Source organism: Mus musculus, chromosome 8 (genome assembly GCF_000001635.26).
Source record: "Mus musculus strain C57BL/6J chromosome 8, GRCm38.p6 C57BL/6J".
NCBI classification, from domain to species: domain Eukaryota; kingdom Metazoa; phylum Chordata; class Mammalia; order Rodentia; family Muridae; genus Mus; species Mus musculus.
The window spans coordinates 13,510,992-13,797,474 of NC_000074.6; the positions used below are offsets into that span (position 1 = coordinate 13,510,992).

Sequence of the window (286,483 nt, forward strand, 5' to 3'; positions counted from 1 at the left end):
ACACACACACACACACACCCCATCAGGTAAGATCAGACTGACCAGAACTGACCTCATCCTGGTGACAAGAGACAGATAAACCACAAGACAGATAGTCAGCACAATGTCTTTAGAGAAAACTGCTGAGAGAAAGAAAGGGCAGGACATTTTCTGAATCAAAACAGCACTGGGTGGGCGTGCTGATGCCTGCTTCTGACTCCAGCAGCTGCGGGCCTGATACAGGAGAACAGGTTTGAGGCCAGTCTGTGCTTCATGACAAGACTCCATCTCAGAGCCAACAACAAACACCAAGCAACCTGTGCCAGTCTTTCCAAAGAAAACTGAGTCCAAGGGGTCATGGGGAAATGGTTCTTTCTTACACATGGTCACCTGACACTGTCTTCTAATGTTGGTTCCTGCATGTATTCTGTTTGTGATGTTTCAGACACAGACGTGTTTTAGGAAGTTTCATACCAAATCCCTCAAGCTTGAGATGTGGGGCTGGTGAGATGGTTCATCAGGTAAGGGCACTTGTCACCCAAGACTGACACTTGGGTTCAATCCCCAGAACCCGCTGACACCTCCTGTAAGGTGTCCTTTCGCCCTTACATGTACAGCTTGGCATGTGAGCTCATGCACACACACACACACACACACACACACACACACACACACACACACGCATACACACAGGCAGGCACACACAGAGGCAGGCACACACATGCTCTGTCTAAATAAATAGATTGATAAATGTTAAAACTTTTTTAAAAAAGAAAGATAGAGGGGCAGTGGTGGCGCACGTCTTTAATCCCAGCACTTGGGAGGCAGAGGCAGGCGGATTTCTGAGTTCGAGGCAAGCCTGGTCTATAAAGTGAGTTCCAGGACAGCCAGGACTACACAGAGAAACCCTGTCTCAAAAAAACAAAAAAAACACAAAAACAAAAAACCAAAAAAAAAAAAAAAGAAAGAAAGAAAGAAAGAAAGAAAGAAAGAAAGAAAGAAAGAAAGAAAGGTAGGTAGGTAGGTAGGTAGGTAGATAGATAGATAGATAGATAGATAGATAGATAGATAGATAGATAGAGGTGTAAAAGCAAAGAGCCAGGAATTGCTCCTGGCTGAACAGAGACGTTCTGATGGCAGACATTTGTCCTTTCACTACCAAACAATTGAAACACTGGTTCCCAAGAAGTTGGGATTTCCCCAGGAATCTCCTGCTGGGAGAAGGGAATGCTTGAAGTCAGGTGCCAGCTGGAGTGTGAGCTGGTCCTCAGGATGAGGCTTCGCAGCAAGCTTCTGAGGACTTGTCAGACTACACAGGCGAGAACAGAGCCGAGACAATAATGGACTGGTTATGAGCAGGACCGCACTGTGACTAAAACTACACACACTGCTTGCCTTCTTTTAGCCTATGTCTCACAACAGCACCCCAAAGGTAGCCTTAGAGGGTACAGGGAGCCACTGGGGCTCTTTATGTGGTCTTTTTCCCAATGTGGCCAATTTGAATCACCCACCTTCCTTGATTTTCCCTATCACTGCTTGTTTAATTGATGTATTGAGGGTGGGGCTGAGCCTGGCTTGATAGAGCTGCCTAGTAGGCTCTTGAACATCCTCTGAGGCTGGACCCCAGGAGAAGACAGCCAAGCTTGCTGTGTTCCTGTTCAGTGTTGATAGGAAACCCAGGGTCTGGAGTCCCAGGAATGTTGACAAAGAGCCCAAAGCTCTTCTCTGGAATCCATGCTTAAACATGGAGCCTCGTGAGGGAATGAGACAGCTTGAGCCACCTGTGGTGGTGAGTCTGTGGTCCTTTGGTGAGTCTGACATGTCTCCTGCTCTTGGAACACTCAGGCCCCATCTGCCTAGCGCTTACGAGCCATCTGCTCCATATAAAAATGTCACTCTCCACGTGATGCCTATGTGGGCCCAGGGACTAAGTAGGATGAGGAAATTCCTCTTGACCTGGAGGAAAGGGTTGGAGAATGCGCATGTCTGTATACAACTGTGAGATATGTTCATGATATACGCCACAGTCACTTCCTTCTGGTGCCTCCTGGTGCCTGCTGAGTCTGGAACCTGGCCAACATTCAACAAATATTTATTGAATATTTACTGAATGAAAGAAGCACACCCCTCCAACAGCCCACATTTATTATCTTCCAACTCAGAAGCAAATGTACTTTTTGTATGGTCATAAGGACCTGTGTCTGATGTCCTACTAGTCACATAGAACTAGAGTCTGGCTACATGTGCCTATAGTCCTTATACTGGGGATGAAGGAGGCAGGAGGATCCCTACAGGGCATGCTGTCTAGCCTAGTCCACAAGCTCCAGGTCCAGTCAGAGAGTCTCAAAACCTAAGGTGGAGGACAGTCGAGGAAGACTCCAATGTCAGCCTCTGGTCCCCACATCTATATATACATATGATATTACATTCTTAGTCATCTTTGGATACACGTAGCCCATAGTACAAGGGCTAGACATGACTGGTAGAGGCTCGGGCATGACTCTAGTGGTTCCCATTTCTAGAGGTGCTGCATGCTTAGCACAGGCATAGGTGGTCTGTCTGTCTGTCTGTCTGTCTGTCTGTCTGTCTGTGTCTCAGAAGGACCTGTGCTTACTTGGGGTCTTTTGAAGTCTTTAGACAACCTACATCTCAGTTCCTCATCCAGCCATCTCTGCAAGGACCTTTCCATGCTATAGTGTGACAACCAGGTTCCAGGGCTAGGGGGCACATTGGGACCATGCTGTCTGTTGACACTCTGGAAGCAGACACAACTCTATGATGCAAGGGCAGACACTATTGATTGCTCCTCCAGGACAGTTTACTGGGATTCTGTTGTATATGTAGCACGTGTTTCAAAACCAAGCCCATCCAAGCCATTAGCTATGCCAGCCATAGAAAGCATAAAATGAGAAAACCTGAACATGTATGTTCACATGCACGCAGAACACAAATGTTTAGGTACTGGTTGGCTAGCCTCTGTTTCTGCTCTGGTCTTGGGGAGCTCTAGGCTCAAGGTCACACAGGGCAGTCCCTTCTTTCAGGGATGTGTGGGTAGTGGAAGATGGTGCCAACTCCAGCATCCAGAGGATCGACTCACTGAATAGTGTAATCATGCTGGCTTCTCCCTCCTGTCTCTCTAGCCCAGGCAGCACCCTCCCTCCCTTCTGTGTGTGGGTAGGGAACTGAGATGAACTGGCTTTAGCTGGATTAAGGGCCTATTTAATTCTTGTTGTGTCCTGATCAGGACATGAGGACAGGATGGGGAAATGCATCAAGTGTTTCTCACCTTGCCCCTGTTCAGACAACCCTAATACCTCATATCATGTTAGCTCTAGAGCTGCCAAAGTGTCCTTTATAACGATTTCCTTTATGAACGAATCCTTTATCCTGAAATCCTGTGGGTCGCATGAATGATTTCTTTCTTTCTTTTTCTTCAAGACAGGGTTCCTCTGAGTAGCCCTGGCAGGCCTGGAACTCATTCTGTAGACCAGGCTGACCTCGAACCCACAGAGATCCACCTGCCTCTGCTTCCCAAGTGCTGGGATTAAAGGCATGCACCACCACTGCCTGGTAGGAATGATTTCTCACAAGACAAACTTGTATTATAAGATAAGGTCACCCCTCTTTGGTACCTGCCCACACTCTCATGCCTTCTGGAGTGTTATTTTAAAATTTTGAGATACAATGAATATAGCTCACTTGTTAAGAGCAGATCTATAGGCAAAAAAAGTGATGTACTAATTTTCCTCAGCATGGCCCTCATTCCAACATTACAGGTATGGATATCTTTGTTTCTCTCTGTTTCTGTCTGTCTGTCTGTCTGTTTCCTTCCCTTTCATTCATATTTTAATCCTGTATTTATTTTGAAATTTTAATACATGAGATGAAAATACACAACAAGAGTTTTGTGTTCACCAAAGTGGATAAACTGGTTGTCCTCACATTAATGACCAAGTAGGTTTTCTTTCAATGATTTATTTTTTATTCACTTCACATCCATATTACAGCCCCTTTCCTCTTCTCCTCCCAGACCTACCCACACAAATCCCTCTCCCCATTATCCCTTCCCCCTCTCTTCAAAAAAAAGGGAAGTCCCCCCCACCCCAGGTACCTCTGGGATATCTGGTCTCCCCAGGAGAAAGCACACTCTCTTCCACTGATGCCCACCCAGGCAGTCCGGGTAGGGGAACGGTATTCAGTGTCAGGCACTAGAGTCGGGCACCAGCATGAAGAGCAAGCTGCACATCTGCTGAAAATGTGTAGGGGGTCTAGGTCCAGCCCTGCAGGCTCTTTTGATTACTGAATAGTTTATCATTTAATATTTTGCCTTGAGTCCTCAGTGCTTACTGCAGACACATCTGAGGTCGAGTGAGACATCGCTCCAGGTCACACAGCTTAGAATGACAGAGTTCAGATATACCTGGTGTCTCTCCCATCCCTGCTATAAACCACCTGTGTAAGTCAGGCTCACAGAGACTGAGAGCTCCTCACTCAGGCTGAGAGCCTACAACACAGGCGTGCTACGGGTCCGCCTCAGGTTACCCAACACAAAAAGATCTTTGGTCTCAGTCAGTGTGGCCCAGCCACAGAAGTGGTTTTTATAACACTGTGCTAGAAAAGTGAGCACAGCCTCTCACCTGCCCAGAGCTGTCTTCATGTGGCACGGCCGTAACTCTAAGGGCCTTCCATTCATTCCAGGAGAATGAGAAGACTGTGTGGAGGGAAACTGTCTTAGAGAAATTAGTTTCCAAAGAGCAGTTCTGGTAGTTTGTAGCAGTGAGGAGCATTAGAGTGAGTGACAACCAAGTCGAGCCCTGAGAAGCATGGGAAGAACATGTGAGCACCTGTCCTGCATCCAGCCACAGTGGTGAGATGCTGGCCTGCGAGGTGGGCTACCAGGCATCGAGCCGAGGGTCACCTGGTGATGGTGATGATGGCATAGGCTGAAGGAGGCTGCGGTTTCTCCTCCATAGCCTACAGTTAGACTCTTGCCAAGGTTCTGTTTTCCCTCAAGCCAAGCCATGGTTTTGATGCTCTAAGTTGTTGTCAACAAACCCAAGGCTGCAGCTCATCAGCGAGGCCTTGGACTCTTGTTCCAAACCCTAAAGGCTCTAGAGTAAGAACAGTTAATTGGATCTAAGCCTCAGCAAAGCAGCAATGACTGCTTTATCAGAACCACCCAGGCACTTGCTGGAGGAAGATGAAAGCCACTCCAGTCAGATCCGCAACACAGGCCAAGCACGGCTCGGCTCCCAAGCGCTTTCTTGGCAGCCAGCCCTTGGATCAGAATCTGACCTGGTAGGAGGGAAACCACTCACCCACCAACCAGGTGGCCCCTCCTTGCCCTCCTCACCCACCCCTTTCCCTTCCTATAGAACCTGTGGGGTTATCTCTCCAGACGAGTGTGCTCAGCACCCCCCCCCCAACCCGGAAGCAATAAATGACTGAGAATGAGGCCCAAGCTTCACTGGGGCCTACTTTCCTTTAGGGCCTGTTTCCCACTCCATGTGGCCCGGAGAGAAGCAAACCCTAAGTGAGCACGCACTGCGATGTCCCACAGCAGGACGGAGCTGTCCTGCAGGAGTCAAGGGTCCCCACGACCCCCCTCCCCCCCCCCAGCAGACTCCCAGAACCTCCTTCACTCTGACTAAGACTCTAGGAGCTGATGTAGTATGACCACGGAGTCAGACCTCTTCTATCTCCACTCTCTCAAACCCTGGGGAACAGGTGCCCCTCAAACCACGGGAGGAACCACAGAACCTACCTCAACCCATCTTCTTCTTAGCCACATCTTAGGAGCTTTCCCACTGTTCTACAAAACACGGAAACAAACTTCTTCCTCAAACACTAACCAAATAAAAATGCCCCTGTGTCGAATACATTCCACCAACTAGGAGGCCGCGCTGGTGTGAGGTCACAGTCCAGCAGACCACAGTCTCTGGGACGTTTCTCTTAGGGCTTTGCTCTGGGAACAGAGCTAGAGGAAGGAATGTAAAGTGTGGAAAACATCTTAATGCTCCCAAACATTCACTTCCAACCTGGTATTTTTTTTTTCTTTTTAATCACAGTGAAAAATGTTAACAATCTCAACATCCAGCAGGAGGTAAATGGCTGTGGAAAACTCTCCAGTCCACACTTATCTACCCCTGTGTATGGCTACAGGGTCTGTGCAACAGCTCTGTTCTCAGAAATATCAAGTTGTATGTATGACATGTAAGAACAATGGTTTTAATGATGATATAAAGCTCTCAGAGACAGCATGTCATAAATTACATTCGTGATTTTCCCTGGGTGGTAGGGGTCTGGTGACTCCCTGCCTCTCCCTTCCCCAATCTCCTCTGCTGAGTATATTGTAATGGAAAATTCCAAAGAGCCTTGGCTTTAGCCAGCACATTATTTTCTGCTTCTGTCTGTGTGGTTTCTACCCTCCTGATACCTCATTGCCTGCGTACTCCCTCTTTGTCCTGAACATTCCTGAACAAATGAGTTGCTCTACAGCCTTGGAGCCCACAGTGCCTGACTGGGCTGCAGGACTTTGGCTGGTCAGAGTAGTGAGGCATCTTACTTGTACATACTCACACAGTTGAAGAAAGGGGCGGAAGTGCTCACACCACGGTAGAACCAGGCTGTCAGAACATGGGTAATCTTTTTGACCTCTACCCATGGGATTCGTGGAAACAGTGTGCGTCCTTTCCAAATACCTCCACTGGCCCGGTCACACTCCCTCCTAAGATAAGTGTGTTGCAAGCAAAGTTTTCAGGATTTCCAAGCATAAGTTGGCACAGTGGGTAAGCTGGGATATGTTCACAATCCAGATACAACTTCCAAGTCCTTACAGGCTGCGTGGAAATGAATTACCCAACAGTTACTTCCAGAAAGTTCTCTGACCATTAGGGGGTCCTGGCACCCATGTGGCTGGCATGTGCACAGCAGTCCACCCAGAGGAGCTCTGCAGGGAACCCGCCCTCTTGGCATTGGTTTACCAGAGCTGGAGATGTTAAGAGAAGAAAGCAGCCACAGATATAGGGATAATCTCGGTGGGGTTTTTTGAATTAGAAATGTTCTCCATAGGCTTATACAGTTGGGCACACAGTCCCCAGTTGGTGGTACTGTTTGAGAAGGTTACTAAACCCTTAGGAGGTGGAGCCTTGCTGGAGGAAGTGCATCACTAGGGGTGGGCTTTAGGGTTTTATAGTTTGGACTTACTTCCTGTTCTTCCTTGCTTTCTCTCTCCTTCCCATGTGTGCATGAAAGGAGATCACTCTATTCCTGACAGCCATGTCAACACTTCCCACTACAGGGGGCTATCTTCCCTTAGGAACTGTAAACCAAAATAAACACCTTTCTTCCTCAACGTGCTTTTTGTCTGGCCATTCTATTGCATCAGCGGGAAAGTAACTGATACAGGTGCTAAACATCTGGGAAATTGTCCCTCGGAGATATGTGATGGTTTGTCATCCATCTATGTTATAGCCCAGTGGATATTTCAAGGCAAGTCAACCAACCTGGCTGTTCCTCAAAACAGCACCAACTACTCTGTGGAGTAGATGGACAATAGTGTCCTCTCCTCTCCTCTCCTCTCCTCTCCTCTCCTCTCCTCTCCTCTCCTCTCCTCTCCTCTCCTCTCCTCTCCTCTCCTCTCCTCTCCTCTCCTCTCTTCTGTCAGCCCACTCTGCCTAAAGAGTTCCTGTATCTAGCTCTCTCCCAGGCCCATTTCCCAGGAGAGTTCAAGAGTCCTTTAGGCAGCACAGAGCCCTGAATCACTTTAGCTAAGCTCAAAGCATAGCAAAGGGAGAGGCATCAGTGGGCACAGGGTGGGTATGGCTGCTGAGAGTTCTGCTAGCCTGCCACTCAAGCAACCTCAGGGAGAGTCTCATGCAGCTGCCTGGATATGCAGACCACACATATATTGGTAAGGGGGTTTGTTAAAGTGTCTGCTCCCAAGCCTGACAAGATGAGTGTGATACCCCACATTTGTATAATGGAAGGAAAGATCTGACTCTTTCAAGTTCTCTTCCACACATGATAAAAGCAAATAGAGAATTAACCTGTAAAAGTTGCCTTCACAGAGACAATATCCTTTTATACAGATATTTCAAAGAAGATTGTCACAACAGCAATGAACTGCTTAAGGCCTAAGCAGATACGACAAGGACAGCCTTTCTCAGTGGTCATGATAGACTGAGAAGCAACTCCTGAAAGTTATTCTCTCTCTGACTTCCAGATGAACACACACATCTATGCCCCCCCTCACACACCACACATGCATGCACACATACACATTATATATATATATATATATACACACACACGTATAACATACCTCTGTGTATGTGTTTCTCTCTTACACATACACATACACACACCTCTCACGTACCACACAGACACAAAACCAAACATACCACACACATAATCTCTCTCTTTTTCTCTTAGAAACATACCTCTCTCTGTATGTGTTTCTCTCTCATACATACATACACACCTCTCTCACATACCACACCACACACACACACACACAACTACCAAACAAAATCCTCCATGCACCCCATCACAGTAACACTGAGACAACAGGAGAAATGATCTTTTAAAAGAAGCTTAAGGATCCAGACACTATCTTCTTCTGTGAGGCAAGACAGAAGTGGCGTTTCTAAGGAGAGCATCGGAGCAGAGCTCAGAGCTGTGAACACAGCACAGGCTGTGTGCTCAAGTGTGGATCTCTGCAGTGTCTCCCACACATCCCTCCGGTGTGCTGCTGCCGAGCTTTTACATGACGATTGTCTAGCTATATTTAACCATGTGATTAATCTCTCTTCAGTAGACTGACATCTCAACTCGAATTGTGTTTGGTGTCACCTATGGAAAGGTACAGACCGGTTTCACTGTTTCGATGCACACCGCCAAGGTGAACTAGAAACTGTTAGGAAGTCTGTGTGTGCTGCCCAGAGCAACTTATCTGTGGGTTGCAACTTCTCCAGATGACACGTCACAGAGAGATCACAAATGCGGGTATTGTTGGCCACTGGAGGAAGGAAAGACTGGTGTTTATCCAGGCAGTCCTCAATTTCAAAGCACAGGCAGACTGCACTTAGAATTGAGAGATGTTTGTGAATTCTTGCTAAAACAGATGAAGCACATCTACAGAATTGGGGGGAAAGATGCCCCCACTCTTCCTATGGTCTTGGAGCCCACAGTACCTGATTGGGCTTCAGGACTCTGGCTGGGAATGGGAGGAAGTCAGACGCTTTAGATACCCTAAACTGGGGAGGGGAAATTGAAAAGAATCTGGATTTACACAGAAAAAAAAGAAAGTAGAGAGAGAGAAAGTAGAGGGAGAGGGAGAGGGAGAGGGAGAGGGAGAGGGAGAGGAAGGAAGGAAGGAAAAAGGAAAGAAAGAAAGAAAGAAAGAAAGAAAGAAAGAAAGAAAGAAAGAAAGAAAGAGGGAGGCGAGAAAAACATAAATACTTCAACAGTGACCAAGGTGGAGAACTTGACATTCTACAGTTTTGGAATTGTTTGGGTGCTGGGGATCAAAGTACACCTGGAAAATGCTGAGTTAGCAGTCTACCCCGAGCCAGCCCCTACACAGCTCACCAGCAACCCTACCACCCTGTCCAGGGCCCTCAGGTAGCTGTGCTGGACCTGATTAGTTTCTGCTTCCCTCTCTGCCCGCTTTCCTCGGTCTGTAGCCGAGCTGAGGGCTCAGTAGGAGCCACAGTGTCATTCCCAATCAGTGCTCTGTGTGCTTGCATCGATTTTCAAATACAGCTGCTATGAGAGACACTTGGTGGAGCTAAACTGGCAAACTGTCTCCCAGTGCAATAAAACTAAAGGTATGCAGGAATATGACAAAGATGGAAGAAACACGAAGATTCCAGAGGATGTGGCATTTGCGTCACCGTAAAAGCATCCAAGGACTGCTTCAACCTAAGGACAGATAAATCAACCCTGCAGTCACAAGGGCTGAGTTTCAGAATTCAGACAGAATCTATACTTTTGCCAGGCAGAGAGGCAAACGTGCCATCGAAAAGAATTCACAGAGCCGGTCTCCCAAGCATAGTGAGTCAACCTACATATTCCACTATTACTTACTAAGTTATAATGAAACCTTTAGATTCACAGGTTATCATTGTTGATTCCCTGCCAGACTTCACTTTTCACTTAGGTAACTAAATATTCAACTCACACACAGACTCCTAAGAATGTGGCAGTATGGTTCTCCACATCGATACAGTGTTTCTCCTGTCCTCAGACCTGTTGGGCTCTTCCTTCTGCTTAAGGTAACAATATTAGCTACTTAAAAAAAAATACTGTATCCAAAGAACTGATAAATCTGAGTACAGAGGTCTAAGTGTTTTGGATGGACAGACACTGGGGTCAGGGTGCCTGAGGGAGGCTGAGCCCTGGCGTCTGAGGGTCTTGCAGAGTTTTGCCTAAGGAAAGGGATCCGTTGCCTCTGTGACTCTCCTATAGATGCTCTTCCCGAGTCCTTCCTCTTCCCAGCCACTGAGGTTGGTCTGCAATGCTTGAGAGAGACCTTTCCACACACTCTCTTTGTGCCTTGCCCCCACTTTATCTTAAAGTTTAAAATAATGTTGCAATGCACGGGGCAAAGTCAGCCAGAGAGAATTTCCAGGCAGAGCAGCTGTCACCACACAGGGATTTATGGCTTTTCTCTGGATGTTCTGCCAGAAGAGGTGGATAAAGCTGGAACGTCGGGCACATTTAAGCCGGTTTCCCACCACGTTCCAAGAGCAAAAACAAGTTTCCTTTTACTATTACATAAAGTCACAGGTAACATTTTTCAGGTTAAGTCACAAAATTTCAATCTGCTTTCAGTATTAGCAACCAACAAAAGTCCTTCCAGTTTTCTTCTCTGACCATCTCCTATGGTGAATGGCTTGCCGTGTTTCTAACATTGATCTGGTTTAGCCATCTTAAGATGAACGTGCATTGGTCTGGTGGACTACTCTCCCACTACGTGGCTGAACACTGCTTGATATTATTTCGTGTAGAAATTTCTTTTTTAGTTTTTAATGAGAGGATCTTGATATGTAGCTGACACTGGCTTGACCTTTCAATTCTCCTGCCTCAGGCTTCAGAAACCCATCATTTTGTAGTCCCAGAGACCAGATGAGCAAAAAATCAAGGAATTGGCCCCCTCTGTGGGCTGATGTTGAAGATCTGCCCTTCTCGGTCCCAGCATTTCTCAGCTGCATTTTTCTTGTCTTTTTAGGTCAGGACTTGCCTTACTTCAGGGTGGACACTGTTAATTCCATTATCTGCAAGGAATTTATTCCCAAACAGAGTCACACTCAAAGGAGATGAGGGCTTTAGCCAGCCATAATAGTAGTGCAATGCCAAGAGGACCAGGATGAGGGGCAGGGTAGCAAGGAGGTACAGTCACTGGGTAGCAGTCACTGGTAGAAGTGATGGGATTCTGTGGACTTCCCTCCATCCAAGAGAGATGCCACTGTGACTCCTCTTTGCAGAGGCAAGAGAAGCAGGGAGAGAAACCAAGCCAGAGGCTCAGAATCTGCTTCTCTCTCCTCACGAAGCAGAATCCTCTCAGAGACCAGTAGTCTCCAGATGGAATGAGGGACAGTGGCAGAGATGACGGTCATCCACGTCCATGACTTAATATTCTCTCTGAACATGACAAAGCTCTATGACTCCCATTTCTATGGCAGTATTGGCCTCATGCTGGAGCTAAAGCAATTGGTAGGTACCCAGGGGCAGAGAGTTGAATGTCTATGGGTAGAAGAAGGTGATTCTGGGTCCTCAAGGCTGAAGTAGGCTGTGCAGGTGCAGGACCAACAGGGTTTGTGGGGCTTGTGTAGGAGGATGCTTGTCCTGGATTATTGAGAACTTTGGTGAGGAGGAGCATGGGGCTGGAGAGATGGCTCAGTGGTAAAATCATGAGTTGCTCTTGCTGAGGGGTACCAATTGTAAGGCTGATTACAAATGCTTGCAACTCCAACTCCAGAGTATCTAAAGCCTCTAAGTTCCTCAGGATGAACACCAGACAGACAGACAGACAGGCAGGCAGGCACGCAGGCAGGCACGCACACACGCACATCTAAAACAGATTTTCAGAGACAACAAGCAGAATACCAAGCAACAGAGGAAAACTCCTAAGTGTGGCCAGCCAGCCTGGAGATCTACCACATGATTCCCATCCTCCTATCAGTGTGGCCCTTGGATCATGAAATAAGCCCCATGGCGACGTTTCTACTTACCTGCAGATCCTGCCTCCTCTTTCTGCTTTCCAGGGCTCAGGGGCTGGCAAAGGGATTCCCTTCACATTCTCTGTGTGCTCCTGGGGACTGTACTCTTTGCATCGCCCCTCCTCCAGGGGATGACTTGTGCTGTCTTCCAGGTGTACTATGGGACTTGGTTGTGTGGTGATGTCCTTTTTCCTGGATTGTGCTCCAAACTCGGACTGACACACAGGAACTTTAGTAGCTTTGGTGTCTACAATGTGCCATCCATCTTCTGTGGCAAATCCATTGTCTGTCAAGCACAAGGACACTGGGGTCAGATGTAGCATGGGGCATCCAATGGGAAGCCAGACACATGGGACCTAGCTTTATAGTCTGACCTGAGCCCTAGGAAGGTGGCACTGAATTTCTCAAACATTCCACTTGGTGTTGTAGATGCTGTTAAGGAGTGCAACATTTCTCCTACATGCACCGTCTGCACTTTTTCACATGGTAGAGATGGGGCCCCATGCCTCTCGTGATAAAGATATTTATTTCCCCGTGGGAGGTCCATTCTCCCAACCTCACTTACTGAGTTATTATTAGAAGGCCCCCACCTTTAAATACAATGAAAACAAGAGTCAGGACTTTTGTCTGTTATGTGGATGGATGAAGTTCAGCCAAAGAAACAAGCATCCAAAATAGTTCTCCGCTCCTGTTCAACCAGCGGTTCCTGGTACAGTTTTAAGTCATTGCTTCTTACAACTAGACTGACAGCGACACTCGCTCTGAGAGCACTGTTCTCTGTTATACAGCTGCCCCCTCCATCCCCTTGAGCACTGCATGCAGGCACTGAGCACACACTGTGGCAGTACAGTGAGCAGAGCAGACAATGTGCCCTGTATTTGCAAAACCTTTGTTGCTGCTTATGGTCTTGTGATGCCCAGACAGTACAGAAACCGACATTACGACTTAAACTGTGTCGCCGCTGGCTCTGCCCTGTGTGAAAAGATCTGCTGTATAAATCTCTTCCTTACACACACACACACACACACACACACACACACACACACACACAGTCTTAAGCTGGGCTTAGAGACTTCCTCAAGGCTCTTATAGGATCTGTATGTAATTTCAGCCTTCATTCTCCAGCAAGGCCTCCGTGTGTTATCTGACTTGCCCTGGCTGTCAGTAGCTGGCTCTCCACAAGTAGTTATTAGCTTTGAGAAACAAAAGTGCTCTTTCATAGTGGCATATGACTTGCTCTGCCATCCAGGGGAAGATTGGTCTGCAGGCTGGTGGGATCCCCTTCTTAGGTCCTTTTCTATACTAAATCTTTCACCAGTGAAATCTGACATCTTTATTTGACACCTCGATGCAGAGCTTCATAGAGGGAACATGTCACCCACACTGCTGTGTGCTATGCAGTCTTGGGTGTCAGGGCAACTGAGACAAGTGACCTGATGCTCTGTCTGAGCTTCCCACTTGCTTACCCAGCTCTACGGAGTGAGATGTCAGAGCAATCCACTGTCTAAGCAATGACAATAATGGGATTGACTTCAGGACCCTGTGTGGGCAAACGGCCCACTTACTGTTGGCATCTTGTACTTTGTCTCTAGAGCAGAGGGTCAGGCTACAAAACTGGGTGTCACCATGGGCTGGCAGCATAGTCACCCTGCAAGCTTTCAGGTTCCTTCTTCTCCTGCCCAGGGGGCACTGTGGTATGCTCAGTACTTAGGAATGCTGGCCTTGGGCTCAGAGGGGAGAGATCTCAGAGCAAGGGCTAGGCTAGGAGTTACTACCTGACAAGACTGCACCAGGGTTGGCTCAGACAGTACAGGAAGGTGTGCTGGGGGCAGAGAACCTAGAACTGTGTGCTGGATGGGCCTTTTCTCTAAGGATAGCTCCTGATTCAATGCGTCGTTAGTTCTTGGCTTCACGTAGAACAGTAGGAGCCCAACTCACCAAGCAATATTAAAAATATTAAACAGTGCTTTCATTCATTAGAGGTGCCTTAGTCTAGGTAACTTAGAAACAAGGGAAACTTATTGCACACAGTTCTGAAGACACAAAACCCAATGAATATAATCAACAGATCTGGTATCTGCTGAGCCATTTTCCTTTTAATGCTACCTGCTGAGTGTCATCAAGCAGAGGGACAAAGGGCTCCCTAGGAATAAGCAGGGCCCTCAAGACCTAGTTAACTCTGAATGCCGACTTCAACATCACTATGAATTCAGGAAGACACAGACTTTTAGAGCAAAGCAGGTAACTCACACATCCCGCTTTACGATAACTGTGAAGGGTTCCCGGAGGATGGATGGATAGGTAGATAGATAGATAGATAGATAGATAGATAGATAGATAGATAGATACATACATACATACATACATACATACATACATACATACATACAGAACCGGGAGCCCAGACGCGGCAAACACCAGGGCTACGAGGGCACAGAGGCCATGTAAGAGCGATTGATTCAATAGCTTAGGGACAACTGGATAGCCATTTGCAAAAGGATGGATTTAGAATCCTCTCATTTCATATAAAAGTTAACTCAAAGTGGATCCAAACATAAAACTCAGGGACCCAAATATAAAAGCCCTCTGTGATGGTTTGTATATTCTTGGACCAAGGAGTGGCACCATTTGGAGGTGTGGCCTTGTTGGAATAGGTGTGACCTGGTTGGAGTAGGTGTGTCACTGTGGGTGTGGACTTAAGACTCTCACTCCAGTTGCCTGGAAGTCAGTCTTCCACTAGCAGCCTTTGGATGAAGATGTAGAACTCTCAGCTCTGCCTGCACCATGACAGCCTGGATGCTGTCATGCTCCCACCTTGATGATAATGGACTAAACCTCTGAACCTCTAAACTATCCCCAGTTAAATGTTGTTTTTTATAAGACTTGCCTTGGTCATGGTATCTGTTCACAGCAGTAAAACCATAACTAAGACACCCCCAGACTATAAAACTCTCAGAAGAGAATAAGGATAAACATACATAACATTGGGTTTTTGATGGAACCTTAGATCTGATCCCAAAAGGCAAACACATTGAAAATACGTACATCGGGTTGCATCAAACTCAGACTTCTGTGCATTGATGGAATTATTAAGAAGAAAAGAACCACAGAATGGAAGGAAATACTTGTAAAACTTCTATCTGATAAGGGTTGAGCATCAAAAATGTATAAACCAGGTATGGATATAGCTCAGTAGTGAAATATTTATCCAGAATGTGTGAGGCCCCGGATTGAGTCCTCAGTAACACACACATGTGGACATAGACACACAGACAGACATGGGGATATACACACACAGCTGGACACACACACATACATACACACAGACATGGGCACACAGACACACATGGACACAGACACACAGACACACATGGACACAGACACACATGGACACAGACACACAGATACACATTAGGACACAGACAGACAGACAGACAGACATGGACACACAAACACACGCATGAACACACAGACACACACACACACACACATGGACACACAGATACAGACACACTGACATATACACAGACACACACATGTACGTACACCTTTATTACTGTGATGAAATATCTGACACACACAATGCAAGGCAGGGTCCTTTTGGCTCACAGTTGCAGGGGACATCCATCACCAGCACAGTAGTTATCAGAGTGGGAAGTGACAGTCACATTACATCCAGTCAGGATGCAGAGAGAAATGAACCCTGGCTACTCTGGCTGCTCTTGAGGTTTGTGTTATAGGTGATTCTATATCCTTTCAAGTTGGCTATTAGTATTAATCAGTACTATACATTTCTATGATATATATATACATATACATGTACATGTATACATATACACACGAATACACATTATTCTTACATAAAAGACAAAACTCAATGCAGAAATAGATAACAGATTTAAACAGACATTCCTCTGAAGAGCTACACATGTCCAACGGGAATGTGGAGAGATGTTCAGTGACGTTTGTCATTAGAATAACAATCTGGGCCACAGAGAAACACTGCCCCTTGTCAAGGAGATGGCTGTGGCTTTCCTTTCAGCATGACAGGTGAGGGCCTGAGATCCAGATGCCCTCGTACTCTGTGCTAGCAGAAGTGCAATGTGGTACAGCTGCCAGGCCCACAAAACCAAATATAAAATTATCGTCAAACCCAGCAATTTGACTCCCATGCATATACCCAAAAGAAATGGAAACATATCCTGAAGAGACTTAGATACTATGTTCACAACTGCACTACTGACCAGGGGAGGGGATATCACAAGTACCCAGCAACAGAGGAATGGGTAGAGATAATGTTATACTGTACTAGAAATATTACTCACCCATGAAGAAGACCGGAGGTCTGATGCACAGAACTGTAATGAGTCATGAGAGCTCTGCGCTCACTGAGAGAAGCCACATATGAGCTTGTGCGCTACACTGTTCCTTTGTTGTGGAATGTCTAGAGTGGCTGTGGTGGTTTGATAAGAACAGCCCCCATGAGCTCATATGTTTGGATGCTTGGCCAGCAGAGAGTGAGTGGTACTATTTGAAAGGATTAGAAGGCTCGACTTTGTTGAAGTAGGTGTGGCCTTGTTGGAGGAAGCTTGTCACTGTTCATGGGCTTTGAGGGTTTGAGTGCCAAACCAGGCCCAGTGTGTCTGTCCACCTGTCCGTCTGTCCGTCTGTCCATCTGTCTGTCTGTCTGTCTGTCTCTTCCTGCTGCCTGTAGACCCAGCTCTTTCTCCAGCACCATGTCTGCCTGCATGCCATATGCTACCCACCATGACGATAATGGACTGACCCTCTGAAACCATAAGCCAAGCCCAATGGAACGCTTTATAAGAGTTGCCTTGGTCATGGTGTCTCTTCACAGCAATAGAACAGTGGCTGGGACAGAAGTCCGGTCCATAGACATAGAAGAAGGGTAATAATTGCCAGGGAAGTGAACGGAGGCTGCATACTTGTGAGACATGTGGCGCCTTTCTGGAGTGATGAAAATGTTTTGAAACTCTAGGAAGGATGTGGTGGTGCTTCGAGGTGCCCTTGTAGAAGGATGCTAGGCAACACGACTGTCACCTCAGTACTAGTAAGTACTGGGAAATCAGGGTGTTTAATGAGTGACTACTGCAGATAAAAGTCACCGAGACAGCCAGTGGCTCTCCAGCCCCCGATGTGTGTGCTCTTGTTCTTTTCTATGGAGGGGATCTTATGACTGCCAGAGAAGTGTAGCAGCTCACCCTTCCCATTCATCCCAGACACTCTGCAAGGAGCCCACGTCTCAGAGCCTTCAGCCTTCCTGTTTGCCTCTACTGCAAAATGATGCTTGCGGGGAGAAAAAAATCCATAGCTCCACTTGCTGGCAGAGGAGAGTACCACCCTGGTGGGCCTTACACTGCAAGAAAACATCAATTCTTGGAAGGGACCCTTGGTTTCTGCACTGAGGCTGGAATAGTGCAATCTTTTTGTCACTGAGCCCTCAGTGGGACAACGGCTGGACATCTCGCTTTGGGCACACTGTGTGGCTGTCCCACAACACTGACATTACAAGTACCTCACTCACTCGGCCCCTCCTCCTGCCCTGTCAAGGCCTGTGGGTCTTCCTCAGAGATCTATCCCTCACTTCATGGTTGCTGCTTCACTGCAGAGACCTCCTATCCCCAGTCTGCCCAGTGTTTCCCTATCACTGGGTGGATGGCCTGAGCCATCCACATGCCCCCTGCTTCAGGATAGTTGAGCTGCATAGTTCATAATCATGACTCAGGGATTGTTGTATCTAAATCTGACAGAGTTCGCAGCTCCTCGGCCAGGTGCAGATCACCTCACTAGCGGCTTGGGGGCAGTCTACCTCACAGTGCAGACTCACTAGGTCCCCTCTGTACTTTCCCACTGTAGACCTCCAGCTTTTTGAGACCCCAGGACCCCTTCCAGTTGAGCACACATGCTCCTATCCCTAACAAGGGCCGTCTGTCCACGTGAGTGATACAAACTTGGGCCCATTTCTGCTGGTGAAGGAATGTGCCACAGACTCAGCGGTGGCCCACAAAGCCCAGGGAGATTCCTGGAAGAGAAACTCTGTGTTCCTCCAGATTTAGAGACATGTGTAGCCAGGGTGTTTAAAAGGAAAGTGGAATTTTTGTTTTTCCTTGGAAGTGACGGTTATTTATCTTGTCAATTCCAGAACACGTGAGGCACGGGGTTCTGGTCTGACTGCCTCCAAGTCTGAGATTCTGTTGTCTGGGAAGACAACTGCATTCCTGAGATGTGGGGCTGTCAAGAGGGCTGTTTTAATGGGCTCTGTGGAGGCCCTGTGGCCAGGAAGAATGTTCTTGTGGGTACAGCCTGGTCTGCCAGAGGAGTGGGCTGGACCCGCTCACACTGGGACCTCAGCCCCGCACAGGGGAGAAGCTTCACCCGTGGTCTCATCCACTCATAGCCTAGCTGGAGCCTTCCTGGACCCTGAATGTGAGCCAGCTCGTGGATGGACAGAGGGAAGTGGAGCTCGGGCGTCAGGGAGACGTAACCTGAGCCTGAGAGGAGGCGAGGCCTCAGCACTCCTTGGACAGCAGCTGGCCCAGCATCTACAGAGCCAGTTCTCCACACACCTGGGTGGCTTCACCAAGGCTGGGAGAAGTGAGCCCACGGCAGGCACCTATAGGCTAGAAGTCTCCCTATCCATGGACATGAAAAGTGCTCTCAGGTCATGTGCAAACACTTTTGTGTTCCTGGCATGGGGGAACCGTTCTCTTTGTTCTGTTTCTTGCAGGCGGCTTTGTCCCTTTCCAAGGGTTTCACACTCTCAGTGCCCACGAGGGCCTGTCTCCAATCTTGTTGACACTGGTTGTGTTGACATCAAGTGCTCTGTTCTGGTCACTGTGTCCCTCTGCCTGGCCCAGCGTGGGGCCTACTGTGCTCTTGGTTAGGCAGAGACTCAGAGCTAAGGCTTCGGAGGCTGGGATTTAAGCCAAGGCTGGAGGGAGCCAAGCCCTGAATATCCTCGCCAGAATCCACAGGATCCAACTACCAGGCACCCAGCCAAGAGAGGGGTTATATCTGCCACAGACTTGAGGAGAAGCTCCTGTCCCACACATGGAGCCCCTGAAGCCACCCTCTGTCCTGTCCTCTATCGCCTCAGATGCTGAGGGTAATGAGAAGTGAGGACCTTAAGGTCCTGGGTGTCTGATTGGTGGTAAGAGGCTTGGGGAGAATGCTATTCCCACCTGTACACCGAGCCCCAGGGATGCCCCACTCCCACAGATGACTGGGGAACCATCATGGTCAACTACTCAACCCCCACTATCCCAGGATGCTGAGTCTTAGAGATTCCTCCACAAGCTCATGGCTTCCTGAGCCAGGGGATAGGAAAGGCATGGTGAGATTGCCACAAGGCCTTGCTTGCAGGAGTGCTCTGGCCTGCTTGAATCCTGTCTTTGTTCCTCAGCCTATTGGCAGAGAGTGGACATGTGGGGGCTGAAGCAGCCCTCTGCATTGCAGGTTATTGAGAGCTAGTGTGTAATAGTATGGCACATATGCACTGCCATTTACGACGACTCTGCTCTAAGTGGTAGCTGCATCCCAATGGTCCCTAACCAAGCCCCTGGGGGGCTCAGCCAAGGCATCTTCTTCTCATGTCACCAGAGCCCTTAGCATCCTGACTTTCTCTCTGGGAAGCTGAGTTCCATGCAGAGCCTTCCCTCCTTATCCCTGGGTTGCTGGCTAACAGAAAATCATGACTGGTTCTGAGATAGCCCTGGGGCCATCCTAGATGTCCCCTGCATGAGCTCCTGTGGCCATGCTGGATGTACAAGTAGAGTGTTGGGCTACAGTGGAGTCCCAGGCTCAGGAGGCAGTGTTCTGGCTTTATGCCATATCCGTTTATCTGCCACCCAGGCTGGGCTTCAGTCACTAAAGCTGCCATGTGACACAGCCTCCTGGCCTGATAAATCATAGGGTAGAGGAAGGAAACCTCCTGGGGAATCTGGCGTGCAGCCCAGGCTCAGGAGCAGAGGTCCTGGGCTTCTGCTTCCGCTCCATGGCCCATTCTTAAATGTGTCACTGGCCATGAGTCGGCTGGCTGCCAGACCTCTGTAATGTTACATAAAACATGAAAGGCTCGCCCCTTAGGCCAGACAGATGAGCAAGAGGCACTGTTTCTAAGTCCTTTCCTTGGAATTCCTAACATATTGTCCAAGCAGACCTGAAATGTCCTGGCCTCTATCTAAAGATGCCCATGTCTGAGGGCTCAGTGTCTCTGGATGTTCCTAAAGCTTGCATTCCTCTTGGATTCAGTGGTGCTGGGGTTCAGGATGCTATTTATTCTCAAAGTAGAAGCCACCAAGGTCTACCTCAAAGGAGACCTCAAAGGTGGCTGTGGTTGTAAGTTTTGACAACAGGCTGTCACCGTGAGGATGATCATGTCCCCCAGAAGCAATGAGGGCATACCAGTTAACCAGGTGGCAGTGTCAGAAGCAGAGAGGGTCCTGTGCATTGGCGTCTGGGAGAAGCTGGTTACAGACCAGAAGGAAGGATGATCGTGAGTGTCCAGGGCTAGGAATGGATGACTTCATCCCTGCTGGTTGGGGTACTGGGGAACGAGGGCTGCAGCATTCACGTGCTCATGCATACATTTATCTAACATCTCTAAGATGTTTCTGCACAGTTGACAGGCTCCCTGGATAGAGACACAGATGTGGTTAGACTCCAGGTTTCCTCTGGTCCTTCTCAGAGGCAAACTCAACTCCTGGCTTACCCTGGGCTCCTTAGCCTGGTCTAGACGGCTGAGATAAATGAACCACAGCATACTCCCTCTTTGTCTGGCTTCTTCGCTTGGCGTCATGCCCATGAAAGCTCTCAGTGGTCCCTGGAAAGCTTTCCAGTGGGTGGAGATGACATTTTCCTCTCCCCAGTTTGTCGACTCTTCAGTGAGACAAGATGTGGCTTTGAATCCATGGAGATGGGTGTGAGAGAAACGAGTAGATGGAATAGGTACCTGCCTCACTGGGGAATCCTCCAGCTGCTGTACAAGCCGCTCCTGCAGCCTTTAAAGTTCTGGCCAGTTACCCCTGCTTTCATTCTTCCTGCACGTTATACAAAAGAGAATGGGAGTTCGCATGCCTAGCAGACTATATCTCAGGGTCCCCACTGGTCCTAAGTTTAAACACATCTAAGTAGTGCCACTGTTCCTCAGAGCCCATGCCCCCTGGTGATGATTCTCTGCTTGCTGACCTCAGTCCTCTCATTAGAATCTGTCGTCTGTCATGCATTTTAGCGCCGTTTCTATCTCTGTTCATGTATTTTGGGCATGCAGTGGAGCATCTGTATTTCAGATGTACCTAAAGGGTATGTCTTGTGCATAGATGCATAGCCACGGTCAAGATCACGAATGCACTGGTTACCCCAAAGCTTTCTCCCTTCCTACCCCACTCCCATGAGAGTGTTTGTCTTCCCAGCAGTGCATTTTACGCTTTGGGATCTGATACAAGTGGGGAGACACTTTTATTGCCCATTACTTGTTTATGTAGCATGGTTACTTTGAATTTTTCCCAATGATGGCCAATGGTATTTTTTTGTGAGTCTCTTAGACTTTGTTCACCTCCTATGCTTTGAAGGGCATCTAGGTTGCTCCTGGGTCGTGCAATTGCAGAAAGATAAGCTATTTCAAACATTTGTATTCCAACTGTTGCCTAACATACAGAGAAAAGGAATGAGTGGATTGGAGAAGAGTTCATATCTACTTTGTTTAAAAACAAACAAACAAACAAACAGACAGACAGACAACCCTGGCAAGTCATTCTCAATTGGTTTTTATTGCTTTATGTACTGGCCAAGAGTCTCTGAAAGGTATATGCTCCATAGCATAGTCGGCCCTCAGAGTGGCCATTCTCATGGGTTGTAGGCCTACCTTAAACTTATTTTAATTGTCATTCACACAGACCCTACACCTGCTGGGCTCCTCTGCAGCCTTTGGCAATACTGACTTATTCTTCACAGCTATAACTGATCATCTCAGGAGTATTATGTGATCCAGTGTGTGACCGGGTTTGCCTCATCATGATTCTCTGAAGGTTCCAAGTCCTGCCCTATGTCCTTTTATTGTCAGGAGTGTCTTTTAGTGCTGGTGCACTGCCCACGAGTGGGGCCAGTGCCAGGTGCTTCGGTTATAAAGAATAGAGCCTCTGGGAGCATGTAAATAAAGCCTTATTTCCTGAAGATGAATGCCTCCGCTGCTCTTGCTAGGTCGTAAAGTAAGTGCATATTTATATATGCGCACTGGCCAGTCAGACAGAATGGAGCAGGGCATGGGCTCGAAACAAAGGAAAACATCTCGCAATTTTTCTTTAAAAATCATTTTGCAAACAAATAGGTCACGCATATTTGGTAGATCATTTTCCTCTTCCCCTCCCCCCCATGCCTGCTTTTAGATAAGTTCTCCCAATGTCCTCTAGGCTGGCCTCTAACCCAAGAGTCTCTCATGCCCGACTTCTGAGTAGCTAGAATTGCAGGCCTATCACCAGGCTCCTTTTCTTGGTAAACTAACTTTCGAGAGGGAGCAAAAATAATTCAACTGGAAAGAAAAAAAAAGGTCTTTCCAACAGTTAGATTCAGATTTTACTTTTAAGACGCTGGCTTTCATCTAATGCAGCATATACAAAGGAAACTCAAAATGGGTTATAAAGCAAAATATAAATTCTAAGACTGTACAAATTATATAAGGAAACAAAGGATAAGACCTTTTACTTGGAGTGGTAGAAGATTACTAGTGCACAAACCCCGTGAGACTAGGTTGGATTTCATTATGTCTTAGGGTTTTACTGCTATGAACAGACACCATGACCAAGGCAACTCTTATAAAGAACAGCATTTAATTGGGGTTGGCTTAGAGGTTCTAAGGTTCAGTCCACCATCATCATCATTGCTGGAAGCATGGCAGCGTCAGGCAGGCATGGCACTGGGGGAGCTGAGAGTTCTGCATCTTGTTACAAAGGCAAATAGTAGAAGACTGGTTCCCTAGGTGGCTAGGAGGAGGGTCTCGTTGTCCACCCCTACAATGACACACTTCCTTCAACAAGGCTGCACCTCCTTCAACAGGGCCACACCTCCTAACAGTGCCACTTCCTGGGCCAAGCATATACAAAGCACCACACATTACAACTAAAATCTTCTCTTTACAAATCGCCAAGAAAAAGAAAAGTCTCATCGCCGTGGAAGCAAACCTGCAGCATAGGCACCCGCTGGAACCAGCATGAACAAGGATCTCCTGTTTGCTCACACTTGAGCAGATGCCCGTTTAGGAAGACACAAGGATGCTCTACATGCTCAGAAAGAGATGTGCGGTGCCATCACTGCCAACAGAACCACCCAGCTAAGCAACGCCCATTATTCTAGGTCTGGGACGTAGCAACAGGTGCCTCAGATGCAACTTGCTCTGGAAAACTAGCTGTATCATAAGAAGTTAAGCATAGCTGCTCTATGCCTGATATTTTTTAACACCTATGATTGCCCCAAAGGAACAAAACATTACCCCTCCCCACTCCCACCCCCGTTGATGGCAGGATGTGTACGCAAGTCTCTCTGCCTGAGACAGTCAATATCGTGAATTACCAAATGGCCACCATTTAGGGATCTGTGCACAAATGGTAGTATATGGCTCAAGGCAATGTCAGGAAATGTAAAGATGCATGTACTATCATAAAAGAGCCCCAGAATCTCTGTGATGTGCACAAGAGGCCACACCATAGAGAGACCACGGCCAAGGCTCTTCTCATGTGGGATTCCTAACCTGTGAGTCCTTCACTGATACCAGGACAGAAGCCATCCTCCAGGGAGGGGTAGAGAGAGGGAGCTATGGCTAGAGGGAATGAATTAAGCTATTATGGCAAGAAGGCGTCTGCTTAGAGCAGACCTTCTGGGCAAGGCTCATGGACCAGAGTAGACTACAGAGCAGACCTTAAATGAAGTACCGTGTCAACTCCAGAGACCAAGAGAAAACATCCCACCAGAGTCAGGGTGATTGATAAAGAGGCAACATCTACCTGATTCTGCAAGAAAAGCAGCCCTGGAGTGACCTCTCATGGTCTGTTCTGTGTCCTCAGCCCTCAAAGGCCGGTTGATCCACCACTCATAGGAAACTTCCTATTTGCTTGAAGGAGGAATTCCTGATTGGAGCCTCAGAGCTGAGCCCATGATACCTTCAAACCACATTTGCTACAGTTTTGTCTCTCAAAGTAGTGACCAAGTATCCAAAGCCATGCAAGTGTGCTCCTAACATACATGTGGTTAATACTATTTTCCCATTCATTCATTTTATATAATTATTTCAGTGTATTAAAAAAAGCACAGATTGGGCTGGGCGTGGTGGCGCATGCCTTTAATCCCAGCACTTGGGAGGCAGAGGCAGGAGGATTTCTGAATTCGAGACCAGCCTGGTCTACAGAGTCAGTTCCAGAATAGCCAGGGCTACACAGAGAAACCCTGTCTCAACCCCACCCCAAAAAAAAACAATAAAAAGCACAAATTACTGCTTCATAATTAGATCATCTAATTGCAATCCATTCATGTCTGTTTTTTTTTTTTTTTTTGTTTCTTATAAGTCATCTGGGGAGACCAAAGTATCTCCTGATCTGCCGAAGACTGATTTCAAACCTGTGGCCTGTGCTCCACAACTTATTCTGCCAGTTGTGTTAATGACCAGCTAGCTTCCTATTTTCCTCCCTCCCCTCTCCCTACCTTGCCCCTCAATAGTCCAAGCAGGCCTTGAACTTATTATGTAGCCTATACTGACCTCAAAATTGTGGCAATTCTTTTCTTTTAGCCTCCTTGAGATTACAGGAGTGCTCCATCAAGCCTGGAGATGCAGAGAAATGAGAGCGTGGGCTTAGTTTTAGACTGGAGAGTCTGGCCCTGGTGCGTCTCTGTGATGGGGGCACTTGGAGCATTGTGTCCTGTTAGTTCAGGGTTCTTTGGAGCTGTTGTTCACTTTGAATCATTTCAATAACTGTCATTTAATGACTGTCTTTGTCTTTTGGTTTATTCTGAGTCACTGGGGTACTGTTGAACTATTTGGGCATTGCAATGTTGATGTGATTGGCTTTGTCAATTTAGAAGTTTGTTTTTTGAACAATTTTGTAGTGTGTTGATCTATTTGGTCATCTTGCATGGCAGGGACAGTTGAATCGTGTTAGTCTTTGGGTGCACTGTTGGACTACAGGGGTTTGGTTCAACCTTTGAGACAAAAACAAGGGTTTTGAGGGATCTCTGCTGTGACTTGTGTGACATGGAAAATATTGTCTTCACTGACTTGATGCATTAAGGTTTCAGAAGGACTACAAAGGGCTTAAGAGACAAAGGTGATGGTTCTGGAGGGTACCACCATCATAATATCGGGTGTCTTCCTCTTTATAATGTCCACATATGATGTGTACTCTTTCCTCAGTTAATATGTCTATGTTCTTGGGCTTTCTTAATATGATTTTAAGATGCTGATGTGTGCTAACAGTGTTGAGTTCTGCTTGATCATTCAGAAAGAACTGTGTGACATGGTTTCCTGTCCCTGGAACAGAGCCAACAGCGTGTGGGCCTTCACGAGTGCTGTTTTCTAGGTGTAAGGCTTGTTTATATATTTTACTCTATGTTCCTCCTTCGGGGGAATGTCCTTTCTGCCAAAGCTAATGACTCCATGATAATCAGAGACAGCATGAGTCAAGGAGGCAAGGGTGTGCCTATATCCTTAGCAATAATGGTAAATGTTATGATATTCAGGACAGCCCTTAAGGCTATGGGAAAGAACTCTGAAAACATGAGTTAAAAAATACATTATTTTTGCAAAATATAAGGATGCAATATGAATTATATGAGGGGCTTCATGGACCTATAAAAACAATTAGCTGCACCATGAGCCAGCTTGTTAGAAAGATACAAAGGCAGGCAGATTTCTGACTTCAAGGTCAGCCTGGGACTGGGACAGAGCATGGTTGGAATGTTAATCTCAGTACAGAATCCCACCCAGTTAAATTTATTGTTTGTGCTTACAAAGGCAGGCAGATCTCTGAATTCATTTGTCATGTTGAAAAAAAAATAGTGTGCTTGCTGTCTTTGAATAATCAAGGGGCTAAGGTCATAGAATGCTGAGTCGTGGTATTGTCAAGAGGAAACCTGGAGTAAATGATTGAATTGATAAATAACTGAGCTTTTGATCTGTATGAGATGAGCTAGCAAAGAGTGTTAACAGTTCTTTAGACGTATTTTCTAGCAAGAGCTGAGCTGTCTGGAGATCTCTGGAGAGCAAGCACAGCTCTTTTAAAATTTTTCATAGTTCTTTTAGAATTTTTCTAACAGGATATCTGACCTTGGTTGGAAATTCCACGAATTACTTAGAGAGCTAACACAGCTCTTTTAGAATTTTTTTTTCTAGCAGCTATATAGAGAAAACTGCTTGGAGAGCTAACAGCTTTAAGGTTGTGTTTTTGTTTTTTTTCCTAGAAAAATCCAACAATTTTTTTTCTAGCAGCTTTTCTGACTTTGGTCGGAAAACTTATGAGCTACCCAGAGAGCTTCTAGAGTAGAGAGAGCCGTCTCATGCAGAGAGCTGTCCCGAGCAGACAACAGAGCCAAAAGCTATCTACAGTAAGCTGTCCAGGGAGCCCTCTCGAGCAGACTATGAGGCTGTCAGCTTGCACCGACAATTTGAGTTCTTTCTGCCCTTCTTCAGGACTCCTGACCAAGCTGAGGCTGGGCTTTGGCATCACAGCCCTGACAAACCCCATTCAGTTTATAGAGCGGCACTCTTTCTACTCCCAGGGACAAGGGATTTGCCAGTTTCTACTACATCAGCAGCACCAGAAAGATGGTACCATTCACCTGTCTGCCCAAGTTCACAGCCAGATTCCATTTTCAAAATGGTGTCATAAGCTGTGTGTAAACTGGGAGTCTCTTGGAGAAAGGAACAATTTGAAAAAGTGTTTTACAAAGCATAAAGATACTTTGAGCAGGGCACAAATCTCAGCAATCTTTCTGTTGAGTCTAATCTCTGCAGCCAGAGTGGAAATTGACTCCCACAGATTTCACAGTGTTGACAACTCATCAGACCACTTTGAAGGAGACTGGAGCTCAGACAGTGAGAGCTCAAGGATGGCCAGCGTTATGCTTACCCTTCCTGCCCTCTGTGTGTACAGCTCAGGCTGGAGCTCTGATGGACTTGGGACCACCAGACCTCTTCGTTCCTCTTTCCAATAGAATCACATTGAGTACATCTCTTTTATGGTTTTATGATGACTTGTTTCTTAAATTGGTTTGTTGAGGATGGGTCACTGAATCTAACTTGTTAGAGATGCTAGGTTGTGTCCCTAACCACTCTGATTACAATGGTAGATCACTGGGGACATTTTGGTTTTCTGATCTGTCACCAACTCCTAGAAACTACACCCTCTTTGGTCTCCAGGAAGGCTCTGTTTTGTTTTTTGGTATAACAGGAATCCACGTTCCAACTGGCATCCTGCTTCAGCCTTACCTTGACTCTTCCAAGCTTAGAGAAGTGGGACCCAGTTCTGTCTGAGAAGCCATTTTCAGGATCAAGTACACCAGCCTGCAGAGAGGCCCTTTGTCCTAGACTTTTTTTTTTTTTTTTTTTTTTAATGAGCAACTTGGCTGTGGCCTGCTTAACCAAAAATGCTTGGCCTCTCTACCCCCTGCTGCGAGAGGCTGGCCCAGGGATCCAGAATTGGGCAGCTGCATGAGGCTTGGCTGTGCTTGGGCTGAGAGAGTCCGCCAGCCCCTCAGCTCCAGCTCCCCGCTCTCGGTGAGTTTCAGATCGTCTCTCTGAGGACCCATGAAGCCAAGTCTTTTCCCACATTGGAGCCATGCTGGATGCTGCTGGCAACAGCACTTCAGACTTCCTTGTCTCCATGGCAATGACTGTTTGGGTAAACCATGTCCAAGCGCTCCTCCAGCTGGCAGGATGAGAGCTTTCTCCTGGAAGCCTTCATGTTTACATACCCTTGCTTCCCTCTGCTCCTGGTCACCAGCCTGCAGCACCAAGCACAGCAGAGGCAGCTCCTGTAGCTTGTATGAGAAGTAGTCACCGAGTACCTGCTAAAAAAAACTACTTTATGATCGGGTGTCAAACCTCACACCTGTAATCTTAGTGTGGCGTGGAAAAGGGTAGGCAGGAAAATCCACACTTCAGGGTTGGCCCAGATTGTACAGGCCCCAGATCCATCTTAACACTCCTCCTCCCCCCAACACACACATGCATACACACACACACACACACACACACACACACACACACACACACACCACAACATATACCCTCCACACACATATACACACATACCATCCACACACACTGCATATACCTTGCATACACCAAACACAACACACACACTATCATATACCACCCACACACATATACACACACATACACACACATGCCCCGCATACTCCATCCACACACACCACATATGCCATGCATACACACACACATCCCATATCATACACCCCATACATATGTCATACATATGCCACACATACACAGACCATCCACACACACTGCATATGTCCTCCCCACCTTCTTCCAGCAAGTGAAACCCTGGCTTAGAATCCAGAATTGAGCAGTACTGAGCTGCAAATGACAAGGATTCCATCAAATTCATGGTCCTGTAGTGCTAGACAGAAGGCCACTCATTCACACCAGACTCACTGTGATGGTCTGAATGTGAAAGCCTTGAATATATATAAATGCTTAGTCTACAGGCAGTGGAAATGTGTGAGAAGGATTCAGAGGTATGGCTTTGTGGGAGAAGGTGTGTCACTGGGTGTGTCATAGGCTTTGAGATCTTGCTGGATCTCTCCCCCTTTCTGCCTGCTACCTGTAGATCAATATGTAAAGCTGTACTGCTCCAGCGCCATGCCTGTCTGCTTCCCCATGATACTCATAGGCTAACCCTCTCAAACTGTTAGCAAGCCCCCAACTAAATGTGGGGTTTCTTGTTTTTTAAGGAGTTGCTTCTATCACTGTGTCTAGAGTGTGAAAGATCGGTACAGCTTAGGAGCCCAAAAGATACAATTTATGACTCAGTGCTCAGCCCAGTTTTGAGTTTGCTGATAGCCACCAGAGTCCAGCCCCCTTGGCTGTGAGGGAGAGCTCGCACAGTCTCAAGTGTGCCAGGCATGCTGCTGCGCCCTGTACTCAAGATTTCTTGTTCCGGATCTCAGCCTCCTACATTAGGCTCACTGTGTTTTAGTGGCTAACAAGGCACTACTCATTTTGGGCCTATGTGAGGGCTTCTATTTTTTTCTTTGCTCTCCTTTTTTGAGACAGTTATGATCCTGAAACTCCCGAGCCTCTTGTCTCCACCTCCAATGTGCAGAGATTTCAGAGCTGTGCCATCTTGCTTGGCCTCCAGGGTCAGTCTGGCTATTCCAAATCCAGCACTGATGGGGGCTATGGTTTGTGAATTCTGTCTCACAAGTCAGTCATTTCTTCTTGAATGATTGTGAAACTCCATGAAGCTCAGGGTCCAGGTTCTAGTTGCTGACATGTCCCCCAACATGTACCCAGAATCACTGAAGGGCCTGAAAGATGATTGACTGCTCATGGGCAGGCCAACCACGCATAGGAAATGGACATATACCTACAAGATACACTCACTCAGGCTTCATAGACACACACACATGTGTATGTGTGCATGCATGTTTAACAGTAATAAAGATTAAGAGGCTATGATTAAGGCAGAGGGGCATGAGACAAATTAGAAGAGAAGGAAGGGGAAATAAAGTATATGAAATTCTCAAAAATGATACATTTTTTGAAAAGAGACCACAAAGTTTCTGAGGAGGAGAGGTGGGGCAGGTCTGGAAGGAGTTAGGAAGAGGACTGGAGTTAAATGTGACCAAAATACATTGTATTCAATTTTCAAAGAAGTAACAAAAAGCCCCTTTAAAAATAAAGGCGAGATCTGGACAGACAGAAGCATGGGGAGTTTATAGAAAGCTGTTAGGTAAAGGAAGTACCGCGCGATAGCACACAAAGCTCGTATGTGTGAGCTTCTCAAGAGACACCACCCTCAAAGTTGGCGAAGGGATTTAAGTGAGCTCATGGTCTACCCTGTGGGATCACAGCTGACCAGGAAACCTGAAATCTGGATGGTTTCATGGGAAGCTAAGATGGTTTTTATTGTAAAGAGAAGTTTATTGTTCTGTGAAATTCCCAGAAAATATCTGAGAAAGGAATAGGCCAAACTCAGACACACGGGTCTTAAGGCTCGTTGGTATTTTGACATGCTCATTCAAAAACATCTCTCTAAAAAGAAAGGTTCTATGTCAGCAGTCTTCAGAGTAAATAGCATCTGAATTAGGATTCCCGATTCTCAGATGGTAGGAGGCCTGGGGCTCCCTTCCTTCCCATATATCCTTAATGTCTCTTCCTGTCCTACCTCAGTCTGGTATGTGCATCAGAGACAGAGGGAAAACCCTCCAATGCCCTGGGCTTCCGCTCCTTACGGCTCCCACTGGTTGCCATGGCTCATTCAAATCTGTTTGTCTGGCTCAGTCTTGTGTCCCTGACACTCACCAGGGTTTCTGTACCCTCCAGGTCTCCAGCTGGGTTCACTAACAGCTTTTCTAAGCACTTGCAGTATCTGTCCTTGGGTGTGTCTGTTCCCGGTGTCTGCCTCTAATGAACCTCGTGAAACCATGCCCTATTTAATCTGTTTTATATACTCTGTGGCATATATACATGTCATACTGTGTAATGTGTGCCTACATATGCCTTATTTTGTCATATGTGTGTGAGCATTGCTAGTTAAGATTGCAATAAAAGATCCTTTGATTGCCAATGACCATGGTACTGAGGGCAATCAGAATTACTTGGTGTGATGGTTAAACACACATTTGAGATCTCAAATGTCCTGCAAGAGAGGTCCCTGAGCTTCCCTGGGGAGGACTAGCTTATGTCAATGGAGGTGGGTGGCACCATTCTGTGCCTGGGATCCCGGACAGTTTAAGGTGAGAAAGAGTCAAGCGGTACCCAATCACATGTGATGTGCCCGGCAGCTCCATGTTCCTGCTGCCTCAGCTTCCTACCATGATAGAGTGTATACCTGAACAGTGAGCCAGAATAAAACCTTTCTCCCTCCTCCATTTTCCCAGATTGTCTTATCACAGTGACAAGAAAAGAAACTAAGACACTTGGAAAATTGCACCCTCCTCCAAGAAACTGAGTTTGCAGGTTTATTTTGATTCAGTTTCTGACATTGTGAGAAAACACAAACTTAGCCATTTGTGCTCTGGCATAGTGCATTCGTCTGTTTCTGGAAGCCACAGCTCTTTGCTGGAGATGACAAACTACCATAGTTCCTCTCCACCTCATATCTCCTGTGTCCAGCACACACCAAAAATCTCTCCCTGATCTGTCCTTTGGTCCAATATAAAACTCATGGGGATGGTCTATATAGCAGGCAATTTCCACAGAACTCAGTTTGGAAAGCCTGAGAGGGGCAGGGCAGAGCACTGCCAAGGAGCACCTTGTGTCTTTTCCGGGGACCTGCAGAACCCAACCCTTCACCAACACAGTGAAAGAATGGTATAGAGATTAGACTGTGGTCTGCCCCAAGTTTCTCCACAGCATATAAAACCGCTGTTTCTTCAGGCTGTGTCTTACCCTGTGTCGTAGTTAGGGTTACTTTTGCTGTGATGAAACACCATGGCCAAAAGCAAGTTAGGGAGGAAATGACTTATTTGGTGTACCCTTCCACATCACTGTTTACCAAGAACTCAAGTAGGGCAGGAACCTGAAGACAGGAGCTGATTGCTGGCTCGTTCCCCCTGGTTTTCACAGTTTGCTTTCTTATAGAACCCAGGACAACCAGTCCAGAGGTGACAGTGCCCACAATAGATGGGCCCCCCTTTAATAACTAATTAAGAAAATGCTGGATCTTATGAAGGCATTTTCTCAATTGAGTTTTCTCCCTTCTAATGACTCTAGCTTGTGTCATGTTGACATAAAACTAGCCAGCACAGCTGACCCTTTGTCAGCTACACACACATACACACACACACACTTACGTTACTATCAAGCCACAATTTTCCTTTCTTACTGATCTTCAAGATCTCACGTTAATAGATTCACAATATAAAACATTCTACATTTTAAAAGTCTGTTGATCTTTTAAAATCCTAACACTTAAAAATTTAGTCTCATTCCAACTCTAGCAGAAACTCCTTCAAACCCACAGGCCACTTCTGCTGGGGCAGCAGGTGGACTGACTGCAGGTCCCTCACCTCTTATTCTGTTCCTGCAAATCCAATCCCATATTCTCATCCGCAGCTCTGTGGCCAAACACCTGCTGAGGTCTCCCTTTCCTCTCGGCCCCTATCGCCAATGGTTAGAAAGATCTGCTCCACCTTCCTTCCTTCCAGTCTCATCCGTAGTTCTACAACAGAACACCTGATGCAGCCACCCAACCTTACCCTACACCCACATTCCTGTGGACCCCACGGATCTTCCCCTCCTAACCTTCCTCCCGAGATCCCCTGGCTCATTGCTTTATACCAGCTCCCAGCTCCAGCAGGTGCCCCCTGCTAACCCACAGGACACTCCATCCAGAGAACAAGGCAGGCTACTCCAGATCTTCACCTCTCCTCTGTTCCTCCAGATACCCTGGCCCCATCCCCATCTCTGTGTAGACCTGGAGGGACCTCACGTCACTCTCTACCCCCATTTCAAGGAGACTAAATAAGCAGATCCTGGGAGAACACTGCTCTCCTCTGACCTGTGACCCCTGGAGCCTGTCCTTACTCCTAAGTGTCAACCCCCAGCCCAGGAAACACATTTTACTCAAAACCCCCAGTGGCAGCACCAATCAGGTCCACAGAAGATGTCCTACTGGGCAACACACAGCAACCATACTCTAATAATAGAAAACAGAAACCAAGAAACAAAACACACACCCAACAAAGACAAAACCAGATACTAGCACCTAGAACTATCATCCTCCCAATTTCAGATGCCTAGACATCAGCAAAAACCATAACCAATAACAGCCAGGACAAAATGTCTCCTCTAGAGACAAACAGCCCTACTACAGCAGGCCATCAGTATCCCACCATACCCGAAGCACAATTAAAACTGCCACTGTCAACATAAGATGTTCTTAAGGAGGAAATGAATAAAAATAAAAAAATTAAAAATCCACAACACAGAGTAGAAGAAAATGAATAAAACGATTCAAGACCCGAAAATGGAAAAAGAATCAATAAAGAAGACCAACCCAAGCTGAGGGAAATTTGGAAATGAATAATTTAGGAACTTGAACAGGAACTACAGAGGCAGTCATCACTAACAGAATACAAGAAGAGATGGAAGAGACAATCTCAGGCATTGAGGACACAATAAAAGTAACTGATACCCTGGTCAAAGAAAATGTTAAATCTAAACAACTGACACAAAACATCCAGGAACTCTGGGACAGTATGATAAGACCAAATTTAAGAATAATAGGAATAGAGGAGGAAGGAAAACCTAGATCAAAGGCTCAGAAAATATTTTCAACAAAATCATAGAAGAAAATTTCCCTAACTAAAAGAAGAGATGCCTATCAAAGGTACAAAAAGCTTACAGAACACCAAATAGATTGGACCAGTAAAGAAAGTCCTCTTGGCACATAATAATCAAAACACATAGAATAAAGAAAGAATACTAAAAGCTGGAAGAAGAAGAAAAAAGACCAAGTAAATGCAGACCTACTAGAATTACACCTGACCATAAATGGAGACCCTAAAAGCCAGAAGGCCTGAACAGATGTGCTGTAGACACTAGAGGCCACAGTACCAGGTGAAACTAATCTGCCCAGCAAAACTTTCACTCACCATAGATAGAGGTGGGTGGGGGAAAGACCTCCCTAAGGAAAGGTGCTGGAAGAAAACTCCAACCTAAAGAGGTTAACTACACCCAAGGAAACACAAGGAATAAATAATTCCAGACTAAACACACACACACACACACACACACACACACACACATACACACACACACAAACATCATATACACTACCACCACTACCACCACCACCACCAGGAACCAACAATCATTTGGTCATTGACCTATCTCTTAATACCAATGTTCTCAATTCCACAGTAAAAACAGAGAGACGAACAGAATGGATGGGAAAACAGGACCCATTATTCTGCTGCATACAAGAAACACATCTCAACACCAAGGACAGACATCAATCACCTCAGGGAAAGGGGTTGGAAAAAGATACTCCAAGCAAATAGACTAACAAGAAACTAGTGAGGCCATTTTAATATTTAACAAAATAGACTTCAAACCAAAACTATTAAGAAGAGACAGGGAAGGAAAAATCCAAGAGGATATTTCAATTCTTAACATCTATATCCCACACAAGAAACACTCCTACAACTACTACAGATTAAATCATATATTGACCCTTACATGCTGATAGTGGGAGACTTCCATACCCAATTCTTACCAATATACAGGTCATCCAGACAAAAACTAAACAGAGAAATAGTGGAGCTAATAGATGTTATGAAATGGACCTAAAATATTTACAGGACATCTTACCCAAATACAAAAGGATATACCTTCCTCTCTGTACCTCATGGAACTTTCTCCAAAACTGACCACATACTCCAACACAGAGCAAGTCTCAACAGATAAAAGAAAGTCAGTATCACACCCTGCATCCTATCTGACCACCATGGATTAACGCTGGGTATTGACAACAGAAGCAACAGAAAGTTTACAAACTCGTGGAAACCGAACAGCTCTCTACTGAATGAAAAATGGGTCAAGACAGAAGTGAAGAAATTAAAGACTTTCTAGAGTTGAGCAAAAAATGAATTTACTACGCACCCAAACTATGGAGCACAAGGAAGAATAGTCCTAAGAGGCAGGTTCATACGACATCATCAAAATGAGCAAGAGGGAGGAACCAGACCTAAGAGGCAGGTTCACACCACAGCATTAATGACCAGGAGGAAAGAAGCAGAACACTGTTACAAAGCAAGCCCAACCCCCCAAAGTGTAAATAAAAATGCCCAATATATCTGGGATTCACTTATAATCTTCCAGGCTTCTCCAATGGGCTTGGGTCACTTCTCTGGCTCTGCCCTCTGCAGCATACCTGGCTTGTTTTCTAGGCTCGAGCCGGCTCCACTCCACCACTGCTGCTGTCTTGGTGGTTGTCCTACGATACTGGCATCTCCAAAATGCTGGGGTCTTCTGCTGCAACTGGGCTCTGCTTTCACCAACAGCCTCTCTTAGGTTCATGGTGCCAAGCCTCAACTTCTCTTCATGACCTTTTAATTCTGGAGCTTTGACACGGAGACACCACCTACTCCAGTGCCCATTGTGGCCTTTCACGATGCCAAGCCTCAGCTGTTCTCCATGACCTCTTTAGCCCTTCAAAGCCAGTACCGTCTGGGTGACTCTTATGCTACCAAGTCTAGCTGCCAGCACAAGATGCAACCTTGGCTGACTCTGGAGCACAACTTCTGTGTGCTGATGTTGTATAAACACTTCCCAGAAGATTGCACCTCGGTGATGCTGGTCTCTTCTTAATCTCTGGCAATTTCTTGGCTTCAGCTGACCAACATCTTTTTGTCTCAGCAAAATACTCCACTATCCTGGTACCAACTTATCTTATGGATACTATTGCTATGATAAAACACCATGACCAAAAGTTAGAGAGCTTGAACAAGTTTCTCTGGCTTACACTTCCACACTGTAGTCCATTATTGAAGGTGCAGGACAGAAACTCAAGCAGGGATGGAACCTGGAGGAAGGAGCTGATGCAGAGGCCATGGAGGGGTGCTGCTTACTGGCTTGCTTCTCATGGCTTGCTGGGCCTGATTTCTTATAGAACCCGGAACCACCAGCTCAGGGATGGCCCCACCCACGATGGGCTGGACTCTCCCCAATCAATCACTAAGAAAATGGCTCACAGCTGAATCTCAAGGCAGCATTTTCTCAATTGGTTCCCTGCTTTCCCGTGACTCCAGATTGTGTCAAGTTGACCCAAAACTAGCCAGCACTCCCGAGACTCCATTTGCAGTACAAACGAAGAGTCAGGTTGTCTCTGCCCCTGGTTTAGCATTTAAGACCACCTGTCCCTTACCTCTGAGAGGCATCGTCTCATAACTCGTTTAAAATTTAAAAAGACACTGAATAAACTCATCAAATTGGCACTGTAGAAGTAAACACATGTATTAAAATCATACCAACTCAATGGGCCCGTAGTAGACACCTTAAGTCAGCAACGCATCAGTGGGAGGGTCACCTGCTTGTCACCTGCGCATTCTGTAAAAGAACTGAGAGGACTTGAGTGCCTAACAGTCTCAGGAGCTGAATTCATCTCTGCCTGCTCACCACAGCTGGTATGGAATACTCAACTCACCTTGTTTCCTCATTGTCTGGAGCCAGTTCTATACTTTGTATCCATGGCTTCCGGTTCCACACCTGGTCAGGCAGCTAAACTCTGCTCCAGAAGTTTGCTTCAACCCCAGTGCCCTCAACAGACCTCCACCCGGTGTGTCACAATCTAATCCTGCAGAGACTCTGCAGCTGCCTAAGACAAACCTCCTCACCCGCCGGTTCAACAAATCTCTATCTTCAGAAATATTTACGATGCATAACAGTAGCAAAATTATAGTTATTTAGTAGCAACGAAAATAAGCTTATGGTTAAGAGTCACCACAACATGTGGAACTGTATTAAAGGGTCACAGCGTTAGGAAATTTGAGACCTCTCAGTGAGGATTCTTTTAGCTGCTTGAGCTCTTAACACTTGGTAGCCTGTGACCTACACTTCTACATGATAGCGATATGTTCAGTGAGTGATATGTAATGTGTAATTTGAAGGTATTTGTAAGTAAGATTGGAATAAGGTCTGGAAAGATGGCTCAGCCATTAGAAACGCATAGAGAGGATCCTTGCAGAGGAGTTGAGTTCTGTCGCCAACACCCATGTCAGTGGCTTTCTTTAGATCCCCTGTCCTATATCCATGATGTTAATTTTAATAAACTTCTTGCCCAAAAGAACATTCCATGTCAGGGTGTCCCAATCTCAAAACTGAGATCTTTCACTGTGTTCCTGGGGTAGCACACTCATGGCAAACAGAGAGTTCAGGGGACCCCCTTCCTGGAGGACAGTGCCACCTAGAGTCTATAGCTGCTGGGCTCCCTGCTCTCCATCTGCCAGCCGGAGGTTGTGGGACCAAGGAAGGACCTAGTATCCCTTGACCCCCATGCATGCATGGAGTGACGTCCTTGTCGGTTCACCCTGCTCACTGTGGCCATCCTGTCAGTGGATGTTTGGCCTAAAACACTAATCATGTTCTTGGCTGCAGACATTCAAGGTGTTTCCCAGTCAGAGTGTCTGAGCTGCAGACTGGGGTGGGGGGGGGGGGTGGGGGAGACGGAACAGCATTTCACAAAGCCAGCTGTGAGACACATCCCTCCATATCTGGAAAGAAAAATTACCTTCTCCTGGTTACTTGGGAAACTACAAGCCATACTAAGCAGATGCTGAGCCAGGCTAACGTAAGGACCTGCAGAGTCGTGACCCTCAAGCCCTGGCGGGTACCCTGCAGGGTGGTGAGTTCTGCGGCTCGGGCTTCCTCTAACTCCTGTCCATTCTAGGTCTAACTAGCATTTCAGGTCCCCTTTTTGTTCCTGGAATCTGTGACTGTTCCCACCTCAGGCAGGAAACTTGGCAGCAAACTCGGGAGGATCAGCCAGCCAGTCCTCAGAGGACCCGAGTGGGAGGCGAGGCAGGCAGGCTTGTGGAGAGAGCAGCTCTGGGAGAGCTGCATGCAGGCATGTCTCAGCATGCCTGGGCCTGCCCCACAACCTGGTTCTGCAGAGCCGCTGACTGGGGACTTTCCCTGAGGCGGCTCTCAATCCGGAGGCTCCCCTCTTTCCCAGGGACAGACAGACACGGGACTTGGGGAACTTTGTTGCCAAGTTGCCTGGATGCCGGGGGTGGGGTAGGAGACGAAGGTGGAAGACTGAGCTCACAGTCAGACTGACCAGATATGGAACTGTGTTGTGAAGTGGCTCAACCTTGAGAGCTTGGTGTTTCCCCAGGGACTTATGCCCTCTCATCCACCCTCAGACAGCCTGGGGCTATGCCGAGGCTGAACTCTTTAGCCTCAGGCTAGTTGAGGCCACAGATAGGAACCCGAAGGATGGCACTGTTAGCCCTAGAAAATGAGCTGGTAGAGTAGACAGGGACTCCCTGGGAACAGATGCGTTGGGTTGGGAGGGGCACTAGTTTCATGGGCGAGGTTTCTTTGGAAGCAAGGGTTCTTGAATGTGGGATGGAGGCCCTTGGAGAAGGAAGTCTTCCCCATCATGGGCGCTGAGAGAAGAGCTAGATCTTTCCCCAGGACTGGATGGGTTATGAGAGGGGCCCAAGTTGTCTTGAAAGATCATCAACTCAGGAGAAGGGGTGGGGAGAGCCTGTCGGTACCCCGTGAGGATGTATCTCCACCCCAGTGCTGCTCAATCTCTGGGCTCTGCCTCAGCTTCCTGTCCTCTCCCTGTGCCTCAGTTTCTCCATCTGTAAAGCAGGGGTCACCCTTGAAGATGCCTTAAGCTTTGTTAGACCCAAACAAGATGGCTGAAACTGGGGGCTCCTTCACTGAGACAGCTTGTCTTAACCTTATAGAACATTTGCTCGCCCCTGGGGAGGCTCCTGATGCCACAGGTCACTTTTGTCAGCTGCGGTCACAGGGTGCTGAGCTCTGAAAATGTCCCCCAAAGCTAAGCTCACACAGGGAAGATGCTGAGAAAGTTGTTGGAATTCAGATAAGACCCACCTACTGGAGCCTCAGTGCACCCCTAACTCCCTAGCAAACTCCCCAGGTGTCCCTACCCAGGAGAATGATGGGTGCCATTCTTATTTCCCATGAAGCTTACAGGTTGCCAGACTCCAGGACATCAAATGGACCATACTAGGCTACACCTTTTCATGTCCCTAAAGTTGCATGCTCTTTCCGGCTATGCAAGACTCCTCGCCACTTCAGCCTCACAGTAGGGAGTAACACAGTCTGACTGCCTGGGAACTTCCCATTCCTCTACACCTGTAAGAGGGGACCGCCCAGACTCCGCCTCATGGGCTAGAGTGCTTATTAGAGCCCATCTGTCTATCAAAGCAGCCACCCATGATACTATGTCTGTAGATGCACCAGTTAACTCTTCTAAGCAACTTCCTGCCACAAAGGACGAGCTGCCCAGTGGCCCTAGGACTTTCTCAGCCTTTCAAACGTGAGCCTGAATTCCATCAGGACCATCCTGGAACCTGGACCCAGCTTGGGTTCTCTGCAGGCACATATCCTGAACTCCCGTCAGTTATGAACCCAATAGGACGTTGCTCTGGGTGGGGGAGGCAGCAGACCCTCTCACCCCATCCTAAGCCTTCTTGTGACCATGGCAACCCCAGAAGCCCATGAAGGTCAAGCTTCAGCCACCCCACCCTCCATTCAGTGGACTCACTATGGCTACCATGTCCTTGATGAGTCCAGGTACTTAGGCCTCAGATGTTTGAGGAATTGTTTTGCTTTGATTGGTGTTATGTGGGGTCACATGGAAAGGTGATTGAGGGGTCACATGGGAAGGTGACTGGGGAGTTCACCTACCCAAGCATCCTGAGAGAACTAGGCTTCCAGTAGAGGTACTAAGGAGGACTGTGGCCCAGGACCTGAGGTCTAAGGATGTGGGTGCAGGGAGGACCAGTTCTGAGGTGACTTTGTCCCCTCTCCTCTCCAGCTGTGGCCTGGAAGTTGTCTACATACGACATTGTAACTCCAGCGATGTGTTCATATTGTGTTGTTTCCTTTAGTGAACAATTAGCTGGCTCTTAAGTTCTGTGATAGCCAGGAAGCGGGAGTGCCTGCTGGTCCTGAAGAGTTGGTTCCTAGGGCTGAAAGCAGAGTTGTTTGGAGAATCTGAACCACCAGAGGGCACCATCAGACAGGCGAAAGTGGCCACTGCTCAGTCCTGGTGTTTGGACCAATAAGCCTATGGGGGCAGCAGCAATGTGGGTGGAGGATAGAGGGGAATTGTGGGAAGGCTGGCTGGCTGCCAAAGTGTGTACTCTGCAGAAGTGAAGGAAGAGACTGGTGCAGAGCACAGGGCACCCTCCCCTCTGCCTCTCAGCTCCCTCAGTCTCCTGTCTTCATGTCTTAACTAAACTTGCCTAATACTTACCCAAAGTCCATTTTTTACGAAACTCTTTGTAGATAAAATAAGTAGTATCAAAGTAGTCTGTTCCACTGTAGGCAGGGCCCATGGGGACACCAACTTGGTCCCTGTGCTACCCGATCTCCTCAGGGGCAATGTGGACGGGACACGTAACACAATCTACTCGTGACCTGAGCAGAGGTCCCTGTTCCCGCTCTCTGCAGTGACCATCTGCTGGAAGATGAATTCACCGTCGTCTGTCACCTTACCTGTGATTGGCCTTGGATTGGAAGAGGGTCTCTTGCCTTGGGTATCCGTTGGGTGCTGTCACTCTGGCCCTGCCCATGGCGGGGATCATGGAGCCATTCCAGGCCTAGGCTGTCTTCCTTTAGTCCCCAGAGAGCTCTACTAGCGGCTGAGTCAGAGGGGTCTTGTCCTGAGATGACTGATGGTTCTATTAGGGTCAAGCTTGTGTTAGTGCTCTGGCTGGAATGATTGGGCCCAAAGACGATGGGGTCTTTGGGGTCTGAGTCACTGAAGCTCCTGGAAAACACCAGGTAGTGGGATGGAGAACCCTAGAAACTGGGTTGTCAGCCCTCCCCGAATTCCAACATTACTTGGATCTGGGGAGCCAAGCAGCTGTGCTGGATCATAATGGTAGGCATCCTTCAACAGCCTCTGGCCATTGTAAGCAGTAACAAGAAAGCCCACTGGTGAATGGGCCTAGTGTCTTTGGTTGCCCATGGACATGTGGACATAAGGCAGGCACCCTTTGTCCCTCAAGCTCCAGGTCTGTTTTATCCTTCCAGTAAAATTGGCTGCTGCCTAAGTATAACTGAGCTCCTGCCCTGACCCCGAGTCCTCAGCACATAGATGATCACCTCCTTCTTCCTGGGTGCTGAGCTGCCAAGTGCTCTGAGCAGCTCCTGCCCGGACCTCTTTTTCTGAGACATGGTTTCTCTGTGTATCCCAGGTTGTCCTGGAACTCACTCTGTAGACCAGGCTGGCCTTGACTCAGAAATCCTCCTGCCTCTGCCTCCCAAGTGCTGGGATTAAAGGCGTGCACCACCACTGCCCGGCTCAGACCCCTTCTTTGATGGGGCAAATAATGCTCAGAAGCCGTAGGCTCTGAGACTGTGCACAGAGAGATAGGTGCATAGAGACAGGAGAGTGTGAGCTAGCTCTCAGGCACGTGGGAATGCTCAGAACCAAAACCCCAAATATTTCTTCAATCTGATATCAGTCCCTGGAACTGGAAGATGCTGGGACCCTTGACAAAGACTCGCAGAAGCAATCATATTGCTGAGATTTAACCTAAGGGTTCTCCTACCCAGGTGCCTGGCTGTGGCCAACACAGAACTGCTATCCAGACACACCCACCAAAGACAGACAGGTAGACAGACTCATGCTGATGGCAAGAGTCTAAAAGCAATGGCCAAGGCCTCCTCTTCCATCCTGACAGAGGGGCCAACCAGCTGTTTGTCCTCAAGTGACCTTGGGTACCCGTCTTGTTGTTGGCATCTGGAGAATGGACCTGATTCAAAACCACATAGTGGGCCCAAAGCATTGCCTCAGTTTACCATATAGACCCACTCAGAGGCCCATCTGGGCCCATTATTGCCAGCGAATGGGGAAAGAATTACCCTTTGAGCTAGGGGTCTAGGTGGAAATTGATGGATGGGCCTCCCTCCCCCCTCTACCTAGAGTGTGGCCTCCCTGGAAAGGAAGTCCTTCAAGACTCTCACTCTGAGAGTCTGCAGCTCTAGAAATCTTCTATAGCTAAATGACCTCAACTCTCACCCTATTCTCCATGTGTCCCAAAGGAAACGGAAGAGACACATACAAAGTACTCGTCTGTGGCCTGTGACCTCTGACCTTTGACTTCCAGGTATCTCATGCTCTGTGTGCCTATGTGTATATGTGACCCCATACATTTATGTGCTATGTAAGGGGTGTGTGCACTAGGAATATACATGCAAGTGTGAATATGTGTGCACTCTATTATACATATGAATGTACAATGTGTGGGCATATGTGTGTGGTATGTGTATGAGGATCTGAGGAGCACAGCCCCACATACTCACATGGCTGTGTACATGTGTGCTCTATGTACATGGGAACATACCTGTATGAATGTTGAGCATATGAGAGTTCTCTGGAACATGTCTCATGAGAGGGAAGCTAGGCCCACCCTTAGGATGAAGTAGATAGAGGCCACATGCGTTGCAACTGATGGACTGTGGCAGTGTCTCTCATCCAACTGGTTAAAAAAGTGAGAAGTGTCCCATCTACCTTCTGCTCCCACATTGCTGTCCTGGCTCCTAACTCTGTGCATCAGTTTTAAGCAGGGTCCCCAGGGAACTTGAGCTCCCTGTCTGCAGGTCAAAATGTCTAGATATTCCAGAGGCCCTGACACCCTGGCACCTCTCCCTCAGGACCATGGCTGTGGTGACTGCCAAGAAAGAAGGTGGTTCTAGCACCAGGTTGGGAAGACAGCTGTGACTGGCGCTGACAGGCCCTTCCCCAACTTGTCAGGGCTTGGGGTTTGTTACAGGAGGCCTCAAGCACTGACTGAACAACATCCCTGGAACCATGTTATCCTTGCACGTTTAACCTGTTTCTCTGTTAGGGATGCTGGGTAAATGAGAAGACCGGGCATTATATCACACCTTCCTACACTCAGTGAAGGGCCGACTTCTCTGGGCTGGGAGCACATGACCACAGTCAGATCCAAAGGTAGGAGTCCCCGTGATGAGGGTCATATGGGAATGCTGGACTTAGCTTTCTCCAGCGACAAGCACAGAGGGTGACCAGGCTGCTGGGCATCCCTGGAACTTACCCTACAGGGACCTTGCCACCCACCTTCCTCAGAGCATTGTGTTCCACTATGTATTTGGGCCAACTGCTGCTTCTAGGTATTGTTTTCAGGACCTGCAGGCTAGGACTGGGGCATACCAACATTACCCACTATTACTGACAGGAGTCTGTCATAGTCACCCCCCTGCCTCTACAAACAGCATCTCATCATGCCTCTGGTAGCCAAGAGCACACCTGGATGGTGCTCATGCCCCCTGAGCATCCTCAGGATACAACAGACTAGGGATCTATCTCTGCTTCATGGCATCACTGGCCTTCCTCTCAGCTATGACTAATCTTACAAGATGCAAATGGGAACCCCAGGGAACGGGTCAGAGGGGATCTGGAGTGAGCACATGACCCCTGGAGCCCTAGCTGCGCAGAGCCCCACCCTTCTTTGCCCTCCAGGCCTCCACTACCTTCTCCAAAGCACTGGAGTTTTCCTTTGCCTTCTTCTTTGTGTGGTACGGGATGCAGCATACCCAGCTGGTCCTTATCCTGGAGGTCAAAAGCATGAGGAAGTAAGAACCCACTCCCTGCCCTGTAATGTGCCAACCTCCTAGCTAGCAGCCCCCACCCCAGGCTCTCCAGATTGCTCTCTCAAACCCCATAGCTCCCACTCTACCAAGTCCCAGGGACATGATGTTTATGCGCCACCCCCCCTTCCCTTTCCCCACGCCCCAGTCAACTTGTGTCATTCAGACCAGATTTCACAGCTAGCTACTGATTTTTGTCCTTTGGGTACCTAGGTCCTCCTATCCTCTGGCTAAAGGGACTCTTTTTTTTTTTTTTTTGGTTTTTCGAGACAGGGTTTCTCTGTATAGCCCTGGCTTGTGATCTAGAAGGCACCCGCTAGCCTGCACAAACCCAGCCTGGGTCTGAGGATGAGATCAACAATTGTCCCACCCAGCAGTGTCTTGGTTCTATAAGGTTGGCTTAGGGGTGATTCTGAAACTCCTCCCCTTTCCTGCTCACGGTGTCAGTTCCTTGGAGACCACATGTCAGTTTTACACATCCAGTCTAAGAGAGGCAACATACTAACAAAGCCACTAATTCTGAAAGGTGGGAATTTGAGCAGCTGCTATTGTGTTCTTTGTATTTCTCTGTGTTGTAGTTCTCTGTGTTGTTAGAAATGAAGTAAACTGTATTCATGGTCCAGAGGCAGGCGAGTCCTTGGAACCCAATGCCCTTCTTTGTGGCTAATGGCTCTGGAACTCAGGGAGTCTTGAAGCTTTGCTGGTCCACCAGTGTGCAAAGCCTTGGAGGGCTAAACCCAGCTGTGAAGGGCTGTCCTCTCCCTGATGGCATCTATGGGTGCAGGGCCTTTCCAACCCAGGTTTCTCTAGCTCAACCCCAAGCTGGAGACCCTGACGCCACAACCTTTCCCTTCTCCTTCTCGGTTGCTTTGCTGGCGGATGGGATGACGAGTTGTAGTTTGGTGGTGGAGTGAAATGTGGCTCCTGGTAAATGTGTCCCCCAGCTCTGAGAAAGATTACTGTGCTGTTCCTTGTTCTTTAGCCTCTCTGACCCCCCCCCCGAATCACTTGGCTTATGCATGGTTTCGGGGGGTGGAGGGAAGGCAGGAGGCACGGTGCTGCCACCATAGGAGTTGGTGGTGGGGATGTCACTCTGGATAAGCACCCCCATTCATTCATTTATTCAAGTAGGGCCGGCCCTCCACAATACTTACTCATCTTCAGACAAGTCTCCTATGTTGGGGAGCCTCTTCTCTTCTTTGATGGCACAGGTGATGACCTGGGGAGGCAGCACAACAACCTAGGGAGCCCACCCAAGAGACAGAGGCCAGGCCCTGGGACCCTCAATGTCCTGCCAAACTATACTCTGTTGAGTGGGAATTTGCCCATCAGGGACCCTGGCTCCTTATGTGACACTCCATGGCCCCTGGGGTAGGATGGGGGAACCTGGCTGGCCCCTTGGTCTAGCTCTTCTGCTGGTTGACCTTTCCGGAGTCCTTAGAACTCAGGGCCTCATAGAGCAGTAGCCTCAGAGATTTAATGGCCAGGGTTTCTTTCTTTCTTTCTTTCTTTCTTTCTTTCTTTCTTTCTTTCTTTCTTTCTTTCTTTTTTTTTTTTGGTGTGTGTGTGATTCAAAACCTAAAGGTATAGCAGGTGTAAACTGGAAAATAACCAACCCTCAGGCACCCTTCAAACTTGTCAACAGAGATGCTCAGGAATCACCCAAAAAGACTTCTGCTCATTACAGCAGAGAAGCAGAGGAAGAGACACCAAATAACTATGTTGGCAAGCCACTGAGAAAACCTCATCATTTTATGGATGATGGTGGTGATGATGGTGATGTAGACATTATTATAGATAATAATAATGGCAGTGATATTGGTGATGATGGTGATGGTGATGATGATGTGGTGGTGGTGATAGTGATAGTAAGGACAGAGATATTGGTGATGGTGGTGGTGGTGTTGATGGTGACAATGATAATGAGCATGAAAATATGGTGACAGACATAAAAATGCAATCGTCGTTACAGTAGTGATAATATTAATGTTAATGGTGGCCCCCACCAGTGGTGATGGCGGTGATGATGGTGATGTAGAGAGATGGTGAGACAGCAGTGTTGTGATCATGGTAATGATATCGGTGACACTTAGTTCCAAGCTCGCAAAACTGTGACCTTGGAACACAGTTTTGCGAGCTTTAGGAAACAACCCTAAGATGCTGCAGTTACTATGGTTTGCATTCCGTGATGGAGCATCGAGCACAAGAGGGTCTGAGTGGTTTGAGCAGTCACTGACAAAGCCATACACTTCCTATTCTCCCAGCTCCAAGTGCACCATTTCCTCCCCACAGCACAATTCCTACAGATGCTCTGGGTACTCAAGGGCACAGGGTGATGCTAAAGGGAGGGAGACAGAGATAGAGAGAGACAGAGACAGAGACAGACAGACACAGAGACATACAGAGAGACAGAGAGGGATAAAGACAGGGAGACAGAGACATACAGAGAGAGTCAGAGAGACGGAGACACACAGAAAGACAGAGAGATAGAGACAGAGACAGATAGTGACAGGAACAGACACACACACAAAGACAGAGGCAGAGACAGACACGTACAGACAGACACACAGACAGACACAGAGAGACAAAGATTGAGACAGAGAGACAGAGACATACAGACAGACAGGGACAGACACAGAGGCAGACACAGACAGACAGACAGACACACAGAGACAGAGAAAGAGAGAGAGAGAGAACATAGGTGTTCTCATTCTATTCCCAAAGGCCGTTCCTCAGCACCAGCACCATGGAGGGTCCCTGGAATGCCTGGCCTTGGATCTCTCCTCCCGCTTCATCATGTGTCAGTTATGTCCCAGCCCACAGTGCAGACACTTTCCCAGTGGGTAGTTTGGATTTCTGGGCTGAAGGGTTTTGCCTGTACCTCCTCCTCAGTATGGTCTCCCAGGTCGATCTCCACAAACACAGATGGTTTCTAAGGATGGAAGTGATAATTTATGAGTGAGCTTGACAGAATGCAGCCTTGTAGACATCTGGGCCTGAGTGGTTCCACTAGATTCTGGTGATTACAGAGGCCCCATGGTAACAGACAGCAAAGTGTCCAGAGGGTTAGCTCTGGGCAGAAGAGGGGGGAGTATGCCCTTCTGCCTCATTGCTACCTATTGGAAACAAGTTACTGATATTCCAAGGGGTTTCTTCCTTCTTGACTTTGGTTGTTAGGGCCTTCAGGTGACAAGGTACCTGAGACCTGGGGACCTCTCCTCATCCCTGATCTACTGGGAGCACATGGGTCACCTCCATACTCTTGTCTAGAGCCACATTCACTGACATGAGATCTACTCCACAAGATGGGATGATCCAACAGCTCAGGACATGCCACCTTGTTCTCTGTTTGGCACTTTGGCTGGCCCAGAATCTTACCAAGGACTATCTTTTGTAAAGTCCTGGTGAAGAATGGGTGCTACTGCCACCTTTCCATGTGACACGGGTTGGGAAAGAGGAGAAAGCTACCTTCCTTCATGAAGGTCACTGCGAGATTTATGATTCAGTATGATGTATGGAAGATGCACCTCAGTGGCCAAGGTCAGGTGTGTCTTCAGTCACCACACCTGGGTTTGGGTCTCTGGGTGGGCTAAGCTCAACTGGAAGGTGGAATCTTTTCAATCCACACCGTTAGTGACTTCATTGTTTGGCAAGCTAGGGCAGGATGTTGCAGGATCAGGCAAATCCAGTCCAGAGCTTGGTCCCTCAACCCCTTACCAGCTCAGTTGGACAGCACAGCACCTGCTTAGATGGCTTTATGGGCTAAGCCTACAGTGTGCTCATAGCCCACTGGAATTTGTCTACAGATAGACTTAAATATCTTAACTCCTGTAGCTAAAGTAAGCAGCTCTTGCCTGCTTTTCTAGAAGGTGATCCAGCTTCGTGGACTCAGAATGCTGCTCCTGTAAACCCAAGAAGACACCAATAGCTAAGTAGAGGGACACCTCACAGGATGGCAGACAGAGTGGGTGGACCACCAAGGCCTGACCTCAGCCGCAGAGATACATCGTCCTTTGCAGGCATCGTCCTGCTCCCCTGTGGCACTGGCCTCTGAGTCACTCTTCTCTGGGTCCATTTTTGCACACTTGAGGTCCATTTTTTCCACCTCATCCTGGCTCCCTTTCTTCCTGTCGTCCTCTAGGCTCACCCGACTGGAGGTAAGTGTGATAGGGGCGTCAAAGAAGCAGTGTAGAATAAGTGTCAGGACAGGAGTCACTTGCTGTCTTCCTGGCTCCTCCCCTAATGCTAGGAGTGGGGTATACCCATGGGCCCTTTGGAGGCAAAAAGAAAGACCCTCCTATTCCCTCTAACGATTCATCTTGTCTGGAGACACCAGCCCCACTCCCTCCAGGTAGAGACTTTAGTTAGGGCACCAGTGAATGGATCCATGCCTGTCACTCATGACCACCTTAGTAGCTCCCAACCCCGTGTGTTTTGTTGAGTGTGGTTTGGGGGACTGGAGTAGGAACGGGGAACACAGCTGCCTCCTCACAGCTACAGTTCCCAAAGGGAAGACTCAAGATAGCTGCTGGCCTTTGACATATTTGGGGTTACATTACCCAAAGTCCCTGTCCTTTATCTGAGTCTAGAGGGATGCCGTAGGCCTATGTGACATGTTGGTACCCAGTTCCAGCAACCAATGACACCTTCAGTGGCTTCTTAGTCGCCAACATCCTTCTACCTCAAGATTTCCTAGTCTAGTACCTTTCACTGGTACTGGATCATGGGAAGTCATTTATAAACAAGTGGTCTGGCCTGTTCCTGGTCCACAGTGAATGGACTTTGAGAACTGAGGAAAGCCCTTGGGTTCCATGATTTTTAAGCCCTCTAGAGGGCAGATGGTGGGAAGTATTGAGGGATGGCCCCTGTGTTAGGTGGCCAGACATCTTGTTCTAGCTGACCAATACCGAGGCTGGTTATGCACCCTCCCTGCTCAGCAAGGAGATCTCGATGGGCCCAGCTGACATGAGACAGGGTGCAGATTCCTTTCTGGGAGAGGCACATGGAGATATTTGTTGAGATACTACCACCAAGTCAGCTCGATGGCAGACAAGGACCAGCCAGAAGGGCTGCCTAGGAAGTGAAGAATGCTATCTGCGGTTTAGAGACACACTACGGTGGCTTCTGCTTTTATGACAAGTCTCTTGGATAAAGAGGCTTCTCAACCCTACCAACCATCCCTTTATTCAAAGGATTCAGTTTCCTTTGGGTCCCTCCACCCCCACCTAAGTCCTAACCCCCAGTGGAGGGCTCCAAGCCCACTCCCCACACCCCAATTGTCACATTTCAGAAGAAGGCCGCTTCCACTTACTAGGTGCCGTCATCCGTGTCACTTCTTGGGTCTTTGCCTTGGTCCTCAGAGTCTGAGGAGCAAGGGCAGTTGGTTAATATGTGAGTATTCTAAACATGATACGACGGCTCCTGCATCTAGGACTTCCCACAGTTTGCTATCTCACAGGCTCACTGTCCTGCCTGGTTCTCCTCGGGGCAGGCTCAAGGCCAGCCTGAGACTAACAGCCATAGCTAGCAAGACTTCCCTTTCTCATCTTTGTTGGCTCCTTTGGCCATGCTCCAAGGATACGTCTATTCCTTCTGCCCCAACACCTTCCATGACCGAGCTTGCACTCTGAGCCCACTTCATGCATTGTTGTAAAAGCACAACCTCCATTGCTTTCTTAGTATATGTTTGTGACCCAGCCCAGGCATCCCTGGCCTCCTGGGACACACTCACAGGCCTGCAAATGTCCTTATCTCAGTGTGGATTATTGAAGAGGCAGAACAGGAGATAAGAAGGGACCTTCCCAAGATGGCCACTGGCTGGAAATGGGATGACTTGTTCAGGAACATCCTGACCCCCATGCCTCACAGCGCTGAGGCCCATCATTGGGGTGATCTTGATTATCCTCTATCCTATCAGGCAGGAGGTACCTTGAATGTGCTCAAGGCTGAGGGGACCCTAACAAGCTGACATGAATTCCCTAGCTTCAGAGCAATAACTGTAGGGAGCTGTGCCAGGTGATCCTGGTTTTGGGGGGTGGGGGCAGGGAGGGCGCTAGTTGGCTGTGAGCTCTTCCAACTTGGCGTACTCCTTCTGCATGTAACTTCCTCCCCCAAACTTCCAGGGACCTGGCAGTTCAGCATAGTGTTCAATGGGAAGAGTTGTGCACAGATAACGTCTTTGAGGCTATATTCTGGGCTCTCCCCCAGAGTTGCCGTCTGGGCCAGACCTCAGCTGGAATTACCTGTTCCCCACAGTGGCTTTGTGACTCAGACAGAAATTCCAAAGTGCTAGAGAAGAGTTCTTATAGATCAAGCCCAGAGCGTGAGTTGGAGGGCTCCCTTACAGAGCTGGCTGGCCCTTTCCTGGGGGTTAACTTGCAGGCTAGTTGAGGGAAGTACAGGACAAACTTCCTCACCAGTTGATCCTCTTAGTCTTTCCATCCATTTCAAACCTCACCCCAATCTCCCATGCCTTCTCTCATAGAGATGCCGGCTGCTTAGCCACCTGCCTCCTTTCCAGAAAGGAGCCTGTCCCTTCTTGTACTTAGCACACCTGGCCTTGGTCTGTACCCTGTGTCCCTTTCTCAGGAGATCCCGTGCTTGTCTCTGCATTGTCTGAAGTGCTGTACTCAGAGTTGTTGACATCTGTGGATGTCCCAACAGTGAGAAGCAGAAGGCTGAGGCCTTCTGGCCAGGGCTGAGGGATGTTACACAGCTCTGCACTGTAATTCAGACCTTGGCAGTTCTCACATGCCCCAGGGAGAAAAAAGGGTAGGTTTCAGTTCAATCCCAGCCTCAGATAACAGTCTAGAGGGTCAAATAATGAAGGTGCCTGATAGGAGGTCTGCTGGTGACTTATTTTCAGAAGATTTAAAAATGGACGGGGAGGGTTGGAGAAACGGTGCTCAATGTAATTCCAAAGGTCTCAATTTTGATTTCCAAAACGCACATGGGACTCAAGTCTAATTCCAATGCCAGGGGATCCAAGGCCCTCTTTTGGTCTCTGCAGCACTGCATGTCCATAGTGTACATACACACGTGCAGGCAAAACACCCATATGTAAGATAAAAGGACTGGAAGCTCCCCACACTCCCAGAAACATGTACACATGTGACTGTGTTCCAGAAGACGCTAACTATTAGGAGACTCTTCCAGCCCTGATCTTTCTTATTAAGAAAAGCCCCAAGCAAAGAGCGGTCAAAAGAAAGGCAGGGTTTCCATTGCTTGGTGCAGTTCTGGAGTTGGAAACCAGCTACCTTCTCCTAATGGCAATGTGTCTTGCATGATACACCTACTGCCCATGTCCAGATGTCCACAAACTGTACTTTCTTAAGGCTGGGCCAGGTCTGCCTGCCCTCCCAGTCCTCCAGGAGGGAGCCACCCCTTACCTAGCTCCTTGCGTAGCAGCTTCCTGATGCAGACTGGTGGATCCCCCTTCTGGTGCAAGCCACCCACACTCCTGCTCCTCTGGAGTTCCGCCCCGTCACTGGCGGCCTTGAGGTATGCAGGGGTTATTCCTGAGGGCAGGGCGCCAGGCCCAGGCCGGTGCTTCCTGTGCGCGGCGGGGTCCTTCTCCATCCTGACCCAGAGGGAAGGAGGGCGTCACCAGCACAGCCTCAGACCAAAGGCATCTCTGCCAGCCTCTCCCTGCCTCTCTGCCAGCAAAGTGGTCCAGCGCGATCTCACTCACTGTTGCTATGACGCTGCTGTGACATCACAAGATAGAGCTGGATGGTTGTTGAGGGCTGTCCCAGAGGTCATGCTGGCTCTAGGTTTTTTGGTTTGGTTTTTTTTTTTTTTTTTTTTTTTTTTTTTGAGTTTGGCAGTTTGCTATCTGCCACTTTCCTGTACTTCGGTATTCTTTAACAGCGAGGGGCTTCTAGATGGCAGTGTCTCACAAATGTGTGCTCCTGAAGCCAGTGCTCTCTCCCATTTGAGAATCTTCCTGTTTCTATGGGCGTGAGGATGGCAGGAAGCAGAGTCAGGAAAATAAATGGCCCTGGGGCAGTGTGATCTGGTTTACATTCAGGCCCGTGGGTCAAAACTTACCACTGAGAGCAGGGCTTGGTGGGAGACATTTTGATGACTTACACAGACAGAGAAACCTGCCCACACAGGACCTCGACCTCAGTTGGGAACATGTCTCCCAGCTGAAGGCTAGAAATCAAGGAGGGGCAGGGATGTCTCCCCTGCAGCCTCTCCCAGGGTCTACAGATGTCATCTTCATGGACTATCCCCCCAATCTGTTTCTTCAGCTCCTCTATGACAGCAAACACAGTGGATTGGGGCTCCCCCCTGGTGCCAACATAGCATACAACTCTCCCCTGAGGGGATAGACATTTGCTTTACAGCTAAATACAAGTGACCACTGCCTCAGAGCACATTCAAACGAACACAAACTCAGTGTTCCAACCTACTAACCGTTGGACAAATTTTTTTCTTTTAAATTATGAGTATGTGTATGTCTGCGTGTGGATATGTGTTATGTGGATACGTGTTAGGGATTGGTCTGGTGCTGCTGTGTATTCAAATGCTAAATACTGGCTCCCAAGACCTGGTTGTGCCCAGTGAGCAGATCCTTATGTATACCAGTGATGCTATGAAAACCTTGCTCCCCAATTTAAAACCACTGGCTAAATAAAGGTGGCTATAGCCAGTTACTGGGGAGAATATGAAAGATGCGGTTTCAGACACTGGGCTGGGGGTTGCAGGTGGGGACCACGAGGAGGAGAAAGAGGGTGGATGAAGAGGGAACCGGAGACTCCCATTACATGTGATGGAGCAGGATCAGGTGCCCAAATGAAACGCACCCCCACCCCACCCCCAACCCCAGGTCAGACTTCTGGACCAGAAGTAACTGAGGTGGGATTCGAACAGCCAATTTTTGCTTTGGAGGAGAGCAGCTGAGAACAATACAGGCAGCCACGTGAAGTTAGAAAGGATTGCTGCATTAGATTAGCAGATAAAAATAAAAATAACTCCATGCAGAAAAAAGAAGGTATGTTATGTTGGGAGATTTTACATTTGTTCCATAGGAAAAGAAAAGCTATGGAGTCCTTCCAAATTGTTAAAGATCAATAAAGATCAGATACGACTGGAGAAGAGTCAAACCGCAAGTATTGGGGGAGTGCAGCTGGGAAATTAAGTATAATAATCTATAGAAATATAGATTAGGGGTAATTCCCCAATAATTGTACAAGACAGAATGAAATAATCCATAGGACTCTGCCTCGGTTATTGGGGGGGGGACTGGCTGTGTCATATTAATAACTATAGTTTCTTAAACTCGATTCTAGTTATGCGCGCATGTGAGTGCAGGTGCTGGCGTGGCCCAGAAGAGGGTGCTGGATCTCCCGGATGTGCAGACAGTCACGAGGCATCCGATTTGAGCGTGGGGAACTAAACTCTAATAGCAAGATGTGCTCTTAGCACTGAAGTATCTCCAGCCCATGAAGTTTTTATATTAGCAGGACAAAGGAAGTCAGGAACAAAAGCACTTTTCAAATACACTGTTGGACATTGTAAAAAGATGTCTACAGAAAGGCAGAGAATCTCGGCTCTGGGCTGCAGATGCTGTCCCAAGGCATTCGTAGCCCTTTGGTTGGGTGAAACTAGAGTTTTGTTAATACATTCCAAAAGGTTGCTCCAGTTAGCCACAGGCTGTGAGGTTGGCAAGGAATGGCTATTAAGGTGGCTAAAGAGAGCTCAAGAGGAATTGTAATCAGGCTCCAGACCTGCAACATTCTAACCCCTCCATAATCACTGATGTTTTTATTAGTTATAGCCTGGGAAGGCTCAGAGCAAGGTGTTGGTCCATCCAGGGCCCCCTGTTTATAGTTCTCTCTATTGGCCAAGTATCACATATCGTTTATTAAGTATTATGAATGTCCGGTGGCTACAGGGAAGACTTCCTAGGGCCTGATGTGGGGATGGCTTGAGCAGTTGGTAAAGCTGTTAAGGAAGAAACTCCTGGATCATATTATTAAAATCTACTAGCCATCATGACTAAGATCTGATGCTTTCTTTAAAAGAATCGTCTGTATTTGACATAATGGGACATCTAATAATAGCATATCTAAAATGAAAATAACCCAGAACATTATCTCAGAGTGAAGGTACCACTGAGGAAAATGGGCCCTTTAAACAAACAATTTCCTAGATTGACTCTATGTTTCTCCTACAGCTATTTATACTCTATGGACTCTTTTTTTTTTGTACTTGGAATATTTAGATTATTATCTCATAATTTTAGTTTTTCTTCCAGCCAGACTTACAGCGCTAATCTGCTGTGTGGCATGGTCAGCTCTAATTCTTAAGAAAAACTAGTCTCTCACCAGGTCCTCTGGGTATCTATTAGCTTTCAGTTTAGTGTTTTTATGGGCCTCTTGAACATATGAATGAGAGGGTCTGTGACTCTTTTCTCTTCGGGTTCTTTTCCTTCTGTGGTTTGCCTTATCCAACTTTGATGTGACGGTTTCTGTTTATTATATCTCATTTTGTAATGCTTGGCTTTTACCTCTTAGAAGCCTGTTCTTTTCTAATGAGAGACAGAAAGGGAATGGATCCGGAGGGGAGGGGAGAGGGGAGGGAACTGGAGGAGCAGAGGGAGGGGAAACCGAAATCAGGATACATTAAGAAAAATCTTTTGTTTTGTTTTTTGTTCTGAGGCAAATTTTCTCTGTGTAGCACTAGCTGTCCTGGGACTTGCTCTGTAGACCAGTCTGTCCTAGAACTCACAGAGATCCGCCTGCCTCTGCCTCCCAAGTGCTGGTATTAAAGGCGTGTGTCATGCCTGGCCAAAAATCTATTTTTAATAAAAGGGGAAAACGTGGTTTCAATATCTAAATTATCATAATTCTCACCTGTGGATACTATTACATTGGCATCCTACCAGATTTACCTTGGAAAGGTAAATGAAAAATCACATTACAGAAGAGATTTCATAATGTAATATTCCTTTAAATTTTCTCTTAACAAGATTTTCTTTTCCTGGGGCAGAAGAGATGGCTCAGAGGTTAAGAGCAACTGGCTTCTCTTCCAGAGGTCCTGAGTTCAATTCCCAGCACCAACATGGTGGCTCACAACCATCTGTAATGGGATGTGATATCCTCCTCTGTCATACAGGGCATGGATGCAAATAAAATACACACAGGCACTCAAAATACATACATAAACAGATAAAAACTTAAAAAAAAACTTTTCCCATGGACCAAATATTATTTGTAACAGTGGTTTAAAAAAAACTCTAATAATAGTTTCATCTTAAGTGCAAATGTTTCCTTATTGAAGTATTTAAGGTATCCTACAGAAACAACAACAACAACAAAAATGGCCCAATATAAATTGTAATTAGGCTCTGGCCTTGCAACATTCTAACCTAGCCACACGCATAGAGTCTTAACGGTTCATCCGCCTCACAGATGTTCAGTGTAGGCTGCTGTTCTTTCTGGAAACTTGGATTCACACTGGTGACCTTATTTCAGTTTTATAACTGCCCAAGACCCCCTTCTCAAATATGGCGTGCCTGAGGTTTCTGGTGTGATGCCGTTAGCAGATTGGTGCTAGGGCACAACTTGAACTAACACAGCTGAACAGAAGAACCCTGGTGGTCCATTCTCTGTATCTCCTCCCCACAGGGACTGGTCTGTTCCTAGCATCACAGTTCTTAACTGATGAGACAAGTGTGAACCTTCCTACTCTCAATGATCCCAGGCCTGACTAGGCGTGCTGGAGTGTGAGTCGGACCTTAGCTGGGCATACTCTAGAGTAAACTTGAGTCTTAACTAGGCATGCCTGGGTGTGATTGGAGCCCTGAGTGGGTATGTTCCAGTGTGAGCTGATCTCAGATTAGGTGTGCTGGAATATGAGGTCAACCCTCTGTCTTAGTATTGTCCAATTGTTTATGTTTTGTTTATTATTTGTTTGTTTGTTGTTTTGCTTCCAGATGCCTGTGGTCAGGGCAGCAGACATCCCATACTCCATTCCTGGGAGTTCCCTGTCAGACAAGAGGCCAAGGAGTAGGGTCATATCTTCCTTGGTCCACTCCATACTCCTCTGTGGCCAGTGGAGACCAACCAGTGACCCAAGCCAGCTTCACCCTGTCCTGGGAAGCACCTGGCCTGAGTTCTTGGCCCCAGAAAGTCCCCAGAGAAAAACTCATTGCTCTCAAAGCCAAACTCCAGACTTTTCTTTTAATGGGCCTGACTCCCATTTAACCCATTGGAATTAAAAAGGGAAAGAAAAGAGTGAAAACCAAAGGAGAAGAGAGGAGAGGGGGGTGAGGTGTTCCACCGTATCCTTCATCCTAGCGCGGGGTTTCCATGCCATGCTTCCAGGAACGCCACCTGTCTGGTCTGACATTGATGCCAACCACCTTTATCTGCCACCCTACCTGTAGGGAACCTCCTCTACATTGCTCCCCTCTGGGAATCCAAACCACTCCACAGAAAGAATAAAACATCTGCTTTAATTGCCCATTAAAATACATTGCAAATCGTTAGTATCTTATAAACAGAAACATTAAGTTACAAATCCAAGTTAAAAAGAAGTTCAGTACAAGGGGCCTGCTGTGTCCAAACTGACTTTTGTTTCCATCCTCTGCTACTATGGGTTCTAGATACAGATTAAACCTCCCAACAAGAATGAAGAGAAAAGGGTACCAGAATGTGTGGTTGTGTCCTTCAGCAACATCTGCCCATAGAGTGCCCCTCTCTCAGCCTCTGGAAATGCAGTTTGGCATAAGGCTCCAGCAGTACTGTGGGGGCTAAGCTGGTACAGTCTGTCTTGTCTGTTTCAGGACCCTCCCACCCCAATCAAAAGTGGTTCCAGACATTGGCATGTGTGGCCTGTTGGGCTCACAGAGACACAGGCATGTGGAATACCACGTTTGGCCTTTATTGCTGCCGGTGCAGGCTCCATCTCAGAGCTATGTCCCCGAGGACCCTTTGGCTTTGTGAGAAATCAAATACTGTTCCCTTTGGATTTCCCTGGGTCACCCCCCTAATGCACATAGATGCTGGTATTCCACACTGCCTTATATCAAAATGCTATTTAAAAACAGTCCTTTAAAAACATTAAGAAAGACAGCTTGAAAAATGCACAGCCTTTAAAAATCTTTCCCAGACTTTCATCGAGGCAGCAAGCCTGTGGATTCTAGTTTGAAACCTTATCCAACATCCAGACCTGTGTTTGAACTGAGGGGTGATGGTCACCCAGAGAAGACTGGGCTCACAGCCCTCCCTCTCCAGGGACTCTAAGAAAAGGACCCCCATGTCCTCTAAGATAAAGGAGTTTCTGTACCATCCTGTCCATCCCAGCCACAAAAATGACCCTTTAGCCAGGAACAAACCAACATAAGCTCAGGAGAAAGGCTGCCTGCCTGCTGGCTGCCAGGGAATACTGCTTCTCACGTTTCAGACAGGGATTCCGTGGAACGAACGGCAGGATTGCGTGTACGTCTAAGGCTAGGGCCAGACTGCTACATGTGTACGGAGCCACAGAGACCAGCAGGCAAGGGACAAGAGTGCACACTGAAGAAGGTGCGCCCTGGCATGAACGAACCAGGCGTGCCTTTGTGAAGGGGGACCGGGCTGCGAGGGAACAGGTTTAGACAAAGTCCATACTTCCCTAATATTTAACAGATCCCTGGATCCCCATACAACTGAAGGAGTAGAAAGACAGATGAGCATACATTCCAGGATGGCTCAGACCACCTGTGCTGGCAGCTAAGGGGAGTGCACAGCCCAGGCAACAGTTCCTGCCGGGGAAGAGCATGCTTGACTCGTGGTGGCCCCACCAGCTTGGTAGGACCCGTGTGAACGGGTGAACATGTTTCCTCTCCATGTATGCCTTCTGCCTTCTTTTATCTGCTTTTTCCCCCTGGTGTGGGTCAACAGCGCTGATCTGGGAGGTGCTGTGACCTTAAATGGAATGGGTGGAGATCTCAGACTGCTGCCGGATGTAGTTCTGGAAGCTCTTGTCTCCAATAGGGTGCTCCCTGGAGAGCGAGCAGAGAGGAGAAAATGAGGTCCTGTTCCTGACACCCCAACAACCACTGTACTTTTAATTGTCTTTGTGTTGTCTGTCACTGTGCTGCCCATTCATCATAAAAACACATGGAAAGTGCAGATCCACAAAGAACAGTGAGCGCCAACTCCAAGGAAGCACTCACTGTGACTCAGGGTTCTCCTGCGGATGGTATGTCACGTGTGTACATGTCATGTGTGTGTGTGTGTGTGTGTGTGTGTGTATGGAGCACATTTAGAACATACACACTATACATACATACATACATACATACATACATACATACATACATATGGGCTGTGGGTTCTAACTATGTGTGGCACGTGCACACAGACATATGCACATGTTAGTGTGGACATATGTGGGCTGTGTACACACATGCATACTGCATGAAGTATGCATCACTTGCAAGATGTGGGCATGTGTTCTGAGAGGGCATGGCTTTGTCTTCCTGTGTGCTGGTAGATGCTCTATGCTGGGACAGGGCCCAAAGCATTGTGGGTGCTTGGTAGCTGTTGTTCCATGGTGAGTACACACCCCATCTCCCGCCATGAGAAGCGGAATGAAGCCCCTCACTATTCTCAGCCTGTGAGTTTTGCACCGGGAGGCTGACATGCATGTTTAATACGATCAGAGCAATGTTTTCAGAAGGTAAATGTGGGCCACCACGGGTGTGTCCAAAGGGATCGATCGGGAAGCATGATGAGACTGGCTGGGATCCAGTGCAGGTAAGTCAGAGTTAGCACCATCTGCAGATGCTAACCCTTGCCCTGTGAGTATATGGGGATAGTCAGGACGAGGGCCATGGCCATCTCTAATACAGTTGGGATTGGATCCTCTTATTGTTTCTGAGCATCAGCTGAGGGCATATAGGCTTCTGAGCTCCCTGTGGGTCACCCACATGTACTTTGGGAGAAGTCCCTGAGCAGTCCTTGGGTGGACATAGTACCACACCACCTGCTGAATGTGGGTCAGGAGCTGTCTCAGCCTTTATGGACCTGAGCTTCATCTCCAACTCTTCAGCTGTAAAGCTTGACCCACCTGGGGCCACATGACCAGAGCGGGAGAAGCGGGATGTCCCAATCTGGCTTGAGTCCTCTAGCTACACCTCTCCTACCTCAACCAGAAACAAGAATGTGCTCGGCTTAGTGACCCAGCATTCAGAGCCCCCGGTGGCTGGAAGAGGTGGCAAAGGATGTGTGTGATGGCAGATGGGTGGCCCCAGGCTCCTTCTAAGGCCCTAAACTGGGCTGCTGGTGGGATGGAGCTAGCTCCCTGCACACCACAGAGCTGGGTACCTGCTCTGCAGCAGACAAAAGGCTAAGGCAAGCCAGGCCTCTGAACTCCATGGGACCCCAGGACCCTCCCAAATGAGGTGGACGCTCACTGAAGGTCCCGATCTCTAGATCAACCCCAGTGGCTAGGGAGCACCCCAACACTCACTGGCTCCCGTATCTCGTCTTCTTGAACTTGTCTCTCCTGTACTGTGCGTGCTCCTGCTCAAGGGTCCCCACCCCAGCGATGACCTGCTTCAGCGTCTTGTACGTCTCCTGGGGGTCGTCGATGACGAACGTTGAGTACTCCTCCTGCTCAGGGCCGTCATACACAGACTTGCTGCCGCAGGCCTCTGCCACGCAAGGGGTATGCGTAGAGGGGAGTGTCAGTACGGGGTGTAGCTCAGGATTCCGCTGTCCCTAGCCATGCCACGTCTCTGCATTCCCTCCCCAAAAAAGCTTTTTCTTCCCCTCAGAAAAGAAAGGGGCCACTTCGGGAGTCAAACACTGTCCAGCCTGGAGGACTTCGGGGTGAGCTGTATAGTCAAGGTCTCTCCAGTTTATGTTCTGAGACCTCATACCCCAAGCCTCAGTATGGTCTTCAGCCGGTCATGGCGTGAGCTTCACATTCATGACCCGGTGTGCCCACCAGTCAAGCCAAGAGAGGTGTCCACACCCACACATGGGGCTCAGCTCTCTGAGGGGCAGGGGCTGTCGGGATGAACTTCCATTCTGCATGTCTACAGAGCCTGACACATGCCACTCACCAGAGGCTTCTGGCCAGAACACGTCAGCTCTGAGGGCAGCAGGAGAGAAGGCGTGTCGAGCAGTGGCCAAGGATCTCTGTTCTCTACTGTTCTCATCTTCTCCCCAGACTGCCTTCCTAATCACCCCCACTGCAGCCATGTTATGGCTTCTGGCCATCAACAAGGACTACCCAGGCACCAGAGCTGCCCTTACTCACCTGACCCTGAATATCTGAGTTGGTATGCTATTCTGCCTCATTGTCCAAGGCTAGGCAGTGCCCAGGCTAAGGTACCCAGGCCCTACCTACAGTTTTGCATATGCCATGGAATGAAAGCTTGTTTCCCTTCAAAGTTATATGTTCAAGTCTTTGCTTATTTGGTTAGCTTGGTTTTTTGAGTTAGAGCAGTGGTTCTCAGCCTTCCTAATGCTATGACCCTTTAGTACGGTTCCTCACGTTGTGGTGAGCCCCCACACACCAAAAAATTATTTTCATTGCTAATTCATAACTAATTTTTTGTAATTTTGCTGCTGTTATGAATCATAATGTAAATGTTTCTGTCTTCTGGTGGTCTTAGGGATCCCTTGTGAAAGGGCTGTTGGACCCCCAAGGGGATCTCAGCCCACAGGTTGGGAACTGCCAAGCTAAAGTTTTGTTGTATAGCCGCGATTGGCTTCCACTCAGTATGTAAATCAGGATGACCTTGAACTTTCGGAGGTCATTCTGCTTCTTGTCTGTAGAGTTCTTGGATTACAGGCACGTGTCACATGTGTGGCTTGTATACAGAAGTCTTAACTCCTAAGTTCAGTATTAGGGGGTGGTCCAATCACGAGGGCAGAGCCCTTGTGGAAGAGACTAGTCCCTCTGTAAAAAGGAACTTCTTCCAGACCTTTGGGCATAGTGGGAAGTCAGTCTGCAATCAGACCTGTCTTCCCAGAACTAGTAGTGTGATGACTGGATTCCAGATGTCCCAGCCTCCAGAGCAATAAGAAGGAGGTCTCTGTCACCATGACCATGAACAACCAGTTTATGGCAGTCCAAAGCAACCAAGGCAGAAGACACAAAAGATGAGAGCTGCCCTAGAGCTACCCAAGTGCATGAGCAGTTTTGGACCCGCCCAGAAGGGGCTGGCAACTGCTGGGAACATTGCTGGACAGGCAAGGCAGTTCTGGTGAGGGGAGAGCAGCAGCAGGGCCATGCTGCTATAACACCGAGAAATCGATAGTCGAAGCCATTCTGCTCAGGTCTCACACAGAGACTAAGGAGTTACAGACAGAGAGAGGAGGCGATCTTAATGTGACAAAGAACTCGGCTGAACTGGGCTTGTGATCTGTTCCGTGCAAGACAGAACTCGCTCATGACATGGATATTCAGCCAAGGAGGTTTCTCAGTGAAGAGGCGTTGGAGGAGCAGGCTGCTCCTGACTGCGAAAGCGGGGAAGAGGGAAGTAGGTCAACGGAGCTGTTAAACAAAAAGGACCTGGGAAATGCCTGGCTTTCCCATCCTGTGTGTGGAAGGAAGAGCACACCAAGGGGCTGGCCAACCCCCACCCAGCAAGATCAGGGTGGTGCTGGCTACAGACTCACCTCCTTAGCTCAACAGAGTCTGGGGGGCAAAGCAGGGCTCACTCAACAGAAATTGCCAGCAGTGACTAAGGGAACAGTGGACAGGGTAGAAGGAAGGCAGGCTGCATGACAGCTTGGGCCCTACAGGACTGGATCAGAGAGGCACTGGCTATTGCTATACATGTTTCTCAAAACAGGGATGGACGACTTGAAAGGCAAATCAGAGAGGAGCAAGGCTGCCCTCAACTCCGAGAGGTCAGCCCTTAAGCCAGCCATCAGATTCAGAATCCCTGACTGCATTATTAAATTGATTCTGACCCAGGAGAGAAAAAGAAAAAAACTGGTATAAATGAGAACAAATCAACTAAGGGAATGGAGCCTGCTTGGAGTGGGGCAGCATTAGTTGTCAACTGGACACAGTCTAAAGTCATCTGGGATGAGACTATCAATGAGCTATTATGTAGACCAGGTTGACGTGTACCTGTGTGTGTGTGTGTGTGTGTATGTGTGTGAATACCATGTTTACAGTAACTAAGGTAGGAAGACCCACCCACTATGGGCGGCACCATTCCCTATGCAGGAGATTTTGAATGCATGGGAACGTGGGTTCAGCACTGGTGTGAATACACTGATTCACTGCTCTCTGCTGTGGCTGTAACGTGACTAGCTGTTCTAAGTTCCCACTGCTTTGATTTTCTGCAATAATGGGCTGTAACTTGGAACTCTGAGCTAAATAAACATTTTCTTCCTTAAGATGCTTTGCCAAGCAGGGTGGTGGTGGCACACGCCTTTAATCCCAGCACTTGGGAGGCAGAGGCAGGCGGATTTCTGAGTTCGAGGCCAGCCTGGTTTACAAAGTGAGTTCCAGGACAGCCAGGGCTATACATAGAAACCCTGTCTCGAAAAACAAACAAACTAAAAGAAAAAGATGCTTTTGCCAGGATGTTCTGTGGGCACCAGGGAAGGAAACCAAGGCATTTATGAAGCCAAGTGTTCAGGGAGCTGTGTGTCTGCAGACTTTAGCAAGGCCACCAGCATGGCTACACAGTGACTGAGATGCAATCTGTAGAAAATGAGCAGCCGGACACATGCTTTTACTGACCAACCCTCTGAGAACGAGAACGAGAACGAGGTGCTGGTCCACATTCAGAGCTCTGACTCAGGTGAACGTGACATTTGGAGACATGATGAGGGCAAGTCTCAGAGAGCCTGGCTGACTGCTGTATGCAGGAAGACTACGAGACACACAGCCAGTGTCTGCTCTGGTCTCTGTTGCTGACCCAAGTGGAATGAAGTGACAGTTGGTAGGATTCACCTTTGATGTTCTGTATGAGATGCTGGTACCAGGTACCGAAGTCACCCCAGTCAATCCCCGGATCTGATGGGTGTGTGCGTATGTGTGTATGCGTGCATACATTTTTTGTGCTTTTTCTTTTTTAATCCTGTATTTATTTATTTATTTACCTACCTACTGTTTGCTTTCTAAAGAGAAAGAGAGAAAGAAAAAAGGAGTGGAAATGGATGGGGGGCAGGAACTGAGAGGAGGTTTTTGTTTAAATAAAACAAAAGCAAATTGTCTACCAATACAATGACAGCACCAGGACAGCACTAAGTCATGAGGCAGAAGCCTGTAAGCTTCACAGCCTCTGACCTTCACAGGGCGTGGTGCTAGATGAAGTGAGAGCCAAGGTTTCAGTCACAGCACTAGATGGGCCCTTACTCTTAGGCCAATCCCTTACAGTCAAGAAGAATGAGAATATGAGAACAGTTCTCTTCTATTTTTTCCATCCATCCACTTTCCGGTCAATCCACATGTCTACCTGCTTACCTGTTTATAGATAGGTATCTGTCTATTCCACTGACCATCAGCATTATCCATTTAGCCATATGTCTAGCTACCTGTACGTCCATCTATCAGCTATTTACTCATCTGTCCATCTATCTACTCATCAATTTGTCCTTTCATCTGTTCATTTATCCATCTACCTGTACATCTGCCCATCTGTCTATCTATGATTCCATTCATCCAACCAACCAACCAACCAACCAACCAACCAACCAACCAACCAACCAACCAAACCAACCAACCAAACTCACCAACCAAACCAACTAAGCAACCCAACCAACCAGACAAATCAACCAACCAACCCAAACAAACAAATCAATCAACCAACCAACCCAACCAACCAACCAACCCAATCAATCAATCAATCAATCAATCAACCCAACCCAACCAACCAAACCCAACAACCCAACAACCAACCCAACCAAATCAACCAAAATAAACAACACACCCAACCAACCAACCAGCCAGCCAAACTAAGCAATCAACCAACCAAACTCACCAACCAAGCCAACTAATCAACCCAAGCAAACAAACAAATCAACCAACCAACCCAACCGACCAACCAACCAAACCAACTAAGCAACCCAAGCAAACAAACAAATCAACCAACCAACCAACAGCTGTTGGCATCTCCTCTGCACTGGGCTCTGGTGCAGATAAACCATCTTTTGTTCAGACAGTCACAGCATATAGCAAACAGTTTTGAGGCAGCTGTACTTGCAGTGATGGAGGCAAAGCTCAGACTGTTGAGCGGCAGAGGCTGGGAAAATGCACAGGGAGAGCAGGCACCAGTCAGGCTGAGGAGGGCAGGCTTCCCAGGTTGAGGGAGGATGGGGACCCGGGGACAGGAATGGAGCTCCACAGTGCAGGGGAGCCCCAGGCTATGCAGCATCTCTAGAAGTATCAGGAAGGCGCCTACGCACAGGTGTAATCACCCTCAGTACTCTCTGAGACCTCTGCAGAGGCCCCATCCTCTCCAAGGCTCTTACCCTGCATCAGTCACTGTTGTTGGAGCTGCCCACAGCTGGCTATGTTTACTGAGTCACTGAGCGGCCTTAGGCCATGGCCGCACGCATCCTCACGGTAGGTGCTGTGAATGCCAGGCTTGCTGGGCATGAAGATGTGAAAGGTATGTATATGAAGAATATGAGTCCATGCTGTGTTCAAGAACCCAGGCAGGGTGGGCACATGCAGGTGCCCTATGCTGTCTGTGCAGATGTGTGCACGTGCCTGCTACGCTGTCTGTGTAGATGTGTGCACGTGCCTGCTACGCTGTCTGTGTATCCCCAAGGCTAGTCGACATGGGGTGGTGCCGGGAGAGCAGATGTGGCTGGGCTCCCGTGTGGGCACTGGCATGAGGTCTGTGGAGATCCACCCCCATCCCGTGTACCAGTGCTCCTGGGCCAGAGCAGGAGAAAGAGAAGGACCTTGGCAGGCCCAGTTCTTGGCTTTACTGGACATTTTCAGTGGTGCACGGGGCCCATCACATAATCCCTAAGGACAGATGGGAGACTCTGGGGTGGGTGAGTGGTTCACTTTCTTTGGTGGGTTCTGTAACTTTCTCTGAGTTACAGCCCTCAAACCCTGCTCAGGTGACATCCAATTCATCCTGCCTAGATTGTTTGCTTTAATTCTATAAAGAAATTAAATCTAAAGGGTGGCAAAGTAACAGATACTTGAAACAACATGCACTATGCCTGTATCACAAGCTGCTAGGCATGTGGCATATTCACATGTGCCCACACAGTTGTGTGTGTATCCACATGTGTGCACACACATGTAACACATGTGCGTACACACACACACCCCTCTCTGGAGAGCACAAGAGAATGAAATCTTTTGGTTGTGTAGATGCCATTGAGAAAGGCTAAAGAATTTGGAAGTTCACAGTTTGCATGTTAAATTCTATCTGAAAATGTTATAATGTCCCACAGCCAGACTATTCTCATGCCAATTGCTCCTAAAACCATGCCAAGCTCCAGGGTCCTTAAGTGGCTTAACAGACACCCACAGGCACCAAGGAACCCCAGAGGCTCCCGAGGGACACTGCTGTGGTGACTGACACCCCCACTTCCAACTCCCCACAGTGGGTGCCCAGGGCCCATCCTCACCCTGCATCTTTTCCAGCTTGCCCATGTACAGGTTAAAGAGAGAGTAGATGCGCTCTGTTTCACGGTCCCCATCAATGTCCAGCTGGATGTTGGCCGGGAGCCCACTGTCCAAAGACAGCAGAGACAAAACGGTGAATGTTCTCTTAAACACTGGTTTTATGTTGGGGGGGGGGGACTTTGAACTCATTAGTGATATGGGAAAGGGTCTTTTGGGGGCACATGGGGTAGGAATGACCCAGAATAGCCTCACAATGAGTCTATGAATCCTCTCATCCTTGAAGGTCTGGCTCCTGTCACAGACTAAAGAGGGAACCCTTGATCCCTTCCCTGGAGGGTTCTGGAAATACAGGGCCACACACACAGATCTGAGATTCTGAGAAGAGGCCCTCCTGGGACCTGGGCTCTATACTAATGAAGCTGGATATAATGGTGTCAAGGCTCTGGGAGGGTTAAATGGCAGCCTGAGGGTGGGTGGCCCTGAGTAGTCCTCCACTTCAGGCTTGTCATATGAGGCTGGCAGTGCCTCTTCTATGTGCACAGGCCACGTAAGAGTCAAACAAGGGGCACTGCCAATCTTCATGGCAGGAGGCCACCTACAGGGCCAGGAAGGCAATGGCCTGCCCCAGTTTCCAAGAAGGGGATATATGCTGTGGTCCAAGCAGAGAAACCGGGCGGAGGCATCTGTGAGCTGAGCATCTTCTCAGGGATGCACAAGCCATTCATGTTCTTGGTAGAAGAGACAGAGAACCCTGCCCCATCTTCAGACCCTCCACACAAGCCTACCGCTCCTGAAGACATCTCTGTCCCAGGCAGGACTTAGTAACCTTGAAGGCTTGTAGCTCCCACCAGCCTAGGCAGAGCCTTTTGGAAGACCACACCAAGGGCTCCCTGCAGAACAGCTCTGTGCCCGTGGTTTCTCAGTAGGTGTTTGTTGCATCTTAGTACCTAACCTGACTCGCCTGATGCAGTGCAAAAGCCAACTGCTGGGCCTGCATAAACAGGGTTGTGGAGCCGTGGACCTACCCAGTGCAGGGAGTGCAGCCAGCAGCCGTGTCTGAGGAGGCCCTGCAGCAGAGCCAGTGGCCGTTCAGGTAGGCCGACGGGTGGAAGACGGTGAGCCGCTTCTGGTTGCACTGGCTCACTTTGGTGAGGATGTCGATCCAGTCCTTGGCCTCCACACAGTTGTTGGCCTGGATGTACAGGGCACGCTCTGGCTGGATGACCTGGAACATCTGGGCACACAGGATGGGTCAGGAGCTATTAGTCCAGCTGGTGCCAAGCTGTTTGCCTAGCTTCTGGTAGGTTCTACCACTGGGCCAGATAGAGAAGGAGGTGGGGTGTATGAGTGCCCAGGTGGCAGAGTCCCCAGGGCCTAGATATGCAGGGTGGCGGGGGAGGGTACATCTCCAACAGGAGGAGTCAGAGTCGGAGGAGGAACCACCTGTCAGGTTGGAAGGGGCCATCACTCACGTTTTTCATTCGGAAGGACTCCTCCTCTAGCCTCTCCACAGCCAAGATGTTCTCGATGGGGATGTTGCAGAGTGGCTGATCACCTACAGCAAAGAAGGTGTGAGAGCCGGGCTCAGATGTACTCAGATGCACGCCCCAGGTGTGAGGCTCCCCAAGGCCCAGCGGTGACTGTCCTTCTCAAAGGCTGGGAAGATAGGAAGACCTTGGATGCGGGGCTGGGGTAGGCATGGGGCTCTCAGAGCACAGCATGTACACAAAGGCAGGACCTTGGAACCTTGGGACTATTTAACATTAATATTTAACTGGTGACAGTGTCTCACTCACTCGGGCCCACAGGAACATGGCCCACACCATCTCCAGCACTGGGGCACACCATCCAGTTTAGACCTAGGGCATGGCAGAGCCATTTAGCACTCTCCCTGTCACTGAAACCTGGGACTCTGTTGATCCGATAAGGTACAACGAGGCCAGGCTAAGTAGCATCTCCCCTAGGCCTTCCCTTCTTTTCTTTATTGAATCACCACTTTGGGGCTCTGAAGGAGCAAGATAGACTCAAGAAGGGTGCTGGGGCTGCGAAGCTACAGACAGTTGAGGAGATAAAAGGGGCGGAGGGTCTGTGGTACCACGTCAGCTCGGTACCCTCTGGTTCTATGGGGAGGGGGCAGAGCAGAGGCCTGAGGCTGAGTCTCTCTTAGGTCTCACCTGCTACCCAGGCTCCTGTGACAGTCGGCCTGCACTGTTAATTGGCAGAGCCTCCCAGCTTTACTGGGCCCTGAGGGAGGGAATGGAAAACCTCTTTACCTTTGCTTTTCTGGTAGGTGAACTCGTGGTTCGTCAGGCGAAACCACCTCTTCTTGAAATTCTTCATTCCAAACCGTTTCCTTCCCTGGGCCCGCTTGATCATGAACCTGACACAAGGGGCACACGGCGCTTACTGAGTGTTCTCAGGTCAGGGCCCGCGCTACCTCCAGACGCACGCACGGTCATAACAATCCTCTGTCCTCACGAGCCACGGGTGGGCAGTGGTACTAGAACCCTGTCACTTTACTTCCTAGTGCTAAGATGGAAGATGAAGGGCTCACGATCTTGGTTTTTTTGAGCAGTTTTACCTTGTACTAGTACTTTCTTAGAAAACACAACGTTCTTCAACCCGTAAACATAAGGGGTTTGTATAGAATTTGTGAACACTGCATCATGTGGAATGTTGGACTTTACTGGAGAGAGGAAGAGGTGTGTGTGGCCCTAGGCAGCTGTATGGAGAAGATCCTGTGGATTCCTTGGTAATGGATTCACATAAATCTTCATGCTCAGTTTTTTGACCCAAGTACCACCTGCCGCAGTGACTTTTTCTAAGGCCACCCGTTTTCCCTATGAGGTGGAAGAGGCAGTCGTCATTCCTGGTGGTTAGAGATCAGCTGAGGCTGCAGTCAGGCCCTCTGGCCTCACCTAAGCAGGGCTGACTTAGCCCAGGGAACATGATGAAATGGGCAGAGCTGACCTCACGGCTCTGTGTTGGCAGGTAACGGACGGAGGAGTGCCGTGGCAGAGGTGGGAGTGAATCTCTCTAATCACGGCATGGCACAGTTACCACTGCACACGGATGTAGATGCTGCTGCAGCTAACCGTGTAGGGCAGCATTCGGCCTGAGGATGTGACCCTCAAGAGGAACAGGCAGTGCTTCCGTCTTGGGTAAAAGTCTAAGACTTCAGCCTGACAGTGCGTTGGCAGAGCTGGAGAGGGCGCACCTCTCCCGCAACCGCCAGTTACCCTGCAAGTTTGTTACCGCCGGCATGAGGTTTGTAAGCCGTTTACACACTGTGCTAAGTTAAGAACTATGAGACAAACCTGGTGCTTTGAGGTTGTGAATGAAATGCATATCACATGGTGTCATGAATGTATTGTTGAATACCTGATTAAAGTAGAAGGTGATTAAAAAGGAATAGATGCAGGTAGGGCAGCCTAATGGTTACCTACGGATGGCCCAAGCTTGAGCCAAAGAGACACAAAGGGACGTGGACCTAGCCAAACAGTCTCAACTAGGGACTGGGATCTGGGGTGTCGGGGAGGGCTCATGGGAAGCAGGCATGTCTGTCAGAGTTGATGCAAACAAGGGCAGGATGCAATCCCCAGGCCCCTCAGGCAGGACTATGGGGTGGAAGGGGCCGGGGGGGGGGCATGGAGAAGGAAGTACACAAGAACACAACAATCTCAACTGTCAACTCCTTACCCTTCTTTAAGCAGGATGGGCTGCTCTATGCTCTTGGGGTCCCTTCTCCCCGAGGATGAGATCAAATCCAGAAACTGAGGTAGGAGGAGATCAGATCATTAGAAGAGGAAACGTGTGGGCAGTGTCTGTTGCTGCGGAGCCCTAGCTGGGATGCATAGACTGCCCCTGAACCCAGTGGAGAGATCTGGGGATGTGAGTCCTAGGAGAGCTGGGGCGGGGGGTGAGGGTGGGGGGTGTTGCTCTTGTCTCTAGTATATTAGCCCAGTCCACCCCTCCAGGTCTTGTCCATCTGCTGTGACCTTGTTGGGACTGTCACCAGGAGCCACAAGTGTGCTAGGGAGGCTACTAGAGCTTCGTGGGCCTAAGGCAGGTTCTATTGGTACATCCTGAGGTCCTGATGGGAGGGAGGTGTTAGCCCATCTGGAACCCCACTAGCTCCGCTGGCCTGGCTGAGGTCCCCAGCTTTGGTGTGTGACCGCTCCATTCCTTGTATTCCCTCCATCAGTTGAAGGCCACCCTAAGCTTCTACCCTTTCCCTGTCCGGGACTTTTATGACTTCCAAGAGAGAAGTTGTTTGCTTCTGACCGGCAGAGCAAAAGCCAAGCCCAGGGTCCTGAAGGGTCTCTCTCTCTCTACTGCGTCGGGGCTCGGGCAGCACACATGGGCATTAAACACACAGGCAACGTGAGACCTGTGCTGGCAAGTTTTGGTCAACCTGACACAACCTGGACACATCTGGGAAGGGGAGACTCTGAGTTGAGACACTGCCTCCATCAGATTCACCAGTAGGCGTGTTTGTAGGACACTTTCCTGACTATGACTGGCGTGGGAGGGGACAGCCCACAGTAGGCGATGCCAACCCGGGCAGGTGGTTTCGGATGGTGTAAGAAAGCAAGCGGAGCAAGCTATGAAAAATGAGCCAGCCAATAGCATTCCCCTCAGTGATGGACAGTGATGTAGAAGTGTCAGACAAATAACCCCACCCCCACCCCAAGTTGGTTGTGGTTAATTTTTATCACGGCAACAGAAAGTAACTTAATAGAAGGCCTTCGGCACAAAAAACTGAGGATGAGCCTCCATATTAGACTCTGAAGAGAGTCAATGGTGAATTTTAGGGCTGGCATACCAGCCTCAGTTAAAGTGGCCAGACAGGTCCTGGGAATGACCATGGAGAGGGTGTGGGAAACTCTCTGTGTCTATAAGAGGGTGACACTTACATTTTTTACAGCATCTGCATACTTCTGCTCATTGAAGAATTCATAGAATGTCGCCATGTACGACTCCTTAAAACTGGCCTAAAAGGAAATGGATCAACTGCTGAGAGCCACCAGCACCGATGCTCACGGCCCAGATCACAGGTCACCTGCTGGCGTTCACCAGCACTAATGCTCATGGCCCAGATCTGAAAGCTGTAACAGTGACAGGTGTGGCAATTCCAGATCACATGGGTGAGCGCATGCAGCCCCACCTAGAGGCTTCAACATGCAGCAGGGATGCTAAAACACCAGCCGTAGAGATTGCTAGGGAGTCTACGTTGAAGCCTCTGGCACAAAGCACATCTTTACACGCCTACTGACACCTGGGAACTGGGTTAATGGGCCAGCTACAAATAGCTACAGATGTGGTCACGAAGCCTGGTGCTGTGGGCATGGATCAAAGCTAAGGTAAGTCTGGAAGAACGGGAGTTCAGGGCAGACCAGAGACCTCAGCACCAACCTTGTCTGGGGCACAAGGTGAAGGGGAATGGAGGCTTATGACCAAAGGGGTCAGAGGGCATCTGCTGCTGTTCGAGATACAAAGGCTGCATATGGATGAAGGGCAGCTGCAGACCCTTCCTGGGTCTATGTCTTCAGCCCCAACATCCCAGGACAGCCAGGTCAATATCATACGCCTGGCCTACTATGGCTAAAGGTCCTGGGACAAAGCTGAGGCGGCTCTGCTACCTTGTCCGTTCAAAGAGTGGGATGAGCCTGCTCCGATCACCATGGCCGGTGAGCCTCCCCACAGTGACTGGTAAGGGCAGTCACATGGCTAAAGAGAGTCACATGACTCTGTCCTGGCAGCAGGACATGCTGGACCATTTAGTTTTGCAATGGAGAGATGGAGACACAGGTTTTAATTATCTTCGCTATCCTCTTAACTGTAATGAACATACCCTCCCCTGTATGCAAAACATTTCATTTATGGCTTCTACAGAGAGGGAAAAAAACCCCAAACCCAAACACCCCAGCAGTCATAAAGAGAGTATGATGAGTGTAGGCTTACAGACTTGGACTTGGACAAGCTGCCGAGGGTCTGGATCGTCTTTGAGATAAGTGTCAGGGTTCTAGAAGTCTGTGGATCCTGAAGAGACAGGACGAGAGAGATGTGGTTTTGTTCTGTAGAAGAGCAACTGTTAATCCCGGAATAAGGTAATACACTGAATGGCACTGTCTAAAACCTACCATGGCGTGGAATATATGCACCAGTAAAGATTTGAGAAGATCAGTGCTGCCTGGGGCCTGATTCATCAAGACCCCAGGTTCCTAGTATTGCTAGCTGAGAATCTCTGCCTGATATGACAAGGGTTCTCTCAAAATTAGAGCAGTCCTGCAGATCACTATAGGCCTAGCTGGGGGCCCACAAACCTTGCTAAGGATGTCTGCAGCTTTGCTGTGGCTTGGAGGGTGTGGTGGTTTGAATACACTTGGCCCAGGGAGTGGCACTATTAGGAGGAAGTGGCCTTGTTGGAGGAAGTGTGTCACTGTGTGTGTCCTATGCTCAAGCCCCACCCAGTGCTGAAGAGACCCTCTTCCTGGCTGCCTAAGGAAGACAGTCTTGTCCTGGCTGTCTCAGCTCCTTCTCCAGCACCATGTCATGCTTCATGCTTCCCACTGTGATGACAACGGACTGAACCTCTGAAACTGTTAGCCAGTGTCAACTAAATGTTTCCTTTATGAGAGCTGCCTTGGTCATGGTGTGCCTTCATAGCACTGGAACACTAACTAAGACAGAGGGTTTAACTTAAACCAAAGAAAGCTCCAGCAGGTCTTGTTGTGAGGCCCTAGCAGGGGGCTATTCTCCTACATCTTGCCTCGGCCAGGCACTTATCCATTGCTCTGTTAGAAGTCTATGCCCTGCCCAGACAGGGCTTAGCTATGGCATGTGCACCTAAGTAGACGGGGGTGCGGGGGACACTAATAGAGAGCATCAGGTAAGACCCTGGGCAGACATGAATTATTATATAAAACGATATTAAATGGAGGTTGGAGAGACATTTAGTTGGTAAAGTGTCATACAAGCGTGAGTTTGATCCCCAGCACCCATGTGAGAAGTGGAACACAGTAGTGTGCACTTGTATTGAAGGGGTGGAGACAGACAGGGCCCTGCAGCTCACTGGCTAGTCGGTCAAGCCTAACTGGCGAGCTCCAGATCCCAGTGAGGGACTGTGCCTCAAAAACAAGACAGCTGGGGCATGAAGAAAGAGATCCGAGTTTGACTGTGCATCCCTCCACCAAGATATACCTACACGTACAGAAATGCACAATAAGATAAAGTAGTGTTGATTTTTCCATCAGAGTGAAGCCCAGCCCAGCCTCTCTCCCACTCACAGAAGCATAGCTGCTGAGGGAGGACCAGTTGGCTGAGGGGAACTTACTACTTAAGGACTGGCTGGTTGAGGTGGGCTGCCTAGATGACAAGGACTGGCTGTCTGGCTTACAGGACAACTCACTTACCGTGTGGTGGGGTGTCAGCTGGAAAAGGTTTGGGGACAGGATGGCAGGGGCGAAGAACCTGAGGAAGATGAAGCTGCTCACGGCCGTGTACCTCACATCCAAGTCATCTGAAGCAGACAGGGGACAGTTTCAGTAGGGAAAGAAGCATGGCATATGGGTTCTCATCTTGCTTGACAATTCTCAAGGGCCCCATAGACTTGGCTGAGACTCTATCTCTGTATCTCTTCTGTATCTCCTGATCTCTCTCCTCAGTCCATACATCTCTGTGTTCGGTCACCCCTCTGTCTCTGTATCTTTGTCTATCTCTTTGCCCATTTCTCTGTCTCCTGATCTGGTAATCTCATTATGTCACAAGAGGACACAGTCAGGCAGCTGAAGGTCATAGGTGCAACCTCACTCACCAAGGCCTCCTGAAGATCACTGCTGGGTGGTCTGCTCCCATATGGAGATGATAACTTTTTTGTTTTGGAAACCCCTCCCCCAACCCCCAGCCTTCAGAGGCCTGCGATCTCAGAGCTTTGGGGTCTGCAGGACATCTGAAGATTCCTGTCTCCCAGAGGCTGAACCTGGGAGCAAGGTGCTCTGGCCTGAGACACCTAGCTCCAGCCTGTGTGGCGTAGTCATGGGGGCTCTTTGCTCAGAGTGGTAGGTGTGGGGCCTAGAGAGGTGTAGGTGGGGCAGGAGTTAGGATAGGAAAGGTACTGGGGTATGGGGTTGGAGGTAGTGGGGGCAGCCTGAGAGGTCTGGTCTGGTCTGTATAGGACAGGCTAAGAACTCTGGGGAATATCTTGGTGTGGAGGGAGGCTACCATGAGGATAGGGTGTTGGGGGAGGTAAGGCATTCAGTTTAAGGGGGGGCTGTGGGGAGGGCATCTCAGCTTCTCCAGGAGCCAGCACGAGGAACAGGTTGAAGAAGAGGGTCCCCAGGAAACCTCTTCCCAGATCCCTGACACTTGAAGTTCTTGGTAAGGGAAAGGCCCCCAGGGGGTTGGTCTTCTTAGCAAGGCAGTAACTTAGAATTCATGACCCCATCGAGAAAACATACAAAGGCAGTTAGTTCTGGGAGGCCATGTTTACACTGGGGGATTCTGAGCCAAGATGGTGGGCGTGGCTGAGCTCATTCCCTAGCTCAGCCCACCCCTTAGCTCAGCCAGGCTGGCTCACCTTGGAAGCGCTTGGCAGCCGCCTCCCGCAAGGAGAAAAAGATGTCACACATGACGGTGGGGCAGCTCACCCCGGACTTGGTGATGACAGTGAAGATGCGATCCACATACTGCCTCAGGCTCTCCTGCAAGAGTGGGACAGTTAGACCCCGTGTCTCCCCAAGGCAGAGACAGCCTTGGCCATGCCTCGGGATAGCGGAGCCCAGCCCTCCATGATGCTTGCAAACACCCTCTCTGTGAAAGATCCACATCAGGTGAGTAGAGTGACCCATCCCCTGGGTTCTCTTGCCCAGCGTCAGTGAATGTAGACTGAACTTCACTAGGACCCAAGGAACCTGCACTTCTGTTTGAAAGCATGAACCCAGTAAAGTCTGGTCTGTAAGAACTCCTAAGAGGACATTAACACATGACAGTCTCTCAGGCAGCCTGACACACTTCATATGAAGACGCTTGCTTGTCCCAAGCTGAGATGTGGCGGAGTTCATGGGCTGGGGCTGGGCCCTTGGGAGACAGTGGGAGCTGTAAGAACTTCTAAGAGGCAAGTGAGAGCAGCAGTGGAGGACAGGTAGGAACAGGGCATCCGATGACAACGGTTCTGTGAGCTCAACACTGGACTCACAGCCAAGAGTCAGGTAAGCGGCTTAGGGCCCAACTATCCCCACCCTGACTGGGATCTTCAAACAGTGTCCACACGGCCATGAGCAGAACCCCCATCGGGTGACCGGCCTTGGGAAGTGCCCCAGAACAAAGCAGGTGCCTTACCATGTTGTTCTCGAGGTTTTCGCCGTCTTTCAGTTTCACAGGGTCGATCTCACAGGACTTGTGGCTCTGGCAGATCTGGAAGAGCGTTAAGAGGTGCTGCACGAGGCGGCCAGATGGAGCCGTGGATGGCTTCCCGAGGAAGCTGGCCCTCCTGGAGGCAGCTTCCACAATGGTTGCTGGACAGCTACAGGCATGGGGAAGTATCGCTAGACTTGGGCTGGGCTGCAGCTGCCTTAAGGACCATTCTTGACCCCACAGAGCCCCCACGTGATCCCAGAGTCCCGTGAGGTCCCACAGAATGGACAGTTGCTCCTACATGAATTGCTGGGAGGGACCAGTGAAGCACAGAGGCAAGGCCAGGAAGCACAGCCCTCCCTCTGTCCTAGCCAGGCAGTGGGCATTGCCCCAGGGCCGCAGCACTTGGTTTACTGGTGAAGAGATGCCTCAGAGGTTTAGGAACATTCCTCCTCTCGAGTGCTGCAAGGGTTCTGCTCATAGGTGAATCACTATTCTAGTTTACATTTTCACACAAAGTAAAGAACCTGCTTTTCACAACCCACCTTACTGGAAAGGCATCCAACAAAAGTCATGTGAGGGGTGGAGTTATGAGAAGGGAGTTTGGATATAAAAGACACTATGTCTACCCATCTATATATAATCTATCTATCCATCTACATATGATCTATCAATCATCTCTATGTATCTATCCATCATCTATATCTATCCTATCATCATCTGTCAATCATCTCTATCTATCAATCATCTCTATCTATCTCTATATTATCTATCATCTATATTTACCTATCCATTATCTATCATCTATCAATCATCTATATCTATCTGTCTCTATATTATCTATCTATCCATCTATCACCTATACCTATCTATTCATCTATATATTATCTATTATATATCAATCATCTATATTTATCTATCTCTACATTATCTAATCATCTCTTATCTATTCATCTATATATTATCTATCATCTATCAGTCATCTCTATCTATCAATCATCTATATCCATCCTTCCATCAATCTATTCATATCCATCATCTACATCCATAAATCCATTCGAAGGCAGAGAGGATTCTGGGATACATACAGCATGTCCTCTATGAGAGCTAATGAGGTCCCTGTGGATAGCTCTGTCTCATATAGAAGCCCCGATCACCATGCTGAAGTGACCAGGGCTATCTCACCTCCTCAATGGTGGGCTTCAGGGTCACATGGAGATAGTGCATGCCTGCCAGCTTCATCGTCTCATCTATGCACTTGGATGTCAGTGAGTTTCCTCGGAAGATGGTATTGGGGTCCCTGGAAAACAGCAATGGGGTGATATCTGCCTTGTCACGGCACGAAGGGAGCAAAGTCTCCTGAGTGGGGCCACTGAGTGGGTCATGGATGCTGGCTGGCAGGGGCTCTGTGGGAAATGCTCTATCTCAACAGTTCTTCTGCTACTGATGTGCAGAGCTGGATGGACCAGCAAAAGCCCCAGACTGCAAAGCCAGGTCATCACTGGCTGCTGATCAGCACAGCCCCTTCACTCTGGTTCCTTCCTTATCAAGGGCATCTTGGGATAAACCTTGCTATTCCGGGGGGCAGGGGAAGAACATCCAGTAGTGGGGATCTCCAGGGAAACTTGGAGCTCACCAGGGATGACAGAACTGGTCCTTGAAGCCTGGGACCCAGTCTACCCCCTCCCCACCCTTTCTGGATCTTTCCAGAAATGCTACCTTCTGAGAGGACCAATAAGGAAATCTGTTAAAGAGGGTCAGAGACCTGTTTGGCTCCTGAAGAGCCTGACACCCTCACTTCCTACCAATGCTGTGCACAGATGCAGTTTAGGATGGCTACTTTTGAAGTCTAACCACTGGGTACCCAGGGGCCCAGCTTCCCATCCAGGATATAGACAGGTGGGGGGCAGCAGAGTCAAGTGGAAGGTACAAAGAATGGGAGTGGATCTCTGTATGAGGCTGGGGTACAGGGAAAGCAGCATGGAGGTAGGAGGAGCGTGAGGTGGATGGGGCATGAGGTGGGAGGGGCATGAGCTGGGAGGAACAGGAGGTGGGAGGAGCAGGAGGTGGAAGGGGGCATGAGGTGGGAGGAGCATGACGTAGAAGGGGCATGGGGTAGGAGGAACATGGGGTGGGAGGAGCATGGAGTGGGAGGGACATGGGATGAGCATGAGGTAGAAGGGGCTTGAGGTGAGAAGAGCAGGAGGTGGGAGGGGTCCGAGGGGGAGGGGCGTGAAGGGGTGGGGCAGCAGGGCGAACTCACTGGGTCCTCTTCACCTCTGCGCTAGCGATGGCACTGATGAAGGGCACTACCCTGCCATAGTGCAGCAGGAGCCGTACCAGCGGGATGGCTGCCTCTTGCTTGTCTCTGCACACCTCACCCAGGATGTGAGCTGCTGAGGCTGAGACAGGCTGGGCAGAGGGGCAGGATGAGCAGTGAGCACATGATGTGGTACCCACCCTCAGCAGGCTGTGTCCCATCCACAGGCTAGCACCTGGTGACTCCAGACCTTCACCCTATGGTCACATACATGACAGCACAGGGAGGCCAACCTGTAGAGGGACTCACCCCTTCCGTGGGTTCCTTTCCATCTACTAAATAACCCATGGCTCTTTGCCGAGAAACTCACACCTATGAAAATCTGTGTTAACACCCCTAGTGCAGAGGTTCTCAACCTTCCTAACACTATAAGCATTCAATACAGGTCCTCAAGTTGTGGTGATTCCCCCACAACCATAAAATTATTTTCGTTGCTACTCCGTCTAACTGTAATTTTGCTACTGTTACGAACTGTAAGTATCTGATATATAGGATATCTGTTATGCGACCCCTGTGAAAAGGTCATTTGATCCTTAAGGGGTCACGACCCACAGGTCGAGAACCACTGCTCTAGCGTGCCCTTGCCAGTGCAAGTGTGGCACAAGCGCACTCCCACCAAATCCCCAATCCAGCAGGGCACTAGAGTTGGAACAGTCTGAGTAGGCCAGGCTCCTGCAGCTATAACTGGAGAGGGCTAAGTGTCACATGCACAGCAAAATGGGCACAGGCACACCCAGACATTGGAAACAGGGTGGCAAAGGCTCAGTATGCTTCGCATAGGCAGAACCTGACAGGTGGCATACAGAGTAGGTCTGTGGAGCGGAGTTTGGGCCAGTAAATACGGCTAACACACACCTCCACATCTGCAGACTTCAGTAACAGGTCACGCAGTGGGCTGTAGTACTCAGAGGAGAAGACATGGTCTTCTGTATAAACGACATTTAACCTCAGAGACCCCAAGTCATCTGGCTTCAGGCTCTTATTGCCGTTGTCTCGGGGCTGGAGGAAGTACCTGGGAAGGAAGGACGTGGGTCAGCAGGTAAGGGCAGGGTCCTCCCAGGGAGGCCCAGTGCCCTGCCCCTAGACAGCTTCTGCTGTCACCAATGGGTCTCAGGCAGAAAGACGAGGCTCCATGGCCATTCTCCAGGATATTATGGGGGCATGGCCACTGGAGCGTTTCCTGTAGAAGAACCATAGACATACAGGCTGAGCGGAAGCTGAAGCAGGAGGGATGAGGGAGGGACTGGGAAAGAGAGGAGCTGCTAGGAGAAGATAAGGCCGGGAGGCCAAGACCTCTGTAGTCAGCATTCTCAGAGGATAGCGCTCCCATACCATGGCGTTGCTCAGAACAAATGGGGACCATTTTCACACAAGTGTGGTTCTCACAAGAGAAACCTGGGTTGTGCTGGTCTGTATCACTGCAGTACATTCTGATCACCCCCTCTCCCTCCCCCCTCTATCTCTCTGTCTCTCTCTCTCTCTCTCTCTGTCTCTCTGTTCCTGGCCAGGCGGCTTGTCATTGGCTGAGGTGGAGCCCTGTGTCCTAGAACCTGGCCATGGAACTAGCAAGGGAACTTTGTAGAATTAGAAGTCAATTTCCTGGGACAGGAGTCTACGTTAGTGCCCTCAGAGTAACCCTTGGCATGGGACACAGGACAACAGGACACCGGACAACAGGACACTGGGACCCATGTGCTTCACATCTTTAAAGAAACAAACATGGGATACAGTGAAGATGCAGAGTGTCTGGAGGAACCAGAAATAAAGTCATGAGAAGGAAGAAGAAAGCAAGCTTTATGAGAATCTTGGCAGACTCCAAAACAAGAGAAAGTTTGTCTGAAGAGCTATAAAGACCCACAACACCTCACAAACCGGCCCTGAGCAGGGACCCTGGACAGTGAGGAAGACCATCCCCAGCAAAGCATCCACTTAGACGGCTGACACGCTCTCCCAGAAGAGGCCCAAAGCTGCTCCAAGTTCTAAAACTTGCTTTTAACCCTTCTTATGCCCTTCCCTTCAGTATGGTCAGCTCTGTCTGCTGAGTGTTACCCACTGTAAGAGCAGAAGCTGGTCAGCAAGCCAAGCAAAGTAGGAGCAGGCAGTGGTCGGTTAGGGTCAAAGATTGGCGTGGCACAGGGTCCTCTGCGCAACTACCCTGCCCTCCCCGCCTTGTACCTTGGATTGCACACTTACCAGGCTTCATAAGAGCTCGAGTGTCGCAGAATCTTGAGAGGAAGCCTCAGTTCCCCGAGAAACTCATCCCCAAACTTCAGGTTGCTGGCGTTCCAGAGGTCAACTCTGAAAGAGACCAGCAAGTGACATTCAGTTCTCCCCAAGCAAGGTCACCTGGTGGGCAGGGGCAGAGGGACCCTGCTTCCCAGTGCGGGCAGGCAGCAAAGGCCTCCTGTTCTCAGAGTGTGCCAGTGAAGGCTTTCACTGAGAGCAGGTGAACCGGGATGCAGTATGGAGCAGAGGTTTTGATTCTCAGTGCAAGGCACTAGCAGTGGGCAGATAGGATTCCTGAGTCTGGGAGCCAGTGGGGACCCCCCCCCAGCTCAGTCTGTAGGAGGGAACTACTGAGGGTCACTACCTATGACAGAGCCAAATAGCTGTTCCATTCTTGGTTATGACCTGGGTCCTTTCACCTAGCAGTAACCCAAGGTCCCTAAGCAAGCATCAGATATTTGCTAAGGCCTTGGCTCTGCCCTAGATGTTCCTGTGGGCCCAGCACACAGAGTAATAGAGATGTCACAGGCCTGAGCAGTTGCCCACAAGACAAAATAGCAAGCCAGGGCAGATGCTATACCTAAGACACCCGATAGTCCTTCTTTGAAAACTTAAGAGCCCTCCCTTTGTCTCTAACAACCACTAGACTGTAGGGTGTGAACTATGATCAAGGTCTACCCTCTGGAGGGCCTGCAGCTGGGCCACAAGCTACACAGTCTGCAGCCATGGCAGCATCCATTGCTTCTGGGGAAAATGGGTCACTCAGGGATCCTCTTTCCCCAAGAGAATTCTCCTTATTCTCTCAGATTAGGGGTTGAAAACCTGCACTGGAATATCAGCTGGTTGGGCGCATGGTATCCGCCCCCACTAATGGCTCAGTTCACAAACAAGGTTCACAGCCAGAGAGCTGAAAGTCTCATAAGGTTCTACCATGCCTTGGCTATTAGGGCACTGCTATGGAAAAGGACGTTGTAGAAGACTGAGCTGTCCTTCAGTCATCTTTGCCAGTCTTTAAGAGCACACCCGCATGGCCGCTGGCTTCGCTGAAGATATGTATGTGTGAACCCACCCCCTATGATGAAGGGTCCTGCTGGCAAGCTTGATCATGTACGCCCAGCATGTTCCCCCAAATAACTTAGATGGATCTAGGAATCCACAGGGGGAGGATGTGGTGCATACCAACCTTGACAGAAGACTTGGTTTCTATAGCAACAGGGCATGAAGACCCACACAGGACCCATACAGGACCCAAAAGCAATCAGTAACATCAGAGGAGATGGCTCTGCGGGGGTAACCAAAGCCTCAGGGACTCATGTGAGACTCTTCTCAGAAAACAGTCTGGAGGATTGATTCTGCTGGGTGGCAGCAGAGTTTCCCATAGGGCAGTGCGGAGGAGGAGGGGGAGGAGGGAAGGAGGGGGAGGAGGGAGAGGAGGGGAAGGAGAGGGAGAAGGAGGAGAAGGAGGAGAGGGAGAGGGAGGAGGAGGAGAAGGAGTGGACGAAGGGGGAGGAGGAGGAGAAGGAGAAGAGAGAGGAGGAGGAAGGGAAGGAGGAGAGGGAGGAGGAGGATCGCCTTGTCCCATGGCTGTTTCTAAAACTAATCCTAGACCTTTGCAGGTAGCAAGTACAGGGGGTGTAAAAACTAGGACTGGAATGAGACCCCCAGGCGGCTGTTGCTGTGATGTGCCGGGGCAATCTCCATAGTTTGGAACCCGTTTAAGTGACTGACCTTCACTGCTTGGATGCTATCACTTTCTGTAAGACACTCACCGGATTTCAAGTTTGTCCACGTCCTCTTCCTCAAAGTCAAAGTGGGACTTTTTGCTGTAGCTGCAGGGTCTGGTCACCTGCAGTCAGATGGGAACGAGTGACGTCAGACTCCTCGGCCAGGCAGCTGGGAGCACACAGCCTGGCATCCCAGTCCGGGAAGGACCGTACCCCTTGCCCACCCCTGAGAATCGGAGCTGAGAGTTTCTAGACTGGAAAGTTGCCCCAAGGCCATACTGAGCTGCGGCAGAGGCTGGTTTCTCAGGAGAAGGCAGGAACCTGTGAGTGGAGGTAGCTTCTTCCATCTCTAAACTGTTCATGACCCTGCAGGCCCCAAGGCTTCTTGTCCTAATGTCACGCGGCAGGAAGCTAGATATACAGGGCAGTAACCTAGGCTCTTAAGAGTTTCCTTTATACTCTCAAAAAAATATGGACAATGCAACCCCCCGTCCCCCACCGTCCTACAACAGTGCTCAGTTCACTGTGGTGGTCCAACCTGTCTTCCAACCTCAGCAAGACGTTCTGGGGAGTTTACACTCTGCGACAGGTTGGAAATATAACACCCTTTACAGCTGACAGTTCAGATTGTCAAGCACCTGGAACACAACAGGCAGAGGAGGCCTGATGACCTCTCATGTTTGCCCCACGCACAAAGCTCGATTCCTAGCACCATATTAACACATCGTGATGACTGAGGCCCGTGACCACAGCATCCAGGAGGTGGAGGCAGGGGGATCATAAGTTCAGAGTCTCCTCAGCTACACAGTGAGTTCAAAGCCAGCCTGACTTACACAGAGAACTTATCTAGAATTAGTAATGACAATAATAATCAGGGCTGGATCTGGAATTCGGGCTACGAGTAACGGCCAAGGGGATGGCTCTGCTTTGACCATTTAGTGTGCGATGCTGCCTCGCACAGCATCCTTCGCAAGGAGCGGAGGGAAGCTTTCTGCTCAAAGCTCTACTCTCGAACTGACACTAACATTCCTTAACCACGAGCTTTAATTTACTAGATGATGAACAAACACCAAAGCCACTTGCCTCCCTCCTGAACACTACCCCTAAATGTCTCGACTGCTCCTCTCAGAAACACCCATCGGATGCAGTGGTCTTCCTACACCAACCTGTCCTGGTACCAATCTGCCCCTACCTCCCCCGCGTCTCCTCTCTCAAGATGTCAGCATGGCCCACAGTGACTCTCAGAGAAGCATGTCCTATCTCAGCCTTGGATATCCCTGAAGTGTCACCTCCCCAGGCAGGCTCCGGGCTTCCAACCACCCTCTCTCCCCAGCAAGGAGGACCCTAAGGGAAGCCTAGGAGAAAACTGATGGGGAAGCTACTTCCTCCTAACATGCACTCTATGAGGGGCTACACAGTCGGTCAGGCAGTTAACTTTCCTCCCATGCCCCCCCAAATCTGTCTCCAGCTTAAGTCAAACAGTGATTTCAAGCCCTGCTAAGTCTTGTAAGCTGGGTGTAGCTGCTGAGTCACAGGACGGAAAGATTGACAGCAGCAACAGCAGCACCTGGAGTCTGAAATGGGAGGGGCAGGGGCCCCGCCTGCCTTTGGCAGTCTTATAGGTGCCCACGACGTGGTTCTCAAGCTTCTCCAAGACACTGAGTTAATCCTATGTGCTGGAGCTCATGTCTCTAGCAAGTAAATTGGCCACACACAGCGCCAAAATGCAGGGTCTCACACGGTAGGTACACGGTAGAAATGAGGTTGCCACCAGAGCAGATATGGTTTTAGAAGAGTCTGCCCTCGCTCCTACCATACCCTAACAGCCCAGTGGAGGTACTTCAGGGGCCTCAGACAAGGACAGACACTGCTGGCTTTGATTTTCAAAACCTACTAAACTGATATTTTCTGACCGCAAGTTCATGCATAGCGGGAGAGCCTGCGGTTGGAGTGAGCGCCCACTGCCTTGTCCCGCTCTGTGAGCTCTCCGACTGCCTGTATGGAAAGGGTTTCCTAGCCACACAGTGGTGGAGTACTACTCCCCACCACTGCTCCCCGCACCCCTCAGGCCGTAGACCTGCCTTCAGGCCTCTTGCTCCCTGCTTCCACCTAGCCTCCATTACAGAGGAGTTCATGGGATTGGCTCTGAAGATTGTCCACTGTTCTGACTCCTAACTTGATCCCACAGCACCCTTGATTATGCAGAATTACAGAGTCCCCATGGCTCTGACAGGACCAGTCTCAGGTCAGGAGCCCCACTCAGGCTACTCAGGAACCCACACTTGAGAAGCCCCACCCTCTGCAGCACTATAGCAGGCCTCCATGCCACCGAAGCTGTGTGGCTTTTTTTTAAAAAATCTATTAACTGTGTTTTTGTATCTGTGCAGTGTGTGTGTATGTGTGTAGGTCAAAAGTTGCTGTAGGATGTCTTTCCTCAACTGATCCTCACTGTTATTTTTGAGACAGGGTTTCTTTTCACTGATTTGGCTAGCCAATGAATATCAAGGACCCACCTGTCTCCTCACCCTAAGAACTAGAATCACAGGCGTGCACGCCCATACCTGGATTTTTAGTGGGTTTTGGGGACCTGAACTCAGGTCTCTATGTTTGCTTGTCCAATACTTTACTGACTGGGGCACCCCCCACCCCCCCACCCCCGGCATCCCACACTTCTTAAAAATTAAGGTCTAGCTATTTAACATCCCTTAATCTAAAAGTGGCTATGTAGACCAGTCTGTCTTTAAACTTGTGGCGATTTTTCTGAGTGCAAGGGAGTTACAGAGTTGGACCAGCATGTTATGGACAGATCACCATAACATGAGGCTATGAGCCACCTCCATCTTTCCCTTTCCCTCCTCCTGTGTGGTAGGCTCTGAAGGTGGGAACCGAGGCTTTGCTTGTCTCCCCAACCCCCCCAAACCTGGTGCTGAAGCACAAACAACAGGCACCAAGGCTGAGAGGAGCCTCCAGCCTCACCCTTCTTGACTCGCCCGCTCTGGTTCCGAGAGGCCCCAGGGTGCTCTGGGCTGAATCACTTCCCCTTTTTTTGCTCAAACCCTCACGTTTCCGGAGAAACGAACCTCGCCCTGCTTGGGGAAGCTGTGGTGAAGCACAAGCCTCAAAGCCAAACAACCCAACCCTGTGTCCTGGTAACTGTGACTCGGCCATTCCATCTGCCTCTTCTGACTGGAGCCAGATGGCTCAGGAAGAGACACTTGGCTTTGGTCTCCTGAGACTGAGGGAATCTCTAAGGGAACCAAATGCCATCCAGATCCGAGGCTCCCTGGGCTGGGCCAGGACAGCACCCGAGACACAGTCATGTGACTTGCTCCGGGTCTCTGCTGAGGCTCAAGGTTCTTCCCACCGAAGCACCGACCTCAAAATAAAACACCTCGTCAAACTGGGGGTTGTTGGTTTTCTTCTTCACCTTCGTTTTCTTTGCTTCAGACCTGTAGTGAAGAAAGGAAGGATTGGTTGGGAGAAAGAAAAAAAAATGGCCGTCAGCTCCAGATGGGTTTGAAACCAAGCTGTCAAGCATACAGTTGTTTACCACCTTTATTTATCTCGCAAGTATTGTCTCTCTCCACTCCCAGATGGTATGTAAAGCAGGGACCTTTTCTGAGCCCAAAATACCCAGTACAAGGCTCACAAAGGCTTTCCGGGAAACAAAGACAGTTTACAGCAATAAACCTATAAATCTATAAAACACATCCTACTTCAAAGTATACCTGCCCTCCCGTTAAAAAAGGTGCCAACCTCTTGGCTCCAGGGCTTTACCCCGCCCCCACCCCCCAGCCCCCATAACCCAGAACTGAAACTGGCAGGGCAGGGCATCAAAGGGACAACTTGCCTGAAGGGTCCGGCCAGCGTCACTGTGGCGTAAGGGTCACACTGCCCGTTCACAATGGGGAGACCCTGGCACTCGAAGATGCTGAGACACAGAAGACAGTGGTCAGGGAAAGGATGTGCCAAGCCAGTACTTACCGGGCCAGGTGTGCTATAGCCTGGCAAGTTCTGGCAAGAATGTGGATCAGCAGTTACCAAATGCTGCCGAAGGACAGGGGTCCAAGCAGGTGGCCTTCATCAAACTACGTCTTAGGGTATCGAGCCCTCTGGCTACCACCATCACAGCCTCTCCAAAGCACCTAGGTGACAGACAGCTAAGTACCAGCGTGTCACCCAGGGCCAGCACTGCCCTCTGCTGCTCAGAGGCCTGCACTCATAACTCCTTCATGGGTCCCCTCTTGCCTCCTGGGAGTGCAAGCTCTCAGCCTGGAATCCCACAACTGCCTATAGGCAGGAGATCTACAGTGACGGATCACGGTTGTCTATGTATTTTGACACCAGTATTTGCCTACACCGGCCTGTGAGTTCCGTATCTAGGCTTTCGGCTGACTCTTGGTTTTTAGTTCCCGTCTCCATTGATACTGGCCTTTGAGGCAGATGTTAGCCTCTGTGAAGTTTAGGAGGCTAGAAGAACACTAAGGGTTCCCTGGCTCCGGAGCTGGTGAACTAGCCAAGAGTGGGTGCTGGGGATGAAACGCTGGTCCTCTGCAAGAGCAGCAGATGCTCTTAACCACCAAGCCTTCTGCAGCCCAAATCTGGGATCCTTGAGATCCAGAAGCCATGTTTATCTGGCTTAGAATCAGGGATAGCCCCACACTGTGCACTTGTCTAAGTCCAACTTTTCAGGAATCAAGGTTCACGAACACAGGGCATGTTGCGTGGAAAATTAAATGGTAATCCATGCTACCGCCGTCATGGCACTGGCAGAAAAGTATCTTTCTCCTGCCTCCCATCTTCCTCTCTCCCACCCAGAAGTCCCGCCTCTGTCCCGCCCAGTGATTGGTCCCTTGAAATCTTTACTCATTAGGGGAAGGTTCTGCCACAAGGACATATCTGTGTGAATGAGAATAATAAGAAAACGTCCACCAAGTCTCCAGTCCCGAAAGGAAGAATTGGAAACCCAGTAAGTCCCCAAATCTTGAGTTTAAAGTACAAGAACTGTGGCGTTGTGTGTTTAATAGTCATGGGCTTTGCTCTTCAACTGAACCCTCAAGATGTGCCTTCGCTGAGTTGGTGCGGGGATGTTGAGTTATGGCACCATATTACCAGTGAGGAGCTCAACAGGGAAACACAGTATACGGAGATGTCTCGGAAGGTGGCATCTACACTAATTCCTGACCAAGCCTACGTGGGCAGCTTGGGTCCCACTGCTGCACTGAGGGGTGGGGTTGCTAACCTTCCCTTTTCATCTTTACTGGACAGCTGAAGGCGGCTAGGTGTGTCCAGTGGCCACGGCAGGATTAGTCTCTGACCCCCTTTTCTCAGGATCACTCTCCTATATCTTTATTGCAAACAGACTTTTTCTCTTGGCTGAGGCCTCCTTACAGCTCCTGAAACACAGCCACCACACTCAGGGTAGCGAGATGAAGGCTCAGCCAGTAGCCAGCCGGTTGTCAGTTTCACTGTGGGGTGTTCCTCTGTATTAGGACACAGCACAAGGCCTTAACTGTGGTGGACAAGTCTCTGTTCTTTGTAAGTTGCCTGGCCTCGGGTATTTTGTTACAGTAACAGAAAAACATGGTGGCATTCTTAATCACCAGAGCTCACTTCTACTTGCCCAACCACATGGAAGACTCTCCAAGACACAGCTTGAGTCCCTCGTGGAGGGAGAGGGGGCGCCTCTGAGACCTGAAAGCCATCTTGTTATAGTGGAGTAGCACTTGATAGAAGGAGAGGAAGCAATGAATCTGTCTTGTATATTTAGGGGCATGATATGAAAGGGCAGGTCTCAACTTGGTGTACAGTGCCAGGGTGGAGCCGACCTGAAGTCTGAATGCAAAGTGGAATGTGTCTATCTACATTCCCCTGGAGCCACAGATAGCTATAGAGCCTGCTACCCTTATAGAGGTGCTGCCGAGTGCTCTGCTGCTAAGTCCAGGGATTAACTCTAGCTAGGAGTGACCTCATGTGTCCATACCCACCCACGTGACCTCACTGTTGTTGCTCCAGTCCCCCTGCATGTCTGCTCATTTCTATTTCTAGCTCTGGAAAGCAGGGCCCCCTTCTCAGCTGAAGTGTGGTATGAAGTATGAAGTATTAGTAGGAAGTACGATTGAGTAAGTCAGGCTACCTGCAGGAGCTGCACATCACGCCCGGGGTGGGTAAGCATCAGCTCCAGGGGGGCAGGAGGGATGAGAGAGGCCACCTCTGGAGAAACGCAGTATGTCCTCAGTTCCCCAGGTGACTTACCGTGCAGCGAGTTTGTGGCAGACGACACCAGTGTCCGTAATGACCTCACTTAGTCTCAGCTCCAGGTGGACCTTGCCCTGTAAGGCACAAGGATGGTGTCACAAGCAGACAAGGATTGTGGGAAATCTGTGGCCCTTCAAGTGGCTGGTACTTGTGCCAGAAGGTGCCAGACCTAGAAACTCAGACTTGGAGAGGTAATGGGCTTAAAAGCATAAAAAAAGGACATGTGGACACGCAGACATGTGGCCCCTAGGAATGCTACGAATGCATATGTCCAGGGCATGTTATAGTGAGACCCAGCAGGAAAGACTCTCCCAAGAGGGCTGCGATCTCCATGGGGAGGCCAGAGCATTCAAGTCTCATTCTCCATGAAGTTAATTTTCATGAATGCTTCTAGAAGGGTGACAGGTAGCTGGCAACCCCAACCTCCTTTGTTTATCTCTACACAGTCACACCATGAGGATGAAGAGGGAAAGGCATCAGGAGAGTAGGCCCTGCTCCTTAGCAGTATCCACGTGGGATGTAGGACCTCCCGTGAGATGTGGGACCTCCCGTGGGTTAAGTGCACACAAATGTTAATCCAAGATGCCTGTCATTAGAGAAGGGGAGGCTAAACCAGAAAGTCTCCACGGCCTCTTGCGTAGCTACACTTGGGTGGTTTGCTTTCTGTGACTGCGGGTGTGAAATCCCCACATGAAATGCTTTCAGGAGTGTGAAGATCACACCAACATTCTCACATGTGAGAGGATCACACCTTTGGGCTCCTGAGCCTTCAAACAAGGCCTTGCCTAGGAGAGCCCAAAACTGATACCTTAGTTCACAGTAAAGACATCATACCTGTCTGTCACTGTGAGCTAGACTTTCACCTTATCAAGTGTCATTCTGTGGGGAGCCCCTCAGGGACTCCTCAGTGACCTCAGTTAGGTGTAGCATCCCTTCAAAGACAGTCATGAACTATTACCCTACTAATAGAGAGAGTAGCTACACTTGGGTGGTTTGCTTTCTGTGACTGTGAAATCCCCACATGAAATGCTTTCAGGAGTGTGAGGATCACACCAACACTCTCACATGTGAGAGGATCACACCCACGCTCTCCCGTGTCTTCCTTCTGAAAGCCTTTCCCTTAACCTTTGTGCTTAATTCTATATTCAAATATCTTCATTAAATCCCAGCGCTAGTTCATACTAGCCAGTCCTGAAACGAAATCCTCTTTTGCATCGACGCCACAAATCCTGATTTGACTTGAACTGAGGTCTCTAAATGTCTAGGGACACTCTTTCAGGCTTCTGAGGTGACAGTGAGTTCTGGATCTCCTGCCTTTGCCACCCCAAAATGCTGACATAAGGCGTCTGGGTTGTCTTGGTCAGTTTGACACAAAGTTAGAGAACTACCATTGAGAAATGTCGCCACAGGACTGGGCTGTAGGCAAGCCTATGGAGCATTTTCTTCATCATTGATTGATGGAGGAGGGCCCAGCCCACTGTGGGTCATGCCATCCCTGGGTCTGGCTGTCCCCGACTGTCCCAAGAAAACAGGCTAAGCAAACCATGAAGTGCAAAGAAGTAAGCGGCATCCCTCCATGGCCTCTGAACTGGCTCCTGCCTCCAGGTTCCTGTCCTGGGTGATGAACTGCACATGGTAAGGTAGAATAAACCTATTCCTCCCCAAGTTGCTTTCTGCCATGGCATTTAATCAAAATAATAGGAACCGTAACTAAGACAGAAGGACCATGAAGGTGGGTACCAGCTCTCCCCACGCCGTGTCCCTGCCCTCGGCTGTTTAGTGATGAGGAAACCTCCAAACACTAAGAGGCACAATATCGAGTGAGTTTTGTAGCTCCATATTCCATGACTGTTGGAGCTTGCCGGGTGCTGCAGTGGCCATCCCCGGCCCCTGAAGTTGGCCTTACCACCAGCAGGCCATTTTTAGGACCCAGCTGTGAGCTGTTCAGATGGATGGAGCTCATTTCATCTTTTAGCCTCTGAAAGGCAGAAGCACTGGGGTGAGGTAGATGACCCCACCTCCCACAGCTGATGGCAGCTGCCTTCCTGTTTCCTGTTTTTCCCACACACTAGCGGTGCCCCCAAGACTCAGCACAAACACTCCTCACTAGGGCGGCTCCCACCTCAGTGAGCAGCGGCTTCCGTTTCTAGAGGTCTGGGAGAGGCCAGGAGGAGGTGAAACAGCCGCCACCGCCATGACCCCTCTGCACCATGAAGGTGCTCTAGGCAAGCCTGTGGCCAGAAGTCTCTCTGGTTCTAGCCCTGCACATGATGGGCGTTGCCTATGGGGAGAGGTGTCAGGGTGGAGGCTGGGAGGGGCCTCTTGCCCTGTGGTCAGGTGGTGCACAGCAACCCATCAGGTTTACACCTGTGTTTCAGCCCTCAGAGTCATACTTTCTGTTCCCAGGTCCCATATCTTGGTTCAGTTAGCTCCTACAGCACAGGGTCAGGTGCCTTCCGTCTCTTCAAGACCTGCTGAAGGACAGACAGGTGGCTCCGAATTCACTCTGATCCGAGAGAGAAACATTATTTCATGGCCTGGAAAGGAAGTGCCACAAGTCTTCCCTCCAGCCTTGAGATGAATATCAAGAATGTCCGAGAACAGAGGCGGTGACAGGTGGCCCGGTTCCACTGTATGAGGTCCTGAGAGGAGCTAATCGGAGTTCCTAGACCTTGTCACACAGCAGGGACTACCCTACTGAGTTCGCTGGGGACAAGGGAAGTACCTTCAGCATCATTCATCAGATACATGGGGGGAAAACCAGAGTCCACTCTCAGCACTCACGGGACGGACTAGAAACTGGTAACCAAAAGAAACCCTCCAAATACACGAAGATTACGACTTCCAAATATCACTCTGGTTAGAGAAGTCTTAAGGCAAATTTAAAAGTATTTTTAAATAAATGAAAATGAAAGTACAGCTTAGCAGGATTCGTGGGATGCATGTTCTGGGAAGGAGAAAGACCCGGAATCAGTAAATTAGGACAGAGTTATCCTCCGAAAGCAGAAATAACCAAACACACACACACACACACACACACACACACACACACCAAAAACAGCAAAATCTGAAAAGCAGGAAGTGAGAGGAAATCAAAACCCCAAACAGATCCGCTGAAGAGATCGTTGAAGCGATAGACCTGTAGTCAGGTTACCCAAACAAAAAGAGAAAGACGCAACTTCCCAAGACCTCAGTGAGGGTGTGTCCAACCTGAGCATGCAAAGGAACGCCGCCTGTGCAGCAAGCGGGTTGTGGCCCACTTAACACCGAGGGTGTGTACTTTGGGAAACAATGACTGCCAACGCTGTTATGAAGGGGGCTGTCAAGGCTCCAGGAAGATGGACACAGCTCAGATCTCTGCTTAGTGTCCCCAAAAACTTAACTGGTAACAAAATTTCGAATGTATTGCTGCCTCATGAAACTGAGAGGACTCCTGGCCAGGTCATCATGAGAGGGTGGCTCCTTAAGGGACACTCCCCTCTAAACCATCCCTACCAGCCTGAGTGGTCACTAGGCCAAGGCAGGGAGAAATGTGGAGATGGCTCTAGGTGAGATTTGTGTAGCCAAGACCGGATGAGGCACGCACAAAACAAACAAACAAACAAACAAACAAAAGCAAACAAACCCAGAGGCAGGACTGGGCCAGGGAAGGAAGTCAACACTTTTCTCAGCTCCCATGCTTTCAAAAACCCCAGAGAAAAAAGTGGCCCTTGACCATGGGCAACCACTGGCAACCTTTTATATGATCTGACACTAAAGACACACTCCCAAACACTCTGGGAGAGGTGGCATGCCCACCCCTTCTCTGACCAAGATGGTATTTGCCTGTATGAATGGCAGATCTAGGGTGACATACCATATGTCCTGAATACATTACATGTCCATAACCAGTTCAGAAACACAGATATGGGGTGTTGCAGTAGGGGAGGGGCCAGTGCCATCCTTCTCCATACCATTCAGAACCAGAGGATGCTGGAGGCTGTGGGGCGCCACGCCAGCTGCAGCCCCTGCCTTCCTGACAGGGCCATCCCCGTAGCTGACGAGTCTCTGTGAAGGGAGCAGCAGAAGTGGCTGGTTCTATATAATAAAGCGGCTCATCAAAGACCTCTGAACAGCGTTGGTTCCAGAAGGAAGCAAGACATTTAGCTGTCTTTTTCTCCACTTCTAGTGACACATGGTTTCTCTTGTGGGCCCCGTTCCCTCTGCTGTAATGTGTGATTCCTTCCCACAAATTACAAAACAGGTGGATCCAAGAACCCAAATGCCACTCTCTCTGCCCTTCTAGAAACTGTAAATGTGACATTTTCAAAACAAGCCACAGCTGCGGAGCAAAGATGGCGGTTACCATTTAAAGGTCAGGCTAAGGGGAGGTGCCGCCTCCCTATCTCGGCCACTGTGAATGAAGTTCTAGTGTCACACTCACCAGAGAGGGACCGAGTCCTACAGAGACCTACTTATCCCTCAGCCCAGCAACAGCAGCGAAGACTTATTTTTTTTTAATTATTTTTTTTTGAGATTTATTTCTTTTTACGTATGTGGGGATTCTGCCTGCATGCACTACTGTGTGTCACGTGCATGCAGTGCCTGCGGTAGCCAGAAGAGGGCGTTAAATCTCCTGGAACTGGAGTTATAGTTGGCTGAGGACTACCAAGGGGATGCTGGGCTTTCTTTAATTATTGCTCCATTTCTCCAGCCTTTTCAATTGCCTTTCAGGATCCTAGGTCTCAGACGACTAGAGGGCTGAGGTCAAGATCTATTTTCACTGACATACACGCCAAGCTTCAAGGAAAAATTGAGCTGCCCCAATGATGCCTTAGTCACCTTCCAGCATTGAGAAGAAATCCCCCTCCAGACATGAGATTGACATATGCATCTATACCGATAGCTTTGTGGTGATAAAATGGTTCTGAATCTTGATTGTAGTAGCTGTGATACAAATGTGTACAAGGGCTAAAGTTGCAAAGACATCTACTAGCCCAGCAGTATCAATAACTCACATGGTTAACAGGTATGTAAAATGTGGTTCAGGCCCCCAGCCTAAGGAAGGCAGGGATCCTGACACAGTACAACATTCATGGACCTGTGATGTAACACTCGTCTAACGAGACCGTCCCAAGAGATGAACTCACCTGAGTTCTAAGCAAAGTCGCTGCCTACCCACCCACCCACGCCCTCACTCCTGGCCCAGTGGAGTGGTAGATTCTGAGCCTGGGAACCTGGGTTTAATGGGTTGAAAGAGATCTGGAGAAGGGTAATGGCAAAGAACACAGGAATGCCCACGATGGCACTGAGCTGTACTTAGCAATGGTTAGAGTGGCAAGGTTTATGAGACACTAAAATCCCTGAACAGTGTGTGCATGAACTGCATGCGTGTGCATGTGTGTGTGCATGTGTGTATGCATGTGTGTGCGTGCATGTATGTGTACATGCATGTGTGTGTGTATTCTTGTGCATGTGTGTGCACATGCGCATACAGATGCTTGTGTACCTGTGTGTGCATGTGTGTGTATGTATATGTACATGTATGTGTGTGCTTGCGTGTGCATGCGTGCTTGTGCGTACACTGGTGAGATCAGACAGAATAAGTACACAGTCATGTGACCTGTACCAGCCACGCCTGGGTGCTCACAAATGTTATCCCTCTGAACCGGTAAGCCAGCCCCAATCAAATGTTGTCCTTTATAAGACTTGCCTTGGTCATGGTGTCTGTTCACATCAGTGAAAACCTAACTAAGACAGTTAGAAAGGCCAGGCTAGGGGGGCTTTAGACGGGGAAAAAGATAACATCCAAACTTCCTGGCAATATTCCTGTGGACTTCTGTTTGCAGCGTCCTGTGAACCTGCAGCCATTTAAAAATTCAATGCCTAATAAACAGCAAAGACTTGTTAATGAACTCTAACTCGAGGAAGACTACGCCTGGAAGGGATCTTGCAGCTCTGTGCAGGTGCTGAGCTGACCTTGGCCTTGGGAATCTAAGGAGGAATAAGGCTGAAACTCCTGGCAATGGAGAAGCTTCCTGAGCCAGGGAGGGAAGGGGGACTGTTGCCTTCAGAAAAGGCTCTCCTTTCCTGCCGGAGAACCATGATTGCTTCCGTAGGTGATCGCTGCATTACTTAGCTCCCACGGCACAAGTGGGCCCTTGGGAGGCTGGGTCAATGAATTGGAAATTACATGTGTCCCTCCGTGAGTGAAATTTCTGCATGCTCATTTGCACCGTGGCCATGAGATTCTACTCAGTGCCTCACTTTCTCTTGTGCTGATCTCACTGCCAACTCTACGGGTGGATGACCTTTGGCCTTGACACCCTTGCCCTGTGCTTAGAAAAGCCAGACTGAGGAAGAGAACCTTGAGGATGTGGGGCAGGCAGACTAGCCTCGTCTGTAGTCTTGGAGTCCTAGGACACAAGGATGCACAGCTCAGAGCTTCCCCCGTTAACTGTTAGTAAATTCTTTCTGCTGAGTTCTTTCCTACAACCCGGCTCTTTACAGTATGTCTGTTTCATGGACTTTCCCCAGACTCTATCTACTCAGGATAAAACCAGCATAAACCTCCATATCCCACAATGCACCTAGCACTGCTAGGCTACATGTAAGTCTCCATGGCCTACAAAACCTCTACTTTATACAGATGAGGCTTGCAGAGGCTGACCAACTACCCATGTTACTCCTGAACAGGGGAGCTGAATTCTGTGACCCAGCTCCCAGCCATAACATGGACATAGCAGGCAAAGTGAAAGGTCATTGCAGCTGTCCTTTATCTAAAACCAGGGCTCATGACAAGGGCCACAGTCATAAACAGGTTTGCACCCTGGGCATGTGACACCTGCCATCCCCTCTTACAGGCAATTTTAAGAGTGGCCATGCTAAGGTCAGTGTGATGGTTTATATATGCTTGGTCCAGGAAGTGGCACTATTAGAGGTGTGGCCTTGTTGAGGTGGGTGTGTCACTGTGGGTGTGGGCTTAAGACCCTCATCCTAGCTGCCTGGAAGTCTGTCTTCCACTAGCAGCCTTCAGATGAAGATGTAGAACTCTCAGCTCCTCCTGCACTGTGCCTGCCTGGATGCTGCCCTGCTCCCCTGCACTCCCCCTCCCCATGATAATGGACTGAACCTCTGAACCTTTAAGCCAGCCCCAATCAAATGTTGTCCTTTATAAGACTAGCCTTGGTTATGGTGTCTGTTTACAGCAGTAAAAACCTAACTAAGACAGTTAGAAAAGCCAGGTTAGGAGGTTTTATGCTGCTCATCAAGGGACAGCCATGCCAGGCCTACCTACCTAAGTGCGCATGATCTCTCTATTTCCGTAAGCCGGGTGCTCCGTCCCAGAGGACACACTATGCAGGCACGCCATGGGGTGGTTGGCAGTTCTGTGGCTCAGCTACTCTCTCCAGGAATAGCAGCACTGAGCATGCTACCCAAGTTTACGATTTGCTCTTTGCCGCTTCTTTCCCCCACCTTCTGTATTTTAAAGTTGCTTCCATCTGCCTGACAACGCACACCAGCAGCCAGAGCAACAAACATGACCGAGGAACAGGGCTGCAGAGCTCAGCCACAGAGGTGAAGACGCAGCCTGCTGGCTCCTCTCCATCTCAGGCCCACAGCCTGAGCTTATCTTACCCCAACCCAACCCACGTGCAAATCTCACCTGCACCTCTGAGTCTGCGTCCACGTGCTGCAGCTGGAACCATGTGTCCCTGTTGTGGTACCTCTGCAAGTCTTCCTTCTGGATGGCCACCTTGCCTGGAACACAGGAAGAGAGCAAAGGTCATGGAGGGGAAACCCACAAGAGGTCAAGGGGGCTGGAGCCCCACTCCTTAGTAAGGTTAGACTCGGAGCCTCCAAGCTGCAGAGCGCACTTCACACTGGCTTTGGTCAAGGCTGCAGACTTGCCTGTTCACATAACAGCACTTCCTGCAAGCTATACGGCAGAAGAACCAGTTTTTACAGATAAGCACTCTTCCACCTCGCCTGTACTTAAGTTGCTGCAGCAGGCTGACTATAAGAGAAAGGGGCCAGTCTATTTTCAGCCATTACTGGCCTGTCAGGCTCCCACACAGCAGGTCTGGCTGTCTACCACCTCTGCTGCCACCCTTTCCACAAAATGTAGATGGGAGCAAAACACTACATAGGTTTATGATAATGTGGTAGGAATGTGTGCCTTCTAATAAAAGCTACTGAATGGGACGCAAATGTGCAATCTTTCACTTATATGTCATGTGGCATATGTACGCGTGGCAAGTGGCCATGCACATGTGCCTGAAGGACAGTGGCTGCCACAGGGGCCCTCTTTCCCTCCCCCACCTGGTGGGTGTTCCTTTGATTTTTCCACTATAGGGTCCTGAGGCCTCTGACCGCTGAAGACAGCTACTGTGTGGCTCTTGCAAAACAGACCTTTGTCCCACAGTGGGAGGTGGTTTTTTTTTTTTTTTTTTTTTTTTGTCTCTAGTGAATTATCCCACATGAAACAAAAGTTTCATAAGATCGAGCTTATGTCTGTGGAGAAGGATAACAAAATCCTGCGGCTCTGGGCTCGGCTCTCTCTGGACAGCAGGCTAACCTCTGAAGCTCGAGGCTGGGAGACCTATCTATGTCCTTGCTACCCTGTGCTTCCGGGGCTGACGCCGGCATAGGGGGTGCTGGCCTTTGCAGAATACTCATCCTGACTCCCATTCCTTAGACATCGCTACTAGCATTTGTTTTTGAAGTCCTTCACTCAACTTTTACAAGACTCAAAACATTCAGAAGGAAGAAACATCAAAGCGGCATCTCCCTTCTAAGGTCCAGTATCTCCTGGGGTCCAGCATCTCCCTCCTGGGGTCCAGCATCTCCCTCCTGGCGCCTAGCATCTCCCTCCTGGGGTCCAGCATCTCCCTCCTGGGGTCCAGCATCTCCCTCCTGGGGTCCAGCATCTCCCTCCTGGGGCCCAGCATCTCCCTCCTGGGGTCCAGCATCTCCCTCCTGGGACCCAGCATCTCCCTCCTGGGGTCCAGCATCTCCCTCCTGGCGCCTAGCATCTCCCTCCTAGGGTCCAGCATCTCCCTCCTGGGGCCTAGCATCTCCCTCCTAGGATCCAGCATCTCCCTCCTGGGGTCAGCATCTCCCTCCTGGGGTCAGCATCTCCCTCCTGGGGCCCAGCATCTCCCTCCTGGGGTCAGCATCTCCCTCCTGGGGCCCAGCATCTCCCTCCTGGTGTCCAGCATCTCCCTCCTGGGGTCCAGCATCTCCCTCCTGGGGCCCAGCATCTCCCTCCTGGGACCCAGCATCTCCCTCCTGGTGTCCAGCATCTCCCTCCTGGGGTCCAGCATCTCCCTCCTGGGGCCCAGCATCTCCCTCCTGGGACCCAGCATCTCCCTCCTGGTGTCCAGCATCTCCCTCCTGGGGTCCAGCATCTCCCTCCTGGGGTCAGCATCTCCCTCCTGGGGTCAGCATCTCCCTCCTGGGGTCAGCATCTCCCTCCTGGGACCCAGCATCTCCCTCCTGGGGCCCAGCATCTCCCTCCTGGGGCCCAGCATCTCCCTCCTGGGGTCCAGCATCTCCCTCCTGGGGTCAGCATCTCCCTCCTGGGGTCAGCATCTCCCTCCTGGGGTCAGCATCTCCCTCCTGGGGTCAGCATCTCCCTCCTGGGGTCAGCATCTCCCTCCTGGGGTCAGCATCTCCCTCCTGGAGTCAGCATCTCCCTCCTGGGGTCAGCATCTCCCTCAGACAGTGAGGAAGATTACACGTGGAATTCTAGCTGCACCACACAGTTCTATAACTGTTTTCCTCGAATGACGACATAAGTATGTCTCACAAAGTAGCTCCACTGGGAAAGTCCACAGTGAGAGGAAACATCGGCGCATGCATGAGTTGCTCTATCTTGGAGATGGGGAGGAGCCTTAGTTGGATCTGCGCTTTCTGAAGCTCGGGTCACAAGGCTCGTGTGTATCATGATCTGAGCTCACCGTCCTCCCTAAACTGCCACACTTCCTCCCCAGTGCCTGGGTCAGCAGTGTGGGCGCCAGGTGCTCTGGTTCATCTGGGACCTTTTAACAAAATGCTCGAAGTGAGGACTTCTGTGTCAAGAAGCTGGTGTGAGTTCTGTGGCTGGGAGGGGTCAAGGAGCCTGATGCTTCTGTCTGACAACACAGAAGAGAAGGTGACGTCATGCAGATGTGCAAACCCATGGGGAGAACTAGTCCATTTCACAGCTGGGAGAACAAGAAGAAGCTGTTAAAGCCCTCTCCCCCCATGTGGAAGCTGGATGCCAGGAGGGAAATGCTGGGCCCCAGGAGGGAGATGCTGGACCCCAGGAGGGAGATGCTGGACCCCAGGAGGGAGATGCTGGACCCCAGGAGGGAGATGCTGGACCCCAGGAGGGAGATGCTGGACCCTAGGAGGGAAATGCTGGGCCCCAGGAGGGAGATGCTGGGCCCCAGGAGGGAGATGCTGGGCCCCAGGAGGGAGATGCTGGACCCCAGGAGGGAGATGCTGGACCCTAGGAGGGAAATGCTGGACCCCAGGAGGAGAGGCTACCATTCATCCATTCATGCATCGTCTGCTAGGCCTGGCCAGTGCCCCTGTGCTCCTGTGAGACACTTGGGGTCTTGCCTCCTCAAACAGAGTCTATTACCCTCTTCTTTAGAAGCTTCTACTGAAAGTGACTCAGTTTGGACTCCTAGAACACACATATCCGGGTCTTCAGGCCCTTTCCTCCTTGATAAGAGAAACCTGTCACCTAGAGGTCCCCATTTCTCAGGGCCTGAAAGCAAGAGGCCATCAGGTCAGCCAGTGGGTGTAGCGAGGGCTGACAGATGCCTCACAGAGTGTCTGAGGTCCTGACAGTATCTATAATACCTCAGAGAGCACCCAAGGACCCAAGCCAGCAGCGCTACATCCTGAGAGAAAAACCCCACCCCAAGACCTCAGAGGGAAACCGAACACTTCAAACACCAGATCTAAGAAGGACTCTCATGTCTAAGAAGGTACCGCAAACCCAAGAGTAGCATCAGATCCTGGGAAGCCCTCTAGCACCCCGAGAGAGCCCCAAATCTTCAAGAGAGCACCCCTCTCAAGAAGGGACTGGAGCTTGGCGGTGGCCAACCAAGGTCTGTCAGAAAGAACTGGCTTCTGGGGTGTCAGCATTCCACACAGAGAAGGGCAAACTCCCCACTGTCTGCTGGACTCAGGACCTAGAGCCCTGTGCCAGGTGGAAGCCATGAGTAAGGAGGGGATTGATTAGTTCAAAATGGCTGACAGCAGCCACAGCACAGTGAAGGTACAGTGTCCCCAGGAAACAAACAGATGAAGCCCAGTCAACTGCACTGTCATCAAGAGTCGAGTTCAGAGCAGACCTTCCCAGGCTGTGCCTGAGTATCAGCTGGTCCAGGGGAGCCCTGGGAAGGTCACAAACTACAAGCCAACTGCCAGCAGAAGAGCCCTGGCCCAAAGCTCTCAGGAGACTACAGGACCCGGCCCTGAGGATGACTAAACTTCATGGCTCATACTTAGAAAGGCAGATGGCTCCATGAGGAGTTGCCCGACAGGGAGTTTTCACACACAGTGCCTGCCCACCTAGAGAAAAACCACCTGCCCTGGTTTCTCCCTTGTAAAACACCTGGATTAACACATTTCACTCATTCTTGGAAACCATGACCTAATCTTCCCTTGGCATGTTGGGATGCACATGGCTTGTTGGAGCTGAGGGACAGTCAGTTTTTCTCCAGGTGACACTGAAATCGTGGGGGAGAGACTGCTGGCGGTGGCAGATTTGGGGTTTTCCTGTCCATTGCTAACAGAAGCCTCAGCTGGCTCAGGCATATGAAACAAGCAGAGAAGAGCAGGCCCTCCTGCTACCCTGGTTCAGTCTTCCACCAGCTGCCACTCTACCTAACGAAAGATATAACCGGGTAGGGATGTAACTCAGTTGGCAGAGTGAGTGCTGACCATGCACAGGGCCCCAGAGTACATCTCTGACATCGCATAAACCATGCACAACAGTATGTACTATCTTATCAGTGTCTGCACTTGGGAGGTGAAGGTAGAAAGGCCAGAAGTTCAAGTTCACCACGGTAAGTCTGAGGTGGTTGTTTCATGAGACCTTGTCCAGGAAAAAGAAAAGAAAATGAGGTGCCAACCCAAAACCCACAGGCCTAGAAATGTCCTACACAGACGGTGCTCAGGGTGCTGGAGGGTACTGTGGGTCATGGCTGAACTGGCCTACGCAGGAGAGGGAACAATAAGGAAAGCCTACAGCAGAGACCAGGAAACACTCCCTACACAGACACACAGAGATCTGTGTGGGAGGAGGAGGGAAGAAGAGTATAGTTTTCTTGAGGGTGCTCAGGAAAGGGAGGTAGAGCCTGGCCACCCATAATTTTTGCAAGAACAAGGTCAAGACAGTCTGCAAACTGGGGTCCTCTAATGTCTCCCTAATAGTTCACGTCTATTTTCTATTTGTGATGGTGCAATGCAATTGGTGAAAAAACTGGAATTCTCCAGCTGATTTTCAAAGTGAAAATTTAGCCCCAAAGCTGACTCAGCTCCCCCATCCCCACAGCGGCTTAGGGCTTGGCCCCGGGCACCCCTAATAACAGTCAACTAGTGGTGGCTCACACCCTGAAGCCCCCAGAAGGCAGATATACAAAGCTTTGAGCATCATGGCCCCTTTAGACAGAGACTGATCAGGACTCAGGGCTTTTTGTGTCATGTTCCCCTCACATGGACTCCTGTTGTCAGTACAGAAATAGGCTATTCCGGATCCAGTTACACACAACCAAGTCCACTCAATTTCTTTACCCCATGTCACATCCATGAATATTGTTAGTTGGGCATAAATAAAAAATCAGATGCTCAAACTATGTCATGCCAATATGGACAAGCAACTAGTCAAGTTGACAAGGACAGGTTGGGATGCAGGATACTGAGTTCTAGGGTTGATCCCAATTGATACCATCTGGTAGTCACAGTGACAGTCTTCACAGTGACAGTCTGACTGTCCAGAAGAATTTGCAGAGCACCATGCTTCCCTACCCCTGAAGGAAGATACAGGAGGCCACGGACACCAAACGAACACTGAGACAATCCACTCAAAGAAAATTCAGAGAAACAAGATGGGAAACAAAAGCTGCACACTAGCGATTGCGACCACACAACATAAACTCTGTGGGTGAGAAAAAGTCTGGAAGGACGGAGTCTTTGAGGGCTGGTACCATCTAGGACCCTGCGAACCAAACTCACCGGCCTGGTTGATAATGAGGACTCATTAAATGCTTGCAAAATGCATAAAGAAACTAACGAACGACACAGATGTCCAAACAAGTAGGACGTGCTGTGCTGGAGAACTACAGGTGCGCCTGGCTTCTCTATTTTACACTTTCTTTGTGTGCTTAAATTAAACCTATACATAAGTTTCTCCATATGCACAGATTTATTCATATGTTTATACGTTCCTTCAGTGCACTGACCATATTATGCCAAGCAAGCACCCAAGGAATGAATACAATATACAGATCCTTGTCTACAGACATCTTACAGACAATGGGATCCAGACACACACAGAGGAGTAACCCCGATATCAGATGTGGAGGCGCTCTAGGGACAATGAGGCAGAGAAGGGCCTATAGTCTCCAGAGAAACAGCAGAGAGAGGAGGAAGAGTGTGTGGGGGTAGGTGTGAGAAATGAGCCGAGGTCTGCGTGCAGAGTGAGCGTGAGCTGCCTGTGAGCAGACGATGAGGTTGGGAATGAAGAGCAAGCCGAAAACTGGCGTAAGAAGTGGGCGTCGTGTGGGTGCAAGGGAGTAAGGGGTCGGGTGTGAGGAAAGAGATGACAAACAGGAGAGAAATATGTATGAAGCTAGATGTGAAAGGCAGGTTGAGATCTGTGTGAAGCGTGAGGTGAGTGTGAGGAAAGGTGTGAGAGACAAGTATGAGGGAAGGATGAAGCTGTGGAATAAAGGGGGCATGAGGAGGGTGAGGCAAGATGTGATGAGTAAGGTGAGGGGAGCGGAAAGAGTGAAGGCCGAGGCACAGGTGCTGATGGAGCCAAGGTCTGTGTGAGGGCTGAGGTGCAGTGCAGTGAAGGCAAGGTCTGTGTGAGGGCTGAGGCACAGGGTGGTGATAGCAAGGTCTGTGTGAGGCCTGAGGCGCAGTGCAGTGAAGGCAAGGTTTGTGTGAGGGCTGAGGCACAGGCACTGATGGAGGGAAGGTCTGTGTGAGGGCTGAGGCGCAGGGTGGTGATGGCTGGTATTAAGGGTGCATGTCGAGGTCGAGTGAGATGAAGTGTGAAGTAAAGTGAGGAATGATTTGAGGCTGGGGAGATGACATATGGGAGATGTGAAAAATAGCTGTGCAGATGTGAGGAGTGTCTGTGAGGTTGAGTGTGAGCAGTGTGTGAGGTCAGAGTCAAGTAGTGAGGTGAGACAGGCAAGGAGCTAATGTGGGGCGTTAAGGGATGAAGGGAAGCCAGAATGAAAAGTGAAGCAAGGTGAGGTCCAAGAGGGGGCGGGGCGGGGGGGGGAGGAGGATGCAGAGGGGGTGTGCCTGGAGTGACAGGAAAGCATAAGGAGAAAGTGGGGTGGGGTGTGAGGGTCATGTGAGAGGCGAGGTTAAGTGGAGTGAAAAGCAAGTAGGAGATACATGGGGTGCTTTGAATGAGAATGGCCCTTACGAGCACATATGTTTTGAGGGCTTGGTCCCCAGTTAGTAGAACTGTTTGGGAAGGATTAGGGGTGTGGCCTTGTTGGAGAATGTATGTCACTGGGGGTGAGCTTTGAGGTTCAAAGAGCCCACACCAGGCCCATTCTTAGTTCCCTCCCCTTTTCTCTCTCTGCCTGCAACTTCTGAATAAAATATAAGCTCCCAGCTACTGCTCCAGTGCCCTGCCTGCCTACTGCCATGCTTCCCGCCACGGTGATAATGGACTAACCCTCTGAAACTGCAAACCGGCCCCCAATTAAATGCTCGCCTTGAGCATGGTGTCTCCTCATAGCAATACAACAGCGACGAAGACAAGGTTTGACACAACAGTGGCAAGGTTTGAAGACTATGGGGTGTGAGGTTGAGTAAGAGAAGCGTGAAGTCATATGTGGGGCCTCAGGGAAGATGGGCACAGGGGATGAGGTAAAATGGGTTTGTCCATGGCAAGAAGCAAGATAGGGTGGGCATGTAGGAATGGGTCAGGTAGGGCATGAGGTTGAGGCTAGATGGGATGGAAGGGTGAGGCATGGTAGAGGAAGGTGGGTCTTGTGTGAGACTTAGGGTGAAGTGGTGGTGACAGTTGGCATGAGATAGGTGACAGGGTGAAGGATGAGGAGTAAGGGTGTGGTCAGATGTGGTGATAAAGCAAGGTTCTGTTCCGTCTCCAGTTCTACTGACACGCTCCCAATTGAGACTCTGGCTCAAAGGTCCAGGGCTCCCCATCTATCCAGGCTCAGTGTCCTCTTGGCTTCAGCAGTATTATCTTCTGCATCCCTGTGACTTGTTCATCTCAACCACTAGGGACCTCAGACAACACAGAGGGAGTCAGTCACTTCCTACCTTGAACAATGTAGGTCAGGCAGCAGTGGCCCCCTCTGCCCACCTGTAGTGGGTGAACTCTGGTACCACACCATCCCCGTTCTCCTACTTTGGATAATCTTGGGTTCACCAAAATAGTGACTACCCTTTGGCCTGGTCTGTCACCTAGACTCCTCACACAACTACTGTCTAGGGAGAGTATCAGGGTTACTACCTTCTTGAAGCCATGGGGAAAACAAGGCTCAGAGAAATAAAGGGTTGATGTGGACTTCAAACATGTCTGACTGGCCTCAAACCCTCCCGCCGGCCCTTTCTTATCCCTACTACTATGCTGGAGTTAGGGATGAGTGCGGCCTAGAGATAGTGAAGAAGGAAGGTTTGCAGCCCATACTGCCCTGTGGTACCTGGGAAGGAGCTCTTGAAATCTGTCTAGGGACGTTTCGGGACACACTGCATGGTAGCCTTAAGGTGATGCTCAGAGGCCCTGATCAATGTGATCTGGATATGAGATTCCAGTGTTACGGTCGTCTGCATACCAGGTCATTATTTGCACATCGTTCTGCATTATCGGGTCAAAAGGACAATTCGTGAGGCTACAACCATCAGGCCAGGCCACACTGGCAAGCCTCCAACTTGGTCCCATCAAGAGTGACTCAGAGCCATATATGGTCCTGTCCAGGAAGGCTTCAAATTAAGCGCTAATCTCCTAGTCCTTAGGGCAGCAGGACAGTGTTTAGGGGAGATTTGTCATTTCTCCCAGGACGAGACCCTGCTTGTGAAAGGAAGAAAATGTCCATTTAAGTACCTACCATTTTAAGTACCTACCTATGATGGAGTCCCTTCGGAAAACATCTCTATCAAAAATGTAAAAGGACAGGTGGCGGAAACTCCGAGGGATTTCACAGTAAAAGTCCTCTCCGTAAAAGGGGCTAGACAAACAAACAAAATGCACATGGTTAGAGTGTATTCGGCTGAGTCCCTCAAAGGCTGACCCGCCCAGGGGATCGACTTGAACAAATCAGAGAGCTCAATGCAGGGGCTGGGGGTGGGGGAACACTGGTCGGTAACAATCTCTAGCGCATGGGTCCACATGTAAAGCCAACCCCAAGACTGTTACAGCGACCTGACTGTAGCTGAGAGTTGGGGGTGGTACTCAGTGATGCATCAAAAGGAAAAACACACTGAGGTTCAGACACGCTCCTTTCCCCCACAAACCTGCCTGCCCTTGGTTCCTGTATGGGGGACCCAGCCCCGTAGCTGACTCCCACTGTTCCCAAGGCTCATTAGCCCCCTCGTGAGTCACCCCACAGCTGTGGCAGCCCTGCAAATGGAAACTTAAAAATAAACCGACATTCTAATTAAAGGGGCAGAAAGCCAGAGGGCTTTGTCACTAAACAAACTTCCCATTGTTCTGGGCTAGGAAAAACTTGCTCACGACACTAGGAAGAGGACACCAGACACGGGGAAGTGCTTAGGAAACCCATGGATGACTTCAGCATACACACACACACACACACACACACACACGCCTAACTTGAAATTAAATGCGATTCCAAATCCATGCTCTGCCGTGGCTGAGCTCCAACATGGGAAGGGTTACTGTTCAAGAGGGTACCAAAGCAGTGTGCCACTGTCAGGGAAGGCGGCAGGAGAGCACACGCAGGGAGGACCATTGGCACCCACGTACCTACCACCTGCTCACCACTGCATACAAAATGAACTCAGAACACATCACACACCAAACCTAATGGCTAGAACTACAAGCTTCTCCCAAGTCCACAGGGACAAAGCTGTGACTTGGACCTAGGTAGAGATTTCTTAGCTATGATATCAGAAACAAGACTGCTTTAAAAAAAAAAAAAACTTGGTTAACCCAGACCATCAAAATGTAAAACATGAATTTAAGATGCCTGTGCTAGGACTGGACAGATGGCTCCAGGTTTAGAAGTTTCTGCTGTTCTTCCAGAGTGTCAGCTCTCAGTAGCTACACTGGGCAGCTCACAACTGCCTATGAGTCCAGCTCCAGAGGATCCAACACCCTTTTTTGGTCTCTTCGGGCACCTGCATGCACACGCACTCGCGCGCACACACAATAGATAAATAAAAATAAGTCTTTGAAAACTTTGCACTTTAAAATATGTCTTGGGTATAAAGCCTAAGAAGAAGGAAGACCAAAATGTGGATGCTTCACTGCTTCTTAGAAGGGGGAACAAAATACTCACAGGAGGAAATATGGAGACAAAGTGTGGAGCAGAGACTGAAGGAAAGGCCATCCTGAGACTGCCTGCCTCACCTGGGGATCCATCTCATATACAGCCACCAAACCCAGATGCTATCGTGGAAGCCGGGAAGTGCTTGCTGATGGAGCTCTGCCAGGGGTAGATGCTCAAAGGCAACCATTGGACTGAGCTCGGGGGTCCCCAGTGGAGGAGTTGGAGAAGGGACTGAAGGAGCTGAGGGGATTTGCAGTCTCATGGAGGGAGCAATGGTATCAACAGACCAGACCCCCCCCCCAAAGCTCCCGGGGACTGGACCACCAACCAAAGAAGACACATAGAGGAACCCATGGCTCTGGCCGAATATGTGGCAGAGGATGGCCTTGTTGGTCATCAGTGGGAGGAGAGGCCCTTGGACCTGAGGGTGTTCGATGCCCCAGTGTAGGGGAATGCCAGGGTAGGAAGACAGGAGGGAGGGAGTGAGTGGGTGGGTGAGTGGGTGAACACTCTCATAGAGGCAGGGGAAGGGGGGATGGGATAGGAGGGTTCCAAAGGGGAGACCTGGAAAGGAGAAAACATTTGAAATGCAAATAAAGAAAAATATCCAATAAAAATAAAATAAAATAAAATAAAATAAAATACATAGGAGAGTAGAAATGAGATCCTACAGAAGAAAATATGTGTAACTCGGTTGTTGGACGATGGACTTGTATCCACAATAGGAACACTGCATGTCACTTAAGCCAAATGGCCAAGAAACATACAAAAAGTGACAAGCACCATTAGCTGTCATGATCTGAATGTGTGGCGTCTCCCCACAGGTGCTTGTGTTTGAACACTTGATTCCCAGTTGGCGGGCGGTGCTACTTTGAGACTATTTCCTAGCTAGCAAAAGTGGGTTCCTGAAGGCGGGCCTTGGAGTGATGCCTCTCTTTAGTTGTGGACTGGGCTCTCTGCTTCTTGATCTGCAGGATGGTGAGAAACGGCGACTCCTTCTATCTGTATTCTGTCACAGTGACGAGACCGTGGTGGGAAAATGCAAATTCAAGCAGGAGGTGCAGGTGAGCCTTCCAGCCTGGCCTCTGGGTGGGACGGCATTGCTTGGTCCACAAGCCTGGGCTCAGAGGAGCTCAGCACACCTGCCTTCTCAGGCCAGGGCTGTGGACACGAGTCTCCATTTGTAAGTAGCACTACAGTATAACCTGCCAGAAAGTTACATAAGAAACTGCCTCTTTGCGATAAAACCAAAATCCTCAAAGTGAAAATCTAAGAGACTGACGTTGCTTTGAGCGTTTCGGGTAGCGAGAAGTATTAAAGACAACAAGCGATGTCATTGTATGGTAGCAGGGTGCCCAAGTACTTCCGCCCAGAGTTTCTTAGGTTAACAATGCTTTATAAGGAAATTGTACTCAGCCCCCGCATTCATGTGAGCCTTTGGTTCTCCTGTGTGTGCCAGACACAAATACCAGGAAGCAAGGCCCTGTGTGAATCTCCACTCCTCAGCCTCCGTGCTCATGAGACTTAACTCTTGAAACCACTGCAGAAGGAACCTCCAGGTCAGGAGGCCGAGTGTGCTGTTGTACACTCGCGTGCGTGTATGGGTGTGTGTGTGTGTGTGTGTGTGTGTGTGTTTGCATAAGTGAGAGCAATCCTATGTGTGTACCTCTGGGTGTAGTGTGCATGCACGTGCCTGTGGGTGCAGGTGTGTGTGTGTGGGTGTTACAACAACAGACATGTGCTTGTGGACACAGATGTGTGCAGACGTGTATGAGTACACACGAATACGTATGAATGCATGTGTGCCTTCTTACATGTGACTACCTACTTGTACTCTGGGCGCGGCTGGGTGTCTACCTACATGCATCTATGAGCCCATGAAGTACATGCAGGAGCCACAGACTTGCATGTCTCCCCACAATGCACTGCCCTTGTAGTGTGAAGTGAGGCCTGTCTGCCTCCACATGAAGTCACAGATGCTGGAAAATGATGGGATTAAAAAAAAAAAGACACCTCTTTATTTCTGTCTATGAACGTTCCGAGATGTGTCACTGTGGAAATGGCCCATGTTTCATAGGCTTAGGTCCAATAACAGAAAAACTATCATCCATCCAGAAACTCAAAGAATGGTGCACAGAGTAAGAACAAGCCCAGACAGTCACTTGGTCACCCACTAGAAAACCTTCACAGCCACAAGAGCCACTACATGGCTTTGTTTAATAGCCAATTGTAAAACATTCGTCTGTCTGTCTGTCTTGTTTGTAAGTATGAAATAGCTCCTCTGCATACACCCCAGGCATTGATGCTGAAGTGACTATTTGGGTTAAGACTCTTGAATATCTAATTCCCCAGATCATCAGACATTTTTGTCCCTTTCAGGGGGCCTGTGGGGAAGTCCTCTGAGACCGACCTGCAGTGCAATCCTTGGTCACAGCCAATCTTGCCACATCTAAGGTCCCATTGTAACCCACCTACTGCGAGGTTCAGAAGACCTGTTACTTAGCTCCCCATGACAAGAGCAAATCTCTGAGATGACCAATTTACAAAGAGAAAGGGGTTATTTTGGCTGAGGGTTTTGCAGATTCCAGTCCATGATTGTTTGGCCCGTTGTCCTGGGGTGATGTGAGACACATCACGGCAGGGGCATGTGACAGAGCAAACGTTTACTTCATGTCAGGAAAGCAAACAGGAGAAACAGAAAAGAACCTGGGTCACACTGTTTACACTGGGCTTCTCACATGGGGCTGCTAACACTGAGATGCTCACACTGGGCTGCTAACACTGAGATGCTCACACTGGGCTGCTCATACTGGGCTGCTCACACTGGGCTGTTCACACTGAGCTGCTCAACATTGGGCTGTTCACACTTGGCTGTTTATACTTGGCTGCTCAACATTGGGCTGTTCACACTTGGCTGCTCACACTTGGCTGTTCACACTAGGCAGCTCACACTTGGCTGCTCACACTGGGCTGCTCACACTGAGATGCTCACACTGGGCTGTTCATACTAGGCTGCTCACACTGGGCATGCTTGCAATGACCTAAGGATGCCCAGTAGGCCCAATACAGTGAGCATTTTGTCTCACATCTTTCTGTAATTTTTTTCTAGTAAGGACAATTATCACAAATGTTTTTCTTCTCTTATTTCATGCAATATGTTTTTAGTTTGGGTGGGATTTTGATTGTTTGTATGGGACAGGGTCTTACAATGTAGCCCAGGTTGGCCTGGAGCTCACTTTGTAGCCACAGATCGGGGCCTGAATTCACAGTGATCCTCCTGCCTTAGTTTTCTGAGCATTACGATTATAGGTGTGTGCTACCATGCTTGGTGTTCTCCTATTCTATATAACTTTTAAAGTTATATTTACTTCCTGTGAGGTGGGACAATGGGAGGTGAGGGAAGGATTTTGCTAACCAAGGGACCTACTGTGTGCAGGCTAATTCTTATGAACCTGAATCAAAAAGTAAACACACACAGAGAGAGAGAGAGAGAGAGAGAGAGAGAGAGAGAGAGAGAGAGAGAGAATGTAAGTCCATATCTGAGGGGAATGGAGCCCACAGAGAATGGAGAGGTATTCATGCTGCAGAGCCTGGAGGGAGGGGCTCTTTGCTGAGCAGCTGCCCATGGAGCTTTGAGGTTTGAGTACTGCTGAAGGGAAGAGACCAAGGTAGGTTGACCTAGCAGAGCTGGTGTTTGTTTTCACAGGAGGCAAGGGTTTCAAAGAGAGACAGATCCCACATCCTGAATATAATACACTCGGCTTTCTTTCTTTAAAGACAGTTTGGGCTGGGTTTTGCTTTAACATTTATTTTTTTGTATGTTCATGTATATGCATATGTGTATGTACATGTATATGTATATGTGTATGTACATGTATATGCATATGTGCATGTATATGCATATGTGTATGTACATGTATATGTGTGTGTACATGTATATGCATATGTGCACGAATATGTACATGTGTATGTGCACATGTATGTACATGTATATGTGCATATGTGTACGTGTATATGTGTATGTACATGTATATGTACATGTGCACATATGTGCATGTGTATATGTGTCATGGTGAGCATATGGAGATTAATGGACAACCTGGAGTCAGTCTAGGAATCAAACTTAGGTCATCAAGCTTGGTGGTCAGCACTTTTACTCCCTCCCTACTCACAGTTCACTCAGGGTTTTAGACCCATGACTTCTTTGTGAAGAATAAGAAAGGAAACCAAAACCAGCAAGCCTCCCCACTCCCTATCACCCTGCCCTGTGGTCTCAGCCCAGTGAGAACCCAGCAGGAGTGGCTTTCACTGAACATGGAGGCTTGCAGAGCAATAGGGACCCCGATCTGTGGCTAACAAGCACCTTCAAGGCACAAGCAAATGCTGTAGATACAAGAGTTTCTCAGGTCCAAGGGACGGCAAGACGTGGGGGTGAGTGGGGCAAGTTGCAGTGAGTTGCTCATTCCCTGGGGTATGTATGGCAGAATTCCCGCTCATGCCTGGCCACTGGGGCAGGGCAATGAGGTAGATGAGACTCCAGGGCCAGTGAGTCAGCTCTTAGAAACACAGTGCTCACAGTGATATCTAGCCATGGTACTGCTGTGAGCATTACTAAGTAGACCCAGGCCCTGAGCCACATCTAATCATTAGGACTGCTATAAACCAGTGTTGCTATCCACATGCCAGACGGGAAATATAAACGAGGGAGAGTAAATGGGAAAATAAATACACATATAAATGGGAAACATAAATGCAGCCAACTGCCCACCTCCTTTGCGTCCCAGCCTGGCAATGTATTCACAAACTGGACTCCCAGCCACTCTCTTGTGCAACAATCAACTTGAGATTTCCAAAACATCTGGATTGAGTGTTCCTGGAACTCCATGTACTGCAGACTCATTCCTATTATGAAGTATTAAGAGGAATGCAATCTAACTATGGTGTTTAGACGCGGGGCCTTTTGGCTATGATCAGGAATGGATAAAAAATGATGGGTATTGTGACTTTTGCCTGTAATCCCTGCTACTTGGGGGGTTATTGGTACCAGGCCAACCTGGGCTACATAGCAAGGCATTGACAAAAGGTTGGAAGGTTGGAAGGAAGGAAGGAAGGAAGGAAGGAAGGAAGGAAGGAAGGAAGGTAGGTAGATAAGGCCACGATAGAGCCCTGGCTAGAGGCACAGACCACACACATGGATTCCCACATATACACCACACACCATTTGTCCCACCATGACACCTCTGCTGCCTAGGGATACTACCCACTCTTTATAGTCCACCCCAGGTAGGTCAGATAGTCTGTAAAAGCAACTGACATGCTGCTAACATTAGGTCTCAAGTGGTTCCAGTTGTTACATGTGACCTGTGGCCACCAGACTCAACAGAGAACGTAGAAGCCATGGGCACACAGGAGAGCCCACTGCCTTGTCCCTTCAGGTGAGCACCTGAGAAAACGCTCAGGCTCATCTGTGGAGCAGGAAACGGAGGCTCGCTTGGGCTACTGGTGGGATGAGCTGTGCTTTAGAAGTGGCCCAACACCACAACCCTGCCTCATCTCCAGAAACAGAGAACCAGTGGGCATGAGCTTACCAGCTATAAATCCTGCAGTAAGTTTCCTGTCACAGAGCGTGGCCCTCCATTCTTTGGTCTTTGCCAAAGGTGGTGTGAGACCTGCACCAGCGCTCTCCTCAGCGAGTGCTGGATATCTCTGAGAGAAACACAGAGGCCTCTGCATGTAGCATGCCACAGTCACCGGGCACAAGAAAGGTGGCCCAGTCTCAGCTCTGGCTGAGAGGCAGGTCACAGTGTGGGTAGCAGGGACTCTAGGCTGAATGATAGGGACTGGAGCCAAACTAGGCCAGATGCAACCCTCAGGCCTCACAGGTCAGCAAACCCTCTCTTCAAAGTCAGCAGTTAGCCAGGAAAGCATTTTGGGGGGGTGACAAATTGATTCACGATATGCAAATTTATGTGCAAATTCGTAGAATTTCCCATGTTTCACTCCTTTATATACTCTAAATTTGGGGGCACTTCTGAAAACAGGAGACATTCTTAGGAACAAATATTTCCTTCCATTTTTAATAAACATTAAAAACTATCATTTTTTAAATGAGAAATAAAGATAAATTAAAAATAAAATTTTAAAAAGGATGAAAATCTACTGAGGCTACATTGTTACAAACATGTAAATAAAGAAAATATCTAATAAAAAATTTTCTTTCTAAGGCCTGGACTATTATGGTAGTGCATGCTTTTAATCTTAGCACTCAGGAGGTAGAGGCAGGTGAACACCATATGAGGAGTCCCCACAGCTGAGAGGCCTGGGGAGCCAGACAGCGTGAGGCATAAGGTGACAGTGACAGGACCACCTTTTGGAAAAGTGACTGCGGAGATGGCTGGACAAGCCTCCAAAGCCACAGAGTTGCGATTTTAAAACACTGAGTGATGATATGGAATGCTGTCAATTACATATGTCAATAAAACTACTTTTAGAACAAAAATACAGCCACATGTCAGAAAACTGGAAGCTAGAATTAACATTCTGGGGTAAGCCCTCCTAGAACACTTTGCCTTAAATATATTCAGACAAAACATGGAAATGGTTACAGGTGGGTCTTAAAGGGAAAGTAGGAACTCCGTCCACATTCTGACACAGCTCGCTTTTCCTTAGCACCCAATTTTCCTTAGCCTATAGCCAGTTTCAGGAGAAGCAAACACACCGCCAGTGGCCAAGTGTCCCCTGGCCACCGACACAACCACCAGACTCCCTTACCACTAGCTTTCCCCAACGTTCACAACAAGAAGCAGTGCCGCAGTGGCACTAAGTGGATCTGCATGGCTCGTCTGTCCCTACAGAACTGTTCTGACGTGGATTGTTGGTGCAGGATGCTCTAAAGCTCTGGAGGCCGAGAGCATGAGCTGGCTCGCACCTCACGAAGCCTGCTCACCCCAACCCAGTTAAGAGTCTGCTCACACAGGAGTGTGGCTCTGACCCTGTGCACATTCATCTCCGAACATTGAAAATAAATCTGCTCAATTGATAGCAGTTAAAAAGAAATGAAGAGACTATTTAGTTTAAAATGTTTAAGTTACAGATGCATTTGAGATGCTTCTGTGGATTTATGAGTGGCTAATGTGAGATGCTCCACCCCCAGCTCTGAACAGCTTCATCAGCAGGACCTCTTATGTCCGGAGCCATGGCTGCCCCAACTGTAATTACGTAGTGCCTATGACAGAGACCTGCAGGAGTGCTCCCAGCAAGGACCTCCGGGTGAGGCAGAGACACCCAGGCTGTGATGAGCTGTTGCATGCTAAGTTTCCTCCTGGGTCAGATGTTAAGGACCAGGCTAGGAGCAGGAAGAACTAAGCATGCAGCCCCAGGACCGATCCACCCTGTGCACTGGATTCTCCCATCAATGGGAGTCGGCTTGTGTCCCTTCCTGGGCATCAGAGTTTAAAACAGATTTTCAAAAGAAAAAGGAAGCAGGCTAAACCCGGGGAAGGATGGTCTTCTAGCACCCCCTCCCACAGCCTCCCCATGGACAAAGCCTCCTTTCTGTGTCCCTCAAAGGGGCCCACAGTGAGAGTGCTTCCCTTCCCAGGCACTGCTTAGCCACAGTTGTGTCCACACAGGCTGCCTTTGTCCAGGCCACAGCCAGTGGCAGGAGAGGCATGGACTGCAAGCCAGGAAGCCCCCATTCCAGCCCAAGGGCTCCAGAAACCTCTTTCCCAATAAAGAAAAGACCCGCAGGGAAGGGCTGGGCCCCTCTCTCTTCTCTTGCTGTTTGACAAGAAGAAATTAATCTAGCCGGCAACTTCTGCCCCGAGGCCACCAGAATGATAGACACACTGTCTTTTTTACCTCATCAAAAAGGATGAAGCCAGAGGCTCAAAGGAGTTTCACAGAATCAAGGAATTTTCATCAAGAAAAAGAAAAACTGACAAGGGGCCATTATTTCTCAGTGCGGCCTCTGGCAGGAACCCTCTGAAAACTCCTCCTCTCCCTAATTTCTCCTTCCCCGCTTTCCCCACCCTCCTCCATGAGCCCTCTGAATCTTTTCTCTCACAGGCCCCCCCAGCCTCCCCCTCCCTCTCCCCATGCCCATAGGACTGGGCACAGGGCGCACAGAAGCCTCGCCCGGGACCTGCAGAGAAACCACCAAGTCCTCCTTGAGTCATTTCCCGACATCGATGCCGCCCCACCCCATCCCAGCTGTTTGCTGCTTGCCGTGTGCACCTCGTGACAAGCGACACTGGTCATGTGAAATGATAGAGCTGGGTCCCCAGTGCCCTGCCTGGAGCAAGTTCCTGGACCTATTTCCCAACCTCTGATGGGGAGCTTGGGATGGGGACTTGAGAGGAGGGGCAGGACTGTGAGGGAGAGTAAAGGAATCAGTGTCTCCACAGGCCTGGCCTTCATGTCCCAGTCTGAGGAGGCCAGTCTCCAAGAGGACCTAGGGCAGAAGCCATGTGACTCTCAGGCTCTAAGCTGGTGGTAGCCCCAAGGGCTGGAAACAGCTCCCTATGAAGACTCCAGGCTGTGTTCAGCTATGGAATAGGCACTGGGCTAATCACTAATTAAAAGCTACATTAAACTTTCATTAAAGCCAACAGTATATCCAATGTCCCCAGCTGCGGGGCACAGAAGGGTCCTGTGAGGGCAGCAGTCAGTTCCAGGAAGACCTGAGGTAACAGAGGGGCTCAGGTCTGAGGGAAGCCTCTCTGTTTCCCCCCAGATCTACCTCTTAAGTCCCCTGAACTGGGATTCTTAAAGCTCCTGGGAACTGGCATCAAAGGTGCCAGGATGACAGGGAATTCACTGGTGCTGAGCCTGACAAACTGGGGAACTGCTACCAGAACAGTCCAGAGAGAAAGGGGAGCGGGAGCGCCAGAGACAGAACACCAACTACGATGTCATCCAGTAAGAAATGGAAAACCCTCACTGGGGGTTCTCAGACCATTCACACATCCGCAGAGGATTCTGGGAACAGAGTGACCCTGAGGTCAGGTCATGGTGCTTTTCTATACCAGGCTAACTTCCTGCCTGGCGCCTATCACCCCAGGGTTTTGGCAGGAAGCCTGCAGCACACTGGCTGCAGGGTACCTACGCGTAGTCAAGACACGGGGCTGGGATTGTTTATCTTGAAACTCTGGCACACAGATCTGCTCATTTTCAAACTAAACACAGACCTGGTGAGAAGAACAGATGGGGTGGCTCACGACTCATGGCGTGAGGCCGGAGGATGGGAAATGTGAGCTGGGTTCCTGCCCGGACCTGTCTTCTAGGACCGGGAAGCACGTGCCATCTGTGTCACCTGCAGTCTTGGGCATCAGGCAGGTATTGGGATAAAGCAAGCCTCTTGTTCCCATGCCTCTTTTTTCTTAGACTCCCCTGGTGCCCGCATAAGCCACAAGTCCATGGGAACTTGATGCTGTCACAACACGATTCCTAGGAAAACCCACAAAGTCAGACACCAGGCCAGCTGTGGGACTGAAATGCTTCAAGCCAATGACATAAGGAGCGGACAAGGGCATAGGAGGGAACTGCAGTCCTTGGAGATGCTCTCCACAGTTTTCCAAAGAACAGGGGTGCCCAGTACAGAGAAAGGGGATCAGTGTTGGGTCCATCTCCCCACAGTTCCTCCCTGCAGCTTCCTGGGGACCAGGAGGTCCCCATCAGCGACACATGCTGATCAGTGACACATGCTGATCAGTGAGTGACACATGCTGTTGAGCCTCAACATGGCCTGGATGACTAGAAAGAGGAGTGTGGGAGCTGCTCAGAGAGTTTGTGACTCAGAAACAAACTGATGTTCCCAGTCAGCTGCTGTCCACGGTGCAGAAGGAACCCCACATTTTGACACAGGTGTGCTCCTGGCTAGGAAAATGTGCCTACAGGAGTTGGGGACAAACTAGCCAAAAGTGTTGTAGATTGGGTGGCCACACCCACATGGGAATGCACAGTGGCCTTCTGAGGTGTTAAAGGCCCACCCTGGGCCTGGAGAAGTCCCTTGGGATCATTATAAAGGCAGGGAATTCTTAGGCTCTGTCTAAAAGACCCAAGAACTTCCAAGTGGGCCAGACCCTTGGAGACACGGCACAGCCAAAACTGTGGAAAGGCACCAGCCGTTTCATGGCTCTCACGAATAATTAATTGGCTTTTTAAAGAGAGTAACTCCCATCAGGACACCACAGACCTAAACCATTTCAAGATCAAGAAAACAGTCACTTCCTTAACACAGGATAGTGTTTATGTGCACAACCCTTCTCCACAATCGAGAAGACCCAGAAGCGGGAAGGCACGGCCGGCAAAGGCCTTCCTACGCCGGGTGCAACCCTGCCTCCCGCTCTCCAGAGTCTCCATGAGCATCTGCTGTTACTGCCACCAAGACTCCTGGCGTCTGCCACAGATCCCTGCTACTCAGTAGCCTTTCTTAACTCCCTGGCACCCCACCGTGTACACCTCACCCCTACAGCCAGAGCTGCTGGCACTATAGCTACAACTGTAACTGCCCTGAGTGGCTACTGCTCCCAGCCAGTGCTTCCAGCTGTAGACCAACTGCAGGAAGGTACCCCTCCTGGCGGAATTTTCTTGTGGCTTTGAGGGGGCTCGAACTTTTGAAATGGCTGTTCTGTGTGACAGCAACGCACTCCTTTACTGCTCCGACAGTAACTCCCTCTACAAGCCCGTCCTTCCTTCTAGTTATTTCTTTCTGGTGCAGAGCATTCTGGGAATTTTCAAAGTGGCAGCCCTGAGCTGCCTTCAGATATGGCCCTGGACTGCTCTTCAGCCATCCAGACTTGGGTCCTGAGCACTTAAGTAAATGAGAGGGGAGGTAGGGGGTATTCTCATGGGGAAGACTTGCCCGGGTCAGGAGGGAGGAGGGTTGTGTGGTGGTCTGCGTAAGAATGGCTCCCACGGGCTCAAAAGTTTGAGTGCTTAATCGCCAGCCAGCGAGTGAAGCTGTTTGAGAAGGATTAAGAGGTGTGGCCTCCTTAGAGGAAATGTGTCACTGGGTTTTGAGGTTTCAAAAGCACCCCTCCCTCTTCCTCTCCTCCTCCCCTCCCCCCCTCCCCCTCTCTCCCCCTCTGCCTGCTGCCTGTGGATCAGGATGTAAGTTCTCAGGTAGTACTACAGCCATGCCTTTTGACTTCCCACTATGATAGTAATGGACAAACCCTCTGAAACTATAAATGCTTTCTGTTAGAGGAGTCGCCTTGGTCACGGTGTCTCTTCCTTCACAGCAATAAAACAGTAACTAAGACCTTTTGTTTTCAGGCTTAGGAGCACCTCTTCCAGGTGGGACATAACCTTCGACAATGTCACTCTCATGAGGGAGGGCTTGGAGGGGGCGTGCAGCGGGGTGTCGGCATCACTGGCTCAGTAGTGTGAGCATGAACTGATGGTTCTGCGGCTCGCCCCAGCCCTGCCAGGCTGTGTGTGCACAGTCAGAACACTCTTCCATGTGTTCCTGTTCAGACTTGCAGTTATGTGAGTCTTCAGTTCCCACAACAACGCTGCTGCCAAATCTATATCTAATCTACAGGGTGATGCTGATGCTGGAGGGCGCTGGGAAGCCATGAAGGATCTGTTCCTTCAGATGGATGCCAGGAAAACTGCTCGTTGGTCTGTGGGGCAGCAGCCATGCTATAGGAAGGGCGGGAGCTAGCTATAGGCTCTCAGTCTGGACCCGTGGGCCCTACTTGCTCTGCTCCCGCTATGCTATTCAGCATCATCTCAGTTGCCACTGGATCTGCCCCTCCTCCCATCTCAACATCAGCTGCTGGGTCCCGCCCCATCCAACAAGGCCACGCCAGAACCTGAGTAGTACTGAGGCCTTTCAGGTCTGGCTGCTGGGTACCCCAGTGAGCTGGGCCCCCACTTCTCTAAACTGCTTGCACTTCCCATTTCCTCCTATTTCAAACTTCAGTTTCCTTTACAGCGATGTCTACAAGCAACTTAATTCATTCACCAAATTGTCCATTGAGGTTGTCACACTATTCATTCCTACAGCTGCTACTTAAAAAAAAAATGTCCTTCCTAGCCTTCTGTCCTCCAGCAGTGTGTTTCCATCTGTCACCCTGACTCTGTAGTTTTATCACTCCAGCCATCCCTTCACACACACACACACACACACACACACACACACACACACACACACACGCAAGCAGGCTTTCTTTGTACACCTGGCCCCCTTAGCTCACACTCCTTGGAACTTTATTTAGGGAAGTTCTTTCAGACTGACAGAGATGACTGGTTTTGATTTGGTGGGCACATCATTGCCCACCTAGATCACATGACTGTGGCTTTCAGACCACAGATGGGGACACAGCATCAGGTCGAGCAGCACCTGCTACGGCTCACTTCTTCCGAAAGCTACTGTCATACATACGTGACCCAGCGCGGGGCTTCGGGTGCCAGTCTGAAGGCCTGCTAATGTAAGGAGGACTGCTTGGCTACACGTGAAGTAGCCACACAGACCCACACCTGAAGCTCCTGTCAGTCCTGCCTGTGCTCTCTTCTGGGACTACCAATCTGAACAACAAATAAAGAGACAGGAGCCACCCCTTAGCTGGCATATTCCATCAGCAGCCTAAAGCAGGATGGGAAGGGAAAAGAGCCCCTCACCCCAGAGTCTGACTGAAGTCTCTCACTAGATGAGAATCAAAAGTTCCAGGATCATTAGAACTTTGCAAAACGAGAGACAATATTTCTTTCTTATAGAGGTATCTAAAATAAGAACATTTGCATAGCGACTAACTTTGAGTAGAAAGGGCACCACCCAGTAAATTTACCAGTGAATTGGGACTGTAGGGGCACACAGTCACATTAAAAATCTTATCAGGAAAACAGGGTACAAGGACTTACTGGATACATCAGACCATGGAAGGATGCAACCCCCTCCCACGAAGGTGAGAACGCCAAGCATGGTGGTAACCCCAGGAGCAATCACCTGACTCCTGATGCACATCAAGCACTGAGAGACTTTCTAATCTTCCCAGGAACTCTGTCTTGGCTTGATCACCACTGGTGATATGGCCTACTAGAACTGCTGTCTGTCTGTCCACCTGTCTGGACCTGCACAGTCCATCTGTCCCCACATGCACTCCCTTCTTGTCACCTCATTCCTGAGGCTCAAATCTGATCTTGCAGCCTGACTCTCCTACAGCCCTCTGAGCTTCACCCTGGCTTGTTATTATACCAATAAAGAGTTATTTTTACTTTTTATCAGTTTCACTGTTCTCAAGACTTTTGAAATCCCATGAGCTCTGCTGCAGTGTAGATACATATGTGCATACATACGTGTATGCATGCATACCTACATATTTATATATGCTGAGTGATTTTTAATGAGTAATCTGAGAGTTATTATTAGTTATTGAGATTATAATAAAAGAATCTGTGTTCACCTCTATCAGGGCTAAATGGAACTATAGAGTAAATTGTTGTCACCAAAACCTGTCTGAATTTATTACTTTTCTTACATTGTATACATCCCTGAAGTAGCATCTTCAGGACACAACCTTTTGAGATGCGACTGTAGAAGCCACCAAAAACACACATTGCAAAGCCACTCTGACACAACTCTCTTGAGAAGCCTACACTACAAGTAGGAACATGTTACCCTTTCCCCGAGTGTGTCTCTGTCAACGTCAGTACTGACACATAAGTTAAAATCCCCTTCTTTCTACGAAGTTCTAATCCTGCTTCATACTGATTCACCTGAGAATTCTACGACAAAGTCTAAAGTTTCTCCTTGACCCACGTAGAAGTCTCCGAAAAAAGTAGCGCACTGTTTCCAGCCCCTACCCAACTGCTACTGACACCTAAGGTAGGGAATCAACTAAGAAAACAAGTCGGAACCAGAAAGATGGCTGGGGGTGGGGTGGGGGGGAGGCGGGGGCAGGAAAGGACTTTCCCCAAACCTCACCATTTGAGTTCAAAACTGGGACCCACAGAGTGGAAGGGGAAAACCAGTCCCCACAAGTTGTCCTCTGACCACCATTCATTCCTGAGCTTTGACAAGTGCACCCCTCCCCCAGTATGCATATGTAATTAAACAAAAAGAGCCCAGACAAGAGCTTACTAAAGCTGTCTGTAGGGAAAGAGTGCCTGCAAGGGGTCATCAGTGTGGGGTGGCCCACACCTGAGATGCTTATCAGAAGGATTCTTAGTCAGCAGTTCAAGAGGGCAGCAGATCTAGTGCTCACTGTAAATAGGACCCTGACCTACGGCTGGTCTCCATACCCACTGCCCCGATTTGGTGCTTCCCACACCCGAAGCACCACATCTAGGCTCCAAATCAGAAACAATGACTCCTGTTTCTAAACCTGCCAGTGTCTGGCAAGCAGCTATGCTTTGCCTATCACAGGGGTCCCAGGCGGTGGACATCCTTCCTGCTGACTTCCCCACACTGCCATGGTCCCCAGGGTATATTGATGGGCTTCTACCAGTACAGTGCTCAAACAAGAACATGCTCAGGTAGCCACAGGTGACGGGAGGGTAACACAACACCATTTTTCTAGAGAAAAAAAATTACCATCCCAGCATCAATTTCACCGACCTCACAAGCATTCTTCAGCAGACTTGTCTCCTGACAATATTTTTCAGGGTTTATTTTTGTTTTTTCTTTACAAAAAAAATCTAAAGTGTGCATAAATAACAACACAAACAGCTGTAACCACGGGACCTCGGCAGGGTGGCTTCAAGGCAGACAGAATGGATACGCCATCCACCTCCCTTGGGGCAGGCAACATTAGTGGTTTTCCAAAAATTCAACTCATTAAGTCATCAGGACACGCTGTTTGCTGCCACTAGGCAAGGATATAATTCGGCTGCTAAAAATGCTCTTAAAAATCAGAGCAGTGTTTTGAGACCACACAACCCATAATTCTAAACCCAAAAGGTGGAGTCCCTGGCTCCAGATTGTCTCCTTTGATCTTGAAGAACCGCAAGGGAGGCTGGCACGCCTGCCTTGATGATATTCTTGGCTCCCTTACTACCTCCAACAGTTAGTACCCAGCCTCCTTGCTATTTCTACGCTCACGCTCAGATCACTGCTAAGGGCTCTACAGTGTCACTTCCTGTCCCCACATGCTCCTAGACACAGCCCAGACTCTCCTTAGACTGGGAGCTTGTTGTCAAAGCAAGGACTGAGCCCCAGGATGCTGGGGCAGATATCCACACTAACTATTCATGCTAAAGGCAAAAGCTCTTGTCCTAGACCTCAAACTCATTCTCCTTGGCTGACCCTCCCTTGCTCAGAATGTGCCAATAAAGGCTTTCTGGACCTGTGTCCTCGGTTAACAGCTCTGTGTACCAAGCAGAGGAAGCTTTAACATATCTCCTCTCTTAAAATCCTCACTTGAATTCCTAATGCAGACCGTTTAAAAACTGAGAACTTTGCAGATATGAATGTTTGGCCTACGTAGATGTAGTGCACACCTAGCTCCCGCAGAGGCCAGAAAAGGGGGCCATTCCCTGTAACTGAAGGTGAGGATGGTGGTGAGCCACTTTGGGGGTATGAAACCCAGGCCCTCTGCAGAAACATCGACCGCTCCTCACTGCTTAGTCATCTCTCCAGCCTCATTTGCAGGCTTTCCCAAGAAGTTCTTCTCAGGTCTGGGGGGTGGGTGGGGGGGGGAAGATGTGGGTTCAAGAGTTTCTCATACTTCAGTGCCCTGGAGAGCAGGAACATCAGGCCAGAGATGCCTACTATAGCCCGAATCCAGTGGGTACTTCTTCACATGAAAACCTCACATGGGCAGCCTGGCACTCAGAATCAAATAAATAAATAAATAAATGTAAAAATCAAATAAGTAAGAATCTAATAAAAAGGAGAAGTGGACATTACCAGAGTGACTTCTCGACAATTTTGGTCCGGAAAACCTCCTCCTGGTCCAGGTTCACAGTGCAGTAGCAGTCCCTCATCTTGTTTGGCCCCGGGTAGGAAGGAAGATTCTTGGCTTCACCTAAAGAGTCAATGAGACACGGATCAGCTTAGCACAGATTGCTCAACATATATATATATGTATGTGTATATGTATATATATGTGTGTGACACACACACACACACACACACACATATGTAGTCACATATATCGTCAAGCTACCACACAACAGTCAGCGCCGCCATCACCCGTCACTTCACAAGCAGACCTGTGCCTTCACCTTGCACACTCACTCGCTCTTCGTGTGGTTTGGTCTTCTGAAAAGTCAAAACATTGTTTAGAATCACGTTTGTCACACATCTATCTTCCTCTAGAGCAAATGAGGAGAACGTACCACCCCAAGTCTGCTTTTCCCCTTGGTGTATCCAGGCACCACTGAGGAACAAGAATCCCTGTCTTAGGATGGAAGACTGTTGTGTGTGTGTTTTCCCACATTGGTCCCTTCCATTTATAAAAACGTTAATCAAGGTAAAAGACCCACAGAGTGCAGTGCCGTAGCCATCTCAAAGTATAGAAAATAGGGTAAGCGTGGTCACACCACTGTGCGCCAACGCCTCCACCCACCATGGTCCCCTTTATCTCATGTTGGACATCTTCCCCTTTCAGCAGGGCCTGCCACGCCTCCCTCCTGTGTCTCCTGCACCTCCCAGCTCCCAACATTCTACTTCCTGTCTGTGTTGCTGAGGCTCTGTGTCTCTGACAGCTCTAGCAGCTGCCCCTGTGAAACTATGAGTATCTTCTGTGACTACCTTACTTCACTTAGCCTGCTGTGACACAGATGCAGAATGTCCCCAAAGACTCATATAGGACACAGGGTTGGTCCCTGGGGTGGCACTACCGGGAAACAGTGTAGCCTTTAGGGATGGGGGCTTTGGATAGGTTTTGAGATTGTGCCCTCGAAGGGTTGTGGGACTCTGGTCTGCCCTCTCTCTTTTGCTTCCTGGCCATGAGATGAGCAGTAAATGTCACCAGTGTCATGGCCATGTCCCCAGATACCTAAAGCCACGGATCCACGCCGTCTCAACCTGTAATCTCCAAGACTGCAGAGCAATTTATGATTTTCTTTCTTTCAAGGCTAAATACCAACCCATGTTTGCACTTAAAAAATTTTATCCATTCGTGTGTTAAGTGGCTTTTTATGTTTAATTGTTTCATTATGGCCAAGATAGCAGTAACCACAAGGACTCATTTTTCATTCACAAAATTAAACTATAAACTCCAACTATGATTTGCCAGTTGGGAAAAAGTCTAGAAGGAGAAGCCTGCTATGGCCCCTGCTTCCCTACCATGGGCCCTTCTTCCTCTGAGAAGCCCTACAAAAGTTCTGAATGTGTTTGGAGATTGCAGGAGATTCTGAGGCAGCCAGTGCCAGCATGCACTGCAGAACATTCTTGTCATCCTGCAGCTCTCAGCCCACAGATAAGTCTAGGCGGTTTTCCAAACACACCCATTAGTTCTTGGGCCAGAAGCACAGAACAGCTCTGGACATGGCGCAGCCCAAGGGTGAACGACACGAGTAGCAGCTTCCATCCTAGACACTGGCACCCATCTAAGCGCAGTCAGGTGAAGAAATACCTCTGAAATTCCCTTGCCTTCTAAAAGGGAATTTCCCTTGTCTGAGTCGTGCTGGTTCTAAAGGAACCTGGCACCAGATGTCCACGTACAGCAGTTCACTGGAATAGAGAGAGGCAGGACACCATTCCATCACATCAACATAAGAGAAGAAGGGAAGTTGAAGATTCAGTTTCCAAGGTTCTACTGTTGCATAGCAATTTCTTATAAGTTTAAAGCTTCCATCCTGGAAAGATGCTCCTCAAGACTCAGGAAATAAACAACTCACAAGTCTCAGGAAGTCCCTGAAACTTACCAGAATTACACAGTCCCTACCAAGTCTCCCAAGATTATTTAAATAGCCAGGTCTGCTTAAAAGAGGCTCTCCCAGTTGTTGAACTGCCAGTCCTGCAAAAATCTTCAGGTTTCTAGCTTTTGTGAGTTGTCGCCCATGCTTGGGTGGGTTTTGTTGACTCAGCTGCTTTGAGTTGTTCCTGCTCTTGTACATAACTCCTCATCTATACTCCTGTAAGTAACCCCAGTAAACTTAAGCTGGATTTTGGTGATATCAGTGCCAGTTAGCTATTAGATGAGTAAATATTTGTTCATGTCTTCCCTGGAGCAGTGCTAAAAACAGCCAGCAAAACATGAAGTTACACACTGGCACCTTTCAATACCACTTTATGTTGGTATTGACAAGCAACACAATCAGCTAAGCCACCGCAAAGCTCTACACTCAAGGCTGAGTCAGACAGCACCAGTCTTATTCTCCTCAAATACAATCAGGCACATATGCTCAGCTTTTCTGAGAAAAAGAATTCAACTAGAAATATACCAACTTACAAACTGGTCAACTAAAAAGTCCATAGAGCATCTAGCTCACTTTTAAACTTTTCATTAAGGTTGTTCTCCTGAGACATGGAATGAAGAAGGTTAGCAAGAGTTTTTTCTAACAAGCAATATTTTTTTATATTGCATTTTCTTTCTGATGACCTATATCAATACATGTTATCTCTTGGAGCTGCCCACAAGTCTTAACATGCATGAAGCTGTTTCAACAGTGGGTGGATAGAGTCTATTTGGTGCCTCAGTTACCTCTTCCCCGAGAAGACAAGACACTGTGCTCTAAATCTGACCAGTTCAAAGATCTTGGAGTTTTTTCATGTGGGGCTGTGGGGGAGCTTCACTCTAGTAGGTGAATGCTCTACCACTAACCTCCATTCCTAGCTTTTTTTTTTTTTTTTTTTGAGATAGAGTCTTGCTAAGTAAGTTGTGCATGCTGGCCTTGAGTTTGTGGTCATCCACTTTAGCCTCTTGAGTATCTTGGATTCCAGTTCTTCACCACCAAGCCCAGTGGACCCTGGAGTTAAAGGCCCAGTATGGAATCAATTATGGACAATAGTGGTTCAGAGAAAAAAACATAAGGAATATTTCTTGCAGCCACCCTCACCCTAGAAACACAGCTTTCCCAGAATGTCCACTTCTTCATGGGTAGACTCAAGACATGGCCAACATGCTTGAGGTAAAGCTGAGCCCAGCCTCCACACTTCAGGAGACCAAGCTCTGCTGGTTTCCCAAGACATGGCAGCCTTAGACTACATACATCGTCCATGGGGCCCACAAGGAATTCACAGGCAAGAACAAGGTTCACAGCTTCTACGCTGAGCTAAGCTACAGGTACCCTTCTGAGTCTACAGTACCTTCTTCATCTCCTCCCAAACCGCATAGGTTTCTTTTCTTTTCTAAAAGATTGGCGTATATTTGTTGTGCATGGCATTGGTTTTCATAAAGACAATTTATATGTATATAAATTATATGTATTAATTTATATGTATATGATATTCATCCCAGTTTTACCCTTTCTCCTTAGTGCCCCCTTCTGCTCTTCCCATTAGTCTTATTTAATCTCTCAGTCTACCTTATGTTTTCATATCACACACACACACACACACACACATTCACACACACACACACTCTCTCTCTCTCTCACATACACACACACAGAATCCTTGAAGGGCCAGGCGTGGTGGCACAAGCCTTTAGTTTCAGCACCCACCTAGCATTCAGGAGGCAGCAATCTCTGTAAGTACAAGGCCAGCCAGGTCAGCATAGCTACAGGACAGCTGAAACTACACAGTCTACCTGGTCTCAGATTAAAAATAAAGTAAAATAAAATATACTGTTAGGACCCACAAATAAGAGAAAACGTGGTAGTTGTGGAGGTTTGGATAAGAATGACCCCACAGGCTCAGAGACTTGAATGCTCATTTATCAGGGAGTGGCACTGTTTGAAAGGATTAGGCGATGTGTCCTTGTTGGAAGAAGTGTGTCACTCGGGGCAGGATTTGAGGTCTCAAAAGCTCAAGCCAGGCCCTGGCTCTCTCTCTCTCCTGCTGCCCATGGGTCTGATGTAGAAATCTCAGCTACTTCTGCCTGCATGACACCATGCTTCCCACCATGATGGTAATGGACTGAACCTCCGACTCTGTAAGCCAGCCCCAATCAAATGTTTTCCTTTATAGGAGTTGCTGTGGTCATCGTGTCAGCAACAGAACACTAAGACAGCATCCATCTTTCTGTCTGTCTTACTTAATATGAAGGTCTCCACCTTCCAGCACCTGATGGAAGTTCACTCTTCTTTATGGCTGAATAAAATCCCACTGTGCATGCATGCAATCTCTTTATCCATTCACTGCTGATGGAGCTTCAGGCTGAGCTCATGACTTGACAGTTAAGGACAGTGCTGCAATGAACCTGGATGTGAGCAGAGCATCCCTGCAGTGTGACCCATGATCCTTTAGTTAAATGCTCAGGAGTGGGACAGCTGCGTCACAGGATGGTTCTCATTTTAGTTTAGTTGTGGAGTTTGTTGGGGAAACTCCACAAAACCTGGACAAACCTTTATGCCCATCACCAGTGATAAGGGTACCTTTCCCTCTGTGTCCAGGACAGAATTTGTTTGTCTGAGTGACAGGCAGTCTGACTGTGGTAGAGTGAAGTATCAATGTGGTTTTGGTTTGTTTCCCTGATGGCTGGGAAACTCTTCATGTTTACTAGTCATTAGTACTGGGCGGTTTGAGAGCCGTGTTCTCACTTCATTAGCCCATAAGTTTGCTGGACTGTTCGGTTTTCTGGTGTGTGTTTTTAATTCGTTATACATCCTAAATATTAATCTTTTATCAGAACTTGATCCTATGGAGATTTTTATTTTCTATTCTGATAGCTGACTCTTCTTTTGATAATTTTTTGCTGTGCAGATGCTCTTTAATTTCACACAACTCCATTTATCAATTTTTGGCATTACTTAACAAGCCATCGTAGTCCTTCTCAGGAAGTCTCTGGCTATGCCTGTATCTTAAAGTGGTTTCCTATAACAGCTATAGATTTTGAGTTCTTATGTTATCACCTTTGGCCCATTTGGGGTTAATTTTTTTTTAACAGATTGAGAGATCTACCTTCATTCTTCTATACTTAGAGATTCCCAGTTTTCCTGGCACGGTTGGTGAAGAGCTGTCTTTTTTATAATATATGTCTTTGGCACCTTTGCCAAAAATGTACATAGCTGGAGCTATGTACGTTTATGTCTGTGAACTTGAGTACAGTTTTTTTCTAGTTCTGGTTAATATTGTCATTGGGAATTTTAAGAGAGTTTTAACTGTGTGTGTGTGTGTGTGTGTGTGTGTGTGTGTGTTTACACACATGTGGCTGAACGCATCTGTGTGCACAAATGTAGTGGCCAGAAGAAGGTATCTTATTCTCTCAGAGCTGGAGGCGTAGGCATGTAAGGGACAGCCATGGGTGATAGGATCTGACCTTTGGTCCCCCATCATCAAACAGCAAATCTCTGAACTGCTGAGTCAGCTTCCCAGCCCCTCGCTGGCATTTCAATGGGGATTGAATTGAGTCTATAGGTTCCTTTTGGCAATACAGCCATTCTTCACAATGTTAATTCTGCTAATCCATGAGCACGGGAGGCCAACCCTTGTATCTTGTGTCTTCTTCAACTCTGTTCATTAGTGTCTTTAAGGGTTTTGTTGTAAAGACCTTTTACCTGTGGTCAAGTTCATCCCTTGGCATTTGTAATCCTTTCCCAATCTTTTGATGGCCTTTTTGTCTTATTGACAGTGTCTTTTGCCTTACAGAAGCTTTGCAATTTTATGAAGTCCCATTTGTCAATTCTTGATCTTACAGCACAAGCCATTGCTGTTCTGTTTAGGATTTTTTTTTCCCTGTGCCCATATCTTCGAGGCTTTCCCCCACTTTCTCCTCTATTAATTTCAGTGTCTCTGGTCTTATGTGGAGGTCTTTGATCCACTTAGACTTGAGCTTTGTACAAGGAGATAAGAATGGATCAATTCTCATTCTTCTACATGATAACTGCCAGCTGTGCCAGCACCATTTGTTGAAAATGCTGTATTTTTTTTCCACTGGATGGTTTTACCTCCCTTGTCAAAGATCAAGTGACCATAGGTGTGGGGATTCATTTCTGGGTCTTCAATTCTATTCCATTGATCTACCTGTCTGTCACTGTACCAGTACCATGCGGTTTTTATCACAATTGCTCTGTAGTACAGCTTGAGGTCAGGCATGGTGATTCCCCCAGAGGTTCTTTTATTGTTGAGAATAGTTTTTGCTCTCCTAGATTTTTTGTTATTCCAGATGAATTTGCAAATTGCCCTTTCTAACTCAGTGAAAAATTGAGTTGGAATTTTGAGGAGGATTGCATTGAATTTGTAGATTGCTTTAGGCAGGATAGCCATTTTTACTATATTAATCCTGCCAATCCATGAGCATGGGAGATCTTTCCATCTTCTGAGATCTTCTTCAATTTCTTTCTTCAGAGACTTGAAGTTCTTGTCATACAGATCTTTCACTCCCTTAGTTAGAGTCACACCAAGGTATTTTATATTATTTGTGACTATTGTGAAGGATGTTGTTTCCCTAATTTCTTTCTCAGCCTGTTTATCCTTTGTGTAGAGAAGGGCCACTGATTTGTTTAATTTTATATCCAGCTACTGCGTTGAAGCTGTTTATCAGGTTTAGGAGTTCTCTGCACCCGTACATTCTTGATATGAAGCCCACTTGAACATGGTGAGTGATACCTTGAATATATAGGCAAATTCAGTATGGAAGGATTTATTGTCTGCATTGGCGTCCCCCGGAGAGACTGGCCTATTGCTTTATTTGTTACTGTCCAGTGTGGTATCAGTGTAAGACCAGCTTCATAAAAGCGAGTTCAGCAGAGTGAGTCCCCTGTCTGCCTTATGGGATAGTTTGAAGAGCACTGATGTCAGCGCCTCTTTAGCAATGCTGCAATTCAGCTGAGACTCTTTAGGGCCTAGGGTTTTATCACTCGGGAGTCTTTTTTAAAGGTTGTGTAGGGGGGGTGGCTGGGGGGGGGTGTTTTGCCTGCGCGTATTTCTATGTATCACATGTGTGTATACCCCTGGAGGCCTGAGGTGGGCGTTGGATTGTTTGATCCCCTGGGACTGGAGCTGTAGATGGTTGTGAGCTACACTGGGGTACTGGGAGCCCAAGCAAACCCAGGTCTTCCAGAAGAGTGGCCAGTGCTCTCAGCAACTGAAGCATCTCTCGGGCCCCGAATGCCTTTTTAACACTGTCAACTTTACTGCTTGTCATATATCCACTATGGTTTGTTTTTGCTGTTGTTTTTGGCTTAAATTTGGTAGGTAATATGTGCCTAGAAACTTATCAGTTTTGAGTTAGATTTTTTTCAGTTTATTAGCGTGTAGGCTTACAAAATATGCCCTGATAATCCTCTGAAATTCATTGACGGGCTTTTTTCTTTTTTTGCAGTGTCTCCGTTCTCACACCCCACCTCTCCCCACTCTTATCCATCCTTTGCAAAACCCTCTCTCCATTGCATCGTTTCTTCTGTCCATTTCCATTTTGTTCATTTCTGTCCTGATCTTGAGTATTTCTTTCCATGGGTGGTCGTAGGTTTGACTGTTGCTTTTCTAAGACCCTCGAGCCTGTGCATCTTATCGGACACACTGCACCCATGATGCTGTGCGCTCATTTCATTCTGGAAATATAGACCGCCCCCCTCCACCCCTTATTTCTTCAATAATGACTTGTTGTTCAATGGTATGGTTTTCAAGACCCATGAGTCTGTCCTGTAGTTTCTCTTGCTGCTGATTCCAAGGTTTTATTCGCTGTGACCACAGAGAACACAAGCAATAACTTCAGGGTTTTTGTCTTTATTAATCCTTGCTATGTGTTGTAAAATGTGGTCCATTTTACAGAAAATTCCACAGGCTGCTGAGAAAAATGTGTGTGTTGTAGCATTTGCATAGAATATTCTGTGGACAGCCAGCAGGTATATTTTATCCTTTTTTGGTTTTCTTTTGTGGCAGGGTCTTGCTATATAGCCCCAGCTACCTTGGAACTCACCCTGTGGAGGGAGCTGAGCTTGAGCTCATAGAAATCCACCTGCCTCTGTCGCCAAAGTGCTAGGATTAAAGAGGTGCACCCCCACACCTGGCCCCTACTTCATTTTTTTAATATTATTAAACTCTAATGTCTCTTCATTGAGTGTGTGCATTCGTGTGTGTATGTGTGTGTGTGTTTGTGCTTGTCCATGTCTGTGTGCTTGCATGTGCATGTGTGTGCTTGTTTGTGCATGCATATCCGTGTGTGTGTGTGTGTGTGTGTGTGTGTGTGTGTGCGCGCGCGCGCGCACTGTTAGGAAGAGCAGATTACTGAAGTCCACCACTATTACTGCATAGAGGTCAATCTCTGCCTGAAGATGGTATGTAACACTCACACGTGGACTGCTACAGTCCCTGGGAATGAATAAGCCAGAGATGGCTGAGGTGTAGCTGTCCTAATAGGTGGGTGACAGTGGCAAGGCACAGGTCCCATTCGAGGAGCCACCTAAGTAACCATGCTCACCGTTGCGGCTCCAGGAACCACATCTCCAAGCCTTGCTCTGTGCCGTGGGATTTCCAAGACTCTGAAAACACACTGCCCGAAGTACAGCTTGAAAACCAGTAAGATAGACTAGTTGGACTAACCCAAGTCTGAGTTTGAGGAACTGGGAAGGACTGGGCGGAATGCTGTTCCCTGCCCCCCCCCCCCAGTCTCCTCTAAACTGAGGAGGGTGGGAAAGGCCACCTGGAACCCAGGCTCTCTGCCAACTAGAGTCTCTGAATCAAAAATTGGGCCTTGGAGTTTACATCTGTCAAGATCGTGTATTTTAACAACACTGAAGTGTTTTTCTGAAAAGAAGGCTTTCGCAATTAAAATTTTCTATTCTTGGAACCTGTTTTTACTGCCTTGTTATTCTAGGGAGTCCGGACTTCTAAATCACATTACACACTCCGTGAGCATGCTGAGCTAGACAGCTCGGGAACCACAAGCCTCCAACACAGAGCCGGCCCTTGGGAAGAGGCCCACGCCACATCCCCGATCCTTCCAGTTCCACAAAGGCCAGGAAGCTCTTGACAGTGAGAAAAGCGAGCACAGAATAAGACTGTTGTGTGGAAATAAGGAGGCTGAGAATTGCAAAGAGAAAGAAAAATTACATCTACCCATCCCTAGCTTGTGGGAATAGCATTCCAGTGGGCTTCTGGGAAATGTGGTATAACATACTTTTCTGATTTTATTTAAAAATGAAATGCACCAACTCTCCATGAGGGATTTGCCAGACATCTTATGTAGGTGATATTAAATAATGAATCAGACACAGTAATGATGAGTCTTCCGTGAAGACTTTCAAAAGATGCAGAAATGACGCCCGATTTTGTACCCCATTAAGAACAGCTACAGCATGGCTAAACTACAAGTTCCCAGACAAGATTTCTCAGCAGAAGAGATGGGTACTAATCAAGGGGGATTAACTCTGGGTTGTTCCATCCTTCCACCCATGCTTAGAAGAATCCTGATAAACGCGTCCTTGGAGCCTCATCTCTCTGCTGGGCTCTGAGAACATCGGTGGGAGGAGCTTCCAAGTCAGCAGTGAGCTGTGGAACAGGCCCCTCCCACCATTGCAGCAAAGGACTTTCCCTGCAGGTTTGTGCCTTGGAGGCGCTGCCCATCCATCTCTTCTACTTATTGGTCTCTCTCTTGAAGCCTGAATCCCAGTGACATGACCGGGCCTCAGCTGGTCTTTGCGTTCTGACTCCTGAGCAGCACGTGGGAGACTAGTACGGAGACGCTCAAACCCTTGAGATGTGGAAAGGGAAGCCCTGTGGGAGTTCGTCAGGGAACTAGTGTGGCTGCTTCTAACTTTTTGAGATACAAAGTAAATGAGAGGAGCAATCTTACAAGCCAGGGAACATAAACTAATCTAATAGTGATGAATATTCACAAAAGAAGAGAATACTCCATGGGCACATCATCAGCAGACTGACACGCCCACGAATGGTCCACATCCCACCATGCTGCTAGGTCCCCTCTGCAGCTCTACTGCCTTGTCCCCATGGCGGACCTCTGGTTGCCATGAAGCTGAGGTTGGACTGTTAAGCACACAAAACTGCTTCTCAACATGAGTGTCATGGAGTGTGTTAGCCTTCAAATTGTATCCATCAAACCTTTTCCAGCCTCATGCTGGTAACAGTGACACTTCCCTCATCTGTCAATGTCCCAAGTGGCTTGGTGGGTCGAAGTATTAAATCCTGAAATTTTTTATATAAATTTCACATGTATGCATGGGAATCTATATCTATATATCTATACATATTAGAATACAAGTATTGCTAGTCACAATGTGACAGCTTCAGATATCAGATCTCGTTCACACCCACATTTTCCCCATAATTTTCTAAGCCCAGACTATAAACTAACCTGCCACCAAAGAGTCTAATGTACCCACCCTCAAGCTGCCACTGGGCCCAAGTCAGGAAGGCAAGATACACTCCAAGTGCACACAACGGTGGCAACAGGTGAAGCATCCAGGGAAAGACAGTTGGGTATTTGCCACACTCCCTCTGCGTGCAACATATTCCATTCGAGACTATACTGCAGATCTTAAACAGAACTGTGTATGTCAGCACATCAAGAACTTTCTTTAGATCCTGGTGTGGCAGGAGGTGCCATGGCAGGTTAGACCAGTTACCTGTGTGCACGTCTTAATGTGTGCCAGGACCTGCCTGGGAACTGAGGCGGGAGCTACACAACAAAGACCAATGGGGTAAGAATTACGTGGGCCACTGTGGAAGCAGACACGGGGACCCACAGAACGCAGGCACGCTGCTCCACTATCTTCTGTCTGATTTATGATGGAGGACGACGGGGCAGCTCCACCGTTAACCAGTCACTGTACTGAACGCACAGGAGCCTCTTTCAAAGCTGCCCTTTAGTGAAGGATAGACCACCCCTGAAGGGTCAATGCCTTGTTCTGCCACCAACTTCCCAGAGGATTAGAATACCGGCTTCTCCAGTAACACACCGTCAGCTGCCAACCTTCAGGCCCCCAGATATGTGGAGGTATTGCTCATATTCACAGCTGCCCTAAACTACAGCCCCAGGTAGAGATGCCGGGACAGGGCTCTCTCCAGCTGTCTGCACATGTCAACACAATAGCCGTATATCACATCCTGTCTAGCCCTCAGGGGCCATCTACACCACAGCAGCCACAGATGGGACCTGCTCATTCAGCTCTATAGGCTCAAACTGGAACGATGGGGGAGCCTGTCCTGACCCTGGACCCATGACTGTTGTCACGATGACTCTGCTCCCTCCCAACTCCTGCATTTGCTGAATAAAAATGAAGGAACATAAACACCTACAGGCTTTCATTGGATTCTGGTCTCATTACACCTCTGCTTAGCACCCCCACCAGCCATCCCCACCCCCACCATCCACCCACTGACTCCCAACAGCCACACCTCCAAACACCTACCAGTCACCACCATGACCACCACCAGCCATCTCCATCCCCACCATCCACCCTACCCGCTAACAGCCATCTCCCACCAGCTATCCCCCACCAGCCATCCCCCCAGCCCTCACCAGTCACCACCATGACAACCACCAGCCATCTCCACCCTCCCACCAGCCACCTCATCCCCTACCAGACACCCACAGGCCACCACCAGCCATTCCCACCCCGCACCAGCCACTACCACCAGCCACCCCCCAGTCCCCACCAGTCACCAGCATGACCACCACCAGCCATCCATACCCCCGCCAGCACCCACCAGCCATCCCCACCCCCACCAGCCACAGTACACAGTAGTTAGGTCCCAGGTGTCATTGGCTTCCAACACAGTCCGAAAGGTGCAGCCACAGCGGGTCTTTGATGATGTTCTCTGGGTAAGGCTGTGATCAGCTCACTGGGCACTAGGGACCTGCATTATATACCGAGAATGAGCAAGCCAATCTGAGCTCCTGGGTTGCTGACCTCTAGCTGAATAAAACCCCCAAAGTAGATCCGGGTACATTTTAAATAGTATTTAAGATTAGGTGTCACTATCATTGTGCTACACTTAGGAAGTGTCACACTGCTATGGACACACAGGGCATACCTAGGACAGGGCTGCAAAGCATCTGCTGCTGCTGAGTCGTGTGATGCCTTGCTATCCAAAGCCCATGTGGGTACCCACGGTGTCCAGCCACGCTGAGCTCCAGCTACCGCCTCCACCCTCGGGCCCAGCCCAGCTAAGTGGCTCCTCTCACAGCCCTCAACCCATGCCACCTCTAAGGTCATTCTCTTGAGTCACCCTAAACTGCTCCTTCCCTCTCAGAGCTTAACCCCTTGAAGGAAGGGAGTCCCTATAGCCAGACACTCCAGAGTTCAGGAACAGGAGGCTAAGTGACTCTGTATCTGTGGGTTCCTAACCCATCTGAGTCTCTGTGCTGTTACACTGCTCCTTAAATCAGCGAATAAAAAGCAAAGCAGGAAGGAGGCCCGGACATCACCAGGGACTGTCACTCAAAGGCTGGGAAGCTGCAGCTCTCGCAGCCAGGGGCAGTCAGACCTGGAATGCAGGCCCTTCCTGTCTCCCAGGCTCCTGTTGCAATTACACTTTGGTCTTAGTCACTCACGGCACAGCCATTTCTAGAGAGTTGTCACTAAGCCAGTGGGGTGGGAAGCTCCGGGTAGCTGTGAAGGAAGGAAATAAAAGGAAACAGAGGGGGCTGGAGGATGGCGAGGCTAAAAAAGGAATGGTGTGGGGAGGCTAAGGCCAGCGCTCTCTCTCTCTCTCTCTCTCTCCAGAAGCTCCCAAAAGCCCCTGGGAGGTGTGCCCAGGAAGGCCATCTGAATAAAACCTGCTTTCCTGGGGAAGCCTGTGGCCCCTTCAAAAATGACCTGAGGGCAGGGAGGTGACAGGAGGTGTCAGAATAATGCAGACCAAGGGCAAGTGCCAAGTGAAAGGAGAACTCTCTCCTTGTCTCCTTGTGCAGGGACCAATAGAGAAACACCTGCCTGCTTGAGAGAAAGCAGAATTGGGGGGGGGGGCAGGATGCCAGCCAATTCTAAGGCTCCCCAGCACGGCAGGCTGCAGCAGCTAACTGTTCTCTGAGGTGAGGTGTGAGGGACACATTTTGTATATCTCTTGTCTTGGGTGTTTGGTTTTTTGTTTTGTTTTGTTTTGTTTTGTTTTGTTTTGTTTTTTAAATTTTAACAGCTCTACTGAGACAACATTTCAACACTGCACAGCACACAACTGACTAGTTCCCAGGAGAGCAGCAGAGTTACGCAAGTGTCACCAAAGCCAATGTGAGAACATTCTTGTCCCCTGGAGGAGGCCAGTCCTGCTGTCCCTTCCCCTTCTGTCCCTCCAGCCCGGAACCCTACACCATGTGGTGACATTTCTTCTCAGGGTTCATTTACATTTTAGTGGCTCCTGACTGGGAGCGGCTTCTCTGGGTGATATCCTACTGTGAATGGACCATGGTGACGGTGACAGTGATGGTGATGGGTGTTGGAGTTGGAGCAGCATCCATGCTTTCATTGCACCAGAATGAGGGGAAGGAAACACTCAGTGGGGTCCAAGATTAAACCAAGTGCAGCCACAACCTGCACCCTCAACCAACGGAGCCAACTCCTGCCTCTTCAACAGCCCAGCCTCCCTGCCATTTCTGAGCAAATCTCCTCCAAGCTGTCTGCTGGCTCCCTGCTGAGAGAGAGAAGGAAGCCAGCTGCCATCTTCACTGTCAGAGTGGGCACTTTGCTCAAACTGAGTCCCTGCTTTCTTTCAAAGTCAACTATTACATATCTTGATCCCCATCTACAACATCAGCTTCATCCATCCGTCTGTCTTCTGAGAACCAGGTGTCATGCTCTACTCTGGGTCAGGGGTCCCTGGAATCCATGGTAAATCACAAACATGTGGGCTAGAGAGATGGCTCGTTGGTTAATAGCACCGGCTGCTCTTCCAAAAGACCCAGGTTCGATTCTCAGCACACACAAGGCCACTTACACAACTGACTGTGCTCCACAGGCTCTGACAGCCTCTTCTGGCCTCTAAGGGCAGCAGGAGTGCACGCAATGCACAGATACACGTGCAGGCAAAAACACCTGTACACAAAAAGTATTGACATTTTTTTAAACCCAAGTGTCACTCTGGGGTGTGGTCCGAGTCACTCACTACATTTCTGGCCAGCCACTGCCATCCATCCACCCGACTTCGTCACTGCCCACCCCCTTTCTGAGTTGTTTCCCCAGCGTCTACCGCATCCAGGGTGGAGACTGGGACCCCCACCACCCACAGGTCCTGGCTTGGGGCTCCCGTTTGCTAGCTTCACACTGTTTGAATTCCAGTTTTACACTGGCTTCCTTTTATACTCCTGCATACAATGTTCCATTACAGGGCTCTTTAAAAGCACCAAGTGGCTCGCATCTCTGTAAGCACTTGCAGCAGAGAGCCCGTGAGGGGTCTGAGGCTTAACCTTCTCCAGTAAAGGGCACTTTGGTTATTTTCTATCTTCTGCTGTTACCAAAAAAGCAGTAATTAAATAGACCTCTATAGATTCCATTTCTGTGTGATAAATTCCTAGAATTAAAATCTGATGCAAAATTCATTTAAATGACCACATTGCTAGACAGATAAAAGCACCAGTTTCCCATGGCCTCTCTATGGTGTCCATTTATGGTATATGTCTGTTTATTACAAAGAGATTTTTTTTGAAGATCTCTAACCCTATGCCATTAATTCAAAAGTTAAAGCCATTTCCTGGTAAGCAATCTAAACTACTTATACATAACACTTCTCCCCAACTCGCTCTTCTTCCCCCTTAGGACAAGGGACAGGTACAGACAGGGACTGCATTCAAATTGTCTAATGGGATCCCTGAAGCCATAGTTTAGGGACATCTACATCAGACTCATTATCAAAATCTCCATTTCCCCAGCGTCTTGTGGACCTTACTTCTAATTTACTGAAGTTCCTAGGTGTATGTCAACCTAGGCAACCTTCCTGGGCTATGAGGTCACTAGAGCCCTCCCTGACCTGACAGCCATCTCTGGAGGAACCACAGATCTCAGACAAGATGTCACAGAGATGTAGCAAGAGCTCCTCCTCCATGTGCAGTGTTGATTTTGAGTCAAGGAGCCGATCTGGGAGACACTGCATTTGGGGAACCAGCCACGAGGCACTGAGACTAAGACAAATTAGAAGCCCTTACCTCCCCAAGGCAGTACAGAGCATTGTCAAAGCACTGTTAATAGTATATTTTATAGTGTGTGTACATATGTATTACATATTCTATTGTATACTATATGTACTATATATACACATATACATGTATAGTATAAATATACAAATGCATATATACATATAACATATAATGCATACACATGTATGCATATAGTATATAATATATAAAATGTATATATACATATAATACATAATGCATGTACACATATATGCACACATATATAGTATATAAGGTATAACATGTATATATACATATAGTATATAAAACATATATACCTACATGTGCACATATATAGTATATAATATACATATATGTGCATATATAGTATATAATATATAATGTATATATACATATATGCATATATAATTATATAGTAGTTTATATTGTAAGCATTCCCTTTGATTAAAAATTTGTCATCATCCCCCCCGCCCCCCTTCCCTGGGACAGCATTTCTCTGTGTAGCCCTAGCTGTCCTGGAATTATGTAGTCCAGGCTGGCCTCAAACTCAAAATTAGAAGGCACAAGGTTCGCCTGCCTCTATCTCCAGAGTGTTGGGAGCTAAAGGTCCCAATATCGGAAGCCTGTGCAAGACTCCGTGCACACAGGCTACAGATCCCACTTGCCTGTGGCTGATCCCTGTCTGGCCTGCCCTCATTGCCGACAAATGCCAAGCCATAAAAATGGTACCAAAGGCCAGCCCTGGGCCAGCTTCTCATCCACCTGACTACTCTCTACCAACAACCAGCTCATTGCAAACAGTGCCAGGACCACCAGTCCTGACCTGGGGACAAGGGCTTCCTCCTGTGACAAGCCTGCTTCACTTGGAGGTCATTCACCCTCTAATTTTGGGGAACTCTTTTCTCCTCTTTCTCCTTTCCACACCATTAGCTGAAGGAGTCCTGGACTGGATGTGTCGAGAAGATTTAGCAAAACCTTTTCCCGTCTTCTAATCATCAGAACCTGGCCTCAATTCAGCTGATACAAAAACAAAACAAAACAAAAACAATGACAACAACAACAACAACAAAAAACAACAACAACAACAAAAAACAAAAAAAAAAGGGAAAGAAAAGAAAAATCTAGAACCAATGTTAAATGGATGGCTTCTATTTGATCATAAGCCTCTGACAAGAAGGGAAAACTATTTAAATATTTACTGGCAAATGACAAAATGTCCCAGCGCCACAACTAGAATGCTCTCTTATGGAATTAGATGTCAGTCACATACTGCTCAGGTTTAAGGGGCCCTGAGGACTGCTCCAGCCAAAGCCAGGTTTTTTTCATGGAACACAAGGCAGTCTGGCTTCTCAGGCATCCTGTGGGTACTCTAGGCTATCTTGGACACTTCCTGGGAGACTTCTGAGCACAGAGAGGACACAGTGTAATGCCAAACTCCTGTACAGCAAGAGACAGCATGCATGTGTAACCTTGGTGAAGACACAGGGGTAGCTACTCAGTCACACTGTACCAGCGACATGCTTCATCTGCAGAGAGGGGGAGGCCATGCTCTCATTAAGGGCCAATAAAATTCCTCCTTCCCTTCCCTCCCCCTCCCTTCCTGTCCCTATCCCCACTTCCCTGCTGTCAGCAGACAGAGGCAAGAATAGTCAGACAATTATCTCCCCTCCCCTCCCCTGTCTCTCCTCTCCTCCCTTCCCTGATGTCAACAGACTGAGGCAGGAATAGTCAGACAAACGGCTCTGGTGACAAAGAAGGACCTAGTTGTCACAATCCCAAGAAGCCCTATAATCTTTGAAACTCAGAACAATTGTCCCCCATACACACAGGGTATGTCCGCATAGCTGCCCCCACTCTGGGCATTCAACCTCAGCCTCGCCCTGCCCCCAACGCACAGAAAGCAGTGGTAAGTGAAGAAGAGCCAACGGCACTGGTGTCTGGGAACAACAACCTCACACAGTACAAAGGCTACATAGGAAGGCTACCCACAGCAGGAGAGCAGTGACTGTCAAGTCACATGCCTGGCAGAAGCTTAGTATATGTGCTTGTTTGGTACTGTGGATAGAAGCCAGGGCCTTGCACAAACTTAGCAGTGTTCTATCACAGCGCTACACTCCTAGCCCTAGAGTTCAATTGTAAACAGTTTTGCAACTCAACAAAGGAAGCCAGAGACAGACAGACAGACAGACAGAAAGACAGAGACAGAGAGAGAGAGAGAGAGAGAGAGAGAGAGAGAGAGAGAGAGAGAGACCCAAGGACCTAAACAAATACTTCCTCAAAGAAACAGAAAATGTCAATGTCATTAGTCATTACAAAATCTCAACCCAAAACCACAAGCTATCACACTTCACACAGGGCACAAAGGGCAGCTACAGTTTAAAAGAGAAAAACAGAACAAACAAACAAGCAAAGCAGAGAATGGGGAGAAACTGAACACGGAGTATTGTTGCTGCGACAAAAGGAGACAAAGTTGCAGTAGACAATGGTCCCACAGGGCCTCAGTTACACGAGTACCAACCCTGGACCACGGATAGAGGACAGAGAGAGGGGGCAGGGAGGGAGAGGAAGGAGAGAAGAGGGAGGGTGAGAGGGAGGGATGGAGGAATAAGGAAAGAAATGAATGGGATGGGGAGAGAGAAGAGAGCGGAGAGAGAAGGAAGGAAGGGGGAGGGAGAGAGAAGAAGGGTTATAAGTGCTGAACCGAAATTGTGGCTATGCTTAGCCACAATACCCAGCAGGTGGGAATGGCCCACGTTCCTATGGAGGCAGGAGTTGACAAACCACAGTCAGTCACCTGGACAGGCATGCATGATGCTTCCGAAAATGACAGGGTGTTCTGGGAGTGAATTTTTAAAAGATTAACTAGATATCCATAGCGGCACATCGCAGCAGATGATTAGTGGAAACTGTACACTTTAAGATGAATGGGTTACTGCCGCAGTTTTCTGAATTCTATGTTGTGGGCCATTTGCAAAAAATTTTTTATAGTTTTATTTTGTATGCATGTGTAGGTGGGCGGATGTGTGTGTACATACACATGGAGGCCAGAGATCCATCCTGAGTGTCGTTCCTCAGGAGCCATCTGGCTTATTTTTGAGACAGGATCTCTCTCTCCCTGGGGCTCACCAACTTAGCTAGGCTGCTGACCAGAGACCCAGGAATCTATCTGTCTCCATCTCCACAGTGCTAGGGATAAAAGCGTGAGCCACCATGTCCAGCTTTTTGATGTGGGTTCTGGGGTTCGAACTTGGGTCCTAATACTCCCAAGGCAGACACTTTGCTAACTAAGCTATCTCCCTGACCTCGTGTGAAATGCAGTTACCTCCATATGGACAGTGGCCGCCACCCACACTCGATTTCATACTCCCTGTACCTGTTCACACTCTATCCCTCATCTTTGTAAGGAGCCAGAAAGTGAAGAAAGAAGCAGGTCTTTGGGAGTTTATTTTTAGCTTTATTATTCTCTCACCTACCCAGTGGAATCTGACAGACATTTGGTAAGCTCGGCTCAAGGACACTCCCATACATTCACAGTACTCCAGCTGGGATGGACACCACCTCTAATACCCTCACCTCACCTACCCCCCCCCCACCCCACCACCTCCCAGCTCAGCACATACATTGCAGGATTCTAGAGCCTCCCTTTGCCTCTTCTTACAGGCATGGAAATAAAGTATGAGGCACACACAGGCTTCTCTTCATCTCCAATGATAATAAGCTGAACTAAATTGGCAAGAAGCCCTCATCTGCTTTGGTGAGTCAGTCATGAAGCCAAGTAAATATTACTTTGTATTTCCTGAGTCCTCATGAGTGCACACACACACACACACACACACACACACACACACACACACACACTCACACTGACCCCGCCACCGTGGACCTCAGAAGGTATCTGTGCTGGTTAGTTTCATGTTAACCTGACATGGGCCGGAGCCATGTGAGAGGAAGGAACCTTCCATCAAGAAAACGCCTCCATGAGCTCAGGCTGTAGGCAGGCATGTAGGGCATTCTCTTAATTACTGACGGATGGGGACGCGCCCGGTCTACTGTGGGTGGTGACACCCCTGGGCTGGTGGTCCTGGGCTCTATAAAAAAGAAGTCTGAGCAAGCCATAGGGAGCGAACCAGTAAGCAGCATCCCTCCACGGCCTCTGTGTCAGCTCCTGCCTCCAGCATCCCGCCCTGCTTAAGTTCCTGCCCTACTTGCTTTTGACACTGAACTATGACACAGAACTGTGAGCCAAGCAAACCCTTTCCTTCCCAAGATGACTCCTTCTGGTCACAGTTTCAGCAGAGCAATGGTCAGCCAAAGACAGGAGCTAGTTTGAGATTTATTTATTTTCAATTATGTTTTACCGAGATGTAATTCACTAGGATACAATTCTCCCTTGTCAAGTCTGTACCTTTGACTGTGTCACAGAGCAGCAGAGCCTCACTGTGTGAGAGGCCTCATCATCTGAGAGAGCAGAAATCAGCACTACTCCTTCCTGTCTGTGGGGTTACCAATACCACGGATGCTTCACATAAATGGACAAATGTATTCCCTTTGTAGCCAACTTCTCTAACAGTACTGTGTTTCTAGGCCCTGCCGTGCATTGCCCTGTGTCGGGCTTCACTCCACTGCTGCCAGAGTCACGGCAGCAGAGAACACAGAGTAGACTCAGGAGAAAGCACCATGAGCAACACTTCCCACCAAGAACCCCTGGCATGTCTCCTGAGCGCCCAGACTTCCTCCCCAACCCCCTTGAGAGTCTCAGGTCCGAAGGGTACCCAGCCATTCTATTTTACTCATGGATGCCAGATCAGGGTCATCCTCCTGCCTCCAGTGACATCTATGAATTGTTCTCCCTACTCAGCGTCACCTGCTTCTTGCCAGACACTTGACATGGCTTGCTGCCGGACACCTAGCTCCCAGAATGCACCCCACATGTCTCTGATAGGACTCTCCTTCGTTACCATGTAGCTGTTCCCAGACAGAAAAACACTCACAGGAAGAAATCTTCCCAGTAAACCCACATCCAAGTCCTCACCGACTCAGATGAGGGCCCACCACCCTCCTGGTGTCTCAGTCAAACTTAATCCCAGCCAACATGGAAGCCCCAACTGCCACGTGGCCATCTGTGCCCAGCTGATCCGGCTCCTCCCTGGACTCTCCTGCACATGCTAGGCTCTGCGGCTCACACACCTCTGGACACCCCCTTCCCTCTTGCTGATACCTACAACCTCCCCACCCCTGGGTTCTCGTCTGCAGGCTTCCCAGAGCAGCCTTGGTCTCCAAGCTCCCTCGGCAATGCGGTTGTCACCTCTGTCTCAGTCTCACTGCTCCTGCACAGAACAGCTGTATCTCTAGGCACTGACATCACTTCCCGGGACCAAGCATTTCTGATCACACGCCCACCAGAACAGCCCCAGAGCCAATCAGTAGCTGTTTAAGGGTCAAAGTCCTGAATGACCTTACAGGTCAAGTCCTGAGTGACCTTAGGGGTCAAAGTCCTGAATGACCTTAGGTTTTTCCTTCCTGCTTCAGTTACCTGAGCAATAAAATCCGGATGTAGGTTACAGAACAACTCTCAGCAACCCACTAGCTGAGCCCCACACCGGACACCACTGCTGTAACTGCCCAGTCTCCCCATCCCAGGGCGAGTCTGGGGAAGCAGAGCCAATCAGTACAAAGCCACTGCCCCAACACAGCACAGCTGCAGCCCACTACAACCCGCTCCTACCTCTATATACAGCTCAGCCACTCCTCCATGTTCACACACAAGCCAACTCCACTTGACCAAAGCACTGTTGACCAAAGCAAATTTCCAAGGTTTTTGTTTTTAAACTCTCTTAACAAAATCTGGCAGGTTTCTATATTGTTCCGTGCATTAGAAGGAGCAAGGGTTATCAGGCTGGAGACCAGACACACATACCTGAGCATGGTTTCTCTTTAGTTTGTTAGAATAAGGTAGGTATTGAGAAGAGTCGGAGGATACGCATACATCTTAACTCTGGTTTAATCTTCTTGTTAGATTCCCCAACACCCCTCCAAGTGTGCGTGAGTGTGAGTGTGAGTGTGAGTGTGTGTGTGTGTGTGTGTGTGTGTGTGCGCGTACATCTGTGCGTGTTTGTGTGTGCAAGTGCGAGAGTATGTGCTCATTTGAGCACGCGTGCACACATGCTTGTGAAGACACATGGCCAACCTCAGTTGTTGCTGCTCAGGAGCCATCGCTGGGACCTGGGGTCTACTGATTAGGCTAATGTGGCTGACTAGTGATCCCCAGGGATCTCCTCGTCTCTGCCTCCCCAGAGCTGGAATCAGAAGCACAAGGCGCCATGCTCAACTTCATACAAGGGCTCTGAGAACTGAACTTGTGTCCTAATGCTTACATGACCAGTCTTCTACAGACGGTGCTCTCTGCCCAACCTTCCCATCAAGCATTGTCCCTTCTCTCTCAGCCTTCCCATACTGAATTTTCTCCTCCCAGATAGGGGCTCATGTATCCCAGGCTGCCTTGGAACTGACTGGGGATGGCCTTGAACTCCGGGTATTCCTGCCTCGGTCTCCCAGAGCTCAGACTGCAGTCAGGAACCACCACACATGGTTTATGTAATGCTAGGGTTAGAACACACAGCTTCAAACATGCTAGCAATTCCCCTTACCAACTAGGCTTACTCCCCAAGCCCAGACCATCCATCTCTAGAGGACTGGAGATCAGCCCGGGGTCAGGCTTCTCCCTGGCCCTGCTCCTTCTGGCCCTTGGAGAGGGCATGGCTTTCTGCATCCTGTAACATGCTATTTTCTACACTGAACATGATCATTTACAATTTGGTGTACTACTGCTAAAGAATAGAGTCAGAATATTATCTTGCTTCTACATGGGCTCTTAAACGTGTACTCTTTGAAGGCTGAGAAGAAACCAGCCAGTGTTGGGAGAAAACAAGGAGGGAGCTGGAGCCAGAGCTTGCTTTTCTGCACACTTCAGCTTGGCAGACTCTGGCCCCGGGGCCAGCTCTGAGACTGCTGAGTGGGGAGGTGTTTCCTCACCTTGTCCCCCGATAATGTTCTAGTCTCTGGGAAACAAGTTGGGGGCTAGAGCTGCCCAGCAGTCATTGACCCTGTGATGGAGCTGAACCTGCAGGCATCCAGCAGCATGAAAATCCAGGCTCCAGAGAGCTCTGGGCAAAGGGCTCCTCACCTGCGGCTGCTTCTGTGCTATTTGACTCTCAGCCTTCACCAGTTCCTATGATCCACCAAGCGAGCCCAGTGCTGCCCAAGGTTGACAGGTCCAGCCGGAACCTCATCAGAATAGGATCTGTGAGTTCTCATCAGAACCATGCTCAAACTTTTCCCCCGCCCCCGCCAGGGCCCCTCTTCTCAGGAAAGCCCCAAGCAGCCTGCACTGGTTCTGGATGGTACAGAGAGCCATCTCTCTGGGGTTCTGGGACAAGATGAGGACTTGCGGCAGATATGGTCCCAAAGGAAGCTGAGGCTGGAGGGAAGACACATGGCCAATCTGTTCTATAAAAAGCCACTGGGTTTTTTCCCCTCCCATATATTCCAACCACAGCCCAACCCCCCCCCCTCCACTCCTCCCAGCTCCCCACCTCCCCTCTCCCCCAGATCCGCTCCTCCTCCATTTCCCTTCAGAAAAGAGCAGCCCTTCCGGGGATATCAACAAACACAGCATAAGAAGATACAATAAGACTAGGCACAAACCCTCATCAAGGCTGGACGAGGCAACCCAGTTGGGGGAGGAGAAGGGTCCGATGGACAGGCAAAAGAGTCAGAGATACTCCCAACTCCCACGTTAGGAGTCCTACAGACACCCAAGCTGAACAACCATAGCATGCATGCAGAAAACCTAGCCCAGGCCCACGCAGGCTCTGTGATCACCACTTCAGTAAGAGCCACCCACTGTTTCGATGGGGTTTCAGACATTAGGAGACAAGGGTAGAAGACCATCCCAGAAGAACACACACGTGAAATACAATCTGGGAAAGAAAACCAACGTTCTAATTGTATGTTTCCTCCTACTCCAAAATCATCAGCAAGACTTCAGAAGGGGCAGGGCTGGTTCAAGCTTGGATTTGTGGTTCCCCACAAAGGACAGAGAACGAGGCAGTTCCCACTCGCTCTGTAATCACTTTGGGCGCGCCGCCTGAGCCCACTCTGTGCTGATGACTGGGCCAAGCAAGGAAACCCAGTGATGTTGGACAGAGGCCACAGGCCATGGCCTCCTAGAAGGCAGGGATGCTGTATCATCCACATTGAAAATTCAAGAAAGAACTGCACTTAACCTCCTGAGAGGCTCACACTACCACTGGTCAGATCCAGCCCAATGCATGTTGGTGTGTGTCCAAAATTAAATCTTACAAAAACGATTTTCCTGTATTTCAAAACTTTTAATTACATGTCAATGTAATTATTCAATATATATTTTAAAGATACATATGTAAGTACCACATAGGCCTCCGTACAGAATCTCCTTTACCTAGCCCTACACCTAGATGACCAAGCAGATCATACAGTGTGGACACTTGTGGCTCTGAACACTTTCTCTCTGAGCATACAACCATACAAGGCACAAATGTATTTATGGATGGACGGGAAGGGTGCTCTGAGCTTTTACTAAAGTCAGTTGTTTGTCTGTTTTCAGATAGGGTCTCCCTATATATCCTTAGCTGGCTCACAACTCACTATGTAGACCAGGCTAGCCTTGAATTCATAGGATTTAGCCTGTCTCTATCTCCCCCGTGCTGGGATTAATGGCATGCCGCACCATGCCCAGCCTACTTTTACTGAAGTTTTATCACACTGTGCTAAACTAGCTAAACTAGCTTCCCACCCTCTGCTATACTGAGAAGGCTACCCCCATGGTCCTAGCTATGGACTAACAATCCACTTTAAGGCACGGGGCTGACATAAGGCATGGCATGACTTGTCCAGAGACAGTACGTGACCTGTCCACCTGGCTTTTGGTCTTGCTGTTCCTCCCATCTCTCCAGAGGCTCCTACCTCACGCTGTGCTGGAAACCGCTGTCTACAAACCTGCCGATACTGGGGACCAGTATCACTACTGATCTCCTTACAGCGTCCCTCTCCACATAGACATACAGGAGCTCACACACAGATGCAGTGCAACCCTGGGCCAGAGTTCATATGCTCACTAGCTTGAGCCCTCAAAAGGCGGGGCGTCTGAGGAGAGAAAGCCCTTGGCTCCCTGCTGTAACTACAGCTCCCTGCTTGTTTGCGAAGTGTGGGTGGGCAAGATGACAGGCAGCACCGTTTGCATTTTGTGTTCCCTTGGGCCTTGGTGCTATTTTGTAGAGGTGTCTGCTGCTTGTGGGTAAGGGTCTATTCCAATCTGCAGCTACCAGCATCTTGTCATGCAGACAATTAAATTCTTACATGCAGTCCTCTCAGCAACCATGGGGATTGGTCCCAGTATCCCTCCAAAGATGGATGCTCAAGTCCCTTAAAGAAAATGGTGCCGTATTTATATGTAGCGTATGCATGTCTTCATCTGCATGTTAAATCTCCCTGGGTGACTTACTATATTAGCTGTGTAAGTGCTATCTATGGAAGTGATTGTCTTACTGCACTGCCTATGGAACAACAAGAGTCGAGTCTCTGTGTGTTCAGTAGAAGCACATTTTTTTTCAATTTTTTTTTATTCCAAGCTGATAAGACTCCTGAGTGACAGCTCAGCTTCCTAGTTTGCTCGCCTGTTAATAAACTTTCTCCCGCGTTTCTGGGGCTATTCAGGACACTCTGGTGGCTTGCCAATTTTATTGTTTTTTTTTTTTTCCCTACAATGTAACCTTTAATAATATAGAAAAGTTCATACAGTGTGAGTGAGCTAGAATGTAATTCCTCTTTTAAGGTAACTAGGTAATGAAGCCACCCTTTATTAAGCCCACCCCAATCTCTCAGGTAATTAAAATACCTTCTTGACCATCAAGGGGATTCTGAACCCTCTGTGGTATATTCCTGCATGAATTCCTGCCCATCAGGAAGCCTGACCCCTATGTCCAACGTGAAAAACTGACCACAGGTACATCCCAAGACAGTGTGCAAAACACAAAGTCCACCTGGTTCCTTGCAACTGTGTCACCTTTCAGAGCTTCTGGCTATAAGACCCAACTTCCAATCAGAATCAGCACGAGCCCAAACAATTGGACTGGCAAGATGGCTCCATGGTTAATAACGCTGGCTCTTCCAGAGGGCCAGGTTGATTCTCAGCACCCACAATGTGATTAACAACTGTCTATAACTCTAGTTCCTGCATATCTGATATTTTCTCCTGGCCTCGAAGGGCAATGTATTCACGTGGTGCACAGACATTGCATGCACAGGAAATGAAAACAAAATCTTTTTTTTAAAAAAGGTTCTCAATATTTTTTTAACGTTTAAACAGAGCTAATAATCAAGATTTAGAGTGTTCTTCACTTCACTGCAATTTAAAGTAATCGCGTCTACCTAACTGCGCACTGCTTGATTAAAGAAGGGTCCCGCAGCCCACGGGTGGCCATTTTCTCTAGCTCTGCGCCAACAGAACCATTTCGCCCTGAATCTTGCTCCCTGGGGTTTCATCTTCATCTCCTCCTTCTGGAAATGATTCTCTCCCCGACACCGGTTCTATTTTTAGCTCGCAGAACCAGAGCCTTCACCCAGTGGAGACTCATTTACTGTCCAACCAGCAAGTGACCTTAATCTTCTGTGAATTACAATCAACTGGACAGGAAATCCCCAGCTCGGACGTCCACCAGTCCATCTAAGAAACGACCTCCTGGGGCTCCAGGCCTGACTAAGGACCCCAAATCCCACCAAGCCCAGGCAAAAAGAAAGGCAGAGGGCGGAGAAGTCAGTATGTGTAAGGAGACAGTGCCATGGTTACATGGGGCTCACAGCGGCAGACACCGTGCTCTGTCAAAGGTGTCCCGGTGTAGAAGGGTTTTCCTGCATCTTGCCTGTTGCATAGGCTTTGGAATCTGACCTTCTCACCTGTCAACCTGCTGGAGGAGAGGTGGTGTGTGTCTTCTCTCCCTCCTCCTCCCCACACCCAGTGTGAGGCTCTGGACGGTTTCCTTGGCATTCTGTTATATACCTTTTCAGGTGGGCTCCGGGCCCCATTTTAAAGAACATCTCTCCCTTCCACCCCCCATCACCATCCGTAGCACCCAGTCAGCTCAGAAGATAAAAAGCCTATGATAGAAGCAGCAAAAGCCAGTATAAGCCAGTCGATGTTAACAGGTCTCAGCAATGTAGGCTGGGTCAGTGGCCATTGCAGAAGGGCTCACATTACAGTTGTCCTTTCTGACAGGACCATTCTGGGTCCTTGGAAACAGAGGTCTGTATTGTCGAAGGACCCTCATCCCAAGATAGAAGACCAAACTCAGAACAGATAGGAGCTGCTCCAAGCCTCAGTTTTCCCAACAGTAAAGTAGACCAACTCTGATTGCTTGCTTGCTTGCTTGCTTGCTTGCTTGCTTGCTTGCTTGCATGCTTGCTTGCTTGCATGCTTGCTTGCTTGCTTGCTTGCTTGCTTGCTTGCTTGCTTGCTTGCTTAGGTCTTCAGGGACATACTGTGCATGAAATGAACAACCTTGCCGCCCTCCACTTTCCAACTACAGTTAGCAGACTTCCAACAATGTAGGTTTGCAAGACAGGAATGGGCTATGCATCCCTCCGGCCAGCACCAGAGTCAAGGGTCACTTCAAGACTATCTCCTTTTACATTTCAGCTCTTGGGCAACACAGAGGCACCTTGTGCTCAGGATGGCCTTCCTGCAAAGCTCTGGTCCTCTGGGCTCTAAACAATGACTACCCAGTATAACAGGGCAATGTCCCAGGGTGGCAAAGCCAGGAGCCTAGGCAGATATCCCCCAACCCAATACAAAATAATGGACTCAGGGTATTGGGGTACCAAGGTACAGACGTTCTGGGTCACAAAGACCTCCCCTACATCCAACTCCAACTGTGGTAACCTTAAGTTAAGTCGGAATCCCAAGAGTTTCCCAACGAAGCAACATTAGTAAAACTCTAGGTTCCAGGACAAAGGATGTCTTCACTCTGACAAACAGGCTCCCAGGTTCTCAAGACTTTGGCTTGGTGATGGTGCAGTGTGGTTTGATGCTCAGCCCATACCTAACACCGTGAGCTCTCTCAAAGCCTAGAGCTAGAGTAGCCAAAGAGGCTTTATTTGGGGGGAGAGGTGTCATAAGCAGAAGGAACACTCCAATAGTAGCAGGAGCCTTTCCTTCCTTTACCTACCTGGCCCAGGATCAGAGACATCAACAGAGGTTTGAAAACTCAATTTTAGTCAGTGTTCCACACACTTGCCATCCAAGGCAGAGAATAACACAATAAAACCAGCAGACACCAGGCTGGCTTACAAATTCCAATTTCACCTTCCTATGGCTAGGAGGATGTAGGGATACAGGCAACTAGGCTGATGACCCAAACGGCTCTTAGGGCCCGCAGCCAGGGTGACAAAGTAAGAAACGAACTGAAGGATGCAACAATTTCTTACTCATCCCTTGCCCACCACAAAACAAAGCCAAACCCTGGCAGGTCCTTGTCTGAACAGTAACAGGGCCTTAGATCTCTGCAAGTACCTTCCTGGCCACATGCAAGGTCAGCATGTGGCTAGGTCACACATGCGTTGATAAGAGGGTCTTCCCTCAACACAAGCTGGGAACATCATATATGCTTAACTTGAAAATGCACAAGACATCCTCTGTAAGTGGAGCTCAAACCACCCAGTGAACACACCCACAAACAATGCCCGGTCCCCCAAAAGAACGTGTTATTTTTACTAGGCACAAGGCACCCCAGTGTGGAACTACAGCTCTATGCTTTTTTAACTTTGCTTTTCTGCCTTCCCCTAAACTTTCTACAGTGATCATGCAAACCTCACCCACCACTGTGGCCCCATATACATACCTAGAAGTCCAGCAAAGACCTAGAGCAACAGTTGCCTAGGGTGATATAAGCAGGGTAGGACTGAGGGAGGACTCAGGGTAGAACCTGAGGAAAGAGAAGAGAGACACACTTTGCTTCTCCCCACTTCCCCCTCCCACCTGATCCCTCATCAGCTTTCCAAAAGTTCTCAACGGAAGTCGACCCAGCCCAGCTCAGGGATATGGTGAGTTGATTCTGCTCTGGGGCTGTTTGGGGGTCTCCGGGGCTGTTTGGGGGTCTCCGGTAGTTCTGATGTTAGGCAAGGGGACTTGAGTCCTCTCTGAGGTTGCTATCATGGCACCCTCACAGGGACATCCCTGCATGACTCTACCTGCTTTGTAAGCCTTCAAGACAGCAAGCAACACGCGCAGCATAAGGCGAGGAGAGGCGAGGCCAAGCGGAGTACGTTGTCTAGCACTGGCCCTGCCCGGGAACCACCAGCTCACTCCAGTACTAAAGAGGAACAGTCCTCTCTGGGAAGGCCTGAGCTTGCTTTGCAATAACTCTATCTCACAATCATCCGTGTCTCACAAGCTGAGCTCTGCTAAGCACACTCGTCTCAGGAGCCATGTGACTTACCCCTAAAAGGTGAAAGCAAAGAAGTGGGTGGTGGCTTCACATACCACATACCGGTGACGTGGCAAGGAGCTTACACCGTAGTAGCAAAGAGTTTATACCAGGGCTTCCCACCTCTTAACCAGACTAAAATAAACGGCTTCGCCTCCTACTAGCCCAAGAATCTTCATGCTTCTGGCTCACAACTTTTCTGCAGCAAGAACTCCAGCCGACACACTTCACAGAATTGTTTGCCCCCAGAAGCAGGTTCTGGTTTTTCCCTAATCCTTTGATTTTCCAAGTTTTGCTTTCACGGCATAGCTAAGGGCAACCGGGTCCCAAAGCTTATAGAACAGGGCATGGAACCTTCCCTTAAAAAGTTTAGACTCTGAGAGAGAGCAGAGGCCTATGTCAGGACAGGGTACAAGCCCTTAAGCCAGACTCTCATGATCACAAGACACTGAGCGGCCTCCCGTGGCTGTGGTCTAAATGTGAACCGAGGAAAAACATTCCTTCTATAACCGGAAATATTAGTGAGTCAAGAAAAAGAAACGACCTGAATTGAACATGAAAGCAGAAACCAGTGGCCCAGATCCTGGAGAATCGGGGGCTGAGCAGCATGGAGTCCAGGGCCCCCACTCTCAGGTCACAGGCTGCCCTACATCTAGATTCTAGTGCTGGGGTTGGCAAGATAGACAGAAGCCCCAAGTCAAGTACTGTCTTTGCCAAGGCAACATAAAAATGGCTTTTTTCATTTGTTTGTGTATGTGTGTGGAGGTTAAACATTCGTGTGTGTGTGTGTGTGTGTGTGTGTGTGTGTGTGTGTGTGAGAGAGAGAGAGAGAGAGAGAGAGAGAGAGAGAATGGGTACGCCTAATCATGTATGTGCATGCATGTGGAGGACTAAAGTCAACACCAGGCATCTTCCTCAGTCCCTGCCACATCATGTCATGAGACGGTGTCTCTCACTGAACCTGGAACCCATCAGTGAGCCCCAGAGGTCCTCCTTCAGCCAGCACCAGGATGGCAGATGTGGCCTACTGTGCCCGGACGTTATCTTTTTAAATTAAAAATAGATTTTTTTTCATACAATATACGCTGATCATGGTTTCCCCTCCCAACTCCTCCCAGATCCTCCCCAGTTCCTCATCCATCCAAATCCATAGCCCTTCCCCCTCCCTCCCTCTCTCTCACTGAAGTACAAAGGGGCACCTACAATCATAATAAGGTAAATTAACAGGAAACAAGACAGGAGAAAAGTCAAAGAAAAAGCACTCGGTATATACGTGGACATTGACACACACACACACACACACACACACACTCACTCACACCCATGCAAACTAAATAGGGAACCATACATAGTAGATAAGCAAAAGATCTCTAAGGTAAAAAGAAAAAGGCAACGTTCAGACAAAGCACTGTGAGACAAACAAAAATAAAAACAAAATAACAACAAAATTCCTCCAAAATTACCATCAAGTTTGTTTGGTGTCTGGGTATGGGGTCTGCCTTTAAGTGCGGTTTATGCACTGTATACTCAATAGGACTCCATTGGGGAAAACGAATTCTTCCTTTGTGAGTAGTTATCAATTGGTGGTCGCTTCTGGATTGTGGGTGGGGCTTGTGCCTACCTCTCCTCTCAGCTCTAGGACCCCATCGGGCTTGGTCTTGTGCAGGCCCTGTGCGTGCTACCATGGCCTCTGTGTGTTCGTGTGTGTGTGTGTGTGTGTGTGCGCGCGCGCGTGTGCGTGCCCTGGTGTGTGCAGAAGGCCTTGTTTCCTTGATGTCCTCCATCCTCAATGGCTCTTTCCACCGTCTCTTCCACGGGGTTCCCTGAGCTGTGAGCAGAGGGATTCTATGGAGACATCCCATGTAGGACTGAGTATCCCAAGGTCTCCTGCTCTCTTGTGTCCAGATTTCCCCCCGGGTGCTAAGCTCCAGCCCTTATCCTTGCATGGCAGGCACTTATTATTTTTTTAAAGATTTATTTATTATATGTAAGTACACTGTAGCTGTCTTCAGAAATCCCAGAAGAGGGCATCAGATCTCATTACGGATGGTTGTGAGCCACCATGTGGTTGCTGGGATTTGAACTCAGGACCTTTGGAAGAGCAATCAGTGCTCTTAACTGCTGAGCCATTTCTCCAGCCCCGACAGGCACTTTTTTGACTGAGCCATCTCTCCAGACATGGCTTTTAGAGTTCAAAAATAACCTTATCAAAAAGACAGTTCAGAGCATCTGAAAATTACATACAACCCAAATGTCAGTGTCCATAAATAAGGTTCCACAGACATCGTCACCCTTCCCCGGTGACATACTGTCTGCTTACATGGTGATACAGCAGCAAGGTTGAGGAGCCACAGGCTCCAAGTGTCCCAGTCCCCAGCCCACACAGATAGTGCTTGCAATGGTTGCTCAGCCATGGGAGGGTCTATACAGAAGCATTACCACTTGAATTCAACACATCCGCGTCTGTCTCATGCTTGCTGGAGAGTGGGGGACCACCTGAGGAGGAGTTTTTCATCCATATGGATGAAATTCTAGCCCAGACTAGGACCTGCACAGGGGGATCAAGCCACAAGCCAAGAGTATGTATCCACCATGCATACAGACACCATCATTGTTAGGGCTGCAAGAACCACCAAGACTAGCACCTGCTGATGCCATCCACCACTGGACCACAAACTGAGCTATACTAGCTGATGCTTTCACAGAGGAAATGCCACCTCCCACCCACAGGGCATCCAGCCTCTCAGAGTACCACGCCAATGCAACCCCGGCAGGCACTGCCTTTTATCCCAAATAACTTCTAACTGCATAGCTCCTCCAAACACCTTAACTGTAGCAAGTCGGCCATCAGGGACAAGCTACAGATGTGTTTCTAGAGGGTCACTGAGCCACTGGGGGTCATTCCAATGCAAATCGGAATAGCAGGTCTCTTTTGTAGGTGTTACAGGAAAAGTGTCGATCTCTCCTCGTACTCCAAAAAGAAATGAGAGATGAAGGGTGCCCAGGGTAAGACAGAAGACTGGAGGGGGCATAGGGATGCCATGAAGCCCTAAGAGCACCAAGTGGCCAGGTTATGGTAACAGCTGACCCAGTACAACAGTGGGGCAGCCTGACAAGGATACTGGGCCCTACTATCTAGCAGACAGGAGTCAGAATACAAGCGATGCTTTTTGTGTTCTCTTTTATTGTCTGAGTATTCTGTCTGCACATCAGAAGAGAGCATCAGACCCCTTTAGAGATGGTTGTCAGCTACCATGTGGGTGCTGGGAACAGGACTTCCTGAAGAGCAGCCAGTGCACTTATCCACTAAGCCATCTCACCAGCCCCATGAATGATTCTTGGTGGTCACTCATCCTAAAGCCATCACCTCCATGACCTCAGGCTCCTCCCTCCACTGCGTTCTCCCACAAGGCTGTTCACTCCACTTTCAGGAAGCACTGGCACCCACGCATGGAGACTCGGGCCGGAGGGCTCCTGCACAGGCTCCAGCCACAGGCAGACACCCTGGGAAGCGAGCATGCCAGCAACGGTGTCCCTGTAAGCTGCTGCTCATAAAGAAAAGGAGATACTAATGCAGCGCAGAGCACTGCGCGCTGCTGTGTGTTTCTCTCCCTGATGACCAAGCTGCTCCTGAGAGTAAGAGAAGCCGAGGGGAAAAATAAAGAGAGAGAGAGACCCAGGCCCAGCTTAGAAAAATAGTTGATGTCAGATACCCACAAGCTCATTAAACACCATAAACCCTTAACCTGCATTTCCAGGCTCCAAGTGGACACTGAACCCAGCTCCCTGAGTGGGTGAGACACCCCTTGACTTCAGCGACCTGACTGGTGTGTAGCACTATTAGAAAGGCAAACCACTAACTTATCTGTGGTGCTTAAAACGAACTTCCTTTAGCCATGTGCTTTCTATTCTGGATTTCCTGAAGTTTCCTTTATTAGACTGGAGTCCAAAGCTATCTTGGAAAGAGCTAAGGGACATATGGGTTTTACGCATTTGAGGGTAAGAGGGAAGGGGCCAGGGCTCAGCACTTCCCAGCTCTGACAGCCCGCATGAACACCACCCATTAAAAACTGGCCATTTGCTTGCTAAGACCGTGATGAACCCAGACCTTATTTTACCCTGAAAAATATAATAGTTTATTCTTGTGGCCTTTAAGCCACATGGAACGCACTGCCTCCCATGCCCCACCCCCGTGTCAGTTTCTTAGCAGCCCTACTTCCAAAATCATCAATGACAAAATGACCCAGTTTGCCCCGGAGAGTTAGGAACACAAGTCAGGGAGGTTCCTGGAATTTCTGGAGTTGAAGTGTTATGAGCAGGTCACCCAGTCTTTGTGGGCAGCTACAGGCCTGGGCAAGAAAGACAAGTTCCAGGGACAGGCTGCTACGTGGTGCACAGAGCCAAGGTCTGGCAAACTCCAAATCTCCTCAGATCCCCTGAAGCCTTCATGTAGGTGGCCAAGGCACTGTGTTCCTGTCTGTGGGCACTGAGGTATCTGTTGCCTTTGTGCCCCTGTGGAGGAGTGTTACTGGGTATCCTGGTTGAGCCATCGAAGTAAGCCTTGCTGGGTGCAAGACTGCCAAAGCGAGAAAGCAGGCAAGCGCCTCAGTGCAGCACCAGGATCTGGTGCTGAAAGCTGGCTTTGCCTTCCACAAAGGCTATATGGCATGCAGGGTCTGCTCTATGCTAGGCTCAATTTGAGAACACTCTCAAATTCTGCAAAATAAACTGTGTCCCATGCCCCTCGCCTTACAGAGAGGTTGACTTTGCTCCATTCTGGAGGTTCCTGCTGCACTCTGGGTGTGTGTTAGCACACCATGGATGGATCATGTGAAGAAGCAGAGCTGTTTGCCTCCTAGCCGAGAATGGCCAAGAAGAGGCCAATGCTCAGGGCGCCAGCATCCTCCGTGCCCTACTCGCTAAAGATCTGTCCCCCTGGAGCATCAACCTAGATATCATGCCTCTGATACACAGGCCTTCAGGGACAGTCTTACCATAGCACACTGCATCTGTTGGTGTGACGGCCTACATAATAGAGATGGCAACAGGCTAGTCCAGGAAATCAATCTAAAGGCATGCTAAGTGGCTGTGTGCTACCTGCTACACGCACTCAAGTGCTTCCCTCAGCTTCAGTATCCCGGGCCACCTGTTTCCTCACCAGTGTCCAGGAGTCCAGTCACAGCTACTGGGAAAGCAGCCTTGATGCACAACTCCACCCCCTGCCTCTGCACTGCAACAGACACTGCACATAGATACAAGGCCACATTGAGGTTAGCACTTCATGGAAGGTCAGAGCACACCATGGAAGACATCTGAACAAGGTCAGCTAATGTAGGACACAGAGGATTTGCATGGCAGACGGGACAGGTTCTGGTTTTGGGGGAGGGGGACTCACAAATCCCTAACCCTCCCACCCCAAGCCCACTCACCAAGAAAACTCTGTACTCTTAGGAAGCTTTTCCCCTGGTTACCCACAGCCCAGGCCTCGGCTCACCCATAGTCCTGTGACCCTGAGCAGACACTGGCCCTCACCAACCCCCACATGGCTCCTGGGTGAGATAAGAAACCAGAAGAGAGCAATGACAACATCGGGCTCAGCTTATTCTGTGCCCACACGGAAGTGGCACTTCGCAAACTATCCAGTCCGCAATGCTACTAGGAAGGAGCACTTAGGATTCTCATTGTGTGACATTAAGCCAAGGCACAGAAAGCTCAAGTCACATGCAAAGGTCGGCATCCAGCTGGAACACGTCACACACCTCTCTCACTTGGGTCCACACCCCAAGACTGCAAAGCGTCAGTTACATAGCACACAGATTTGGAGTCTTTTCTCCAGCACGATGTGCAGAGAGACCTTCGCTCCCTGCTCCCAAAATATGACTGACAGTAATGTGATACTCCACTTCCTGAGGAGGACTGGAGTCAGATACATTCCTGGTGCTCACCAGACATCCAACAATGTCCCCATACCAGTCTTCTCCCATCATGCTGTTCACCTCAGGACCCCGGCCCCTATGGATGCCCATGTAACAATCGAGTTCCAGCCATCGCCAAGTGAAAATTGGTGGGTAAAATTCCCAGATAAAACCCCTGCATCCGAGAAAGACTTTCCCCTCATTATGTGCTCCCTTCCAGACTCGCTGGGGTGGTACTCAGCAGAGACACAGAGGCCCGCACCAATTTTGTTGTGCATTAGGTCGAACTGCTCCTGGGGTGGGAATAAGGCGACAGGTGCTAAAGGACAAGCATACACAAGACACCAAAACATCCCTCTCCTCTGGGTTTTCAGTCTGACCTGATGGAAGCCATAGCTTTCTCAGCCATGTGCAGCAAAGCTGGGGCTAACAGGACACCTTAGAGCCAGCAGGTAAGAATGACAGGGCCCTATGGCGACATCAGCTTATGACCAGCGAGGCAAAGGTCCTAGGGAAACCCCATGGTAGGCATACATTTTTGCAACCTACTTTTAATAAGGAAGGGTTTAGCCTCTCCTCTAGCCCACCACCCAGCAGAGGTAGTGGAAGAGAAACGTTATTAGGATATGGGGGAAGTGGACCTGTTCAGCAATAGTTCTCTGGGGGGTGAGCTTAATCTTCTTGGGCAGCAGTTCAGTCCTTGAGCAAACACCAAATACGACTTAACAGCTCTAGGTAGGCAGACACCAAGCATGAATCTACAGCTGCCGCCCAGTCCTGTCAGCAAGCAAACACCAGGCAGATGTAGTTCAATCCTGAAGAAACTGCCAGGCTTGCCAACCGGCCTAAGGTGAGGCCTCAGAAGCACCAAGCTGCAACAGGAACCTCGCACGCAGTGCTTCTCTTAATGGCAGCGTTACCACCAGTTGAGCTCAACAATGCTATGTAAGGCGAACCAATGCATGTGTGTCTTTAGCGAAGAATATTGGGGTGGAGCACACCAAATCTCCGTGCTCTTCTCCCTGTGCCGATGGGTCATATTTATACTCCTTCATCAAGTGTCCTTTCACATGTTTGCAATATCCAAATATCTTTCACCTGTGTCTGCTTCAGGAAAACACTCTTTCCCATGTTTGCTGTAGCAGGACATCCTTTCACCTATGTGCCCCAGCAAAACATCATTTGACATAACTAACTTTCCAAAGACACTAGAAGTTTCCACTTCACCCCCCCGGCCCCCCCGTGCCCTCTTGGTCTCCCTCTGAACCCTCTTTGATGTCCACTCTGGAAGAAGGGCTGCCCTACACTCTTCCTTTGCCCTGATGGCAAGGGCCATGCACACTAAGGAGGCATCTTAGCGGGAATCAGAGCTCAAACCGTGATGCTTGTGGGTAGCCTCCTGATGATGTCAGAACCTTCCCAGGCAACACCTGCCCTGCATTCCCTAGGTAGCCAGGCAGTCTGAAACGCACCAGAATCCAAACATAGAAAGCTACAACTGTAACCGTGCTCATCCTATTCACAAGCCAGAGCAGCTGATCTGCCTCTAGACCCTGCTCAGCCCATCAGTTTCCAGACCCTCTCGGCCTATCAGCAACAGAACCACAGCAAACTGTTCTTACATCCACAACACCACTAGGGGCAGGGTAGCTACAGAGATGCTGTAGTCCAGCCCTGAGGTGGGTGGCCTCCATGGAGTGGGAGCTGGGACTGGGAGGGCAGGGTGAGCTACACTACTGAGAGTGACAGCCACAAGAAATAAGCAAGGGGTGTTTGACTCGGGGCATGAGACCCTGTGGGCATCCTCTGCCTGCCGAACCCTCCTGACATGCTCCTCTAGTCCTCTGGAGAAAATTATGGGGCCCAGAAAGGAGGAAAAACTCTCCCTACAGAAGTCATGAGAGATACTTCATGAACAAAAATTTGAATCAAGACACTAGGCAAAAACAGTGAAATTTTTTTCCTTCTTTCCATGTGACCCTTCATTTCCAGTCAGGACACGCATAAACACATTCTTGGGTTCCAATACTGAGCAGCTCTCTCCAAACACTGAACGCAGGGCTGCCCGGAGCAGGAAGTGATGAAGAGCAAAAGGAATGTCACAGATTCCAGACGGATGGGACCAGCTGGGGAGCGCGGCGGCCACACTAATGTCTCAGATGTTGCCTGCGGGACTCCTCAAGGGAACTGCTGCAGCAGAATTACAGCCCAGAAATAGCCAGGGGCCTGTGCGTCCAGCACAGCTCAAAGAGGCCGGGTGTCCAGGCTGGGCCTTCATTCATCTTCTGTTAAGAGTCCACCTGAAACAACCTATGGGTAGAAACTGTCCACGCGCCACCCAAAATGACTGTCAAAACCCAGCGCTCTGCAGGCAACCATTTCCTGCTCCTCACCAAGAGGCTATGGCTCGTATCTGCCTGGGATCCCTGGACATGGCTTACCTCCTGAAGTTCTGCTCGTGGCATCCTTCACCGAGCTAAGGATTCAGGTTTGCCCTACAGTTACTCGAGTCTCACTAGGGCTTCCTGAGCACGCTGCTTAGAAGACTGGGTCTTGGCTCCTGCCCGCCAAAGACCATATAAGAGAACAGAAGCCAACAGGAGGAATCCAAAACAAAAAAACCCACTAAGCTGTGGGCCTAGAAACGTGAGTGTGCCACACAAATATAAAATATGTAAAATCCCAAAACAATTGTGGGAAAAGATCTTACAGTGTGGGCAGTGGAAGAACTGGCAGGTGCATCCAAACATGAGAGCCATAGTATGGGAGGCAAGCTCTATCTAGGAAGGGCTCTCAGCCCCACCCGCAGGTGGAAAAGCCCCGCCCATCGCAGGTGACAGGAAAAATAAAGGACTGTGTGAAAATCAGGACTACTTTAAACTCTGCAAATGTCACAGTGCCAGGATGGACTCACTCTTGTTGTTAGGAATCCTGGGGGAAAAGTATAAACCAACATAAAGCAGACTGAGTGTCCCAACCCTCAATACAATTAATACACCGTGCATACTGGGGCATGCGGGTCTGCCCTACAGGTGGCCACACACACACACACACACACACATGCATATGTAAATGGGTCCTAACTATATCATTAGATGACACCCCAAAATGGCCCTTGGGCTAACCTGGACGCTGGTCTCGTGAATACAGATCAGTTCTCCGTCCCCACCTCCCACCTCATTGGTGTCAAGTGTCAGGAGACACAAGCCCAGGGGCACGGTTCCAGCCACTAGGACTCCACTTTACAGGGTGGAGGAAGTGCCCCATTGTGTGTTCCCAGGTCAACAACCTCACTGATCTGATGGTCAAGAGACAGCCTTGACACTCGGGAATGGATATCTTCACTGTCCCTTCTGGCTGGAGGCTGGCAGCCTGCTTCCTTCTTCCCGTACCCCAGTCTAGGTCCCGGCTCAAGGGATGTGAAACACAACCGCGTTCTCTCTTCAGGGAGCCGGCTAAGGCTGCTGCACAGATGAAAATCTGTTACAGACTCTGAACTGGAGATAAGCCATGGGGACAAGAGGTGGCGTCCTCTCCAGGCTATGTGGTGGCTGTGCTTTCCCAGGATTGCATCCTGCAGCAGTCTGCCTGCATGGAGGGCTTCAGGCCAGCTCAGCAAGATTCCCCAAGGAGGCTAAGTATGCCATGTGCAGCTCTGAGGGTCTGGAATTCCCCAGCCCGGCCCTCACCCCAAAGGCCGTGGGAAAACCAGCCCCTCCGCGGCGTTCATCCCATCCTCGAGACAAAAGTCCAGGCTGACCAGGGCCTTCGGGGCCTACCCGGATGAATTTTCCGGAAGCACCGCATGTTCCTGGACTAACGCTAAAAGCCCTGTGCCCCAGTCTGACCCCAGCCTTGGAAAATCCCAAGTTAGCCAGAGCCAAAACAGAGCAGATGCCCAGAGAGACTCGGGTCTTTGGGACTGAGGTACCTCCTCTCCCTGAACTGAACTGTGCGCTCCACCCGCTCTCCGCTTGCCAAAGCCATGCTTTCTTCTCCAGATGGGTTTTCCTGGCACGGGGCAGGCGGAGAGAGTGGGTAAGAGGGTAAGATCAAGCACCCTGGAAGCCAAGGCTGAGAAGAGAGACATCTCTTAGTGGTCATGTTCTGTGATGTTGGTCTGAAGCTTTCCACTGGACAAGACATTGCTTGGCCAGGGCAGGATTTGCAAATGGTCACCCCAGACATCGACTCCTCGGCTCTCTCTCTCTCTCTCTCTCTCTCTCTCTCTCTCTCTCTCTCTCTCTCTCTGCTCCATGCCACCTGCTGACACCAGTATTGGTCACAGTGGAGACTATTCTCCATGGACTAGCCCCATGAAGGCTGCTGACAAAAGGTACTGGGAAGGAAGGGCATGCCCCTGGGAGGCTATCCACTCTTGTTTGCAGGGCAAGTTCACAGGGTTCACTCCTTGCCAATCATGAAGACTCCCAGACCCTGTAAAGCAGATACTTAGCATTGAACAACTGAGTGGAAGGCGCTCTGGCTTCTCTGGGCCTTGGATAAGACGGGAGAAACACCTGTCAGGACCACAACCATCCTCCGTGTGTATCCGTGTGCTCTCAGCTCCTCAAAGCTCTAAGGGCAGTGGCTGCTACTGGGGCACTGCCATGGCGGGCCTGGCATTGGAGCAAACCCCAAGAGTTGACTCGGGGACAGGAGAGCCTTGCTCTGAACTGCTTTGAGATATGAAAGTGAATTGTTTTCTTAACAAGAGCCCGACTGGAATACTGAGTAACAGTCTTCAACGGTAAGAAGAGCTTTACTACTGTGGGGTCACCCCCTCGTGGCCTTGTCACGATGAGGAGACACCAAAGCAGGACCCCAGGCAACAAGATACGGTGCTCAATTGGCCCAGAGACAACGTCCCTTGTCACTCAGTGGATGCCCTATGATATGCCAACCTTTCAACTAGCTACTTTTTATATCTGTTCATTTAAGTGCTGGCTACGAGGATGGGCGGAGAGCTCATATTACGCAATCACCATCTTGTCAGAGCTGGGAGGCTCCATCTACTCGCCATGTTGGAACCTCCAGGCAAGTCATCTGTGTCCAGTGTTATATGCACTACCAGCCAATACCTCACAATATCAGAGGCAGGGAGAGATGCTGGGACCCATGGATGCATGGTGTCCTCTCTTCAAGGGCAAGGGCAAAGTCATCTCTCTTCATACTGCTACCCTATCTGCTAATCAAGTCTAGTCCTCTCTTCTTTATGCACTGCTTAGGCAGAACTCTAACTCGATACAGATTAACAGAACCAACAGCTTCAGCTTATACAGGAAACACCGCCTCTGTCCTCAATGCTCTAGTCCCTAGTGTATCTGCTGTCAGTAAGCTGGGTTCACAGAAGCGTCACACTCCACTCAGATAAATGTCACTTCATCTAAAACTGCAGTGTTATCAAGAACCAGCCACTACCCTATCTTGAGTTTCTGGTTCCAAGAATGGAACCATCACTTCCTCTCTTCATTGGCTGTCTGCAGCCCTGGTCCTAAAATTCAGCCAGCCCGTCTCCAAGGTCATTCAGCCACCTGGGCCTTCCAAGGCCATTTGCAAATGTCCTTTTTTATTTTATTTTATTTTATTTTTTATTTTTTTTGCGTTCCACAAACAAAGTCAGCTTCCATTTCACTGGTAGCCACCAGGAAGTGGAATATATGCATCATACTAAATATTTTCATAATCACACTTCAACATGGCTTGCCCTCAGCCAACTGCAGCAAATTCCTCAGTGTGTGTACACATGCATAGCTTATGCATTCAAATACATAATCAGCTTCGGGGAATCAAATCAAAATATTTTCTGCCTTTCGGGTAACGGTCGCCACGGATTCTCACTTTGGGGCTACTGCGTGTCACCTCAGATGGTCTCTCTTATTCAATCTTACAGCACCTCAAAGATCAAGTCCTGAAGCCATTGGTCAGTGAGTCTCAGGGCTGGTCAGCCTCCACTGAAATCAGCTCAGCCCTGGTAGCTACAGCAAGGACCCGTGCCCCTTGCATCCCCCACCCTCAACAGCAGCTGCTCCTCCCTCCAAGGCTCCTCCTCAGCCCTCCAGTAGCCACCAATCAAATCTAAGATTGTAGTTTAAGTAATTAGCCTTGTGAGCTGACAGGAAATGCTCAGGGGTGACACGGGCTGGATATGCTTGTACATATGTGTGTGTGTGTGTGTGTGTATATATATATATTTATATATATATATTTATTCATATTCATTCTCCCTTCATGGACACCCATGTTACAAGGTTGTGAGACTTTAGAAATAACGAGATAGGCTGGGAGGCTTAGTGCACTTGCAGTTATCCCAGAGGACCTGAATTCAGTTTCCAGTATTGCTGAGCAGTTCACAACTGCAGGCAATAATATCTCTAAGGAATCCAATACCCTCTTCTGCCCTCTGCAGGTATGGCATGCATGTGTACACACACACACACACACACACACACACACTCACAAACACACAAAAAAACACACACAAAATAGTATTTAAAAAAACTTTAATGAGAGAAACGTACACAAAGCCCTCACTTGGGATCTGCATTCTCTGCCCCCCAGTGGGATGAAGGGTCCAGCCTGAGCTTCATGTCTTCCACAAGTACAGCCTAGATCTGCACATTAGTCCCGGGCAGTCAAAAATACCACAGGCAGCTGAGCTGAGCTCAGTTAATGGAATACCCAAGTTAAATTTAGCATGAGAGAGCCCAAGAGAATCTAAAGTCTCTCGTGCCAATGACCACATTTGGCCCACGTGGCATCTTCTTGAAGCAGACCCAGAAACTACTATACACAAAGGCCGTGGTCACAACTCACAAAACACCTCTTCTCTTGGAACCCAGCATGGGCCAGCCATGACGACTGTATTAGCCCCATGAAGCACACCCGCCCCCTGCAGGTCCATGGCCTGCTGTGACCCACAGCAGCCCTGGTGTCAATATACTGTGGCCAGTGGAGATGGTGACTCTGCTCAGTGGGCTAACTGGAGCCCTGAGCTTCCAGCCCTTAATCTGGGGCTTTGGCACCTGCTGCCTCCTCACGGCTGACCAGCAGGGCATGCCCCTGTTGTTGCCATCTTTCACTTCTGTACAGCCTCATTTCACTGGCTCCTCCTGCTTCTGGTGAGATTCTGTTGTCAGTAGAAAGGCAAGGGAAGCTCTCAGGGAAAGCACTGAGGGAGAGCACTGACTGATAGCACTGACAGACAGCACCACAGCACTGAGGGAGAGCACTGAGGGGGAGAACTGACAGACAGCACTGACAGACAGCACTAAGAGAGGGTACTAAGGGAGAGCACTGAGGGAGAACACTGACAGACAGCACTGAGGGAGAGCACTGATAGACAGAACTGAGGGAGGGTACTGAGGGAGAGCACTGACAGACAGCACTGAGGGAGAGTACTGAGCGAGAGCACCAGGGAAGAACACCTAGGGAGAACACCAAGAAAGAGCACCGGCAGAGAGCACTGTAGGCAGGAAACTAGCCCTGGTCCACAGCAACCCAACCCTGCTCAGTGAGAGGAGCTACCATTTTTATGCCCTGCTTGCCCCTGTACTTCTCCACAGCCACACTTTAGAGCCAGAACATGGAGCCTCGGTGAGGATGCAGAATGGCTGCTAGGCTATTCAGGCAGAAAGATCGGAGTCACCCAAGGGTCCAGGGGAGAGCAGAATGCAGAGCCTGGCTTCCTGGGGGCTTAGGGAGCTCAGTAGAGACCTTGACGGAAAGAAACTGAGCAAGGCCGTTTGTGACAGCACAAGAGAGCATTTCTGGCCTGGGAATACAAAGCCGGAATTTTAAATTTTTATTTATTACTTGGCAGATGATAATTAGCTCTTGCGCTAAACATTTTTATCAAGGGAGCACTTTTTAAAAAACAAATAATAAATACTGTGAGAAAGGAAAACACGACTGGGAAGTAAAGCTATATTGCAACCCTAGGGAACATCAGGCCCAAAATAGCATTGCTGGGCAGATGAGCTCTGGCCACAGCTATTCGCCCAATCACAGGCCAGCACTGGCTCTAGAGAGTTGGGCTACACACTTCCTCAATACAGCAGCCTCAAGGAAGCGTGGGTCAGTCCCATGTGATGGCCGAAGATGGTTGTAACAAAGCAGTAATTGTTACCAAAGATGCTTAACGATTCTAAGTGCATGGAAGAGCACATCTAAATAACCAGGCAACTTTCAAAGGGAGAAGCAACAGATCCCTCAAGACAAGACTGGAGCTGCTCTAGTAGTATTCTTACTAAGATGCTTTTATGTGGCTTTGTCTGCTGTAATGAGCAAAATGTAGACGGAATGAGAAAGAGGAAGGAGAACAGAGAGATTCATTTCTGGTGAAACCAAGTACTATCTTCCGTTCTAAAACCAACAAGTAGAGGGCAGACCTCATAACATCGGCCCCTTCCCTGCGTTCGTAGCCACAGCCGTGGTAATGGTGTTTATCTGTATGTAAGCTTTTAGGGGCAATTGTCTCTCTTTCCTTCTTGGGAACTTCTCTGGGTGGGGGAAGAGTGATGACTAGGACAGATGACAGTCTTGTGTATTCCCTCCGGATGCAGCCACCCCTTTGGACTCTTGCTTTATTCAGATGGGGAAATGGATGTGACAAGAAAGAGGTTCATCTAGGTCAGCCTGGAAGTCACCAGAAGGCTTGCTGGAAGCCATCATGCCTGGAGACAAGGCTCAAAGGAGTGACTCTGGTGATGTGTGTGTGTGTGTGTGTGTGTGAGAGAGAGAGAGACAGACAGACAGACAGACAGAGACAAAAACTGAGAAGGAAAATCAGGGTCAGAAAGGGTGAATACTTCTGCCCTCAAGTCAACTAGTGTCACGACTAGTGACACTTCGGGCAGATGTAAATCATTGAGTGATATGACCACAAACCAGAAATGCAAAGGAAAACCCAAGAGGTCCCTCCTCTGTTGCTAGGCTTTTTATAAAGCACACCGGAAGCCCAGCTACCTAACCCACCTGGCTAGGAGTCCTGTTCTTCTGATAAGATTTCCCTGGGGACCCCAGTGATATCAAACAAGCAGGGCAGCCAAGAAACATCAAACCCAATCCAGTTGCTACCGATGTTTTCTGCATTCCAAAAGGCGAACCCAACACACATCTGTGCTCAGACACAGAAGGCAGGATCTATCTGCAGAGCTATGTTCCCTGCATACTCCATCCAGAGAGGGCAGGATCTATCTGCAGAGCTACTATGTTCCCTGCATACGCCATCCGGAGAGCACAGGGCCACCCCTCTTGAGCAGCCCTGCAGGTAAATACTCTTGAGAAAAAAAATGATGAGGAAAGATAAGGCAGAGACGCCTCTACCCAACCTCACTCACTGCCACCATCCCCCTATGCAGTCAGAGGCAATGAAGGCTCCAATCATACCCTTATTCAACGTCTAGCAACGGAGGAGGGACCTTCTGACTTGTCCCCTCTGCTGCTCCCCTAGTGAAGACCCGATTCCGGCAGACAGACTGAAGTCTTTCCTTCCCTCCTGTCTTATTTACTATGTCATTCTGGAAAAGAAATCCTCTTTGTTTGAATGGAACTAAAACCTTTCCCTGTGTGCACAGTAGCCGATGCTAGGATTGAAGCAAGCACACTGTACTGAAAGGGAAAGAAAGTCTTGGACCCTTCTCACCAACTGACCTGATTCTGCCCCAGCAGTATTCCACAGCAACCTCCCCAGATCCTTGAGCAAAAGGGCACAGCACCCCTGGAGCCTGGTGGACTCACTTGGTCAGAGGATCTGGCTGAAGGAAACTGAAGCTGGCCACCCTCACACAAGTAGTCTTTGCCCACAGAGGACAGAAAGCAGCCCCTTTCCTCAGATGGAAACTGACAGCAATTCCAGGCATAAGAGCAAGAGAAATCCCTCCCGTGCCCTCTGCTCCAGCCCAAACACCACATGCTCTCCGCAGCGCTTCTGAACCAAAGATCAAACTGTCTCGGGCGATGATTCAAAAGCAAAATAAAGCGGACAGGAAGCAACACGCTGATTGCGAGTAGCTGGCATTCTTCAGACAGCATCGAATGTCATCAACAACTGACACCAGGCTGTGACTGTTGCCACCCACTAGGGGCCTTTTCACATGGGAACAGGCCAGTAATGTGGGGCGCAGTTCAGAGGGAAAAGACTACAGGGACGGTGCACTAGGACCCAGAATTCCTTCCAAGAAAATTGGCCCCTGCCCAGTGTGTTAATGACTTGATGTGTAACGGTCACTTCAGAAAACCACTGTAAGGAAGTAGACTCACACGTCACTCACAAGATAAAAAACAACTGGGAAAAACGAAATCTCCAGGTTAAAAAAAAAAAAATCAGGAAGTCCTCTCCAGGTCTCTCCAGTTCCACTTCACTCCCCGTTCCTAGCGTTGCTGCCGAAGTCCCGACCAGCCCAGAGCAGCCTGAATGCCAGGCCTGCCGGCCACAGCTCCCACGGCCAGTTCTCAATGAAAGGAGGGGGAGGTGCTGGTGGCTCCATCACCAGGCCTGCAGCGCGCAGACACCACACACACACACACACACACACACACACACACACGGTCGCGCGCGTGCACGGCCTCGAAGCCTGCAGCAGCCGAAAAGGTGAAGGGGCGCCCCCTCCTTGGGAAATAAGTTCCTGCGCACAACTGTGGAGAGGACACCAGGAGACTGACATCAGTAGACCCGATCCCTGAAGTGGGAGCACCCAGACGGATCCGCGCGTGCTCGTGCATGTAAAGTCAGGCGCCTGGGATCTGGAGCGGTGCTGCGCACACGGACACACGCAGGCAACCACGCGCGCTCACTCCCACAAACAGACGCCCCCTGATACAGGTCCCTCCTCCCCCGCAATGCCACGGAGAACCGGGCAGTCTAGGCGGAGAAACACGAGGAGCCGGTCCAGCCCGGCCGGATACCAAGAACAGGGGTCTGGGGAGTTGCCCACGCCACCGCGGTCCTCACCAATCTTGATCCTCACGCTCTGGAAGACCCGCAGTCCCTCTTCCTCCACCGCCATGCTGCTTGTCGACCTCGCCAACGCGCGAGGGCCCGGCAGCGCGGCCGCAGAAGGGGGACAAGACAGGGGAAGAAGCCGGCAGACGGAGCCGAGCTGCGGATGCCCCCAGAGCCCCGCGCGCTGCGGTCCGCGCTCTGACCGGGTGCACCGCCTCGCGCCCTTCCATTGGCAGAGCTCGGGGGCGGGGCTGCGGGCGCCTTCCTTCGCCAGAGCCCCGATCTTCATTGGCTAAGGCTCTGCATGGGGTGGGGTAGTACGACTCCGCCTACTGTCAAACACTGCATTCCATTGGTCGGGTCTGTAAGGAGGCGGAGGCGGACTCTAAGGCGGGATCGGAAGGGACTTGCCTTGGAGTGCCCCTGAAGCGGTCCCTCTTCACAGCCCTCGCTGGTCCGGTCTCTCTGGACCTGGGACAAAGAGAGATCGTGAGTATTGATCTGTGTTTTGACCGCCAGGTCCCGTAAGACCGACTCGCACTTAAAATCTAAAAAGCTATATTCAAACAAAAGGTATGAAAGGAAAAGATTTCCTCTAGCCCCAGCTTCAGCGACTGAGAAAAGTGACACCTGCCGATCGCTCTGGAGAAATCAGAAGGTGATATGCTGTCAAAGTGAGGGCAAGTGGACCCTGTGCCCAGCAAGCAGTCCCTGCTTACCCTGTGGTGTGCTTGGGCAGCCTCAACGCGGCCCTTGAATTTAGCATTCCAGAACCTTCAAACCTGGTGCTTACTGGCAATTTGATTGGTATGCAACTTTAGAATTGTTGTATCTCTACAACGATACTGTGAGGTCCTATCCCCGATCCCTCCACTAAGTTTTTCCTGCAGCTGGCATAACTCCCAGCTTTCCTAGAGGGCCAAGAGCTCTAGTCCCTCGTTCCTTATAGTAGTCACAGAAGTGTCTCCCAGAGGCCCTGGTGGGTGGGGAGTGGCGGTAGAGATAGCCTCTGCAGTGGGTTTGAAGGAGGCCTGCCTTTCGGTAGGACTGAAAACGGAAGTGGCATCGCTTGAGGAGTCAGGAGGCTAGGTCATTGATACACCAACTGAAAGGTGTGACACAAAAATCCCTTGGTGCTATACGGTAGCTCTCTCACCAGCAGCCAAAGAGCAGAAATACAGTGTATAGGCAGGACACCCAGGAAGGTGCTGGAACTCCAGAGAAGCTGATTTGGAACCCTCCAGAAGCTGCTGTGCCATAGACAGGCTCTGACTGGGAAGAGAGGGAGCCGCTCTGGGTTAACACATCTAAAACCCTGAATCTCCGGCTCAGGAACTCAGCTTAGTGGTAGAGAACTTGGGTAGGAGGCACATGACTGGACAGGGATGGGGGTGGTGGTGGGGAAGGACACAAAATCACCAAAAGACTGCTTTAGCTGGGCTGCTGTACTGTGATAAAGCACCATGACCAAAAACAACTTGGAAACCATAAATAAATAAATAAATAAATAAATAAATAAGATGGGGAGGGGAGAGGTGGTGATCTCAGTGCAGGAGACAGAGACTGGCAGATCTCTGGATTCAAGACCAGCCAGATCTGCAGAGTAAGTTTGAAGACAGCCAGAAGTACACAGAGAAACCCTGTAGTAGACCCTTCTCCAACAAAAGGACTTGGGGAGGAATTGGTTTATTTTCCTCAGAGTTCATCATCAAGTCAAGGCAGGAACCTGGATGCAAGGACTGACAGAAGCAGAAGCCACTGGAGAGCGCTACTTATTGCCTTGTCTGTTGGCTTGTGCAGCCTTCTTTCTTACCCACTCCAGACCACCTGACCAAGACTGGCACTTCCCACAGGGACAGATGCCCGTAGAAGGACTAGACGAGCTAACCCTGAGCTGCCGCAGAGCTAGGCCCTGACAAAAGCGAGGACAGGGGCAGAAAGGGGACCAGGAGCTGACAGGAAAGCTGGTAACCATCAGCATCAAAGAGGATGTGGTAGCATCATGGCCACCAGGACAGGAGAGCCAGGAGAGAGACAGACACTCCCAGGAGAAGGCTTCCCCTGGATTAATTAATAAAACCAAAGGCAATCAGTCAGAGTGAGCAGCTTCCACACTGACGGCCTGCTACCGAAGATGAAGCTGAATTCTGAGGAGGACACCCGGGAGGTGCCTGCTCCACACAGGTGCACGCTAGACCGCTCAAGGGCATCCCAAGGGCAGGCAGCTGATTAGCAGAGGGTTTCACTTAGATCTTTCCAGGATGGCTAGGGCTTGCAGTCCCAAGGTCATTTTGCTCCAAATGCAATGCAGACTTGTAAAGCTAAAAAACCAACTGAGCCCTTCATAGGACTGGCTCACAGTAGTCTAACTCATACTCAGCTTCATGAAGGCACTATTGTGTTGAATATGAAGTTTGTGTAGGCAAATTTAGTAGACATCCGAACACCCATACAAGCCTTGAGCCTGTAGGCTAAGAGCTATCCCTGTTGGGAAGGCCAGTCAAGGTATCAGAATAGAAGGTGAATGGTAATAACACATCCCAGGACAGAGACCGCTGCTGCCCCTAGAGACACAGGAGGTCAGTGTGGTTCAGTAGATATGTTCCTGAAGAGGCAGATAGATTTTGAAGGGGAATAAATCACCACAGACTCAAGCCACTAGCCTCCTTGCTGCAGCTCTGGTGCCAGGTCAGATCTGCCCAGGCTGTCAGGAGCTGCCCCTTGCTATGGAAGGAATTGTAGTTTGTCTGCAGCCTCCAGGAATAGCTTGTCCCTACCCTGTCACAGCCCTTTTCTGCACTACCTCAGCCTAATTCATGAGTTGACACTGTAGTTAGCAAAAGGTTGTCAGGCAGGGAGAGAGAAGCAGACTTTGCTGAGGCTTAGAAGCGCCCAGAAGCAAGTTGACAGACTTGTGACAGCTACTTGCTGAAGCGTCCAGGAGTCCAAAGCCCTCAGGAAATCCCTCATAAACAAAGATGGACAATGTTCACTTCCCACCCTCCTCTGTGAAGAAGGGCCTGAGGCCAGCAGGTTTATTGTGAAACTGGAGTCACTTCTGTGACCCATCTCTAGCAGGCTGAAAGTTCTAGGTAGAGAGCCCTGTAGCTTATCTGCCCACGTGGCAGACCACCGCGCTGTCTGATTCACACTACCCTCGAGACTCAGGGAGCGAACACCGGGATGGTCTGGGGATGAAAATTCCAAGCTGAGCTTGGCTGGAGGAGCACAGACTGGTCCTCCAGGTTCTGAAGGGAACTGCCATAGGAAAGAGGAATGATGCTCACCAAACAGCCAGTCAGTCTAGCTCAGCCCTAGTAGAGCCATGCAGCCATAAGGCTATCGGCCATCACAAGCAGAAGTCGATGATACCCTCCAGGGGTGCCAGGCAAGCCCAGCTGCCATCCATCCTAGGCTGCAGACAGCCTTGAGCAAGGCTGAGGCACAAGCATCTCTGTCAGCTGGTGACAGCAGGACTTATACCACATGGGACTGGATCTTGGTCTTCCTACCAGAACTTGAGGCTTCTGCCACCTAGGCAGAAGTGACAGTAACTTTGTGTTTGTGTCTCAGGGTTCCGTTCCTGGACCCCACCACAAACTTGGCATCTGGTGTTCATTATCCATGCCACATGACGGAACTGATGGGAAAGAACCCAGATTGGTCACCAAGGAGAGACCAGTAGCTCTCAAAGCTGCCCTCACTATCTATCATGCTTAACGAGACACACAAGTCTGTCGTACACAGAATAGACCCCTTCCCCTTGTGAAGCACAGGTGCCTATGGAGGGTGTCTTAGGTTTCTCCACCAAAGAACTATGTGGATCTTGGTGTTGTGTAACACTTTCCTCCAAGACTGAAACATTCTTATCTTGCAGGGAAGGCCCTTAAGCAAAAAGGTAAAAGACTCAAAATAACTTCAGGAAATCCCTGAAACCCACCAGCTTCACTAGGCCCCTCCCTGACAGAGTAAACAATAAAACCCGTGAGTCCCTCTCAGAGACTCAGAGCCAAGCTGCAAAAAAGACTCTTAAGACCAGACCAGCTCTCCGGAAGAAGCAGAAACCTGCAGAGCTGCCTAGAGGAGGTTTAGACCAGAGTCACTTGGAAAGGACATTCTCCAACCTATTGAGCTGCCTGCAGGCTCTATGTGTGCTCCAGGTTCCCAGATTTCTGAGCTGTCACCGGAGCTGGGGTGAGCTTTGGTGATGCGCTGTCTTTGAGCCATTTCTGCTCCTATAACCCCTCACCAATACCCCTGTAAGTAACGACAGGAAAACGCATAATTCCCCAAGTTGGTCTGTTGTAGGCTCCCTACCTTCAGTAAGTAGGAGAGAGAGAGAGAGAGAGAGAGAGAGAGAGAGAGAGAGAGAGAGAGAGCTTTACATCTCCCCAGAAAAGTTTTGTGATGCAACACTGGCCTCCCCAATCCACACCCTAGACACCAAGCTATGGAAGTGGCACATAGGAAAATAGGAATCTTTAAAGCAGTGGTTCTCAACCTTCCCAGTGCTGCAACCCTTTCATACAGTTCCTCATGTGGTGGCGACCCCCCACCATAAAATTATTTTTATTGCTACTTCATAACTGTAATTTTGCTACTGTTATGAATCTTAATGTAAATATCTGATATGCAGGAGATCTGACATGCGACCTCTGAGAAAGGGTTGTTCAATTCCCAAGGGGATTGAGGCCCACAGACTGAGAACTGCTGCTTTAAAGGAATGAGAGGTGGAATTTTAGAGCCATTTTGTGTTGTTTTATTTTGTTTTACGAGATAGGGTCCCTGGATGTCCTGTAACTCTCTCTATAAACCAACCTGGCCTTGAACTCATAGAGTCCTCCTACCTCTGCCTCCTGAGTGCTGGGATTAAAAGCGTGCACCACCACTGCCTGGCCCCATGACTCCTTTTTTTTTTTTGCAATTTCTTTTTTGTTCTCTGATAGAATACCCTTCTGTTCTCCTCAAAAATATTTCTTGAACCCTTAGCAGCCTGAAGAAAGATACCCAAGCACCTGCCTCAGGCACCACTATGACAGACAAATGTGTGATGGAGAGATGAATGAGACCAAAGCCCGGGGGTGTTGTACTCACTGGGGAAGGGTGGAACTGGAGACTCATCGGCAGTGAGGAACAGGCAGAGGTGAGGAGGTCACAGTGAGGTCCTGGGTCCCAGGGTCATGTCTAGATCCATGGTCCTGCTACAGCTGGGGTCCCTGTCAATGTCTGTAGCCCAAGTTACCACCAAAGGCAAAGTGGATGTCCCTGGTCTGGGCTGCCACCGGAGACCATGTGGACATCTGAGGACTGTGCTGCCGAGGGGGCACATGCTGATCTGAGAGGCCTGCAGACCCGTGGGGACAGGATAGATAATGTAGCAGAAGCCAGAAGTCTTGAACAAGATCAATGACTCATTGCAATGAGCATTTGCAAGATGTGTGAACAAAAGGGTGTGCTGTGTGACACACGATGACACACTACACCTTCCATGACAAGATTTTATTAAATTCTATCTTATTTTCTTTGTGGGGGAGAGGGGGGTTGCAATGGCAGTGGGCAGTTACAAAGGGACGGAGAGATGAATGGAACTGGGGTACATGATGTGATAATCAATAAGAAGCTTAAAGAGAATTCTTGAGACGTGTGAAGACATTAGGAGCTACTTAGATCATTTGTTATTCATACGTAATCAGTCTACTTCCAAAGTATTTGAGTCAACATGAGATAAATGACCAACATACTCAATTGAGAGTAATTTTCAGAGGCTACAAAAAGAAGGCTCAAAGGAAGAAATTGTGATGTCAGCTTGTGGGGAAAGCTAGGGCACTGAGCAGAGAGGTCAAAGGTAAACTTTGCGGGAAGGGCAGAAATGTATTCAAAAGGTTATTCGACAGGCTAGGGGGATACACTCTCGATCTTAAATGGCACTGGAGCGTAGGAACACAGTTATAGGCTCTAAGTCAAGTCTGACTTTCTTGTAGCGTTTCATGAAAAGCTTGAAAGAACATGGGAATGCTGCTTCTAGTGGGCCATGGGGGAGATGCTGCTGAAATTGTCTTAGAGGGTGAACAGCCTCCAGGTTATGGTTGTCGGGAAGCACAGCTAAAAGAGACTGGAATATATCTATACCACAGCCCTTCTTGGTGCCCCGTGCTCTCTGTCACTAGCAGGAAGGGGACTGGGTAGGTTTGTGAAGGTGTCACTCCCCGATCTCCCAATCATAGCCAGGCCAGGGACTCTACCTGAAAGTATAAATGAAGGTGGTGAGGCCCCTCCCCTACTTTGGACACCCAGAGTCCCTGTGCATTCCCCTGTTTTCTCTTGCTGGGGCCTCAAACCTCACATTGAAACACAGGGCGAAAGCGGAGTGCCCTGGATTCCTTGTGGCGTCCCCGATGATTGAATAGCCTTACCTGCTCCAAGAGCAGCTGCAGCTATGCGTGCCTCTGCATGTGAGATTGCGCTTCAGCTGTGCAGAGCATTAAAATGCAGGCATTCTGGGTATAGCAGGCTCTGCCTTCCTGAGACAAGCCTTGACCATTTACACCCGCCCACCTCTTTACCTTGAGCTGGGAGGACTAGCTGGTGTTTAAGGAAACCCCTGTGTGGGATAGTGTGCCACGTCTCTCTGGTGACCATAAAAACATTCTCTCGGGGTGACCATATGGTTTTCATCTTAATGAAATTAGCTTGATATTTTTACCCTAATTAGCCAAATAGCTTTTGAAATTGCTGAAAAGTAGTTAACGAGACTTTATGTCTTACTTACCTCCTTAACAACAGCCTGGAAAGTATGTATTTTTATCCCATTTAAAATCTCCACGAAATTACCCAAAGGGGTTTAAAATGCTTGCTAGAGGTCAGGACAGGAACTTCCTGTGAGAATCCCACATGGGCTTAAAGCAGCACAAGAACTCTAGAGCTGTAGGAAGTCCGCCATGGACAGACAGGTGTTTCCTGTCCCAGGTGCCAAAGATACAATGAATCAACGCAAGGAACGGGTAAAACTATTGCTGAACGCTGTTGAAATGGGGGGGAGGGGAGATGTGATGTTATCAATGGCTGGTAAAGGACCCAGTTGCACAGCAAAAAAACTCTAAATGGGCAAAAATTATACGTGTATGTCCACCACTTCAGCACAATGGTTGCTGTTTCTTCTGGTTCTTTGAAGGTTCTAGACGTGTTTATATACACTTGGCTCTGTTTAGAAACTTGTTTATTTAACAAATCTCTCCTAAGCACTTGGCTGTGTCTAGAACCTGCCAGCCTGTGAGACAACAGACACACCCAGCCAGGCCCAGCCCCAGTGTTCCCTCCTATGTGGTTCCCTGGGTGCTAGTGAGCTGTCCTTCTACAGAAGGACAGAGCCTTGTAAAAAGATGAGAGGCACACAGAGACCTTCTTGCATAGCTACTGTGGCCACCCATGGAAGAATCTAAACCCCCGTTCTTATGGAAAACAGCCTTGGGGACACTAAGGACACTAGCCACACCACGCTCAGGCCTGACACATCCCTTCCCCTCCCTCAAACTGAGCCGCCCTTCTATTTAGCCTGTTGAGGCTGAATTGGCTAAAGAACGCACACCTCACAAACTTCACTCTCTGGAGCCAAGCAGTGAAGAACGTGAACCCCCAGTGGAGGCAGCTGTGAGCCTCTGGGGCAGACACAGCAAGGACACTCATGAATTCTGCTTCCCCCTTCTAGTTAGAGCCCTTGGCCAGGAAAAGTGATGGAAAGTCACCGTCTGTATGCGACTCTCCAATTCCCCTGTCTTCCAGTTTGAGGTGAGCATTCCTCTTCGCCCTAGATGATCCCCAAATCTCTGTCAGACAGAGCTCAGGCTATGTGAAAGGCTCTAGTTCGTGCTGTGAGCCCCTGGTCCGGCACTGGCTATCTTCCCTGAGAGCAAGGAGCGGCCTCTCACCTCCTGATGCTGCTATAGACTGAGTGCTGGAGGGTTTACAGACCTCACAGCAGGCCACAGGGAGAGGTGAGTAAGTTCTCCTGGTTTCGCGTCTCCAGAGCAGTGCTATCCTGTCAGACTAAGGCTCCTCCCGTGGACAGCAAAGGCCCTGGGTAATCCCAGCGTCCCCTACTCTGCGGCTTTGTGCTAGAAGACAGCTGGGACCTCACTCCCTCACACCACAAGGATCTCCATGATCTGTCCCTCCATCTACAAGGAGAATTTTTTTAAAGATGTTAAACACACAAAACAGGGTTAAATGCAAAAACCGGAAATGACCTTTGACCTCTCCTCAGTAGGCATGTGCCAAGCAGACCATGGGAGGCACACAAGCGATACCGATGGCTTGTGGCAACTTCAAGAATGTGCAAGAAATCCATCTAGGCGTAGAGTCTCCAGGGCAGCCACCATGTGTATTCTGCTTACACAACATTCTCCAATGACGACGCCATCGCGCTGCAGGCCCAGATGGTCTCCCAGCTAGTGAAAGAGGAAGCTGCGGCTGATAAAAAAAAATAGAAGAAACCCTTGATGCCTGGAGATGCCCTGCATTTTGACAGGAATCCACATACATGATAGAACTGCATTAGACTACATACACATGTTCCCATGCACCTGATCACATAGGTAGCACCGAAAAGCTTATGCTCACGCATCACCACACATATGCCTACACACACTTAGACACGTGTTCACATAGTCAGCACATATACACTGGTACAGGCTAATACCACATGGTCGTATACTCTGTATATGTGTGTGTGTGTGTGTGTGTGTGTGTGTGTGTGTGTGTGTTGGAAGTTACATGCTCGCATACTCAGTACATACGTGCTTACGTGCATATGTTCAGCACACATATGCTAGCATATGCTCACACACATACTCAGTACTTACACAAATACATGTTCATATACTTTACAGTCACACACACCCATACACACATGCATGTGTGGCAAGGCGAGCTCAGTGGTCGTTGGCCATTACAATACTAGAGGCAATTCCAATACTGTGGGTTTGCAAGATGTTACCACTGGAAGAAAATGGGAGACACTCCACAGAACCTGAGTTCTATAACTGAACGGGAATCTACATTTTTTTTCACAGACTTAGAGCCACAGGTGACACGGAGGGCAGCTGTCGTCTCACTGCTGTCTCCCCTTCTTACAGCAGCTCCAGAAACCAAGGCCTCCCAGTAGCAGCCCAAACCTCCTCTGCACAGGAAGGGTGTGACCCGTGTTTACCCACCTAGCAGGGCACAGCCCTCTGTAGAACCAAGCCCTTGATGTCTCAGGAGGAAAGCTGAGGTCGGGGAAACTCAAGGCCTGTGAACGTCACACTGCCTTGGTGGTTTGACTGCTAGGGACTCACCATGGGTGGGATCCAGAGATGAAAACACAGCTAGGGGAATCCAGGGCCGGGGCTGCACTGGCATAGAACTGCCTGGGCCCCCACTGCTGTCCTGTCTGTGTGTGTCTGTCTCTCTCTGTCTCTCTTTGTGTCTCTGTGTCTGTCTGTGTCTGTTTCTCTGTCTCTCTTTGTGTCTCTGTCTGTGTGTGTTTCTCTGTGTCTGTTTGTCTCTCTATCTCTCTGTTCATCTCTCTGTCTCTTTCTGTGTCTCTGACTGTCTCTGTCTGTGTGTGTCTCTGTGTCTGTCTATCTCTCTGTCTCTGTCTTTCTCTCTGTCTGTCTGTCTGTCTGTCTCTCTGTCTAGCTCTATCTCCATCTCTGTCTCCGTCCCCCTCCCCATTCCCATGTCCCTCCCATCCCCATCCCCATCTCTGTCTCCCAGGACTTTCTGATCACAGGGTGTTGTGAAGCCATAGACTTGAGCACTAAGTCACAGTCTTCTCGGTGAGACCTTGCCCCACAGAAGTGAGTTCACCAGTCTCCTAACCCAGCCGTGGGATGAAAGGAGCCGGTTGTTTCCATTCCAGAATGACTCAAAATACTCAAGGACCACAAGGCAGATGTATAGTGAAGCCACAGCCCAGTGCGCTCAGAAGTTGAACTGAGTAACTCCGACCGTCTAGTGTTTTACAGCCTAGTCTAGTTTCAGTAGGGAAATCTGCTGTATTTAATTTTAAAAGTATATATGTTTTTTTAATTTTATGAGTGTTTTGCCTACATGTGTGTGCACTATTTGCTTGAGGTGCACAAAGAGGCCAGAAGAGGGCACCAGATCCCCTAGAACTGGAGTTACAGACAGTCACAGCTGCCACTTAGGTACTGAGAATCGAACCCAGGTACACTCAGCAAACAACAGCCAAGTGCTCTTAACTGCTGAGCCATCATCTCTCTAGCTCATGGTTTGTTTAATTTTAGAACAGTGATTTCAAGACTTGACTGTGAACCCCCGGCTTGTTGAAGGTTCATGCTCATGAGAGACGATAATTAGGTTGTTGGGAATTCTGTGAGCAGACGGTTAAATGGAGCCATTATTTTAAAATTGATGGGGCTGGAGAGATGGCTTAGCAGATAAGAGCACTGTCTGCTCTTCCAGGAGGTCCTGAGTTCAATCCCTAGCAACCACTCGGTGGCTCACAACCATCTGTAATGTGATCTAGAACTGATGCCCTCTTCTAGCATGCAGGTATACATGCAGATAGGGTACTCATGTACACAAAATAAATAAATCTTTTTTTTTAGTTGAATTATGTTCTCTTGAGATGCCTGAGAATTCCACACCTTGTGTTCTTGAGGCTACGGATGTCAACTGTGGAAAAATGCCTACAGCCACATGTCATTCCAGTGTGCCCTGCTCCACCCTAGTCTCTTGAACCTGTCCTCATCCACTTTGATTCTAATACAGGAGGTGTGGGAGAGCCCTCTAGTGGGGCACAGCGATGCCCCCAAGATACAGCCTCTGCCCCTTAGGGCCTCTTAGGAGGTGGTTGTCTTAGAATGCAGCCTGTTTAGAGGAGGAGGCAGGCCTGCTGTGCCCTGTCCTAAGACAAAATGCATTCAAGTGGGACATGTGGGCGCCCGAGGACTCCTATGGGCACCTGCGGGCTGCTAGGGGCTCCTGCAGGCACCCGCAGACTCCTGTGGAAGGCCAGGATAAGAGGCTTGGGTGCTGTTTTGCTGGTTAGAAACCTTCCTCCCTGGCCGGGAGAAGAGGGCAGAACAAGTCTTATTTTGGCGCCTGATCTTCTGGGGCAGCTTCCTGCTTAAGCCCCAAGCTTCTTTTGTTTGTCCTTTTCAAATACTCCAGAGAATTTTCTGAAAGGAGAGTGTGCTGAGAGAGGAGGGGCGAGGAGGTCCTTCTTAGAAGGTTGCCCCAGCCACCTCCTCATGGGAAGCATGCCTGCTGGCTAGAGTCCTCTAGGTTCTTGCAAAATGTGTCTGGCTCTCCCCTGGGGAGCTGCGTCCATTTCCTGCCTTGCTTTGATGAATGAGCAGTGAGTGTCCCTCCAGACCGAGGCTCCTTGAGTCTTAACACTTGCTGTCCCTTGTCTCTTGAGAAAATTTTACACGGCTCCAGGTGTTGTAGGTATATGAGACCGATACACAAGCAAACATAAGGACATTGAATCAATTATAAAGAATTTTATCTTAAAATAGCTTTTTCATATACATGTTACCATTTATTAAAGATAAAGGACAAATTTGCATGCTAGTGAGATGCATGGGCTTCTATATTTTTACATGAAGAATTAAGCCTTGACTGAATGAGGATGCAGGACACTTTTAGTGCCTTTCAGAGTTAATAAATATTTTGATCTTAGAATCAGGAGTGCTGAGGGAGTTACTTTGCATAAATGTATAGTACAAAATAGCAAAAATACATTTAGAACCATTTAAGAAATTGTTAAAAAGTTTGTTCTAACCCCAAACCAACATTCATTGCATAATTTTTTGATGGATTTCTGGTCATCAACTTGAATGGATTTTGTTTGTTTGGTTGATTGGTTTTTCGAGACAGGGTTTCTCTGTATAGTGCTGGCTGTCCTGGAACTCACTCTGTAGACCAGGCTGGCCTTGAACTCAGAAATCCACCTGCCTCTGCCTCCTGAGTGCTGGGATTAAAGGCAAAGGTGTGCGCCACCATGCCCGGCTTTTGAATGGAAATTTTTAAAGATTTGCTTTTGTTTTTAACTCTATGGGTGTGGGCCTGCGAGGGATGTGTGTGCATATTCAATGCTAGTGCCCACAGGATATGAGTCGCTCTGTGGGTGTTGTAGGAACTGAATTAGGGTCTTCTGCAGGAGCACCACACACTCTCAACACTGATCTAGTTCTCTAGCCCCACAAACCTTTGGTTGTTTGTGACAGGGTTTCACTACATAACCCTGGTTGCCTTGAAACTCAATATGTATACCAGGCTGGCCTCAAAGTCATAGAAATCGCCCTGCCTCTGCCTTCATAGGACTAGATTTAAAGGCATGAGCTACCACAGAAGGCTTAAACAGCATTTTTCTTATTTTGTGTGTGTGAGTGTGTGTGTGTGCGCACACCATATATGTGCAGTGCTCAAGAAAGCCAGAAGAGGTGAATGTCTGGTCTCCTAAAATTGAAGTTACAGTTGTTAGCCACCCTATGGGTGCTAAGAATCAAGCCTGGGTCCTCTGGAAGAGCAGCAAGTGCCCCTAACCACTGAGCCATCTCTCCCACCTAAGCAAACAGCAATTTTTAAAAGCAAACATCCCAATAGAACACAATCCCAAACTGTACTAATCTGAGATGTGTTGAAGCATGGCAGAGGGGAAATACCGAGCCTGTTCTCCATAACCAGACCATTATTTTCCTAGAAGAGCAAGAAGCTTTGTACGCATAGAGAGAATACAGCAACGGTCTAGATTCTGATCCGCTGTGAGCATTATGCACGGGTGTTGTGTGGTGTAGTGAGAAGCTTGGTGCACAGTGCTGTGCATTTAGAACCAAGGCTGCAGTTATGTCAAGAGCGGCAGTAACCATGCAAGTGGTGCACACCTTTAATCCCAGCACTTGGGAGGCAGAGGCAGGAGGATTTCTGAGTTCGAGAACAGCCTGGTCTACAAAGTGAGTTTCAGGACAGCCAGGGATACACAGAGAAACCCTGTCTCAAAAACCTAAAAAAAAAAAAAAAAAAAAAAAAAAAAAAGAAAAGAAAGAAAGAGAAAACCTAAAAAAAAAAAAGAAAGGAAAACACTTCACATCTGTTGCATATATAACTCTGAATTAATGTTGTTGTTGTTATTGTTGTTGCTATATGTTTAGAAACCTTTTACCACAGTCCACATTCAGCACATTGAGCTACATGTTCAAGTGTAGACAGTGGCAAGCGACTTCAAGGATCAGCTGGGACTCTATAACATTTGCTAGGTCCAGACTCACATCAGAGGGGATGTAGGATGTAAGTGTTCCACGGGCATTGTAAGTCCTCTGCAAAGACCCTGAACTGTCCCCCGCGCACATAGATGGATGCTGTCTGAGCAGCTGATGCTCTTCCAGCATCTTTCCCCTCCCCATCTTCTTACTAGTCCAGTCTACGTGGCTCTTTGGCATTCCGTGAGCAGAGGAGATTCTCCACAACCCAAGGACTTTGTCATTCATGGCTGTCCATGACAGTGATGTCATTCATGGCTGTCCATGGCAGTGATGTCATTCATGGCTGTCCATGACAGTGATGTCATTCATGGCTGTCCATGACAGTGATGTCCCCAGGTAGCTGCACATCAATCGCCCTTTTTCTGTTGAAACTCGGTTACCACCATCCCTGTCAAAGAGTTTTGATTGGCTACTGATACCAAACTGTCCCTGTTACTCCCTCACCCTCCTATGTGTTTCACTGCCTGGCCTGTTTTGTATCAATTTGGTTACTTTGTGTGTCTCTCTCTCCAAGCTTAGTAAATATAATCATTTCCAAGTCATATGATACTTTGTCATAGAAAACACTTATCTCATTCAGACTATTGATTGATTCCCCGGTGTTTCGATTTGATTTTTTTTTCTTAAATAAGAGAGTCTGCATCCAGCTGACCATCAAATGGTGGCAGGGCTGAGAACTAACACCAAATGATTGCCACACAGGCTAGTCAGGCATCTTATGCTCTGCCCACCTCTGGGTGTGGGTATAGCCATTCTTCAGTGTCAGAAGGAACATCCTGCATCCACTGGTACACATTGTTTGCTCTCAACGTCAGACAGCAACCCTTTCATTTGCTTGTTCTTTAACTTCAAATGCCGTGGTGTTTCAACCATGGAGGACCCACTTCTGAAGACAGAATGGGATGAAATCTGGGATTGTTAGTCCTGGCCTGCCTGGTGACCAGAGCCGAGTGCGAGCTGCAGCATCCGCTGCGCCTTCAGTCCACGCTCCTGGCTCCCTGCTGCCCCGAGGGCTGGGCGGCTCGAGGCTCTGGAGAGGCAGCTCTATGACACCCTGGCAGGCTGTCCACATGTGTCTGTAGCTTGTTCTTTCTGCAGAGCTCACCGTGCCACTGTTCCTTACGCCATAAGTTGGGAGGCTGAAGGAGGAGAATTGCTCCACACCCGAGGCCATTTAGACTGCGTGTTGAATTTCAAGCATGCCTGGACGACAGAACTGGGCCCTGTTTTAAGAACAAGAGTGAGGGCTGGCGAAGTGGCTCAGTGGGTAAGAGCACTGACTGCCCTCCTATGGGTCCCGAGTTCAAATTCCTGCAACTACACGGTGGCTCACCACCACCCATAATGAGATCTGAAGCCCTCTTCTGATGCGTCTGAAGACAGAAACAACGTACATATGTATAATAATAAATAAATCTTTGGGCCGGAATGAGCCGAGGTCCTAAATTCAATTCCCAACAACCAGATGAAGGCTCACAACTATCTGTACAGCTAGTGTGTTCTTGTATAGATTAAATAAATAAATAAATAAATCTAAAAACAAAAAACAAAACAAGAGTGAGACAATGACACACAGAAAAAGTATATCGCTGGTCACATATATACAAACATACATACATACATACATACATACATACACCGATGTTACCTCACAGGCATCCCTGCTGGAAGAAAGCATGTCAGAGGTTTCATGTGGCCAGTCTTGCACTATTTCTACCCAGTGCAAAGCATCTTTAACAATGCCTGGCTGAAGGGGATCATCCATCACTGCATCCCGCTCTCCCCGCTTCCCCTCCCAAAAGCCAAACGCTTGGTCCCAGTGCTGCTGGCCAGAGCCTGCTGTTCTTTTTAATTACACACTGCCGCACTCCAGTGAGTTGGAGCTGATTGCTGCCGACAGGCCATCTGGCCTCCTGTCCCTGTGGAGGATCACACCTTGGTAGCTGTGTCCACCCCCGGAGTGCCATTCTAGTATTTTAACAGCAGAACGCCTGTGTTGCCTGCTGGAAAGGAGGACACAGCCCTTTGGCCCATACCGAGCAGGTGTCTTCCAGGCCCTCAGCCACTGATTAGGACTCTTGTCTCATCCTGGCAGAGTAGTCGTGTCTGGAAGAGGCCGCAATGAAGGTGGTGCAGGTTGAGGAGTGTTCAGAGTACAGGGGAGATGCAGGCTTGGGCAGAGGCTGGGCACAGGGCACTGCAGTACTATCAGCCCTCTCAGATGGATGAGGCCTGAGGAGCAGCTCCTTAGCCCTCACCTATCTCCCCCACTGTGCAACTACCACCCAATAACACAGATGACTGGGCTGCCAAAGGACTACTTGGCAGTGATGCTGTCATGCATGAGGGGGCTCAGTTGTCAGGTTCCAAGAGATGCTTGTGGATGGACTGATCAGAAGCCAGACATTGAAGGGCTTAGTGAGATGGAGACTGTCAGTTATAAAACAGGAGCAGTTCTGGGTCTGCAAGGTCACCTGGAACCACACCTGGAGTCTGAGAGGCCACCTGGAACTACACCCGGAGCCTGCAAAGTCACCTGGAGCCACACCTGCAGCCTGCAAGGTCACCTGGAGCCACACCTGAAGCCTGAAGTCCTCGACCCTGTAGATGATGGACTGTAACCCATAAGCCCCTGAAGAAAGAAATCAAAGAAGACTTCAGAAGATGGAAAGATCTCATAATAGAAATGGCCATCTTACCAAAAGCAATCTATAGACTCAATGCAATCTGCAATCCCCATCAAAATTCCAACATAATTAATTCTTCGCAGATGTGGAAAGAGCAATTCTCAACTTCATATGGAAAAGCAAAAAGAAAAAAAAACCCTCAGGATAGCTAAAGCAATTCTCCACAATAAAAGAACTGCTAGAGGAATCACCATCCCTGACCTCAAGCTGTACTACAGAGCAATCGTGATACAAACCTCATGGTATTGGTACAGAGTCAGACAGGTCATCAGTGGAATAGAACTGAAGACCCAGAAATGAACCTACACATCTATGCTTACTTGATCTTTGACTACGAAGTCATAAATTGAAATTAACCCTTTCCTGTCTTACTCGGTTTGGGTCAGTGTTTTATCACAGCAACAAAAACCAAGCTAGACAGCCAGACTCTCACATGCTCCCCTGCTCCCCTGCACCATCCTCATCACGGTCTCTACCAGACACCTCTGTGACTGTCTGATCCAGTCTTACCTAGCTGAGAAACAAATAAACCGCTGGTTGACACTTTCCCATGAGTCCTTGCTTATGTCAGCTTGCTTACGACAGGGTTCCGCCACAGCCAGGTCACCTGCAGGTGCTTCTCCTGCTTCAAGACTAAATGTGTCTACATCAACAAAGGAGACTAAATGTGTCTACATCAACAAAGGAGACACTCAAAAGCCTCACAGCAAGTGGATGAAGCCAGACATGAAAACCCCACACTCCTAACTCTATTTATACGGTGCCTCACAACGGCGGTGCTATTGAAATAGACCCACGGCTGTGCCAGGCTGCGTGAGCAGGGAGACACGAAAGGCAAGAGAAAGCAGGGCTTACTGTGGGTAACAGAAGTGTTCCGTATTTTGAGTATTCTGCTAATTACACAAGGACGACGAACGGTGTCGTCTCGCTTCGGCAGGGAGCTGAGCTCACTCAGCACACACCACAGCAAGGCTGAACTTCGCCATCATTTCTTGCACCATATTTTCTGGTTTTGCTTGCTTTTCTCCCAAGGATTTCACAGCGTGTCTGCGCGCCCTTGTTGGCTGTGCCTCGTGTGGAGGCGATGTCTGGTCCTCAGGGGCATGTAGCTGCCTTTCTCTCCTTCTCTGGGCTTCTCCCTCTCTGCACTCTTATTTGCCTCTGGTTCTTCTTTCATTTTAACTTTTCAACTTATTCTTGAGGTTATACTACAATTCCATAATTTTCCTCTTCCTTTTCCTCCAACCAAACCCTCCCATGTATCCCTCCATGTTCTCTTTTAAATTAATGATCACTTTTAAATTGTTACATACATATGTATACAATATATGTATGTGATATATGTGTGTGTGTGTGTGTGTGTGTGTGTGTGTGTGTGTGTGTGTGTGTGTATCCCCCCAGGGAAGACTATTTCCCCTGATTTCAACATTCCTCAGAGGCCTGTAGTTCGTCGTGTGGGGCTGAAACCTCCTGGGCTTTCTCTAGCAATGTTAGCATGCGTGTTGTTGACTTTGTTCAATTTATGTCTAAGCCATTATGTGGGCGAGACTTCTCGGGTTTAGTTTCTGGCGTTACTAGGAGACACCATCTCAGAGCGAACTCCGCAGTCCTCTGGCTCACACAGCCTTTCTGCTCCCTCCTTTGTAAACGATCCCTGAACTTAGGTGCAGCAGTTGTATTGTGCTGGTATCTGTCGGGGCTGGGCTCCACTACGCTGCATTTTTATTGGCTGTGGTTTTCTGTACCACTCTCTGCATGTTGGAAAAAGAAAGTTCCCTAGATGAGGGGCGAGGACTGTGTGTATCTGTGGGGTGAGGACAGCCGTTAAGAGTTTAGTTAGGGATGGGACTGGCTTAGTAAAGTAGTGGTTCTCCTCCAGGACCCATGATGTCAACAGCTGAGGTGATGGCGAGGCTTCCAGGACCAGACATGACCTCCCTCTTGCTGAGTGGGCCTTACATCTCATTAGAAAGTGTTGAATACACCCAATGTGCGTGCCACTCCTGGGCCGTTAGCATTCCTGTGGCATCATGGTTGTTGTGGTTCATAGGTATCATAGCTGGGTAGGATTGTCATCATAGCTGGTAGCATTGTCATCATAGCTGGGTAGCATTGTCATCATAGCTGGTAGCATTGTCTGTTGCTCCTCTAGAAGCTCACGTGGAGACGTCTTCTTCCATCTATTCTATACTTACATAGACCTCACGCCGGTTCCTTTCTCACTGTGACTCATCCCAGAGTGAGGAAAGCCTCGCTCAGATTAGCTGTTTATGGAGCTTCTGGGAGACATGGCGTGGCACACCTGGCTTGCAGGAGTCCCTGTGAGGAGGGCTGAGTGGTTATGGTGACAAAGTCCTGAACAAACAGGTCTGGGCTGTTCGGAGTGGTGTGTGTTCTCCTCCATTCTTGACAATGCATCTTCTCTCAGGTGTGTCTCTTCTGGTGAGACCTTTGCTCCCCTTCTCTACTTTCTTTCTTTCTTTTCCTTCCTCTTTGCTCCATTTTCTTTCTGTGGTTCCAGGGATGAAACCAGGTCTCATACATGCTAGGCAAGTGCTCTGTCACTGTTCCATGACCCAGGCCAGCTGGGCTTCTTCATCATGGCAGAGAGATCCCAGGAGACTCCCGGTGCTGGCCCACCGCAGCCTTTCCCTAAGTAGGTGATGCTCTCTGGGGTCCTGGGGTCCTCTTGGCCCCTCTGGCTTGTGCTATCATCCCCCCGCCACCTCCCCCCCCCCCCCGTGGCTTTCCCACTTACTGTAAATAGGAGCAACTGCCACCTGGTGCCAATGGAACTTCTCTTTTCCCACAAGCAAGGGCAAGGAGGTTAAATGTCAGCTCTCCTCAACCAGTTCACCAGGCTCAGGCCCTCCCAGATCATAGGGTCCAAGGCCAAATCCTTGGTGTCTGCAGGTGTCCTCTCTTCCCTGGGGGTTCATGGGGCTCACAGTTTGTCCTGCTTCCTCTGCGGGCTTCGGTCTGATGAGTCACATCTCTGTCCCTGGGAAAGTTGTTTTACAGACTCACCCGTGTTTGCTCTCCCCGCCTTTGGCCCTCAGTCTTCCCTGTGCTTCTCCAGCTGTTTCTTGAGGTGGGACCTGTGATTAGTTTGACTCTGGATGCCATTTTTTTTTCCCTTGTGAGAGCTTAAGTTTAGCAATCCCCTTTCAACTGTGCTTCCCCCTTGCTGCCTGTTCTCACAATAGGGTCTCAGGCCCAGGACAAGTGGCTGAGTTGCCTATTTAATGTACCAAAGTAGATCTGGCCTCCAGGTTCTCCCAGTATCTCTCAGTTCCTACCTTACACGGGTACGGCTGGCAAAGCCCACCCTCTACTCAGAACTTTCCACCCCAGGGGCTGGGCTTCCCCTCCCCCAAAGTTCCTACCTAGCCAATGCAGACATTTTAGTCCCTCTCTCCTCTCTCTCCCTGCATGCGCAAGTTCCGTCTCTGTCCTCCGACTCATGGCGACTTCCCTGACCTCACTCTTTGGGATCAGTGAACTTACCCTACAGCGGCTTCCCATTAAGCCTGCCTTTATATACATTACTTCAGCTTCAGTTGGTTCAGTTCACAGGGTTGGGGGTTGGGGGGGGTGTTGGGGAAGGGCAGGGACTAACTCGCCGCTCACTTAAGACCCCCGTCCTTACATGGTAGATATGTAAATAAAAAAACAATCTTTATGAGGACAATCTTGACTTTTAATGTTGTGTTTCAGCTCTGCTGATTTCTTCGCGGTAGGTAGGTCCTTGTTTTGTGCTGACGTTTCTCATCACTGCTCTGGGTAGCTGGCTACCCAGGTGAGTCAGGAGTCAGTTTGAGGAGACCTTCCTCGGTCTCCTAAGTGTGGAAGTAAATGTCTCTGCTTGCAGACGTGATTTGTTGAGGGTGATGGCCATGTGTTCGGCTCTAGGCAAGAAATCCCCCTCCCTTATACTCAACGAGCATGGATTCAAATTGGAATGCGGCTTCTCCTCTGGGTCCAGGTCCATGCTGGAAGCTCTGGCCCTGCCTGCTAGGGAGAAATGGCTCCTTCTGTCTGCTTCCTGGCCCCTTCCTGGCGAGGGAATAAGAAGCTTTGGCCATCAGAATCGAGCTTCCTGGCCACTGGACTTGTGTGCTCACTCTTGTCTGGGCCTACCTCAGTTTGTCCCTCTGAGTTCCTTTGGCAGAGCAACCCTGCCTCAGTGACTGGCCTCTGCAGCCCTGGCTCTGACTGCCAGCCGAGCCGCAGCTTTCTCCTTCCTTTCCACTTTGGAGGCCACGCTGGCCTCACACAGGCCAGGTCACATTGCCTGCCCCAGCTATGTTTTCTCTTTGAGGCTATTCTCCATGCCAAGGAGCAGGACACATGGACGCTCAGAAGACTGTCCTCTCCCTTGGAACTGGTGCTGGACACCCGAGGGCATTCTTCAACCTCAGGAGGCCTGGAATGGTATCCCCAATGCCCTTAACGAACAGGGACAAAACTGGACGACTTGAGTTCTCCAAACGTGGGAGTGATGACCATGTTTGGTCACAACCTTTGATGGGGCTCTGCCAAGAACGCCAGCAGTTCCTCTTTGGCTGCAGCCACTTGTATTTTTCTGTATGCCATCAGGTTTGGCTCTCGCCCATCTACCCGGGATTCCCAGCTTGTACAGGAAGGCTTGGGCATTTTGAGCCACCTTGTCTTTGAGTGAATTTGCTTTCTGGAGAAAAGTTTGATAATCAGCTGTGCCACACAGGCATGTTCTGCAATAGATGGAGTATCAGAAGATGTAATAGATACATAATTCTCCGGTCCTGCCCTGCAGACTCTAGCCTTCTTTCTGCAGGTGATGGCACTGCTGGCTTCCACTCCCTGTGCTTCACACGCCCATGTGGCCGCTTCATCCCAAGCAGAACGCTTCGTGTATAAGTAAAACCCTGACAGGCTTTGCTAATAACAAATGCTGCCCCCGGCACACTGAGTGGAGAGCAGCGTCTTTTAGCTCTGAGATGTTTTTTCCAATAAAGCTAAGTGCAATGCCAACATATTAAATATGATCAAGGAAAGCTGCCCTGATAAAAAACAGTGGGGACTTTCACTCTGTGGAGGCTCGCCAGACTCAGAGACATCAAGGAAATAGAAAGTACTCAGGGTTGTGGGGCTCTGGACTTTGACTCCTTAGCTTCTTGCTAAGTCACAGCCTGTCCCATAATTGAGCTGTATGCCTGTCCCATAATTGAGCTGTATGCCAGCAACAGGTAGGAAAAGGACAGAACCCAAGAGAGCAAAGGCCAGCCAGGAGTGGGGAAGGGGAGTCTTTAGGTTAGCAACTACTAGGAAGTATTTGGCCATCTTTATCTTTTCCTTCACTTGAGACATAATCTCACTATGTAGCTCAGGCTGGCCTCGAACTCTGACATTTGCCTGCCTTTGCCTCCTAAGTGCTAGAACTGAAAGTACGGACTACCATGCCTGGTATATTTGCCAGTCTTATCCAATGTGGTCCCCATGGAGACGAGAGGCCAGAAACACGGCTAGAAAGGGCCCAGTGAGTTTCCCTTGTCAGGGTGGCACTGTAGCTCCCAATAGCCTTCAAAGAAGAAGGAAGATCTGTGGACCCACAACTCCCCTCCCAGATCCAGGGGTCAGTGCGGCACAGGTGTCCCTGCACCTCCCACCTCAAAGGAAAGCAACAGCTTGGTTTAGGCTGAAGACCTGTCAAACCCCTCCACCCACCCCCACTCCCTTAACTGTCATGTCCTGACACCAAAATAAACTAAAAGCTCACCTTTGACCTGCCCCCATGCATTCATCTCACACACACAGAGCCTGAGTAGAGAGAACACCACTGGATCAAGGGTCAGAACTGGGGCTGGAGAGATGGGTCAGCGGTTAAGAGCACTGACTGCTCTTTCAAAGGTCCTGAGTTCAAATCCAAGCAACCACGTGGTGGCTCACAACCATCCCTGGTGAGATCTAATGCCCTCTTCTGGGGTACCTGAAGACAGCTACAGTGTACTTACACATAATAAATAAATCTTTAGGGAAAAAAGCCCCCCATTCACAAAGAGGCAAACAGTAGGGAAGGATGAAAAATCCCATGAGAGACAACAGCCCTGTCTTTACATTCAGGGCGACTGTGTAGACCCACCAACTGTGGCTGCAAGCCAAACATAACTAGGTTCTTATCTGAGGTTACAGTGACTTCCACCTCTATCCAAGCCGTATCACTATCAAGCAGTCCAGAGACTCACTCTAGGAAGTTCTGGGCCCTTTGGAATTCTTCAGCCAGGAAGTCAACTTAAATATCTTGCAAACCACCCCCAGTTTCTCTGGAGTATTTGGAAACTCATCACTAGAAATCTGAATTTTTCCATTAGGGAGTGTGGTACTGTTTTAGGGGAGGGGAGGCAGAAAGTCAACAGGTCACCCATGTTTGACCCCAGATGGAAACAGTGGGCGGTGCTGCCTTCCATGAATAGGGTCTGTCTCCATCCACCCAAGGCTGTTCAAGACCGAATTGAATGAAAGATTCTGTGATCTGTGATAAACGCAAGGGGTTGGGGCTTCTTACATACCTGAAGCCAGTATTAGGAAAGCCACTAGGAGCCTTTTCAGCCTTCTGAGTCAGCTTCTTACCCCCAGGTCCCTATTGTCTCTGAAGGCCGTTGTTCCCAACCGCTGTGCAGAGTTGGGGACAGTGCCCACGACCCCAGGTTTATGAGTACCTCAGAGCCAAGCACATGTGAATCTGCCTTACTATATCCAAATGCCAATCATAGTTCCAGAGACAGGTCTAGTTTACTACAGAGCATGGATTCAGTTGCCTGCAGCCCGGGGGACGGGGGTCTGAGAATTGGGCAGATACACTGAACAGGACAGAAAGGGAACAGAGAAGACAAACTTGCCACAAAGAAGGAGAGGCAGACGTCCCAGTTGGAGAAACCTGGCTCCCACTCAACCCAGAGGCCAGATAACTGGCCCTCCACCCCTGGGACATATTCCGTATGGGAAATGAGGCGAGGTTCTATTTGTACTTCTAAGCAACATTCCTTGTTCTATGCTCTTCACGAGAGTAACTACATCCACTAATAAAAGTTCTCACTGTGTACGGGGAGGGGAAGGTGAATTGAAAACCACACCCAGCATCTCCTCCTAGGACACAAAAGCTCCTCTTCAAAGGCCAATACCCATAAGACCCCCAAACAAACCCTGGTGTGTGTGTGTGTGTGTGTGTGTGTGTGTGTGTGTGTGTGCTCGTGTGTGTGCTCATGTGTGTGCGTGCGCCCTCGCACACACACGTGCACACCACCTCTACTCTCACTTAAGAATTTACTTCAAAAGACTTCATTCACTGCACAAGGAACAGTAAAGGAGATAGATGGCTTAGCTTGAGGAAGGAGACAAGGGAGACTCCACGCCACAACTGCTGCCTGACTCTGTTGGGGCCACCTATGTGGAAGGGCACCTGTGTTTTTCTGGGTCAGCAATAGATAGAGTTATAAACGCAGCCCATCTATATTGTTTCCAAGCCTAAGCTGCCCCTAAATTGAATGTGCTTCTTTTGATAGGCACACCAATATCTTCACCATGATATGGCAATTTATTTATCAAGAATCTGAATCAAGAAGATAGACGCATGTGGTAACAAGGCCCTGCATCCCTCGATTCTGCAATTTGGGGGGTGGGGGTGCTCTTTCTTTTAATTGTGCTTCTAGCTTTGGGCTTATTCAGTTCTCCCAACACCCCTAAGATGTGTCTGTCTTTCCATAAAGGAGACAATGGCCCAAAGGTGAGAGATCTCCCCAAGAGCATCAGGTTAGAGTAGAGGGTAAGATGTAGAATTAGACATCTTTGTTGCACATTCAGACAAGATACATTGTTGCCTGACAGTCAAAACTGAGCTGGTCCCCAGAAATCTTCTTGGCTCAGACATACAAAGTAGAATTTATATGCATCCTGAGCCCCAATATGATTCCTAACAGTCCCCGGTACTGTTGCTATAAACACTCGGTCTGCTGGCCTCCACTGCAGGCACACTGATTCCCTATAAGGACACCCACTTGTAGTCTGATGCTAGGAGCTCATTGAGTGTGCTGAGGATCTGACAGTGGTGGGTAGCAGTCACAACATCGTTTCCTATGTGTTGTCACATCTTCTGCTTGGCACATCCTCATAGCCCTTCACTCTGAGGAGCACATAATGTAGACCACCTTTCCCTCCCCCCTCAAGCCTTCCCCAGGCCCCACCTGGAGCCATTCTGAGCAGAGGGTCTTGCTACATGAGTGAGTGAGCTGCTTTGGAATTCCATCCAGTAGACTGGGAGACTGCCACCTCCCTCTCCCAGACAGCTCGTTAGTACCTGCATAGACTGGTAGACTGGAGAGACTACACCAAGCATCCTACATAATGCAGGGCACTCTATACCATCACTTGGCCCAAAGATGTTGACAGTGTTGAAGTTCAGAAACCTAGTATCTCGGCTGAAAAGATGGTTTAGCCGTTAAGAGCATTTCTGGCCAGGCATGAGGAAGCACACCTTTAATCCCAGCCCTGGGGAGGCAGAAGTAGGTGGAACTCTGAGTTTAAGGCCAGCAGGATTTACGTATCAAGTTCCAGGCTAGCCTGAGCTATACAGTGAGATCTTGTCTCAAAAATAAAAACAAGCATCTGTAACCCCTGTTCCAGGGGATCCTGTGTCTTCTTCTGGCCTCCACGGGCACTGCGGCCAGGCATACGTGCACACAAATATTCATACGCATAAAAAAGAAAATAAAAAGAAACTCGGCATTAGAGATTTATCTGGTTGCCTTGGTTGGAGCTGTGCCAATTAGTCAATAAGTAAACTCATACGAAATGATTGGTGAAGGGCCAGAGAGGAGAACGTTGTTCCACTCTTTACTGGAACCCATTTTGGGTCTCGCCTCTCATTTAAAGGGACTCAAAGGGGGCAGCTCCAGGAGAAGGAAGAGGAGAGACATGGAGTAAGGCTTGGCTTGGCGCAGCCCTGGGCATTTTAAGACGAGGCTCTCTGAGAAACCAGATGCTGGACTACATCAGAAGAGTTCTCATGAGCCTCAGAGACACGGCTTCCTCCTGGCTTCTGGGAAAGGTGTGACAGAGTCACTGTGTAGTGACTGTTCCCTCTAGGACATAGAGAGATTACAGTGACAGCTCCCATCAGAGACAGAGCCATCTAGTGACAATGCCCTCCTGAGACACAAAGCCATCCCGTGACTACTGCCACATGAGAGAACACTGCCCCTGGGTCCCTGTGGAAATCCTCCCGTCACTGGGATGTCTCTGACCCAGAACCACAGCAGAAACTTCCCATCTTGGATACCACCCTCCTAGAGGCTGAATGACCCTCTGGTTCATCAGAAATACTCAGTTTTCCTGAGTTTCAATTTCCTTCTCTGTTGGAACAGAAGGTTTATTCCATCTTTGGCTGTGTTTTCCCCTTACTCTGGAAGGGAAGGATACAATGCCAGAAATACTTAGGAACTACTTCCTTGTGTTTACAGTGGAAAAAAGGTTTATTTATTTTACAATTACATCCACACTCAAATGGCAGCCAGGGACCATGGTGTTAGGAGGCTGGGGCCTTGCGTCCTCCCTGGGCTGCTGAAGAGCTTTCTAAAAGGATTCTGTGACTTAACCCTTGTCTCAGAAACACACACATCCTGTTTAGCCTGCGGCCCCCTGCGGAGCCTCCCCTGCCAGGCCAGGCCATTGAGACAGAATCAAGCCCGCCTGGGTGTCAATATGGACTCTCTACCCAGCACCTTCCTGCCTTGGGCTTTCAGAGTAAAGGCTGTAGCTGTATCCTTGCTTCTCCAGAAACTGGGTGCTCTGCTAAGATACCATGTCCATCCAGGAGACACTCTCCCCTGCAAATGAGGGGAGGGCGGGGGTTTTAAAATACCAGAAATGCTGTTGTTGTTCAGTTCTGAAAAGATTTCCATATTCTATAGCCAGATAATAAAAGAAATTGTGGCCAAGGAGACTTTGCAAGCAGCATGGATGCAGAGTGCAGCATGGAGCCATGGCCTCCCCAAACCATGACCTGTGAGCCCTTGGCAAAAGATCCCCAGTAGTGAGGCATGCACTGCTTTTCAGCTAAAGCAAATAAATGTGGTTCAGATCCATGTGGCTTGGTCTGGATGATGCAGGATGTCCCTCTCAGACACCTTCCTCGACCTTTAGTGTTCTAGACACAGTCCAGTGCCTTCTCTGCCTGTGCTCTTCTCTGTTGCTGTTCTGGTTCTGGGATTGCCAGTGCCAGGAGAGCTGACGTGACACACAGAGGCATCTCTGGCCATGACCAGAAACTGGGAACCAGGATGGCAGACCAGATGTTGAAGGAAGTCTGCTCTGGGAGAACGTGTCCTGTGGAAGGGTATAACGACACTTGTATGTCCAAGTCATTCTTAAAAATTAGTCATACAAATGCAGTAAAACAGACCTTAAGACAACTGCCAGGCATAGTGATGCACATCTTTAATCCCAGCACTTGGAAGGCAGAGGCAGGTGGAACTCTTACGAGGTCCAGGCCAGCCATGCCCAGTGAGACTAGATCTCAAACAACAAGGACCACAACCACTTCCTTCCCACCTGTAGCAAGTGAAGGCTTCCACGATGACCTCTAGGCTGGTTTGGGGTGTAGCTGAGGCTGGGTGGTTTTATGCCTGCTCTGTATATGTCCGCCCTTCCCAGAAGGCCCGGTGTGGGTTTCCTGTCACATTGCACTCTAGGTTCCCCTGGCAGCAAAAAAATCATCCAAATCTCATGTGTGTGCCATCTGCCGCTCCTGTAGGTCAGATACCTTAAGAATGAGCTCCGAGGTGGCTAGAGCATGTCCAGCACTTTTTTTTTTTGAGGGATTGTGTGTTAAGGTCCAAGAGCTTCGGGGAGCAGGACCCTCGTGTTCAAGGGGCCCAGGCTTTCCAGAGACCCAGCAAATATTTATTTTACAATTACATGCACATTTAAATAGCAGCCAGGGACCATGGTGGTAGGAGATCACAGATTCTAAGAGATCCTCCTGCCAAAGAAGGCCGCAGAAGTTTCCCTGTCTTTTCCTAGCCTGAACTTTTCACAACAAGGACCTGTGGGTGTGTGGCTAGCTGTCCACAGCATCTCAGGAGGCTGGCATGCCTTGGCTTCATTCACATCTTATCCTGAGTCTGACTCAAGCACAGCTGATGTGTTGACAGCCCCTAAATCATGTGCTCTGTGCCCGTCCTAGCCTTCATTTAACCACAGTTGAGCAGGGAGTGGTAGCTACCAATTCTGTACTCCAAGTTCTGAATACCAAACGTTACAAAGGCCGGAATTCTGAAATAAAAACAATATTGTTATTCTTTTTGACAGTCTTTTGGGTTGCTAGAGAAAGTTTATCCAAGACAGATTTAAAAAAAATAATAACTTGTATCATGAAAACGAACCTTAAAAATGAATAGCTTAAAAATGACCAAGACACAAAGACCAAAGTGTGGATACTTCGCCTCTTCTTAGAATTGGAAACAATCACCCATGGAAGGAGTTACAGAGACAAAGTTTGGAGCTGAGACAAAAGGATGGACCATCTAGAGACTGCCATATCCAGGGATCCATCCCATAATTAGCCTCCAAACGATGACACCATTGCATACACTAGCAAGCGTTTGTTGCAAGGACTGTGATATAGCTGTCTCTTGTGAGACTAGGTCGGGGCCTAGCAAACACAGAAGTGGATGCTCACAGTCAACTATTGGATGGATCACAGGGCCCCCAATGGAGGAGCTAGAGAAAGTATCCAAGGAGCTAAAGAGATCTGCAACCCTGTAGGTGCAACAATATGAACCAGTACCCCGGAGCTCTTGACTCTAGCTGCATATGTATCAAAAGATGGCCTAGTCGGCCATCACTGGAAAGAGAAGCCCATTGGACAGGCAAACTTTATACGCCCCAGTACAGGGGAATGCCAGGGCCAAAAAAATGGGAATGGGTGGGTAGGGGAGTTGGGGGGGGGAAAGGGGGGGACTTTTGGGATAGCATTGGAAATGTAATTGAGGAAAATACGTAATAAAAAAAAATGACCAAGACTTTGTATAACTGAGCCTCAAGTCAACCGAAGAAGAAGAAAAAGAAAAGAAAATCTTCCACCTGAACTGGAGTTATTGTTATTTTGTTATAAGATTTTTATTACATTTGTAACATTGTTATAAATGATTCGGAAAGAAAGACGGGACCAAAAGTGTTTCTCTTCCTGAAGAAATACAAAGATTAAGAAAGTAAAGAAAGGAAGAGAGTGGCAGGTGGCAGATGACTGTGAAAGAGATGCTGGTTCATTCTAGTCTGTTCTGGCAAAGGAGATGGTCTTTGGCCTCCTTTTTTCTTGTTTTCTTCTGGAGCTGGGAGCTGAGTTGCTCTTCTCCCGACAGCAGCAGTGAGCTAATCAAGACTCAAGACAACCACTGGGGTGGAAGGAGAGTCTAGCTGTCTCTTAGTGCTCTCTCATCTTTTGTTCAAAAGCCTCCAGACTGAACTGGGCTCTCCCCAAGGCCTGGGTGCCATGGCAACCGTCACATGACCCCACAAACAGCTCTGCTGCTGGGGCTGTACTGCTGCTGCCTGCTCCTCTCTGAAGGGACGCTGGAGTTTGTGATCTGAGATGCATAGAGTCCCCCGGCTGACCACCCCGTGGGCTAATAGGGACCTGCAGAGAGCCTGGGAGAAAACCTACCAGGACCACAGGAAAAAGGTAGGAAGACTCCTGGAGCCTCATGCTGGGGTTTGGGGTGCCAGGCAAAGCCCAGGGAAGTCCGGCGTGGATTCAAAAGGTCAGAATGGCAGAGTGTCTTTTTAACTAAAGAAATAGTTTATTTCACGTGTACGAATGTTTTGCTTTCACGTATGTCTGTGTACCGCATGCATACCTAGTGCCCGTGAAGGCCAGAAGGCAGTATATCCCTTGGAATTGAAGTCGAAGACAGTTGTGCGTGCTGGGAATCAAACCCAGATTCTCTGGAAGAACAGTCGGTGCTCGTGACGTTGCTAAGGGTCTCTCCAGCCCCGGGAGGACGGTTCTTAAGAGGACTTATCATTACATCACCAGTGAACAAGATTCCCACCAACTTAGAGTCAAGACCATCCCATTCACAAACACAGGGTGCATTCCTAAGGTACTCAACTTCCCCCAAGTTACTTGAAGCCATCCTATGATAAAAGGACCTGATGTCCACTCCTGGTCCACATTACACGCACCAGAAGGAACCAAAACCTGCCTGCACCTGGAGAGGGGAGAGGCAAGTGCCCACTTCGTCTCCCTGGATAAAGAATGTCACGATGGAGTTCAGCCCAGCTGCCCAGCGTTCTCACTAGGCTAACCACATTTCCTTAGCTGTGCTGGGAACACTGGCAGGAGGACGTTCTTAGATCTGGAAACTTCAGCACTAGGTTGATCCCCTCCACTAATTTTCAACGATTACCCCCAGGTACCAAATCGATAATCAACCCTGTTTCCTTCTGAAGTCTCAGGTGACACCCTAAGAAGTCAGCTCTTTCTGGGCTCACTTGATGCTCCAGCCTCACCCCTCCCTTGCTTGCCTCTCCCCACCTCACCGGCCCCTTGAAGCCCCCACGTAGCACTCCTCCACAGCTCTGTAGAGGTCCTCAGCTTACTTCCTTATGTCTCGTTCCAAGGCCACCTCTGGAGAGAACTTCCTCTGATCCCACTGTAAGAAGCACACCAAGGCCTTCTGCTCTCTTGGCCTTACCACCGTGGTGGTTGCCCAGGTTCATCACGGGGCACCTGTTTCACCTGCTCTGGCCATGCTAGTTGCTGTGGTATTAGGGACCTGAGTAACTATTTAAGCTCTTACTACTCGTTAGGAGGCCAGAGGAAGCAAACCATTGTCTCTCCCAGTGATCTTCCAGCCTAGTCCTGTAGGAACCTTGCTCTTGTTTATCCCAGGGACTGGCCCAAACCCCATGAGATAAGCAGTCACCCTGTGCTTATGTGAGTGTCCAGACTCTGCCCCTAAGACACTGCAACACAAAGATGGTTTAAATGGTCACTGTGGAAGAAGAAAACTGATTGGGCAAATGAGACTCATGGAGGTGAACAGTAGGCTGGAACCCTGAGATGTCTACAAGTATTGGTTTATGGCACAAATACATAAGTCTTTGAAATGTCCCAGAAGCTTATGATTCATTTTTTAAAAGATTTATTTATGTATTTATTTATTTATTTATTTATTTAATGTATATGAGTGCCCTGTCTTCATGCTCGCAAGAAGAGGGCATCAGATTCCATTACAGATGGTTGTGAGCCACCATGTGGTTCCTGGGAATTGAACTCAGGGCCTCTGGAAGTGTAGCCAGTGCTCTTAACCACTGAGCCATCTCTCCAGCCTGTTTGGGGGTTTTTTAGAGAACCTGATATGGCTGTGACCAGCAACAGAGCAAGAACACTGGGGATCCACAGCCTGTCACAAAGGTGACAGTCTATCTGAGAAGGAAAGACAAGAGTCACACAAAGGTGGGAAGGGAAATCACACAAGGTCAAGGAGCCCGTCTTGGACACAACTGATCAAACAGCTAAAACGGGGTGTCGGGAGGAAGCTCACAGTGACTGAGGGCATAGCATAGAAGCCATGCCAGCTGAGAGTGTGGAGAGGTCTGAATGTCAGACAGTGGAGGCTAGGGGCTAGTGTGAAGTACACATAGGCACAAGACAAGGGAAGGGGACTGTTATAGCTAAGGTTTCTATTGATGTGATAAAACATTATGGCCAAAGCAACTGGGGCAAGAAAGGGTTTATTTGGCTTACACTTCCACATCACAGTCCATCATCAAAGGAAGTCAGGGCAGGAACTTAAGCAGAGACTGTGGGAAGCCGTTGCAGAGTGGCAGTTGCAGAGTGGCAGTTGGCTACTGCTGGCCACCACACATACATAGGCAGTGAAGGTTCTTTTGCCAAGACAAGTTAACCAATCAGATGTGAGACACGCCTCTCCTAGGCCTATGTAAGCAGCACCAGTTCTGGGCTCAGGGTCTTTTCGCCTCTACAATCAAGCTCTCCCAATAAACATGTGCAGAAGGATCCTGTTGCAGCGTCGTTCTTCCTGGCCAGTCGAGCGCGCGCAAGAAGAGACCATGGAGGAGCACTGCTGACTGGCTTGCTCTCCATAGCTTGTTCTCCATGGCTTGCTCTTCATGGCTTGCTCAGGCTGCTTTCTTATACAACTCAAGACCACTGCCCAAGGGTGGAACCACCCACAGTAGACTGGGCCTTCCCACATCAATCGTTAATAAAAAACGGTCTACAGAGCTGCCTACAGGCAATCAGAAGGAGGCAATTTCTCAGCTGAGATTCCTCTTCCTAGATGTGTCTAGGTTTGTGCCACGCTGACAAAGAGCCAAGCAGCTCAGGGACAAGGTGAGACAGTGGTCTGGATACCAAGGGCCCTGGTGGGTGAAGACAGGCATGAGCAGGTGGGAGATGGAGGATGAGGAGCGGCAGAGGATGGAGAGCCATCTCTTCCATCCCAGGCACAACCAGTCTGGACAGAATCAACCCGTTTCATGTGAAGAAGAGAGATTTTGGCTGTTCAAGTAGTCAGTGCTAGACTGAGAATCTCTGAGAACACAGTTTGATGAAATAGAGAAAAGAGAATGCTGTACCCCCAGTCTCCACCCTCCGGCCACCAGCCACCAGGCCACCAGCAGCACCGTAGAGCCCCTCCTCAGCCAGCAGCCCCATGGCTCAGCCATCCTTCCGTCCACTGCTTCTTTGGAAAGGTTTCCTTCTCCCTCCTGGTCTGCCTGGCACCCTTCCTCTGATGGGCTTACCCTGCTGCTGGAGGAGCTGCAAACCCAAGGCTGCATTGCTAGAGCCTGTATTTATCTGTTCCTTATGCTCTAACAAGACACCCCAGACTAGACAACTTATAACAGCAGACTTCTGTTTCTTTCTGTCCAAGAGGCTACACATCGAAGATCAAGTCTCTGGACACCTGAGTGTTTGGCAAGAGTGGCTTCCACCATGGCAGCCTCAGTGGGACAAGAGAAAGAAGGGCAGACAGATCTCTGGTGATTATTCTAGAAGGGCTTTAATTTCATTCATGAGGAAAGAGCTGTCATGATTTAATCACTTCACCAAAGGCTCCACTTCTTAATGCCACCGTGGGAAGGATTAAACCCGCGGCATGAATCATAGAAGAACAGAGTCAAACCATAGCAACCTTCAAAACTGAAGTCAAAGAGAACAAAGGACCAAGGAAAAATAAAAATAAAAGCAACCCTGAATTTCCAAACAAGGTGGGACAAGAACAAAGGAGTAGTACACCAGTAATGAAGGTACCGAGAGGAGAAGAGAGGGAGGAAAGGAAGAGGTGATAAGAAGGAACAGTGAGGGACAGGGTCTCCCAGATTCATATCAGACATCATGGCAGAGATCCAAGGAGCCAGAGATGCCATAAAGGATGAGTCTTGAACTATGCATAGGCATATCTTAGTTGAACTTCAGAAAAGCAAGAAAGTAAAGACCCGAGCTCGGGGGTTGGCTAGGTGGCTCACAGGTAAGAAACCTTCTTCCAGGCTCAAATTCAAACCTGAATTTGATTCTTGGCACTGAATGATGGAAGGAGAGAACCAACTCCCACATGTCCTCTGACAGGCTATGGATGGTGTGCGTGCACACAACACACACACACACACACACACACGTAATAAGAAAAGATTAAAATGCAGATAGTAACAGTGACCTGGATTATGTGTGTCTGTGTATACTTCGATGATACAGGAGCAGGAGGGAAGTAACAGGACTCAGTTGTTACAAAGTACGACACTCCTCATGATTCGTGGTAATGTTAATTGAAAATGGACATGGAATAGTTTTAAGTGTATGTGACAAACTGCATGGGAAACAGTTTAAAAAAATCTCTTTAACTGATGTGGCTGGAGAGATGGCTCAGTGGTTAAGACCGCTGGCTGCTCTTGCAGAGAGAGAGGACTTAAGGTCGGCTCCCAGGACCCACATGGAGATTTACAACCTCCTGTAACCCCAGTTCTAGAGCATCTGACGCCCTCTTCTGGCCTCCTCAGGCACCAGATGTTATTAGACGCGTTCTCACGACCGGCCAGGAAGAACACCACAGACCAGAATCTTCTGCGGCAAAGCTTTATTCTTACATCTTCAGGAAAAGAGAGCAAGAAGCAAGAGAGAGCGAGAAGCAAGAGAGCGAAAAAGCAAGAGAGGAGAGAGAACGAAACCCCGTCCCTCTTAAGGAGCATTCTCCTTCGCCTCGGACGTGTCACTCCCTGATTGGCTGCAGCCCATCGGCCGAGTTGACGTCACGGGGAAGGCAGAGCACAAGTAGTCATAAGATACCCTTGGCACATGCGCAGATTATTTGTTTACCACTTAGAACACAGGATGTCAGCGCCATCTTGTAACGGCGAATGTGGGGGCGGCTCCCAACATCTCCCCCTTTTTCTTTTAATAAGAGCAAATAGGCCACCCATATTAATGAGAGTGGAGATAGAGGTCAAATCCCCAGTGTGTAGGTAAAGGAGCCATGTACAGGATTAGCTCTTAGGCTTACAGGCTTTTACCCAGAGCAACCCTGACCTGCTCCCGTGTCGTTTTGCCTGGGGGAAGGGAACTAGGACACTGAACCTTCATGAAAGATGACATGTCTCCCTAGAATAGGCTCATATATGCCGCAGAGCCTTTCCATTGCAGTGCTTAGCCTTGCAACTCTCTCGGGCTGCTGAAGCACACTCACTCTATCTCGTGCAATGAGACTAGCCTCGTGAGATATAAGAGCTGAGTGGCCAGCGACCTATTGCCTAAGCATAGATATATCAGGGGAAGCTCCATGTTCTAGTCCTGCAAGCGCCTGGGCAATAACCACCTTGTCTCTCCTAGTTTAGGCCTTAAGCTTACAGACCAATCAAAGAAGCAACACTAATCCACAGCAAAGTGTATCTCCAAATAATATTAATCCCACCCATTTTTTAAAGAAAGAAAATGCTGAGGAGATCCAATTGGGTAATCCTTTGGTCAGGGACAGGTCCAAGCGCGTGGAGTTGACCTGAATGATGGCAAGCCTCGAAGGGTCTGTTCAAATTCAGCCATCCAATTCTGTAACATATACTGAAAAAGACTTTTTGACAAATTAGCTGCCCTAGTAAATTTAACATACTGAATGGAAATAACACACAATCCCGGAAACTTTTGTTCACATCCCTGCTGAGTTATTTGTCATAATACATCTAGTTGTATCTGGACAAGATCTATGAGTTGATTAACCAGCATGAGACCTCTCTGTATCTTGACATTAGCTGAGGCCTGTTTATCTATGACTGTAGTCACTGAGGCTGACAAAGTGTTAATGGTGTCAGTCATCTGGACCTGTCCAGACAGAACCAAGGCTGTCTGAATTAAGGCCAAACCCAGTTCCTAGTTAGTGGTAAAAAAGCAGGAGAATACTTGAGCATTATACATCACCGTCATTGGGAGTGGAAATGTCGACATTATCCCCCAACGCTGCTCTCTCTTTATTATTGACGCCCTGGACATCACCAAGACGAGGGACATTAGTATTCCCTTGGTCAGTCTGGATTTTTCGGGTGAGTCTTTCTGGTACCCAAAATGGGTTGTCTTCATTCTGTGGGAAAACACAGATAGCTCCCCTGGATCTTATCAAGATAGGATCCGGGCCATACCATTTATTATCAAGGACATTTTTCCATTTAACCATCTCATTGGGCCTATCTGGCTCTGAACAATGACGTTCAGCCGCAGTATGGCCATGAGCATCAATATTTAAAAAATTGAGTGTAAAGAGTGCCAAAGACACCGACACTCTTGGTGCTCGGGGTACAGTCTCCTCAAAAGTTCCCCTCTTCTGTTTTATAAGATAGGCTTTGAGGGTGCGATGCGCACGCTCAACAATACCCTGTCCTTGAGGGTTGTATGGAAGTCCAGTCAGGTGGGTCACGTCCATCTGACGGCAGAACTGTTGGAATTTTTGAGACGTATAAGCTGGTCCATTATCAGTCTTAAGGAGTCTGGGTTTCCCCCAAGCACTCCATGCCTCAAGACAATGTTGAATCACATGTGAGGCTTTTTCTCCGGTTAACGGAGAAGCAAACATGATGCCAGAACATGTGTCAATGGACACATGGAGATATTGAAGTTTTCCAAAGGAAGAAACATGTGTAACATCCATTTGCCAGACCTGTAGAGGTCGAATACCGCGTGGGTTAATTCCCACATGAGGAACTGGCAAGAACTCACAGCAGCTTTGACATTGAGTAACAATGTCACGGGCTTCTTTTCTTGTCAAGGAGAAACGACTGCGTAATGTTTCAGCCGTCACATGAAAATTGTTATGAAAATTTCTTGCAGCCTCTACCGGGGATGATAGGGCAGCAGCCACCACTTTAGTGGCCTTATCTGCCAAATCATTTCCCAGAGCCATGGGGCCAGGTAGGCCTGAATGGGCTCTAACATGAGTAATATAAACAGGAGATCCTCTAGATAACAAAACTAATTGTATCTGCTGAAAAATATTGGCAACTCTACTGGAAGGCTTAATCACTCCAGCCACTTCTAAAAGATTTACTGCATTTACCACATAACAGGAATCTGACACAATATTAAGGGGTTTTAAAAAGGTTTTTAAAACTTCTAAGACCACTAAACATTCTACCACTTGAGGTGAATTTTCATTATATTGTTTGGATACCACTTTACCATTAGCCACATAGGCACCTATGCCAGTTTTTGATCCATCAGTATATACCACAATCCCATTTTTTAAGTGGGTTTCTTACTGTTATTTGTGGAAACACAACAGATTGATTTTGGGCAAACTGTAAGATTGGATGTTTTGGATAATGGTTATCTATTTTTCCTGAAAAGGAGGTAACTAAAACTGCCCAATCATTAGATGCGGCTGCCAAGGTTTGAACCTGTGCAGCGGTATAAGGTACAATTAAAAGATATGGACTTTGCCCAAAGTGGGTGATTGCTGCTTTTAGGCCTTTAAGGGCAAGCTGTGCAATTGCATCAGGATACCAATCTATTATTTTAGCTGGGGATACGTTTGGATGGATCCACAACAATGGCCCATTCTGCCACAAAACTGCAGTTGGCAATTGTGCTGTCTTAAAGACACACAAACTGAAAGGCTGCGAATCCTCAATACGTTGTAATTGTGCATTCTGTAAGGCTTTTTCCACTTTTTGTAAGGCCTGGTTAGCAGCTAGAGTAAGAGTCCTAGGGGAGGAGATATGAGGATCTCCTTCTAAAATACTAAACAAAGGCCTTAATTCAGCAGAAGGAATCTTTAAAAAGGGTCTGAGCCAATTAATATCTCCCAACAGCTTTTGAAAATCATTTAAGGTATGGAGGTGATCTCTTCTTATCTCTACCTTTTGGGGCACAATCTTATCTGGGGACACCACAGAGCCCAAGAATTGTCCTGTATCAGAAATTTGGACCTTTTCTGTGGCTATCTGTAAACCCCACTGACTTAAAGTTTTAAGTAGAAAAGGATATGCCTTTTGTAGCATGGTAAGGTCTTTATGGCACAGGAGGATGTCATCCATGTAAAGGAGCAAAATTAAAGAGGGGAATTGTTCCCTCATTGGCAAAAGAGCTTTTTGCACATAAAGCTGGCACATTGTAGGACTATTGGACATCCCCTGTGGTAAGACCTTCCATTGATACCTCTTATCAGGTTTAGCAGAATAAGCTCTCTGACCCGTTAACAAGTCAAAAGTCCAATCTCTCTGCTCTGGAGTTAAAGCAGCAGCGTTTGCTCGGGCCTGCGCCTGTGCCGCCTCCTGCCACAGAGCTCGCCATTCCACATATTTGGCCATACTAGGGAGAGCGGCTTTTGCAATCATTTGCCAGTCGGCAGGAGTTAGTGCCATGCTGGCAAGCCTGTCTAACTGCACCAAGGTAAAATTAGCATTGATTCCATATTTAATCTGCACATATTCTACCGGAGCGTGGACACGCCCACCCTCGGCTCCTTCAAAGACTGGAAATGCCTGTTGTATTTTCCTTTGTTCCTCTCGGGGAATGAATGAGTCTGCGCACTGCCTTTCTGCGCACTGCCTCTCTGCGCATTGCTGACGCACTACGGGCTGACGCACTACGCAGGGCGGGGACTCCGCATAGGGCGGGAGTGCACCTGGTAGCCGATTGCCCTGAGGCCAATTAGCAAACTGGCCTTCGCCAGCCGCTTTTGGCTTTTTTCTTGACCGATTAGCTGGCTGGTAATGGGCTGCTTCTTCCTCCCAGTCTGTTTCCTCAGAGGAGGATTCTTCATCTGCTTCAGAACTACTAAGAGCTGGCTTCCTGAGCTCATCTAGTGACGAGTATCTCCTAGAGACCTCCGCTAATCGATCTTTTTTCTTCTCCCTTTTTCCTCTTTTTCTTCTAATCTCTCTCCAGGTATTCCTACCTAACCTTAACTTTTCCTCGGGTTCAAGACCCTTGGAAAGGCCTGTATACTTACCGTTTCTCCTTGTTCCTACTCTCTCTCTCCGCTTTACTTCTGATAGACTGTCCTGAATTTCCTCTAGAATTTTCAGCCCTGCCTTAACCACTATATAACATGTGAAAAGGAACAAAAGGGCTCCTAACACTAGAAAAAATTCAAGGCCAAACATTTTCCACTTTACTTCTGATAGACTGTCCTGAATTTCCTTAGAAAGTTCAAGATCAGACTTACCTCGTTCCCCAGCTGAAAAGTTCTGAATTCATACAGTTGAATCCTTCTTAACAGTCTGCTTTACGGGAACCTTTATCACCGTCGTTCCCCAGCTGATGAGTTCTGAATTCGGCAGTTGAATCCTTCTCAACAGTCTGCTTTACGGGAACCTTTATCACCGTCGTTCCCCAGCTGATGAGTTCTGAATTCGGCAGTTGAATCCTTCTCAACAGTCTGTGTTACGGGAACCTTATAACCTTGATTCGCAGTTCTGGTTCTGGAATGAAGTATCCCTCCTGCGCCAGTCCGGAGTTTTTTCTCGTCCCGGATTTTCTCGTCCCGGAATTCGGCACCAATTGTTATTAGACGCGTTCTCACGACCGGCCAGGAAGAACACCACAGACCAGAATCTTCTGCGGCAAAGCTTTATTCTTACATCTTCAGGAAAAGAGAGCAAGAAGCAAGAGAGAGCGAGAAGCAAGAGAGCGAAAAAGCAAGAGAGGAGAGAGAACGAAACCCCGTCCCTCTTAAGGAGCATTCTCCTTCGCCTCGGACGTGTCACTCCCTGATTGGCTGCAGCCCATCGGCCGAGTTGACGTCACGGGGAAGGCAGAGCACAAGTAGTCATAAGATACCCTTGGCACATGCGCAGATTATTTGTTTACCACTTAGAACACAGGATGTCAGCGCCATCTTGTAACGGCGAATGTGGGGGCGGCTCCCAACAACCAGATACACTTGCAGTATGCATACGCACATGCAGGCAAAACATTCATACACATAAAATAAAATACATATTTTTAATCTCAAATAAAGTGAGAAAAGGCAGAAAGCTAGTATAAAACCAAAAAAATAAGGAGCAAAGGACTAAGTTGATGGATAGACACAGCAAATGTAATAATGAATCCAATTGTAACAACAAACACTTTGTATGTCTATAGCCTAAATCAGCGGTTCGCAACCTCCCTAATGCTGCAACCCCCTAATACAGTTCCTCACGTTGTGGTGACCCCCAACCATAACATTATTTTCATTGCTACTTCGTAACTATAATTTTGCTCCTGTTATGAATTGTGATATAAATATCTTTGAAGATAGAAGTTTGACAAAGGGGTCGTGACCCCAGGATGAGATCTGCTGGTCTAAATGGACCAACTAAGGGACAGAAATGGAGACCCCTGAGAGCATCAGCAGAAGGGTCTTGCCGCCCAGCCCAGGACCTGAGCTTGAGTTCCTGGAGCCCTCATGGAGAGAGGGACAAACCAACTTCTGCACACTATCACACATCAGTAGGTAAATAAATGTTTACAAATGCAAATTATCAATGTAGATCAAAAATATAGTTAACCATATCTTTGTTGACTGTAGAAACTCACTTCAGTATAGAGTTGTATAGATTACAAATAAATGCATGGAAAAGAATACAGCGTCTTAACGTTGATTAAGGGAAACGAGGACAACTTTAAAAACAAAGAATCTTACTAAGGATTTGAAAATTCTTGCAGAAGGGCAAGGGGGCGGGCTAGCCCTTCAAAAAGGTAGTAGTCCTTAACATGTATGCGGCTGGCAATAGCATGTCACACTACCTAGAGCAGAGAGAGAACTGCAAGAGAAAGTTCTGAGTTGTAAGGCGAGGGCAACAGAAGGGTGGTGGAGGCTGAGAGGGATCACGGTGCGTTTATACGCATGTGCGCAAACATCTGCCATTCAACGTGTGCTGGGTTTAAAAGTGGGAAGAGGGAGAAAGACATGGTTCTGCCATCGCAGCTGGAGATGTTAATGCCTCCCGTCAGAAACAGATCGCCAGGCAGAAAATCAGTAAGGAAATATTTGAACTCGGTTAACACTATCAGTCCGTCAGATTGAAATCCATAGATGACTCCACTCAATAGCAACATAATATGCATTTTCCTCAAGATCATCTAGAATGTTTGCTAATACAGACCACATCCCAGCCCATAAAACACACCTCAGTAAACCTCAAATCACCGTGGGATTGAGCTAGAAAAGAGTAATAGGAAGGTAACTGGAGAAATTTCCAAACATGAGAAATTAAACACTATATTTGAAAGTAACCCATGGGTTAAGGAAGATAAGAGAAATGTGTAGACGAATACTTTCCATTTAGTGTGTGTGTGTGTGTGTGTGTGTGTGTGTGTGTGTGTGTGCGCGCGCGCGTGTGCGCATGCGTGCACACCTGCACATCTGTATGTGCTTGCAGGAGCTGGTTCTCACTCTCCATCATGGACCCCAGGTCATCAAGCTTGGTGACAAGTGGCTCTATCCACTGCGCCATCTTGCCAGCCCTCCAAAGTAAACTTGTAAATGTTTTGAACTAAGTAAAAATGAAACACAGCTTCTCAAAATGTGTGAGATGTGATGAAAACGGCGTCGAAGGGGAACCTGCAGCACTGGGGGCATAGGTTTGCAAAAGGAGGAACAAGCTGGGCCTGGTGGCACGTGCCTTTAATCTCAGCACTTGGGTGGCAGAGGCAGGAGGGTCCGAGTTCAAGGCCAGACTGTTCTACATAGCAAGTTCCAGGCCAGCCATGGTCACATAATGAGACCTTGCCAGAAAAAGACAAGGGTTGGGGGAGTTAAATACAAAGTTAGGCAACATAGAGAAATGAGCAAATCAGGAAATTAAATGAGAGAACCGGGGCCACAAACACACATGAAATGGTACACGCACCTGTCTCTGGTATACTATGTGAGAAAGAAAAGAGACAGTTCAGCGAGCATGGGCACAGGCTGGGGTACACCAGGGGCAGAGCACTTAACTGGCAAGTGCAAGGTCCTGGGTTTGATTCCCGATACAACAAAAACCGGAGACTTTGAAAAAGGCCTACATCTATTAAAATATTGAATAAACAATTCATGGAAATCTCGGAGGCCAGATGGGTTTGCTAATCAATTTTGCCAGATATTTAAGGAAGAGGTTGGGCTAATTCTCTATGGTCTCTTTCCTAGAAACAGAAAGATTTCCTAATCCTTCTCATAAGGCCAGTGTTACTCGGTAACCCAAACCAGGTAGAGACGTTATAAGAAAATCACAGACCAATAACAAATGGATATAGATGTAAAAATCTCAACAAAGCACTACAAAATAGAACCCAACATTGTTTTAAAAAGTATATACCACAACCGACTGGGATTCATCTCCAGTATGCAAAGATGGGTGATTATTCAAATAGCAATTAATATAACCCATTATACAACAGGAGAAAGTGAAGAGAGGGAAAGGAAGGAAGGAAGGGGGAAGGAAAGAAGGAAGGGGGAAGGAAGTTAAATCACAATCAAGTTGGAGGACTAGAGATAGCTGTCTTAAAGGCATACTTTGAAACTATAGTCATCAGAATGTTATGGCATTGCTCAAAGAAGAGTCAACTAGATCAGGGTATAGAATAAGGAACCAGAAATAAGCACACATAATTATAATCACATAATATTTCACAAAAAGTCAAAAGCAATACATTGGACAAAAAAACAATCTTTTCAATAAGTAGTATTGAGCCAACTAAACATCTGTGTGCAGTCGTCGTCGTCGTCATCGTCGTCGTCATCGTCGACGTAGTAATCTAGACTCAGAACCTGCAACTCTCACAAATATTAAGTAAAAAATTTGCCATATGTCTAAATGTAAAATGCAAAGCCATCACACTTCTAGAAGATAAACATGGAAATTCAATGACCTTTGGAATAGGGATAATTTGTATACAAACCAAAGAAAGGTGTAGTTCATGAAAGAAATAACAGACAAACTGGGCTTCATCAAAATTAAAAAAAAAATGCTTCCACACTGTGGAAAACAATGTTGGGAGAGACAAACATGGAGAAAGGCTTGTAAAACATGCATATGATAGTTGATGCTTTCCAGAATGTACAAATAACCCTTAAAACTCAACACTGAGAAAACAATCGAACTTAAATATTGGGCTTAAAGACTGAACAGACAGCCCCAGACCATATATGCAGACAATATGAGGCTATAAGAAAACGCCCCACATCATTTCATGTGGAAAAGATAGATTAAAGCGATAATTAGACAGCATTACACTCCCATTAGAATCCCCATGCCCCAGGAACCTCCACATGGCATCTATTAGAAGCCTCCACCAGACTGTCCCCTGGGTCCTTAATGATGCTCCCTTACACAGGCGTGCATGATCAAGTCACTAAGCACTGGGGACCAGCTTAACCTTCACCCCTCCTCTCCTAAGAGGGGTAGAGGACTGGGACCAGAACTTCTAGCTCTCTACAATTCCACGATCAGTTGTTGGGAGCCGCCCCCACATTCGCCGTTACAAGATGGCGCTGACATCCTGTGTTCTAAGTGGTAAACAAATAATCTGCGCATGTGCCAAGGGTATCTTATGACTACTTGTGCTCTGCCTTCCCCGTGACGTCAACTCGGCCGATGGGCTGCAGCCAATCAGGGAGTGACACGTCCGAGGCGAAGGAGAATGCTCCTTAAGAGGGACGGGGTTTTCGTTTTCTCTCTCTCTTGCTTCTTGCTCTTTTTTCCTGAAGATGTAAGAATAAAGCTTTGCCGCAGAAGATTCTGGTCTGTGGTGTTCTTCCTGGCCGGTCGTGAGAACGCGTCTAATAACAATTGGTGCCGAATTCCGGGACGAGAAAATCCGGGACGAGAAAAAACTCCGGACTGGCGCAGGAGGGATACTTCATTCCAGAACCAGAACTGCGAATCAAGGTTATAAGGTTCCCGTAACACAGACTGTTGAGAAGGATTCAACTGCCGAATTCAGAACTCATCAGCTGGGGAACGACGGTGATAAAGGTTCCCGTAAAGCAGACTGTTGAGAAGGATTCAACTGCCGAATTCAGAACTCATCAGCTGGGGAACGGAAGTGAGAAATGGCTTTACCAGGTATGTTTGGCCTTGAACTTTTTCTAGTGTTAGGAGCCCTTTTGTTCCTTTTCACATGTTATATAGTGCTTAAGGCAGGGCTAAAAATTCTAGAGGAAATTCAGGACAGTCTATCAGAAGTAAAGCGGAGAGAGAGAGTAGGAACAAGGAGAAACGGTAAGTATACAGGCCTTTCCAAGGGTCTTGAACCCGAGGAAAAGTTAAGGTTAGGTAGGAATACCTGGAGAGAGATTAGAAGAAAAAGAGGAAAAAGGGAGAAGAAAAAAGATCGATTAGCGGAGGTCTCTAGGAGATACTCGTCACTAGATGAGCTCAGGAAGCCAGCTCTTAGTAGTTCTGAAGCAGATGAAGAATCCTCCTCTGAGGAAACAGACTGGGAGGAAGAAGCAGCCCATTACCAGCCAGCTAATCGGTCAAGAAAAAAGCCAAAAGCGGCTGGCGAAGGCCAGTTTGCTAATTGGCCTCAGGGCAATCGGCTACCAGGTGCACTCCCGCCCTATGCGGAGTCCCCGCCCTGCGTAGTGCGTCAGCCCGTAGTGCGTCAGCAATGCGCAGAGAGGCAGTGCGCAGAAAGGCAGTGCGCAGACTCATTCATTCCCCGAGAGGAACAAAGGAAAATACAACAGGCATTTCCAGTCTTTGAAGGAGCCGAGGGTGGGCGTGTCCACGCTCCGGTAGAATATGTGCAGATTAAATATGGAATCAATGCTAATTTTACCTTGGTGCAGTTAGACAGGCTTGCCAGCATGGCACTAACTCCTGCCGACTGGCAAATGATTGCAAAAGCCGCTCTCCCTAGTATGGCCAAATATGTGGAATGGCGAGCTCTGTGGCAGGAGGCGGCACAGGCGCAGGCCCGAGCAAACGCTGCTGCTTTAACTCCAGAGCAGAGAGATTGGACTTTTGACTTGTTAACGGGTCAGAGAGCTTATTCTGCTAAACCTGATAAGAGGTATCAATGGAAGGTCTTACCACAGGGGATGTCCAATAGTCCTACAATGTGCCAGCTTTATATACAAAAAGCTCTTTTGCCAGTGAGGGAACAATTCCCCTCTTTAATTTTGCTCCTTTACATGGATGACATCCTCCTGTGCCATAAAGACCTTACCATGCTACAAAAGGCATATCCTTTTCTACTTAAAACTTTAAGTCAGTGGGGTTTACAGATAGCCACAGAAAAGGTCCAAATTTCTGATACAGGACAATTCTTGGGCTCTGTGGTGTCCCCAGATAAGATTGTGCCCCAAAAGGTAGAGATAAGAAGAGATCACCTCCATACCTTAAATGATTTTCAAAAGCTGTTGGGAGATATTAATTGGCTCAGACCCTTTTTAAAGATTCCTTCTGCTGAATTAAGGCCTTTGTTTAGTATTTTAGAAGGAGATCCTCATATCTCCTCCCCTAGGACTCTTACTCTAGCTGCTAACCAGGCCTTACAAAAAGTGGAAAAAGCCTTACAGAATGCACAATTACAACGTATTGAGGATTCGCAGCCTTTCAGTTTGTGTGTCTTTAAGACAGCACAATTGCCAACTGCAGTTTTGTGGCAGAATGGGCCATTGTTGTGGATCCATCCAAACGTATCCCCAGCTAAAATAATAGATTGGTATCCTGATGCAATTGCACAGCTTGCCCTTAAAGGCCTAAAAGCAGCAATCACCCACTTTGGGCAAAGTCCATATCTTTTAATTGTACCTTATACCGCTGCACAGGTTCAAACCTTGGCAGCCGCATCTAATGATTGGGCAGTTTTAGTTACCTCCTTTTCAGGAAAAATAGATAACCATTATCCAAAACATCCAATCTTACAGTTTGCCCAAAATCAATCTGTTGTGTTTCCACAAATAACAGTAAGAAACCCACTTAAAAATGGGATTGTGGTATATACTGATGGATCAAAAACTGGCATAGGTGCCTATGTGGCTAATGGTAAAGTGGTATCCAAACAATATAATGAAAATTCACCTCAAGTGGTAGAATGTTTAGTGGTCTTAGAAGTTTTAAAAACCTTTTTAAAACCCCTTAATATTGTGTCAGATTCCTATTATGTGGTTAATGCAGTAAATCTTTTAGAAGTGGCTGGAGTGATTAAGCCTTCCAGTAGAGTTGCCAATATTTTTCAGCAGATACAATTAGTTTTGTTATCTAGAAGATCTCCTGTTTATATTACTCATGTTAGAGCCCATTCAGGCCTACCTGGCCCCATGGCTCTGGGAAATGATTTGGCAGATAAGGCCACTAAAGTGGTGGCTGCTGCCCTATCATCCCCGGTAGAGGCTGCAAGAAATTTTCATAACAATTTTCATGTGACGGCTGAAACATTACGCAGTCGTTTCTCCTTGACAAGAAAAGAAGCCCGTGACATTGTTACTCAATGTCAAAGCTGCTGTGAGTTCTTGCCAGTTCCTCATGTGGGAATTAACCCACGCGGTATTCGACCTCTACAGGTCTGGCAAATGGATGTTACACATGTTTCTTCCTTTGGAAAACTTCAATATCTCCATGTGTCCATTGACACATGTTCTGGCATCATGTTTGCTTCTCCGTTAACCGGAGAAAAAGCCTCACATGTGATTCAACATTGTCTTGAGGCATGGAGTGCTTGGGGGAAACCCAGACTCCTTAAGACTGATAATGGACCAGCTTATACGTCCCAAAAATTTCAGCAGTTCTGCCGTCAGATGGACGTAACCCACCTGACTGGACTTCCGTACAACCCTCAAGGACAGGGTATTGTTGAGCGTGCGCATCGCACCCTCAAAGCCTATCTTATAAAACAGAAGAGGGGAACTTTTGAGGAGACTGTACCCCGAGCACCAAGAGTGTCGGTGTCTTTGGCACTCTTTACACTCAATTTTTTAAATATTGATGCTCATGGCCATACTGCGGCTGAACGTCATTGTTCAGAGCCAGATAGGCCCAATGAGATGGTTAAATGGAAAAATGTCCTTGATAATAAATGGTATGGCCCGGATCCTATCTTGATAAGATCCAGGGGAGCTATCTGTGTTTTCCCACAGAATGAAGACAACCCATTTTGGGTACCAGAAAGACTCACCCGAAAAATCCAGACTGACCAAGGGAATACTAATGTCCCTCGTCTTGGTGATGTCCAGGGCGTCAATAATAAAGAGAGAGCAGCGTTGGGGGATAATGTCGACATTTCCACTCCCAATGACGGTGATGTATAATGCTCAAGTATTCTCCTGCTTTTTTACCACTAACTAGGAACTGGGTTTGGCCTTAATTCAGACAGCCTTGGCTCTGTCTGGACTTGTCCAGATACAACTAGATGTATTATGACAAATAACTCAGCAGGGATGTGAACAAAAGTTTCCGGGATTGTGTGTTATTTCCATTCAGTATGTTAAATTTACTAGGGCAGCTAATTTGTCAAAAAGTCTTTTTCAGTATATGTTACAGAATTGGATGGCTGAATTTGAACAGACCCTTCGAGGCTTGCCATCATTCAGGTCAACTCCACGCGCTTGGACCTGTCCCTGACCAAAGGATTACCCAATTGGATCTCCTCAGCATTTTCTTTCTTTAAAAAATGGGTGGGATTAATATTATTTGGAGATACACTTTGCTGTGGATTAGTGTTGCTTCTTTGATTGGTCTGTAAGCTTAAGGCCTAAACTAGGAGAGACAAGGTGGTTATTGCCCAGGCGCTTGCAGGACTAGAACATGGAGCTTCCCCTGATATATCTATGCTTAGGCAATAGGTCGCTGGCCACTCAGCTCTTATATCCCATGAGGCTAGACTCATTGCACGGGATAGAGTGAGTGTGCTTCAGCAGCCCGAGAGAGTTGCAAGGCTAAGCACTGCAATGGAAAGGCTCTGCGGCATATATGAGCCTGTTCTAGGGAGACATGTCATCTTTCATGAAGGTTCAGTGTCCTAGTTCCCTTCCCCCAGGCAAAACGACACGGGAGCAGGTCAGGGTTGCTCTGGGTAAAAGCCTGTAAGCCTAAGAGCTAATCCTGTACATGGCTCCTTTACCTACACACTGGGGATTTGACCTCTATCTCCACTCTCATTAATATGGGTGGCCTATTTGCTCTTATTAAAAGAAAAAGGGGGAGATGTTGGGAGCCGCCCCCACATTCGCCGTTACAAGATGGCGCTGACATCCTGTGTTCTAAGTGGTAAACAAATAATCTGCGCATGTGCCAAGGGTATCTTATGACTACTTGTGCTCTGCCTTCCCCGTGACGTCAACTCGGCCGATGGGCTGCAGCCAATCAGGGAGTGACACGTCCGAGGCGAAGGAGAATGCTCCTTAAGAGGGACGGGGTTTTCGTTTTCTCTCTCTCTTGCTTCTTGCTCTTTTTTCCTGAAGATGTAAGAATAAAGCTTTGCCGCAGAAGATTCTGGTCTGTGGTGTTCTTCCTGGCCGGTCGTGAGAACGCGTCTAATAACAATCAGTCCCCCAGTGACTGGTCTATTTGAGTCCAGGCAGGAGCCTCTCACCAGCTGGCTCACTGACTACCAACAAGAAGACACCCAGGGCTTTAAAGAGTTCCAGGAGTCCGGTTCTATAATGGCAGGAAAGGGAGAGGAGACTGAGAATATGTCTTCCCACACCTGTGTAGAGAGCAACAGAAGATGACAGTAGAAGACTCTGATAAATATAAAGGGTGCAATATTGTTGGAGGTAAGCATTTAATACACAAAGTTAGCAAATTCCCTTGAGTTATTTTGTATCGTTAGACCTGATAGGCCTTGTATAAACAATCAGGAAATACTGGAAAGAAAGTATGATTCCAAGAAGCTAACCTATGATACAGATGCTAAAAACCACCACAAGGCCTCTGGATCTAAGTATGTCACAATGCTAAACACGGACAGGAGACAGACCAAAGGCACAGTAGATTCAGTCTCAAATGCATATGAAAATCAGAAGACAGTCAAAGTGGTGTCACTGCAGACTCCGTGCAGACAGAAGTTGTCCCCTGGCTGTTCCAGAGGCTGGGAGCAGGCAATCAAGATGCAGAAATATATAAATTATAGATAATACAGAATATATTAATTCATTACATATTATATGTTATAATTATGCTACAATTATATATTCTATTTATATATTATATTATGCATAATATTGTTATATATTATAATGGATATATTATATGTTGTATTATTACATATTCTATATTCTATTTAATATGTATAATTTATATATGTTGCTGCACCTTGATTGTTTGCTCCCAGCCTAATATATATTATATACTATATATAATTATATGTTATATATAAATATATTTATATAAATATATTATATATTTAAATATATAAATAGATAAGTGTATCATATATTTGTATAAAGTATCTAAATCTATATATAAATTATATGTAAAATGATAAATATATAATATACATAATATAATGTATATTGTATGCAATATATAATTATATAACATAATGTTATACTATATGTTTGTTATTTAAATTATATATAAAGTATTTAATATATATTTATATACTATATAAATATCCCTTTATGTATAATTTAAATTATACAAGTTATTTAATACTAATTATAAATGTACATATTATAGATAATATAATATGTATCATATAATATTAATGTATTAATATATATAATTATATATTATCTACAATATTACATTTTAGATATGTATATAATATATAATATAATATATGTATATAATAGGAGATATATTATATAATATACTGTATTATGAATTTTATAACTATTATATAAATCATAGTATATAAATATTATAGACATTAAATAAATTAGATACATATTATATAAATAATAGTATATAAATGAAAATTAGATACATATCCTATAAATATTATAAACACAATAAAAATAAAGTATAAAATTATGCATAGACATATATAATAAATATAATATTACATTTTATAATGTATATTTATATATTGTATATTAATATATCATACTATATATTATAAAAGATAGGTAGATAGAGCTTATTGCAGTGCCCCCTGGTGGTAGAAGCACAAGACTGAAGTCCAAGCCTTGTGCCCTTTCATGAGGAGTGAAGAAGAGGACATCTTTGACACAAACCTTTGTACAGCAACTGCAAATTCATCTCCAAGGCTACACCTGCACACAGGGTTACCTCCTTGCTCTACACTGAGGAATAAGTTTCCCAACATGGATGGAGTGCCATGGCCATTTTTATAGATGGTGTCTTCCCCTAGTCCCTCTCACCAAGATCTCTTCTGCCATTTATCCCATTTAGAGGATCTGCCCCAGAATCTCATCACTCCCAAAGACTCCATCCCTGCTGCTAGGGGTTAATATTACAACATATAAATTTGGAGGACTCAAGTATTCAGGTCCCAGCAACAGCAGCATCTCAGACAAGTGGCGCTGAGTGCTAGGATGTTGCTTATACACAAAAGATAAACCTGGGTGTCTTCTTGCTGGCTGAGCCCAAGCTGCCATGGGAATACTGAACTAGACTGTTCTAGTAGCAGAGATTTATTTCTCAGAGGTGTGTGCACTAAGAGTCTAGGGTCAAAGTTGCTGTCAGGGTTCAGTTCTCGGTAAGGGTGGCTTCGTGAGTTGCATAGAGCACACCTCACTCACTGGACAGAGAGAACCAATGGGATCCTTTTGTCCCATTCCGGGTTCTGACCTCCCATGCTTCATTCAGATCCACGCTCCTCCAGGGGACCCTGTCTCTACACTCACCTCCTGGGATTAGAACATCCATCTAGATTTTGGGGGCTTGCAATCACACTCTATACTAAGATAAATTCCAGAAGGATTATAGCGTTAAGTATAAAAATGCACATGAGTGTGGTAACGCATGCCTGCACTCTGGGGCTAAGAGGAAGATCAAGGTTTCAAGGCCATCAAGCTTCATAGTAAGATTCTACCTAAAAAAAAAAAAATGTAGCTAGACATGGTAGTGCACACCTTTAATACCAGCATTTGGGAGGCAGAGGCAGAGTTCAAGGCCAGCCTGGTCTACAGAGTGAGTTTCAGTACAGTCAGAGCTACACAGTAAGATCCTAACTCAAAAAAAAAAAGTACAAAGGTATTTAAAATTATCTTTGCAATTAGTAGAAAACACAAAAATTACTCTATAGAACCGTAGTAGAAAAATATGCTAACCATAATCCAAAACCCTTTGAAAAAGAAGGGAGATTGATAAACTTTATATAATAATAAAAAGGTAATAGCATGGCATAAACTATTGTTGGGAGGGAAAGCAAGTGTAAGTGAAGGAAAATTATTGCACGTTACACCACAAAAGCTCATACTCATATGTAAGTAGGCTTTAAGACTGGAAAGCAGCTGGGCGGTGGTGGCGCACGCTTTTAATCCCAGCACTCGGGAGGCAGAGGCAGGTGGATTTCTGAGTTCGAGGCCAGCCTGGTCTACAGAGTGAGTTCCAGGACAGTCAGGGCTATACAGAGAAACCCTGTCTCAAAAAACCAAAAAAAAAAAAAAAAAAAAAAAAAAAAAAAAAAAAAGACTGGAAAGCAAAGATAGATGAGCAATGCAGAAAAACCAGCTTTCGGGAGAGTTTTAAGTAGCTTTTAGCCTATAAAAAAGATCGTTGACTTCACTAATAATAAAGACATGCAAGCCGAGCTTGCTCTCTCACTAGTACTGTTCCTCAAGTCTGAGCCTGGTGAGGACCTGGCTGTGCTCTGGGGACAGGACCACCATCGTGCCGGGCTGTGTGAGAGAGGCAGAGCCCCAGGGGAACTGAGCAATACCTCATAAAGTTGCGCACATGTTTAGCCTTTACCCTAGCAATCCCAACTCCAGATACACTGGCAAATCCACAAAGGCAAATTGCGAAAGATGTTAATTGCAGGCTTTTCTTTGTAAAAGCAAAATTGGAGCCATTTCAGATATTCTTCAATGGGCAGCTGGGTCAATAAGATGCTTTACACATAATGACTCGTATACAGTTGAATAAGGACAAAGAGACTTCTCCACGTGCTACTGTGACATGCCGTTAATTTCTGGAATGTAGTCTGTTGTGGCTTGTGCTGAAATTTAAGCCCCATCACGAGGCACATACATTGTGAGGGTGGAAACTTGAGCTACTATGATGTTTGGGGTGAAGCCCATGGGGGGGTGATTTGGATTAGACAAGGCCCTCAGGATGGCACCCCAGGTCTGAGTCCTGGGGGCTTAATAAAAACAGAGGGATGGTTTAAAGATGATTGTCTTTATAGTGGAGCTCCTGCCTGGCAGACATGAATATTGTTTCCATCTCTACATGGAGATAGATGATAATAAACAGATTATTGATAGATAGGTAGATTGATAGATAGATAGAAAGGAAGAAAGAAAGAAAGAAAGAAAGAAAGAAAGAAAGAAAGAAAGAAAGAAAATGATGGGTGGATGAGAGACCAGAAAACATGTAAATGTGTGCACACATGCACATACATACATACATTTTCATACATCAATTTTATCTCTTCCCATATCCCTGCATCTGCTGGGACTTGGCTGTTGAGAAGGCCAGCATCAGATGAACCAGGACTGCAAAGCAAAATAAACCTCTTTTCTTTATAAAGTACTCATCCTCAAGTATTTAATTCTAGTAACAAAAAAAACGACTGATCCCTGGTGTTTCATGAAAGACGGTGGGGCATACAATTTGTTGATAGTGTGGATGAAACAGGCAAAAATGTGTGCAAATGTTTGGATGCACACATACTGTGAAGTTAGTGTAGGCATGCTCTATATGACTTGATGTTTTTAATATGAAAATAAATATAACACTGGAAGAATTACTAATGAGAGGAGAACAGAGTTGAGAGAACTCAGGTCTCTCTTTTTTTTAAAGAGTTATTTATTTATTTACTTACTTACTTTTAGTGTGTGTGAGTACACTGTCACCATCTTTAGACACCAGAAGAGTATATCAATCCCATTACAAATGGTTGTGAGCCACCAGGTGGTTGCTAGGGATTGAACTCAGACCGTGCCTCTGAAAGAGCAGTCTGTGCTCTTAACTGCTGAGGCATCTCTGGAGTCCATCCATGCCTCTTTTAAAAAGCTGTTTGGGGCATCTTTGGCTTTGGAACTGTGTAAATATCTTACATTCTACAAAGCAAAGCAAATCCAAACGGTGTTCCCAACTATTGAGAGTGAAATTAAGCTGAGCACTGATGCACCTCATTCCTAGTCACACTGAGAAGACATAGTCCAGAGGCCTCTAAAATCAGTTCCTTATTCCTTCACAGCGACAAAACAGTAATATAAAGGGAGGGTATTAGCGGAGGCGTGTGTTTAGGGGGAGAGGTGGCCCTGCTGACATTTGCTGAACACATCATCCTATAAGAAGGTGTAGGCTGAGGTTAGGGTGGCTCTCTAGAAGGAATGTTGTTCTAACCTAGTAATACGGCACAGTGTCCCCCACAGCAGGCATGTGGGCAGTGTGCACCACAGCACGTATGCACACAGCGTGCACCACGGCAGGCATGTGCAGTGTGCACCACACAAGCAGGAAATACCATCTCCAATGTGAACCATCTACACGAGGATGCCTGGACTGTTGTCTCTGCAAGCCCTTTCCCACTATAATCAGCTATAGACATGTTAACTTTGTGGTGAGCTAGAGATTCAAAAGATAGCCCTACTGCCTCACCATTCTGGAAGGGAAGGACACACCCAAGGTCATTAGAGACAGAGGGCTCCAGGGCCAAGGGGCAATCCCATGCCCCACTGAACCTCATGACAGACTGAAACACATTAAGTGTTATTTTAAAATTCAGTAAGTAAGGGGCTGAGAAGATGGCTCCGGAAGTAAAGGGCTTGCTACACAAGCAAGAAGACCCGGGCTTAGAACCTCAGCAACCACAGAAGAATCTAGGCCTGATGGCTCCCACCCATCATCCTAGCGCTGAGGAGACCTCAGAGGCCGAGCATCTTGAGGGCTTGTTCTCCAGCCAGTGTAGCCAATCAGTGAGAAATCCTTTCTCAAAAAGCTACAGAGAGGATAGATAGATAGATAGATAGATAGATAGATAGACATGTACATATATGAAAAGCAATAAAGGAAGACATTTGACATTGACCTCTGACTTCCACATGTACATATTTATGTGTGCTCACTCCTACACGCATGTACAAATGTAAATATGCACACACACATCTAACACACATACACAAATTTGTAAATAAGCTATGCATGGTGGTGCACCCCCACGATCCCAGCACATAAGAGAATCATGAGTTCAAGACCACACTGACCTACATAGAAAGACTCTGTTTCAAAAGGTGGAAAAAATGAAGGTGGAATAAATGAAGAGAACTAGCGATCCATCCTGTGAAGATGACGTTTGCCTCTGTAGGAGAATCTCAGAGGTAAAAGCAAAGTGACCCACTGCTCTGACCCCAGGCAAGTGCCAACACCCCTGCGATTCTTCACTGTTTCTGACGTCACAAGAAAAGCAGTGCTGGGGAGATGAATGGCTCAGTGGATGAAGCGCTGTGTGGAGGCCTGAGGACCTGAGTCTGCGTCTCTAGAACCTATGCAGAAAGCTGGGCGTGGCAGTGCATGCCACGTGGGGATGGGCACTGGGGGACAGGTCAATCCCTGGGACTCCCTGGACAGCCAGCCTATCAAAACAATCGGTGAGCACCAGTCTGAGAGAGAGAGACTCTCGATTGAAGAATCAAGAGCAATAAAGGAAGACACCTGATACTGACTCTGGCCTCCATGTGTATGTGTATAAAGACACACACACACACACACACACACTTGTGCTCACATATACACACGCACACACACAAGAGAGAGAGAGAGGGAGGGAGGAAGAAGGAGGGAGGCATGCACGCAGACTTCTGCTCCTTATGATGAAATGTCATACGGCCGTCTATGTTTTATTCTTACCAAAGGGGAAAATTGAATTTGAAATTGTGACTGACAATTCATAGGAGATATCAAGCAATACTATTGTAAAAACTCAGATGGGGAAACTATAGACCAAATGACTCATTTTCCCGGGGCAAACGACCTTTCAAGAAATGTAAGGAAGATATCTGCTGATTACTGATTGGATCGTCTTACTTGTCGTAAGTCAAGAAGGAAGAGAAGAGATGGAGGAGGAGAAGGAAGAGGGAAGAGAAAGGGAGTGTGGATGGTGTTTGAATGTTGTGTGTTTGTGGTATTGAAACTCTGTGTGTGTGTGTGTGTGTGTGTGTGTGTGTGTGTGTGTGTGTATGTGCATCAGCCTGTGTGCCTATGTGTGTGCATCAGCCTGTGTGCCTATGTGTGTCTGCCTGTGTGCCTATGTGTATGTGTGCATGTGACTGTGTGTGCATGCATGTGTGTGCTGAAACACCTAGGCGTGGAACACATCCTGCTGGCTTCCGGGATGAGCTCAGATGAGGCAAAGGGCAGGAAGAGTGAACAGAGAGACGCTGGATAGGGATCAGGCTGTGCTGCATTGCAGGGGTGCCCGCCCTAGGCAGCTTCATTAATCACAACACTTCCTATGGTCGATTTTTTTTTCCTGTACTGAAGATCGAACCCGGGACTTGTACATACTAGGCACGTTCTCCACCACTGAGCTATAGCTTCAGCTCCGCTCCCTTTTTGAGACAATGTGTCACCAAGTTGCCTAGGCTGGTCTCAAACTTGCAACCCTCCTGGATTAGCATGCACCATCAGGCCTGGCCTATTGTTTAAGGTTTTATACAAAGGTTTAAAATAACTCCAAGAGGGGTTAAGCAGAATGACAGTCACATTCACTGTGCAGCCCTGGGTGACCCTGAATTTCCTGTGTAGACCAGGCTGGCCTACGACCTGCCCTGCCTTCTGAATGCTAGAGCAATGGTATCTGACTCTCCATATGTTTGAAACACCAAATAAAATAATGAGTTGGTTAAAGTTCACTCACAGTGAGAAGTAGATCCCAGAGCAATGGGTGCACGTGACCTGCTGGGAGAAGAGTGGGATGGATCAGTAGGACAACCAACCTTTATGTTCTAAAATAGCACCAGGTTTAGAGAGCCATCTGTCTTAGTTAGGGTTTTACTGCTGTGAACAGACACCATGACCAAGGTAACTCTCATAAGGACAACATTTAATTGGATCTGGCTTACAGGTTCAGAGGTTCAGTCCATTATCATCAAGATGGGAGCATGGCAGCGTCCAGGCAGGGTTGGTGCAGGCTGAGCTGAGAGGTCTACATCTTCATCTGAAGGCTGCTAGCAGAATACTGGCTTCCAGGCAGCTAGGATGAGGGTCTTAAAGCCCCCACCCACAGAGACACACCTATTCCAACAGGGCCACACCTTCTAATGGTGCCACTCCTTGGGTCGAGCATATAGGAACCATCACACCATCTTAGAAATAATACGAAACCCATGTATCTCTGCTCACGTCTCCATCCCTGGGTCTATGTGATGGATAATCTTGAGGACCAACATGATAGGGTTTAGAGTCACCTTGGGAACAAATGTTTGTGCATATTTGTGAGAGTTTCTAGATTTGTTGGTCAGTTGAGGTGAGGAAGGCAGACCCTCTATGTGGGCAGCGCCATTCCATGGGCAGGAGTTCACTTTGAGTGTGGCTGCAGTGTGGCCAGCTGCTGCAAGCTCTTGCCACCGTCTTCACCATCGTGATCACTGCAACATCTGCTGCGAGCCAAAAGAGACCCTTAAGTTGGCTCTTTTCATGCATTTTGTTCTAGAAACATGCTGGGTAATTAATATACTCTCTAGTTTCTCCGCCTCTCCTCTCCTCTCCTCCCCCCTCCCCTCCCCTCCCCTCCTCTCTTTCACACATAAAAAAAGAAGCAATTTAAGAGAGTACAGTACACATTTTATCTCTTAGTATCTATGTATTTCCCAAGAGCAAAAACCATTGTCTTTCATAAAAACAGTACAGTTTTCAAGTATGTGATGTTGGTACTTCATGGTCCATTTTCTAAATTGTCCCAAGAATTTTGTGTTGCCCCCCCCCCAGCACAAAAGCATTGCCTTTAGCCTTCATACCACTTGGAGTAGTTTAATTTCTTAATTTCATGTCTGCCAGGTTACAAAGTCTTTTTTTGTTTGTTTGTTTGTTTTTTGAGACAGGGTTTCTCTGTGTAGCCCTGGCTGTCCTGGAACTCACTCTGTAGACCAGGCTGACCTCAAACTCAGAAATCTGCCTGCCTCTGCCTCCCAAGTGCTGGGATTAAAGGTGTGTTCCACCATTGCCTGGCCTGGTCATGAACTATTTAAGGACATTCTATACTCACTTCATAGACTCCTCAGTTTGGGTTTTTCTAGCGTTTATTTGTAAATTTATGCAGATCCCACAGCCATGAATGAAGCAGACATAATACCTACCACGCCTGGCTCATTATGGAGATGGAGACACACTGTGGACACCCATATGCCATTAGCAGTGATGACACTGACGCCCCAGACCTAGCTCAGACCTAGAAACATTTACACTGAAGTCCTCCTATGCATTGCCTGTCAGACCACACAGGCGCTGGTGAGTCTCCCGAACCAGCTCTCCAGGTTCCATGCTGTGTCTCATATTCGGGAATCTGTGTTCCATGGTTTTAACATACAAAAGGAAACACCATATAGTGTGTCCAAATACCGCAGTCAACACAGGCTGAACAACACAGAGCAAGCTCGTGCCATATTCTGTGTAACAGTACAGATTGCATCTTCATCTGAGTCCCAAAGAAACATACAAGACATCTCTACTCAGTCTTTGCATATAAACATGGCCCACACAGAATCTGCAGAGTATGCTACAACCTTGGTCACCACCTTTATCTGTCTTCTTGTCACCAGATGTCAAAACATAATGTGTGGGCCTGTCTCTCCATTCTCCCTTCCACCTCTCCCTTCCTTATCCCCAGCTCCAAAAGCCTTGAATTGGGCCCATTCCTTTGATTCCAAGCCTGTGGCTTTGAAGGACCACAGTTCCCTGGCATCTCCTGCCTCCAGTCTTGCCTTTCTTATGCACAAAGGGCAATGTGGCTCTTCGACTTATGCCTCGAGGTACTTCAGGTTCTTGAGTGTGTATGAGAGAGAGGGAGTAAGAGGGGGAAAAGGGATAGGAAGGGAGGGAGGAAAGAGGAAGGGGAGGAGGGAGGAAGAGAGAGAGAAGAGAGAGGGAGGGGGGAGAGGGAGAGACTGAGGGAGAGAGAGAGGCCCTGACCTCTAGAAATCCATTCCGTTTAATAGTCCTTAGCCTTCACTAAATTGCAGCCACAGGGTTGTCTTCCAGGTTACATGATACACATTGTCATTTTATTTATTTGGTTGGTTTGCTTTTCTGTTTGTTATTATTGCTGCAGGAATATGCCAGACCGAGTGCTCTAACACTGAGTCCCACCCCAGCCTCACTCTGAATTTTAGAGATGCTCTGGGTGTGTCCCTTGGCTGGCAGGGTCCCCACCTCTGTCACCTCTGTTATCATCTGACAGATCCTAGGGTCAGAGCTCTGTCATTAGGGATCTACAGTATAAGGGATTCCTTTCACTGAAAACCAAACTATGCACGGCTCTCATGAACGCAATCAGTCACCATTTAAGATATGCTTTCCCCAGCTCTGCAGGAGTTGCCTTCTAGTCGGTCCTGAATGCATTACTGGGGCTCAGACAGCCCTGCAGGATGGACACATGGGCATAGCTTGCAGGGGAGGACTTGCCACATAGTGTTGGTCAGAAATGACTGGTTGTTACCACTTAAGCAAACCTCACCCTGCATCCATGCGATTCCCCACCTCATCGCAGAGCACGGGCTCACTTCTGAGGGTTGCTGAAATCCAAGTCAAATCGTCTCCCCTTATAGTCCCATGGGAGTCTCAGTGAGAACTTCTGGCCAGGGGCTATTGGGACTCTTTGGCACAAGGTCTTAATGGGGATGGCACAGAACCTGCTCAAACTGCCCTGGAGTCTCACTGCCCACTCTGTGCTGCAGGTCCAGAATGCCCAACCACTAGTGGACACCCACCCACCACAGATTTACAGTCATCTCTGCCTAAAGTTCAAGAAGTTGAAGGTAGGTGCTTCGTTCTCTTCTAGTCATGCCCCTGGCCTACAAGGTGATGTCTGTCACCTTGGAGCCTGGAATGTGAGTGAACAAGCTCCTTGGCCTTGCCAAAGACAAGGTGTCACCAAAGGGCTAACTGAACCTGTTCTGCCCTAGTGGCAGGGAGCTGCCTAGTGCTTGTACCAGAACCTTCTATGATATATGCCCCATCGTGTCATAGACACAGACAGATAACTCCTGGGCAATTTGTACAGTGCGACTCCAGATAGTTAGCATCACTGGCCACTTCTGAATTTGTATTTTTTGAAGCACAGGCCATGGGTAAGTAGTCATGCTTGCAGGGATGCCCCTGAGGTCAACTGAAACTGGCGACATAAATCAGCTGAACACACCAGCATTAGTCAGCTTAAACGCTGAAAGCTGGGCTTAGTGGTCCCACCGGTCTTGTGGCAAGATGGGAGGAGAGACAGGAGAAGCCCCAGAAGCTTGTGGACCAAGTAGTATGACATATGAAGCAGAGAACAAAAAACTCTTTCTCAAACAAAATAGACCGTGAAGATGGACAGCCAAGGTTGACCTCTGATCTCCACAAGCTGAAGCATAGAGATATACACACATGCGTGCACACTCACGTGTACGCGCACACACACACACTCACACATACATGGGAGGGGAGACTATAAGTATAATCTTTCTGGAATTAAGTACATCCTTCTCCTGAGCAGCATAAAATGTCTCTTGAGATAGTTTCCTTGCTAGCATGACCACCACATGTCACTTTAACAGACGACCTAAACATAGAGGCAGCATATCTCCTTGCTGTTATTGTAGCCCATCTCAGTGTATGTCACCCCAGATATATGGTGGTCGTCCATGCTCCTGTCTTGATGCCCAGTATTGTGGTGTACCTGCTGACTCCTGCTGGGGGACCTACAGGGTATGGCTTTGAAAAGTGTGTCTGGAGGAACCTTGTGCTATGGAGGGGTCCCTGTGTCCACAGATGGAGGAAGAGAGACTCTCCATCATTGACAGGAACAACTACCTGCTTCTGCAGAGGGTGGCCTCCGCCATGAAAACCAGGGGACAGACTGATGGCCGAAATAACTTTACACAGAGAAGGTAACATTTGCTTTGGCTGGGACTGCATTCAAGGGACAGAGACCCAGGGCAGGGGACAGGGACATGGCAACCCAGGGGCAAGCCAAACTCAAAGGGCCCTTATGCCCCCTGACTCCAAACCTTCCTTGAGGCTCTGAGGTATATCAGAGCACACGAATGGTCCCAGAATGACCGCAAGCCCAGCCATAGGCCTGCTGAGGGCCAGGAGCTGTCCACAGAGTCTTCTCGGTCACCATCCTCAAGGACCAGGCAAGGTGGAGGCTGTGCTTCTTCCCATTTCATAGAGGGGGACATTGAGGGATGGTGAAGCTGCACAACCTGGCCAAAGTCGCTATCACCGTGGACGGTGCAGGGTGTGTCCAAGTTGCAGAGCGTGCAACAGCCTTGCAGTGTTAGCTCTGGGAGAGAGCGAAGGGCTCAGACCTGATACCTGGTCCCCTCTCTGCTGCCGCTGCTCTCTGAAACCTGTGATTCCCTCAGCTTAGAATGTTGTTTCCCAAGAGGATGAAGGGCAGCATGCCTTGTGTTCCATGAGACCACCCTGTGAACACTCTCAGGAGTCCTTAGCCCTTGCAAAAGAACGGTGCTGTGTCCTTGGTAGCCACGTGCCCCAGGAAATATCTGTAGTTTTTCCTTCTAAGTGCAGAGTCATGGCGGTGACTGTACAGGGTCACTGCAATGCAGGCTTTTCTGCAGACATCCTAGACTCTTTAACCCCTGAGAGAAGTTTCCAGATTCATAATAAGCTAAATCACAGGCAAGCCATCGGATTCAGGGAAGGAACAGAGGTGCCATGAATGAGGCTGCTGATTTGGGGAATCATGTCTGTTTCAAGGACACAGAAAACTAGTTGATTTAGATAGTATTAATACAGCCAGATATCTTATTAAGAAAAAGGCAACACTTTTGGAGAAACTAAACAACCAACAACAGAAGCTATACAATAAAAAGTTAAATCAGGGGATTTAGTAAATCTATGTATCTTCATTGAGATGTACTTGATACTTGATAAGCAATATCTTACACTTAAGGGATATAGTTTAATGGGTTTGACATGTCCCACACTGAAACCATCTCCTTAGTGACAATGGTGCACACAGCCTTTGCTTCCTATTCCTCTGGTGCTGGGCAGGAATCCTCCTGACAGCCAGGCCCTGGAGGTCACACTGGATGTGGTTGGCTCTGGGACTGCACGCATGTCCTGCAGAGTGACATTGGTTTGTTTTATTGCTGTCTGTTTGTTTTTCAAAGAAAGGGTTTCTACATAGCCCTGGCTTTCCTGGAACTTATTATGTAGACCAGGCTAACCTTGAACTCACAGAGATCTCCCTGCTTCTGTCTCCCGAGTGCTAGGATTAAAAGTGTGCACAACCACACCTGTCTAGATTGGCATTGTTAAGGACAGCATTGTGTCAGCCTTGGGCTGCTGAGTGACACCCTCTCCTAGATGTCAAACTATTCATTTCACCTATCAGTGAGCATTCTGGTTTGTTTTTGGTCACTACTAATAAGGTTACAATGACTGTTTATGTTTTAAAACAACAACAATTTATACTCATGTCTGCAGAGACTAACAACTCAGTAGAAAATAGAGAAAGCAAACAAGTCACCCAGAGAGGGCCCCCCTGAAGGAAAAGGTGGGTCTCCTTGAATATGACACCAGTAAAATCTATGACAGATGTTAAATAGAGACAAAACGAATGCCATTTAAGGGCTCTGTACATTGCCACAAGGACACATTCACACGAGGGAACGTGTAGGATATCTATTGCATCAAGAGAGGGAACTGCCGTATTTGAACTGCACTCACCCCAGGCTGCGCCACACAAGACCCACCTTGGAAGCCCTGTTGGAACTGAGGCTGCCTCTTCCCACAGTGGTCTTTCTAAAATATGCCTGGGACTGTGGTCGAGCATTTAGCACTCTCAAGACACCTTAGGCTCTTCAGGCCTCTGGCTGCCATGCTTCTCCCCATGGGCGCTGGGCCTTCCTCCTCTTCTCACTGTCAGCCCTCCTCTCCTTCTGAGGTTCTGTTCAGCATTGCCTCCTGGATGTCATCTCAACTCTCCCTTAGGAGCCTGGCATCTTCACCTCATGAGCTCCGGGCCCACTCCCTGGTAGACAGGGATGGGGAGGAACGTTTGTTGAATGTCTCTCGATGGGAAGCAAACAAGAGCCCAGATATTAGCTAGAGCCTGCCAGGCCTGAGGACACATGGGCTCCCTTTGGGAATGCAGAGTAAGCTCTCTGTCCCATAATCTTGGTCTACGAAAGAATGTGTGTATTCCTTTCTGGAGTCTAAACAGGAAGAGCAGAGAACAGGCATTTATGAAGGTGCAGAAACAAAATCAAGTCTTCCCAGAGAGACTCAGAAGCTCAGAGCCCCGGTACAGAGCACAGAGACGGCGGGAGGACAGGGCTGCCGTGGCCAGCCATCCCTGCAAGCGCAGACACACCTGGAGAAAAGGTACCTGCAGTACTTTCCTGACGCCTGTGCCCTGGACAACTCACCACCTGACCCTGCCTGCCCTCGGGGGTTGGGGATGAGTTGGCACAGAGTCAATGACACAGACCCCAGGAGCAAGTGAGAAACACTGCAGCAAGCTCATCTGAGCACTGCTGCAAGCTCCTTTAGTACCCTCCACCTATGTCCCATTGGTGAGAAAGCATCTCTTCTAAACAGCAGTTCCTGATTGGCTGGCATTCTCTGTGCCAGGAATCCTTGGTCTCTCAGGCAGTCCTCAGTTAGGTTCTCCTGCAGGAGATGCTTTTGTGGCTGCGCCCCCCACCCCCACCCCCTTGGTAAGCCCGCCCATAGAGGTAACCTCACTGCTGCTGTTCCTACTACACTTTCTTGTGAATGTACAGCTATCTAAAGTTCCTGACTCCATCAGAGTCACTTGGTGTGTGCTCCCGGATTCTTGGCTGTCCACTGCCTTAGGTACATTACTCAGTGGGTAAATGTTTCAAATCATGGAAGCCATAGTGAAGCCTGGGGGATTCTCCCTTCTCCCTTCCCAAATTTATTTATACAGAGATAAAAATGAGTTCGGCTGATTGATTATAGGTTCAGGGGAGAGTCTGGTGAAATTGGTGACTCGATCAGATTGTATCCATCAAACCTCAGTATGAAACTGTGTGATGACCTGAAGTAGCTGTTCCACTCAGAATCCAGGACCAAAATTACATAAATAGCCAGGAAGAATTTGCCAGAAAACTTAATACTCTAAACCCTTCCTCTCCACCTAACCCAAATCACTGGCAAATTCCTAATTGAAAGTTAAGAGCAATTCAGTTCTGTTGTCATCATCCTTACAGATGTCTCAATGAATCAATTATTAGGGGTTTTAAATTGTCACTCACTGTCCTTATGCAGGATGCTGTTTTTAGAACCAACCAAGTCTCTTCTAGGGGAAAATACAGATACCAAATTAAGTATGCTAGGACACAGTTCCTGCCCTGATCAAGACCCAGCCCAAAGATTCCCTTCCTCAGACCTCCTCCCAGTGACACCTGGCCTCTTAGTCCCCACTGTCCCCATAAGCACTAAACTTAGCTCTTATACGACTTCCGAGCACATGACCCTCCTGTTACTTGCTTGAACATTTCTTCTAAGTTCCTGCGCCATTGGGACAAGCACATTTGCAGAGATGTATAAGAGAAAGCAATTACTAATTAGCAAAGCACTAGGGAAATTTAATCCACTTTTAACTTCATTGAGAGCCTGAACGTTTTGTTTCAAACCTTGGTTAATTACAGAGCATTAGCATTTGCTGCTGTAGAAAATAAGTCATTGACATTGTGTAAATGAGTTATCAAAGGATGTTTTTAAAGACAGGATTTCACTATGTAGGTCAGGCTGGTCTTGAACCCAAATCCTTCTATCTATCTCCGCCTCCCAATTGCTACAATTACCAGCATGCATACCCTGCCTGGATTCAAAACTAATTTTTTTATTTTTTCCCCCAAGTATATTGGAAGTTTAAAAAAATTTTTTTTAAAAAGTATTGCTACCTTTGCCAAACATTTGTTTATGTCTTATTGTTAACGTTTCTGCTTTGGTTTTATTCAAGGATGCCTTTAAGGGCAAAGATGACTTTTTCTTTTCACCGAGTCCAGAGTTTTTACTGAGTACTGTGTTTTCTCTCCTGATTCTGCTGGCTGTTTGTCTCGTTATCCTCCCGTCCTTTCCACACGGTTGATTTTTTCGAGGCTGTCTTTTTTTTCTTCCAGTGAAAATGTCTAGAAAATACTTGGAAGAAACTCCCCACTCAGCCTCTCATTTTCTCATTGGGATATCTTGCTCTCTCTCCTTTACATAAAGGAAATGGTGAAGCTGCTGAGAGAGGGAGAGGCTAAGACAGAGACATAAGGGACGGCTATTCTGCTTGGAAACCGTGCCCTGCAGCTACCACCCACAGCCCACACTCCATGTGGGATGTTGCCAGCTTGGCTCTTGGACAAGTACGCCCTACAAGGGGTGGGTGGGGGTAGGGGAACTTCTTCAGGGCAACCCCACCTCCTCCAGTGTTCACCTCTGGGCCTACGGGTGATTTGTCAGAGGCTCTGGAGTTTTTTCCTTTTCGTGAAAGACAGGAAACAGCTGTGCTGTGGTGGGGAGGCAGCTTCCTGCTAAGAGCCTTTCAGGCCATCTTAGGCATTTCCAGAACCTTAGCTCTGTGTGTCCACGGGAGAGAGTGAGGGACACAGGCTGCACCAGATAAGGAAGGCCTTCTTCTTAGGTGACTTGGCCTTTTGTTGTTTAGTTTTTGAGACAGGGTCTTACCCTGTAAAGAGGCTAGCTTTGGACTCCCAGAGATCTGCCTGCCTCCGTTTCTCAAGTCCTGGGATGAAAATTGTGTGCCACGATGTCTTATAGGTGCCTCAACCTTTCATAGAAGTAAAATTTTACACACACACCTAAAATTCTGTTATCAGAAAATGGCAGGTGTGAGAAGGGATAGGACTCCACTTTATAGGACTAGAAACCTGGAATGCACCCTGATGGCTGGCTAGCTTCATCTAGAACTTTTGCTGGCCCTGACCATCTCACCGGCATGCCAGAGAAGACAGCCCTCTCCTAGACACCTCGGCAGCTTTTCCCACATTGCTGCTTGCTCCCTACCTCCAATAAAAGAAAATGCTCTGCTACCAGGAGGCTATCTATAAAAGCATCCACTAACACACTGGCCATCCTGGTGCTTCCTGGCATAGGTGAGTGGAAGTGCATAGCCTCTACCATCTCCACACGGACACCAGAAAACAAACAAAACCCAGAAATTATCAAAATGATAAAGCCAAATAAACGAACTCCTCCTGAATGGTGGAGCAGTAGACACACTCTAAGCTCTTCAAGACAGCCCCATGGTCCCCAGAATCAGTAAAGACAGATGGACCTTATCTCCTGCACCCACATGCACCCCTGTGAGGGTTAAGTGAGCAGCATTTGCCAATAGACTATAAAGTTCCCGACCCTGGAAAAAAACAACAAGTTTTAGTTTCTGTCCTTCATCACCATATACTTCTATCATATGGAGCCAAAAATCTGGAGTTCAGGTGATACCTTGAAGCCAATGGTCAGTCTCAACAATAGAACTAAATAGCAGAAATTGTTTGATCATTTGACGACATGTACACCCAAGGAAGATACACAGATGACCAATGAGCACATAAAAAAGACCCATCCAGCATTGCTGGGGAAGTGGGAGTCAGTACTAGTGAGATACTTCACACTTCTTCACACTTCACACTTGACAGTCACTGAGCCGACTGGAACCGCAGATGATGCTTGGAGATGCGTGTGAGGTGTGTGGAGAAACCCGGAGATGCTATGGTGATGCGCTTACTTTGAAAACATTGCTGATTCCTCTAAAAATATTAGACAGCAAGTGCACGCCCGAGTAGAGGAGAGAACCGGGGCCACAAACACACATGAAATGGTACACACACCCATATCTGGATAGCATTTTAACACTAGTGTGCACACTGGTCATGAGCAGACAAAAAAGAGGCGTATCTGCCAATGGAATATTATTCTACCATAAAAACATGAGGTCTTAGATTGCTACCTCATGGATGAAGCTTAGAGGCATCAGTGAAAGAGCCAGATGCAGAAGGTCACGTGTAGGTGATGCCCAGACAGGTGACCCTGGTTCCTGGAAACTAGGACGGAAGACTTGGGGGGAAATAGTTAAGGATTATGGTTTGTGAAGTGTTGGTGATTATAATGTTCTCAAATTATGTTGTAGTTATAGCTATACATCTATTAATATCTCTAAACCACAAAAGCATCCACTTTAAAGGGAGGCTTTTATAATATAGTGTTACTACACGTCAGCCCAAGCACTATAAAATAAAGATATGAGCCAGCATGGTGCCAAACACTGGGAGAGAGAGGGCAGTAGGATCTGGGATTCAAAGTTAAACTCAACTATGTAGGAAGTTCAAGGCCAGCCTGGGCTATGCGAGACCTTGTCTCAAACGAACACAACCTCACACAACAACAACAAAAGATTATGTAGTGTATTCTAAAAATAAAAATTCAAGGGAGGTGCTCCATCCTCCATGCATTCTGGAGAACTGGCCTGCTTTCCTGCTCTTGCCTAAGGAATGTGACTGTTCCTGTCCCACAGGAGCTGAGAGGGACGGCCACAGCCTCATCTGGACGCGCAGCCTGAAGCCAAAGGGGTGAGGGTCAGAACCCATCCACTGAAAGGAGACCAGGGCCCAGATGCTCCGATGAGGCCTTCCTGTGTCTCCTTGGGGTGGGGTGGGGATGGGGGTGGGGGTGTGCAGGTCTTGGGGCTGGTGGCCTCGCATCTGAGGCTGGCTTCATGGCCTCCAGGGACCGTCATGGGCACTGTGATGCAGCACTCCGGAGCTGCTCGGTCACAATCTTCACCAGATGACATAGCACAGCTATTTATTGTGTTTCTTGGACTGATAACCAAAAACAAAATATGCAGAGTAACACTGGACTTTCTTTTCTAGCTGTTAATACTTTTCTGAGTTACCATGAGTTTGGGTGATTGTATGTAATTCTCTTAAAAACAAAAACAAAAACAAAACAAAACAAAGAAAAACAAACCAAAAACCTCTCTGTGACTCTCAGTTTACCAAATATGTAAATCAATCAACTTGAGATCTTTAACCCGGATCCAGAATACAAGACCCAAAAGGTAAGAACCCAGTGAGTCCTGCAGAGCAACTAAGGAGTGTCTGAGAGTCCCTGTCTCTAGGTAAGATCACATTTCAGTTATATAACAATGAGCTGCTGGCCTATCTGCCTCAGATGTAACGAAAAAAGACCTCTTGCACACTTTCATCTGTTCATCCAGCAAAGGCCTATGGGGCTTCTGGCCATGGACGTGAGGAAGAAGCATGTTCTGTGTAAGCCGGGATCAGCCATTTCAGAGGAGAGAAGTCCAATTATCCTGTTATGAGTGTGTGTGTATGTGTGTGCATGTGTGTGTGTTTGTATGTGTGTATGTATTGTGTGTGTTTGTATGTGTGTGCATGCGTTTGTATGTGTTTATGTGTGTTTGCATGTGTGTGTTTGTATCTGTATTTGTATGTGTGTATGTGTACACATGCCCACACATACGTGTGTGTGCAAGCTAGTTTCATTTCTTTATGCTCGAACCCTTGAATGTCTGCTTGAAGGTCAGTAATAAGCTGAATGCTAGCTCCCCAGACTGCAAAGATCCCTTTAGTGCGCCATAGAAGGGTGGAAATAATGCAAGAGCCGGAGGTGTGCAGCGAAAAGACATTTTCCGGCTGCGCACGAGGACTCACTGTGGCTCCCTGACGGACTATTGGCAGTTCCTGGCTACTGGGGAAGGGGAGTTTCATCTCTTGGATCCCTGGAATTTCATATTCTTCAGTGGTATAACTTCAGTGAATAACTTCCATGTATGTTCATGCAAGTAGCTCTAATTCAACAAAGTGGCCAACACACTTGCACACACGTGTACACACACACAAACACACAGATGAAATAGGGCTGGAGAGATTGCTCAGTGGTTAGGAGCACAGTCTGTTTTTTCCAGAGGACCCAGGCACATGAATACACATATGCGCACACACACACACACACACACACACACACAAAAGTATATGAAAGGGGGCTGCAGAGACGACGCAGTGGTTAGGAGCACAGTCTATTTTTCCAGAGGACCCAGGTCCTGTTTCTAGCACACACATAGGATCTCACAACCCTCCCTATCTCCAATTCCAGGGACTCAAATGCCTCCTTCTGGCTTCCATGGGCACTATAAATATACATGTAGTTCATACATTCATATACATAAATTACAATGAAATAAATCTTTACAAAATGATAAAAGTAGGAAAAAGACTTGCTAGGAAGAAGAGTTTCAGTAGGAGAGAGGGGGATGAGAGAGGATAGTGGGGGACTATAAAACACCTCAAATATATTATAGACGTCGATGAAACTGTCAAAGAATAAAACATTTAAAGAATGGAAAGACTGTATCCAATCACTGGGCTCATCACTTTCTGAGTCAGGAGTTCTTGAAAGCATTAGATCCGGGCTATTATTTTGTTTGTTTTTCCAAGACAGGGTTTCCCTGTGTGGCTCTGGCTGTCCTGGAACTCGTTCTGTAGACCAGGCTGGCCTCAAACTCAGAGATCTGCCTGCTTCTGTCTCCTTAGTGCTGGGATCAAAGGCATAGGCCATCACTGCCCATGGGCTATTATTTTGTAAGACTCTTTAAATTTAACTTGAGTTCCCATGGATCTTCATGGAATCATGTTCAGGAAGCAGTGTGGTAAGACTAATTTTCATTCAGAACTCCATTTTCATATCACTGCTTAAACCTGATACAATCCAGTGAGTGGGGTGTGAGCCGAAGCCATGTCTCTCCTGGCTTTCTCTCCGTTTGCTGTTTTCGTCTGCATGGTAAATTGCACCCCTGGCACAATGTATGTTCTCTGTAGAGTCAAGAGCAGAACTCCCTTGTCACACAGGTTGCCTGCAGACCTGGTCACTGTCACTGGCGATTATCTCTAAGGCCCTGTGGGCCTAGACTTTGACTGTACTGACCCCTTTCCTGCTCAGAGGTCTAAGACGAGCAGGTGACTTTCCTGGAGGTGGCCCACCTTTTTGCATAGTCTGATTGATGAGCTCTGAGAGACAAGGTCCCTAGAGACTTCATCCCAGGATTGCTTCTTGCAGCCACTATGCCTTTCCTGTCACTATTGCATATGCTAATGATTCCTGGACCCACCCTATTGAACAGACTTTTCTGCAGATCAACATAAAGATGAACTTTCATGAATTAAACTTGTCTAGCTGGATTAATGATTTTATAAAATTGCTGATTTGATTAAAATAATTTTAGAAAGAAAGATTTAAAGATGGTATTAGTTGTTTTACTAGAAAGATGTAATAAAATTAGAATCAAGAATAGAATATTAAGTAAAGGCTACATGATAGTGGGCTCAATGACCTTTCACAACTACACTAAAAAGAGAAATAGGCTTGGGACAAATTTTTGATCAAGGAAAAACATTCATTCTAGGTCAAATCCAAGGGTGAAGCCACAGGTGTGCACGATGATGGAGTGAGGTCAGGCGAAACTGTTGCTTTGAACTTTGAGCTTACCGAGTGAAGCACTGCTTTGAACTTACTGTCAACATCCTTCTGTAACTCCCCTTTTGTGTGACATCTTATCTATGGAGTAATTTTTTTTTTTTTTTGGAGTTAAGAATTCTTTACTAGGTATTAGTTCAGGCAGATGCCCTGGTTCTGCGATTCCTTCTCCCTATAGGTCACAGTTGAGCGGGTTTCTTCAGAAGAGCCTGTGGGGCTGAGAGTGCTGAGCCCCAGGGTCAGAAGCAGAACTGGAAAGCCTCCAATACATGCTGCTTCCTTGTTTCCAGGCTGGGCAGCAGGGAGGAGAGGCCCGTGACGTGCCAGGGCTCTCCGTCAGACACCATGGAGGTTTGGTAGGACAGCAGCTATACACCCCCCTCTGCCAAGAGGCCAATCATAGTGGGCACCATCACACAGTTAGAGGGCTGAGCCCGGAATATGAGCAGGGGTTGGCACCTGCGTAGTGGCACCTCTGGTCTGAAGACAGCTCTGTTGAGCATCTGCAGCATTGGTGTGGTGCCCTGGACCAAGCCCACAGCTTGGTAGGGGGCACCTGCCAGGGCCACAGTCAGGAGGCATTCCCCGCTGCCCTGCTCCCCTGGAACCCCAGGGTTGTGGGAGGTGGTGACATTGAGGCCAGCCTCTTTCACCAGTAGCTTAGCGTTCACCAAGTTCATGTCTGTCTGCTTAGATGCTTCTCTCAGAAGGCCGACAATGACTGCAGGGCTCAGGCAGGTCCCAGCATTCTTCAGAGATGTTCCTTGTGCAACCACCTGGATGGTCCCTTTAGGGGAGTCAGCCCAGGCATGCATCAGCATGCCCATTGCTTCTGCCAGATCAATCCAAGGCTTGGTGTGTGGAGAGAAGGCACTGGTGAGGGCCTGGGCGTTCACGACACCTGTTAGAGATTTCCCCTTCACCATGTCCACAAACTGGACTACGATTTCCTCCCCACAGCAGCTCTGGGCTTCCTTGGTGCTGGCACCCAGGTGGGGACAGCTGATGACATTCTCGTGGTCCACTAAGGCCTGGTCCCGTGGCGGCTCTTCTGTAAACACATCCAGTGCAGCCCCAGCACACTGACCAGACTGCAGGGCACGCGGCAGGGCACCTTCATCCACGATGCCTCCTCGAGCACAGTTCACCACTCGCACGACTTTCTTGCACTGAGCAAAGGTGCTGTCATTCAGCAAGCCTGTGGTAGAGGGCAGGAGTGGGGTATGGACAGTTATAAAGTCACAGAGAGGCCAGATCTCCTCCAGCGGCAGCTGCTGAACACCAAAGGAGGCAGAGACTTAGGAGAGATGATGGGGTCATAGCCTACAGTATTCATTCCAAAGGACTGCATTACGGTGGCCACCTCTCTTCTGATTCTGCCGAGGCCAAGAATTCCCAGTGTCATCCCGTTCAGTTCTGTCCCCATGAACTTCTTCTGGTCCCATTTGCCATCTTTCATCCAAGCCGTTGCCTGGGGAATCTGCCTGGCCAGGCACATGATCATCCCACAGGTGAGTTCCTCAGCACTGAGGCTGTTCACGTTGGGGGTGTTCATGACTAGGATGCCCTTCCTCGTGGCAGCCTCCAGATCCACATTGTCCACGCCTGTGCCAGCCCTGCCCACCACCTGGAGCTTCTCTGCTGCACTGATGACATCAGCAGTGACCTTGGTAGCTGACCGGACAATGAGGCCTCCACAGTCCTGGAGTTCAGCTATCAGCTCCTCCTTGCTCAAGTTCTGCTTCTCCACCACCTGCAGCCCTCCATCTTGCAGGATCTTCCGGAAGTGGAAGTAGGGGTCCAGGCTGTCACTGATGAGTGCTTTGCGCAGATTTGCGAAGGCCATTGCTAGAGTCAGGCCTTAGAATCTGTTGCTCTGGGTGGGCAGAAGCACTTAGTTCAGGAAACTACAGGCAGGGCTGGCTCCGGTGACTGGGCCATGAAGTAACTTTATAAAGGACTTTTGTCTAAGAAGGTATAAAAAGGCCAGAGAGAAGAAATAAAGTGGTGACTTGGGGGACTCTGCCCCATCCATCCATCCATCCAAATGCATGTATGCAGCCATTTTCCACTTCACCCAGAGTGTGTGATCTGTGTAAGTGATTTCTTTCCGTTCCTTTCTTTTCTCTCTGGTTCAGAAAGAGTTAATGAGTTCCCTAGCCAAGGGAGGCTCCTGGATGACTCACCAGAGAAAGGAGAAGAGCAATAAATCCTTTCACTCAGTCCCACCTCTCCCCACACTAAACAGCGTGTGTGTTAATTCTCCAGAATTTAGCGTTTATTTAAGCACAGAACAGTAAGAAAGAATTAACTTTCCCCAGTGGTTATTTAAGCATAGAAAGTTAAAATTTTAGTGCTTACTAAAACACAGCAGGAGTTAATTACTAAAAACCAGCAATGTTTGGCCTTAGAGTAGCAAAGAGTAAGATACTTTTGTTCTAGCAATCGTAACTTCTGCCACCACAACTGCCAACGCACCCATCACTGCCTTCTAGACCGGGAAACCCTATAGATGCCAGGGGGTCACCGGCAGTGAAGTGTGTTTTGTGGCATGTGTATTAAGTGTGAAGAATGTGGTGTCTCTCTGTGGGGCATGCGTGGATTTGGAGGTAAGGTTTGTGTCTTAGTAAAGGTTGCTATGTAAAGGATGAAACACCATAACCAAAAGCAACCTACAATCTATTGTTCATCATCTGAGGCAGGCAGGACAGGAACCTGGAGACTGGAGCTGGTGCAGAGGCCATGGAGGGTGCTGCTTACTGCCTTGCTCATCATGGTTTGCTCAGCCTGATTTGTTATAGAACCCAGGACCACCAGCCCGGGGGAAGCACCTCACACAATATTCTGAACCGTGCCCCATCAATCACTAATTAAGAAAATGTCCTACAGGCTTGCCTACAGCCAGATCTTACAGTGGCATTTTCTCAATTGAGGTTCCCTCCTCTCAGAAGATTCTAGCTTGTATCACATCAACTATAGACTCATGTAAAAAAAAAAAAGTCAAAATTAAGTTAAATACTTTCTTACTTCACAAGATAAGATAGGGTGCAGTCACAATCAGATCAAGCAAAACAAAATTCCAATGGTGTAATAATGCAATGCCCAATGTCTGGGATTCACTCACGGTCTTCTGGGCTCCTCCAATGGATCAAAAGGTCACCTCTTTAGCTCTGCCATCTGTAGCACACACAGCTTGTCTTCTAGGCTCAGGCTGGCTCCACTCCATTATTGCTGCTGCTGTTCTTGGTGGTCAACCCACGGTACTGGAATCTCAAAAATGCTGGGGTCTTCCTCTGCAACTGGACTGCACTTTTACCAATAGCCTCTCCTGGCCTCTCCTCAGGGATCCCAAACCTGTCACAGAGTGCCAACCCTCAGCTCTTCTCCATGCCCCTTCACATCTTCAAAACCAGTACCACCTGGGTGACTCTTAACACTGCCAAGTTCAGCTGACAGCACAAGGTTCAAACTTGGCCATGTCTGAAACATAGCTCCTGTGCGGACTCTCAGGAAACGCTCCAGTGTCGTGCCCACCTCGTCCGGCAAGGAAAACGCAACGCGGTCAGATTCTTCTCAACAGCTTTATTGCAGGAACGCCTCAATGCTACGGGAACCCCGGGCACCCAGGGAGGACTGCTTATATACACCCCAGCACTGGGGAGGGCTATGTGTCCTCCTGGGATTGGTCAGTCTGCCGGCACCTTAATTTGCATGCACCCGCTCGGGAGGGGTTGGCGCCAAATTCAGGCTAGCGCCTGCGCAGTCGCATTGTTTACAGAGACTGGCGCCATCTTTTAGGTGCCAGCTTCCTACACTCCAGAAGATTTCACCTCATCAGTGCTGGTTCTTAATCACCGCTAATTTCTCACCTCCAGCTAACCAAGATCGTGTATCCCAGCTAAGTGCAAGGTTTTCCATCAGTAGTTCTGGGACCTTGTTAATCACAGAGGATTCTTCAGCCCCAGCTAACCAGAACCACAGAATCTTAATTCAAAATAACAAAATGGCCCCATTGGAACCTTTAAACTCCCCCTTTGAAGCTTGACAAGCCAGGCCTCCATCATCTGCATTGCTCTCAAGAGTCTCATCTTCCAAGCTCCTATAGAACAGCTCACTAAGTTCTCAACACTCGTGCCTTTTCTATCAAATTTCCAAAGCCCATAATCCTCCCCAAAATAACACACTCAAGTCTGTCAAAACAAAACCCCACTCCTGATACCAACTTGCCTTAGGGCTACTATTGCTATGATGAAACACCATGGTCAAAAGCAAGTTGGGGAGGAACGGGTTTATTTAGCTTACACTTCCACATCACTGTTCATTTCTGAAGGAAGTCAGAACAGAAACACAGACAGGGCAGGAACCTGGAGACAGGAGCTGATCCAGAGGCCATGGAGGACTGCTACTTACTGGTTCGTTCCTTATGGCTTACTTAGTCTGATTTCTTTTAGAACCCAAGACCAGGGATGATCTCACCCACAATAAACTGAGCCCTCCCCCATCAATCACTAATTAAGAAAATGCCCTATAGACTTGCCTATAGCCCCATCTTATGCAGGTGTTTGTTTTCTTAATCAAGGTTCAGTACTTACCAGTGACTCCAGCTTGTGTCAAGTTGACATATAACTATGCAGGATAGTCTGTGATGTGTATAATCATTTTGTATAGTATAGTGTCTGTGGGAGTGTCTCTTTAGGATATGGGGGTGCAGAAGTGTATAAAGTATAGTATCTGGGGGTATAGCTGTGGTGTGTATGATCAATGTGCATGGCATAGTATCTAGGGGAAATGTTATTAGTGTGTGTAGTGTGGTATCTGGGAGGGGTGTCTGGATAGCATATGGATTTGTATGATCAGTGTATACAGTGTGGTATCTAAGGAATATCTGTGTGGTCAGTATAGACGATCAATAACTAGTACGATATTTGTGTGTTTTGACTCTGTGGCATATGGTATGTGTGACCTGTGTGTGGTATGGTATTTTGGTAGTGTCTATATGCTGAGTGATGTGTGTGCTCATAGTATGGTTGTTTGTATGTAAGGGTTGTTATGTGGTGGTAGTGGTGGTGGTGGTGGGGTGTGTGTGTATGTGTAATCAGTAGTAGTACAGTCCCTGTGTATGTGGAGGTCTCTCTGGTATGTGATGTGTGAGATTAGTATGTATAGTGTAGTAACTCTGTGTGTGTCTCTTTGGGCTGTGTATGATCAGTGCCTAGTACTGTATCTCTGTAGAGTATATTTATAATGTGTGTTATTAATGGGCTGTACCATCTCTGTGGAGGGAGGAATATTTGTCAGAGCCTTAATCAATCAGGGGGTCACACCATATCTGTGGAGGGGCATCCCTGTGATACATGTGTGTGGTGTGATGTATGTCATGGATCTCTGAGTGAAGGTCTTTGTGGTGTGTGTGACAGCCTGTGTGGCTTGGTGTCTGTGGGGGGCATATATGTTTGTGATGTTTGTGATCAGCATGGGAGCAGGGATTATCTTCACGGATGACCAATGTATGTGGTATAGGGTCTATAGGGGGTATCTTTGTGTTGTGTGGGAATAGTGCATACTGAGTGGTGTCAATAAGAAGTATCTTTGTTATATGTGTGATCAGCAAGTGTTGGGTGGCATCCAGGGGATGTCTTTGTGATCAGAGTGTAGTGTAGTGTGGTGTCTGGGGGTTGTCTTTGTGATATGGTGTGTGTGATCAGCATGTAGTATCTGTGGAGGGGTATCTATGATCATGGGGCAATACTCTACCTGGGGGGACATCTCTGTGGTATGTGTGGTATGGCATATATGTATGGGAGTCTTGGTGGTGTGCATGACCCTTATGTGTGCTGTGGTATTGGTGGGGAATCATCTATATGGTGTGTGTGTGTTGTCTGTGAGGGAGTATATATGTGGTGTGATCTATGAGTGTGGCACAGTATTTATGAGGTGTAGTCTGTTTGATCAGTGGTTCGTACCATATCTGGGGAGAATCAGTGTGTGCATAGTGTCTGTGGAGGCTCTCTGCTGTTGTGACCTGTGTATTGTATAGTGTATTGGAGGGTCTCTGCTATGTGTGAGCAGTGTGTATAGTGTCTGTGGAGGGTCTCTGCTGTGTGTGTGATCTGTGTGTGTATAGTGTCTGTGGGAAGGTCTGTATGTTCCCATACATTTATTCCCATATATTTATTTCTTACCATCGTTAGCACTGGTTTCTATCCATCTATAATCTCTTGGCATAAAACATCCAGTGCTCTAAACATCCTAATTTCCCAGAGTCAATCATTTGTTTCGTGCATTGACTCATCACTGCAGGGAACTTCTCAGTGTGGGCCTAAGAACTTGACCTCGGGCTGGTGAGATGGCTCAGTGGGTAAGAGCACCTGACTGCTCTTCCGAAGGTCCAGAGTTCAAATCCCAGCAACCACATGGTGGCTCACAACCATCCGCAACAAGATCTGACTCCCTCTTCTGGAGTGTCTGAAGACAGCTACAGTGTACTTACATATATTAATAAAATAAATCTTTAAAAAAAAAAAAGAACTTGACCTCACTCTCTCTGTCCCAGCCAAGTCTTCTTTTCTTCTGTCCTCAGGATGCACTGGGTGTTTGGCCACTCCCTCCTTTGACCGACACAAATAACCCTTCAGTTTTTCATTTCTCTTGTTCCTCTCTTACTAACACACACACACATACACACACAATTTCCTATCTATGTCACATGGCTCATAAGCCAGCCCTCTGAAAAGCTTCCATGTTTTTTATTCTGTGTGGCTGTGGATTTTGTGGCTCTTCTGTCACCCCCCTGGAGAGGAGCAGAGTGTAAGACTAAAACCTGCAGGAGAAAGGATGGGTAAGAACACCTTATGTCACAAAGTGCTTTCCTGAATTTGGCATCAGAATCAAGACTATTGACGCCAAGCTGGTAACAAAGCACACATCTGCTTGCCTAGGCTTGGTGTCACTCTGTTCATTTGCTTTGAGTAACAAGGTAAACAAACAAAAAGATAAAAGCAAGACCAAAGAAAACTAACAAAAATGTATTTCTGCTTGCTTTTGCACTGAGACGACCTCAGGGATAGTCAACCGAACTGGCTGTCTTCATAACGTGTTCTGAGAGCATGTATATAGCAATCTTCATGGCCTACCGATAGCATAAAAGGAACCTTTTGCAGCAAGGAAGGCACTGTGTATGATAGATGGTATATCTAGACAGCGTGCCTTGCTCAGGCACTGTTGCAGTTCCATTGGCATGCAGTATCAGAATGGCAGAAGAATGAAGAGATTGGTAAACTCCCAGGGCTCCCGTAGCCCAACAGAATTTCTCCTGTATAGACAGCTGCAGTCACCCCACCAGGTCATTGTCCCTAAGAAGCATGGAGACAAAAGGAAGCTGCCTGCTAACACACAAGGCTCAGGCTGACATTCCTGTGTTGTTAGCTATAATGTCCTATTGGTAGAGATTTTACTACAGTCAGGAACCCGTGGTCTGCTGTCAACAGTGTTCCAGGAGAACATGAAGTCGAGCTGAGGGTAGCCCCCTCGTTCAAAGGCTTGCAGACTAGGCTGGTGCCCCCCCCCAGGATGGCAGGAACGCCTAACAGAATGGAACTTGGGAAGGAACTGGGATGGCATTCTTGTGTGGGTGTTGTTACTATTTGGAGAACTTTAAAACTTTTGATATGGGGCCAAGTGTGGAGACAAACACTTTTAATCCCAGCAGAAGCAGGTGATTCTGAGGCCAGTCTGGTCTATATAGTGAGTTCCAGAATAGCCAAGGTAATGTAGCGATTTTATAATGAAATATTCAGAAGTTTAGTTGTATCTAATCTAGTCAAATGTTACAATGGTCTCAATGAACTGGTGGCCACTATGGAGATCAGGAAAAGAAAAGATAAACTAAGTAATTAAGTGCTTCCAAGATGTGATTTCACTTGACTTGTGTTTGCCATAAAGCTTTTAATAAGTGAGGACAACTGGAAGGCCTGGCTGGACAGAATAAAACACTCAAGTAATGAATTTCAAGCATACCTAGGAAATGTCAACATGATTCTCTTATTAAGGGATTATATTTCAAGCTAAATTCACTATTTAGGCCTTTTTTTTAAAGGCTTTAAAAAAAACTATTGGGGGCTGGAGAGATGGCACCACAGTTGAGAGCACAAAACTGTTCTTTTAGAAGACAGGCTGCAACTTCAGCACTCACAGGGTGGCTGGCAACCATCTTTAACTCTAGTTTCAAGGGATTTGGTGCCCTCTACTGGACTCTGTAGGCACTGCATGCACATGTTGGCATAGCCGTGCGAAAGCCAAACACCCATGTACATAAAAATAAAATAATAAGAAAACAACTCTGGCAGACAGAAAATGTTAGATATCTTTGGGTTTTTGTTTTTGTTTTTGTTTTGTTTTGTTTTGTTTTGTTTTGTTTTGTTTTGTTTTGTTTTGTTTTGAGACATGGTTTCTTTCTGTACCCCTGGCTGCCCTGGAACTCACTCTGTAGACCAGGCTGACCTTGAACTCAGAAATCCGCCTGTCTCTGCCTCCCAAATGCTGGGATTAAAGGTGTGTGCCACCACTGCCCAGCTTAGATATCTTTGTAATCTTATTGGTTACTTATATCAAATACTCTGCAGCTCAGGCATGGCTGGGGGTCACCACAACACAAGGAACTGGATTTAAGGGTCGCAGATTAGGGAGAAAACCATTTCACTTGGCAGTTAACAACCATTTGTAATTAGCTTCGGAGGATCCAATATCCTTCTGGTCTCTGTGATTACTGCACACACAGTGCACAAACATATATGAAGTCAAAAGCACCCATACATGTAAAATAAAAATACATGACTCTTAAACACAAACAAACAAAAAACTAACAACAACATAGAGCCCCTGAAACTTCAGTTCACAACCTGACACAGTTCATAGTCACTCGGGAAGAAGGAAATGCCTAGATCGGATTGACCTGTTCACAAGCCTGGGGAGGGGCATTTTCTTGACTGATGATTGATGTGAGAGGACTCATCTCACCGAGGGCTGTGCTAGCACTGGGCGGGTGCTGCTGGATCCTGTAAGAAAGCAGGATGAGCGAGCCAGCAAGCGGCATCCTTCCATGGCCGTGGTATCAGTTCTCGCCCCGACTCCCTTCACGAGGGACCGTGATCAGGACGTATAAAATGCAAGAAACCCTTTTCTCACCAAGTGGCTTTTGGTCATGATGTTTTATCACAGCAATGGAAGCCCTAACTGAGACATCTCATCAGATTGTTTTGGGTCATGGTGTTTACCACAGCATCAGAAAAGCAAACGAGGGCAGTGCCCAAACATTTTTGGCATTTCTGGCCTCTGGCCAAAACAAACGAGGGCACTTTTGCCTTCCAATCAAGGACCACAGTGTAACTGGTGGTTTTTGAAGTTCCTGCCCTAAAGCGGCCTGATCAGTTTCTATCCCCTTGTTCTTGCCATTACCACTGAAAGGAAAAGAGAAGTTATATTTCCAGCTTGGGGAGCTCATCTTCTTCTTCCTGGAGAAAGTGGTCACTATGGATTTAGACTTTCCAGTGAAAGAAGAGGGAGGAGGTTGGAGAGAAGAGAGGTAAGAAAAGAGACTTATTAGAAGATAGAAATCAGTTCACACCGTGATGGATGCTGCAAGGTCCTGGAGACCCAGGACAACCATGGTAGTTAATCTTGATGTCAACTGGTCTGAACTTAGAATCATCATAGAAACAGATCTCTTCATATGTCTGTGAAAATATTCCCAGAAAGACTTAACTGAAGAGGGAAGACTCATCCTGAATGTGGGTGGAGCCATACTGTATACTGGAGTCTCAGACTGAATCAACAAGGAAAGTACTAGAACTGAGCACTGGCAGTCATTTATCCCTCTGCTTCCTGGCTGCAGACATAAAGTGACAGGCTCCCTCACACCCTAGCCACCATGCCTTCCCTGCCATGACAATGTCCTATCAAAGTGTAAGCTAAAGTATACCATTTCCCCCTTACATTGCTTCTTATCAGGTGATAAAGTGATTAGTGCAAAAGCTAGCGATAATAAGTTCCAGCCAGAGCACAGGCTAGAGCCACAGCAAGGAGACACTGACATCCCGTGCCCAATGGCCAGGTAGAGACTGAGGTTTATCCCAGTTAGTCTTTAACAGGTTGGATGTAGAGGCACATCCATACTGGGAAGGGCCTCTGCTTTACTCTGCTGGTTCAAAATCAATCACATCCAGATACTCCTTCCCAAATAAACTTAAGAGTATTGCTGTGCCAGAGCAATTAAGAGCACGCAGTGGTCCAGTCCTTGAGTATCACAGCCCCTCAGGCAAGAGATAAAGGGATTGCATCATAGCTCAACCTACTCTGATGGATACAACAAGAAACATTCAGGTGTTGTTGACACTGGGCCACAAAGTTTATCCTAGAGAACTGCACAGTTGAGTTACACACAAAACAAACCACATACGAACCTCATAGTGTTTTAAGGAAGTTTATACTATTCCCTTGGGCCACATTTATAGCTCTCCTCTGTCACATGGGACCTACCGCCACAGACTGGAGAACTCTATAAAACATCGCAAAGAACAAGGTGGCTTCCGATGAAGAAAAGCATTTAAAGTATCCTCGTGAGCCAAGCACGTCTCAGAATGAAATATTGTACCTCTCAGCTTGCTTGTAGAAGAGGAGATATATTTGTAATTACACACACAGACAAAGTACAGAAAGGATGCAGAGGAGGATATGCTAGGTAGGATATGTTAGGTAGGATATGCTAGGTAGGATATGTTGTAGTCGCTACATCTGGGAAGACAAAGGAAAAGAGGAACTCCATAGTGTTGTTGTAGGCTTTACAGAGAGATCATGGGAAACTCAAGACAATTCAGGAAAATTCACTGCAGACAGGAGAGGCAGATGGGGCTCCTTAATATTCTGCAAGCATACACTTGTGCTTCGTACTGTCGTAAAGAAACCTGCAATGCATTCTGCAAATAGCTCAACACATACACACTGCTAATCGTTTGTTTGTCCCAAGTGTCTCTCCAGGAACAATGAAGGTCTCGGCAGCCTGGGACGGTGCAAACCCAGCTGCACAGAGCAATAACAGGAAGAAGTGCAGGAGACATACGGAGACACAAACCAGTATAATCTCAGGAGTAAGGCTGACCCTTGACCAGAGGCAGTATTAAACTTTGGAATAATTGCCTTTGTTTGCTCTTTATAAGGTTTTCTTGGCTGGAGATGAGATAAAAAGACGGGGTGTTAGAATGTTAATCCGCTTCTTTCTCAGATAACTAGCTCTCTGAATAACATCTGACTTAAAGATTAAATTCCTGTCTTTGATGTTTACCATCTGTGGTGACAGCACAAATTTCCTTTATAAAACAATTCTATTCGTAAAATGAATGAAAACAGCCGTAAATATGGTCAACTATGCCTTACCACACACCCGCTTCAAGTCAATAAGTACGGTTGGATCACTACCTACAAATGGAGAAGACAGGAAAAGTGTGTGTGTCCTTAAAATATTACCCTGTCATACATATGTGTCATTCACAGAAAAGGATGCAGCCAACTGCTCACAGGGGTGAGAGCAGAACATTTGAGTGGTACCAGTCTCTATACTTTCAAAAGGCTGCACAGTGCACAGAATGGAATTTTAAGAACACAAAATACCCTGTGTGGTGATGGACCTCTTTATTTCCAGCACCCAAGGAGGTGTGTTTGTGTGTGTGTGTGTGTGTGTGTGTGTGTGTGTGTGTGTAGGAGTCTGAAAGTAAGAGGCCAGTCTGGTACCCAGGGACAGCTCTGGACCACCCAGGACTGTAGAGAGAAAAATTCGATCTTAAAAATATCCGGTAGGGAGAAGGGTAGCTATAGAAGCGTCTCTTCCACTCCCGGAAGGCACGGAGTCCCGCTAGATCCCTTTTCCCTCCCGGACAAAGGCGAACAGGTTAGGACTAGGAGCTGGCGCCCAAGATCGCCACGGAACCATTAGAGTGGGCACACACCCGACGGGGGGAACGCTTTTGCACGGGACTTCCGGGGTAGGGCCTGTCGGAGCGGAAGTGCCGTGTGGCGCGCGGGGTCTGGTCCGGGCGGTGGTCGGCGGGCTTGGGTCCCTCGACACCCCGGGGGCGCGCGGAGGCTCGAGAGGGCGTCGGGTGCCTGCCCTGGCCTCGCGGCCATGAACCTGGAGCCGCTGCGCAAACGCGTCCGGCAGTACCTGGACCAGGTGCGCGGCGGGGGGCCGGACGCTGGGCTTCGGGGCGGTGGGGCCCGGCGGGGAGCGCGGCCCCGATGGCTCCGATCCTGCGTGGACTGCGGGAGCAGGGCTGGGCTGGGCTGGGACGGCTGCACTGGGACCTTGGAATCTGGCCGGACCGTAGGACATTTGGGAGGATTTAGTTGTGTTTCTTATTGGACAGAATACTTGGGAAGACAAGCTAGCTGTCTCCAGTTAGGACTGGAAACAATACCCCGTGCTGGATCTTCAGCCTCCGCGCTGCTCTCGAGTGGACAAGCCGGGACTATTCGAGGGAAGGGGTGTCTCTGGGGTCCACGTCATTGTCATGTCATTTGGTTTTTTGCTAAAATGCTTGCTCTCCCGATAAATGGGAAACGGAAGAGATGCTAAGTGAATGAGCCAGAGGTTTGCACTTCGCTGGAAGGCTGCGTGCTAAGGGGCAGTCGGTTTGTGATTATTTTCTTTGGCACTGAGATGTAGAGAGGACAATGTGGGCCTCTTTTTTCACTCTGGGGGCATCTGTTCAGAGCAGATTCTCGGGTCCATAAGACTTTCTCCTGGCTACTCATTGGGCTACCCTGTTCTGACTATATCCTGAGGAACTGAGGCAGAGGCAGTAAGAGCTAGGGATCAGCACTAACCAGGACAGATTCCTGAGTGTCTTTCCGCTGTCAGATTAAGTGTTGTTAGAGTTGACTACAGGGGGCGACATTGCCCATGACCAGTGACTGTTAAGGGTTATGGGTTTAATTGTGAAATATTTGAATCTAGTGCTCTGCTAGATGCTACTTTAGGATTCATTTGAGCTTGTGGGAAGTGTTATTACATAAATGTCAGTATCAGAAGTTCTAGATGACTGCATTTCAATCGCTTATGCACTGTTTTAGATACTAGCTGATACATTTTTGGTAGTGTATGAGTTAAACTGCTATCTTGAATTGTATATATGAAGTTCTTACGGTAATGACGACCTAAAACTCACACTAGCTGAGCTGTAAAATACAGGTGATTGGTGGGCCCCGTGCTACATCTAAGAACGTGTTGTAGTGAGTGGTGGATTTGGTGTGTGGATTTATATTAGTCGACTGTGGGGGCAACAGCAGTCACCCTGTGTTTGCTTTTTGTATGCAGCAACAGTATCAAAGTGCTCTGTTTTGGGCAGACAAGGTAGCTTCACTCTCTCATGGTGAGTGACATGCAATTTATTTCCCCTAATTAATCTCTAGAAAGCTCCCCATGAGCCTCTGACCACTTGTGTAATTTTGCCCCTCAGAGGAGCCCCAGGATGTTTATTGGTTGGCTCAGTGCCTTTACCTCACAGCGCAGTACCACCGAGCAGCCCATGCGCTCCGGTCACGCAAGCTGGACAAAGTAAGTACCGAAGCTGTGGGAGATGTCGGAAACGCCACTGGGGCCTCATGTTGGGTGTGTGTTTAAAAGAACTCCAATTTTTTATTTTTATGAGAAAAAAAATGTTTTATCGGTTGGTTTGGGTTTTTCTTGGGGGTTCGGGGGCTGTTGAGACCAGGTTTCTCTAAGTAGCAGCCCTGGCTGTCCTGGAACTCAATTGGTATATCAGGCTGGCTCTAACTCACATATATCTGCCTACCTTTACCTCGTGCTGGGATCAAAGGTGTGTCCCACCACACCTGGCTAAGAGCTTTTTTTTTTTATTTTTATTTATGTGTTTATGTGTGTGCCACATGAGTGTGGGTGCCTCCAGAAACCGGAAGGCAGCATTGGATTCTTTGGAACTGAAGTTCCAGGCACTGTGAAGTGCTCTCTGAGCAATGGGAACAGACTTGTGTTCTTTGGAAGAGCAGCAGGCACTCTTAACTGCCAAGCCATCTCTTCAGCCTAAGAGCAAGGCTCTCACTTCAAGTCCCAATCTTTCATTTCCCACCTCTTGCCCACCTGTCTGGTCTCTTAAATTCTCATTGTAATGGTTTTGCTTTTGTTTGCTTGAAATTTTTTGTTATTTTGCTTGTTTTTTGTTTTTCCAGACAGGGTTTCTCTGTATAGCCCTGGCTGTCCTGGAACTCACTCTGTAGACCAGGCTGGCCTCGAACTCAGAAATCCGCCTGCCTCTGCCTCCCAAGTGCTGGGATTAAAGGCGTGCGCCACCATGCCTGGCAAATTTTTGCTTTTTAATATTAAACTTCTTTATATAGTCTCTGTGTGTGTGTGTGTGTGTGTGTGTGTGTCCTAAACTACCTGTGGGAGTTTGTCCTCTCCTATCATTTGGGTCCCTGACGACCAGACTCTGGTCCTCAGTCTATGGCAAGTACCTTTAACTCCTGAGCTGGCTTGACAGCCCAGTTTGCTTGCTTTGAGATCAGCTGTCACTGTTTTTCTTAGTCTGGTTTCCAATTCTTGGGCTCAGGGCAATTCTCCTGTCTCAGCCTCTGAGGTTGGGATTGCAGGCCCATAACTTCTCTTGGATCTTTGGTGCCTTTAACATGTTTCTGATGTTTGCTAAAAAGACTGGGGCTCTTTCTTTCTTTTTTCTTTCTTTCTTTCTTTTTTTTTTTTAGCTGTAAAGGAGAAAGTCTAAAACTCTCCATGCGTAAGTTTTCTTTTAAAGTAGATGTGTGTGATTTTTGCATTACACAAACATGTTACACATGTAAAGTGTTTGATTTTCTCACTTCTTTCTTTTCTAGTTGTATGAAGCTTGCCGATACCTTGCAGCTAGATGCCACGTAAGTGTGCTTGGTTTCTGTTTAAATGTGGAAATGTGACTGTGAGCAGTATGCAGCCTTCACAGGTGCATGGCAGCTGTTCCACCAAGTTGAAACATGATGACTTAGCATAGCATTGTGTAAAAAATGTCGTTTTTAGTATTATTTTCTATAAAATATTCATTCTTAATTTGTTCTTTAGTCATTTAATTTAAATAATGGATATAGTATTTATTGCCATTTAAAAATCTAGAAGACTGGGCTGGAAAGATGGCTCAGCAGTTAAGAGCACTAACTGAGCTGAGCAGTGGTGGCACTCTGTTGTGTCTGAAGGCAGCTACAGTGTACTCATATACAACCAATCAATCAGTATTTAAAAAAACATCTGGAAGACATGGCTGATGAATGGAACTTGTATTTTCTTCATAGTATGCTGCAAAAGAGCACCAGCAGGCTCTGGACATCCTTGACATGGAGGAGCCAATTAACAGAAGGCTCTTTGAGAAATACCTGAAGGATGACAATGGCTCGAGAGACCCTTCCAGTGACTGGGAGATGTCACAGTCTTCCGTGAGTGATATGTTAGCATGTTTCAGCAACAGCAGTGGGAAATGCCCATTTGCATGGCAAAAAATAAACCCGTATACATGTGTATAAAAAGTTATGGTTATCTGCTTGTTCCAAGTAACCAACAACTCTTAGACACTTCTGACTGAGCGTCAGTGTGAAGCTGAAACAATATGGATGTCCTCTGAATAGGCTGAGCTGGGACCTCACAGATGCCTGGAGCTGCACACAGTGGGGGGAAACATCTTTCTCTCCTCTCGGTGGTTTGGACATATGAAGAGGAATCTTAATTAGCTTCAGTTGTTTACAGGAGAGAATTTGTTACTTTCTTGACAGCACAATCTAATATCATTAGCTAGGTTTGAGTTTGTATTATTTATAATTCTACAAAATTGAAGCAGACTTAATTAACATAATTAATCATATGCTCAGGTTATTACTTGGCTTGTTACTCTTAGCATTTATTTAGATACAGCTTATAGCACACAGATAGAGTTCACCCATTTAGAGTGTACAGTCCAGTGGCCTTTAGTGTGGTATGGCTATGCCAGTTCTACATCTGGCAACTTTAGGGCAGTTTTATCATCCAGAGAGATTCCAAATGACTTGTTACCTACAAATTTACCTCTCTCCTTTATAACATGGTTATGAAGGAGCTGGGATCTGGTTCCTCTCATGTTCATTTTAAAAAATACAGGAATTTTATGCATCTGAGTATCTCTCATCCCTTACTCTTTATTAATTACGTACTTAGAAGTACACTAATTTTCTGCTAGGAAATGCATATATTTACTATCTTGGGATTATTTTTGGACCACCATTAATTTCAGTTAATGTGTTTTGTTTTGTTTTGTTTTGTTTTGTTTTGTTTCGATACAGGGTTTCTCTGTGTAGCCCTAGCTATCCTGGAACTCACTTTGTAGACCAGGCTGGCCTCGAACTCAGAAATCCGCCTGCCCCTGCCTCCCAAGTGCTGGGATTAAAGGCGTGCCCGGCTAGTTAATGTGTTTCTTAAGGTTTAGAGTCTTGACAGGATCCGAGTCCACATTCAGTTGGTAGGTAGCAGGATGGCCAGCACCCCAGAGGTATCCACAGCTCCAGGCCTTACAGGGTTCTGTAATTAAGGTATATTTCCCCCTTTTCACAAGTCAGGAGAGGAAACAGAGGCCAAGACAGATTAAATCATCACACAGAAGCACATGCAGCTGTCAGAGCCTGCACGTAGGTCTCTGGGCTCTCCTGGCCACTCCTCACCTTAACCTTGAGCTGTCTTGCTGCCAGGGTCTGATATTCTCTAGGCCTTCTCATTTGGTTTACATGTCAGACTGTCTTTCATTTTTATTTTGTACAGTCTCTTGTCACTCTACGTTATCATCAAGGGACATTCCTTGAAGCCACACTCCTGAGGTGCAAAGCTTCATTGGCATAAAGTCACCAGTGACCAGTGTCCAGGAAAGACAGGCCAAAAAAGCTTTAGTCTAACCTCAGACTTATTATGTTGCCCAGGTTGGCCTTGGAGTTGCAAATCCTCCTTCCTCAGTTTTCCAAGTGCTGCTATTCTAGCCTGGTGAAGCTAAGGCTTCGTTTTGATGTTGTATATCTATTGATTTATACTGTGCCTTGGCAGTTAAGATAACATTGTAGACATAGTAAAGACTTCTCAGTGTTCTAATAGTATACATCTCTAAGTCAAAAATTAATTTATTTAGCATGTAACAAAATGTATTTTCCAACAGATAAAGAGCTCGATTTGTCTCCTGAGAGGGAAGATCTATGATGCTTTAGATAATCGCACCCTGGCTACCTACAGTTACAAAGAGGCTCTGAAACTGGATGTCTACTGCTTTGAAGCCTTTGACCTTTTGACATCACACCACATGCTGACAGCACAGGAAGGTTTGGGAACGCCTGTGTTTGTCCATCTGTGTGTGTCTGTGTATCTGTCTGTGTTTTATGGTCGTTGTGTAGAATAAGTAATATTGCTTGGCTTCGCTTATTTTCTGAAATCTGTATAATTAAGGGCAAGGTACACAATAGGCTTACATACACCTAGCTCTCCTAATGTCTTCAGGTAGTAAGCACATCACAAAATAGTGCGATGCAGTATCTTTTGCTGGTAGAGTCTTTGAGGGATGTGATATTGTGGAATCTTTTATGAGAAGTAGTTTAAGGCGTAGTTATTAACCAAGATTCAGTGGTTTTTCATCCTAGCCATACTTTAAATCTCTTTCCAAGTCCCAATCTCAGAGCAGCTTAATCAACAATTTCTAGAGGTTGGGCTCTGACAGCAGGTGTGACTCTCACCCCAGCGACTCAGTCACTGACCGGCTGTGTGACGTGGGTAAACGAGAGAGCAGAGAACACAGGGTTGGTAATGGAGTTCATATACAGACATAGCCAGAACACTGCCTCTTAAACCGTTGGGCTCTCAAGACAGGGACAAGTAGGAAGCTGGCTGCTGGCATCTGGTAGAAGCTGAAAGTCCTGGAGAGAGCCCTTCTGTGCTCAGGATGCCTTTCAGAGAGGGCCACACTGTCAGTGTAGATGAGGAGAACCATCTGAAGTCTCCTGGCCCAGCTCTCTAGTAGCAACCACACTGTAAGGATTCTCTACTGTACTTTGATTAGAGAACTATAGAAGAGTATTTTCAATTGCTGTTTTCCCATGAATATCTGAAAATGTCATTTTTTCTTACTGTTCTTAAGAAAAAGAACTTCTGGACTCCCTGCCTCTTAACAAGCTCTGTGCTGAAGAACAAGAGTTGCTGCGATTTGTATTTGAGAACAAATTAAAGAAGGTGAGGAAAACCTCAGCTAATGTTTCCCTTCTGTGAACACCTTACATCTTTCCTTAGCGTTGGCCTTTTTCCTTTTATCAGTTACTTTTGTATATGTGTGTGCTCTGTGTGTGTGTGTGTGTGTGTGTGCATATGTGTGTGTGTAGGCCAGAGCGGATGTCAGGATATTTCCAGTCAGTTTTCCACAGATCCTCTCGAACTTTGCTGTTTGAGCTGCACTGGCTGGCCAGTGAGCCTCCAGCATCTACCCAGCAGCTCCTTAGTGCTAGGATTCCAGGCCTTGGCCATGTGCAGCTTTTACATGGGTGCTGGGCCTGGAGTGTAGGACCTCACGATTGCACAGCAATTGCATTGCATCCAGCTCTAATTTAAAAATCAATAACTGTTTATTAACAGTAGCGTGTGCCACAATAGATTATGTAAAAATATGAAAATGCTTCCTAAGTTCTGTCTTCTAAACGTGTATGTGACATCCTTGTTACTATGGAAGTCTGTGATGAAAACATACCGATGAGAATTATTAGAACCGGATGTTAATAATGTTTCCAGGGGCCCCTGAGCACCTGGTGTAAAGTCCCCACGTCTTAGGCACAGCACGCACCGCTTCCTCCTTTGCTTTGCTAGTGCTCAGTTCATGTATGCATTTTTCTGTTGCAGTATAATAAGCCCAGTGAAACGGTCATTCCCGAGTCAGTGGACGGCTTGCAGGAGAATCTGGACGTGGTAGTGTCTTTAGCTGAGAGACACTATTACAACTGTGATTTTAAGATGTGCTACAAGCTTACTTCTACGTAAGTATACTTGCTGGTTTTGTGTCAGAATGTGCACTTCGGTCTGTGCTGTCTAATTCACAGACACATTCTCCAACAGTCTTTTATTAATTGGTGGTGATTGAAGTTACCTTTACCGATTGTAGAGTATTGAGCAGGTTGCTGTATTAAAAGAGCAGGTTACAGGCACCAAGTTATCGATATGTGTAGCTCACTACGGTTACTTGGGAAGAAGCTACATGTCTGCCTTCCATCCACTGATGTGGGACTGACAGTTCCTGGAACAGAGGGGCTTACACATAAACGAGCAATGACAAGGCAAAAGATAGATCTGTCTCCAGCCACCAAGAGCCTGTTGGCCTCTAACACACCACAGTCCAGGTTTCAGCTTCCTGAAGGTCCTCCTCTTTCCAAAGTGTGACTCAAGTAAACCCAAGAGGTGATAGCTTGAAATACCAATTTGGCCCATGGTTTTGTAAAATTTCCCATTGAGTACTGCTAGATCTAAGGCAGTCCTGTGACCAGGTGCCCCGTCTTGCATGTTAACTAGCTAAACCGTCTCTAATGCCAGGCGCCCATTGCGTGTCTTCAGACACTGCAGTCCAGTTATACTTTGTAGATTTTTGTGGAGCATGGGAGGGGGCAGGGAAGGTGTTCATTTGGTTTTTGGTTTTTAATACAGGGTTTCTCTGTAGCCCTGGCTGTCCCTTGCTCTGTAGACCAGGCTGACCTCAGACTCAGAGATCTACTTGTCTCTGCCTCCTGAGTGCTGGAATTAAAGTGTGCCACTAACACACCTCACACCTGGCTTTTGTTTTTTCTGTAGTTGGTTTTTTGGTTTTTGTTTTTTTAATTTTTGAAATCACAAAAATTGTAGTAAATAGTTATATATTTAAAAGCTTATACTTTCTGCCGGGTGTGGTGGCGCATGCCTTTAATCCCAGCACTCGGGAGGCAGAGGCAGGTGGATTTCTGAGTTCGAGGCCAGCCTGGTCTACAAAGTGAGTTCCAGGACAGCCAGGGCTACACAGAGAAACCCTGTCTCGGAAAAAAAAAAAAAAAAAAAAAAAAAAAAGTTTATGCTTTCTATCCTTTTAACTAGTTAAGTTCTGTTTTTAAAGTAAAAAGGTAAAAGAAAAGCTAAAGCTAATTTTTATTCTTCCCAACCAAACCAGTTTTTTTTTTTAAAGATTTAAATATTTTACTTATATAAGTACACTGTAGCTGTCTTCAGACACACCAGAAGAGGGCATTAGATCCCATTACAGATGGTTGTGAGCCACCATGTGGTTGCTGGGAATTGAACTCAGGACCTCTGAAAGAGCAGTGAGTGCTCTTAACCGCTGAGCCGTCTCTCCAGCCCCACCATACCAGTTTTCTATTTATGCTTATTTTTGTGATCCTGGATATTGGATCTACGACCTGCCCATTACGGGCAAGTGTTCTTCCATGAGCTACATCCCAAACCTTTATTTTGAGATAGAGTCTTATTAAGTTGCCCAGGCTGGCTTTGAACTTGTGATCCTTCTGCCTCAGCCTCTTGAGTAGCTAGTAATGTAAGTATGCACTGTAGCCTGGCTTCCCTTTCCTTTATAATGAGCTAAAGTAAAGTGTTAGAGTTACAGCATCATGGCCTGATATGCACAGTGACTGAGTGGGGTGGGGGGCGGTGTTTGAGGTGATGAGGACTTTACCACACTGCCTTCCGGGTGGTAATGTGCTGCTTTAACTTTCAGAGTGATGGAGAAAGATCCTTTCCATGCAAACTGTTTACCTGTGCACATAGGAACTCTTGTGGAGCTGAATAAAGCGAATGGTGAGTGAGCGCTTACATCCCCAGTCCTGTGATCCGACCAGCTGAGGGGGACCTCACACTCCTGATCCATCTGCCTCTACCTCCCAAATGCTAGGAGTGTAGGCATAAGCCACCAGGCCAGGCCTTGATTTTTGTTTTTAAGAGCATTCTGAACTATTGAAAGTTTGTATTACAATTCCTGGCTACTTAGATGCAGCCTGGTTGACCCCATTGTCAGATGGCTGATGATCGGTTTCCTGGCAGAGCAAACTATTTCTCATCCTCCTGCTTCCTCTTTCCTCTTCACAAATGCACCTTGTGATTCAGAGTATGTTAGCTTCATTAGTATCAATTTTGTCTGTTTCTCCTTTCTGTTTTTTTTAAGTATGAAACTATTATAGACAAACAGTTAAGTCAATATTTAGAAAGTGGAAAGGAGTAGATATTTCCCATGTTTTAACATTTGAGAGACATTTAATTTGTTGGGCAGTATATTTGTCCTTAATCCTTTGAAACCAAATAATGAGTTTAGTCAAGAGAGGGAAAAAAATCTAGAGAAGCTCCGGCCCTACAGTCACTGCGCTCTGCACCCTGGGGTCTGTACATCAGACCTCCTGGAAGCAAACATGCAGACTTTTGGCCACCTAGAATACTGAATCCAGAATATAGGATATGTGGCGGCTATAGGATATGTTGCCATGAAATGCTAAGACGTGCACATTTCTTTAGCACTTGCTTACATGGTGAACACAGAAGTCTAGCTAACAGTTTGATTACGCTATGATACCCTTTTAGCCTGTGGCATGAGGAGTGTCAGTCTCTCAGATGGTGCTCTAGAAGAATTTGTGCCTCACCTAAAGTGCTTATGTGGCCCACCCTGTGCCTTTAGTCGCTTCTAGCCAGTGTCAGTGGTGGCTGTTGCGGCTGAGGGGGCTGTATACCAGGTGGATTTATACCTAGAGGAAGAAGGGATGAGATTGCTGTGTGAGAGTGGGTGAAAGGTCAGATGTGAAATTTAAATTATTCATGTCAAATATATTTTTTCCTTTTTCCTAAAACAGAACTTTTCTATCTTTCTCACAAACTGGTGGATTTATATCCGAGTAATCCTGTAAGTAATACAATTTCCTTTTTCTTTTTGTTATCTAAACTTTAAGAAAATATTTTGCTAGTATGTAGACAGTAGCTTATATATTTAAGTTCAAGCAAATAATGTTTGTGTGTGTGTTATATGAATACTCTGTCTGCATGTACACCTGCATGTCAGAAGAGGGCATTAGATCCCTTTATAGATGGTTGTGAGCCATCACGTGGTGCTGGGAATTGAACTCAGGACCTCTGGAAGAGCAGTCAGTGTTTTTAACCCTTGAGCTAGCTCACCAGCTCTAAAGACACTGCTATGTTAAAGCAGTGAGACAGAATTTCCTACTTGTAGAGATAATAGCAAGAAGCTTTATTATCTGTTCCATGAAATCATTCTTGCTTACACTAAAGCAATAGCTTTGATTAAAACCTTTTTCCTCTGGTTATAAAAGTATATATGCTCCTTTACTGCTGTACAGAGCACAACATTCCAAGTTAGTGAAGTCTCCCTTTCCAAGGATAGAATTGTTGCATGGCGTTTTGTATGCATGTGTAAATCTCTGGATTGGGCTTATGCTTAGAGAGCTAAGAGTGAAAAACAGAATCGGGAGCTGTGTGTGTCCTTAAGACAAAAGCCAGTGAGCAGAGGCCGATTCTCAAGTAAGAAAGAATATGTCTAGCTCAGCAGAAACCAGTGTAGGGGAATCCAGCCACCTAAAACTCAGAGCCCAGCTAGAAAGCAAAGGTGAGCCAGGGTCAAGCCAGAGCTCAGGCAAGTGAGCTGTTTAGAAGCCTTGTTCTCAGTGGAGCGACCTTGGGAAAACCACAATATCTGTTCCTTTTCAAGACCTCAGTAACATGTGTGTGACCTCAGAGAATCCCTAATTTAAACTAAAACTTTGGAGTTGAGAACATCCAACCCACCCTCTGTCTGGCCTCCCTTGTTAGATCCCAGTTCAAGGTTAAGTGTCTCTGGTTATAGTAAATATTGGACTTTTTAGGTGTCTTGGTTTGCGGTGGGATGTTACTATCTCATGGTTGGTCATAAAAATGAGCATGCCAGAAGATATCTCAGGTATGAATTTGTTTTCTTCTTTGCTCTGTAGTGAACCTATGAGATGAGAATTGTTGCTCATAAGCTTGAATGCAGTGAGTCCTTTAAAGCTAGCATGGATGAATGTTCCTTAGCAGGCTCTGCTCACTTGCATTGTGTATGTGTATTCTATTCACTAGGATGCAGAGGTAAAGCAGGGTTGCAGGCTGTGTCCTCCTCCAAGACCTTAGATTGCATTGTTTTATTTGTACATGATTGTTTCCTTTACACTGTCAGCCTTCAGCTTTTGCTAATAAAAAACACATTAAACTCTGAATGAGATTAGGTTAGCCTGGCATGACCACTGAGTAAGTAGGTTCCTGAAGGATCTGCTATGGTTTCAGGTTTTCTTGCAGGTTGTTTAGAAATGTGCACCCAGGGAGCCCAATATGGTTCCTGGTCAGAGCAGGCCCACATTACGTGGCCATTTAAGCCACCAGTGTTAACCTTGGGTCGCAGAGTGGGCTACTGCGTAAATAGTATTTGTAAGTTGCATACAGAATGCCGAGTTCAGCTATTTTACTTTATCTAAAAAGCACAGGACTCGCCTGAGGCAGAGGCTTTGTAGTTTTATGTGTTGCCTTTCGTTTGGGCAGCACTCACAGCAGCTGTCCACTTGTGAGCAGTTTACTCAGTCGTGTTGTTAATGGTTTGATGCCATGTACTTAGACAAACCTAGAAGCTGAAGAATAAGTCCATTACTTGAATACTGCTTTTGTTTCAGCAAAGCTACCACGTTGGAGAAGACCTACGGTCCTGCCTGGATAGCCTACGGGCATTCCTTCGCTGTGGAGAGTGAGCACGACCAAGCAATGGCTGCTTACTTCACAGCAGCACAGCTGATGAAGGGGTAGGCACACGGCAGGACTGCATGCCAGGAAGGGCTTCTCTTGCCGAGAGGAGGGCGTTTCTCTTAGGAATGCTGTTACGGTTTGGGTCCTGAGTTAGAACTGTCACACGTGTGTTAGGTTAACAGTCTGTATTTATAACATGACTGGCAACGGAGGGGGCAAGGTTGATGTGATTCTCTTCCAGCCAGCTCGAGAGAAAAGGGAATGAGACCAAAGGGAGACTTGAACACAGAGCCTTCTACTCTCCGTGCCCGTGAAGAATGGACGCCTTATAGTAAAATCCCAGCACCTCACTGTTGCAGCTGTGTTCGCTGCTGTATATGCAGATCTGAGGCTAGCTGTTTCTCCCTCTGATTTTATGTGTTCTGAATCTGCTAATTTTTAGATGTGCAATTATTGTATCTCCTTGATGCCCTGAGTTATTTATCACTAGAATGTCCCCCCTTGTCTCTGGTAACAGCCCTGTTCCAGAGTCTGTTTCACCTGGTCATGTGGTCACACCAGCTCTCACGTGTTACTTTGCCATCCTTTCAGGATCACCCTGCTGTAGTATATAAACTGTCAGTCAGTCCCTTGCAGTCTCTGAATAGAAGTAGAAGCAACATACGGTTATGTCATTTTTTTTTCTTCTCGCTCCAGTCCCCCTCTCCGGCTACTGGTTAAGTCATTTTTAAAACTATTTTTTACTGTAGTATGTATTCACTTCCACGTAACATGGTGAGATAGACTTATTTCAGCCATTAGTTCGTTTTCTACCGGTCATGTTAAATAATTTACAGTTTGTATTTTAGTTCTTTTGAGTTTTGTTGTTTACAGTGACTTTCTTAGTGATCATCCGTGGGTAAGCAACATCTTAAAGCAGTGTAGTTTCAAGTACTTCACTTTAACTCTGTCCCTACGTGCCTCCTTTGTGTTATTGTGAATCAACTTATACCTCATAGTTGTATCTGTTACCATGTTTTATGCTGATGTTGTTTTGTAATCACATAGAAGAGTTGCAAACATAGTGACAGTTCACTGCCTTCTGGTCACCACTGCAGTCACGTCATTTATGTTGACTGACCCACTTATTTTCCACGTAGATACAGTTCACATGTAGATGAGTTACCATCTGTGTCCTTACAGTTCCACATAAGGGACTTGCTTTAGTTTTCTTCAGTAGATTTTCTAGTGCTGGATTCTCTGTTATACCTAGCTCATATGGCTACTTGTACCTGTTTGTTTGTAAGCCCTTTTATCATAGTTTTTTTAACTCTATTTATTCCACTTTGGAATAGTGATTATTTGGTTCTATTTGGTTCTCCATTATAAGTTCTGTTTGGGAGTTCCTGAATGGATGGCTCAGCAGTTAAGAGCCATCTTAATTTCTCTTGACTAGGTTCAGTTTCCAGTAGAGCTCACAGCTGCCTGTACTTCCAGCTTTGGGGAATCAGATGTCTGCTTTTGGCCTTCACAGGCTCCTGCACACATGATACACTAGTCATATGCATGTATTTAATTAATTAATTTCTTTTTTTAAATTGCTGTCCTCTGATGGGGTATTGTTCTTATAGTTTTGTAAACTTAATTTTCTTTAGTTCTTTGAATATTATCCTAGCTTATTTAAAGTATTGTCTTTTAAGTCCAGTATCTCCTCTTCTGCTAGGACGGTTTCTGTTGACTGCTTTTTTTTTTTCCTGTTCGGACTGTATTTAGAGTTAGAAAAAAGTGAATGATAGGATCTAAAGCTGACAAATTTCTATTGCATTACAAAGTTTCAAGCGTTGAATATGTGAAATTTTCAAATCTTTTCAGGTGTCACTTGCCAATGCTATATATTGGATTAGAATATGGTCTGACCAATAACTCGAAACTGGCTGAGCGGTTCTTTGGCCAAGCTCTGAGCATCGCCCCAGAAGACCCATTTGTCATCCATGAGGTTGGAGTGGTTGCCTTTCAGAATGGAGAGTAAGTACCTGAGGGCTTCCACCTGGTGTGGGCTCTTTGAAGTGGGGCCTTGGCTCTTAAAACTCCACTGACCAGAGCTGCTCTTCATTGGATTTTTGTTTTATAAAAATGAGTTAATTCATTTTTATTTTAAATGTATTATTTTATGAGGCAGGGATGAATTCAAAAGTAGAAATTCTCATGGTAATCCCCTAAAACACTAAACCATATTGTCCTTCTCCTTTAATATGGGCTGCACAAACTCCAGTACCCACCATGTGGTCTGGACAACATCTTCTTTGTCAATTAGATTTTAGATTCACACAGTTTCACATTTTGAAATTAAAAAGGTCATTGGCAGAACAAAAAAGTAAACTATTGGCGGGCATGGTGCACGCCTTTAATCCCAGCACTCGGGAGGCAGAGGCAGGCGGATTTCTGAGTTCGAGGCCAGCCTGATCTACAAAGTGAGTTCCAGGACAGCCAGGCTATACAGAGAAACCCCATCTCGAAAAACAAAAAAAAAAAAAAAACAAACAAAAAAAAAAATCCATTCAAAAAAGTAAACTATTTAGCGTGATCATCTTGATAGTGTGGCTTTTGGCCTTGAGTATCTAGAGGGTAAGCAGTGTGGAGGAGAAAACAGTACACTGCATCAGGCTCTACCAAAGTGTAAGCACAGCGTTGTTTGTGTTCTAAGACTTAGGTTATCGGGGCTGGAGAGACAGCTCACAGAGGAGCTTTTGCTGCCTTTGCAGAGGACCAGGATCTTGTTCTAGCATCTTCATCGTGGCTCACAGCAGTTATAACTCAAGTTCAAGAGGACCCCATGCCCTCTTCTGACCTCTGTTGGCACACACATACATTTAGGCAAAACAATTAGGGACATAAAATAAATCTTTAAAGTTTTTTTCAGTTATGTTGTATAAATATTATAAAGAGGGTTTATAACCTCAAAAAAATGAAGAATTGTTATTTTACGTGTGTGAGTGTTTTGCCTGCGTGTGTGTATGGTCACAGAGGTCAGGGGATTCAGGCTGGTTAAGCCACCTTGTGTGTCTTGGGAATCGCTGAGCCAATTCTCTAAACCCATAGAACTTTGGATGTAGATGATACCTTAATATAGTTCCTCCTCAAAATATGCAGTCACTTTCTCTACAAAAGTCACTTGTTCTCTAAAACCAATACTCAAGTGATTTTAATCTTCAGACATGTAGATACGAAAAAAGCCTGAGTCAACTGAACTCAGCTGAACCATTCCTGGCTAATCTCGTACCAAAGTGTGCCCAGTCTTCTAATAGTCTTTTGAGTGCTGTGGTTTTTCACAGCCTATGTACTTTGTTAGTAACTTTACTGTCTAAAATAATTTCCAAACTCACTGCTGCCTCTTGTGTACTATAAGTAGCCATCGTGTGCCTCCAAGGGAATGTGTGCAGTGCTAAATGTTTGCTGAGTGAGTGTGCTATCTGCTGTAGGTTTGGTGTTAGTGAACTGATGACAGTATATGTTAAAGACAGTTAATCACTGTTTAGTTGGTGAAATATTGTGGCCAGACATTTACAGGAGTCTAAATATCACTATTCATTAGAATTGACAATCTCCTAAATCCTGAGCCTGGGCAATATTAGTATCATAAGATTAGCTATTACTGTCTGGCTCAAATTATTTTCTTCCTTTTTTTAGTTTTTGGGGGTTTTTTTGTTGTTGCTTTTTGAGTTATCATACAAAGTGATGAGTTTCTATGACATTTTCATGTATGTGTGTTGTTACACTTCATTTTTATTCATAGTATAATCTCAGTTATTTTTAGCAGTGTTCATGTTATTTTAGTACTACTAGAGATACTCAAATTTTTCTCAGTGTCTTATCTTTGCAAATTGTGAATAACTGCTAACTCCTCCTCTATTTTAGATGGAAAACAGCAGAAAAATGGTTTCTCGATGCTTTGGAAAAAATTAAAGCAATTGGAAATGAGGTATTGTGTGTACTATCTGCACATACAAACACAGACACCACAGGGCATATTTAATGTTGGATGTGGAAAATGCAGGTAGTCTCTCTCCTGAGGAGAATCAGCTACTGAAGAGAATCATCACAGATAACTAGACAGTCACCTATACCGAAAGAACATGAGCTCAGTCCTGGTTTCAGAGCAGTTACTGCATGTGACATGGGGCAGAAACCAAAACACACATGGTGGTTTTCTGAAACAGTTTCCGATGGCTAATCAAAGTATTCGTCTGTTACTTGACATTGCTTCTCTAGAGCTTCAAAGGGCCTCATCTTTGGCTGAGTAGGAAAAGCAGTTTGCCAGCAGACCAACTTCTGTAGAACTAGGTGTCATTCAAGTGCAGACCCTTTGTTGTTTTCATTAGTTAGTGCTAATGAATTAACCTTCTAATGGCAAGGCTGTATATGCACTGGCATTATTCATAGTCATTTTTAACTATAAGCATGTGTACCTAAGAGAGTGCATGTGGCTGCTCTTTGGATTTCTCATCTCTGGAACTGGTACCTGTCTAGCATTCTGGTATTCTGTTCAGCATTTCACACCCTGGTTTTCCTTTGTACCTCATGCTTATGGCCTCCTGTCCTTTGTGTTTAGTTCTCTCTCGGACAGACACCGTTTCTCCACCTGGGACAGTCTGCCTGACCACATAGATTGAGCTCTGCTTGCTTTGGTCTTTTACTGTTTATCATTTGAACTTACAAACATTGCTGTGTGTTCCACATATGTGTCTATAAAACATGGGGTTTTTGTCAGTTGAGTCTTGGGTAGTTCTGAATAATACTAGTGTTTTTGTTAAAGTAGGATTGCCAGTCCCCACATTCCGTCATTGAAACAATTAAATACTTTGCTGTTCACTGGCCCAGCACCTGGAGCTGGTTAGGAACACAACCCTAAGATTTGTTGAGTCAGAGCTGCAGGTTTTAGCAACATTCTGAGTACAGTTTCATGCATAGGAAAGTTTGAGAAACCTAAGCCACTCCTAAAGATATTTTTTTGTTCATAGGCAGTTTGCAATCTTACAAAAACTTAAATATAAGAGCATACTACTATTGAAGTATCAGAATGCCAATTAAAAGTTACAGGAAAGGAAAACACTGCTTTACTTTAAGACACTGCAGCAGAAATCAAGCTAGCTAACGAGAAATGCTCATGCCCAGCAATCTCTGAAGAATTCTTGTTTGCATGGGCGGGGCTCCTAAATCCAGCCCTCAAGACCTTGAAAAGATGACCCAAGTTCTTTGTTTATTTGCTTAACATGTATTTACTAAGTGCCAGCCAGCCATGAGCACAGAACTAGGCATCAGCTACAGTAAAAACTGTTCGCTGTGGTTTCAGCTGCCAGAGCCATTGGAAAACACAAGTAGCTAATCTGAGCCGTGGTCCAGACTGACTGATGTAGGAAAACACTCCATGCAAGGGTGGCTCACCCACATGTAACAGTGAGGAAGGGTCTGGGCCACACCACATAGTCCATCCTTAGTATGCAGACATTAGCTAGACAGAAATAAGGGACAGGTATTTCAGAGGCGGAAGTGGCTTATGCAAAAGCGGGAGTGGATTCATTGTGTTTTGGATTTGACACTTCAGAGGATATCAAGAAATGGAGCAGGAACGTTAAGTGGGTGGTTAAAAACCTTGACGTGGTGTTAGAGAGCTGGCAGATTATCCAGGGAGAGAGAGCATGAGAAGTTCCAGAAAGAAGACAGCATACCTGTGCTCATAGGGTAGGGGCTCAGGCCAGACTCCTAATATTGGGAAGCCAAGGTGTGTGGCATTGGAGGTGTGCCTGCCAGGTAAACTGAACAAACTCTATAGAGTACTAGAAAGGCCAGGACGTCCTGTTCCCACTGAGTTTGGCTAGTTTGGACATTTGGGATGAGGTTAGAGAGCTAGAATGACCAAGGGAAGATGCATTGGTTTAGTAAACCGAATTGACAATGCTTGTAACATTTCTAGATAGAAATATTTAGAAGGCAGATGGCCATAAAAATCCAGGCTTTCAGATCGACTCTAGATGATAAGTGCACAATTTAAATTTCTTTGGCCTGGCTGGACTCTGGGATAAAACTGTGCTAGTTACAGTCTAGTACTTAGGAAGTCTCATCTCGTAGAGGAGGAAACTGAATGAACCAGTAAATCCTGACTCTGCTCTGTGTGTGTTGTTGGGGTGACGGGGATACCCAAGTTTGCAACTTGCAGGATGTGAAATGAGTCACTGCAAACAACTCAAGCTGAATAATGATGTGGACTTGATGTTGATGTTCTAGGTCACAGTTGACAAATGGGAACCTTTGTTGAACAACTTGGGGCATGTCTGCAGAAAACTTAAGTAAGTGAAGTAGAGCATTTTCAGTTGTATTCGTTGTCAGTGTAAGTGTGTTTATTTTGAATAGCCTTTCTGTGTTTATTTCATGATATCCTCCAGTCCCCATACTTGGTTGCAACAAGCATCAACATCCCGGTTTTCCTATTTCAGTTGCTATACTTTTATTTTAGAAACACTGAAAAGTATAAGAGCTATGGCTTTTCTTTCCCTCACTTATATTAAAAAACTTTAATATTCCAAACTAATTTGGAAGCACTTAAACAATAAGGTCTAATTAAAGCCATATCCATATTCTGGCTTTGTTTACCCAGAAGTTTTATGATATTATAAACAGGTGACAGTTACAACTGTGTTCTTTGCTGGAGATGGACCTCAGTGGTAATGGTACTTGCTTGCCTAGCATGCAAGCAGCCTTTAGTTTGTTTCCCAGCACAGCGGAAAACCAGGCATGGTGGCACGTGTGTCTGTGATCCCAGAATTCAGTAGGTGGGGGCGGGCAGATCAGGTTCAAGGTCACCATGGCTACATTGTGAGTTGGGGGCCACATGAGGCCCTGTGTCAAAAATGTGGGGGGCGGGAGGGAAGGATGCTCTTTTGTCAAAAGTAAGTCTTGGGAACAAGATGTCTGAGAAGTCAGCAAGTGTGCTAGGTGTGGCAGCACACATCCACAGGTAATCCCCAGGGGCTGAGGCAGATGACTGCTGCAAGTTTAAGGTCAGCCTGCACTACAGACAGAGGAAAACTTGGTCTCAACAAACAGAGGGATAGTACATGAATATCCGTGTATTAAGACATGATGGAGCCGGGCGTGGTGGCGCACGCCTTTAATCCCAGCACTCGGGAGGCAGAGGCAGGCGGATTTCTGAGTTCGAGGCCAGCCTGGTCTACAAAGTGAGCTCCAGGACAGCCAGGGCTATACAGAGAAACCCTGTCTCGAAAAACCAAAAAACCCAAAAAAAAAAAAAAAAAAAAAAAAAGACATGATGGTTTAACAGCTTAAAATAAGTGAAATACATCAGCTGGGGGAGGGTGGTGGCAGGAGAGGGTGTGGATTCTGCTGGAGAATTTGAGTCTTGACTATCTGTTAAAAGTTTTAACATTTCCCAGACTTTAGCTGAGTATGAAACCTTTTCACAGATTTCTACAGAAAAAATACTTCAGAAACTTTGGGAAATAATATTCCAAGTAATTTATAGATAGATGCTAAGGCAAAACTCTTTAGTTGCTTTCAGCTACCTTTGGTATATAAAAGTTATATATCACAGTAAAAAATGGTGTGTTATGAGGCTCAGTATGGAAGTCCAGGACTTTCTGGCTGGTGTCGCAGCTTCATGCTGCAGTCTCTCACCCAGATAAGGACGTGCCAGGAAATAAATACATGCTCTGCTTTAGTTTTGAAACAACCTCACTAACTAGCCCTGGCTGGCGTGGAACTAGCTGTGTAACACAGGCTGATTTCAGACTCAAGAGATCTGCCTGCTTCTTGTCTCTCAAGGCCTGTAAGGTAACACCATACTCCACGGGGAAATATGTTTTAAGATGGTGAAATCCATAAAAGTAAGTATGGGGAGTTAAAAGTCTAGACCATATTTCTCAGGAAAGACTGAAGATTCACAAGGACAAGTAGAATGCTTTTAGTCAGCACTTATATGCCATCCAATAATTGTCTTTCCCCCGTCTCTTCTTCCCCGTCTTCCTCCCACAGGAAATATGCTGAGGCTTTGGATTACCACAGGCAGGCACTGGTGCTAATCCCTCAGAACGCATCCACCTACTCTGCTATAGGGTACATCCACAGTCTGATGGGCAACTTTGAAAACGCTGTGGACTATTTCCACACAGTATGTCCTTTGCTTATATTTTACTCTAAGTCTGGTTAATAATGTGCTCCTTAATTTGAAAAGATCTTTTCTAAGCCACATCTTACTGATTATACATTTAAACTTCTTTAGTAACTCTGTGGTTATTATTTTCTCTGCAAAGAAATTATGCATATTATGTAGTATTCATCACATCAGAAGTAAACATGAGACTGTCCTGCATATGCCTTGAGGTATTTGTCCCTCAGTCCCACCTGGATTTGTCCAAAAAGAGAGAGAGGATTCCCTGACCTCCTCCTGAGAACTTGGACTATTAACCCCGTGTTCCTCCTGTAGGTGAACAAAAGCAATCACAACAATAATGTGTATTTATCACAACAAAGAGTTCGTGTACCTTATTTCATGAAAGCTAAGAGGTAGAAAGCCTGAGGTACGTCTTTGAAGGTCCATAAAAGAAAAAAAAAAAACAACAAAGGCAGAAAGTGCTAAGTTGTGCTTTAATACATAAATATAGTGACCACTTAAGGAAAAAAAAATGGCAGCGAAACTTTATCATCATCATCATCTCCTGTCGTGTTTTTGTACTCATCTATACCTAGATTTCATTTTTTTATCATGAAGAATATTTATTTTTTTATTGGATATTTTATTTATTTACATTTCAAATGTTATCCCCTTTCCTGGTTTCCCCTCCAGAAACCACCATCCCATCCCCCTCCCCCTGGTTTCAAATGTTTTTATTGGCATTCTAGTCTATGCATTAAAAAATAAAATATAAACGAATAAATGGCTTCAGTTTCCAGCACAGGCAGGCAGTGTCACTTTACATAATGTCTTCCTTACATAGTGTCTTGGTGGCAGCACAAGACACTATGTAAGCAAGAGTCGGGGTTTTACAAGCTGCAGATACATGTTTTACACATCTTATAAAACCTTCAGATTGCTGATTTGTCAATAAAAAGCTTAGACAACCTCGACAATTCATAGACTACCTTTACATAACCTTCACATAGTCTCTTTCCCCTCCCCTGACCACTAGGTCCACCTTCACAGGCAGGTCATTCATATTACAGCTGTGCCTGTCACAGCAGCATCAGGATACAACCAGCTCTAAGACACCAGAAACATTAGAATTTGAGAACAGGAGCCTTAAGTCAGCTAACGATCCTTGGAGAGACAGGTAATGTATGAGGCAGTGCAATATTTGAAAGATAAATTCATTGGTGTAATATGTTCATAACTGGTCTTTAAGGCTCAATTAGCAATTTTCAGGCTACATAAAGTCCTAAAGTTAGTTTGTGATCATAGTAACACTGAGCTGGTCAGCGTAACCTCAGAATGTTTAAATGTGAATATTAATATAAGTAACTGATCTTTAACTGTGTTAATGCACAAGGTTCACAGAACTCTAAGGACAGTTTTCTAGTGTGCTGGGGACAGCCTTTGGGGCAAGAGTGGAATAGTGTGATGACTATCCCTGGTCCTCCCTCACCTGCTGTGAGCAGTCATCAGCTTTAGAGCTAGCTACTCACTGCTATCCTGGCTAACCTATTCAGGACTCCATAGGATGCCTTCTGAAAATGTTTCTAACAAAAGGGAAGAAGTAGCATTTGAGTAACTGTGCTCGATCTGTTTTGGCAGGCTCTTGGTCTCAGGCGAGACGACACATTTTCTGTTACAATGCTTGGTCACTGCATTGAAATGTACATCGGGGATTCGGAAGCTTATATCGGTAAGATTAAATTATTCTCTTGACACCGTGTTATACTCTGTTTTGGTCTCTTGAAATCTCATCCAGCATTCGGAATCAACAACTATATTTAATTTGTTGGAAAAGTGCAGTATGAGTTAGTGGCTCGTTTCAGGTTTAATGCTGACTATACAGAGAATATTTGTACAGAAGAGTCAATCATGGTAAAAGAGAAAATCATATTTCTCCAAAGAAAATGAATGACTTTGTCCCTTCATTTTGTAACACAGAGCACAACATGATAATATATATTTTAATAGATTAAAATATCTTTCATTTATAATACTTTGAAGAACTTTTATAATGATAGAATCATTTTAAATACAATTGCTATACTTGAGCACTTCTTTAAGAACAAGTATTGTGAGGTCAGCATAGTACATTAAGGTTAAATGTTAAGATCTGGACTTAGGGGTAGGTAGAAAAAAAAATAAAGAGACTTTAAAGACTTGTACATAAATAAACATAGAGAGCAGAAATGATAAATTGAGCTTGAATAGAATGAAGAACCTGGGCTGGAGAGATGGGTCAGTGGTTAAGAGCACTGTCTTCTTCTAGAGGTGGCTCACAACCATCTGTAATGGGATCTGATGCCCTCTTCTTATGTGTCTGAAGACAGTGACAGTGTACTCACATATGTTTAAAAAAGTAATAATAAAATAAATAAAGTGAAATAAAAAAATGAAGAATTAAGCCTGGCACTGGTGGTGCATGCCTTTGATCCTAGCAATTGGGAGGCAGGGGCAGGCAGATTTCTGAGTTCAAGGCCAGCCTGGTCTACAAAGTGAGTTCCAGGACAGCCAGGGCTACACAGAGAAATCCTGTCTCACAAAAGAAACAAACAAACAAAGAACTAAAGATACGAATGTAAGAAGAAAGGCCTGCCACTGAATGGAGGGTGTGAATCACAGCCTAGACACAGCCTATCAAGAATTTTTTAAAAAATCCCTAAGAGGAAAGAATGCATAGAAATGTGCAGAGATGCTGGAGGAGGTAGTGCAGGCCTGTAATCCTGTCTCTCGGATTGCTGAAGCAGGAGGATGGTAAGATCCAGACCAGCTTGGGCTATACACAGCCTGGTGGATGGGATGCTTGTGTACGTTCCGTCCATGGAAACGGTAAGCACCGGAAGGGCAGCATGAAGTTAGGGAACCATTGAAGGCATTCAGCAACATCCTTACCTAGGAATGGAGTTGGCATTTGGTGTAAGAGGCCACCAGGCAACTTCCAAGCAGCTAGTGCTTCTAACCACTGAGCCATCTCGCCAGCCCCAACTCGTGATGATGTGAAAATACAGTTAGAAATGAGTAAAACCTGGCAAACCATTAGTGTGTTGTCATAGTTACCAGTTAAATATTGCTGAGTCACAGGCTTTCATCAACAGTAATAAAGGCTGAGTTCTGTGTGTCACTTGCATGCTCTTCCCCTGGGCTCTCTGGTTGGCTAATGTGGCTGTGGTCAGATGACTGACTGACTATGATGGGCTCACAGTGGGTGAAGGACCTCAGCTGGGATGACGTCAGATCTCCATCCAGGACTGCTTCATGGTATAAGTGGGCTCAGAGATCTAAAGGACAAGGAACAACCTCTTCTGCCAAAGTGCCTGGCCCTGAAAGCTATCAATTTGAAATGTGTAATAGTTTCAGTTATGTCAGAAATTATTGACCTTAATCTAATTAGATTGGCCCAAGTAAATTCTAATGTTGTTATATACTTTGATATACCTTGAAAATATACTTCATTCCTATGAGCAGTAGTTTAGTGACTGTGCCCAGCATGGTTAAGATGTATGCATACCCAAGCTTTGGGAAGAGTTAGCTCTGAAGCCATGTTGGTACCATGATTGCATATACTTTGAAAACTTTTCTAAGCCTCTCCTTTGAAAATGGTGAAAGATAAAGAAAAAGGAAAGAAGAAAAATGGCTTCCCCTGTGACCAGTGTTTATGTTGTATAAAGCACAGCTGGACTTAAGTGGCAGGGCAGAATCAGTAATGATGGAAATTCATGTTTTCTAATGATGGTGTTTCTTTTTAGGAGCAGACATTAAAGACAAATTAAAGTGCTATGACTTCGATGTGCATACAATGAAAACACTAAAAAACATCATTTCGCCTCCATGGGATTTCAGGGACTTTGAAGTAGAAAAGCAGAACACAGAGGAAGCGGGACTTGCACCTCTGCAAAACTCCACTAAAGCTCCAGAGTCCAGACCTAACTTGGAAGAGACTTTTGAAATTGAAATGAACGAAAGTGACATGATGCTAGAGACGTCTATGTCAGACCACAGCACATAGCCACAGCACTGAACCTGACAGAGGTCCAGGGCCCACCCTCATGTGCCAGAGTAGGTCAATGCTCCCCTGCAGCCTTGCTACGTCCTAAGAATTTTCCAGTTCCTGATGTGACTCCAGACTACATCTCTACATTTAGGACCAGCAGCCTGCAGTAACAGTGGGACAGCAGGCCTTGGCAACAGATGTTTTCCGATTTTCTGAACCTACAAAGTAGTTAGTTACGTGTAGCAGAATAAAGAAGGTCAACTATTCGTTATCTTTTTCATTGTGTCTTTTTCAATAAATTTATATTTGGGAATAACTAGAAGTTTCCAAGCTGGTAGAGTGTCTCTGTTACCTTTCTGTTGCTATGATAACATTCTATGACCAAGGCAGCCATTGAAGAAAGAGTTCAGATTGATTGTGCTGGAGAAGCAGTGCAGCAGGCAGGCATGGCAGCTGCAAGGGGAGCAAGGACAGTTACTCCCAAAGCCTTCCCAGTGACACATTCCTCCAACAGTGACAGCATCTGGGGACCACTCACTACCACACAGTTTGTCTGCCCCTTATCTGGTGTGTCCCATTGTTAACATACTGTTACCATAGGACATGTGTACTGGCTAAAACACTCTGATTGGTATGTTGCTCATAACTCCAGTTTTCCCCAAGGTTCACTCCCTATTCCAAGCACTCTGGAGGCAGAGGCAAGTGGATCTTTGAGTTCGGGCCAGGCTGGTCTGTGTAAGGAATTCCAGGCTAGCCAAGATAATATAATGAGACTATCTTTAAAAATAAAGAGGGCTGATGAAATGGCTCGAGTAAGTAAAGGCACTTGCTTCCAAGACTGACTGGGTGAGTTCAGTCCTTGGGACTCATGGTGGAAAGAGCTGCTTCCTGTGGCTGTCTGACCTCTACATGCTCACCAATGTGTGACCACACACAGAATCAATATGTAATGCCTCTAAGTTTGACTCTTATTTTGTCTGACCGTGAGATCCAGGTCTCTTAGCTGTTTACAAGAACATTTTTTCCTTACTTTCAACTTCTTTTAGCTATAAAACACATCTCTGTTGCTACCCCAGGCTAGCCAGCCCACAAGCTTCTGGAGGGCCTGTTTCCAGGTCCTATCTTCCATACAAACACTGGGAGAGCAGATGAGCTGTTCCAGTTTTTTAGTTCCACAGCTTCTGTTTCATTTCTTTTACAAGAATTAAACGAGAAACAGCCATAGGCATTCAAAAGCAATTACTTCCTGTCGCTTCCTGTTGATGGATATCATCCCTAGTGACTGGTTCTCTGTGGTTTCCATTAGCCCTTTGAACATACTTGTGTGTCTTCCATTCGTGAATCCAGAGAGCTCTTGGGTGGGTGCAGCATGCATGTGACCTGCCAGGAGCTCAGAGCGGGCTAACTAATTACCACTACATAATTGATATGGCTGTTTGGCATCTCTGACTAGTAATTTTGTCTGGCCTTCCTCAGTTTTGCCCAGTCTTTTCCCTGCTATGTTAGCCATATTTTTCCAGCTTTCTTTCTATCCTTGTAATATTATGTTGAGAAATGCATACCTTGACTACCTATTTATTTTAATAAATTTAATTTTCATTGAAAATATTTTTTTTATATATTTTGAACATAGTTTCCCTAAAGCATTCTCAGCTTGCTTGTTTATACAACCCAGGACCACCTGCCCAGGGATGGCACTGCCCACAGATGGTTGAACCCTTCCACATCAGTCATTAATCAGAAACCTGCCCTGTGGGTCAGTCTGATGGAAACTAGTCCAGGTGACTAGTTTGTTTCAAGTTCACAAAAACTAACCAACTGGGGTGACCTCTTAACTTGACACATACATCACCATTAAACAGTAACCTTTCCTTGTTTATCATCAAGATGTTAATACAACAATATAAAGTATAACCTTCAAAGTTTCCATCTTTAAAAACTTGTTAAAGTTCAGTGACACTAACAATATCCAGTCTTGTAACTATAGTCTCAGAATCAAGTAGTTATTCCAAGAGGGAAGAAAGAACCAAAGCACAGTTAAAAGTGGATCAAAACAAAAGCAAAATCCAGTAATGTAAATAATTTATAATCTAATGTCTGGGACTTACTCATGATCTTCCGGGCTCCAGGGGACTTGGGCAGCTCCATGTCTCAGGCTGGCTCTGCCATCCACAACTCACAGCTTGTCTGGTAGGCTTAAGTAGGCTCCACTCCTCACCTGACATGGTCCTGCAGTCCTAGCATCTCCAGCATGCTGGAGTTTCTACTGCCTCTCCTGGCTCTTTCCAGTTTCAATCTCAGCTCATTTCTGTGACCTCTTAAATCTTGCAGCGTTCATGCCTACACAATCAGTTCCACTATGTGGGGTACACATTACCAAGTCAGGTTTCCTGCTTGAGATAGCCTTGACTGCATCTGGACTGCAGTGTCTGTGTGCTGACCTTTAGGAAGTATATCCAGAAAATTGCACTTTGATGATGCTGGTCTTATTAATCACAACTGATTCTTCATCCCCAGCTAACCATCATTATTTGTCCCAATAAAGGTAGATTCTTAATCCAAATATCACAAGAACATCCCTGGTATCCCTCTGATACTTCATAATGTCTCTCTTCTTTCAATGGTATCTTTCATGTTTCCACAACTCATTACACTCTGAACACTGACCAAAAGCAACTTGTGGGAGGAAGAGATTTAGTTCCTCTTCTAGCTCTCTGGTCACATCCCTCAGTGAGGGAAATCAGAGAAGAAATTCAAGTAGGAGTTTGGAGGCAAGAACTAGCAGGGCCACAGAGAATGCTTATTGGCTTTATTACAAGCAAGGTCCAACTGCTGTGGGACCCTTTCACGTCCATTAGTCAAGAAACTGTTCCACAGGCCAATCTGATGAAAATAATGCCTCAACTCTTTCCTCTTCACAACCAAGTGACTATTTTGAGTCAAGCTGACATAAACTAACCAGCAGTTTGCCAGACAGGTGAAAGGGTGTTGGGTCAGGCACACAGGAGGACAGTCAATGGCTTTATCTTTAAGGGGGCAAAAGCCAGCCCGAGATAATTTTGGCTCCAAGCTTGTAATGTTCCAACTTTCTTCCATTGTGAAGTTACTATCCATCGACCTTGTACTATCTTAACAACTGGGTATGGGTTGGTTTTTCCTGACAACTCGTCGTCCACATTTTTATCAGCCTCTCACACGTGTGTTTTCTTCCTAATAAAGGTTAAGAGGCTATCAGAACTTCTGGTCAGTGTAACTGGTTATTCCAAACTGAGCTGGTTCAAGTGATGGGCTCAGTCCTAGCTTTCTTTGCAACACGAAATACTGGAAAACCGCTCTTGCCCAGGCTTTTATAGAACTCTCGATGTTTGAGGCCTGTTTGACGCAGACCTAAACGGTTTTGAGTCTTTGGCTTATTTAAAACGTCACATTTCAGGAGTGCCACGATCGATTTCTGAAAATCTCTCATTCTCCTTTACCATTAACGTAGGGAGAATGGTGCTATACATCATTGAGCACATGGGAAAACTGTATTGTTCGTATATCTGCTACAAATAAAATAAAAATAAAAAGCCAGACGCCTTTAATCCCAGGAGGCAGAGGATCTCTGAGCTCCAGGAGAGCCAGGTCTACAGAGTGAGTTCCAGGACAATCAAGGCTACACAAAGCCCTGTCTCAACAGAGAAAACGTGTAGGAGGGAGGCGGAGGGCAGAGTGGGGCGAGGAGAGCGACGGGTTTACTTTCGGTACTGTCCCAGTGACTCCGGGTGGACCGGGGGCTCCCAGTCCCCACCGCAGGTCAGCAGCGCACGGGACGTCCGGAGTGAGCATCTGCTCTCCGCGTGGCTGGCAGCACCGATCTCCTTCACCGTCGCCGCCGTTCTAGGACGTCCGCTGTCTTTTAAAAACTGCCGCGCTGCCCCCTACAGGCGCGGGCCAGCATTGGCACCGCCCCTTCCCTGTCAGGGCCGGGGAGGGGACACTGAACACCGAATTCCAAGGGAGGGGCTGCCTAGTCCTCGCGAGGCTTCGTTCTCGCGGAGGTGGCGGCGGCCGGCCGGCCGGTGGGGATGCGCTCGGAAGAGGGGGCCGGAGGCTTAGGCGCAGCCCTGGCTGCGCGGGGCCCGAGCTGGAGGGAGAAACTATCGAGCTCAGAGACCCACTGCCGCCGCGAGTCACCGCGGAAGGAGTCGGCGGCGCCTCCGGCCCCGACCCTAAGTGAGAGCGGGGCCGGCAAGCCTCGCGAGGAGAAGAGGACAGCCCTGAGCAAGGTGGGGGCGGGGCCCGCAAGTCTCGCGAGAGGACGGCTTCTAAGCCCCCCGGTGGGCGGGGCTTGGGGAGGGCGGGGCGGGTTGTTCATCTCAGGGGCGGAGCCTAGTCTCCGAAGTGATGCGGGCTGTTGCGAGCAGTCTGGACTAGGATTAGCGAGTCGGGGTGGAGCTGGGGAGCCGCGGTCCCCCGAGCTCCGGGGAACCTCAGGCTGAGTGGGCGTGGCGGGCGGCAGCACCTGAGTGAACGCAATGGTCATCCCAGGTGGTCCTCCGGCGTCTGCCCCCGGGCCTCACCAAAGAGCAGCTGGAAGAGCAACTGCGCCCCCTGCCGGCGCACGATTACTTCGAGGTGGTGGCTGCGGACCTCAGGTGAGGGCTGCTGCGGGACACCCACTGGTGAAGGATGGAGGACCCCGCGGGCGCTCGCAGTTGCAGTCCCCTCCCAGCTGTCAGTGCACGCCCACGTTAGGAGCGGGCAAGTCACCTCGTCAGCCCGTTACCATGCCTTCCTCGGCGTAGCTTTTAATAAACTGTATGATGAGCAAAACCGGACTGCATCCCTTACACACGTTGAGTCTGGAGTGTTTTCCCTAGTGAGGGACCAGTAACTGAGCCCTGAGAAGTGGAATCTCTCATTGCTTGCACCACCACCCAGCCAGAAGGTTCCCTGCCTGTGGGGATGCGAGCAACGCAGGGCTGACCTAAGCAGCAGATGTCAGTGCCACAGGAATTCGTGGGTTTTCCACGATACTTATTTTTATATCCTTTTATGGTATTCTTTCTCATTTGTGTCATATACGCTTTCCTTTGGGATACCAATTTTGTTTTGTTATTTTTTTTAAAGTCTATTCTAATAAAAATATGAATAATTAAATGGGTATCCTTTGAAAAACCACAGGTGGTTTTCAGGTGGCTGAAGTTTAGAAAAATGGCTAAAAGAACAGTGTGCAATTACTCGGTGTGCAATTCCGGTCCCAGCTTGTAACTTGCACCCTCTGTACGAACAACAGATTTCTCTAAACTTCTGTATTCTTTGTGAAATGGAATGGAATCGTTCCTACCTGTGAAAAGAGTTGTGTGTGAGACGGGGAGAATGATTTAGTTTTTCCTTGGTACGTGGTCTGACACCCATTCAAAATACAGCATGTCATCCATGAAGGAGCCTAGACAAGTCTCGTTCTTGTTCAGATGTACCAGAAATGGCTCTAAAAGTACCCATGGCATGGTGACTTCTGGAGTCTAGTATTTTACCCTTGGCTCTGTACAGAAGAGGCGGTCCTGGATAATTAAGGCTTCAGTTAATGGTTGCTTTATCTTCGGGGTGTTTTGTTTTGTTTTGTTTTTTTGCTAAGGAATATCCAAATTGTTAAAATTTACTGAGACGTGATTCTCGGGCATGAAAAAGTATTTGCTTATTCATAGGAGATAAGGCAGAATCAAGGGCCGTCCGTTTTACTAACCACTGTTGCCTCGGTTTCAGCCTTTATCCTCATGTCTACTCCAGAGCATACATTAATTTTAGGAACCCTGATGACATCCTGCTGTTCAGAGACCGTTTTGACGGCTATATCTTCATTGGCAATAAAGGTCAGTGAGTTTCAGTTAACTTCTCACAGCTAAAATAAGGTCATAAACTCTTACTGTCACGTCATGTGCTGACGGAGCTTATAAACTAAAGCATCCCAGACCTTCCATGAGATAAGAACGGGAGGGATCGTGACCTTGCTGGGGAGTAAGTTCTCACAGGCTCCTTTTCCCAATAAATGAACCTTGTGTTCCAAAACTAAGTTATCTTACGATGTTTGATGAAAGTTTTCTGGGCTATATCATACACTTATATTTAGGCCAGGGATCCAGAGCACTGGCCATGATTGCCATTTCTTGAAAGCGTGGTGGAGGGGCGTATGGTCATGAATATCAGGCATGGAGCCTGTGGCGCAGTCTCCCCTTCAGGGACTCTGCTCCTGAACTTTCTGGATCCGTTTCTTACGTTCCTCCTTCCCCGTCCTGTCCGACTGTCCTGTGTTAGATTTTCTGCTTTTAAGGTTTGTAAACATTCTGTAGGAAGTGCTTTCTGCCCTCCCCATCCATCAGTTTCCATCCATCCCCCTCCCCCAACTGAACGGTGTTCCTTCTCCGTCAGGGCAACAATCAGAAGATCAGGTTGTAGTTTCTGTGAATGTCACGCAAGTTTAGTGCTCAGGCCATTTGGCGTTCTAGTTCATTGCTAACTACTTTATTCAGATGGTCTTTTTTTTTTTTTATTGGTAAAATATACATAACAGAAATCACCTTCCCCTCCTTCTTGAGATGGACTCTGTTTCTTAGGTCAGGCTGGCCTTAAACCGCAGTGGTTAATTCTCCTGCCTCCTGAGGAACTCGTGGGTCCTTCCTTCTTTCTTTCTTTCTTTTGTGTGTGTTTTTGTGTGTGGTTCAGAATTATTAAAATTATTCACTTTATACAACCAGTTACCCAGAGTCCCTAATTGTTATATAACTAAAACTTTATTAATTAAACACTAGTGCTGGACCCTCCACCTTCTCCTCCCTCCAACTCATTCCATTTTCTCTCTCTATGAATGTTATTACTCTGCATGCCCTGTATTAGCAGAGCCACACTTTCTGTCTTCTTGGCTAGCTTCTCACTTAGCATAGCGGCCTCCAGATTCTCGAGTGTCCTAACTGCCCAATTCCCTCCCTCTCAAAGCTGGAGAATATTCCCATAGGAGTGTTTGTCCATTTTACCTATCCATTCGTATGTCAGTTGTTAGACACTTGACTTGTTACAAGCTTTAGCCGAGGTAAACTCCCCTGGATATGCAGATGTGTCTCAGAGACCCTGTTTTCAGATTGGATATCAACCCAGAGGGAGACTTGGGGGTCAGGTGGTAGCGCAGTGCTCACAGCACAGACACCATCATGCGTTCCCAGCGACAGCAATGTACGAAAGCTACGACTGCTCCTCGTCCTCTCTAACGCGCTCTGTTTTGAGTTTTCATTGAAGTTGTTTGGTATCACATTGTAGTAGCTGGCCTCGTGGGCTCAAGAGTAAGAGCTCTCCTGGGATTCTTTTCTCTTGGGGATAGGAATTGTTCTTTGTTTTATTTTTGTTGTTGCTTTGATTTGGGTTAGATTGAGTTAACTTGAGTTTTGAGATCGTATCAGTAGAGTATCCCAGGTTTACCTTAACTTGAGTTCTTCCTGCCTCAGCCTCTCAAGTATTGGGATTATAGGTTATATACTAACTAATATACCCAAACTTTTTGTGGTTTAATTTTGTATTATCCAAAAAATTTGCAATTAAACATCTTTTTATATTGCTGTTTGGCCATATGTAGACCAACTCTGAAGAGATATCACTGAAGTTCTTTGCCACTTTTTTTTCAATTAAAAATTTTTATTTTCAGTAGCTAGAGAGATGGCTCAACAGTTAAGAGCATTAGCTGCTCTTCCAGAGGTCCTGAGTTCAATTCGCAGCAACCACATGGTGGCTCACAACCATCTGTAAAGGGATCCAATGACCTCTTCTGCTACACAGGTATACATGCAGATGTTGCACTCATGTACACTAAATAAATCTTTTTAAAGAAACTTATTTTTGCTGAGGGTGATTAAAACATGCTTTTAATCCCAGCACTTGGGAGGCAGAGGCAGGCGGATTTCTAAGTTCGAGGCCAGCCTGGCCTACAGAGTGAGTTCCAGGACAGCCAAGGCTACACAGAGAAACCCTGTCTCAAAAAACCAAAAAAAAGGGGGGGGGGGGAGGAACATATACATATATAACATTTATGCGTATATATGTGCATGTGACATGTTGTAGCAGGGTTCAGTTGCCAGAAGAGGGGACTAGATCCCCTGAGCTGGAGTTGCAGGTGGTTGTGAGCTGCCCAGCGTGTGTGCTGGGAACCAAGTTCACGTCCTCAGGACAGACAGCAAGTGCTCCTAACCGGAAGCCACCTGTCCAGCCTGTCGTTCCTGAACAGGGTTATTTCTGGTACATTGAGGGTTTCTTCTGCTTTGTTTTGTCTCACCTTGTACCCCAGGCTGACGCCAAACCTGCAGCAATCCCTCTTGGAACCACAGGTACAGGGCAGCACTCCCAGACGTTCCCGGTTCTTTTTCCACTTGGCTGGGTGGCTGCTGCGCTGAAGAAGTTCTCTGTGTACTCCGGGTGGCGCTCCCTTGCCGGCTGGATGGCTCTCCCTGTCCATAGATTGCCTTTTCACTCTGAGGATTGTGACTTTTGACGCAGCTTTTTTTTTTTTTTTTTTTTTGGTTCTTGCTTTAGTTGCCTATGTATGTGTTGTCACATCTGAGAGTTTGTGAAGGTAGAACTCTTATAGTTACTGGCTGTGTGTTTTGAGTTAGGTTTTAAGTTTGTGGCATTGGGTAAATGTCTAATTTCATTCTCTTGTGTGTGGCTGTCCAGGTTTCTCAGCACCATTGGTTGAAGTACCCACTGGTTTCTATTAGATGATCTTAGCATTCTTGTCAAAGTGATTTGGTCATATACCCAAGTGTTTTCTGTTGGCTCTCCATTGCGTTCCTTGGGGTGTTTGTCTGTTTTGTTCTAGTGCCATGCTATCTTGATTACCTTAGCTCTGTGGTAAATTGTGGAGTCAGGACTTTGTCAGCTGCTGTGTGCCGCGGGAGCACCACCCCTGCCAGTCTGTGCCTTCCACCTCCCCAGTTTTGCTTATTTCTTAATTTTCTGAATTATACTTATTTATTTTATATACTGACAACTTTGGAATTTTGGTATCTTATTTTAAAAACAGAGAAATATTATAAGATGATATTGCTTACTGGGTTTAGTCTTGAGGTAAAGTGTTCCATGTGCTAGCTAAAAGCCAATGAACAGATTCTTCCAGAGAACATCTCTTTATATGATCATCTTCTTCCCACATAACATCCAAATCAGTGCCTACTGCTTCCACTTTTCATGTTTTTGTTTGAAACAAACCCAACATAGAACTTAACATATGTCCTTTGAGCTCCCAAACCCTTTTTAGCCCTGTGTCTCTTTTAAGCAGAGTAAGTTCTTTAAGCAGATTATATATATATTAACATCTTTAAATTAATTCTTTACATTTTATTTTGTGTGTGTGTGTGTGTGTGTGTGTGTGTGTGTGTGTGCGTGTCTGAGTATGTATATGTATACTATGTGTCCAGGTGTCCTCAGAAGTCAGAAGAGGGCATTGGGTACCCAGGAACTGGAGTTATAGGTGTTTATGAGCCACCTAATGTGGCTCAATGACTGAGTTCTCTCTCTAACACAAAACATTTTAACATTAAAATAGTTGATTGTAACTAAAAACATGACCGAAGGTACTCTACTCATACATGATTTGTAAGCAATGAGGAATAGCTGGGTCTACTGACCTGCACATTTCTCCTTTGTCAAGTAAAGCTGTTTTATGTGATGATGGACCATGCCATGTACTGAGTGATGGTGTGAGTGAGTCCTCTCATGATGGACCATGCCATGTACTGAGTGATGCTGTGAGTGAGTCCTCTCATGATGGGCCATGCCATGTACTGAGTGGTGTTGTGAGTGAGTCCTCTCATGATGGACCATGCCATGTACTGAGTGGTGTTGTGAGTGAGTCCTCTCATGATGGGCCATGCCATGTACTGAGTGGTGTTGTGAGTGAGTCCTCTCATGATGAGCCATGCCATGTACTGAGTGGTGTTGTGAGTGAGTCCTCTCATGATGGACCATGCCATGTACTGAGTGGTGTTGTGAGTGAGTCCTCTCATGATGGACCATGCCATGTACTGAGTGGTGTTGTGAGTGAGTCCTCTGATGATGGACCATGCCATGTAGCAAGCGCTGCTTCCTTCCACCCACCACTCTCCTGGAAGCACGTTTGCATGTTTGGATTTACAGCTTACCTTGTCTTAACTCCATGTCGATAGATTCACCGTTAGATACTTGTTTCCCAAAGAGACTGTAGTAGAGTTCCATAATGACACTTGGACATCTCTCTATACAAGGCCTGGAGTATCCTGCTGTGGTGGAGTTTGCTCCATTCCAGAAGATTGCCAAAAAGAAGCTGAAGAAAAAAGATGCCAAGACCGGAAGCATTGAAGATGGTGAGCCCTTTCCGAAAGCTGAATTGTAACCAGCAGATTCAATACACTGACCAAGCATTCCCTATAGCTGGAGAGGGGGGTATCCTGATTCATTTATCCATTCATTCATTCTGTAACAGACCCAGAATATAAACAGTTCCTGGAGTCGTACAGCCTGGAGGAGGAGAAGACCAGCGCTAGTCCCGAGACGCTGCTGGGAGAGATAGAAGCCAAGACGAGAGAGCTCCTGGGTCTGTTCTGCTCGTTTGTTTATTGAGATACTTACTGATGGAGTATATGTCCAGTTCTCCTTTTTTCAAGATGAGGGTAAAATTTCTTTCCACTACAGGCTTGATGGAAACAGTATTTTCTACTTTCAACAAAAAAGCGATAGCGCAGGGAAATATTTCCGAGCCTTTCTCAGCGGAGACTCTGCTTCTGGGGTCCTGGCTTAGAATGGCCGTGCTGCCACAGACAGGGGCACGCCCTTGGCTGCTCAGAGAGGACACTTTGTTGCAGCAGAGTGACTGTCTTTGCAGAGCAGCCACAGTGGGCCTTGGGAACCTATAGAGACAAGACATTTGGCTCATATATGAAGCTAGATATCTTCTGAGGAAGCTAACCTGTCAATGCAAGCCCAGCTCGAGTCTAGCATCTGGTTAGAATCCTCATAGAACTTTTTCCTAAAATAGTGTATTTTAGAAATGTTTGTCTCTTCAGAAAACTCACGAGCAGACATGAAACCCCTTAGTTTAGTCTCAGACACCCCTGAATGTCCCATTTCCTGATGGCCTCAGTATTAAACCTCTCCTCTAGGGGCTGAAGAGATGGCTCATAGTTTAAGAGCATTGGTTGATCTTCCAAAGGATCCAGGTTGGATTTCCAACACCCAGATGGCAACATATAGCCATTGCTAACTCCAGTCGCAGGGGATCCAGCGCCCTCTCCTAGCCTTTGTGTATATTACACACGTGATGCACAGACAGGCATGCAGGCCGAATATTCATACACATAACAGAACACACAGCCCTTTTCCCAATGCCTGCCATCCCTTACGTGTCCTGCTCACCTGCCTAGCATCTCACATACAGTTAGTTGGTTTGTTGGTTTCCACATGAATTCCCTTCCCGATTTCCTCCCCCACGTCCACAGTGGATCTATATTTTCCTCTTGTAGTGGCAGAAAAGAGATGTTTAAAATTGAGTATATGGGGAATAAAGAGACCAGAGTCTGGAGCTCTGTAGGAACAGAACGTAAGCTCACGGGATTGGAGAGATGTAAGAAGCCCTGTGCTGAGACCTGACACCTGACTCCGCCCGGGACACACACACACACACACACACACACACACACTCCTCTCATTGCTCTGACCACAGTGCTGGTGAGTGCCAGGGAGAAGCAAGGGTCTGACCGAGAGCTCTGGCTCCGCAGGGAAGGCTGTTGTAATATACTGGGCATGTTTTAGAAGTCAAATATGGACAGAAAGGAGGAGGATGGACTGATTAGTGTGGGGGCTCAGGGGCAGAAAGAACTAAAGACCAGGCTTAAGGTGAGCAAGCGTGTGTTAACTGTGGCTTCCAGGAGTTCCAACTGGACCAGCCTAGGATTAGCTCTGAGACTTGGCACTTCATGGCCTCAGCAAACATCATCACCTTGTTGAGCCTTGTAAACTTTTATGACAGGTAATTAGGAGGGGAGGAGGGATAAGTCAGTGCTACTAAACTTTATCTTGGGGTCCTTTGTTTTCCTAGTCTGATAGCCAAAGTGTCTCTTTAAAATAAATTCATTTCTGCCAGACTGCTTACATCCATGAGCACAGCACCTGCCACGACGCGTGGGCGCCCTGAGCATGCCCACTCTCCCTAAGGCTGAGTCCCGTTTGGTCTCTAGCCAGGTGTCAAAGGTCCTCAGTGCCAACTTGCAGCAATATCCAGGATTCTTCCCAGCCCGTTCACTATGAGGTCTTAAAGGTCTGTCGGGCGGCCCATCCCCACCGTCTCACCGTGTGCTCACATTGGAGGGCTGTGGGGCTGCTCCCTCTGGGGAAACCTGTAGGCCTCTGATACATGTGGGCACCTGACATCCCAAACAGACATGAGAGGTAGGACGTAGGAAAGGTGGCATTCAGGGTAAAATGTGGAAACATACTTCTGATGAGAGAGATGGGTGGTGGATTTTTCTGTTGGTTTGGTTTGGTTTTGAGTCAGCAGTGCCATCTGCAATCATTTCTAAGCTTTAGATTGAATAGCTCTTGCCTGAAATGATTAAGACCAGAAATGTTCTGTTTGGGGCTTTGGAATATTTGTGTGTGTGTGTGTGTGTGTGTGTGTGTGTATAATGCCACACAAGTCTAAATAACAGTTGTGTTTTCTATGTATTTAAACACAGTTAGAAGGCAGGTGTATACCACACGTGCAGTGTGTTTCTGTGCTGACTGACCTATCTCATAAAATTACATCTAGAATTTTCCACTTGTGTTATTACGTCAGTACTCAAAACTTTCCTTGAGGGCATTTCAGACTTTGGACTTTTGAGTTAGGTTGGCGTGCATTAAAGACATTGTAGCATTGGGGCTGGGGAGATGGCACAGTGCTTAGAGGGCTTGTTGATCTGCAGAGGACCTGACCAGTTCCCAGTTCCTAGCTCCTGCACAGCAGCTCACTGCCGTTACTAACTTCAGTTCCAGGGAATCAACAGCCTGTACTGACCACCACAGGCACCAGGCATAAACATACCATACATGCAGATAAAATAAAATAAATCTTAAAAAAAAAACCTCAACAGTGGAAAAGCAAAACGTTCTGAAAATACATGTAGCATCCAAGTCAGTGTGTAAATGTCGCTCTGACTCCTCAGAAGGATAAAAATAAATTAGTAACATCTGAGAAGCTTAAGATCTCACACATACACATGTTTTGCCAAGTATGTGGGCAATGTCTTCTGACCTTTTTTAAGAAAACATGTCATGTGTCTTTTTGTTCACTGTTAAGTTGCCTATGGCTCTGTAAATATCCACATATATGTATTCCTCCCTATAAAGAGCCCTAATTAAACTCACTAGGTCACAAAAACAAAAACAGAAAAGCCCCACAAAGGTAGACGTGAGAGGAAGAGGACTAGTTGGGAAGAGAAAGGTCAGCAGGAGAGAGAGGGCTCATGGGTAGGTCATGGAGTATAAACGTGATCAAAATACATTATACATGTGTATGAAAATGTCATAATGACCCGTTATTATGTATAACTGATATATGCTAATAAAAACTTCAAGAGTGGCGAGAAGTCAGTGTATCAGAATTGCCAGCACCTACAGATTACTTGAATTTGTAACAGAATATGAATGTCCCCAGGTGCGGTGCACACTCACACTTTAGAGATCATATTCTTCCCCTAATTATTTTAATGTTAAGTTGGAAACAAGAACTTAAGAGAAACCTCAGTTTACAAGTTATATGTAATGTATTATAATTTTTTTTTCTTTAGCTAGAAGGACCACCCCTCTTTTGGAATATATTAAAAACAGAAAATTAGAAAAGCAGGTAGGTAACATTTGTACCTGGTGGGCATCCGTCCCGTACCTGTTGTTTCTAACAGGAAACTTACATATGTGTTTGGCTCTACCTTCAGAGACTCCGGGAAGAAAAGCGCGAGGAGCGGAGGAGGAGGGAGCTAGAAAAGAAGCGTCTGCGGGAAGAAGAGAAGAGGAAGAGGAGAGAGGAGGACCGCTGTAAGAGGAAGGAGGCGGAGAGGCACAAGAGAGCGGAGAAGGACGTGAGGATCAAGGTGAGTGCGGAAACAGTATTATCCATCATTAAGTGTTACAGTCGTAACTCCACCCAAGTGTCTACGCCACTGAAGTAGCGTAGCTCTGTAATTCATCGACCGTTGTCGGTTAATCTAACCCTTTATCACAGTTCCTTCCATCCATTCTATAACAACAGCTTCAAACATCCCCGTGAGTTCAGGTGTCCTCAGGACCTCAGGACTAGGACAAGGCGTTCAGGACTCAGCACCAGGCAGCACCCATGGGTCCCACCCTCGTGTCCAGCTTTTCCCATGGCTGATACATTTATGTATGTAGATTGAAGAGATTTTTATCAAAATTGGAATTGGAATCAGCCCTGCTTAGGACCTTTTAAAGCTGGGATTTCATCTCACTCCACAGAGGGTTTAAGATGCCTTATTGGGGTTCTGAAGAAACACACAATATAAAGAAAGGATCAACCATCATTAAGTGTTACTTTCGATACGTACGGGCCATATCCATGGTTAGCAAAGTCTGTATGTATGTGCCCCACATGTGTGTCTGGTAGAAGCCCGAAGAGGACACTGAGTCCCCTGGAACTGGAGGTGACTGTGGTTGTAAGCTACCGTGTGGGTGAGAGGAACCCAGGCCAGGCCAGGGGCTCTCGATGAGCAGCAAATGCCCTCAACCTCTGAGCCACAGTAAGACATCATACAGTAGCAGTAATAATAACCGTGGTAATGTTACAATTTCTCAGCTTCTTAAAAAACTGGAAACGGGAGAGGAAGTGGCCACAGAGAAACCCAAAGAAAGAGGTGAAGCTGTTGGTGCTGGAGACGAGAAGCAGGAAGACCGGCTGGTAGCGAGCCAGCCAGAGACAGCTGGGGAGAGGTGAGCGCGCTCCTGTTGCAGTGACGTCCCCTGCCCCTGGTCTGCAGTCACAGTGGCAGTACGGTGCTGCACACTTACATTGCCCTCAGAGTCGTGTGTCTCCTGCTGAGCACACCAGGAGCATAGTGAGCCCTGACCCAGAGCCCCAGTATCAGCTTAACAGGGAGGTCCCCTGCTCCTCCTTAACCGTCGCCTCTTTAGCATCTCCCTTGCCTTGTAAGACCTCCTTCCTGGGCTTAGTTCTCCAGGGTGTGCCGTCCAGTCCTTCTTCCTGGGTGAATTATGCCTGGTCAGTGCTTTCCTTAGTGGTTGAGATTTCACACAGTTTTATTCCAGCTCCCCTGCATTCTGTCTGTGGTCACATTTCAGTGACCTGCAACAACAATTTCAGAGCCCCATCTTTTAGGGTTGGTCACTTCTGGATGTTTTTCTGTTTGTTTGTTTTTGTTGTTTTGTGGTGGAGCAATAGTCCTTAGGTATTATAATTCTTCTCCTTAGTTCTGTCTCCCGTTGGTCCTGCCTCTTTATCTTTCCCTGCTCACGACATGGTTTCATGGAAGGAGCTCAGCACGAAGCCGGCAGGCATAGCCCCTCGCCCTGAGGATCATGTCTGCCTGGGCTTGCCCAGACCAAGGCTTCTTCTACTTGTTGGATTATCAGCTCCGCAGTCTTTAGCACCTTGATCTGTGTTCTAGCATTGCAGTGTCATGGGTTGTGGTACAGCAGTGTCCTCACTTGTTCCCAAGCTTCCCACGTGGATAGCACTCAGAGGGAACGTGGTAGCTTGTGCCCATGGTTCAGAGAGGCAAAGACCTCAAGAGCCAGATAAACACGCATCTTGTCCACTGCTCACTTAACCTTTCCACTGCGTGAGTTAATCCA

The 286,483-nt window shown here is 47.6% G+C and overlaps 5 protein-coding genes, 2 long non-coding RNA genes and 1 pseudogene across 21 annotated transcripts in view, besides 1 other annotated feature; 4 read left to right on the forward strand and 4 right to left on the reverse strand.

Moving 5' to 3' along the window:
- Positions 1 to 39,730: 39,730 nt before the first annotated feature.
- On the reverse strand, positions 39,731 to 51,564 carry 1700029H14Rik (RIKEN cDNA 1700029H14 gene). 4 transcript variants are annotated; one of them, NM_025601.3, is made up of 9 exons: positions 51,168 to 51,470; positions 49,091 to 49,142; positions 47,768 to 47,930; positions 47,634 to 47,681; positions 46,661 to 46,711; positions 44,934 to 44,998; positions 43,663 to 43,741; positions 40,657 to 40,841; positions 39,731 to 40,127 (listed from the first exon to the last, which is right to left on the reverse strand). In NM_025601.3, the coding sequence occupies exons 1-8, from the start codon at positions 51,355 to 51,357 to the stop codon at positions 40,776 to 40,778; spliced, it is 714 nt and encodes a 237-aa protein (NP_079877.1). In that variant the 5' UTR covers positions 51,358 to 51,470; the 3' UTR covers positions 39,731 to 40,127; positions 40,657 to 40,775. The 4 variants fall into 4 exon arrangements, with proteins under 4 accessions (NP_079877.1, NP_001074250.1, XP_030099577.1 ...); NM_001080781.2 differs by having other exon boundaries at positions 40,657 to 40,930; XM_030243717.1 differs by having other exon boundaries at positions 39,744 to 40,127; positions 40,657 to 40,930; positions 47,768 to 48,050; positions 51,168 to 51,564.
- Positions 51,565 to 56,226: 4,662 nt separating this feature from the next.
- On the reverse strand, positions 56,227 to 166,596 carry Rasa3 (RAS p21 protein activator 3). Of its 2 annotated transcripts, XM_006508734.2 has the most exons (25): positions 166,402 to 166,551; positions 148,948 to 149,031; positions 120,784 to 120,901; positions 103,543 to 103,646; positions 94,871 to 94,965; positions 87,223 to 87,299; positions 84,818 to 84,898; positions 84,344 to 84,416; positions 81,013 to 81,089; positions 79,211 to 79,315; positions 77,873 to 78,029; positions 76,961 to 77,109; positions 75,883 to 75,997; positions 74,683 to 74,757; positions 73,922 to 74,045; positions 72,759 to 72,865; positions 71,308 to 71,385; positions 70,260 to 70,337; positions 69,043 to 69,116; positions 67,617 to 67,723; positions 66,816 to 66,898; positions 66,369 to 66,577; positions 65,346 to 65,449; positions 59,248 to 59,431; positions 56,227 to 57,775 (listed from the first exon to the last, which is right to left on the reverse strand). In XM_006508734.2, exons 3-25 carry the CDS (start codon positions 120,858 to 120,860, stop codon positions 57,700 to 57,702), a joined length of 2,409 nt encoding a protein of 802 aa, XP_006508797.1. In that variant the 5' UTR covers positions 120,861 to 120,901; positions 148,948 to 149,031; positions 166,402 to 166,551; the 3' UTR covers positions 56,227 to 57,699. The 2 variants fall into 2 exon arrangements, with proteins under 2 accessions (XP_006508797.1, NP_033051.2); NM_009025.2 differs by lacking the exon at positions 148,948 to 149,031 and having other exon boundaries at positions 166,402 to 166,596.
- On the forward strand, positions 72,860 to 81,402 carry Gm34795. Of its 3 annotated transcripts, none has more exons than XR_003947359.1 (5): positions 72,860 to 73,403; positions 74,085 to 74,174; positions 78,526 to 80,350; positions 80,453 to 80,557; positions 80,860 to 81,402. It is a non-coding gene; the product is annotated as a predicted gene, 34795 (long non-coding RNA). The 3 variants fall into 3 exon arrangements; XR_003947360.1 differs by having other exon boundaries at positions 74,089 to 74,174; XR_378738.2 differs by lacking the exon at positions 72,860 to 73,403 and having other exon boundaries at positions 74,040 to 74,174.
- Positions 111,338 to 115,379: an enhancer, noted in NCBI's record as "VISTA enhancer mm1751". NCBI's record gives its function as "enhancer in: dorsal root ganglion[4/6] | trigeminal V (ganglion, cranial)[4/6]" and the evidence as "EXISTENCE:transgenic organism evidence [ECO:0001131][PMID:17130149]".
- A 5,280-nt stretch (positions 166,597 to 171,876) lies between the features above and the next one.
- Gm46032 lies at positions 171,877 to 274,065 on the reverse strand. The gene is made up of 2 exons (XR_001778519.2): positions 272,734 to 274,065; positions 171,877 to 174,858 (listed from the first exon to the last, which is right to left on the reverse strand). It is a non-coding gene; the product is annotated as a predicted gene, 46032 (long non-coding RNA).
- Positions 194,759 to 233,608, forward strand: Cfap97d2 (CFAP97 domain containing 2). 5 transcript variants are annotated; one of them, XM_006508821.4, is made up of 5 exons: positions 194,759 to 195,065; positions 223,840 to 223,920; positions 224,912 to 225,030; positions 227,328 to 227,497; positions 231,663 to 233,608. In XM_006508821.4, the coding sequence occupies exons 1-5, from the start codon at positions 194,976 to 194,978 to the stop codon at positions 231,719 to 231,721; spliced, it is 519 nt and encodes a 172-aa protein (XP_006508884.1). In that variant the 5' UTR covers positions 194,759 to 194,975; the 3' UTR covers positions 231,722 to 233,608. The 5 variants fall into 5 exon arrangements, 4 of the variants coding, with proteins under 4 accessions (XP_006508884.1, XP_006508883.1, XP_030099514.1 ...); XM_006508820.3 differs by lacking the exon at positions 231,663 to 233,608 and having other exon boundaries at positions 227,337 to 227,759; XM_030243654.1 differs by lacking the exon at positions 231,663 to 233,608 and having other exon boundaries at positions 194,760 to 195,065; positions 227,328 to 231,652.
- Gm7669 (predicted gene 7669) lies at positions 234,751 to 236,581 on the reverse strand (annotated as a pseudogene).
- Positions 246,658 to 270,960, forward strand: Cdc16 (CDC16 cell division cycle 16). 4 transcript variants are annotated; one of them, NM_027276.3, is made up of 18 exons: positions 246,665 to 246,863; positions 248,007 to 248,061; positions 248,149 to 248,246; positions 249,539 to 249,577; positions 249,986 to 250,126; positions 251,860 to 252,019; positions 252,829 to 252,920; positions 253,578 to 253,711; positions 255,427 to 255,506; positions 256,547 to 256,596; positions 257,570 to 257,643; positions 258,386 to 258,511; positions 260,307 to 260,459; positions 262,350 to 262,413; positions 264,717 to 264,778; positions 266,481 to 266,616; positions 268,237 to 268,327; positions 270,381 to 270,960. In NM_027276.3, exons 1-18 carry the CDS (start codon positions 246,816 to 246,818, stop codon positions 270,638 to 270,640), a joined length of 1,863 nt encoding a protein of 620 aa, NP_081552.2. In that variant the 5' UTR covers positions 246,665 to 246,815; the 3' UTR covers positions 270,641 to 270,960. The 4 variants fall into 4 exon arrangements, with proteins under 4 accessions (XP_006508947.1, XP_006508945.1, NP_081552.2 ...); XM_006508882.3 differs by lacking the exon at positions 248,007 to 248,061 and having other exon boundaries at positions 246,659 to 246,863; positions 270,381 to 270,947; NM_001357247.1 differs by lacking the exon at positions 248,007 to 248,061 and having other exon boundaries at positions 248,102 to 248,246.
- The window catches only part of Upf3a (UPF3 regulator of nonsense transcripts homolog A (yeast)), a 13,669-nt gene continuing 1,249 nt past the window's right edge, over positions 274,064 to 286,483 (forward strand). Inside the window, exons 1-8 of one of the 2 annotated variants that reach the window (XM_006508860.4) lie at positions 274,064 to 274,893; positions 275,156 to 275,262; positions 276,374 to 276,480; positions 280,891 to 280,989; positions 281,109 to 281,219; positions 284,449 to 284,504; positions 284,593 to 284,748; positions 285,468 to 285,601. In XM_006508860.4, coding sequence (XP_006508923.1) covers positions 274,693 to 274,893; positions 275,156 to 275,262; positions 276,374 to 276,480; positions 280,891 to 280,989; positions 281,109 to 281,219; positions 284,449 to 284,504; positions 284,593 to 284,748; positions 285,468 to 285,601 — 971 coding nt within the window. In that variant the 5' untranslated portion in view covers positions 274,064 to 274,692. The remainder of the gene's footprint in view (positions 274,894 to 275,155; positions 275,263 to 276,373; positions 276,481 to 280,890; positions 280,990 to 281,108; positions 281,220 to 284,448; positions 284,505 to 284,592; positions 284,749 to 285,467; positions 285,602 to 286,483) is intronic. The other variant, NM_025924.2, reaches the window with a different exon arrangement.

What these genes read in the sequence shown, in the direction of transcription:
- Cfap97d2 (XM_030243654.1), top strand. Translation starts at nt 194,976, where the DNA reads ATGCATAGAGTCCCCCGGCTGACCACCCCGTGGGCTAATAGGGACCTG. An exon ending in ACCAGGACCACAGGAAAAAG is followed by an intron (nt 195,066 to 223,839) that starts GTAGGAAGACTC and finishes TCTGTGCTGCAG; the next exon opens with GTCCAGAATGCCCAACCACT. An exon ending in AATAACTTTACACAGAGAAG is followed by an intron (nt 225,031 to 227,327) that starts GTAACATTTGCT and finishes TCCTTTCTGGAG; the next exon opens with TCTAAACAGGAAGAGCAGAG.
- Cdc16 (NM_027276.3), top strand. Translation starts at nt 246,816, where the DNA reads ATGAACCTGGAGCCGCTGCGCAAACGCGTCCGGCAGTACCTGGACCAG. An exon ending in ACCTTGCAGCTAGATGCCAC is followed by an intron (nt 249,578 to 249,985) that starts GTAAGTGTGCTT and finishes TTTTCTTCATAG; the next exon opens with TATGCTGCAAAAGAGCACCA. An exon ending in ATTTATATCCGAGTAATCCT is followed by an intron (nt 256,597 to 257,569) that starts GTAAGTAATACA and finishes TGGACTTTTTAG; the next exon opens with GTGTCTTGGTTTGCGGTGGG.
- Rasa3 (NM_009025.2), bottom strand. Translation starts at nt 166,456, where the DNA reads ATGGCGGTGGAGGAAGAGGGACTGCGGGTCTTCCAGAGCGTGAGGATC. An exon ending in AGCTGACACCCCACCACACG is followed by an intron (nt 71,386 to 72,758) that starts GTAAGTGAGTTG and finishes CTGTCTCTTCAG; the next exon opens with GATCCACAGACTTCTAGAAC. An exon ending in GCTTGTCCAAGTCCAAGTCT is followed by an intron (nt 70,338 to 71,307) that starts GTAAGCCTACAC and finishes ATTTCCTTTTAG; the next exon opens with GCCAGTTTTAAGGAGTCGTA.
- 1700029H14Rik (XM_030243716.1), bottom strand. Translation starts at nt 51,357, where the DNA reads ATGGAGAAGGACCCCGCCGCGCACAGGAAGCACCGGCCTGGGCCTGGC. An exon ending in GATGTATCTCTGCGGCTGAG is followed by an intron (nt 47,682 to 47,767) that starts GTCAGGCCTTGG and finishes TTGGGTTTACAG; the next exon opens with GAGCAGCATTCTGAGTCCAC. An exon ending in GAGACCATACTGAGGAGGAG is followed by an intron (nt 44,999 to 46,660) that starts GTACAGGCAAAA and finishes CTGCCTCCCCAG; the next exon opens with GTCATCACCTGTGCCATCAA.